This window comes from Aulonocara stuartgranti (assembly GCF_965226115.1).
Source record: "Aulonocara stuartgranti genome assembly, chromosome: 19".
In the NCBI taxonomy this organism is placed as follows: domain Eukaryota; kingdom Metazoa; phylum Chordata; class Actinopteri; order Cichliformes; family Cichlidae; genus Aulonocara; species Aulonocara stuartgranti.
This window is the reverse complement of record NC_138955.1, coordinates 1869394-2139382: the sequence shown is the minus strand read 5'-3', so window position 1 is coordinate 2139382 and position 269989 is coordinate 1869394. Positions and strand designations below refer to the sequence as shown.

Sequence of the window (269989 nt, the reverse complement as noted above, 5' to 3'; positions counted from 1 at the left end):
TGTTGAAAACACAACAGCCCTGATAAATGGATGCAAACTGCATTTCGTTGCCCTGTACCTGTGCATGTGCAATGACAATAAAGTTGAATTCTATTCTATTCTAAACGCAGAGTAGTTTGTTCATATGTCATCACATAAGACCGGATGTTTTATTGCAGTACAGTTGTTATTATTATCACTTGTTCCATCCTGTTTATGACAGTTAAAATAAATAACATTCATATAATAAATAAAATTGTCTCGTGTAAACTGTATGTGGTGCTAAATAGGCCTATACTACTGTACTTTAATGCCGGTCACAAGGGTGGTGCTTCAAGAGCCATATATTCTATGAGGTGGTACTCATTGTGAAAAGTTTGAGAATCACATGCTCTAGTACCTTCTTGGCCTCCTCTTCATTTTCGATCACATCACATCTGTGTGTGTGTCTTTAATGTAAAATATCTAATATCAAACTAAACTTTGGAACAAACACCAATGCTGATCAAAAATCACCACATTTGTATGTTTCCATGAATACCCTCAAAATACATTTCCAACATGTAAAATCCCCTTGTCCCCTAATATAGTTGCTCAGCGTTCATTTTTTTGGTGATCGGACTGTGAAATTCTACAGAAAAGGGAAACTGAAGTTGTATTTTTGTCACGTAGACTGTCATAGTAACAGTTAATCCCAAGAACTCCAACGACTACCAGCAGAATACCATTCATAAAGTGTTGATTTACACTTTTTACATGCCAATATATGATAATTCTCTTAAATCTTACTTTAAAACTATCATCATCAAGGCTTATAAGTAATAAAATGATTTAGAACACACCATTTTATAACCTCAAAATATTTTGCAGTTGTTGGAGATGACAGGAAAAACACTTTCAGTTTGAGTCCTTGTTCAGTCCTCTGTGGGATTTCCATTATAATATTGTTAGTTCTGCTAGAGCCACTCGCCGAGCTGGGGAACCACTGCATCTAGTGCTCCGATTACCACTGGGACCACTGTTACCTTCACCCTCCACATCCACTCAAGCTCTTCTCTGAGCCCTTGGTACTCCTCAAGCTTCTTGTGTTCCTTCTTCCTGATGTTGCTGTCTTTTGGTATCACTACGTGTATCACTATGGCCATGCTTGTTTACCACTACTATGTCTGGTTGTTAGCTATCGCCATTCGGTCCATCTGTATCTGGAAGTCCCACAGGATCTTAGCTTTGTCATTCTCGACCACCATAGGGGGCGTCTAAAATTTTGACCTTGGGACTTCCAGGACGTACTGGGCACAGATGTTTCAGATTACTACGCCGGCCACCTTGATATGGCTTTCCATGTATGCCCTTCCTGCTAGCACCCTGCTGTTTGTGTGCTGGATTGTCTCAGGGGCATCTTTACTGGGGCTACTGCGGTCAGTTGGGTCTTCACCTAGCACGCCATGGCTGACTGATCTGGATAGGGACAGTGTCATAGGGCAACTCCAAGGTGGTGTCCCAAAAAAACAACTTGCAGCAGTATTGGGAGTGAGCTCTTTTGTACCATCTCCAAATTAAAGACCGAGTTAAATGACATGTGAGAGACAGCTTGAGAAGTTTCAGTCCACACATTAGTTTTTTCATAGCTGAATGAAATTATTTCAAGTGGATGTTTGTGTCGAGCATGATCATCCCCATAAAGAATTTAAATTGTCTAGTAAGAAACTGTAAAGTAACATTGACTCATCACTGAAGACTACAGGAGCTATGAATAGAAAAATATTATTTTAATTTCAAAGGTTTACAGTTGTATACAAGATGTTTCCTGTTGGGTCTGTGTTTCCACAAGCCCCGCTGGTTTAGAAACTTATTCTCGTTAACAACAAAAACAAGACGAACATCTTTTACTTGCTAAGCAAGGGAGACCCAGCCGGTGTCTCAGAAAGCACTCTGAATCCTACCGTAGACTGACCCCAACGACGGCCTCCGCTTGCTGCCTTTTATTGGGAAAACAGTTCACACAATACACATCACAGCAAAAGCACCTCCCACCGTGAACCCCCAAATGGTTCTAAGACAAGGCACTATGTGTGTGTATGTATAAACATCGGTATGCATGTGCAAGAACGTGTGTGTGTGTGTCATGTGAGAATATGTGTTTCTGTGTGCGTGACTTCCAACTGTTTCTAACAACATCCTTAGTCATAAAATGGTAATCTCCCCCACACCCAATATATGGTTCAATTCCTGTATTGGTTCACCATGCACAACACAGTGAAGCCACAAAAGGGCAGGAAGCTTACCACACAAGAAACAGAATCTTCACAAGGGATGTGTCTACAATAATCCTCCCCCAGCACAGAGTAGCTGGAGAGGTGGTCAGAGACAAAGGAATGTCTTGATCCTATAGACTGAACTAACACCTTACAGATTTAAGAAACACAATGACAACATTCAATAATTAGACTTAACATTTCCAACCAGCTCATTTAAGATTCTGAAAATCTGAACTGCAGTACGATCACATTAGCCACATCAAACTCCTCTTTTGTTGTGCTTTTTATCCTGTGACTCATTTGTTCAGTCGTAACCATCTTCTGGCTTTTTTATCTCAACCAAAGAGATGTAAATGCCACAAAAGTGCACATAACTTTTGTAAGCTGAAGCAGAATTTCATAATGATTTGTGCACATTATTGATTGGTACATGTGGGTGGTCTCCTCATTACCACCATTCATTTGCCCATTCATGTCTCACTGTGTCTTGTGCTAAACTTGTCGTGGACCTACCTAGAGATGGAAAGCTTAGCACCATAACTAGAAAGAATGTTCAAACGAGCCACTACTGGTGCTGAAAATTTGGTAAAAAGCATCCCTGTGATGACAGTTAATGACTGAAATGCAGACTTCATTCATGGAACTGAAGAAGTTTAAATAAACATGAGTTTGAACTATTTTGGTAAAGAGAATATTTCATACATCCCTCACCTTTGTCACAATTATGCTGCCTTAGCACACTCAGAAATTAGTTTTTGAATGTGAAATATACGATTCATTAAATATTCTCAGACACTGTTTTCCCTCTGCAGATGTGCTCTCTCTTTATTTAGATTGTTTCTGACATTTACATTTGTCTTAGAAACTGTTTTTCAAAAGTTATGATTTTTAGAGGAACATATTCTAACTCTTTTAAAGAAGTAAACTGATAATATCATGCGCTGTACACGTGATGGACAGCAGCTACTCTGTCAGGCCTAAAATGAATAACAGGAAGCAGCCACAAAATTCACTTATTATCCCTTCAGATGCTCACCAACATGCTTGATCTCGTTTCTAAATTATCCAGTAACCCAGTTAAGTTGAAGTCTTATATAATTCAAATATTCCAGAAATATGTTATTAGCCTTCCAAAATATTTTCTACAGTTAAAAATACTGACTAAAGTATAAATAATGACTTTGACTCTCTATTTATCATCTTTCCTTTTGTACACAGGCTGCTAACAGAAACAGGTTATTAAAGCTGCAGTTTTAATTGTTACCAGGCACAAGTGTTTCTTAATGTGTTCATCAGCAGATGAGGTGTAAACAGACATACTGGTATAATATTGTGTTAATAATGTAAAACACTGTAAGTCTGTATATATTTTAGATGAACAATTTACTGTAGCATTGCTGTAGATAAATACAGGGTACACATATGGGCATAACAGTTTTAAACAGCAGTTTACTTTATATAAATGTGCTGAATAATGCTTTTTCATGTTAGCTGTAAGATTTGCTAATATGCTAAAAGGTTTATTAAATGCTTACAGAGATTTGTCTGATAGCAACTTGTGTTTATGTAAGATTGTGATGCATTATTGCAGATATTTTAGCTCAGTGGTTTTGGTGCTTTTTCACAAATCCATTTCATTTGGGCATCACATTTAACGTCGTTCCAGCTCTTGTAGAAGTTTGCTTTGGGATACAGCGCTGCACAGTCCTCATTGTTGATATCATTTGGCTCTCCATCATTCCAGTACCTGAAGCAAACGACAAGTTACACTGCTGAGACAGGATTTCCTTTCACGCGATTCACATTAATTGTTATTCACCTTTTATCTTATTCGTGTAATTTATCCTTCAGGAGGACAAACACAACTGACCGCTGATTTACACAAGTTTCACCGTGTGTATACGTTTAATCAGGCCTCCTCTTGACATTCTTTTGTTATTTCAAAAAATGATTACCTTGATATTAATTGTGTTTTAACTTTTGTACAGTTCTTTGTTGCTTTTATGTCTTCAAAAAGAACTATATAAACTTTACTTTACGTACTTTTCATTCTTAATGTGAAATTTCCAGCAAATCTTACATTACATGCTACATTAAATGAAAAGATGCACAGTATTCAAAGACCAAGAAGAAGTTTTTGTATATCTGTATGTGGAGAATGGACTAAGTGTATAATTAAAACAAAATGAAAACATAAAAAAGTAGAAGTACGAATGTATATGTTCATCTGTTGTATTCTATTTAATCAATTTAGCGTAGCAGGGGGACTGGAGCCTATCCCAGCCACCGTAGGCGGAAAAGGCCGGGTACACCCTTTGCTGTAGTAATGTAGATTATTGTTTTGCATTGTGCATTGCATATTGCATTACATATGTATGTGTATATAGAGATGTGTATTTGTATGTATGCATATATGTGCATATATGTCATTGCTGTACATATAGATGATATTGAGCTGATAATTTTAATTGCATCAAAGGGATTGGATTAAATAAGTTTATAATGCCTCCTAACTCATGCTAGCAGGTAAAATAAGCTGTGTAGTGTTGTTGGAGACAACTCAATGTACAGTACACTTTTGTTGTTTATGTTTATATTTCTTCATGTTTGAAATGAAAGCAGTCATTTTAAATGACACTGAACTCTTACCCTTCAGCAAGTAATGTTCCATCCCACCATTTCCAAGTCCCTTCCTCATGGACGTCTCTCAGTCCGATCCAGAAGCCCATTGGGGGATGAGGCGTATCTTGATGATTTATTCTTCTGCTTATCCAATCCAGAAACTCAGGGTCTCTGTGAGGCATCCAAGGTATCACACGGCGAGGAACGTCAGACTCCCAGACCAGGTCACGAGTTTGTGTCGGGGCAGCTTGATGATTTATCAAATAATTGACTGTTGAGTTCTAACAAAAAAAGAAACAAAACCAAAGATAAATTTTCAGAAATCTGCATGAACACCGCTCCACAGAAATACTAACAAACCTCTTCATCTTGGCTGTCTATGATTATAAGATCTCCTCCCTGCAGCTGACAGAAATCTCTGGATTCCTTCCATGTTTTGAATTCATTTGACTTCAAGGGGAAGTAGTAACATACAGAGTTCATTAAAATCCATCCTGCAGGACAGTGTTTGCAGCCATCGCCTGTTTCCAAAAGAAAATACCACCATTATAGAAAATTATGAAACAAATCATTATGCTTTTACAATTGTATCATATACAGAAACAATGAAACCGGTCTTACTAAGCATTGATAAGCGTGTTCTCATGGCTTCAATTTCCTTCGTAACTTTTTCCATCTGACTTTTATAGTCATTGCTTCGTTTTGTCTGGTGTTCAAGCTCCCAGTTGGTTTGTGTCTGACGGCTCATCTCACTGTCCAGCTGTTTCCTGGCATCCTTCATGGTTTCCACTGCAGTCTTGTAAGTATCCTGGAGGTTGATGAGCTCTTTGCTGATGCGTTCGGTATCATCGAGCGTGAGGTGAGTGTCTGTGAGTTTGTTATCTGCAATTGTTGAATACGGTTACTGTTAGATTTGTATTGTTGATTGTCATTTATGCTTAGAAATATTTACTTATATATGCTTAGAGTTTTGTAATTAGTTGTAGATTGGTAGAGGTTTTGATCCTTGATAGTCTGCAAACTTTGTGTGTATTAGACAGCACTTTGGGAGCATGAGAGGTCATACCGTGTCTTATTGTTTTATGGTAGGATTAACGTAGTTGCGTCTGTTCTAGTCTAAGTGCTCTTTGTTTAGATGAACTGCAGGACTTCCTCACCGTGTTATCTAGGATGAACCATCTAGGGTGAGGGGGAGGCTACCCTCTTCCTGACCAAGGATGTTTGACCCTTTGATCAGCAGGCCACACACACACACACACACACACACACACACACACACACACACAGGCAAGGTACTCTTTGTGTGTATGTAGACGTCATATGTTAATGAACTTATACATATTCATGTAACCTCAATAAAAGAACAGTGGTACGGGAGAACGGACGAGAGCAACTGGGGTCAAGCGAAGGAACGGCGTCTGTCCGGTTCTCTCCCGTGCACGAGAAACATGAAGAAGCTTGCCTACTTGTGTCTTGCTTTGCAGTGTAATTACACTCAACAAAAATATAAACGCAACACCTTTGTTACTGCTCCCATTCCCCATGGGATGGACGTAGAGACCTAAAATTCATTCCAGATACACAATATAACCATCCCTCCCAAACAGTGGTCACAAATCAGTCCAAATGTGTGGTAGTGGGCACATCTGCCATATTGAGATAATCCATCCCACCTCACAGGTGTGCCACATCAGGATGCTGATCTGACATCATGAGTAGTGCACAGGTGTACCTCAGACTGCCCACAACAAAAGGCCACCCTGGAATGTGCAGTTTTGTCTCACAGCAAAATGCCACAGATGCCACAAGCAATGAGGGAGCATGCAATTGGCATGCTGACAGCAGGAATGTCAACCAGATCTGTCGCCCGTGCATTGAATGTTCATTTCTCAACCATAAGCCATCTCCACAGGCGTTTCAGAGAATATGGCAGCACATCCAACCGGCCTCACAACCGCAGACCTCGTGTAACCACACCAGCCCAGGACCTCCACATCCAGCAGGTTCACCTCCAAGATCGTCTGAGACCAGCCACCCAGACAGCTGCTGGAACAATTGGTTTGCACAACCAAACAATTTCTGCACAAACTGTCAGAAACCGTCTCAGGGACGCTCAACTGCATGCCCGTCGTCCTCATCGGGGTCTTGACCTGACTCCAGCTCGTCGCCGTAACAGACTTGTGTGGGCAAATGCTCACATTCGATGGCGTCTGGCACGTTGGAGAGGTGTGCGCTTCACGGATGAATCATGGTTCACATTGTTCAGGGCAGATGGCAGCTGAGAATGTCCCAGTTCTTGCATGGCCAGCATACTCACCGGACATGTCACCCATTGAGCATGTTCGGGATGTGCTTGACCGGCGTATACGACAGCGTGTACCAGTTCCCACGAATATCCAACAACCTCGCACAGCCATTGAAGTGGAGTGGACCAACATTCCACAGGCCACAATTGACAATCTGATAGACTCCATGCGACGATGTGTTGCACTGCATGAGGCAAATGGTGGTCACACCAGATACTGACCGGTTCTGGGTCCCCAGACCCCCAATAGCGCAAAAAACTGCACATTCCAGGGTGGCCTTTTGTTGTGGGCAGTCTGAGGTACACCTGTGCACTACTCATGATGTCAGATCAGCATCCTGATGTGGCACACCTGTGAGGTGGGATGGATTATCTCAATATAGCAGATGTGCCCACTACCACACATTTGGACTGATTTGTGACCACTGTTTGGGAGGGATGGTTATATTGTGTATCTGGAATGAATTTTAGGTCTCTACGTCCATCCCATGGGGAATGGGAGCAGTAACAAAGGTGTTGCGTTTATATTTTTGTTGAGTGTATATTGTCTTCAACGTTCCAGCGGATGGGTTCAAGCTACAAACCTATCAGTTACTTTTCTTATTCTTAAGTAACAATATTATAAATCAGGTGGTTTGACAACATTGTACATCATCAGTTTTATTTAGAAATGTTATTGTAGATTTCCAAGATTTGTACAAATCATTGTAGCATCAGTACAATGAATCAATAAGCAGGCTGGCAGCAAATTACTCACCTCAGTACATTTAGTCACAGACAGACACATTTTCCCTGTAACTGTGCCTTCGCTCTAACTTTTGTTGAAAATGTGATTTATGTGATGATTTTGCCTAATAGTAAACAGAAATATTTGTCTTTTTCAACATCCTTAGAAATGTTGCTCAACGGCTATCACCAAATGGAGCACTCTAAACTCTGCACTGGAAAAATATCCCTTACTTCACCTGTGATCACACACTTTGGTTTTCCAGTGCAAAGGCAGCTGGCAGAGGAATGGCCAAGGAAAGGAAAGACCTCACTGAGCGAAAAAGATGAGGACAAAAGCTTCAGTGCAGCTGGTCTCAGGGGATGAAGCAAAAAGCCTGATCAACTTAGCAAGGTGAGTTTAATGTTATGATTTATTTTACTTTTTGATGGTATGTTCAATGTATGTTACTTGAATTATACAATGCTCAAGTCATTTTCCACCTCAAGTTTCTCAATATTAAACCTTGTAGCTTTATTCATTTTATTTTTGGCTTAAAAGTAAACAAGAGCAACAAAAAAAAAACCTAACTTTTTAAAATTCTTTCTGTTCCTCTTTTTTCCTCTGAACACATCCTGACCAGGTTCAATGAGACGGGGGAAGTAAACAGCGATACATTCACCCAGACTGCTGATGTTCCTGTATGAACTGAAAAACTTTGAACATCCAAGAAAAAGCTGAGGTTATTTTCTTTACAGCTCATATGGATCTTGATTGACTGAACATTCAGACTTTATTCAGGACTTTGCTACGGGGAGAGAGGTACCAACATGTGTGAGCACATGTGTACACACACACACACAGCATCTCACTTCATGCTTGCCCTTCCCCTAGGCTCTTGTGTCACTCAGCAGTTTGTCGTATTAATGTCTTATTTGTTGAAATTTACAGTCCATGAGCTTGACCTCATTCTCAGAGGCCTCGCTAATATTTAATGGTCATGAAATATGTCAAACTTTTCTCCATCCCTAAAGTTAAACAGCTGAGAGCATCTTTAGCGCAGCAGAGAAAAAGATGTGCACCTTGAACTGGAGTTTAAGTGATCCATTTAAGTGACCCTTATGCCTTTGCTGCTGATGAAAAGTTTTCATCAGAAGAAACACTTCTAATTGTACTTTGCTCCTCACTGTCTTTGAAAGGTAAGCGTAGACAAAACAAATCCAGTAGATGCAGTCTATCTGGAAGTTTAGTATAGTAATCTGTCTTTTTTGTTTTAATGTTTTATTTTGTGTTTTATTTATTTATTATATGGGGGGGAAAGTCCTGTCAGCCTTGTGCTGAGAGGGCTGCAGTCATCGATCTTTTTTTTCTAATAAACCTAAATCACAGGATCACTGATCTGTTCAGTTTTATTCATGTAGCACCGCTTAGCTGTCAACAACTCTCATCTCAAGTCACTTCATATTGTAAGGTAGAGATCCTACAGTGTTAATCTAGGATAAAGTAGTCTCGGCTTCATTGATGAAGTAAATGCAATGATTCAACAGACAAGAATAGAAACCACAACTTATAAATTTGGCTGATGCAAAGAACCACGAGGCAGTGATTCCAGCTTAAATGTATTCTGGATATTGTTAAATATTCTTACATTTTTTGTTAATGTTTGCCAGGTATCCTGTTTAAAGACAACACTTTGAAGTCACTTCCATGTCTTTACATGAGGACAAACTCATTTCAAGGAAAATAAAAATGCTCAAATTTTAAAGATTGTAAATTATTGTTTAGTCATTTTATGAGGAGATGGATGCCGGCATATTTTAGTACAGTTTTGGAATTGACGAGAATAAAAAGAAAAGAATAAAAACCAATTTTGTTGTGTACTAAAACAAACAAACAAACAAACAAAAAACAGAAGGTGTTCTGGCAGAAAAATTATCAGGACTTTTTTCAGTTTTTCTGAAGTTTTTTCTTTTTTTGGACTATTGGCAAAGTTTGATAACCATTAGCTAAATTGCAAAAAAGAAATTATTTAATAATGAAAACATTTCTGTGCACTATAACTCATAATGACTTACAGTGGATCCCCAGGCCAACATTCAGTATCAGAAGAACAGCAGCAAGAAGCGCCAGGCACGCTGCAGCCAGTCTGTGGCGTCTCCCAGGACTCATAGTGAACATGGACACTAAACAGGCAGAACATTATGAATTTTCAGCTTAAAGGCAGGTAACACACATATAACTTGGTTGAAGCTTTAAAAGAGTAAAATGTGATCATTTTAGGATTTAATATTACTGTTTACTAGTAGTTTATTTAACATCTGCTCTGTACTCTTTATTTATGATTAGAAAAATCCTGTTAGAGCATGTAAACCTTACACGTAGTTGTCTCAGATCATCAGGTCCTGTCATTAAATCTTAACTCTGTAAAACCTACTTCAATCAAAAGAATCAGAAACCTGACTATGGGAGTGCAATGAATAAAAATTTGAATTATTATACCTTGTATCCTGTTAGACTGATGGTAAGGAGGATACTCTTCCTTGTGCAAATCGTCTTCATAGACAAGTGTCTGAAAACCACCATTTGTCTCCTCCATTCTCACTGTTCAGTCTAAATCAGTCATATGTCAGTGCATTTAAGCAACAATCTGTCACAGATTGTGACGCCTACTGCTGAGGTAATCAACAATCAGTTCCAGTGAAATCTGCTGTCTGTAAAAACAAAGAGGGAAGTGATAGATGTTATTAATGTGTGGGTTCCACAATTACTTTCCAGATACACGGGATGTGCATCTGCTGATCTCTTTGAGAGAATTCAAAGAATTTGTCCAAATCACAGCTGAAGGAACCCTCATCAGTGTTCAGTTGAATTTTATTTATATAATCAAATGTCACAAGAACAGTAGCTTCAAGGCACTTTATATTGTAAGCTATAGACCGCACAATAATAAGAGAAACTCCAACTATCATACAAGCCCCTGTGAGCAAGGGCTTTGGCGACAGTGGGAAGGGAAAACTCCCTTTTAACAGGAATAAACCTCCATCAGAACCAGGCTCAAGAGGGGCAGTCATCTGTTGGTGAGGAGAGGGAGACAGGACTGTGGAGCGAGTTGTTAAAGACTTGTGACACTGACCAATAATTTGCAGTACTGCTTGCTATTTTTTTCATGATTGCTGGTTTCTGATGTGTTAGGTTACAAATTACTTAGAAGCCAATCGAAGCTCAAACTTTCAATTTAAGCTGTCAAGTTAGCTCACTTATAAAAAACAACTTATTTAATATTTTCTGCTGAAAATCTAATGTGAATGCTGAAAGATTTTTGATATATGAGATGATATGTTTTTGTGAGAAAATATCAGCCAAAATATCAACTATAGTTTTTGGTTAAGCTTTTACCATATATCATGATGTGGGACAGCAAACAAAATACATTAGAGCAAATAGCAGTACCAAACACTGAATATGATACTGATTTTTTTTTTTTTTAAGAAAAAGAAAGAAAGCAAAAATTTGAGTTGACAGGCATCAAAATCAAGAAGGTTTTGGTCTCAAATGATGTTGTCAGCACTGAGCTGAATGCATCACTTGAAAAAAAAAACAATGATCAAAATCATCTATAGGTAGATTTTTACGTTTGAAAGTGTTTAAAAGTTATTTTAAAACACACTGTGGGGGCTGTGTTTGAAGCAGATTTAGTCTGGCCCAGATATTTTTGGGGCACACAGATGTACCTAGTAAAATTGCATGTCAATATGAGAGTGAGGAGAGGGAGAGTGTTTTACTCTTTGATTTTTTTCAGTGTTACATTTAGATTGTTACTTTACTTTCTAGTATTTTTGAGCTCTCACAACTTCACAAGTACAGATGTTAGTCACATAGATTTTAAAGCCTTAAAAACACATTTAATCAATTAACAATTTAAAAGTGCAACCAAATCAAATTTTGATCAATTCACATTGTTCCAAATATATTATATTTTCAGTATCAAACCTTCACCAGTTTTAAGTCTCTGGCATAGATTAAGAGAAACAAGCACCAGTACTGGGTGTCATGTCTGTTTTGCACCAATTAACAGGAGAAAACTTCAATAAGTGCGTTTTGGTTAAATTAAAATTCACCAAATAAACGTACAATATTGGTTTTCAGATGATCTGAAACAAGAAGTTCCGTGTTTGAGCATTAAAAAAAAAAAGTCTTCTGCGAACAATAAAAACCTGAGCACAAGTGTTAAAATCAGGGGTGATTTTAGCCCATTTTTGGGGGTGCTTCAGCACAAATGAATCAAAGCACCCCCAAAGATTTCTTACTTTTTTGACAATATTTGCTGTTTGTGTGACACACTACTAAAAATATAAAAAGCATACAGTACTTGGTTGGACGTAACACTTTAGCAATAAAATTATAGATTAAAAAAAAGGAGCCACATTCAGGTAAACGTGTAAAATCAAGAATAATGTCGAATCAGTGTTTCAATATTTATATATTTTATTACATGTTCATGTGGTTTGGTTATTTGCCTTTTGGTTGAAAGTACACTGAGAGAGGACTTTTTGTTAGCGATCTTAATAGTATTTTTTTATATTAATTTAATTTTTCATCTAATTGAATACAATCTATTTGTGTATGAAGAGGGAGAGAGGAAAGAGGGAACGTGAGGAGAAAGTACAAGGTCAGGAAGAACCAGGTAAGAAAACAGACAGGGAGCAGTGACAGGCACAACAGAAACTGAAAAAAACCTGATTTTACTCATATAACATTATAATTGATCGGGGAGATTAAAATTAATGATATATTTTTATGTGGTTCAGCCACAACTCTGCTAAAACCTCAGCCAGTAATAGGTCGGCCAACCTTTGGACCGTCCAGTTGTCTGTATGACTGCCGCAGTACGTGCATCACATTTGCTCACTATCAGAAAGAGCCAAACAGCCCTGGTGGAGTGAGGAGCTGTAAAGAGAAGCAGATGCTCTGTTTCTAAAAATGTTTTAAGCTTGTTTCAAAGATTCTGTACAGCAGCTTTAAATGTTTTCCAAAAGCACACAGACACTTATCAGTGTTTCTCAAACTTTTTACAGTGTGGACCACCTGATAAAAATGTCAAGCTCTCCTAAGGACCACTATGAAAGCATGAAACTCATAAATCTTACAACACGAAATTAGTATCTGCAGTAAAGATTTTTTTCATGCATTGTATACATTCTACCACAGGCAAAGTTGCCTCCATTTTTATATTCTTTTTTTTTTATATTTTGTAATAATTTATTCTGTTTTTGGAGTGTTTTTTATGTATCTGTATTATATTATACAAACACATTAAAAGTGAATCTCTGTCCAAAAAATGCAGTCAGTTTACTTCTTACTCACTATGAGCATCATTCATTATTCTCCCAGTAATTAAGGTTAGGATGTTTTTTCCTTTTTTATTCCAATCCATTCTTCTTTTGCAGCATTTAAATAACCTTTATCAGATTTGATGGTTTTGTTACAGACTTTTCAAAAAAGTGTTTTGCTTTTCTTTCACAAATGTGGGATTAAATTGTTAAAATGTACAAAACAGTGATGTCATGTTTTATGATGAGGACCCAGGCAGAGAGACTTGATGAATTTAAGAATCTTATGATTTAATAAAGAAATTTGCAGACTTGCACAGAGATGGTAAAATTATGATGACTGATAACGGAGACGAAGACAACAGACGACGAGGACAGGGAGGATGCAGGGACCGAAAGAGACAGGGAAGAAGTCTCATTGTGACGAGTAAAGTGTATCTTGGCTGGCTGGGCAGCTCTCTGGGTGCTCAACACCCCCAAAGCTCTGATCCTAGAATCACCCCTGGTTAAAATACAGTTAAAAGATACAGGTCAAAATTCATTTTAAAAATCCAAACACAAGTCTTCAATGTATTTATTAATGTTCAAACCTGCACTGTAATATACTCTGCAAGACTAGAGGACATAGCAACAACTGCTATAGTACAATCAGGATCATCTGAAGTAATTGCTTGAGCAGTAGAGTTTATCTTAACCTCTTAAGACCTGAACTCTTTAATGGCATGCATTTTTGATTTCTCTTTGCTATTTTGGCTGATTGGGACCTGATGAATGTAAAAACAAAGAATTACGTGATTTTTTTTTTTTCTGAGAAAAATGAGATCCACATATCAGGACATCCCCTTTAAATTTCGATAAAACAGTGGCAGTATAATGTCCTCGTAAGTGGATATCAGGCCCTTGTAGAGCAAAATGTAGTATTTTGTTCTAGACAACCCAAAATGTGATGTCCACATATGTGGACACCAGGTCCTAGGAGGTTGATGGCATTTCACATATCCATAGCAAATGGTTATCAAACTTTGCCAATAGTCCAAAAAAAGAAAAAACTTCAGAAAAACTGAAAAAAGTCCTGATAATTTTTCTGCCAGAACACCTTCTGTTTTTTGTTTGTTTGTTTGTTTGTTTTAGTACACAACAAAATTGGTTTTTATTCTTTTCTTTTTATTCTCGTCAATTCCAAAACTGTACTAAAATATGCCGGCATCCATCTCCTCATAAAATGACTAAACAATAATTTACAATCTTTAAAATTTGAGCATTTTTATTTTCCTTGAAATTAGTTTGTCCTCATGTAAAGACATGGAAGTGACTTCAAAGTGTTGTCTTTAAACAGGATACCTGGCAAACATTAACAAAAAATGTAAGAATATTTAACAATATCCAGAATACATTTAAGCTGGAATCACTGCCTCGTGGTTCTTTGCATCAGCCAAATTGTTAAGCTGTGGTTTCTATTCTTGTCTGTTGAATCATTGCATTTACTTCATCAATGAAGCCGAGACTACTTTATCCTAGATTAACACTGTAGGATCTCTACCTTACAATATGAAGTGACTTGAGATGAGAGTTGTTGACAGCTAAGCGGTGCTACATGAATAAAACTGAACAGATCAGTGATCCTGTGATTTAGGTTTATTAGAATAAAAAAGATCGATGACTGCAGCCCTCTCAGCACAAGGCTGACAGGACTTTCCCCCCCATATAATAAATAAATAAAACACAAAATAAAACATTAAAACAAAAAAAGACAGATTACTATACTAAACTTCCAGATAGACTGCATCTACTGGATTTGTTTTGTCTACGCTTACCTTTCAAAGACAGTGAGGAGCAAAGTACAATTAGAAGTGTTTCTTCTGATGAAAACTTTTCATCAGCAGCAAAGGCATAAGGGTCACTTAAATGGATCACTTAAACTCCAGTTCAAGGTGCACATCTTTTTCTCTGCTGCGCTAAAGATGCTCTCAGCTGTTTAACTTTAGGGATGGAGAAAAGTTTGACATATTTCATGACCATTAAATATTAGCGAGGCCTCTGAGAATGAGGTCAAGCAAAAATCCCTGCTTGTGCTCATGGACTGTAAATTTCAACAAATAAGACAATAATACGACAAACTGCTGAGTGACACAAGAGCCTAGGGGAAGGGCAAGCATGAAGTGAGATGCTGTGTGTGTGTGTGTGTGTGTACACATGTGCTCACATATGTTGGTACCTCTCTCCCCGTAGCAAAGTCCTGAATAAAGTCTGAATGTTCAGTCAATCAAGATCCATATGAGCTGTAAAGAAAATAACCTCAGCTTTTTCTTGGATGTTCAAAGTTTTTCAGTTCATACAGGAACATCAGCAGTCTGGGTGAATGTATCGCTGTTTACTTCCCCCGTCTCATTGAGCCTGGTCAGGATGTGTTCAGAGGAAAAAAGAGGAACAGAAAGAATTTTAAAAAGTTAGGGTTTTTTTGTTGCTCTTGTTTACTTTTAAGCCAAAAATAAAATGAATAAAGCTACAAGGTTTAATATTGAGAAACTTGAGGTGGAAAATGACTTGAGCATTGTATAATTCAAGTAACATACATTGAACATACCATCAAAAAGTAAAATAAATCATAACATTAAACTCACCTTGCTAAGTTGATCAGGCTTTTTGCTTCATCCCCTGAGACCAGCTGCACTGAAGCTTTTGTCCTCATCTTTCTCGCTCAGTGAGGTCTTTCCTTTCCTTGGCCATTCCTCTGCCAGCTGCCTTTGCACTGGAAAACCAAAGTGTGTGATCACAGGTGAAGTAAGGGATATTTTTCCAGTGCAGAGTTTAGAGTGCTCCATTTGGTGATAGCTGTTGAACAACATTTCTAAGGATGTTGAAAAAGACAAATATTTCTGTTTACTATTAGGCAAAATCATCACATAAATCACATTTTCAACAAAAGTTAGAGCGAAGGCACAGTTACAGGGAAAATGTGTCTGTCTGTGACTAAATGTACTGAGGTGAGTAATTTGCTGCCAGCCTGCTTATTGATTCATTGTACTGATGCTACAATGATTTGTACAAATCTTGGAAATCTACAATAACATTTCTAAATAAAACTGATGATGTACAATGTTGTCAAACCACCTGATTTATAATATTGTTACTTAAGAATAAGAAAAGTAACTGATAGGTTTGTAGCTTGAACCCATCCGCTGGAACGTTGAAGACAATATAATTACACTGCAAAGCAAGACACAAGTAGGCAAGCTTCTTCATGTTTCTCGTGCACGGGAGAGAACCGGACAGACGCCGTTCCTTCGCTTGACCCCAGTTGCTCTCGTCCGTTCTCCCGTACCACTGTTCTTTTATTGAGGTTACATGAATATGCATAAGTTCATTAACATATGACGTCTACATACACACAAAGAGTACCTTGCCTGTGTGTGTGTGTGTGTGTGTGTGTGTGTGTGTGTGTGTGTGTGTGTGTGGCCTGCTGATCAAAGGGTCAAACATCCTTGGTCAGGAAGAGGGTAGCCTCCCCCTCACCCTAGATGGTTCATCCTAGATAACACGGTGAGGAAGTCCTGCAGTTCATCTAAACAAAGAGCACTTAGACTAGAACAGACGCAACTACGTTAATCCTACCATAAAACAATAAGACACGGTATGACCTCTCATGCTCCCAAAGTGCTGTCTAATACACACAAAGTTTGCAGACTATCAAGGATCAAAACCTCTACCAATCTACAACTAATTACAAAACTCTAAGCATATATAAGTAAATATTTCTAAGCATAAATGACAATCAACAATACAAATCTAACAGTAACCGTATTCAACAATTGCAGATAACAAACTCACAGACACTCACCTCACGCTCGATGATACCGAACGCATCAGCAAAGAGCTCATCAACCTCCAGGACACTTACAAGACTGCAGTGGAAACCATGAAGGATGCCAGGAAGCAGCTGGACAGTGAGATGAGCCGTCAGACACAAACCAACTGGGAGCTTGAACACCAGACAAAACGAAGCAATGACTATAAAAGTCAGATGGAAAAAGTTACGAAGGAAATTGAAGCCATGAGAACACGCTTATCAATGCTTAGTAAGACCGGTTTCATTGTTTCTGTATATGATCAAATTGTAAAAGCATAATGACTTGTTTCATAATTTTTTATAATGGTGGTATTTTCTTTTGGAAACAGGCGATGGCTGCAAACACTGTCCTGCAGGATGGATTTTAATGAACTCTGTATGTTACTACTTCCCCTTGAAGTCAAATGAATTCAAAACATGGAAGGAATCCAGAGATTTCTGTCAGCTGCAGGGAGGAGATCTTATAATCATAGACAGCCAAGATGAAGAGGTTTGTTAATATTTCTGTGGAGCGGTGTTCATGCAGATTTCTGAAAATTTATCTTTGGTTTTGTTTCTTTTTTCGTTAGAACTCAACAGTCAATTATTTGATAAATCATCAAGCTGCCCCGAGACAAACTCGTGACCTGGTCTGGGAGTCTGACGTTCCTCGCCGTGTGAGACCTTGGATGCCTCACAGAGACCCTGAGTTTCTGGATTGGATAAGCAGAAGAATAAATCATCAAGATACGCCTCATCCCCCAATGGGCTTCTGGATCGGACTGAGAGACGTCCATGAGGAAGGGACTTGGAAATGGTGGGATGGAACATTACTTGCTGAAGGGTAAGAGTTCAGTGTCATTTAAAATGACTGCTTTCATTTCAAACATGAAGAAATATAAACATAAACAACAAAAGTGTACTGTACATTGAGTTGTCTCCAACAACACTACACAGCTTATTTTACCTGCTAGCATGAGTTAGGAGGCATTATAAACTTATTTAATCCAATCCCTTTGATGCAATTAAAATTATCAGCTCAATATCATCTATATGTACAGCAATGACATATATGCACATATATGCATACATACAAATACACATCTCTATATGCACATACATATGTAATGCAATATGCAATGCACAATGCAAAACAACAATCTACATTACTACAGCCAAAAGGGTGTACCCGGCCTTTTCCGCCTACGGTGGCTGGGATAGGCTCCAGTCCCCCTGCTACGCTAAATTGGTTAAATAGAATACAACAGATGAACATATACATTCGTACTTCTACTTTTTTATGTTTTCATTTTGTTTTAATTATACACTTAGTCCATTCTCCACATACAGATATACAAAAACAACTTCTTGGTCTTTGAATACTGTGCATCTTTTCATTTAATGTAGCATGTAATGTAAGATTTGCTGGAAATTTCACATTAAGAATGAAAAGTACGTAAAGTAAAGTTTATATAGTTCTTTTTGAAGACATAAAAGCAACAAAGAACTGTACAAAAGTTAAAACACAATTAATATCAAGGTAATCATTTTTTGAAATAACAAAAGAATGTCAGGAGGAGGCCTGATTAAACGTATACACACGGTGAAACTTGTGTAAATCAGCGGTCAGTTGTGTTTGTCCTCCTGAAGGATAAATTACACGAATAAGATAAAAGGTGAATAACAATTAATGTGAATCGCGTGAAAGGAAATCCTGTCTCAGCAGTGTAACTTGTCGTTTGCTTCAGGTACTGGAATGATGGAGAGCCAAATGATATCAACAATGAGGACTGTGCAGCGCTGTATCCCAAAGCAAACTTCTACAAGAGCTGGAACGACGTTAAATGTGATGCCCAAATGAAATGGATTTGTGAAAAAGCACCAAAACCACTGAGCTAAAATATCTGCAATAATGCATCACAATCTTACATAAACACAAGTTGCTATCAGACAAATCTCTGTAAGCATTTAATAAACCTTTTAGCATATTAGCAAATCTTACAGCTAACATGAAAAAGCATTATTCAGCACATTTATATAAAGTAAACTGCTGTTTAAAACTGTTATGCCCATGTGTGCACGCTGTATTTATCTACAGCAATGCTACAGTAAATTGTTCATCTAAAATATATACAGACTTACAGTGTTTTACATTATTAACACAATATTATACCAGTATGTCTGTTTACACCTCATCTGCTGATGAACACATTAAGAAACACTTGTGCCTGGTAACAATTAAAACTGCAGCTTTAATAACCTGTTTCTTTTAGCAGCCTGTGTACAAAAGGAAAGATGATAAATAGAGAGTCAAAGTCATTATTTATACTTTAGTCAGTATTTTTAACTGTAGAAAATATTTTGGAAGGCTAATAACATATTTCTGGAATATTTGAATTATATAAGACTTCAACTTAACTGGGTTACTGGATAATTTAGAAACGAGATCAAGCATGTTGGTGAGCATCTGAAGGGATAATAAGTGAATTTTGTGGCTGCTTCCTGTTATTCATTTTAGGCCTGACAGAGTAGCTGCTGTCCATCACGTGTACAGCGCATGATATTATCAGTTTACTTCTTTAAAAGAGTTAGAATATGTTCCTCTAAAAATCATAACTTTTGAAAAACAGTTTCTAAGACAAATGTAAATGTCAGAAACAATCTAAATAAAGAGAGAGCACATCTGCAGAGGGAACTACCTTGGACACATTTAATTAAATATGTCCGTATTTTGTGGTTTAAAACCTATTCTGCCAACCGATTTGAGATCTACTCAATCTGAAGCAGTCTGATAACTCAGGTAAACATGATACTAAGATGCAAACTCAACAATTACAGACAAAAAGTTTTCTACGCAAAAATAAACACAGTAAAACAATTAAGAGTAATAAAAAAGTGATCATTTCACAAGAGGTAGTCTGATACAAGATGCTGACCTTAAATTCATAAGCCTGGAGGCTGCAGTGATCATGCAATCAGTAAGCTGACTGTGTGAATGAATGCTGCAAGAATTGTAATATTCCATCACTGATGGTCTTTAGCTGCTCAATATCCACCTTTCATTGTTCATGGTTTTTGTTCACATGCTCTAGTAACTTCTTGTCCTCCTCTTCAGCTTCGATCACATCACATCTGTGTGTTTGTGTCTTTAATGTAAAATATCCAACATCAAACTAAACTTTGGAACAAACAGCAGTTCTGATCAAAACTCACCACATTAGCATGTTTCCATGAAAGGCTCAAAATAAATTTCCAACATGTAAAATCCCCTTGTCCCCTTATATAGTTGCTCAGCGTTCATTTTCTTGGTGGTCGGACATTGTGAAATTCTACAGAAAAGGGAAACTGAAGTTGTATTTTTGTCACGTAGACTGTCATGGACACAGTTATCCCAAGAACTCCAACGACTACCAGCAGAATACCATTCATCAAATAAATGGAAAGCGTTGATTTACACTTTTTACACGCTAAAATATGATAATTATCATAAATCTTACTTTAAAACTATCATCAGGCTTATAAGTAACAAATTTAAAGAACTTAAATTTTCTAGTAAGAAACTATAAAATAACATTAACTCATTACTGAAGACTACAGGAGCTATGAGTTTGAACTATTAAATTATTAACATCTATTTTGGTGAAGAGAATATTTCATACATCCCTCACCTTTGTCACAATTATGCTGCCCTAACACACTCAGAAATTATTTTTTGAATGTGAAATATACGATTCACTAAATATTCTCAGACACTGTTTTAGTCATTGCATTCACTTTCAAACATTGTCTCTGGCCACCCATTGTTGCCTCGGGGTTAAAATTGGTGGATAGAGGCAGTGTTCAAAAAATGAATCCTAAAAATATTTCATATATGAAACTAAAGTTTCACAGGAGTCAATATATGACTTCAAATGCTCACTCCAAATAATGCTACAACTTGTTTTTTTGGGACACCACCTTGAAGTTGCCCTATGACATTGTCCCAACCCAGATCAGTCAGCCATGGCGTGCTATGTGAAGTCCTCAACTGACCACTGTAGCAGGGTCTATGCTCACAGGTACTGCTGATCAGGCACCAATCAATGTGCCTGATCAGCAGGTCTTCTGCGCTCTTCTGGACAGAGATCTCGGATGTCATTCCTGGGATCTGCTGGAGCCACTCGCCTAGCTTGGGAGTCACTACACCGTGTGCTCCAATTACCACTGAGACCACTGTTACCTTCACTCTCCACATTTTCTCAAGCTCTTCTCTTATATGAATACTTTTTACGTATTGTCTGTTACATTCTACCTCTGGTTATAGCTTTCGACAATTACATTAATCAACAGTTACAGCCAATTACTGCAGAACTGTAGTTTTATCAGTTAAACAGGTAAAAACGATGTATGGATGTTTTATTAAATGCATAATTAGCAAAAAAAAAAAAAATTTTTTAATTCCAGCGAGCCACAATTTTGCAACTCATAAAAACAAAGTACTAAACAACATGTCATAATGTAACTGGGATTATAGGGGTGATAATTGTGGATTAATAGTTAATTTATAAATTAGATGTTAATTAATTGCATGTATAAGTGGATTTTGTTGTTATCATATAAAGCTGCACTGTCTGTTTCCTGCTTTATAGCTAAGGTAGAGTAATTTATTGTAAGATGTGCTGTCAATTTACTTCTTCGAAAAAAAGAGGATATGTGTTTCTTCGAAAAAATTGCATCATAGTATCTGTTAGTAGTTTCTTAGACAAGTTTTCAGAAGTCAGATTTAGAAAAACAAAATAAAACAAAAAAAACATAAGAGCACATTTGCAGAAGGAATGAAAATTTGAATTTGTGTAATAGCTTGTATTTTTATTATTCTACTAAAACAGTGCGATTTGAAAAATATAGTGAAATCTACAGTCTACAGTATACAGTATGTCTACAGTAATCTACAATCTATACAGTATGTGGTCAAAGGAGCTTGCAAAGAAAAGCGTCTGGACTTCTTTAAGTTGCTTGAAGACGTTTCATCCGAGAAGCTTCTTCAGTTCTAAGGTCAAATGGTGGAGAGTCCCAGATAGAAACCTAGTGGGAGTGACCCCCCACAGAGGGACAAAAGGACCCCCTGATGATCCTCTAATCGCCTGAGCCAAGGTGGGAAACTCCACCATTTGACCTTAGAACTGAAGAAGCTTCTCGGATGAGAGGTGAAACGTCTTCAAGCAACTTAAAGAAGTCCAGACGCTTTTCTTTGCAAGCTCCTTTGACTACGATGACCTGGATGACTGAGAACCTTCACAGACATATACAGTATGTGGTTAACTACATCTGTACAATAGTCATGACAAAAAACTGGCACTGGTTTAAACTTTTAGAAGCATCAGGATAACTGATTTATGAGAAAATGTCATTTCAAGCAAGTCCCTAGACCAGGGTTCACCAACCTTCAACATCAACAGGGACATTTTAGCCCCTCCGACCGTATTCTGGGACAAAAACAGCCACATGCGCACTCGTGCTTATGTGTCTGTAGTGCAGCCGGGGGGGGGGGGTGAATAGTCCGTTTATACCTAATACAAGAATAATAAGATTTCTTAATAAGATGAAGAGCTTTTTACTTTCAAGAACTGTTTTATAGATGCTATGAAGAGGAGGGAAAAAAATTGGAAATTGGAAAATTCATCAAATAGAAAATAGTCCACTTTCAAATAAATAAAACGCAGCAGTGGCCGAATAGTTTTAAAGTAAAAAGAATAATCGTGATAACTATTTGTCTGTAATTATCACTTCAGTTCATTTTAATGTGCTGTCATCTTCTGTTTTTCATCAAGCCGCAGGCAGCAATCAACCGTCCAGCCCTGGGCGTAAAAAAAATACAAAAGCTGATGGTGGAAAATATACATAGATAGTTATTGAAAAACACCAGAATATTCTGTAACAATCCAGCTCACAAAACCTTAAATACATGTGGACGAATCACCGGATACACACAGCTTGCGTTGCATGCCCACGTGATGTTTCGATGCACATTTAAGGCTGCCAGCTTCGCACCGATCCACAAAAGTCCTAGTATGAAACAAGTATGTGCAAATCTTTGCTTGTGGGTCATGTCGTAATGGCAGATTTAGTGCAGAGAACTCTGGGAAATGTGCTCTGAGTTTGGCTCGTAGGTGGTAACTAGCTGTCTGGTCTGGGTCAACTTATCGCAAAGTGGATAGATGGAGAGAGGCATCGGAGGGTTGCACCAGCAGAACTTTATTCCTGGATGCGCTAAACACAGTTTGCAGATTATTGCTAACATTTCGCTCACAACTGGGCCGGTTAGACTCTTTTGGCTGCAGTAGCTCCAACTATAAACATACTTTTCTCACTCTTTAAACTTCGTGCTGCAGATGTAACTCGCACTCACTTGTGCACAGAGAGGCCGTCTCTGTTTTCCCCACAACATTCAACCTGTGGCACGGAATACATTACCATCAGACTGTTTTCTTAAAGCAGGCTATCCCTGTAACATGCAAATTTTTCTTACTTTTATTTTTTCCGCCCAAAACTTGAGGGAGCCACAGCTGAGGACGAAAGAGCCACATGTGGCTGCCGACCTCCATCCTAAATCAAATTACTGGTTTTCACAGAAACACGAACAGATGGCCCAGAATTCAAGGCAGAACTGATACACCCACAGCAAGCATTACGTATTCAAAGTCAGTTTTTTGAGGCTATAAAAGAGAAGTCAGACAGATCAGTAGGCATTACAACCAACACTGCAGTCATGGATAATCCACAGAGAAGGCCAAACGAGAACAATGACACACCGTCCAATGGTATATTTAGGCAAGGTACGAGTTTCTTCCACAGTGACTCGTTTAGCCATCACTTTTTCTCCTCTTTTCTTTCCATTTCATCTTTTTTTTCCAGGTAGTTTCCTGAAGTCAGTGTTGCCTATTTTAGTGGAAGAACATTAGTTGAAATCATTCTTAAATATTTGCTAAACCTGTGTGCTTTTGTAGGATGCTTGCATATGAAGTTGTATTTGTATGAGGTCAGATAAACCTAAATATAGCTACAGTAAATAAGATGTGTTTTCTAATGTAGCTGGTTTGTGGCTTGACCGCAAACTCATTGCAGCTGTGAGGAAATACAGTTCACTTGTTCAAGCATGCCTACAAAGCAGAAGAAGCTAAGAAGGAAAATGTAAGTCAATTGTGTTTTCTGCCAAACATTGAAACATTACAATATTTTTATGTTTATTTACTAAAGGTGGATCAACAAAGTACCCACCGATTATACCGTTCCTTGGATTGCTGAACGCTGTGCTGTTGATAACGGCTGTTGTTATTGGAGTTAACTGTGAGTGTGAAAATTCACATTAAGTTTCGTTTCCCACTTTTTTTAATTTGGAAACTTACTGATAAACTGCTGATAACACACTTTCACTATAAGATTTTAGAGTAATCATGTTAACACAAGCAGTAACACATCTTTTAAATAGAAAATGTTCTAGTTTGTTGATTAAAAAACTATTTTAGTTCCTTCTAAACAAAACTGTGTCAAGATTATTTTCCAGTACTTTGAAATGTGATTCAACTATTGATATTTTGACACAAACATTTTCAGGTGCCAAAGTCAAAGAGGGCTCCTTGCACATTTCCAACCCAGCTGTAACACAGCTCTTCAGTGAGCTCGACTATCTCCGAAGCAACCACAGCGATGTGATCGAAGCTGAAGAGGAGGCCAAGAAGGCGTTAGAGAGCGCGATCAACAACCACAAAGAAGTAAAGGTGAAAATTGAGCAGCTGAAGACCGTCAATGATGGTTATCAGAAACAGATGCAAGCACTGCAAGTGGAGAAGGCAAACCTGAAGTCCAATGTATCAGCTTTAGGTGAGAAACTTTTATCCTTATTTATGTTTTCCTGAAATGTGTTAACTGGAAAAGACGATAACTCTTTGTTTCTCTCAGAGGGATCTTGTGGCGGATGCCTCCCTGGTTGGGCTCTTTTCAACTCGTCCTGCTATTTCTTCTCCTACACCGAGTCCTCTACTGTCAAAAAGAACTGGCATGAGAGCAGAGAGGACTGTGTTAGTCGTGGCTCTGACCTGGTTGTGATCGATAACCAGGAAGAGCAGGTGGGTTGAAAATAAGCAAGAGAGGAAAATTGACAAAAAGTAACTAAACAACACAAGTTAACAGCTTGACAGAAAGTCATTAACATGGATTTGAACTTTGCTAAAATGAAGACTTAAGAACTTTATTATTCCAAACAGTCACACCTTATTTTAAGTATATGATGTTTTTATTATTTATTTGCATCATCGTTGTTACAAGATCATCACACTACAAACAGCCAGCAAGCATGATAGGAAAACCAATAGTTCATTCTGTTACTAACAGCAATCAAACAGGCTAATCATGTTAGCAGTACTGTATTAGCAATGAACACAAAGTAATGCTGACTGGGAAGGTTTAGAAATTTAGGCACAAACTGAGGTAGATTCACCCTACGATACATCAGGAGAAGAACACAGATGTAGAACAAAATGGGTTTTGCTGCTCTACAGAAGGCAGAGTGCCAACAAATGCATTATAATTCATTACTTATAAAATCCAGCATCATAAAAGGAAAGACTGAGCTTAGACAAAATTGAAGCTAAATAAATATTCAAATATACTGATTTTTTTTTTCTTTTTGGTTACACAGAAATTTATCAGTAGCAACATCCAAAATATGAAAACCAGTGATCAGTGGTGGCAAAGCGGATTCTGGATCGGTATCACTGACATAGAGACTGAGAACAGATGGGTTTGGATTAATAATGTCACAGAGGTCGAGCAACGGTGAGAGCTGAAACAATATTTTTCTTGTTTGATAATTCATTAAACATATTTTTAAATGAATTAGAATTTTTCTCAGGTACTGGATGGATGGCGAACCCAATGACCAGGGAACCCACGGAGAGGATTGCGGGGTTGCAGTTTCCTCCATCTTTAATCCCTGGAAGACGCGTTTTGATGGAAGATGCAACTGGCATAACTTACACTGGATATGTGAAACGCCATCAACCTCCTAGGACCTGGTGTCCACATATGTGGACATCACATTTTGGGTTGTCTAGAACAAAATACTACATTTTGCTCTACAAGGGCCTGATATCCACTTACGAGGATATTATACTGCCACTGTTTTATCGAAATTTAAAGGGGATGTCCTGATATGTGGATCTCATTTTTCTCAGAAAAAAAAAAATCACGTAATTCTTTGTTTTTACATTCATCAGGTCCCAATCAGCCAAAATAGCAAAGAGAAATCAAAAATGCATGCCATTAAAGAGTTCAGGTCTTAAGAGGTTAAGATAAACTCTACTGCTCAAGCAATTACTTCAGATGATCCTGATTGTACTATAGCAGTTGTTGCTATGTCCTCTAGTCTTGCAGAGTATATTACAGTGCAGGTTTGAACATTAATAAATACATTGAAGACTTGTGTTTGGATTTTTAAAATGAATTTTGACCTGTATCTTTTAACTGTATTTTAACCAGGGGCAATTCTAGGATCAGAGCTTTGGGGGTGTTGAGCACCCAGAGAGCTGCCCAGCCAGCCAAGATACACTTTACTCGTCACAATGAGACTTCTTCCCTGTCTCTTTCGGTCCCTGCATCCTCCCTGTCCTCGTCGTCTGTTGTCTTCATCTCCGTTATCAGTCATCATAATTTTACCATCTCTGTGCAAGTCTGCAAATTTCTTTATTAAATCATAAGATTCTTAAATTCATCAAGTCTCTCTGCCTGGGTCCTCATCATAAAACATGACATCACTGTTTTGTACATTTTAACAATTTAATCCCATATTTGTGAAAGAAAAGCAAAACACTTTTTTTGAAAAGTCTGTAACAAAACCATCAAATCTGATAAAGGTTATTAAAATGCTGCTAAAGAAGAATGGATTGGAATAAAAAAGGAAAAAACATCCTAACCTTAATTACTGGGAGAATAATGAATGATGCTCATAGTGAGTAAGAAGTAAACTGACTGCATTTTTTGGACAGAGATTCACTTTTAATGTGTTTGTATAATATAATACAGATACATAAAAAACACTCACAAAACAGAATAAATTATTACAAAATATAAAAAAAAAAAAGAATATAAAAATGGAGGCAACTCTGCCTGTGGTAGAATGTATACAATGCATGAAAAAAATCTTTACTGCAGATACTAATTTCGTGTTGTAAGATTTATGAGTTTCATGCTTTCATAGTGGTGCTTGGGAGAGCTTGACATTTTATCAGGTGGTCCACACTGTAAAAAGTTTGAGAAACACTGATAAGTGTATGTGTGCTTTTGGAAAACATTTAAAGCTGCAGTACAGAATCTTTGAAACAAGCTTAAAACATTTTTAGAAACAGAGCATCTGCTTCTCTTTACAGCTCCTCACTCCACCAGGGCTGTTTGGCTCTTTCTGATAGTGAGCAAATGTGATGCACGTACTGTGGCAGTCATACAGACAACTGGACGGTCCAAAGGTTGGCCTACCTATTACTGGCTGAGGTTTTAGCAGAGTTGTGGCTGAACCACATAAAAATATATCATTAATTTTAATCTCCCCGATCAATTATAATGTTATATGAGTAAAATCAGGTTTTTTTCAGTTTCTGTTGTGCCTGTCACTGCTCCCTGTGTCATGAACCGCTGTGTGGCAGGCAAGCAGGAGTGGTGGACCCAAAATGCAGAACTCAGACACGGAAGTGAAACTTAAGGCGCAGCTTTATTGCTGGGAAAAACCTCGTACAAACTAAACTCACCAAAAGAAAACCAAAAGTCAGAACAGAGGAACCAAGGACTGAAACACTGGAAAGAAACACTAAACTGGAGCAGGAGACCAAACACTAGGAACATAGAAGCAGAACACACAGCTAGTTGAGGGTACGACGTGACACTGACACAGAGAAACACAGGGCTTAAATACACAGACGGCAGTAATCAAGGGATGAGAGACAGGAGGGGAACACACCTGGGAGAAATCACAGCTGACGAGACAGGGGAAACGTAAACTGAGCACACTCACATATGACACAACCCTTCACAATAAAACAGGAAACTCAGACACATGGAACCAGACAAGACATTGAACTAAACAGACAGATTCACAAACAGATGGGGTGACACCATAGACAGAGACAGACTCAAAGGCAGACCAAATATAACACACAGAACTCAAACAATAATAATCATCATCATCATAAACTAGAAAATGATAACTAAAAGCGCTGGGTCACCGACCCAGGACCGTGACACCCTGTCTGTTTTCTTACCTGGTTCTTCCTGACCTTGTACTTTCTCCTCACGTTCCCTCTTTCCTCTCTCCCTCTTCGGACTGACAATCATACACAAATAGATTGTATTCAATTAGATGAAAAATTAAATTAATATAAAAAAATACTATTAAGATCGCTAACAAAAAGTCCTCTCTCAGTGTACTTTCAACCAAAAGGCAAATAACCAAACCACATGAACATGTAATAAAATATATAAATATTGAAACACTGATTCGACATTATTCTTGATTTTACACGTTTACCTGAATGTGGCTCCTTTTTTTTAATCTATAATTTTATTGCTAAAGTGTTACGTCCAACCAAGTACTGTATGCTTTTTATATTTTTAGTAGTGTGTCACACAAACAGCAAATATTGTCAAAAAAGTAAGAAATCTTTGGGGGTGCTTTGATTCATTTGTGCTGAAGCACCCCCAAAAATGGGCTAAAAATCGCCTCTGATTTTAACACTTGTGCTCAGGTTTTTATTGTTCGCAGAAGACTTTTTTTTTTAATGCTCAAACACGGAACTTCTTGTTTCAGATCATCTGAAAACCAATATTGTACGTTTATTTGGTGAATTTTAATTTAACCAAAACGCACTTATTGAAGTTTTCTCCTGTTAATTGGTGCAAAACAGACATGACACCCAGTACTGGTGCTTGTTTCTCTTAATCTATGCCAGAGACTTAAAACTGGTGAAGGTTTGATACTGAAAATATAATATATTTGGAACAATGTGAATTGATCAAAATTTGATTTGGTTGCACTTTTAAATTGTTAATTGATTAAATGTGTTTTTAAGGCTTTAAAATCTATGTGACTAACATCTGTACTTGTGAAGTTGTGAGAGCTCAAAAATACTAGAAAGTAAAGTAACAATCTAAATGTAACACTGAAAAAAATCAAAGAGTAAAACACTTTCCCTCTCCTCACTCTCATATTGACATGCAATTTTACTAGGTACATCTGTGTGCCCCAAAAATATCTGGGCCAGACTAAATCTGCTTCAAACACAGCCCCCACAGTGTGTTTTAAAATAACTTTTAAAGAAGTCCAGACGCTTTTCTTTGCAAGCTCCTTCGACCACATACTGTATAGATTGTAGATTACTGTAGACATACTGTATACTGTAGACTGTAGATTTCACTATATTTTTCAAATCGCACTGTTTTAGTAGAATAATAAAAATACAAGCTATTACACAAATTCAAATTCTGCAAATGTGCTCTTATGTTTTTTTTGTTTTATTTTGTTTTTCTAAATCTGACTTCTGAAAACTTGTCTAAGAAACTACTAACAGATACTATGATGCAATTTTTTCGAAGAAACACATATCCTCTTTTTTTTGAAGAAGTAAATTGACAGCACATCTTACAATAAATTACTCTACCTTAGCTATAAAGCAGGAAACAGACAGTGCAGCTTTATATGATAACAACAAAATCCACTTATACGTGCAATTAATTAACATCTAATTTATAAATTAACTATTAATCCACAATTATCACCCCTATAATCCCAGTTACATTATGACATGTTGTTTAGTACTTTGTTTTTATGAGTTGCAAAATTGTGGCTCGCTGGAATTAAAAAATTTTTTTTTTTTTGCTAATTATGCATTTAATAAAACATCCATACATCGTTTTTACCTGTTTAACTGATAAAACTACAGTTCTGCAGTAATTGGCTGTAACTGTTGATTAATGTAATTGTCGAAAGCTATAACCAGAGGTAGAATGTAACAGACAATACGTAAAAAGTATTCATATAAGAGAAGAGCTTGAGAAAATGTGGAGAGTGAAGGTAACAGTGGTCTCAGTGGTAATTGGAGCACACGGTGTAGTGACTCCCAAGCTAGGCGAGTGGCTCCAGCAGATCCCAGGAATGACATCCGAGATCTCTGTCCAGAAGAGCGCAGAAGACCTGCTGATCAGGCACATTGATTGGTGCCTGATCAGCAGTACCTGTGAGCATAGACCCTGCTACAGTGGTCAGTTGAGGACTTCACATAGCACGCCATGGCTGACTGATCTGGGTTGGGACAATGTCATAGGGCAACTTCAAGGTGGTGTCCCAAAAAAACAAGTTGTAGCATTATTTGGAGTGAGCATTTGAAGTCATATATTGACTCCTGTGAAACTTTAGTTTCATATATGAAATATTTTTAGGATTCATTTTTTGAACACTGCCTCTATCCACCAATTTTAACCCCGAGGCAACAATGGGTGGCCAGAGACAATGTTTGAAAGTGAATGCAATGACTAAAACAGTGTCTGAGAATATTTAGTGAATCGTATATTTCACATTCAAAAAATAATTTCTGAGTGTGTTAGGGCAGCATAATTGTGACAAAGGTGAGGGATGTATGAAATATTCTCTTCACCAAAATAGATGTTAATAATTTAATAGTTCCAACTCATAGCTCCTGTAGTCTTCAGTAATGAGTTAATGTTATTTTATAGTTTCTTACTAGAAAATTTAAGTTCTTTAAATTTGTTACTTATAAGCCTGATGATAGTTTTAAAGTAAGATTTATGATAATTATCATATTTTAGCGTGTAAAAAGTGTAAATCAACGCTTTCCATTTATTTGATGAATGGTATTCTGCTGGTAGTCGTTGGAGTTCTTGGGATAACTGTGTCCATGACAGTCTACGTGACAAAAATACAACTTCAGTTTCCCTTTTCTGTAGAATTTCACAATGTCCGACCACCAAGAAAATGAACGCTGAGCAACTATATAAGGGGACAAGGGGATTTTACATGTTGGAAATTTATTTTGAGCCTTTCATGGAAACATGCTAATGTGGTGAGTTTTGATCAGAACTGCTGTTTGTTCCAAAGTTTAGTTTGATGTTGGATATTTTACATTAAAGACACAAACACACAGATGTGATGTGATCGAAGCTGAAGAGGAGGACAAGAAGTTACTAGAGCATGTGAACAAAAACCATGAACAATGAAAGGTGGATATTGAGCAGCTAAAGACCATCAGTGATGGAATATTACAATTCTTGCAGCATTCATTCACACAGTCAGCTTACTGATTGCATGATCACTGCAGCCTCCAGGCTTATGAATTTAAGGTCAGCATCTTGTATCAGACTACCTCTTGTGAAATGATCACTTTTTTATTACTCTTAATTGTTTTACTGTGTTTATTTTTGCGTAGAAAACTTTTTGTCTGTAATTGTTGAGTTTGCATCTTAGTATCATGTTTACCTGAGTTATCAGACTGCTTCAGATTGAGTAGATCTCAAATCGGTTGGCAGAATAGGTTTTAAACCACAAAATACGGACATATTTAATTAAATATGTCCAAGGTAGTTCCCTCTGCAGATGTGCTCTCTCTTTATTTAGATTGTTTCTGACATTTACATTTGTCTTAGAAACTGTTTTTCAAAAGTTATGATTTTTAGAGGAACATATTCTAACTCTTTTAAAGAAGTAAACTGATAATATCATGCGCTGTACACGTGATGGACAGCAGCTACTCTGTCAGGCCTAAAATGAATAACAGGAAGCAGCCACAAAATTCACTTATTATCCCTTCAGATGCTCACCAACATGCTTGATCTCGTTTCTAAATTATCCAGTAACCCAGTTAAGTTGAAGTCTTATATAATTCAAATATTCCAGAAATATGTTATTAGCCTTCCAAAAATATTTTCTACAGTTAAAAATACTGACTAAAGTATAAATAATGACTTTGACTCTCTATTTATCATCTTTCCTTTTGTACACAGGCTGCTAAAAGAAACAGGTTATTAAAGCTGCAGTTTTAATTGTTACCAGGCACAAGTGTTTCTTAATGTGTTCATCAGCAGATGAGGTGTAAACAGACATACTGGTATAATATTGTGTTAATAATGTAAAACACTGTAAGTCTGTATATATTTTAGATGAACAATTTACTGTAGCATTGCTGTAGATAAATACAGGGTACACACATGGGCATAACAGTTTTAAACAGCAGTTTACTTTATATAAATGTGCTGAATAATGCTTTTTCATGTTAGCTGTAAGATTTGCTAATATGCTAAAAGGTTTATTAAATGCTTACAGAGATTTGTCTGATAGCAACTTGTGTTTATGTAAGATTGTGATGCATTATTGCAGATATTTTAGCTCAGTGGTTTTGGTGCTTTTTCACAAATCCATTTCATTTGGGCATCACATTTAACGTCGTTCCAGCTCTTGTAGAAGTTTGCTTTGGGATACAGCGCTGCACAGTCCTCATTGTTGATATCATTTGGCTCTCCATCATTCCAGTACCTGAAGCAAACGACAAGTTACACTGCTGAGACAGGATTTCCTTTCACGCGATTCACATTAATTGTTATTCACCTTTTATCTTATTCGTGTAATTTATCCTTCAGGAGGACAAACACAACTGACCGCTGATTTACACAAGTTTCACCGTGTGTATACGTTTAATCAGGCCTCCTCCTGACATTCTTTTGTTATTTCAAAAAATGATTACCTTGATATTAATTGTGTTTTAACTTTTGTACAGTTCTTTGTTGCTTTTATGTCTTCAAAAAGAACTATATAAACTTTACTTTACGTACTTTTCATTCTTAATGTGAAATTTCCAGCAAATCTTACATTACATGCTACATTAAATGAAAAGATGCACAGTATTCAAAGACCAAGAAGAAGTTTTTGTATATCTGTATGTGGAGAATGGACTAAGTGTATAATTAAAACAAAATGAAAACATAAAAAAGTAGAAGTACGAATGTATATGTTCATCTGTTGTATTCTATTTAATCAATTTAGTGTAGCAGGGGGACTGGAGCCTATCCCAGCCACCGTAGGCGGAAAAGGCCGGGTACACCCTTTGCTGTAGTAATGTAGATTGTTGTTTTGCATTGTGCATTGCATATGTAACATAGTTAAATAGAGTTGAAGTTAAATCCCGCTAAATGGGACATTGGCGCCACCTACTGTCGAAAAAGTGACCCTGCAATATTCACAAAGGGTAAGGGATTCTGGGTAATCCTCAGAATAATGGAGGATTCCTGCGAGGTAAGGAATGCGCAAATGTCGTGGGGAGGAAAAATCATATCGCAGGCTGTTAAAGTAATACAGTCTGACCCGATTATTTTTGTTGTTTATACATCATTTGTTGCGGGTCATTTCTCCAGTCTTTATGTTGAACTGAGTGCACGTTTATGTGAGATTTCTTTATTGGGAGGAGAGGAAACAAAATGGGAGCATAGTTAGCTAACTCTGTTGTTGCTTTCCCGTTTAGATTTTGTGCTGATTGCCCACGACATTAAAAAGAGAGCATTCTAACCATTGCCTTTTTGTTGTGAATGCAGGTATGTGACTGTGCCACACTGTTTAGAGAATTTACATTGTTTCATGTACAGCTTTAAAATATATTTCTATATTCCTTTCATTTGGGAAATTTAACATGCAATGTTAATGGTGTTGAAGTTTTTCTATTTTGGTTGTATAAATTTACCACTATACGATCACACTGCAAGTGGAAATGTAATCCTCAGAATAATGGAGGATTCCTGCGAGATTTTGTGCTGATTGCCCACGACATTAAAAAGAGAGCATTCTAACCATTGCCTTTTTGTTGTGAATGCAGACCAGAGAAGACACTACACAGAGGTCACATTGGTGCCGTGACTCGTTCGTGACGCTGCTGAATCGGGCTGGTGTCCTCTCGTTGCAGCATCATCGTGGAGCATCAGCTTCCTTATTGTTTAGTCTGTTGGGTAACGGAATCAAACTTTGGGGACTGTTGGACATACTTTTATATTGGCTTTGTATATTGCCATATTGTATTAAGTCCACCTTAGCTCTATTAATATTCTGCTAGATATGGATCTAAGTGACTCTGATGACACCCCAAATGTGACTCCCCTTGTTGTGGGTAGGGGCAGAGGGTTCACAACTGTTCCTTTTTCACTGGGTGACTGTCGGGTGGGGCATAGAGCAGCAGATAGTTCTTGTGAGCTGGTGGCTGAGTCGCAGTCAGTACAGTGCACTAAGTCATCTACCTCAGACCCCCCAATAACTGATGTGAGTCTAGTCGACCAAATGAGCGACATTGTGCAGCAAATTGGGCAACGCCTGGCTGATAGCATTCTGTCACACCTGACTACGCCACACACTTCGAGCCCTGCATCTGCTACATATACATGTCCTGAGGTGGCGCATGAAACAACAGATCTCCCCTCCAGCCGCTCACTAGATCTCTCTCATGTCCAGCTGGTGGCTCCACGACAGGTTAAAGACCCACCTGTGTTTCGGGGGGAGAGTTCGGACTCATTGTCTGTTGATGAGTGGCAGGAAGCCATGCAGAGTTACATAAAGAAGAGTGCCATTCTTCCAGAAAACCAAGCTGAGGAGATTTTGATGCATCTGAGAGGCAGGGCAAAAGATGTTGTGAAATTTGGTGTGAGGAATGGTGGAATTGATGTCCAGCATAATCCACAAGCTATCTACAGACTTCTGAACAAACATTTTAGTTCCACCCAGTGCTCGTCTGTGCCCCTGGCTGACTTTTATTCCACCCTGCCGAAGGACCGAGAGGATCCATATGAGTACTGGCTGAGGCTGAACAAGGCTGCTGATGTTGTTGGCAACTGTCTTAAGGAGCAGGGGAAATCTTTTGAGAACTCTGGTGTGGAGGTTGCACGCATGTTCATCAGACACTGCCCCTGCAGAGACTTGGCTCTTATTTTTAGAACCAAAACATGTGATAAATGGTCAGCTCGTGAAGTTCAGGAGGTACTGGATGAGTATCACCTGGGTAAGGGGTTCCAGTCTCCTCCACAGACGGGTAACTGTGTTTATGTGAATAAGGCAGAGATTAGCACAAATGGTACTCCTTGTTTGGCTGACCATGAGCAGAGGCCAGCTGTGAGTCAGGATGGCTCTGCTATTGAGAGGTTGATCAGCATGCTAGAGAAGGTGCTGCTTCAAGGCCCAGGCTATGCTCGAGCTAATGCCAGGCGACAGAGTGCCCGACTGCCGAGAATACCGGGCTTAGATGACACACCATGTTCCATCTGCAGAGATAGCTCCCACTCCACACTCACGCACTGTCGGGAAAACAGATTGTGCTTCATGTGTCACCTACCTGGTCATTCGAGACGTAACTGCCCAGAGGGCAAGTGTACTCCTTCCAGTGGTCATCAGGGAAACTGAACGATCTGCGTGGAGGGGAGGACAGCGCAGATCCAGCAAGTAAGCCTCCCATCTTGGATGTGACTGATATTAATGATTATGACACTTTGTATTCTACTTACAGTGGCATTGTCCCGCCAAATAAAACACTGATTGCACAGGGCTTGCATAGGCTCTCAAACACTGATAGTTTATTCTACTCTGCAGTGACTACTAGTGGTGGACAAGTTCTTAAAGCATTAGTGGACAGTGGCTCTATGGCGTGCACCATAAGTGAGACAGTTGATGAGAAACTTTCACAATCGATACCTGATATTGAGAGACGTTCAGCTGAAGACGTTGTCATTGTTGGTTGTGGGGGTCACCTCGTTACGCCTTCTGCTATGTATGATCTTACAGTGTCAATATATGGCTTTAAGGTGGTGATTCCTGTTCTGGTGGTTCCGGGCCAGGCTGATGACATGATTCTGGGCAGCAATGCGATAAAGTGGCTTATTTCACAGTTAAAAATGACTGTTGGTACCCAGGATGATGCTTTCCCTCATTTGGCAACTTTGCTGTCCTATTCTGATGACTGTGGTGGCAGAGCAATGCCTCCAAGTTTCGGCACTGCAAAGCTTAAGAGACGCATCACCTTACAGCCCTTGTCTGAACATTTAGTGTGGGCTAAGCTGCCTGCTCCTGATGCCTCAGCGGTGGGAAGTGCTGTCATTATTGAACCCACTCAGTCTCGATCCAAACCTGCACAGATCCTAGTGGGGCGAGTTGTCACTTCCTTGTTTGGGGATGGTTGGGTCCCTGTTAAAGTGGTGAATCCCTCCGACAAGCCCCTCACTCTCAGGAGAAATGCTAAGGTTGCTGATGTGTCCCCCTGTCTTTCTGTGCAGGACTTACCTGAACCTGTTCAAATTCGATCCAGTACACAATACACACAGAACTCGTCGCCCGCACCGAGATCAGAAGCGGAGATGTCACAGCGCTTGTGTGATTTGGGCCTGCAGGACCTGGACCTCTCGTCCTGTGAAGTTTCCCCAGAATGGAGAGATAGGCTGCTGCGACTCATTGAGCAGTATGAGTCCATCTTTTCAAGGCACAAAATGGACTGCGGTGAGGCTGCTGACTTTGTCCACAGAATCCGCCTGGTGGATGACAAGCCCTTCAGACTGCCATACAGACGGGTCCCACCATGCCATTACGAGAAGCTTCGCACTGCCCTAGATGAGATGGAGGAGTCAGGGATAATCCGTAAGTCCCAGAGTGAATTCTCATCCCCCCTTGTCTTAGTTGTTAAGCCAAATGGTGACCTGCGCATATGCAATGACTTTAGATGGTTAAATGCAAGAACAGTTAAAGATGCACATCCATTGCCTCATCAGTCAGACGCCCTCGCAGCACTTGGTGGGAATGTTTTTTTTTCTACAATGGATCTCACATCGGGGTTTTACAATGTCAGACTCCACGAGGACGACAAAAAATACACGGCATTCTCCTCCCCATTTGGCCTTCATGAATATAACAGGATGCCTCAAGGCCTGACAAATAGTCCTGCTACTTTTATGCGGATGATGATGTCCATTTTTGGTGATGAGAACTTCACAAGTTTGTTGTGTTATCTGGATGACCTTATGGTCTATGCCCCATCCGAACAGGTGGCTCTTGAACGTCTGCAGATGGTTTTCTCACGACTTTCTGCCAACAACCTGAAGCTCGCACCAAAGAAATGCCACTTTCTTCAGCGGTCTGTGAAGTTCCTGGGACACATCATATGTGGTGAGGGTGTGAAAACAGACCCAAGTAAAGTGCAGGCTATAGACAATGTGGAGGAAGCAGACCTGATGGAGTCTGACGGGGTGACACCATGTGCAAGGAAAATCAGATCCTTCCTGGGGATGGTTCTCTACTACCATCATTTTATCGAGCGGTGCTCTGCAAAAGCTAAGCCACTGTTTGATCTTGTGGCTGAACCAGCTGCGCTACGCAAGAGAGGTAGAGGCCGTAAGCCTAAATTTAAAAGGGGCCACGTGAAGCTGTCTCCGGCTGACTGGACTGATGAGTGCAGGGAAGCATTCAAGGCCCTAAAACATGAACTTGTGCATAGTGTCACATTAGCCCATCCAGATTTTACTGCGCCCTTTCTCCTTGCAGTTGATGCTTCCTTTGACGGCCTTGGAGCCGTCCTCTCACAGTTGCCCCCTGATGGTAGCATCGCCAGACCAGTGGCATTCGCCAGTAAGACCCTGTCACACTCTCAGCTAAACTATCCAGCGCATCGTTTGGAGTTTCTTGCTCTGAAATGGGCAGTCTGTGACAAGTTTAGCCATTGGCTGAAAGGGAGCCACTTCACAGTGTGGACGGACAATAACCCGCTGACATACATCTTAACCAAGCCTAGGTTAGATGCATGTGAGCAACGATGGGTTTCAAAGCTTGCAGCATACAGTTTTGAACTGAAGTATGTCCCTGGCACCAAAAATGTTGTCGCGGATGCATTGAGTAGAGAGCCATTTGTCCAGTCGTGCATAGGCCACAGGCTAGTCACTGAACCTTATGCTGCCCTATTGAACCAAATGCACAGTCTGGTGGATGGGACTGTGCAGGATATGTTTCGGTGTGCTGCAAACTGCCAGTTGGTTGTGGATCAGTCTGAGGAAGGAGCTACAACTATCCTAGCTAACCCTCAAGGTTCTCTCTCGTCACAGGATGTTTCCGCTGTGTTGGCTGCACATGACACTGGTGGTATCAGCCATGTGAGAGGTGTGGGATCTGATATCCCTCAGGTCCCAACTATTGCCCGTCCAGCCTGTACGGCGAGAAGTGAACTCGCTAACCTGCAGGAACAAGATGAGGTTTTGGGCAGAGTTTTCTTTTATGTCCGGCATCACAAGAGGCCCACCAGGCATGAACGTGCTAGCGAGTCCCGTGGTGTAATGAAATTACTCAGACATTGGTCCAGACTCTTAATTAAAGATGGTATGTTGTATAAGGTGAAGAAAGACAGGAACATGAACGTGACGATTTACCAGTTTGTTGTCCCAGACACTCTGAAGACTGAAGTTCTCCGAGGCATCCATGATACGGCGGGTCATCAGGGCCAAGTCCGCACCCTGTCTCTTGCAAGGCAGAGATTCTTTTGGACAGGGATGGAGCGTGACATCATCAATCATGTGAAAGGCTGTTTTCGTTGTGTGGTTGGGAAAACCCCAGAGCCGAATGACCGTGCCACACTGGAGAGCATTTGTACCACTGAACCGATGGAGCTAGTCTGCATCGACTTCTGGACTGCTGAACAGACTGACAAGAAGTGCGTTGATGTTTTGGTTGTCACAGACCATTTTTCCAAATTAGCGCATGCATTCCCTTGTAAGAATCAGTCTGCCAAGCAGGTTGCTCGCCGCCTGTGGAATGACTTTTTCTGTGTGTACGGCTTTCCCAGACGTATACACTCTGATCAAGGAGCCAACTTTGAGAGTCAACTCATTAAGGAGCTCCTGGACATGGCTGGCATCCAGAAATCACACACCACTCCTTACCACCCAATGGGGAATGGTATTGTCGAGCGATACAACAGGACCTTGGGAAATATGATACGGGCTTTGCCCCCTCAATCCAAAGCCAGGTGGCCGCAAATGCTTCAGATGTTGACGTTCTGCTACAATTGCACTGAACATGAAACAACGGGTTTCGCACCTTTTTTTCTCGTATTTGGGAGAATTCCTCGTCTGCCTGTTGATGTTGTTTTCCAGCATGTTCTCCCTGATGGTGCCGTTGTTGACCACGGTGAATTTGTCGCCCATTTGAAGCGTGACCTGTCTGAGGCTGCCCGCATTGCCAGGCAGAACAGCCGTATTGCCCAGGCTCGCCAGGCGAGGAATTATGACCGCAAGGCTAAGGGTGCGCCCCTCTCAGTCGGTGACAGAGTCTTGCTTGCTAATCGTGGTGAGAGAGGAAAGAGGAAGATCGCTGACAAATGGGAATCCACAGTTTTTGAGGTGGCGTCTGTGAAACCTGACATCAATGTGTACCACATCAGAGACCCTGTGACTCTCAGGGAAAAAGTTGTTCACCGAAACCTACTACTTCCTGTGAGTTTCATTCCTGCGGGAAACGAGTGCATACCAGTGTCAACCTGCCCCTCGATTGCGGATAGTGGACAAGGTGAACCAGAACTTCCAGGTGATGTGCAGGATGGTGAGACGAAGACGGTTTGCTGGCTCATGCAGATGGACCAAGCAAGTGACAGGGACTCTGCGGTTGGTCAACCTGGTTGTTCTCTTGGTGCGGCTTTCAGCGTCCCAACCTCTGAGGCAGAATCGACTGTGGCCCCGCCTGCTGGGTGTGACCCGTTGGTTTCCCGGTTGCCCTCCCCTGCCCCCTCTATTGAATCTGTTGTGTCCCGGAGTGCCTCCTCGCAGCTTCTGGCGGGAGATGCTCCACATGTCCTTTCCCCTGAGCTTGTGACTGACACACGACTGAGTACAGGGGACCGTGTAGTGCGTACACAGCCACCACCTCTTTGTACTAGATCAGGTAGACCTGTGAAACCTCCAACACGTCTCATTTGTGAGATCAATGAACAACAGGTTGATGATTCAGTGTCGACAGTTGACTCCTTGTTTTCATTTGTGCGAAATATGTTTTCAGGATAGATTACTAGCCGTTTTGCAAATGTGCTGTTACTCAGAACGTTTTGGGTAATACCTGCGTGGAGCAATGTTCACATCATGGGAGGTGTATACGGCATCTTTCATATCTGGGTTGGCAGGGGAATTGGCCGCTCTCTTGCTTGCCTTATTCCATATGGAAAGTTTTTTTAACTGACTTGAACTATCTTGTGCTCCCACGGTCACACTGTTATGTTTTATGCATTGGAAATTTCTGTTTTTCTGTTGTCATGCCCCAATTTAGCAGGATTTAAGGGGGGTGTGTGTAACATAGTTAAATAGAGTTGAAGTTAAATCCCGCTAAATGGGACATTGGCGCCACCTACTGTCGAAAAAGTGACCCTGCAATATTCACAAAGGGCAAGGGATTCTGGGTAATCCTCAGAATAATGGAGGATTCCTGCGAGGTAAGGAATGCGCAAATGTCGTGGGGAGGAAAAATCATATCGCAGGCTGTTAAAGTAATACAGTCTGACCCGATTATTTTTGTTGTTTATACATCATTTGTTGCGGGTCATTTCTCCAGTCTTTATGTTGAACTGAGTGCACGTTTATGTGAGATTTCTTTATTGGGAGGAGAGGAAACAAAATGGGAGCATAGTTAGCTAACTCTGTTGTTGCTTTCCCGTTTAGATTTTGTGCTGATTGCCCACGACATTAAAAAGAGAGCATTCTAACCATTGCCTTTTTGTTGTGAATGCAGGTATGTGACTGTGCCACACTGTTTAGAGAATTTACATTGTTTCATGTACAGCTTTAAAATATATTTCTATATTCCTTTCATTTGGGAAATTTAACATGCAATGTTAATGGTGTTGAAGTTTTTCTATTTTGGTTGTATAAATTTACCACTATACGATCACACTGCAAGTGGAAATGTAATCCTCAGAATAATGGAGGATTCCTGCGAGATTTTGTGCTGATTGCCCACGACATTAAAAAGAGAGCATTCTAACCATTGCCTTTTTGTTGTGAATGCAGACCAGAGAAGACACTACACAGAGGTCACACATATTGCATTACATATGTATGTGTATATAGAGATGTGTATTTCTATGTATGCATATATGTGCATATATGTCATTGCTGTACATATAGATGATATTGAGCTGATAATTTTAATTGCATCAAAAGGGATTGGATTAAATAAGTTTATAATGCCTCCTAACTCGTGCTAGCAGGTAAAATAAGCTGTGTAGTGTTGTTGGAGACAACTCAATGTACAGTACACTTTTGTTGTTTATGTTTATATTTCTTCATGTTTGAAATGAAAGCAGTCATTTTAAATGACACTGAACTCTTACCCTTCAGCAAGTAATGTTCCATCCCACCATTTCCAAGTCCCTTCCTCATGGACGTCTCTCAGTCCGATCCAGAAGCCCATTGGGGGATGAGGCGTATCTTGATGATTTATTCTTCTGCTTATCCAATCCAGAAACTCAGGGTCTCTGTGAGGCATCCAAGGTCTCACACGGCGAGGAACGTCAGACTCCCAGACCAGGTCACGAGTTTGTGTCGGGGCAGCTTGATGATTTATCAAATAATTGACTGTTGAGTTCTAACGAAAAAAGAAACAAAACCAAAGATAAATTTTCAGAAATCTGCATGAACACCGCTCCACAGAAATACTAACAAACCTCTTCATCTTGGCTGTCTATGATTATAAGATCTCCTCCCTGCAGCTGACAGAAATCTCTGGATTCCTTCCATGTTTTGAATTCATTTGACTTCAAGGGGAAGTAGTAACATACAGAGTTCATTAAAATCCATCCTGCAGGACAGTGTTTGCAGCCATCGCCTGTTTCCAAAAGAAAATACCACCATTATAGAAAATTATGAAACAAGTCATTATGCTTTTACAATTTGATCATATACAGAAACAATGAAACCGGTCTTACTAAGCATTGATAAGCGTGTTCTCATGGCTTCAATTTCCTTTGTAACTTTTTCCATCTGACTTTTATAGTCATTGCTTCGTTTTGTCTGGTGTTCAAGCTCCCAGTTGGTTTGTGTCTGATGGCTCATCTCACTGTCCAGCTGCTTCCTGGCATCCTTCATGGTTTCCACTGCAGTCTTGTAAGTATCCTGGAGGTTGATGAGCTCTTTGCTGATGCGTTCGGTATCATCGAGCGTGAGGTGAGAATCTGTGAGTTTGTTATCTGCAATTGTTGAAGACTGTTACTTTTCTTATTCTTAAGTAACAATATTATAAATCAGGTGGTTTGACAACATTGTACATCATCAGTTTTATTTAGAAATGTTATTGTAGATTTCCAAGATTTGTACAAATCATTGTAGCATCAGTACAATGAATCAATAAGCAGGCTGACAGCAAATTACTCACCTCAGTACATTTAATCATTATGTCCATGTTGTAGCACATAGAAATGTTTAGTCACAGACAGACACATTTTCCCTGTAACTGTGCCTTCGCTCTAACTTTTGTTGAAAATGTGATTTATGTGATGATTTTGCCTAATAGTAAACAGAAATATTTGTCTTTTTCACCATCCTTAGAAATGTTGCTCAACAGCTATCATCAAATGGAGCACTCTAAACTCTGCACTGGAAAAATATACTTTACTTAACCTGTGATCACACATTTTGGTTTTCCAGTGCAAAGGCAGCTGGCAGAGGAATGGCCAAGGAAAGGAAAGACCTCACTGAGCGAAAAAGATGAGGACAAAAGCTTCAGTGCAGCTGGTCTCAGGGGATGAAGAAAAAGCCTGATCAACTTAGCAAGGTGAGTTTAATGTTATGATTTATTTTACTTTTTGATGGTATGTTCAATGTATGTTACTTGAATTATACAATGCTCAAGTCATTTTCCACCTCAAGTTTCTCAATATTAAACCTTGTAGCTTTATTCATTTTATTTTTGGCTTAAAAGTAAACAAGAGCAACAAAAAAAACCCTAACTTTTTAAAATTCTTTCTGTTCCTCTTTTTTCCTCTGAACACATCCTGACCAGGTTCAATGAGACGGGGGAAGTAAACAGCGATACATTCACCCAGACTGCTGATGTTCCTGTATGAACTGAAAAACTTTGAACATCCAAGAAAAAGCTGAGGTTATTTTCTTTACAGCTCATATGGATCTTGATTGACTGAACATTCAGACTTTATTCAGGACTTTGCTACGGGGAGAGAGGTACCAACATGTGTGAGCACATGTGTACACACACACACACACACACAGCATCTCACTTCATGCTTGCCCTTCCCCTAGGCTCTTGTGTCACTCAGCAGTTTGTCGTATTATTGTCTTATTTGTTGAAATTTACAGTCCATGAGCACAAGCAGGGATTTTTGCTTGACCTCATTCTCAGAGGCCTCGCTAATATTTAATGGTCATGAAATATGTCAAACTTTTCTCCGTCCCTAAAGTTAAACAGCTGAGAGCATCTTTAGCGCAGCAGAGAAAAAGATGTGCACCTTGAACTGGAGTTTAAGTGATCCATTTAAGTGACCCTTATGCCTTTGCTGCTGATGAAAAGTTTTCATCAGAAGAAACACTTCTAATTGTACTTTGCTCCTCACTGTCTTTGAAAGGTAAGCGTAGACAAAACAAATCCAGTAGATGCAGTCTATCTGGAAGTTTAGTATAGTAATCTGTCTTTTTTTGTTTTAATGTTTTATTCTGTGTTTTATTTATTTATTATATGGGGGGGAAAGTCCTGTCAGCCTTGTGCTGAGAGGGCTGCAGTCATCGATCTTTTTTATTCTAATAAACCTAAATCACAGGATCACTGATCTGTTCAGTTTTATTCATGTAGCACCGCTTAGCTGTCAACAACTCTCATCTGAAGTCACTTCATATTGTAAGGTAGAGATCCTACAGTGTTAATCTAGGATAAAGTAGTCTCGGCTTCATTGATGAAGTAAATGCAATGATTCAACAGACAAGAATAGAAACCACAGCTTAACAATTTGGCTGATGCAAAGAACCACGAGGCAGTGATTCCAGCTTAAATGTATTCTGGATATTGTTAAATATTCTTACATTTTTTGTTAATGTTTGCCAGGTATCCTGTTTAAAGACAACACTTTGAAGTCACTTCCATGTCTTTACATGAGGACAAACTCATTTCAAGGAAAATAAAAATGCTCAAATTTTAAAGATTGTAAATGATTGTTTAGTCATTTTATGAGGAGATGGATGCCGGCATATTTTAGTATAGTTTTGGAATTGACGAGAATAAAAAGAAAAGAATAAAAACCAATTTTGTTGTGTACTAAAACAAGCAAACAAACAAAAAAAAAAACAGAAGGTGTTCTGGCAGAAAAATTATCAGGACTTTTTTCAGTTTTTCTGAAGGTTTTTTTTGTTTTGTTTTTTTTGGACTATTGGCAAAGTTTGATAACCATTTGCTAAATTGCAAAAAAGAAATTATTTAATAATTAAAACATTTATGTGCACTATAACTCATAATGACTTACAGTGGATCCCCAGGCCAACATTCAGTATCAGAAGAACAGCAGCAAGAAGCGCCAGGCACGCTGCAGCCAGTCTGTGGCGTCTCCCAGGACTCATAGTGAACATGGACACTAAACAGGCAGAACATTATGAATTTTCAGCTTAAACGCAGGTAACACACTTAACTTGGTTGAAGCTTTAAAAGAGTAAAATGTGATCATTTTAGGACTTAATATTACTGTTTACTAGTAGTTTATTTAACATCTTCTCTGTACTCTTTATTTATGATTAGAAAAATCCTGTTAGAGCATGTAAACCTTACACGTAGTTGTCTCAGATCATCAGGTCCTGTCATTAAATCTTAACTCTGTAAAACCTACTTCAATCAAAAGAATCAGAAACCTGACTATGGGAGTGCAATGAATAAAAATTTGAATTATTATACCTTGTATCCTGTTAGACTGATGGTAAGGAGGATACTCTTCCTTCTGCAAATCGTCTTCATAGACAAGTGTCTGAAAACCACCATTTGTCTCCTCCATTCTCACTGTTCAGTCTAAATCAGTCATATGTCAGTGCATTTAAGCAACAATCTGTCACAGATTGTGACGCCTACTGCTGAGGTAATCAGCAATCAGTTCCAGTGAAATCTGCTGTCTGTAAAAACAAAGAGGGAAGTCCATCCATCCATCTATTTTCTTCTGCTTATCAGGGGCCGGGTCACGGGGGCAGCAGCCCATGCAGAGAAGCCCAGACCTCCCTCTCCACGGCCACCTCCTCCAGCTTGTCCGGGGGAACGCCAAGGTGTTCCCAGGCCAGCCGAGAGATATAATCTCTCCAGCGTGTCCTGGGTCTGCCCCGGGGCCTCCTCCCGGTGGGACATGCCCAGAAAATCTCACTCAGGAGGCATCCTTGTCAGATGCCCAAACCACCTCAACTGGCTCCTTTCGATGTGGAGGAGCAGTGGCTCTACTCTGAGCCCCTCCCGAATGGCTGAACTATTCTCACCCCAAAGAGCTGATCCAGTGTTCCACGACCAGGATGAAAACTGCAGTGTTCCTCCTGCATCCGAGGTTCGACTAACGGACGGACTCTCCTCTCCAGCACACTAGCATAGACTTTCCCAGGGAGGCTGAGGAGGGTGATTCCCCTGTAGTTGGAACACACCCTCCGGTCCCCTTTCTTAAAGATGGGGACCACCACCCCGGTCTGCCAGTCCAGGGGTACTGCCCCTGATCTCCACGCAACATTGTAGAGGCGCGTCAACCAAGACAGCCCTACAACATCCAGAGCCTTCAGGAACTCGGGGCAGACCTTATTCACCCTAGGGGCCCTGCCACCAAGGAGTTGTTTAACTGCCTCAGTGACCTCGCCCCCAGAGATTGGTCGCCTGACGGTTTGCCAGAATCTCTTCCAGGCAGTCTGAAAGTCTTTTTACATGGCCTCTCCGAACTCCTCCCACACCGAGTTTTTGCTTCAGCCATTCCGCTTGGCATGTCGGTACCTATCAGCTGCTTCCAGAGTCCCACAGGCTAACCAAGCCCGGTAGGACTCCTTGTCCAGCTTTCCCTCTTCAAAGAGGGAAGTGATAGATGTTATTAATGTGTAGGTGCCACAATTACTTTCCAGATACATGAGATCTATATCTGCTGATCTCTTTGAGAGAATTCAAAGAATTTGTCCAAATCACAGCTGAAGGAACCCTCGTCAGTGTTAGGTTCAGTTTTTTTTATATAATAAAATGTCACAACAACAATTGCTTCAAGGTACTTTATATTGTAAGGTAAAGACCACCACGATAATAAGAGAAACTCCAACAATCATATGACCCCCCTAAGACAACAATGCTTTGCATAAACTACATGAATTAAATATACCGTTAGCATTAGAGAATGCTTAAAAGTTGCTAAACATTATACACTTAGCATATGAGAAACAAAAATGCAACCCAAGTTTTTTTTAGTTGAGACCGAATCCATTGTGCTGATTAAAGAAACAATCTTTTTTTTTTTTTTTGCTACATTAGTGTCAAGATTTTCTAATTTTCTGTTTCTATTCTGAATAAACCACCAGGATGTTCAAAACCTTCTGCATTTGATCATTTTTCACATATAAAAATTCCCCAGTGACTTTTTACATTTTTAATCCTTTCTTCATTTTGAAAACAATTGATCAGTGTGACCAGGTTGTAGCATTGCTTTCAGTATGAAGAGGCTGGATGGTATACAGATACCTGCAGTGTTTTGTTCTGTAAGAACAATGAAAAGTAAAGTAGTGAGAATGAACTGCATAGCTTTCAGAGAGGACTTTGAACTATGAGTTTATTAATAGCTATAACTGAGTAAACCATTAAGAGGAAGCTGGGGTATAAACAGACAAAACAGTAAAACATTGGGGCAGTAATGTAGAACAGTATGTCTCTATAGAAGATTATAAACAATATACCGAAGCACTGTCCGATAAATTAATACAGTGTATAAATGTTAACTGAAAGATTTGTTAGGTTATAATTTATTAAATATTTACCAAAATCTGTGTTTCATATGCAAGCTTGGTACCTCTACCCCAGAGGCCTGGGAGACTGAGGGACTGATTTAATTTTAAAAACATCTGTGAAAACATTACAGAGATGCTTCATGGAATATTACATTAAAATGTACTTTAATCATGAAAAACAAGGACTTTTTAAACTGAAATGAAGGTTAGCTTAATGTTAAGTAACACATCCCATTTTCTCTTTTCACACTGATTAAACCAAGTTGGCACGTTTCCATAAACACTGAACATTTGGGTGTAGCACTGCCTTCAACTTTTATCAGTCATCATAAACCAACATAAAATTTAGATTTTGTTCCAAAAAAGGCTTTTAGTATTTGTATAGTAGTTTAAAAATATGAACAGCTCCCTCATTTAATGTGATTACACAATGAAATACACAATGCGCTTGTTAAGATATTTACCAGTGAAAGAGAGAGAGAGGAATTGGTAAATTCTTAAAGTTACAGATTTAGGGGTCTTCACCCAGGACTTGGTCAACAATTGAATGACTCTATAAAATATCTACATATATATATCTATAAAAGAGTCTTTGGATGCGCTAGTGAAGCTCTGAGGTGTGCTGGATTTGTCAATAGAAATAAGTCATCTGACTGGCAGAGAGAATGTCGAGACTCAGGAGGACAGTTCATCCTTAATCTTATTCAGCTCGTTTTAGAACTGAAGAAGCTTCTTGGATGAGAGGTGAAATGTCTTCATGAAAAACGTCCACGCGCTTTCTTTCCAAGCTCTTTGGAACAGACAGCTTATTGTAAGTATCTTCTAAACAGCTTTGCACTGATAAATGTTTCTGTAGATTAATGTAGAAATACATTAAAGCATCATAGTCAAGAGAACAGAGGAAAGCACTGCCCTCTGCTGGGAGCAAGTGAAAACACTTTTACTGACGGTTGGATCAACATCCTGAGTTTGGTGCCAAACGCATCATTAAATAGGGAACAAGATCATCGAGTGAGGGCACACTGATAACAACCACCTAGCATTTACGTTGTGCACAGCACAGCTCTCTTCATTAGTCATTATTGTCTATTCTGTAAAATAGTCAGATGTCTATTCATATTAATGTAAAGAATTCACCTGCTTGCTGCTACTACTGCACATTCACCCAGTGTATATACTATATATATATATATTAGGGGTGCAACAATACACAAAATTCACGGTTCGGTTCGGTTCGATACTTTGGTGTCACGGTTCGATATTTTTTCGATACAAAAAAAATGTTCATGCCTTTTTAATTTGTCATTTATTAAATTTTCACGGCACATTCCGCACCACATCTCTGTGCGTTCATCATTTGTTTGAAGCCAGCTCGCCTCCTGCAACTACTTTTCCGAGAATACGTGCTTCTTTTGTGGTTCGGACTCCTTCTGACATTACTTTGGAGGTGGAGGAACATCACAGTAATTGCTTAAAGGAGCTTCTTCGACATCTTTAAGAGTTCTAAACAAATGTCTGTCCTCCTCCTGAAAATCTTATGTACGCAAACGCGCGTTGCAACTTCTTATCTTGTGCCCGTTTTTTATTTTGACAGCGAATGCGCACCTGCGGACCACTTATGTGCAGCCCTGGTTATTTCACTTGTCATATTGCAGCCACAGAAATTCTTTTGTCCATGAAACCGTAAAGCTGCACTTTCTTTTTGCCTTATAGTCTGATTTGTCATAACTTTTCCGTTTTGTGGTAAGCTTTTCTTTGGCTGTCACTTCTTCACCCTGACCTGTCTTACTTGGCTCAGCAGAACTAAAATATTGTGGCGAGCTCAGACAAGGAGGAGACGGAGGTATCGTTTGGTCTCGCTTCCCGTGAGCTAGCCAGGGAGCACAGCCGTTTATTGACATCTACAGAAGAACACTGCCGCTAGCTAACTGCTCAGCGCGGCAACAGCACAGCAACAACAACAACAACACACAGGGCGCCCTCTGACCCCGGAAGGACACACCGTCGCAGCGAGAGGGCGTCACCCGTCACTATGGCAACATAAACAAAACATAACTGTACAAACAGAACCCCGAACAGCCCTGACCCGCTACAATATATATCCTGCTGCTTTTACACATGCACTCACATAACGCTCAGCGATTCTCTGCGCGATCAACCTCTCATATGTTTAAGCTGCGGGAGATTTCACTTGTCATGTTTGCATAGTAAGCTAACGATTGATAAGACGATGTCAGAGGAATTGGTGCGCAAATTATCATCACTGACCAATACACAGTTCGCGCGATTGCAAAGTGAAAGCAAAAAACAAGCGCAAATTCAAACGCGATTTCAATATGTCACATATTAGCAGTGGCTCACCGATGCCAATGACATAATTACCCAGCTACATTTCCGAAAGAATGCAAAACCATTGACATATATTTTTCCTTCCTACGATAGCCCGACGGGCAGGGAAGAGATAGATTTTGGTAGCCCGACTGGAAAAATCGCTAGCCCCGGGACGGGCAGGCGATTTTGCGAGCCCTGTATCTGATTGAGGAATCACTCATCTTTGGAAAAGAGAGTTTATTACAGAGAAATGGCTCTTTCCAAAATAAAAGCTATACTATACGCTTCTTCTGGGCTATATTCTCAGCAGCATATTAAACATATCAGGTCCCCATAAGGAGAATCATGTGCTAACGGCTGTCTAAATGACTCGGGTAAAGTTTGTAGCATACGTGCTTGTTGTTTTTGTCTGCTTCCACTTGTCTTTGCACTAGGATGATGTCGGTGTAAATGTGCAGTCATATTTGTTGTGTTCCCACTAGTGCTGTCAGCGTAAATCTCGTTGAAATGACGTTGGCAAATCTCCGTTAACGAGCTACCACGGATCGCCCGTGCATGGGGCTGGACGGCCAACACGTTAACGAGCTAACTGCGCTAACACACTAGCTCCCACCCATGTAATTGAGCTTTGCGTGGCACATCCAACATACTGTTTTACTTTAGTCCATGACGCGCTTACCTTCAGGGTCATACCTCACATGAAAACCAAAATAATTCCAAACGCCAGATCTGAATGAGGGTGGGGGAGGTTCAATTTGCCATGTTGCAAGGAGAGCTTAACTTCTGTCTCGCTAGCTTGCCCTGCGCTCAGTGAATCTGCGTTCGACTACTCCGCCTAGGCTGCACTGTCGAGCGCAGATCCACTGAGCGCTCAACACAGACAGCATCGTCAGAAGGAAAGTTGATAAAATAATTTAAAAATTTATTTTGTATTGTTCGATACATATGGGTACCGAACCGAAAGCACTGTATCGAACGGTTCAATATCGATAGGAGTATCGTTGCACCCCTAATATATATATATATATATATATATATATATATATATATATATATATATATATAAAATGTTCTTCCTCTTACCCCCCCCCCATTTTGCACATGTCAAGGAGCGTGTCAGGCTACATTTCACTGTGTGTTATACTTGTATAACTATGCATGTGACAAATAAAGAACCTTGAACCTTCATGATGCTAATATGTATTCATATAGAGATAATAGCTTTATTTTATAGTATAAAAAATAAAATCATCACTGTTTAAGACAATATTAACATTTTAATGAGCAGAATAAAGTATAAGGTGAAGAAAAGTCAGAGTGTAATATCTCCATATGAGGCTCTCAGTAAGCTAATATGCCTAGTAGACATATTCATATACATGAATGCATTTTAAGGGCATGAATAAAGAATAAACCATACAGTGAAACAGTGATCCTCTTTAGAAATGTTTAATTTTACAGGACAGAATGATTATATTAAAAATTAAAAATAACAGCTGCTGTTGTGAAGCAGAGGCTCCGCTGGTGGGCTTTGGAGGTGACGAGGATCTTCGACTTGTTCCTGACCAGGAGTGGGCATTCCACCCTTTTCCTGCTGAGGACTGCTCCGGGTTACACCTCAGACCGTCAAATATATGAATGTTATTAGATGGATTTTAATTTTGTTCTTATGTAACTGCCATAAATTTTCAACAATGGCTTTAAAAAGAGGTAAGGAGGATGGCACACACATCTTCTTGATAAAAGAGTGAATCAAATCCACCATTAAAATTACAACCAGTAGTCAATATCAGTCACATGCATATCTGGCAAGACACTTTGCTGTGTCGACACAACTCACTGCTGATTAATTCTTAATCACTGAATTCCAGTTCAAACTTTTATCAGAGCTGTGACTAGAATGGAACCGGACATTCAACTTCTCACCGGGCAGATGCAGGCCCACAGTTCACACTGATGAACATACAGTACATAGGTAAGCTCACTTTTGCGACTTGAATAAGTTATTCTGAGTATAAACAAATATAATCATAATAAAATCTACTGGGATAAAATCCATCTCCACAACCATACTGGTATTGAAATGTTTTGTGCTGTGTAGGTGCTGTATCGCTTAGTTCGGTTTCTCAGCCTGCTTGCTTTGTGGTTTTCAGAGGGAAGTTGATGAGAGAGAGCAAACAGTGGTGTCTACTAGGCTACCCTACTGGAACCTACAAAACTGGATTATAAGGAAAGAACACAAGAACTTTGAGAGACTGCTCATATGAGTCATTTAAGAGATTCTGCTCTGACAACTGAAGCTTAAGATTGCGCACGGCACAACAGAAACTTTCTTTCTGTGAAGAACCCAGAGAGGGTTATTTGATTATTTATTGATGTCATAAATAGTGTTATTAAGTATTTCCTAAGTTAATTTTTTCTATTAAGAACCCAGAGAGGGTTATTTGATCTCGGAAAGGGTTATTAATATTTGGTTATGTGTGGCTTTCTGGAAAACAATAAATGTTTACATTTTGGCAAACCTGCGATTGTCACACTTTTTCTGTTACAAACTGACCCTGGCCCCCCATCAGAGAAGGGAAAAGTTCTGTCGCCCTCACTGGAAAAAGTTTGGGGACCCCTGGTATACACAGTTGAATAGTGGAATTGTAAAGCGCTTTGAGGGTCTCGAAAAGCGCTATATAAATGCAATCCATTATTATTATTATTATAAAGAAAAAACATATTATAAACAACTGTTTATTTTATATACCACCTACATTTTATATAGGTGTTGTACTGTATTACATACAGATATTTGTGTTATAGTAGCATGTACATATGTAAAATTGTATTACAGATGTTTTAGCTCATGGATTTTGGTGCTTTTTCACAAATCCATTTCATTTGGGTGTCACATCTAACATCGTTCCAGCTCTTGAAGAAGTTTGCTTTAGGATACAGCGCTGCACAGTCCTCATTGTTGACATCATTTGGCTCTCCATCGTTCCAGTACCTGAAGCAAATGGCAGGTTACTCTACAGGGAAAGTATTTGCTTTTATTTAACCCACATTGCTCATCTTTTATTGACATTCATGTTAATTCATAATGACAAGAATCATGTTAATAAGACACCATTTTCTAAATATACAACACACTGCTGATTTACCCAAGATTCACAGTGTGCAACATATTTCACTCTCACCCCTCAGTAAGGAATGTTCCATCCCACCATTTCCAAGTGCCATCCTCATGGACATCACTCAGTCCAATCCAGAAAGCCTTTGGGGATTTTGGATTTGGCTGAGGCATCATCCCAGAGGCATCTTCATAATAATCTGAGTAGTCGTGTATCATGGAGTGGTCTATATAACTCATGTAATGTTGAAAGGTGGGTTGGTCACTGAATAGGTCGCCAGTCTGTAGCGGGGCATCTTGATGATTCATCAGGTAATTTACTGTCAAGTTCTAACAATTAAATAAATCAATAAATAGACAAATATCTGCATGAACACTGCTGCACAGAAATATTAACAAACCTCTTCATCTTGGCTGTCTATGATTATAAGATCTCCTCCCTGCAGCTGACAGAAATCTCTGGATTCCTTCCATGTTTTGAATTCATTTGACTTCAAGGGGAAGTAGTAACATACAGAGTTCATTAAAATCCATCCTGCAGGACAGTGTTTGCAGCCATCGCCTGTTTCCAAAAGAAAATACCACCATTATAGAAAATTATGAAACAAGTCATTATGCTTTTACAATTTTATCATATACAGAAACAATGAAACCGGTCTTACTAAGCATTGATAAGCGTGTTCTCATGGCTTCAATTTCCTTTGTAACTTTTTCCATCTGACTTTTATAGTCATTGCTTCGTTTTGTCTGGTGTTCAAGCTCCCAGTTGGTTTGTGTCTGACGGCTCATCTCACTGTCCAGCTGCTTGCTGGCATCCTTCATGGTTTCCACTGCAGTCTTGTAAGTATCCTGGAGGTTGATGAGCTCTTTGCTGATGCGTTCGGTATCATCGAGCGTGAGGTGAGAATCTGTGAGTTTGTTATCTGCAATTGTTGAAGACTGTTACTTTTCTTATTCTTAAGTAACAATATTATAAATCAGGTGGTTTGACAACATTGTACATCATCAGTTTTATTTAGAAACGTTAATCATTATGTGAATCAGTAAGAGGCTGACAGCAAATTAATCAGAAACCATTTTGATAGTGAGTTGTTTTTAAGTCCTTTAGAACAAAATGGCTACCCTTATCACAAGGGAGCTCCTCGTGTTTGATTTGGCAGCAGTCCTACATTATGTTGTTATTCTTCGTGGATCATCCCACTTCCCCATAGGGAAAGCATCTCTCTGGCTGGTACTGATCCAGGAAATGTCTGCGTGCTAGCCAATTGTATTACAACCACTGCACTAAGGAGCCACTCTGACAAGTTAAACTTAAAATTTGTTGCTTTCTTTACAGTTTAATATTTTTTAGTTTTGGGCCTATTGGCAAGCGTTGATAACCATTTGCTAAATTGCAAAAGAAAAATGCAAGAAATGATTTGATAATGAAAACATTTCTGTGCACTATAACTCATAATGACTTACAGTGGATCCCCAGGCCAACATTCAGTATCAGAAGAACAGCAGCAAGAAGCGCCAGGCACACTGCAGCCAGTCTGTGGCGTCTCCCAGGACTCATAGTGAACATGGACACTAAACAGGCAGAACATTATGAATTTTCAGCTTAAACGCAGGTAACACACTTAACTTGGATGAAGAATTAAAAGATTAAAATGTGGCCCATTTTAGAACTTATATTAAAATTACTGATATTACTTATAATATTACTGTTCACTGGTAGTTCAATTTAACAATGAGAAAAATCCTGTTAGAGCATGTAAACCTTACACGTAGTTGTCTCAGATCATCATGTCCTGTCATTATATCTTAACTCTGTAAAACCTACTTCAATCAAAAGAATCAGAAACCTGACTATGGGAGTGCAATGAATAAAAATTTGAATTATTATACCTTGTATCCTGTTAGACTGATGGTAAGGAGGATACTCTTCCTCGTGCAAATCGTCTTCATAGACAAGTGTCTGAAAACCACCATTTGTCTCCTCCATTCTCACTGTTCAGTCTAAATCAGTCATATGTCAGTGCATTTAAGCAACAGTCTGTCACAGATTGCAACAAATACTGCTGAGGTCATCAACAATCAGTTCCAGTGGAATCTGCTGTCTGTAAAAACAAAGAGGGAAGTGATAGATGTTATTAATGTGTGGGTTCCACAATTACTTTCCAGATACACGGGATGTGCATCTGCTGATCTCTTTGAGAGAATTCAAAGAATTTGTCCAAATCACAGCTGAAGGAACCCTCATCAGTGTTCAGTTGAATTTTATTTATATAATCAAATGTCACAAGAACAGTAGTTTCAAGGCACTTTATATTGTAAGCTATAGACCGCACAATAATAAGAGAAACTCCAACTATCATACAAGCCCCTGTGAGCAAGGGCTTTAATTTGCAAGGACCAATAATTTGCAGTACTGCTTGCTATTTTTTTCATGATTGCTGGTTTCTGATGTGTTAGGTTACAAATTACTTAGGAGCCAATCGAAGCTCAAACTTTTAATTTAAGCTGTCAAGTTAGCTCACTTATAAAAAACAACTTATTTAATATTTTCTGCTGAAAATCTAATGTGAATGCTGAAAGATTTTTGATATATGAGATGATATGTTTTTGTGAGAAAATATCAGCCAAAATATCAACTATAGTTTTTGGTTAAGCTTTTACCATATATCATGATGTGGGACAGCAAACGAAATACATTAGAGCAAATAGCAGTACCAAACACTGAATATGATACTGATTTTTTTTTTTTAAGAAAAAGAAAGAAAGCAAAAATTTGAGTTGACAGGCATCAAAATCAAGAAGGTTTTGGTCTCAAATGATGTTGTCAGCACTGTATGGAAGCCCGTTTCCGCCACTAAAAAAAAAAAAAAAAGGATCCATAACTCAAAATTTCGAGTTATTTTCTCGAAATTTCGAGTTATTTTCTCGAAATTTCGACATATTAACTCAAAATTTTGAGAAAAGCAACTCGAAATTTCGAGTTAGCGCTGCCAATCAGTAATCTACATGAATGACGTCATTTCCATGTTACCCGGAAGCTGAACCCCTCAGCTACAAATGCTACAGCTAAGCTACCGGTATTACATCCAGTAGTGAATGCACAGATTGCTGAGTGTTTTCAGCCTGGCTTCACAAATGATGAAATCCCTGTGTTATTAGCTGAATCACATGGTGTTACTATCAGCAAACATACTTTAATTTGTTGGGATCCGTTTTTGAGTGCGCGGTCCTGCGCCATATGCTTCCGGGTAACAAGAAAGCGACCTCATTCACGTATATTTTTGATTGGCAGAGCTAACTCAAAATTTTGAGAAAAGTAACTCGAAATTTCGAGTTATATTTCTCGAAATTTCGAGTTATATTTTTCGAAATTTCGAGAAAATAACTCGAAATTTCGAGTTATGGATACTAGCTTTTTTTTTTTTTTTAGTGGCGGAAACGGGCTTCCATAGCACTGAGCTGAATGCATCACTCGAAAAAAAAAAAACAATGATCAAAATCATCTATAGGTAGATTTTTAAGTTTGAAAGTGTTTAAAAGTTATTTTAAAACACACTGTGGGGGCCGTGTTTGAAGCAGATTTAGTCTGGCCCAGATATTTTTGGGGCACACAGATGTAGTAAAATTGCATGTCAATATAATAATGGATTGGATTTATATAGCGCTTTTCAAGGCACCCAAAGCGCTTTACAACACCACTATTCATTCACGCTCACATTCATACACTGGTGGAGGCAAGCTACAGTTATGAGAGTGAGGAGAGGGAGAGTGTTTTTGTAACCCATATCAACTACTCCCTGTCACATGACCCACGTCAGCTGATTTGAGGTCCCTCTCCTGATTGGCTCCTTCCACGTCGCGGCAACTCTGAAAACCGGCTGTGGAGGGATACTTCCGGGTTCGACTCCTGCTGTGGCTGTGAGCTTATGGCATTTAGAACGGTGTTGGAAAACAAAGCGTTTTCTCCCCTCAATTCATCTATGAACTCATTTCACCTCAGCGGTAAGTGTCCTTAATATCTTTCAACCTTTGGTTGTCAGTAACCAGCCGATCGTTTTCGCGATTAAAAAATGACTTTGTGCGGCGGCGTTCCCACCGCGTGCAGAACTCCGGTTCAAAAACCGCTGTTTTTGAACACTTTTATTTACTTAAGCATTTTAATGAGCTTACTTTGAAACAAAGTGCGATTGAATGATTATTGTTATGTGTTGCCTTGAATTCGGCTATGCTGTCTGTTAGACAGTTGTTTTTCTTTATTGTTGTTTTTGTATTGTTTGTAGCGAACGCTACTGGAATGTATAGATTAAGCTACGTAGCCAAGATGATTAATAATTTAACTGTTGATGATGATGATGATGATGATGATGATGATGATTCATGATTTGCATTGTTACACAGACTTGCAGAAAAATATATTTGTTTACCGGTAAACTGAATCGAACTTGATGTGCTAATGGACATTTTTCTGACCTACAGGTCAGGTTTTTTTTCCCCCCTTTGAATTGATCTTCTTCATATTGAAGTGGTGAGCCGGTAGGACCATTCTTTGTTTTCCCCTCTTTTCCCCCACTTAGCCGTCTTTGGATTACGGACATATTTCCCCATTGTATGAAGCTGGACCCTAAGGAGGAATACCTTGAAAGTGAACTTTAAAAAGAAAAGGACCAAAAAGGACTCTTAGCAAAAGGACTCTTGCACAGAAAAATCACAGCATTGATTTATTATTTAATTGTGGGCATTTATGTGGTGTGTGGTATTAATTATTTTGTTCCATTTCCCCTGTCCCCCATTTATTCAATATATTTTTGGTACAAGATATTGCAGTCTTTGGTCTCATCATTCACACCATCTAGGCTCCATAAAGAACTATTTCTTCTGCGCGTCAGTCAGTAAACTCATCCATTGAAATAAACTAGTCCTTAAATAACTTTGCGTTACATTTTACTCTTTGATTTTTTTCAGTGTTACATTTAGATTGTTACTTTACTTTCTAGTATTTTTGAGCTCTCACAACTTCACAAGTACAGATGTTAGTCACATAGATTTTAAAGCCTTAAAAACACATTTAATCAATTAACAATTTAAAAGTGCAACCAAATCAAATTTTGATCAATTCGCATTGTTCCAAATATATTATATTTTCAGTATCAAACCTTCACCAGTTTTAAGTCTCTGGCATAGATTAAGAGAAACAAGCACCAGTACTGGGTGTCATGTCTGTTTTGCACCAATTAACAGGAGAAAACTTCAATAAGTGCGTTTTGGTTAAATTAAAATTCACCAAATAAACGTACAATATTGGTTTTCAGATGATCTGAAACAAGAAGTTCCGTGTTTGAGCATTTTAAAAAAAAAAAGTCTTCTGCGAACAATAAAAACCTGAGCACAAGTGTTAAAATCAGAGGCGATTTTAGCCCATTTTTGGGGGTGCTTCAGCACAAATGAATCAAAGCACCCCCAAAGATTTCTTACTTTTTTGACAATATTTGCTGTTTGTGTGACACACTACTAAAAATATAAAAAGCATACAGTACTTGGTTGGACGTAACACTTTAGCAATAAAATTATAGATTAAAAAAAAGGAGCCACATTCAGGTAAACGTGTAAAATCAAGAATAATGTCGAATCAGTGTTTCAATATTTATATATTTTATTACATGTTCATGTGGTTTGGTTATTTGCCTTTTGGTTGAAAGTACACTGAGAGAGGACTTTTTGTTAGCGATCTTAATAGTATTTTTTTTATATTAATTTAATTTTTCATCTAATTGAATACAATCTATTTGTGTATGATTGTCAGTCCGAAGAGGGAGAGAGGAAAGAGGGAACGTGAGGAGAAAGTACAAGGTCAGGAAGAACCAGGTAAGAAAACAGACAGGGAGCAGTGACAGGCACAACAGAAACTGAAAAAAACCTGATTTTACTCATATAACATTATAATTGATCAGGGAGATTAAAATTAATGATATATTTTTATGTGGTTCAGCCACAACTCTGCTAAAACCTCAGCCAGTAATAGGTCGGCCAACTTTTGGACCGTCCAGTTGTCTGTATGACTGCCGCAGTACGTGCATCACATTTGTGCAATCAGAAGGTGCCAAACAGCCCTGGTGGAGTGAGGAGCTGTAAAGAGAAGCAGATGCTCTGTTTCTAAAAATGTTTTAAGCTTGTTTCAAAGATTCTGTACAGCAGCTTTAAATGTTTTCCAAAAGCACACAGACACTTATCAGTGTTTCTCAAACTTTTTACAGTGTTGACCACCTGATAAAATGTCAAGCTCTCCTAAGGACCACTATGAAAGCATGAAACTCATAAATCTTACAACACGAAATTAGTATCTGCAGTAAAGATTTTTTTCATGCATTGTATACATGCTACCACAGGCAGAGTTGCCTCCATTTTTATATTCTTTTTTTTTTAATATTTTGTAATAATTTATTCTGTTTTTGGAGTGTTTTTTATGTATCTGTATTATATTATACAAACACATTAAAAGTGAATCTCTGTCCAAAAAATGCACTCAGTTTACTTCTTACTCACTATGAGCATCATTCATTATTCTCCCAGTAATTAAGGTTAGGATGTTTTTTCCTTTTTTATTCCAATCCATTCTTCTTTTGCAGCATTTAAATAACCTTTATCAGATTTGATGGTTTTGTTACAGACTTTTCAAAAAAGTGTTTTGCTTTTCTTTCACAAATGTGGGATTAAATTGTTAAAATGTACAAAACAGTGATGTCATGTTTTATGATGAGGACCCAGGCAGAGAGACTTGATGAATTTAAGAATCTTATGATTTAATAAAGAAATTTGCAGACTTGCACAGAGATGGTAAAATTATGATGACTGATAACGGAGACGAAGACAACAGACGACGAGGACAGGGAGGATGCAGGGACCGAAAGAGACAGGGAAGAAGTCTCATTGTGACGAGTAAAGTGTATCTTGGCTGGCTGGGCAGCTCTCTGGGTGCTCAACACCCCCAAAGCTCTGATCCTAGAATTGCCCCTGGTTAAAATACAGTTAAAAGATACAGGTCAAAATTCATTTTAAAAATCCAAACACAAGTCTTCAATGTATTTATTAATGTTCAAACCTGCACTGTAATATACTCTGCAAGACTAGAGGACATAGCAACAACTGCTATAGTACAATCAGGATCATCTGAAGTAATTGCTTGAGCAGTAGAGTTTATCTTAACCTCTTAAGACCTGAACTCTTTAATGGCATGCATTTTTGATTTCTCTTTGCTATTTTGGCTGATTGGGACCTGATGAATGTAAAAACAAAGAATTACGTGATTTTTTTTATTTATTTTTTCCTGAGAAAAATGAGATCCACATATGAGGACATCCCCTTTAAATTTCGATAAAACAGTGGCAGTATAATGTCCTCGTAAGTGGATATCAGGCCCTTGTAGAGCAAAATGTAGTATTTTGTTCTAGACAACCCAAAATGTGATGTCCACATATGTGGACACCAGGTCCTAGGAGGTTGATGGCGTTTCACATATCCAGTGTAAGTTATGCCAGTTGCATCTTCCATCAAAACGAGTCTTCCAGGGATTAAAGATGGAGGAAACTGCAACCCCGCAATCCTCTCCGTGGGTTCCCTGGTCATTGGGTTCGCCATCCATCCAGTACCTGAGAAAAATTCTAATTCATTTAAAAATATGTTTAATGAATTATCAAACAAGAAAAATATTGTTTCAGCTCTCACCGTTGCTCGACCTCTGTGACATTATTAATCCAAACCCATCTGTTCTCAGTCTCTATGTCAGTGATACCGATCCAGAATCCGCTTTGCCACCACTGATCACTGGTTTTCATATTTTGGATGTTGCTACTGATAAATTTCTGTGTAACCAAAAAGAAAAAAAAATCAGTATATTTGAATATTTATTTAGCTTCAATTTTGTCTAAGCTCAGTCTTTCCTTTTATGATGCTGGATTTTATAAGTAATGAATTATAATGCATTTGTTGGCACTCTGCCTTCTGTAGAGCAGCAAAACCCATTTTGTTCTACATCTGTGTTCTTCTCCTGATGTATCGTAGGGTGAATCTACCTCAGTTTGTGCCTAAATTTCTAAACCTTCCCAGTCAGCATTACTTTGTGTTCATTGCTAATACAGTACTGCTAACATGATTAGCCTGTTTGATTGCTGTTAGTAACAGAATGAACTATTGGTTTTCCTATCATGCTTGCTGGCTGTTTGTAGTGTGATGATCTTGTAACAACGATGATGCAAATAAATAATAAAAACATCATATACTTAAAATAAGGTGTGACTGTTTGGAATAATAAAGTTCTTAAGTCTTCATTTTAGCAAAGTTCAAATCCATGTTAATGACTTTCTGTCAAGCTGTTAACTTGTGTTGTTTAGTTACTTTTTGTCAATTTTCCTCTCTTGCTTATTTTCAACCCACCTGCTCTTCCTGGTTATCGATCACAACCAGGTCAGAGCCACGACTAACACAGTCCTCTCTGCTCTCATGCCAGTTCTTTTTGACAGTAGAGGACTCGGTGTAGGAGAAGAAATAGCAGGACGAGTTGAAAAGAGCCCAACCAGGGAGGCATCCGCCACAAGATCCCTCTGAGAGAAACAAAGGATATCTCATCTTCTCAAGTTAACACAAGAAAACATAAATAAGGATAAAAGTTTCTCACCTAAAGCTGATACATTGGACTTCAGGTTTGCCTTCTCCACTTGCAGTGCTTGCATCTGTTTCTGATAACCATCATTGACGGTCTTCAGCTGCTCAATTTTCACCTTTACTTCTTTGTGGTTGTTGATCGCGCTCTCTAACGCCTTCTTGGCCTCCTCTTCAGCTTCGATCACATCGCTGTGGTTGCTTCGGAGATAGTCGAGCTCATTGAAGAGCTGTGTTACAGCTGGGTTGGAAATGTGCAAGGAGCCCTCTTTGACTTTGGCACCTGAAAATGTTTGTGTCAAAATATCAATAGTTGAATCACATTTCAAAGTACTGGAAAATAATCTTGACACAGTTTTATTTAGAAGGAACTAAAATAGTTTTTTAATCAACAAACTAGAACATTTTCTATTTAAAAGATGTGTTACTGCTTGTGTTAACATGATTACTCTAAAATCTTATAGTGAAAGTGTGTTATCAGCAGTTTATCAGTAAGTTTCCAAATTAAAAAAAGTGGGAAACGAAACTTAATGTGAATTTTCACACTCACAGTTAACTCCAATAACAACAGCCGTTATCAACAGCACAGCGTTCAGCAATCCAAGGAACGGTATAATCGGTGGGTACTTTGTTGATCCACCTTTAGTAAATAAACATAAAAATATTGTAATGTTTCAATGTTTGGCAGAAAACACAATTGACTTACATTTTCCTTCTTAGCTTCTTCTGCTTTGTAGGCATGCTTGAACAAGTGAACTGTATTTCCTCACAGCTGCAATGAGTTTGCGGTCAAGCCACAAACCAGCTACATTAGAAAACACATCTTATTTACTGTAGCTATATTTAGGTTTATCTGACCTCATACAAATACAACTTCATATGCAAGCATCCTACAAAAGCACACAGGTTTAGCAAATATTTAAGAATGATTTCAACTAATGTTCTTCCACTAAAATAGGCAACACTGACTTCAGGAAACTACCTGGAAAAAAAAGATGAAATGGAAAGAAAAGAGGAGAAAAAGTGATGGCTAAACGAGTCACTGTGGAAGAAACTCGTACCTTGCCTAAATATACCATTGGACGGTGTGTCATTGTTCTCGTTTGGCCTTCTCTGTGGATTATCCATGACTGCAGTGTTGGTTGTAATGCCTACTGATCTGTCTGACTTCTCTTTTATAGCCTCAAAAAACTGACTTTGAATACGTAATGCTTGCTGTGGGTGTATCAGTTCTGCCTTGAATTCTGGGCCATTGACATCTGTTCGTGTTTCTGTGAAAACCAGTAATTTGATTTAGGATGGAGGTCGGCAGCCACATGTGGCTCTTTCGTCCTCAGCTGTGGCTCCCTCAAGTTTTGGGCGGAAAAAATAAAAGTAAGAAAAATTTGCATGTTACAGGGATAGCCTGCTTTAAGAAAACAGTCTGATGGTAATGTATTCCGTGCCACAGGTTGAATGTTGTGGGGAAAACAGAGACGGCCTCTCTGTGCACAAGTGAGTGCGAGTTACATCTGCAGCACGAAGTTTAAAGAGTGAGAAAAGTATGTTTATAGTTGGAGCTACTGCAGCCAAAAGAGTCTAACCGGCCCAGTTGTGAGTGGTTGTTGATCGCGCTCTCTAACGCCTTCTTGGCCTCCTCTTCAGCTTCGATCACATCGCTGTGGTTGCTTCGGAGATAGTCGAGCTCATTGAAGAGCTGTGTTACAGCTGGGTTGGAAATGTGCAAGGAGCCCTCTTTGACTTTGGCACCTAAACAGGGAAACATTGCATTTTATATTAGATTAGATTATGTAAGGCATGTAAAGATCAACTAAATGTTGGATATTATAGCAAAACTGTTTAAAAATGATTGTCATGTTGAAATGGATGGGGTCAAATTACATTTCTAAGTATTTTGCAATCAAGAAAAAAAAAGGTATCAGTTCTCCTTATGGGATTACTCAGGGTCGACGTGCATTGTGAAATTCTACACAATAGAGAAAATAAAATTGTAAGGTCACACAAACTCTAATACTCACAGTTAATCCCAAGAACAACAGCGACTATCAGCAGAACTGCATTCAAGAGTCCCAGACACAGAATAACCCACTGGTTAAATCCATCTCCACCTATAATACAGGGTCACACATACATTTTAAAAAGACAAAATGTGTCTGAATTCAGACAATATTGCTTTTTGGGAGGAAAGGTTTTAGATAAATAAAACAATCTGAATTCATTTTTAATCAGGTTGTTGTTGACAGCAGCCGACAGCTCAAGGGTGCAGCAAATAAATGAAAAACCAGAAATTCGGATGACGTAACTCAGAAGGTATTTTAGCTCATTTTGAGTTGCACACTTTTAAATATATAAAATGTCATATTTGATGATCATGATGATGAACCTGAACTACTTTCCTTGTTTCTTATTAGTAAGGATTCTTCAATCATGAAAATCTAAACACTGATAAATTCAACAGAAAGTATAATAGAAGGCAACATATAATTTTAAGACCATACCGTTTCTAAATATTTTATAGTTGTTGAAGGAAACTGATCCTGTCTTCCTCTGTGTCTCCATTGCACTGCTGCAGGTTTTGTGCACTGCTCTGCTTTCTTCTGCCTTAAATACACGTGTGGGCATGTCCCATAGTCTCATTTCCTCGGTGTCCTATGAAGCTTTTATTAGTTTATTTTTTCATAGCCTAGAAAGAAAATCCAAATGTGATACAAGATCAACCAAACCAGTTCTGTTTGTACGATGACATAGTTTGCACTGTAAAAAAAAAATTGAAACTCTAACCCTTGAAGCTCAGTTTTTGTTTTTTGTTTTTTTTTTTGCACAGAGCAACTATTAATAAAAAATTAAATGTGTATGTGTGTGTGATCTATTTATTATTATTTGATGTTTTTAGTTAAAAACTGTTGTCAGCTTACCTGGAAACCCTTTAATTAGAAAGAATGTGCAAATACTTACCAGTTGGTCCAATAGTGGTGCTTGCAGATTTGCCATGCTGTCAGATACAGTTTCAATAGCAACCTGTGTTCAAGAAAAAAGGTTTGCTGCTGCAAAAGCACAGAAACCATAGCAGAAGCAGAAAAAAACACTGTAGAAGCTCTTCAGTTAGAACACACATTACCTTGTACCTTTTTTCTCCCTCACAACACGGATGAATCCTCCTCTTCTTTTAAGCATGTCTTAGTGTAATCCTTGGTGTTTCCATTTCTGTCACTTCTGCAGCTCTTTCATAATGTCTCCCAAAATCACTTATGGTGTGGTGTTTAAGTTGCAATGCATTTCACCTCTCAGGCCCATCATATAAATCATTCTTTTGGCATTTAACAATTACTTAAAGAGGTCATGTTTCACTTGTAAAGTATGGATATGGGTACGTTTGCACATGACGAGTTTATCTCTTACAAGTTGGGAGGAGACTAAAGAAGTCACACAAACTTTTGAGGTGGAGGCACAGCGACCGTTTACAAATAGGATTACAAATGTAAGCAGTGTTTTCTACAGCCTTCATTCTCCAGCTTCGGACTTACTTACCTCGTTTGAGGTGAGTCGTACAAACCCGGTTTTCTGCGCTGTCATCTATCGTCCCCCGAAATACAATAAGAACTTCATAAGTGATTTCTCTGATATTTTTTTTAGCTGGGATTATACCCAACTATGATAGTGTTCTTATTGTTGGAGATTTCAATATACATGTATGTTGTCCTGATAAGCCACTGGTAAAGGACTTTTTAAGCCTTATTGACTCTTTTAGCCTGGTACAGTCTGTACGTGGCCCTACACATGAGCACGGACACACACTGGACCTTGTTCTGTCATATGGTCTGCCTGTCACTGACTTGGAGATTTGTGACTGTGCACTCTCAGATCATATGCCTGTGTTATTCAATGTTGGTTTTACACATACTGTAGTTAAATCTGGTGCTGCTACTCGGAGCTGTGGGGTTATTAACCCCGCCACTGCCACGCAGTTTTCTGCTGCTTTTAATCAGCTCGGTGGCCCTTCTGACTTGGTCTCCTCTGACACAGAAGAGCTTAATTCCTGGTTTTATTCTTGCTGTCAAACCGTCTTGGACTCTGTGGCTCCTTTAAAAACCAGGCAGCCCAAGGCCAAACCTGAGCCTTGGTTTAATGAGAGCAGTCGTGCTGTTAAGAGGGAATGTCGTCGAGCAGAACGGAGGTGGAAAAAGGATAAACTGCATGTATCATTTCAAATTCTCAAAGACTGCTGGCATCGCTACCAGAACACTGTTAAAGAGGCAAAAAGGGAATATTTTGCAAATATTATTTCTTCCAACTGTCATAACCCACGTGTGTTATTTAGGACCATTGACACTGTTCTTAATACTCCATTGAATGTCTGTTTGGAAGTTTCTCCTGAGATTTGAACTGATTTTCTGAACTTTTTTATTTAAGGTCATCACCAGCAGGGCTCTTATCACAGCTCCTGACTCTGACCCCTCAGTCTCTGTCCCTTACGCTGTTGTTTTCACTCAGTTTGAGCTTGTGACGCTCTCCACTTTAGAGGATGTGGTTCGCCATATTAAGCCCACAGGTTCCACTCGGGATCCTGTCCCTCCACAATTCTTTAAAGAAATTTTTCCTAGTATACAACAGTATGTCCTTGACATTATTAAAAGCAGTCTGTCTTCTGGTATGGTTCCTGCAAATTTCAAACATGCAGTAGTGCAGCCACTGCTTAAGAAACCTGGCCTTGATCACACAGTTTTAGCGAACTATAGGCCTATTTCCAAGCTGCCTTTAGTCTCCAAGGTTTTAGAGAAAATTGTTTTTAGTCAACTGAAAGATTTTCTAGATGAAAATGGAATCTTTGAGGTTTTTCAGTCAGGTTTTAAAACCCTTCATAGCACAGAATCTGCATTATTAAGGGTTTTTAATAACATCCTTCTGGCATGTGATTCTGGTAACCATGTTGTTCTGGTCTTGCTTGACCTAACTGCTGCCACTGACACAGTAGACCACAATATTTTAATTTCTCAATTAAATGATGTAGTGGGTATTGGTGGCACTGGACTTAATTGGTTTAGGTCTTATCTGTCAGATTGGTGCAGGGATAGCTCAGTAGGTAGAGTGGTTGCCCCATGATCGGAAGGTCGGGGGTTCGACTCCACTGAACAGCTACCCTGAGGCACCCGAGCAAGGTACCGTCCCTACACACTGCTCCCCGGGCTCCCCCTGCATTGGTGGCTGCCCACTGCTTCACTGGGTGAATGGGTTAAATGCAGAGGAGTAATTTCCCTACGGGGACTAACACATACACATTATTATTATTATTATTGTGGCTCAAGAGTTGGAAGTTCGTCATGTAATTGGACGGTTGCCAGTTTGAGCCCCAGCTCGGGGCACTTCACCCAATGCCTACTGGTGGTGGTCAGAGGGCCCGGTGGCGCCAGTGTTCGGCAGCCTCGCCTCCGTCTGTGGCTACAATGTAGCTGCCATCACCAGTGTGTGAATGGGTGGATGACTGATTGTGTTCTCAGGGACTAGAAAAGCGCTACACAAATACAGGCGATTGTCAGATAGAACTTTCTCTGTCAGCCTTCTCGGTTCCGAATCATCTTCTGCTCCTCGTCCCACAGGGCTCAATTTAGGGCCACTGCTCTTTTTACTGTATCTATTGCCTCTGGGTTCTATCCTTAGAAGGCATGGGATCTCATTTCATTGTTATGCCGATGACTGACAAATTTATTTGCCACTAAAGCACAAGGATGGTATCTCCATAAAACCTCTCTTGACATGTCTAGATGACATTAAAGCTTGGTTGGCTCTAAACTTTGTAAATTTTAACAAAAAGAAAACAGAAGTGTTGGTGTTTGGACCCAGTGGTCCCTGTGAGTCCTCCTCTGTTGTTTTAGGATCCCTGGAAGTCTATTTTAAACCTGTTGTTACTGACCTTGGTTTTAAGTTGGACAGTGATTTTAAATTGGACAACCAAATCAGAGCAGTGAAATCCAGTTTTTATCATTTCAGGCGACTGGCAAGAGTAAAATCTTGTCTTTCGAGGCAGCACCTTGACACAGTGATCCATGCTTTTATTTCTTCCCGCCTGGACTGTAACTCACTTTATGTGGGGGTCAGTCAGTCGTTGCTCTCACGTCTGCAGTTGGTTCAAAATGCGGCTGCACGACTCCTAACAGGAACTCGAAAAAGAGAGCATATAACCCCCGTGCTAGCCTCTCTGCACTGGCTGCCTGTGTCTTTTAGAGTTCGTTTTAAAATTCTCATGTTTGTTTTTAAATGCCTTCACAGTCTTGCCCCGCCTTACCTCTCTGAGCTTCTTCATCCCCACATACCCTGTCGGTCTCTCAGGTCAGCTGACCAGCTGCTCCTGGAGGTACCGAGATCCAGGAGGAAGCTCAGAGGGGGCGGGGCCTTCTCTATCGTGGCTCCTAAATTATGGAATAATTTGCCCATGCACGTTAGAGAGGCCCTTTCACTGTCCACTTTTAAATCGCGTCTTAAAACCCACTTTTATTCCTTGGCTTTTAACCTCAGTGAGACTCAGTTTCTCTTTTAATTGAAGTAGTTATTTAATTAATGATTTCACTCTTCATTTATTTGGTTTTTATTTATATTTCATGTAATTTTATTTTACAGTTCCAATGTACAGCACTTTGTGTCAGCTGTGGTTGTTTTAAAGTGCTTTATAAATAAAGTTGATGATGATGATGAAACATGGTTTACTAGGGTTTGTAACTAATTGACTTTGCAGAGAGTTGAAGGCCAGCATCCCAATGCAAAACACATAGAAGGATGCATCTTCTATAGTTATTACATGTTATTACAGGCAGCCAAGTTTCCTTTCGCAGTAAGTGATGGGACACAGTTACACTGTCAGCCAGTATACTCCTGTCATGATTATTTCTGTGGCTAATGATAATAGGAGTATTAGGAGCAGTAAAGAGTCGTCATATTACCAGTTATAGCTGCAACCACAGCCAGACAACAACTGTGCTCATGACATAAAGGGTGGACACGCTGAGAGAGAGCGATAGAGACAGTGAGAGGTACAGAAAACAAAGTGAAGACAAAGTGAAACCACCTTATGCATGTTATGATTTAAAGAATATGTGATAGTTTACATATCTAAGACTGTATGCCTTATTAGACATTTTAGCTCATGGATTCTGGTGCTTTTTCACAAATCCATTTCCTTCTGACTCCACATCTAACATCATTCCAAGCTTTGAAGAAGTTTACTCTGGGATACACGGCTGCACAGTCTTCATCATTGAGATTGTTCGGCTCTCCATCGTTCCAGTACCTGAAGTAAAAGACACTTTACTTTACAGAGCTAACATTTTCTTTCAATCCATCCACTTTTTCATCTTCCCTCTCAGCCACATATATTATTGAGGAGAAGTTCATTTTTTGTAAGTGGCAGTTTCACTGTGTGTAGCATACTGAACTCTTACCCTTGAACAAGAAATCTTCCATCCAACCATTTCCAAGTCCCTTCCTCCTTGGAATCACTCAGTCCGATCCAGAAGTCTGTCGAGAGCTGGGAGGCATCTTGATGATTTATTAGGAAATTTACTGTCGAGTTCTAACAAAAAAAAAAGATTAAAATTAATTTTAAAAAATCAATATGAATGGTCTCCACAGAAATACTAACAAACCTCTTTGTCTTGGCTGTCTATGATTATAAGATCTCCTCCCTGCAGCTGACAGAAATCTCTGGATTCCTTCCATGTTTTCATTTCATTTGATTTCAAGGAGAAGTAGTAACATACAGAGTTCATTAAAATCCATCCCACAGGACAGCGTTTGCAGCCATCGCCTGTTTCCAAAAGATAATGCCACTATTATAGAAAATTATGAAACAAATCATTTTTATTATATACAGAAATAATAAAACAGGTTTTACTATGCATTGACAAGCGTGATCTTGAAGTTTCAATTTCCTTTGTGATTTTTTCCATCTGACTTTTATAGTCATTGCTTCTTTTTGTCTGGTGTTCAAGCTCCCAGTTGGTTTGTGTCTGACGGCTCATCTCACTGTCCAGCTGCTTCCTGGCATCCTTCATGATTTCCACTGCAGTCTTGTAAGTGTCCTGGAGGTTGATGAGCTCTTTGCTGATGCGTTCGGTATCATCGAGGGTGAGGTGAGAATCTGTGAGTTTGTTATCTGCAAGATAACAAGACAGTGTTACTACACAATAGGGTTAGTTCTTTTTACCGTTTTTCTTATTCGTAAATAACATTATTTACTGACACTGACAAACAACAATCATATTTTAGTACATAGTACAAATAATTTTAGCCATTTTTTATTTATTAACATTTTTTTGTTTTTGTTCTGGATTGTTAACAAAATTCAGTATCTGTTTGATAATAAGAATGATTCTGTACATTGCACGTCCTCAGACTGACTTACAATGGACTCCCAGGCCAATATCAACTATCAGCAAAACAGCAGCGAGTAGGGCCAGGCTCACTGCAGCCAGTCTGTGACATCTCCCAGGACTCATAGTGAACATGGACACTATACAGAGAAGAAGAATTTTCAGCTTAATGACAATGACAAATCTTTCGTGACCAACACTTGCTTGAAGTACATGTTATAAAGGCAACTTAATGTATCTTTTTACTACTTGCTGAACTTAAATCATGTGTAGTGACAGGCCCAAAAGAAGCAGTCCAAAACAGTGAGTCTTTAATATTAATACAAAGCCCAATTTAAAAAAAGTGTTAAAAGTGCAGAAATGATAAATAAGAACACGAGAGCCAAGCAGCGCTGCACACAGGAAACAGACATGTTTCCAAATATGAAATATACTGCAACAACAAAGAAACGGAGAATCAGAACAAAACAGAACTCAATGAGGATGGGAAACAGGTGAGGCATGAGATGCAGGTGAAACTAATTAACAGTCTAGGAATGAAGGGAGGGAAGCAAAACGAACCTAAAATACAAAACAAGAAAGAATGACCAGGACAAGGAAACAAGGGCACATAAACACAGGACGAGACAAGGGGGAAGTAAGAGAGAAAGTAATAAAGAAACAAAACACAAATACTCCAAAATAGGAAAGTGAATTTAAATAAAGATCAAACATCAGACTAGAATAAACCACTCAAACTCTACAAATACTATACTATCAAGAACTGCTTGGTGCCTGAAAGTTTTGAATACTTAATTGTGAGAATTAAGTATTCAACTTATTTCAACTTATTTTAGCAGTGGTATGTTCAAACTTGGTCAAAATAACCAACAGACACCCGAATCAGACTACGGAAGCCCATTAAACACAAATTTAATTTATTATACCTTGGTGCCTGTTAGACTGATGATGATGAGGATGCTCTTCATCGTAGAAGTCTTCTTCACAAATGAATTCCTTAAATCCACCATTAAAATTACCACCCGTGGGTTCTCTCCTCTCCTCCATTCTCACTGTTCAGTCAACATCGGTCATATGTGCATTTGAATAACAACTGGCCTGAGATAACGCAACCTGAACTTGCTGATTTCATCAAAAATTATTGAACACAATCAATTCCAGTAAAATGTGGAATGTGTGGGGGGAAAAAAGGAGAAGTGAAATAGTTGTTATTCATTTTGCTGCAGCATTCACTTTTCAAACACAGAGGATTTGAATGTGCTGACTCTTATAGCCGAATTAACCGTCTTAGATGCTGGACAGTAATAATGTTTTCTGCACTGTCCATGAGTAACCCCCCACCCGCAACATACACACACACATTAATTTTTTAACAAGAATGCCAGGTTCTGAAATTATTTAAACACAACCTGAGACAAAGGACAACACAACATACACAGAGGCTCCCAAAGTGTGGGGCCCACCCCGTGTGTGTGTGTGTGTGTGTGTGTGTGTGTGTGTGTGTGTGTGTGTGTGTGTGTGTGTGTGTGTGTGTGTGTGTGTGTAGGGGAGGCTGAGGCAACTCTTGGTTATCCCTGTGTTTGGAGCAGGCGCTGGGCTCTCCAAATCACAGAACAAACACTTCCTTTAATGACTAACTACTCCGGAGATGTTAGTTCTAAAGTTACAGTGGGATCCAAATAATATCAGGCTGATCCTGCCACAATTTTTTCCCTCTGTTCAAATCACGGACAAATAGTATCCCACAGTTGTTTGTGTTTTTGAACCCATTTTGCACAAAAAAAAAAAAACAAAAAAAAAACTGAGTTTTTAAAAATCTCAATCGAAACAAAAAGGAGCACAAGAGTCCAAACACACAAGAAAACAGTCCAAGAACACAGGAAAACAGATCAAAAACAAAACCAAATCAGAACCCAACAAGAGTCCATGAAAAGTTCAGGGGGCCGACCGTGCACATGGCAATGGCGGCGACGGGCAAACAGTTCTGGAGGTCGACCGTGCACACGGCAACAGCGGCGGAGGCAAAACCAATCAGGCGGCCGACCACTTGGAAGGTAGTGGCAGCCACTGAGCAGGTCCGGAGGTCGGCCGCGATGCCAGCGGCGGCGCCGAAATCTTTCCGGAGGCCGTCCCCGAAGGCCATGATGCCAACTTAGAGGCCCGGAAAACAGCCAGCAGAGGCGAGGCGGAACGGGTCGAGCTGGCTCTGGCGGTGGTGTAGCAACCGCAGGACCAGACAAGGCCGGACCAGGCGAGGCCGGACCAGGCGTGGATGAAGGGACGGCTGCGGAACCTGACGGCAGCGGGACGGCTGCGGAACCTGACGGCATCATCACCTGCAGCATCATCACCTGCAGCCAAGTGGTCGGCTGCAGGTGATGATGCTGCAGGCGGTGATGTGAAAGTCGCGGGGGATGATTCAGCAGGTGACGGCTGAACCGATTTCCCCGGACCATCAGCAGATGTGAGGATGTGCTGGCTGGGTCCTCCGGGACCCTCAGTTAACGAGGAGTGATGCTGGACGGGCCCCTCGGACCCTCCAGCAGACGAGGCATGAGGCTGGACGGGCGACTCAGGCCCTCCAGCTGGTGAGAAAGGAGGCTGGACAGGCGACTCGGACCCTCCAGCAGACGTGGCATGAGGCTGGGCGGGCCCCTCGATCAGCTGACCGAGCTGAAGGTGGCTGCTGGGCAGCTGACCGAGCTGAAGGTGGTTGCTGATCAGCTGACCGAGCTGAAGGTGGTTGCTGATCAGCTGACCGAGCTGAAGGTGGTTGTTGGGTAGCTGACCGAGCTGAAGGTGGTTGCTGATCAGCTGACCGAGCTGAAGGTGGTTGCTGATCAGCTGACCGAGCTGAAGGTGGTTGCTGATCAGCTGACCGAGCTGAAGGTGGTTGCTGATCAGCTGACCGAGCTGAAGGTGGTTGCTGGGCAGCTAACTGAACTGAAGGCCGGGAAACACACTGTTCATTTTTAAACATGGGCACAGGAGTAGGCACAACAACTTCTGAATTAACTACTCCTGAGTTACCTGGCTGGGGCTTATGAATATCTGGGATGACACACATGTTGTTTGTGCTCACAGATGTGTTGAGTTGAGGACGAACAGCGGTCTCTACATGCTTGACAGGTTTTGAAGCATGACAATCATCCAGAACATTCCTAGCCGGCTGTTCAGACAAAATCCCAGACTCCTGCTGGGACTGAATGCTGGCGGCGCATCCGCCACTTGCCAGTTGAAATGGGATCAGGGCTGGCAAAAGGTGACATGGAGAAACACTGCTGCGGAGTGGAAATGAAAACTGCACCAGTCCGTACTACAGGAGAAAAGGGAAGTGTGGTTGGGTGGTGATGGCTAGGGTTGCATTTCTTCTTTAAGGATGGATCAAACGATTTGGCGACAAATCTTGGCAAAAACTGCCGCTGACGTCGAGAACACCACGTGGTGAGGGCCTCCAGGAGGGTAGCTGAATCGTCCATTCCTGGACCGCTCATGCCAAACAGTTCGAAGGCTAGCCTCGCTCTTAGAGCTGTTATTATTTGCTTAAGTCCATTTATGTTCAGAAAACTGACGGTGGAGGCAGTGGACGACAAAAAATTATCAAAAAACACTACCTCCAGCTGCCTCTTGTAGGGGCTCACAGCGTGGATTATCCTCCAACAGTAATCCCATAGGTGCGCGAGATTCTCTCCCTCAGAGGTGAAAAGTGAGTCCGCTGGATCCATACTGGTCGCGTCGTTCTGTCAGGGCTCTGTGTGCGGACAGGCAGAAATGTGGATCCAAATGCAGGACTCCGAGACGAAATGTAACTAAAACCACAGCTTTTATTGCTGGCATGAAACAAAAACAGAAACCAAGCAGGAACACACAGGCAGGGTCTGAGGGTACAACACGACACCGAGCATGGGAAAACACAGGGCTTAAATACACAGGGTAGTAATGAGGGAATGGGCAACAGAAGGGAGACACAGCTGGGGGAGATCAGGGCTAACGAGACGGGGGAGCTAAGCTGCACACACTAACATAAGACAAAGACTTTCACAATAAAACAGGAAACAAGAATTACTAAACCAGATGCAGACATGACACTGAGAGACAGACTAGACACTGAACAGAAACTGCAACACACATGAGAACCCAAAACCTAAGAACTGATCCCTCACCAAGAATAACAGAAACAGATCTATAATGATAATAAACAAAGCACCAGAACATCAGAAAACAATCCATAATGCAAAAATAAACCAAAACATAATAAACTCAAAATACCGGGTCCAACGGACCCAGAACCGTGACAGAAACAGCTGCGTTCTCAAAAATACCCGTGTAGGTGTAGCGTAAAGGGGGGGGTTCAAGGTTCTTTATTTGTCACATGCATAGTTATACAAGTATAACACACAGTGAAATGTAACCTGACACGCTCCTCGACATGTGCAAAAATTGGGGGGGGGGGCGTAAGAGGAAGAACATATATATATATATATATATAATGCTCAGTGAATACCTCAGGCAGCAGAAACCCAAGAAAGAGGAGGGAGACGAGGAACCATCATGGAAGGACAGGCCCCTGCACGGTATGTACCACCGGCAGATAGAGGAGGTGGCTGATATCCAGAAATCCTACCAGTGGCTGGACAAAGCTGGACTGAAAGACAGCACAGAGGCACTAATCATGGCAGCACAAGAACAAGCTCTGAGCACAAGATCCATAGAGGCTGGGGTCTATCACACCAGGCAAGACCCCAGGTGCAGGCTGTGTAAAGATGCCCCAGAGACAATCCAGCACATAACAGCAGGGTGCAAGATGCTAGCAGGCAAGGCATACATGGAACGCCATAACCAAGTGGCCGGCATAGTGTACAGGAACATCTGTGCCGAGTATAACCTGGAAGTCCCGAGGTCAAAATGGGAGATGCCCCCAAGGGTGGTGGAGAATGACCGAGCTAAGATCCTGTGGGACTTCCAGATACAGACGGACAAAATGGTGGTGGCTAACCAACCGGACATAGTGGTGGTAGACAAACAGAAGAAGACGGCCGTAGTGATCGATGTAGCGGTTCCCAATGACAGCAATATCAGGAAGAAGGAACACAAGAAGCTGGAGAAATACCAAGGGCTCAGAGAAGAGCTCGAGAGGATGTGGAGGGTGAAGGTAACGGTGGTCCCCGTGGTAATCGGAGCACTAGGTGCGGTGACTCCCAAGCTAGGCGAGTGGCTCCAGCAGATCCCGGGAACAACATCGGAGATCTCTGTCCAGAAGAGCGCAGTCCTGGGAACAGCTAAGATACTGCGCAGGACCCTCAAGCTCCCAGGCCTGTCAAGGTCAACAGCATTTCAAGTAGGTAACACCTTGATTATTTTCTTTATTTAGTCATTATGTTGTAGATCTGCTCCTGTGTTTGAGATCATTGTTATATCACAGGGGTGGCCAACTCCAGGCCTCGAGAGCCGGTCTCATGCAGGTTTTAGATAACATCCTGAGTCAACACACCTGAATCAAATGATTAGTTCCAGGCCTCTGGAGAACTTGAAATGTTGAGGAGGTAATTTAGCCATTTAAATCAGCTGTGATGGATCAAGCACACATCTAAAACCTGCAGGACACCGGCTCTTGAGGCCTGGATTTGGCCACTCCTGTTCTATCACGACTCAGTCTGGCACAAGCTTTAGCTGTCAGACCTCTCTTTTGACCCCAGAACGATTTGGTACACAGAGGAGTTTACAGTCAACTCGACAGTGATTGCAAGGTGTCCAGGTTCTGTCACTGTAAAAGAAGCCCAAATCATCACCTCTCCACCACTGTGCTTTACAGTTGGTATGAGGTGTTTGTGTTGGGTTGGTTTGCTGTATTTGGTTGTTACTAAACGTGGCGAGTACATTTTGGACAAACATCTACATTATCCTTTAGATAGATATGTGAAACCTATGCTGTGCTGCCTTTTTTACAATTGCACTGTCACTTTTGATGTGTAGTCTTTTTTCTGTTTTTTGTTTTGTTTTGTTTTTCACTGAATGTTGGAGACTTTGTCACTTCTTAGCATGTGATCTAAGAAATGAATTCCCCCCCCCCCCCCCCTCAATGCAATCAATGTTTGTAGTATTTTGGAACTTAAAGATGGAGATTCATTAATGTTTCTTGATTTTTCTATGAGTGCTTCCCATATGGAAAAGATATATATAAATCTTACAAAGTTTGTATCCGTCTTGTGTGAAACTTGTATGAAAAGCATACAAGAGTGAAAACAGATATAAAATCCCTTGAAAAATTATATAAATGAAACTTATGTTTTGGATACTTCCTAAAACAATATATGAAAGTAATGAGAAAGTGGCCACTTTCATGAGTAAATCATATAAGCCTTATATGATTCACTATATGAAGTAGGCCACATCTTATGCAAGTCTTTTATAAGTTTTTTCTTTTCCATATGGGTTTCTTTGTGTGTAAACCTAGTTAACTTTGTTCTGACATCACTCTGATCTCTCCACACAATATTTTGATCTCTCTACACTGCCAAACACAATGAAACTGGGGCTCCTGTGACTCCAGTACACTGATGCTAATGTGGTACTAATGATCATAATGATTTAACTTGGTAGATGTACGAACTCCAGCACAGCAAATCTTTCTATTGGATGTAAGCGGATTATAAAACTCATGTGTCCATGTAAGATATAGAAATTTCCAAAACATTTTAATATTGTTTACTGAACTGTAATACACTTTTCATTGACTTTAATACAGTTTGAATGATACAAGTTTAAAAATGCCCCAAACATAAAACATATGAATCATTCCAGGTTTCTGGAGTGAATCAAGACTATCTTGATGGTACTTCACATATCCAGTCTAAGTTATGCCCATTGCAGTTTCCATCATAGCGGGTCTTCCAGGGATTAGAGGAGGAGTAAATGATAATCACACAATTTTCCTCCTCAACATTTGGTTCTCCATCCATCCAGTACCTGAGAAAAGGCGAGACAGATAATTAAGTGGAAATGATCTATAAAAATCTATAATTAATAATCTGTCTTTTCTTACCTTTGTTCCACCTCTGTGACATTATTAAGCCACACCCATGTCCCCACTGTCGCTATGTCAGTAAGACCAACCCAGAATCCGTTCACCCACTGATGAGGATTGTTTTTTAGAAGTTTGATGGTGTTACTCACGAATGCCTATGTGAGCAAAAAAAGAGAAAAACACATTTAAAATTTAGTCAATAAAAATTGTAAATTGCCTACTTACAAAACTGGCCACGATTGCCTGTGGGATGCAAATTATGCCAACACAGAAACTCCTAAACAGCCTTAAGGCTACATTTAAAAATCTTTGCTAATCACTTTCAGTGACTATTGTCAAAGGAGCTTGCAAAGAAAAGTGTCTGGACTTCTTTAAGTTGCTTGAAGACGTTTCACCTCTCATCCGAGAAGCTTCTTCAGTTAGCCACTTCACAAGCGCATGGCACAACACAGAAGAGCCACCTCCACAGGACAAGACTCAGCACTCCATCTGCATCTAAAGGTCAAAGGTCACTCTTTCGAGGATGCCAATGTTCACATTTTGGACAGAGAGGACAGATGGTTTGAAAGAGGAGTGAAAGAAGCATCTATGTCCACTGTGAGCGACCATCTTTGAACAGAGGCGGGGGTTTACGACACCAACTCTCTGCCATCTTTAATCCAGTTTTGAGATCCTTCCCAGACGCCTTAACGCCCACTCACATGCTGGGCCATCTGACCTCAGGAATTCGCATGATAAGGTGGGGCCAGGTTTCACAATGAACACACCCGAAACTCTGGCTGATTGGGACCCACGCCCAGTTTCCCACCTTGGCTCAGGCGATTAGAGGATCATCAGGGGGTCCTTTTGTCCCTCTGTGGGGGGAAACTCCCACTAGGTTTATATCTGGGACTCTCCACCATTTGACCTTAGAACTGAAGAAGCTTCTCGGATGAGAGGTGAAACGTCTTCAAGCAACTTAAAGAAGTCCAGACGCTTTTCTTTGCAAGTTCCTTTGACTACGATGACCTGGATGACTGAGAACCTTCACAGACATATTCAGTGACTATTGTATGTCTGTGGACGATGTATGTAGATAACTTATCTGTTTTCAAGCTTCTTCTCTCTTATTTTCAACCCACCTGCTCCTGTTGGTTATCAATCACAACAAGGTCAGAGCCACGACTAACACAGTCCACTCTGCTCTCATGCCAGTTCCTTTTGACAGCAGAGGACTCGGTGGAAGAGAAGAAATAGCAGGACGAGTTGAAAAGAATCCATCCAGGAGCGCATTTATCACAAGAGTTCTCTGAGAGAAACAAAGGATTTCTTGTCATTTCAGGTACTTTAATGTATTCAGAGTTCACAGATTAAAACAAAACTTCTCACCTAAAACTGATATGTTGGACTTTAGGTTTGTCTTCTCTATTTGCAGGGCTCCCATCTGTTTCTCATAACCATCATTGACGGTCTTCAGCTGCTCAATTTTCACCTTTACTTCTTTGTGGTTGTTGATCGCGCTCTTTAACGCCTTCTTGGCCTCCTCTTCGGCTTCGATCACATCGCTGTGGTTGCTTCGGAGATAGTCGAGCTCATTGAAGAGCTGTGTTACAGCTGGGTTGGAAATGTGCAAGGAGCCCTCTTTGACTTTGGCACCTACACAGGTAAGAGAGACAGATATATTAATATAATTAGTTCATCATTATGAAATGATTAGTGTTTTGAAATATGGAAAATGTGCATTTCCCCTTGTGTGGTTGCTGAGAGTTCAACAATTATTGTATTGGCTAACCAATATTGTTACACAACCAAGCACAAGTAAACCGTATCATCACATGAGCTGTTACACTCACACTTAATCGCAAAAACAACAGCGACTATCAGCAGCACAGCATTCAAGAGTCCCAAGCACAGTAAAACCCATCGATTAAATCCATCTCCACCTGCATGGTCAAACATACAAATTTTGAAAACAAAAAAAAGATTTTCAGATAAACACTTTTCATTTAAATCTGGTTGTTGACACTTGAAGATGATTCAGAAATGCAGCAAATAAGTAAAAAGCTAGAAATTAGACTGAAGTAACTCGGAAAAATATATTATAAAACTATCAAATTTAAACTATTAGACGTTTTATTCCCATCCTTTGGGCCATCTATTATTCTCCCTACGGCTTTACTAATGTGTAGGTAGCATAATGAATAATAATTATAATAAATATCACTTTAAAACTACAGTTATTTGGGCATAATACCACAAATTCTTCATTTGTTAAAAATTATACAACTACCAAAAAAATGTGAATACATAAAATCACAGGCTGATCTGCATTTATGAAGGAAAAGAGTGGGAAAACTGTAGAAATGCACAAAATAAAAATCAAATAGGAATTCAGTGCCATACCTTGTCCGGATATGTTGTAGCTTTTGAAGAAAACTGGAGGAAACGTTGGCCTAACTGATCTTGTCCTCTGTGAAGTCTCCATTGCAATGCTGCAGGTTCTGCCCACTGAGCTGCTTTCCCCTCCTTATATACAGACACAAGGCATGTCTCATGGACTCACATGCCTCATGAAGCCTTTATCATTTTGTCATAGACTAATTAATATGAAAACTCTCCCTAAACATTTTGGATTGATAGATAAAAAATAAATATATAAAGTCCCCATCAAATACACTGTGTGCACAATTATTAACCAAGTTGTATTTTTGAGGATTAATTTTCATTATGGATCAAGGACAGTGCTCTTGGTCAATCCAAAATGTTAATTAATCTAAACCCAAATGTTTAAGAATGTAAAAGTGAGGTTTTGTCTTTAAGAGAATATTTATATATATATGTGCAGAATTATTAGGCAACTAAATGAAAAAAATGAACATTTTCCCATCTCACTAGTTTATTTGCAAATGTTACAGTGAGAATAATAAAACAACTCAAAATGTACACTGTGTAATTTTGAAAATGTAAAATGTGTCAAAATAAAAAAAAATTTTTTAAAAATCAGTGACTAATATAGCCATCCTTCTTTTCAATCACTGTCACAAGCCTTCTATTCATGGAGTCTGTCAGTTAACTTTTTGTGCAGCAGCAACCACAGCCTCCCAGACACTTTTCAGAGAGGTGTACTGTTTCTTTTCATCCTTAAGGCCTTTACTGGCTAGCCATGCAGTGGAGTACTTTGATGCACGTGATGGAGCATTGTCCTGCATAAAAATCATGGTCTTCTTAAAAGATGCAGACTTTTTCCTGTGCGACTGCTTCTAAAAACTAACAGTAGGTTTTGGAGTTGATTTTCAGGCCATCTTCAACCTGAAGAGGTCCAACCAGCTCATCTTTAATAATACCAGCCCATACCATTGCCCCACCTCCACCTTGCCGGCGTTTAAGTCGAAGTGGAGCTCTGTGTCTGTTACTGATCCAGCCACTGGCCCATCCATCTGGTCCATCAAGAGTCACTCTCATCTCATGAGTCCATAAAACCTTTGAAAAATGTCTGTTCAGATATTTCTTGGCCCAGTCTTGACGTTTCAACTTGTGTGTTTTGTTCAGTGGTGGTCGGGTTTCAGCCTTCCTTACCTTGGCCATGTCTCTAAGAACTGAACACCTTCTGGACACTCTGGGTAGGTTGCAGTTCAGGAGCATGGCAGCACTGGAGGATAATGGGTTCCTGGTAGCTTCACGTTTGATTGTTCTCAAATCTTTGGCAGTTAACTTGCATCTTTTATGCTCAATGCGTTTCTTGCAACCCTGTTGGCTATTTGCAACAAAACGTTTGATGGTTCTGTGGTCACGCCCCAATATCTTTGCAATTTCAAGAGTGCAGCATCCTTCTGAAAGACTTTTTACAATTTTTGACTTTTCAGAGTCCATTTAAATCACTTTTTTTTGCCCATTTTGCCTGAGGGAGAGAAGCTGCCTAATAATTATGCACACCTTTATATAGAGTGTTGATCTACTTAGGCCACACCCTCACTCATTATGCAAATACAGATCACCTGATACACTTAAATCCAATAAGCACTCAAGTTTATTCATCTTGAAGTTGGAAAATATGCGTAAAAAATATGATATGGCCAAAATACCCACTTGCCTAATAATTGTGCACACAGTGTATGACTGTTTACATAAAGAACTTAAATTACCTGTTAAGAACATAATTTCCAAATTGTCTCCAACTAACAACTTCAATCAAGAATGATAACCTGTTTTTAAAAGATGGTGTGCATAAGAACAAAAAATCAAACAATTACACTTACTAGACACTTTATTAGGTACACCTTGCTGGACTTTTGCCTTCAAAACTGATTGACGTCTTCATGACAGAGATTGAACAAGGTGCTGGAAACATTTCTCAGAGATTTTGGCCTGTGCTGACATGATAGCAGCTACTACAAATATGTTGGCTACACATCAGTGATGCAAATCTGTCATTTCACCACATCCCACGGGTGCTCTACTGGTTACTGTGGAGGCCATTTGAGTACAATGAACTCATTATGTTCAAGAAAACCAGTTTGAGATGATTTGAGCTTTGGGACATGGCGCGTTATCCTACCTCGTTCATGTCTGACTTCTGATATGAACAAGGCATTTCTAGAGTCAGAACTGGTTCATATCAGTTGTTCGTGGTTGTTCAAGTCAATATGTATGTTTACAACTATATACTCTATGTATAGTCCACTAATAGAAAAAAGCATCCACAGCTATAAAAGTGCAAAACCTTCTGCACCAGGCGACAAATAGGAGGCTTGTAAGTTGACCAGTGAACTCCCCACACACTACGACAGCTGAGTCTGATTGCACAACATCCATAACACATTTCCATTTCTGTTGCAATTTTCATGTAGGCTCATGCTTTCAAGCTAGCTTCAGAAGCTGAGGAATGAGCTCTTTTTTGGTCCCGAAGCCTGACGTGCCTGGGCCTGTCTTCTCAGCATCCCCCTCAGTCCCACTGGTTACCATAATTGCTGCAAAACCACTAAACTACTGTGAACTGCATAATTAATTTGAGCTTGTACTGCAATAACTTATTAGTGATGTGGTTTTGAACTTTTTCATTACCAAAATACACAAATCAGTGTAACTTATATGTCAAGCGCATGTGTAAAATTCAGAGTGGCTTTATTGGGTGTGCCTGGACCCCCACTCACTGGATATTTTCTCATTTTACACCACTCTCTGTAAATACAAGAGATGGTTGCGTGGAAAAATCACAGTAAATCAGCAGTTTCTAAGATACTCAGACCAGCCTGTCATGCACCAGCAACCATAACACATCCAAAGTCACTGAAATCTTCTCTTTTTTCCTATTTCATCATTTGATGCTTCAGCAGGTCATATTGAGCATGTCTGCTTGGCTAAATCTCTTGAGCTGCGGCCGTATGATTGGCTAATTAGGTATTTGCTTTAACAAGCAGTTGAACAGGTGTACCAGTGACCAGTGATAGAAAGTAACCAGTGAATGTGGATGCCTACTGCCAATTTGTGCAGTCATCGTAAATATTAGAATATGTTCAGGACAAACTTGGAAAGACATTTTTGAGCCATTGAATAACCAAACAAATATTGCAAATTATACTGTGCTCTTACATAATTTATTAAGACTAATTTCAATATGGATGTTTTTTTTATGTTACACAAGTGAAAAGATTTTTTTATTACTAGCTGTGAAAAAGCTTAATACTGTGCATGTACGAAATGTACTCCTTTCTTTTTTATGCAGTGGTTCTGACAGATGTTGAAATAATCTTAATTCTCTAAGTGCATGTTCAGCAACTTATATAGTTAACATTTGACCCAAAAAGAGGGAAATGAAACTTCTGGTGTCAAACAATAACAAGTGCAGTAACAACAGGGGTTATTAGCATTCAGCACTCCTGATGATCAATCTGCAAAAAATGGACATAAAAATGTTCCAATTTCTCAGTTCTCATTTCTTCTCTGGCATTCCTGTTCATCACTAACGCTCTGTGTCTGTGCCAGTCCATTAAACGTAAACTGGAATCCCTGATAACAGAAAATCAATTCAGTTCAGTTTTATTTATATAGTGCCAAATCACAACAGCAGTCACTGTTGTCACAACCTCAAGTCACTTTGAATTTGCGGTCAAAATATTGAAAACTACACCGAACGTGTCTTGGTTGCTATGCACTTACAGGTTTGTATATCTGAAAGTATTGTGGCCCATCTGATCTGTGGATCATAAAAGTACAACTTCACACACAGACAGGAGTGACTCAGTCACTAAATTATTTAAACATTATTGAAGTCCTGTCATGCTTTCAAGATATTCCAATTCCCATATATTATTTCCACTTGGGTGTTTTATTGAAAATATGCTTTCGTTTAAATGTCATATGAATCTTCCCTTGCCTCCTGCAAAGAAGGAATGTGAAACTGACGCCCTTCAGCCACTTATTTGGCACACAGTGTTTTACACATTACTGACAGAGCTAGGTATATTAAACCCAATATAACATGAGTATCTTCCTCTTTAACCCCCCTCCCCAAAGGAGTTGTTTTACGTCTTCACAAGCCACCCAGTGGCCTCATATAGGCATACGGATGAGTGATGAATGCTCTGAACTTATATTATAGATACCCGGGATGTACGAATTTAAAAATGGTGAGCTGAGAGACTTTAAAACTGATAAGTATTTGTTTTGTTTTGTTATATAATTATTATTATTAGTAGTAGTAGTAGTATTATGGTTTATGCTATTTGTATATGCACAGCATATTGTGAACCCAGGTTTTATGTTGAAGTGCATTATGGTAAATGGCCTGTATTTGTATAGCGCTTTTACTAGCCACTAAGGACCCCAAAGCGCTTTATACAACCAGTCATCCAGTCATTCACACACACATTCACACACTGGTGATGGCAGCTACATTATAGCCACAGCCACCCTGGGGCGCACTGACATTATAAATAAAGGTGCTATGGTATTAATGAAGTTCCTTTTCCTTGTACAAAAGAGGGCTTATATAACGACACAAACAAAATTAATTAATTTTCAAATCATTAATGTAAATAATGATATTGGTCCAAAATTCTTCACACCCTTGTGCTTTTAGCTTAAATATTTGTAAACCCGATCCGTCCTACAGGGTGTCGTGGTCTTTTTTGGTTTATGTAAGTATTCGCCCCCAAAAAACCTAGTTAAACAGAATTAAAATTAAAACCAACTTAAAATTATCTACTTAGCCTTGTCAGAGCTGTTAAAAGAAGGCTATTACTTAAAGTCACATATTTCCATATCCTCCCAATGACAGGCTAATTTAATGTACTTTTCTCTTGCCATACTGACTCATGCTGACTCCCATACTTTGCTATTACGACTCCCATACTTTGCTATTACAGTCTCTAACGGTGTGTTCACACCGAACGCGATGGACGCGAATAGAGCGTCAGGTTTACATGTAAAGTCAATGGAAAGGCGCGATGACGCGCGATTGCGGGTCCCGCGAAAATTCGGAAGCAGATTTGCGTCGCGAAAACGCCAAAACGCGTGAAACGCGCGTCAGTGTAGCGCGTCTGGCGCGTTTGACTCGCGAATAAAACCATGCGCGTGAGTTTTTGTGTTGCATTTTGTGCATACGCGCGTTTCGCGTCTACCGCTCGAGTTGGAAAAATCTGAACTCCAGCGTCAAATCGCGCCGCGACAACCAATCAGGAGCCTGGTGACGTGGCTGTTACCTAGGTCAAAGGGGCAGATCCAGCCAAAGCCTTTCATACTTCAATGGAGGGGAAGGCTAATCAATGCGGTAGCAAACAACTCAGAGCTGTACAACACCAGCTGCTTTCAGTACCGAGACAGGAATAAAAAGGACCGAGCTTGGAGGAAGATATGTGAAGAGATCGGGCAACCTGGTAAGTTCATTCATTTCTCTTTTGAAAGTTTTCACTGACCCGGGGAAGCCGCACAAAAGCTAGCAAGCCACCGCTATTTTCCCACTGACGTACAAATACCGTTCTGCTTTTATGCATGTTGTCATTTAGGAATATATTTTATTGTTTATTAATAAACAGCACACAGTGGTCCCGCTGTTCATCCGTCACTGCTTTGCTTTTTCGCTGATTTTTTATTGCACAGTACAGCATTGCATTCTGCAGCCTGATTGACAAATCTGCTCCGTGTCGTGTCTCCTGCGCTTGCCAAATTTATCACGTTTGGTTTTGATAACTGAAGGAAACGGTTTCCAGGGCCTAATCCGTGGATCGGCTTCCTCCGAGGCGTGGACGTCTATCAGCAGAGAATGTACCTTCACCTATCAGCAGAGAATGTCCCTTAGTCTGTAACACAGTCAAATATATTCTCAAGTAATATTCAAGCATGCCATTCAGCGTGTTAGTACGAGCTCGGGAGCAGCTTGGGAGAACAAGAAAACAGAGACTGCTTCAGGTTGTCTTCCCAAATTGACTCAACTTTATTCACAAGTACAACAGTTTATATAGAGGGTAAAATTCATGAGACAGCAGATTTATCAGTTTAAACCAGTACAGACCAAGATAAGGCAGCGTCTTCCTGCCCTTGGGTGAAGAAGCATCCTTTGTGTAGTTTATTAGTTCAGCTACAATTGTGATTATCTCAGCGACATATTTTCAAGGCACAAAACGAAGAGTTCTTTCATTAGTGAAATCTGAAACAAACCATTTGGCCTTCAACAGGCGTCTAAAAGATTAAGAAACTAATGTAGCTGAGGGAGTGATCTCTGTGGTATTTCAACCTTGTACCAGCCTGTGATTCTCACACATCAATTCTTGGGTCAAAGAGAAAAATAACTAAAACAAAGGGGCCTTATTGAATGACAGAGTTTTCCTGCATAATGTCACTATAAAACAATATCCAGTAAATGCTACCATGGTACTAAAATACCTAACAGTTCCCCTCTTTTATTATTTTTAAAAATAATAACTCAAATAGAAAGGAAAAATCACAAATGTAATAACATAATATAAAAAGCAAATCATAAAATGTAATAGTTCACAACCTAATGTTCAATATACACATCAGGAACATCATTGGTAACATCTGGCACATCCTCAGGATCAATTTGTGCTAATTGCAAATACATTGAAGTAGCTGTACTAGTAGCTATATGGGTTATCATTGAAAATGTGGCTTGCAGAAATGTGAACAGGGTTGCACTTTACAATACGAAATAGTAAATAAAAATCCTAAGGTTAATGCAGTAGATATGATTAATAACCTAAATATATAAAAAAGACAGTTCTTTAGTCGTCTCCTGGCCTGGTCCCAGGTTCGTGTGATGACAATGGGCATTTCATTTTCTCCATTATCAGGATGAAATGAGTCTGGCTTTATCAGGTTAGACATCATGTGGTACTTTTGGCTTTCTGTTCCTGCTGGATGTTTGAGTACCTTGTCGTTGTTCTTTCAGACGTTGTGTGTTAATCAGTGATTGTGTGTGTATGTACATTGGATCCTGGCGCTGGCTCGCCTGAGATGTCATCTACCCGTGTGTTTATTTGCTCTGGATCCGGGCGCTGGCTCGCCGGAGATGTCGTCTGCTTGATCCGACGCCTGAGATGGTCCGATTGGGCTGGTCTTAACCCTGCTGGCATGAATCCACTGAGGTTGTCCGTCCGTAAGGATGCTGGTTCTTCGTCACTGCCAGTACAGTCTGGGGCTGGAACACGCGCGGCCTCCCAGAGAGTCCTTGGTTTTAGTGGCTTCTCCAACATGCATCTCCTTGTCTCCACTGGTGGAACTGTGGAGGGGAAAAGCTGAGAGAGACAAACTTTCTGATAGTTATTATTCAGTTTTTCTACCAGGTTGTGAACATCAGTGGACAATGCAATATACATCACCTTCTACTAGCGGTGCCCCTCTGGAAGCTGACCATGGTGTTGGAAATAGTCTTATTTCAAATGGAGATAATTTGGTTACTGCAGATTGAGTCCTTCTAATCTCACACAGGACTTGAGTAAGTAATTTGACCCAGGTCATTAAAGTTTTAGCACATTTTTTAATTACTTCTTATGTGAATGAAGGTCCTCTATCACTGTTAATTTGGTGAGGTATTCTGAATCTGGGTATTATTTCATTGCTCAACTTTTGATAGACTACTTCTGCAGTTTCTTTTGAGGTTGGATAAGCTTCTACCCATTTACTAAATTGATCCACTATTACCAGTAAGTACTTGATGCTTCCTTGCGATGGCATATGTGTAAAATCAATTTGTAATGTATGAAATGGAAAATCTGGTTGTGGTAAATGCTGATGTTTTGCTTTTGATTTTCCTACATTAGTTCGTGCACATGTTAGACAGGTTGCTAATATGCTTTTTACTGCATGTGATGTTTTCTCAATTACAAATCTTGATTTTATTGCCCCTATTACCCCTCTTTGTCCGACATGACTCACACCGTGAAAATGTCGGGCAAGGACTGGCATCAGGGAATATGGGAGGGCAATCAAACCCTTAAGATTTTGTATAAGCCATCTCTGTCATCTAAGGTACAGTCATTATTCTCCCAACAGGTGTAATCACATGCAGAGGCTTGCTCTTGTATAAATTTTAAATCAACATTTGTTTCTAAATAGTCTGGGAGTGTAACAAGTGGCAGCTGTAGGGGCACAGATAATACTTCCTGCGGAGGTGGGAGCTGCAGCCTTGGCTGTCACGTCTGCTAAGGCATTACCTGTTGCTTCGTCTGTGTCAGCTGTACTGTGTCCTTTCGTTTTTACAACTGCAACGGCCGATGGTAGCTGTATAGCCTGAAAAAGTCTTTGCACAAGATCAGAATTAGCAATTTATTTTCCATCAGCAGATCTAAATCCTCTCTGTCTCCACAATGTGCCAAAGTCATGCACAACGCCAAATGCATAGCGGCTGTCTGTGTAAATTGTCATACGCTTATCCAAATGGAGCTCACAGGCGCGTATTAAAGCCATGAGCTCTGCTTTTTGTGCTGAGTGAAATGGTAATGAGTGAGCCTCTAGTATGATGTCAGGCACTGTTACCACTGAATAGCCACAAAGAAATGAGTTGTCTCTCGGCCTTGAACAGGACCCGTCCACATAAACCGTGGCTGAGTCTGGGATAGGTGTTTGCTCTAAATCTGGACGTGGTGCTGTGGATTCCTGTATACGTGTCATGCAGTCATGATCATCAAGCCTGTCTGAGCCATCCTGTCGGTCAGAAGAACACAGCATAGGATCAATAAATGTGCTGGCGAATCAGGTGTGCTGCTCGCTTTTATAGTGAGATTTGCATATGTTGTGTAGTTATGTTTGCTAGAATGGTCGTGACCTGGTGATTGGTGTGTAGAATAGTGTCATGTGAGAGTGTGAGCTTCTCGCAGTCCCTTATCATGATAGAGCAAGCTGCTACTGCTCTCAGGCAGGCCGGCATTCCCTGAACAATTCAGGCAGCACCTTTGAGTGGCGGAGGTCAGCACTCCCTTTAATGCATTGAAAGAGGCAGTCATTTCTGTGGACCACAGTATTCGAGGAGGCTTGTCTTTTTTTACAACAGTCACGCAGAATGTGGTCATGAAAAGAACAGTCTGGTATCCACTGTCTGCAATAGTTCACCATGCCCAGGAAGGACAACATTTCCTTCTGTGTAGTGGGCCGAGGGACGGAGGTCACAGCTTTGACCCTGTCTGCAGTCATGGAACGTTTTCCGTGAGACAGTGTGAATCCCAAATATTGAACAGAAGTCTGACAGTACTGCATTTTCTTTGCAGATGCTTTGTGGCCAGTCTTTTGGAGGTGCTGGAGAAGCATGTGTGTAGCAGTTTGACATAGTTTTTCACTTTCAGCACAGAGGAGGAGGTCATCCACATGTGGATCAGGGTGCAGCCCTGAAGGAGTGAAGCACCATTGAGAAAGCAGCAGAGCTGTCTATCATGCCTTGGGGCAAACGAGTCCAAGTGTACTGCTTATTTCTATGTGTGATGCAATGCATGTCAATATGCTGTGAACATCTGAAACGAGAGGTGGCAGAGGAATGTTGACTGCATTAATTTGCCTTAAGTCTTGTATGAAACGCCATACGCCAGGTTTGTTAGGCTTTGGCACAGGATTGACAGGAGTGTTATATGGAGATACTGTAGGCTTTATTACTCCTGTAGTCAATAAATCTCCTATGATGACATCTAGAGCTGCGGCTTTTTCCGTGGAAATGGGATGTTGCTTGACATATACTGGCTTGTTGTGTTTTAATAGGTGTACGTGATAAAGTGTACAGTCAATAAATCCTATATCATTCTCACTTTTTGACCATAATGTCATATTCTGGTATTCAGCTGGCAATGTAACTGCAGAAATAGTACAGTGGATAGGGTAGGTTAGATCTATGTGTCGACATATTTCGTAACCTATGTCTGAGTTATGTGACAAAATCACTGTTTGACCTTAGAGAAACAAAAGTGTGGCTCCCAGTCATGGGATTACCTGTTAGTGGCGTCTGTACACGTTTTTTTGGCACAGTGTGTGACATAGAGTACCGGACAAAAGGATGTTGAGTTCATTCTCTGCTGAGGGTCCAGCTGACACAGAGGATGTTCCTTCTCCATCATGTCGGTACATAGGGCAGAGAAAACATAAGCTGTTATCAGTGTCAGCAAACATTTCACCCTTTGTGTTAAATTAAATACACAAATTCATTTTTGCTTTGGGTGTCTGCGGCTGCTGGAAAACTGAGCTAAATTTGCACCTCTAGCTTGTCCAACAGTGCATAAAGCGTTTTATGAATACTAGGATGGATTCATCAGGCTTCTGTTTACACATAGTTACTGCATTTAAGTCAATTTTGTCTCTGGACATTGTTAGCAGGAATTTCTTTAGATTCTTAAAGAAATTGGTGATTTTGTCATTATTTACCCACAAAAACTCTGCAGTTGTGGATGCTTTATCATGCTTTGGGTCTAATTCACCTATCTCTCTTATGAGTTGTGACTCGGTTACTCCAGGAATGCATTGACACAATATGTACCTGTAATCCGGACCACCCAAATGGTGATATCTGGTACTTCTCTGTAGTGCAGAGACAAAGGCTGTAGGATTTTTTAAGAGGATAGGGAAGCTCTTTAATAGTTGTCACTAATTCTGAGATTTTAGGGGGCTGAATACAACACTGATCTCCTATTATCATAAAGGGGTAAGTGTCATTGACGTCACTAGATTTTGGGTCTGTTTGTTTACTACCGCGAGTGTTGGCGTGAGGACCTTTGTCATCCTGGCTTTGTTTTTCCTTTTTTTCTTTTAGATAAGTCTTTATTAAAGTTCGGGTAACAGGTATTTCTTTAGCTACCTCTAAACCTCTAGCTACGATATCGTGGCGTTTCATGTGGGTGTCTATCGTGGACACTGCCTGATGCAAAAGTTTTTCTTCATAGTCGTCTAAATTGTTTTTCATAAGTTCCTCACATTCTTCTTTCAAAAGTTTTTCTCTTTTTTTTATGTTCTGCTAATTCTTCCTCGCGGCGTATATATTGTTTTTCCTGATCTTGTTCAATTAGGTGTCTAAGATCCGTTGCATGTGATTCAGATTTTTCGTCGCTTTCTTTTGAGCTGGTTGGATCAGAATGCTGACATTGTTTACGTGCAGCTGCTGCAGCAACTATTAATTCGGTCTCATCTTCGTAAGGCGGCGGGGCTGTGGGCTGAATGGCTGAGCATGCAAGACTAGCTTTTCCCGCAGTAGATTTATTTTCTATGCTAGAGCCTGCACTAGTTTTATTTGATGTTAAAGCATCTACACCTGGTTCCGGTCCCTTTTTCCATAGTGGTAACATTTGATGTATCACGTCGCGGCATTCTATCATGTATTTTCTACAGGACTTTTTAAGCAGACTACTTTTCTTATCACAAATGATATTCAACATTTCTACTGACCTGTTTCCTGGCGATAATCGTTCGGGATAAGGCTCCGGAAATAAATTAGAATGCATTGAACTTCTTAAGTTGTAAACAAAGTCAGTCACATAAGCACTCCCGCATGTTCTGGATACGTGATCATGGACGTCTTCATTGATTCGCGAGCGTGGGTTAAACGTAACCGGAAATGGGAGTTGTACTGAGCCGTTATTTGAGACTTTATTTTGTATTTTATTAATTTTTGGTTTTACAGGTACTTTAGATTTTTTATCGGACCTGTCTGTGGTCTTTGAATAATTCTGACCCATGTTCAGTGATTTCCAGAGGGGTTTACACGCTAGGAGGATTTAGGTTAGTATTTATTTTTGCTGTGGCACACCTGAGGTTACTTGATTTTTTGCTAGCAATTTTATCTTTTTAGTGAGCAACTTCTCACTTTTTAACGAGCAACTTCTCGTTTTATGACCCCAGGCAACTTCCTGTGTCCTTTCTGCTGGTGAGCAACTTCTTAGTTTATGACAGCAGGCAACTTCCTGTGTCCTTTCTGCTGTTATTTACAAAACAACAGGCAACTTCCTGTGTTTCTATGTGGGCCACTAAAGAAGGCTCCTCAGTGTATCCCACTTGTTACTATGTGGGCCACTGAAGAAGGCCTCGTCAGCGTATCCCGTTTCTATGTGGATCACTGAGAAAGGCATAACACAGTCTCATAAAATAAAAGACACGTGCCTACCTTCGTCAGGATCCCACTTCTGACACCAAAATTGAAGGAAACGGTTTCCAGGGCCTAATCCGTGGATCGGCTTCCTCCGAGGCGTGGACGTCTATCAGCAGAGAATGTACCTTCACCTATCAGCAGAGAATGTCCCTTAGTCTGTAACACAGTCAAATATATTCTCAAGTAATATTCAAGCATGCCATTCAGCGTGTTAGTACGAGCTCGGGAGCAGCTTGGGAGAACAAGAAAACAGAGACTGCTTCAGGTTGTCTTCCCAAATTGACTCAACTTTATTCACAAGTACAACAGTTTATATAGAGGGTAAAATTCATGAGACAGCAGATTTATCAGTTTAAACCAGTACAGACCAAGATAAGGCAGCGTCTTCCTGCCCTTGGGTGAAGAAGCATCCTTTGTGTAGTTTATTAGTTCAGCTACAATTGTGATTATCTCAGCGACATATTTTCAAGGCACAAAACGAAGAGTTCTTTCATTAGTGAAATCTGAAACAAACCATTTGGCCTTCAACAGGCGTCTAAAAGATTAAGAAACTAATGTAGCTGAGGGAGTGATCTCTGTGGTATTTCAACCTTGTACCAGCCTGTGATTCTCACACATCAATTCTTGGGTCAAAGAGAAAAATAACTAAAACAAAGGGGCCTTATTGAATGACAGAGTTTTCCTGCATAATGTCACTATAAAACAATATCCAGTAAATGCTACCATGGTACTAAAATACCTAACAATAACCATCGCGTCCAATAGAAAAAACAGCACAAAAACACCCATAACTATGAGCCTCATTCGGAAATAGACACCTGCACCGTGAGGGAAAAAGGCGCACGAAAGTGGCGGGCAGATGAAGACAAACCGCGGCATAATAATACTTTTACGTTTTGCAATCTACAAAGGTTTGCACTTTGAGAATCAATTGTGAGAACTGTGACCAGGGGCTAGTTATTCTGAGAACCCCTGCAATAAATGAGGGACCACTGTCTACTCTACGATTATTATATCCAACCTGTTAACATTTAATACTGTATTGATAGAACCAACTGATTCTGCAGCAGAGCATCCACAGTCCCTGAGCTCCTGCTGCTGCACCCACAGATATGTACAGCAAGCACTGATACCTTTTTAGTCGGTGGGATTCCCTTGTGATCACCTTTACTAAATATCTACAACCAATCTGATTATATCCTGTTATTGTTTTTGGTTTTTTTTCAATGTTGAAATTAAAATCTAGTAGCAGCCTTCTCATTTCTTTGTGTTTTGTGCTGTTTTACAGGCCCACAGAGGAGGACGGCTCCGAGGCAGATGAGGGACGGGTCCCAGGACGGTCCATCGGCGGTGGAGCTGGCCATCCTGGAGTCCCTGAAGAGGCCACACCAGTCTCCAATGGAGCATTTCCTCCTCAGCCTTGTTCCTGCTCTGGAGAGCAGCTGGTCCTTTTTATTCCTGTCTCTCTGTAAATTCTTATATTTTATATATTTATGTTTAATGTTTTTCTGTTTGAGACTTTTAATATTATTTCAAATAAATGTTTATAATGACTAATGTCTCAGTTCTACTACACAGCAAATGTTGGCACACGACTTGACACATGTAGAATTTATTTCATATTATACTAATGACAAAATATACTGATACAGTGGGATGCAGAAGTTTGGGCAACCTTGTTAATAGACATTATTTTCCTGTATAAATCGTTGGTTGTTACAATAAAAAATGTCAGTTAAATATCATACAGGAGACACACACAGTGATATTTGAGAAGTGAAAAGAAGTTTACTGGATTTACAGAAAGTGTGCAATAATTGTTTAAACAAAATCAAGCAGGTGCATCAATTTGGGCACCACAAAAAAGAAATGAAATGAATATTTAGTGTATATCAATGTGTGTGTCTCCTATATGATATATGGGGTGCCTTTGTCTGGATGTGCTTCCCATCCAGAGCTGCACAGCACAGAGGAAAGTTCCAGCGCTCCTGGAATCCCTCTGTGATGGACCGCCAGTCTCCAGGTGAAGGCACAGCCATGAAGTCGTCCACTAGACAGTCCCAGATGGACGTCGCTGCCTGGGGGGTGATCTGGCTCACCGTGGACACACCGACTCTGAAACTGAACGCGATGGTCCTGAAGGAGTCCCCGGTGACAAGGAACCTGGACAAAATTGTTCAAAATCAGTATTATGTGTACTGCAGTTACAAAATACATTATTCAAATTCCAAAATACTTTTGTGATGTCAGATTTAAATCACAAAACATGAATCTTACATAAAACATTTTGTAATTATAAGGATAATTACAAAATGTATATTAGGTCATATCTAAAACAGTTGTGTTTTGTTTTAACTTTAACATATCATAATTTGATTGGTAGCAACTTTCACAACTACAGTGAGCCAATCACTCATAATTCCTAAACATGTCAATCAGGTAGGAATGAAGTGAGACATTAATAGAAATAAAGAGTTGTATGTTGACATGTAGCCCTTTCCTTGCTTAAATCATTAATATTTTTGAAAAATTAATCTGTGATAAGACATAGCTTATCAAGATAGAACCATGTAACTAGAGATGAACCAAACTGTTCAGTTTTATCTAACTCTGTTTTAATAAAGACTGGTGACCCCTGCTATAGAGTCTGACAGCTGCAGGGATTATATACAAATATTCAACTATCCCAGAATTAAACCAGGTCTAAATAAAAAGGAGTGAGTATCACTACAAAGGTTAACTCAGTGGTCCTAATGCTACAGTTTGATATCAGCAAATACCGAGCGCATACATTGATGTGACACCACAGCCATGCTATCATGCAAACACTGATAACAGCATAAATCGAATTAAATCGGGACTTGATGAGAGCTTCTGAGTATCACTAGAAATATTATAAAGAGTCGTCTCTGTACCACAGTTTGCTTTCAGTAAACACCGACAGCATTCACTGTTAGCATAGCACATCCATGTTAGCAGTGTATAACTGGATGGATTAGCATATTAGCACAGATATCAATAAAGGACTACCGTATTAAATAGTTTTACTAACCTCAGGCAGACGGACAGGCGCTCTGCAGGTGGGATTGAGCGTCTGTAGTTGGTGTCTAGGCGGGCAATGCTGGGACCGACGAGGGAAAGCAGGTCCTCAAACTGGCCGACGGTGATAGCGCTGGAATCGGCCGTCATCCAGGCGCAGCTCCTGGAGCAAGTGGTGAAACTCACCAAACTGCTCATGCCTCTGGAGGACCTGATGGACCCAGGTATGGCGAGGATGTCTTTTACGCTGCTGCTCTGCTCTCCACAGTACATAGAGAAGGGAGACTCTCTCTTCAAGCGCTAGCTCGATAGCTGCCATCTTGCAAAGATACCGGTCTGGCACAACTCCCTCCCACATTCCTCCCACATTTCCGGTTCACGCGCGTCAAAATAGCGATGGATTTTTCTTGGACACGCGTTGAGACGCGAATGTACACGCGTCAAATTAGGGGCGTTTGGGGCGTTTTATTCGCGTCCATCGCGTTCGGTGTGAACACACCGTAAGTGACCCCTTATGGGGCAAGGAAGAATCACTTTTTTCTCTGTTGTATTGCACAGTGCATCTGGGACTGTGCAGTGACTTGTATGCTGCTCACGTATACACTGATTAGCCACATAACATTAAAACCACAGAATGGACAGCTACAGTGAAAGAAGACGCTGATCATATCATAACACTGCAATGTTCTGCTGAGAAATACTGAGACCTGCAATTCACATGGATGTTATTTTGGCTCCCCCTGCAGGCCTTAAAAACAGCCAACGTGGAAGAGCTAAAAAGTGCAGTTCCACTAATGCCCACTTGAAGCTGACTCAAAAAGAAAAGCCTCATAGACTCCCAGAACCAGAGGATGATTTAACAGATTGTTGTAATGCATGTGCTGCCTTAAAATACAGTGATAGTTGACAAAGCTATAAAATTATTAGTCTGTCAGAGTAATTTATTAATCTGATAGTCCAGCAACACATGCAATAATTAAAATCAGTCAATCACCTTTTATGGTATCACCTTTAATCAATATTAGAGACTCCTGGTGACCTTTTACTGCACTACAGTTGAGAGTGTGTTGACATATGTCATAACTGTGTGGTAGGCTGCCTATACAGTGGCTGACAAGAAAAGAGTGCAAAGGGTGCAGAAGCATCAAAAGCAGAGCAAATACCTCAGGAAACCACTTCTTTTCTTGGTTGGAAGGACATTAATGCAGGTTTCTAACACCGGCAATACTCAGTTTAATTGCCCAGTGCAATAACTTGATATATATGTGACTTTAGTATCTTGTCAATTTATTGCTGTTTATGGCCTCCCCATCTGAGCTGTTTTATTACGTTGTTGCTTCTATATTGTCTGTTTCATTGTGTTTTACATGTCTTAACATGTCTTCAGATGTAGCACTCTGAAATTTCGCCGTACAGTATCTGTGCTATGACAACAAAAATTAATCTTTTTAATTTTTCATAAAAAACAAAAACAAAACTAGTATACATGTCTTGCTTGTCCTGATGCATATTTTATGGTACGTGTGTTAGTGTATAGTAGCTACAACTGTAGGCATAGGGGTCAAAATGAATAAATAAAAATAGTAATACATATGCAAGACTCGAGAAGGCCGAGAAGTGTTGATGTTTCAACCAAGAGACAGACCGCGCTTGACAGTTTCCGGGTCTGAGCGCGAGGAAAGGATGGGCGAGTTGTCGGCGTTGTTGTTGTTTGTGTGTGCGAGGTCAGCTCATTTTAAACGCTCGTAACTTCTGTATTTCTTAAGAAGACCTCCCGAAACTATTTTATCAGAGTATCATGTACTCAGCAATTTAGTATTTGACTCTGTCGGCCGGGCTGTAATCTCGTTTTGCTAACTTATTAGCCAAGTCAAGCTAACTGACAAAACACACCAGTAATGTTCCCGGAAATAAGCGTCGTGACCTTCAATATAAAACGCACAGCGACACGACAGAAGTTAGATCGTTTATTTTGAAAATTCACAGAAAATTTGACTGAACGTTCTCATTTTTGTTGTGTCGTGCTTGACACTAGTGCAACTACTGTAGTTGCACGCGTTTAGCTACGTTGTCTATAACAGTCGTTATATTCTATAAGTAGCTTTGAGAAATCTGACTTCACCCGAAATTTGACGGGTTTTTTTTTCATTAGCCGACAGCTGTAGCATGTTAGACGCGTGTGCGGCTTTCTAGGAGTCTTCCAGAAAGAGTTGTCGTCGGGCCTGTTCAGGTTATTTCCATCACTGCCATTGGCTAACAAGTTTCTAAAGAGAAATGTCACTGGAGGGCTATGAGAGACATCTGGACTCGATAAGCTCGGATTTGAGCAGCGGGTCTGTGGTCAGTGAGCGATCAGCTTTAGCCCATTTTAATGGCGAAGAGGAGAAGTTGCATTACATTCCTATCCGGATCCTGGGGAGGGGGGCGTTTGGTGAAGCGACTCTGTACAGAAGGACAGAGGTAAGCAGGGTATCAGCATAGCCTGATTTTGTTCTCGTGATTTATTGGCATGGTTTTCTTCATACCTAATGCTATGTGAGGAAATGCCTTGCTAATATATTATGACCTGCAAGTGTCTTCTATTAAAATTGAATGCCTCACTGTTCTCCTCTGTGCACATCCTTGGTATTTCTCACTGTGGCTCTGAGAAATTCTTGGGTGAAAACAAGATGAATGACTCTCTCATGCATTGCCTGTTAGTCCCTTTGTAATATGTATCTGCAAGATTAGCTGCTATTCTAATAACATCTTGAGACCTCTCTAATTGAGGCTCTTATTTATTTGGTTTGTTTCCCTATAGGATAACTCTCTGGTGGTATGGAAGGAGGTCGACCTGAACTCACTTTCAGATAAGGAGCGCAGAGATGTCATGAATGAAATAAGCATCCTCTCCATCCTGGAGCACAAAAACATCATAGCCTACTTCAACCATTTCATGGATAAAAACACTCTGCTCATTGAGTTGGAGTATTGCAATGGTAAGCCAGTGCACTGCTAACCTCTGATGATCTGATTGAGGTTAGTTTGGGTGTTGCTCATCTGTGACCGGGTGATAAATTGTCCTGTCATTGCAGGCGGAAATCTGTATGATAAAATCGTCCAGCAAAAGGGGACACTGTTCAGCGAGAAGGTATGAATGGACTATGACAGGCTGTTTATTTTAAACAAAATTGTTATGTTCTTTGCTGTTCTATGTGAATCTTGAACATGTTTTCTTCAGGTGGTCATATGGTACCTGTACCAGATTACTTCAGCAGTGGCCCACATTCACAAGGCTGGGATCTTACACAGGTAGGATGTTCGTGCTCTGACTGAATGTATCCGGCAGATGATTTTCGCAGATGAAACAATATTTTTTTTCTCTCTTTTTGTAAATGGCAGAGATATCAAAACTCTCAACATTTTCCTGACAAAGACTGACCTTATTAAGCTGGGCGACTACGGCCTCGCAAAGAAGCTAGGCTCCGAATTTTCCATGGCGGAGAGTGTAAGTTGTGGCTCCCTCCCCGACATCTCTAAACTGGAGGCTACGATTAAGGAAATCTCAACAGTTGTTAATCATCCGTTCACTCTATTTACACTTGGTGTAGCGGGAGTGTGGTTCTTAGATTTGTGCCTGTTTTACATAGATTACTTAAACATAGATTCCAAAGATAAACTTGTTCTGTTGCTTTGTAGCTGAGGCATAGCTGAGTTTAGATTATCTTAGCAAAAATAGCACACATACTGTAAATGGAAGCGAGTAGGTGTATATGTTTAGCATTCATTAGCCACCTTGCTGCTGTTTACTAATGAGACTCTGCACTAAATGCAAGTGTTTACTGAGAGTTTGCTTTGCAGATACATGCCAGGGTGGTATAGTTTATGAATCAAGTTGAGATAACATGTTTCACTAATGATCTTAATGCACCATTTCCTTCCTTTGTATGTCCAGTGTGTGGGAACTCCATATTACATGTCACCTGAATTGTGCCAGGGAGCAAAGTACAACTTCAAATCCGACATTTGGGCCATGGGTTGTGTACTTTTTGAACTCCTAACACTTACAAGGACATTTGATGCTACGGTAGGTTTTCAGGCTTTCTGGTAGCGAGCGTAAATTCTGGATTTTTGACTCGAGAATGAGTTTATCATAATGTTTTTCTTTCTTTTCAGAACCCTCTGAATCTCTGTGTGAAAATTGTCCAGGGCAACTGGACTATGGAGTTGAACTCGGATATTTATTCATCTGCAATAGTGAAACTTGTGCATGAGTGTCTCGATCAAGTAAGTGAGAAGAACAATCAGAGTGTTGTTTCGAGTTTAAAAACAAACGTCTGACCCCAGGGATAACACTGTGGTTAAGTAAAGAGCTGATTGATATCACTAACCCTTGTGATCTTTCAGGATCCTGCAAAGAGGCCCACCGCTGAGCAGATTCTCGGCCAGCCATTAATTTCCTCCTGCCGACAGTAAGAACGCTTCGAATCCTCATATTGCCTCATTATAATAAAAATCTGCCACTCATTGACAGCTTCACTGTTTAACAGGGAGCTTGAAGAGCGAGTTTGCCTGCTAAATTCAGCCATGAAGAAACCAAAGTGAGTTCATGATTCCTCAGCTGTGTGTTCACCATCATAGAAGCAGGCTCGACATCTTTCCAACATGATTTAAATGATTTGTTGTGCTTGTGCAATAGGCTGAGCACAGTGAGCGAGAGTCCTGTCGCGGTGGTTACTCAACGCTCGAGGGATGTGTATTACTGGGGTGGAGGGAAGTTCACTCCTCAGAAACTAGACACGTTCAAAGCAGGCAGCAGTGCCCAGTATGTGTGTGCAGGAGAGAACCACTTTGCGGTTGTGTCAGTGGAAAAGGAGCTGTATACCTGGGCTGTAAGTATTAATCCATCGTTCTGTGGAAGACATATTTGATCTGGTTTTTGCTGCACTACAGGGAACTTTTTCCACCCTCAGAATGTACAAGGCGGGGCTAAGATGGTGGGCCAGCTAGGGCACGGAGACCAGGCCTCGTATCGGCAACCAAAGAAGGTGGAGAAGCTGATAGGGAAGGCTATCCGACAGGTGGCATGTGGGGCTGACTTCACTGCCTGTGTCACTGGTAAGTGAAGAGGATTCCTGCTAAGGCCTGATTTATAGTGCTGTGGTAAATGTTTGCAGTAGCTGTAGCATAGCCATATAACACTGCACCCTAACTGAAGCTGTATCCTGATATGCAGTTTACCAAAACTACATGTCACAGTGATGTAGGTACCTTAATGTCACTCACTGGTTTGTGAAGTCTGCAAACAAGCTGTCCTGCAGCTGGCAGTGTTGGGGTCATTACACAAGATAAATAATGTGTTACACGTTACTTGTTACTTTTATTTAAAAGTAATGCAGTACATTATTTAATTATGATTAATTTTGAGGACACAGAAACTCCTTCAGCATGCTGTCTGTGAAGATGCTTGCAAAGAGTCAAAGATGTTTCTGTCCTGCATGCAGTTTCCACTTTACCATCACACTCTTATCCCTTTGTGCAATAAAACGAAGAGTAATGTCCATATCTGGCTGTTTGAGAAACTGCACCTCCATGTTGGCCTGGTTTTTCAGCCTGCCACCCGGGTTGCCACTTGAGTAATGCAGACTGCAGTGTCTGTATATCAATTAGCACAAGGACAGTGCCTGGAGTATGTTGTGAAGTCTTTTGTTTTAATGCATTTCAGTAAAAGTTAGTGTTGTTAAACAGTTAAATGCAGACACATCAGCACATAGAGTATAAATGTAGCGTGTGGTGTTACCCACCACAATGTAGGCTCTGCAAAGGTTCAGCACAGCACTACAAATGAAGCTGAAAAAAGAAAACAGGGTCTGTAAAGCCATCGAAAATTCCTCTGCCTCTTTTGCAGATGAAGACCAGATGTACATGTTCGGGTCGGACTATTATGGCTGCATTGGAATCGAGGGCGAGCTGGGCGTGGAGATTCTGGAGCCAGTTCTTCTGGAGTTTTTTGAGGAGCGACCGGTGCGCCAGGTTTCCTGTGGAGACAACCACGTGGTGGTGCTGACTCAGAATGGCGACATCTACTCGTGGGGCGTAGGAGAGTATGGTACATAGGGTTGCTGTTTTTAGCTGATGTTTGTAAGCATCTACCAGATTTCCTTCTTTGACTTTCATAATTGTAGCCAGTAGGTGGAAAAAGTGTCACTTAAATGTACTGCATTTTAAGATTGCATCTCATCTTTAATCTCTTTTTATTTTTTTTTTCACATGGCAGGACGTCTTGGCCTGGAGTGTGAGGATGATTTTAATTCTCCTATGCAAGTAAGACTTACTTCAGTGTCTTGGCAGAGGCCTCTCAGGAGCTGGTTAAATACAAATGAATTTAATGTTACATCTGCTGTTTGTTTGTTTGTTTGTTTTCAGGTGGAGATTCCTAAAGGTGCAACTATCTCATCAGTGTCGTGTAGCAGTGATGGGACTTTCTTTTTGACCGAGATGGGCAAAGTCTTGGCATGTGGAAACAATGACTTCAACAAGCTGGGGCTGACTCAAGGATTCTCTGGAATCAAAAACCACCCCGGAGAGGTAGTTAGCTGTATTTAAAGTACTATAATAATAACAGTCTTGCGCACCGCTTTGTGCAGCTGTGCTTATAAATGCCTTTTTCTTTCTTTTTCTTTCTCTCATGTTTGGCAATCCAGAGTTACCAGGGGATCCCGTACATCACCACACTGACCTTGGTAAAGCAGCTGTCTCACTTCAAGATCCGGACCATAGCTCCAGGGAAGACACACACAGCTGCCATTGATGGTACAACAAAAAATAGTTATTATCATTTCTCTTCTAAAAAATAACTGTGTCAAAGAGGTTTCGTTCATATGATTTTTGTCTTTGCAGAACGTGGTCGTCTGATCACCTTTGGCTGCAACAAGTATGGGCAGTTAGGCGTGAAGGACTTTAAGAAACACCAATGTGTCCAGGTCCTTGTTGGCCCGTTTGGAGGGAAGATAGTGACCAAAGTGTCTTGTGGAGATGGATTCACCATTGCAGCCACAGAGGGTAAGAGCATGTGCACTACTGTGGTTCATGTATTGCTAACTATTATGATATTTATATCAAGTATTTGTTTGTTTGTTTTTTTTCCTCCTCAGAACAGTATGACATAATTTTTTTTCTTGCAGACAATCAGATCTTTGCCTGGGGAAACGCAGGAAATGGGAGACTCGGGATGCCTGCTGATAAAGGATTCGGCTCTGAGGTTTGCCCCGCCATGCCGAGGCCAATATTTGGTTCCCTCCACCACGTCCCAGACCTTTCTTGCCGTGGTTGGCACACCATCATCATAATGGGTCTGTCTAGAAAATCGCTGCACAGACACCAACAGAAGTTATTTCATAAAACAGCTAATTAATGCCCGTTTTTTCTAATTTGTAGAAAAAGTACTCAACTCAAAAACCATCCGCTCAAACAGCAGTGGACTGTCGACCGATAGGGGTAAATACGTTTGTTGACATTTGTGTTCTGATTAATTTTGTTTTCTTGAAAGTTAATTCGTGTGTGTGTGTGTGTGCGTGTGTGTGTCAGGGCTGGCCCATGAGGAATCTCCATCCACGTCCATGGATCTGGACATCGAACTTGGTGCCGAGACGGAGTGTCGCGACAGGGGTCTTGGGGGTACAATGGAGGTTAATACAGAGGATTGCTTCCTGGAAACTCCAATGATGTTGATGGCGAATCAGACCGGGGACAGCTCCTGCCCTCTGTGGCTGAGAAAGGTTTGTTACTGTGGAAGCACAAATAAATAAGGAAATCTTGATTTTTATTTATTTATTTTTTTATCTTAATTTTGTGATGTTCTCTTCCAACAGGAGCTCGAAGATGCAGAGGTCATCCCGATACCAGACAACTCGGAGCCTCTCACTCCAGGCCAGCTCTCTTCCTTCTCTAAGAGTGTTACTTTACCGTATGAAGAACTGAAAGAGCTTAAAGCAGCTGCAGCAGCAGTCGGCAGCATGAAGGACCTACCGGTAAAGCAATCAGCTGCTGTTTATATACGATTTCCACTAAGCACTCTTAATAAAGTGGCTATATTCACTTTAAATTCTCTGTGTTGGCTTTACAGACAAAACGAATGAGCTGTGATAAGGTGAACGGACTGGAGGAGACTGATGGCTTGGCAAAAGGAGAGTCTTATGGGTGTTGCAATTCAAGTAGTGAGCTGACACAGGTAACATACTCAAGAATCCGAAGCGTGAGTAAATGCGGCATTCACCGCAGTGCTTCGATGACAGTAAACCCTTTTGTTGTGGTTTTTTGCAGCTGCGAGAGACAGTCGCCCGTCAAGAGATGAGAATCCAAATGCTTGAGAAACAGGTGATTGTTTTTGGTTTATGTTTCAAATCCAGTGACCTCTGAGCTCACTTTGATTGTTGTGTTTAAATAACACCAAGCACACATCTCTGCTGCCTGTAGATCAGTGAGCAGCGGCTGGAGAATGAGAGGCTCTGGGCGGCCATCAATCGTTCTGCGCTGCAGGGAGCAGTATGCGACAGTAATGGAAACCATCCCTCCGCTCGTACGCCCATGGATGGAGGAAGAAGAAGAGGCGGGCTCACAAATCACGGAGGCCGATCTGCTGGGGCCAGCGTGTGAGGCTTAACACGCAGATGTCCTGGCCATGGGTGAAATGTCAAACCCTCCTAGCACATACTGAGTTGAGCAACGTGAGGTGGACGGGCAGCAGAGACGTCATCCTCATTTCCACTCAGAGGTTACATGACAGATGTTAGCACAGTGCTAAGTTTCACGATTACATTTTATTGCATAGGTGTAATAATGTAAAGATGCATCGCACACGCTCAGTGCAAGCCAGCCTGATCCTCCAGACAGGAAATGTTGGCTGGATTCAACAAGAAGCATCAGACCTTAACGCCTGGGAGAGACAATCTGGTCATAGTGTTACACTGCCACGTGCAGCAGACGGCAAGTCTGCACATTTGGTGGTGGTTTTGTTCCGTTTTGGTGACGCTTCAGTCCTTTAGTGCCTCAGAAGTTAGTATTTATCAAATACCAGGTAAGGCTAGCTTATGCAAATGTATCCAAAGTGTATGTATATGCAAAGGGTTGTCAGTCTGTATGCTGGCAGCTTCTTCCAAAGTAAAAACATAACATGTACATCATGTTTTGTTCCACTTTTTACATTTTCATTTCTTCTGATATTCCTAAAAGGTGAAAGCGCTAAACAGAACTCAGCCTCTAAACCTCTTTTGGTATTTATCGCACATTTTAGCGATTGCAAACTTATTCGAATTAATTCATGCAAACATATACATACAGCTTAAATTGCATGTTTTATTGTTGTATTAAGAGCACTTGTGTGAAGCAAAAAAACTACTGATTCTTTTTTTCTTTTTCTTTTTTTTAAATACGAGTTAGTTTTCCTGTTTTCTTTGTGACACTGAACACTTGAACAGTTTGCGTAAAAACAATTGTGGTCTTTCAAACATTTATTCTGTAGTTGAACATGAAGCTATAACATTTTTCTTTCTTTGTAACTGTTTTGTCTCTGATGCTTTTTGAAATTTCCTCATTTTTTGTTTGCAATTTTGTCATTTGTGAAAACAAAAAAGTTTATATTTCATTTTTCTTTTTTTGTAGCTCTGTTGAATCCATTTATTCTCATGTTATGAGCTGTGTGCGCGTGTGTGTGTGTGTGTGTGCGCTCACATGCTTCAAATATCAACTGTGTAACTCCAGAGTATTTTTTTTTAATGTTGGGGGAAAAACATCATACATTACAGAGTGCCTTAAGCTATTAAATCTTGAATTTGTGCATATATGACTGCTGTGCCTTAAATTGTTTTGTTTTTTGTTGTTGTTGTGTGTTCAGTTTTTAAAAATACGGTTTACTTTTGTTTTTCTTTAAATAGTTTACTAAATACTGCTGGGATGCAACGGTTGTAAAAAAAACAAACAAAAAAAAACTGCATCTCGCCCAGTCACTCTGTCTATGCTTTGTGTACAAGCCATAAATAAAACTGTTATCTTTCATTCTGAGTGTACAGTCAGCAGTTACCACACTTTATTGTGTTACTATTTATTGATGTCAACATTTCTGCTTTAAGAACATGAATTATATTAGACAATAATGAGGGAAATATTGAAATGGCAGCAGATGAATAAATTCTCCAAAGTGGCCGATCTAATAAGTGACACCATCATCATAACAAGGTGACTTTTGATGTGCTGACGCTCACAGATCTCAGGCTTGCTGTCAGGGGAGGATTTCTTGATCCGTTTTGGCTGCGATGTGCCAGCTTGGAGACGAGCCTGAGGCAGACTGCTTAGGTTTCCCTGGCAGTTTTGTGATCTGTTCTTTTTATTTAAAACCTGGACAAAAACAAATACAGTTCAAAATAAAATCCAGTACTCATAACAAGTCATGAGTATATCGAGGGGGAGAGCTTAGGTTTAGTAGTTTGGAGACAAAGTTAGAGAAGAAAGACAGATGGTTTGGACATGTGCAGAAAGAAAATTGGATATACTGAAAAAAGGATGTTGAATAGAAGGGAAAAGAAGAACACCACAGAGGATGTTCATGTATAGAGTGAAGGAGGACATGCAGAGGGTTGGTGTGATAGAGGATGCTAGAGATGCTAGAGATAGGGTGAAATGGAGACAGATAATCTGCTGTGGTGACCCCTAAAGGGAGCAGCTGAAAAAAGAAAACGACTTAAACTTCGTTATACCTTAGTTATACCTGACTACTACCATGTTGAACCCCCCTTTTTTGCCAACAGAACTGCCTTAAGTCTTCATTGCATGGATTTAACAAGGTGCTAGGAGCATATTTGGTCCATGTTAACATGATAGCATCACACAGAACATGGTGCATTATCCTGCTGCAAATAGCCATCAGAAAATGCGGGTACACTGTAGTCATAAAGGGATGGACACAGTTAGCAACAATATTCAGACAGGCTGTGGCATTTTAATGATAGTTGGTACAAAGAGGCCCAAAGTGTGCCAAGATTTTTTTTCCTTTTGTTGATGCAAAATCCTGACCCTACCAAGTGAATGTAACAATATAAATTGACTGATTTTGCATGTTTTCTTTTTTTTAGATAAATTATTGTCAAATTTCGGTGACTGTGCAATTTGTAGCCTCAGTTTCCTGTTCTTAGCAGACACGAGTGGCACAGGATGTGGTTTTCTTTAGCCCATCTGCCTCAAGGCTTATCGTTTTCAGAGGCTCTTCTGCATACCTTGGTGGTAACAAGCAGATTTTCGAGTCACTGTTACCTTCCTGTCAGCTTGAGGCAGTCTGGCTTGTTCCTTGAGCTTTAGCATCAACAACTGCCGCTCAGGTTTTATCACTATTCTCTGTAAACCTTAAAGATTGCATATCCCAGCAGACCAGCAGTTTCTAAAATACTCAGACCACCCACGTTCCCAAATCTGATGCTCAGTTTGAACATCTACAGGTTTTCCTGCCCATGAGCTGCTGCCATCATGACTGGCTGATCATATATTTGCATTAATGAGCAGCTGAGCAGTGTAGCTGACAAAGTGTTCGGTGAGTGATCATGTTAGTGTCTTACCTCTGGACTGTTGTTTCTAGTGTGTTTTCAGGAACTGCTCTATCTGGGATCCTTTGGTCCTGTTAGCGTACGAGTTGAAGACTTGCCGGCATGAAAAATTCACCTTCTCACATATTCGGACGTGCTTCTCTAATCTTTCACTCGCAAACTTTCTGTTGCAGACTTTGCAAGGAAAAAGCTGGAGGCTGACTTCTGTGCTCTCCATGAGCACGAGCTCTCCCTGTTGTGGTCCACTCCATTGTGAAGGTCTAGATGGAAGAGTCGAATCCCAGAGCTGATTTCCTCCTGCCCCTCTGTGGTTTCCTGTATAAGGAGTTTTCTGCAGATTCACCTGAGGCACATCACTGTACTTTATTTTTTCTATTTCTCCACCAGTACCACAATCTGTCCCATCTCCTCGTTTTCCTCTGGTATGCTCTTTCACATTGTGCCATCTTGATTTGTTCAGTTCTCCACTCACTTCTTGTTTGCTGGATATGACCTTATAAGTGCCTTTATTTCCTTTCCTGTTAGGCTGAATAGTTTCTGAATCGTCCTGCTGTTCTTCCTTTGTAGTCCTCATTCTGTCCTCAGTCCTCTGATCTTGTTTGAGCCTAACTTGCTTAAAATCATCATACCTTCTGTCCTCCATCACTTTATCTGTGCCTCGTGCTAGCTCTCTAAACTGGAGCTCAGACATTCTGGTATTAGTTTGAGCTTCTCGCACCTGAGCTCGTCCTCTGTTGTGTCCCTCCTCCCTACTCGTTTTCTCATTACCTCCAGCATAGTCAGCGCTGGCCCTCTGGAGCTTTTGTCTTATTTTTAATTCAACTTTCAAGAGCTTCTCCTGCAGCATGAGCTGTTTTGCATGGATTGCTTTGGTCATCTGCAGCTCTTCACTGGACAGTCTGTCTGACAGTGAGGCTACGGTGGTCTCTGTGATGTCATGTGAATGATGCTCCTGGGGTAACAAAGGGGCTACTGGTTGAGTAGAAACTGTGATGTTTTCAAAATCATCCAAATCGAGTGAAACCTGAGGCCTGCTAGGTCTTCTATGGCTCACAGGCTTGTTTGGAAATGGATGATTTACTGCATCTGCTTTCCTATTAGGCACGCCACATCTTTCCCCTGCAAAGTTGTGGTGCCCCTGAGGAGTGTCTCTTCTTCTATGTGTGTTCATGACTTCATCTGTTGTTACAGATCATAAGCTGTTGTTCCACAGATTCAAAGATACCTGAATCCACTATATGGGGTCCTTTTATTGTATAATTTCTGTGCAAAAAGCAAGCAGAAAAGGGAAAGGGTAAGGCTTGTACAATATCACTGCCCCAATTCCAAAAAAGTTGATGTATAAAAGCTTATTTAAAAACAGGATGTAGTAATTATCTGAAAATCTCATAAACCCACATTTTAGTCACAACAGATCATAGAAAGCATATGACATGTTTGAACTGAGATAATGTTATCAAATAGCAGTTTTACTGTTTCATAAAAAAATATTTTCGCATTTCTGAAAAAGTTGGGATGAGGCAACAAAAAGTCGGAAAAGTAAGTAAAAAAGAAATTCTTGAAAAACATTTTTTAGTTCATTAGATTTATCTGCAAAAGCTCAGTAACACCACTGGGTATAAAAAGATTTTAGAGAGGCAGGCTTTCTCAGAAGTAGCGGTGGGCAGAGGTTCACCAATCTGGAAAGAAACTGTGTCTGCATTTGAAACCTTTCAATATCATATCATATACAGTACATATTATCATCAAAAGATGCAGAGAATTTGGGGGAAATCTGGGGAAAAAATAGAGGGACCATTACGCTTGTTATCAATTCCAAATTTTAAAAGCTTTCAGCTCTGAGGGCGTGGGGGTACATTTATGCCTATGCAATTGGCAGCTTGCACATTTGAAAAGGCTCCATGCTCAACCCTGAAAGGTACATACAGGCTTTATAGCAATGTATGCTTCTCCATGTGGTTCTTTTGGAAGGAAGGCCTTGCATATTTCCAAAAGATGATGCTAAACCACATACTGCATCTAGTACAGCAGTACTGCATCCACGAGCTGCCAAACTGGTCTGCCTGCAGCTTGGACCTTTCACCAAATGAAATCTTAAACGAGTGAAGAATGGGATGACGGCCAGCCTCTCCCAAAATTTCAGCAGCTCTAAAGAAATGTTTCTGCCATCACCTTTATTAAATGTTTCTTTTAGTCTAGGACTAGGTTTAATCCATGCTTGTAAAACAGGCTATAAATGCAGGGGGGGAAAAACTCAAGTACAAAGGTAATTAACGCACTGCTTTAAAAATATCTGTGTTACAGTTCAGTTTATCAACAGATATTTAGGCTTAATTTGGCGCATGGTGAGATGGTCAAATGCTTCAGAAAGAGACAAGCATGTTTATTTATTTATTTTTATTAAAGTGTTTTTAACGGCACAAGATAGGTTTTGTTAACTTTTTAACAACAAAGACCATAAATGTGCGCTCGACTAATAATTCAAAAAATACCGATATGTTCATGTCTTTGTCTGCAATAACATTTATTAGATAAAAAATAGAATCCAGTTTCAGAAAACTCTCATAAATATAATCTGCTATCTACTTACCAGCATACCGATGTATATTTTCCTTAAAAATCCTGTCCTTCCAGCGTTTACATTTGTTGCCTAGATACAAAGCTTCTCGGTTGTTTTCTGATTGGTCCGGTAAACAAACACCACTTCCTGTAATCCTCTGTTCCAGCCCAGTAGGTGGCGATAATGCAATTAGGAACTCAAAGAAGAAGAGGAAGAAGAAGTGGCGTCTCGTATGTTTTGAATTTGCTGTAATTCGGAACTGGGTCGGTGTTTCACGGCTTCTGGATAAAATTCAGGTAAATTAAATGATAGCGAGTTTTTGCGCAGTAAAGTAGCAGTAATACTAAGCTAGGTGCGCTATGTATTATTTATGTTGGCATAGCTTCAGTCACCTGTGATTACAAATCACCTTTAAGCATTAAAGGACTGCCTTTTTTTTCTTTTTTTTTTAAGATCCGTTATGGCCGATGAAGACCTAATTTCAGTGGATTATGAGATTTTTGGCAGAGTGCAAGGTGTATTTTTTCGGAAATACACGCAGGTGAGTTTGACATTGTCCCTGTATTCCTATGATTACCATTTTCTTACTATTATGACATCTCTTTTGCCCTCCACGATCTCAATAATAATAATAATAATCCCTTTTGCTTTTTTTTTTTCTTTCAGGCAGAAGGGAAGAAACTTGGCCTTGTTGGCTGGGTCCAAAACACACCAGCAGGAACAGTGCAAGGGCAGCTACAAGGCCCACGCAAAAAGGTGAAGGAAATGCAAGAATGGCTGAGATCCACTGGGAGCCCCAAGTCACAAATAACCAAGGCAGAGTTCAAGAATGAGAAAGAAGTTGACAGCCTAGAACATTCATCTTTCAACGTAGTAAAATAACTGTGCCTTTAATATTAACTTATGCAGATGTTTTATTTATTTAGTCTTTTTTGTTTTTACTGGTTGGAATTTAACATTTAAACTGAATGGGAGGAAGAGGTGTACTGCATTCGTTTGATCTCCTAAATGTTCACGGAATATGTAACAACATTAATAAATGGGAACTTCCTTCATTGGGACTCACATTGTCTGATTTTATTGCAATAACAGCAGTGAAGGAATATTCAACTCAGTCAGCTTTAACATGCCTGGTTGTGAAGGACCTATACTCTGCATTTAAAGTGGTTAGCGGAGGTGGCTACATTGTTCAAATTTTTTTTTATTGTTTAGAAGCCTTTAACAAAATTATATTTGTTCTCATGGTCATGCAAACAGGCACATGTGTGTGCTTGCCTGTTTTCAAAAGAAAGCTGTAATAATAACACCTTTTCAGGGTTCATCAAAAGCTCTTAAAGACTTTACGCATAAGGTAACATAAACTATTTTGCTAAATTATCAAGATACTGATACAAGCTCAGTTATTCCAAGGACAAACACCCTGATATTGTTGGGTCTTCTGGTTTAAGATAACAGGTAAACGCCACACATGCCAATAAAGTGGGTAGGTCAGCAAATAATTTGACTTCATGTTGGTATGAAAAACACAGGTGTATCTGATGTGTCTGTGCAGACTTACTGGCACACTTGTACACAAACGGGGCATTTAAAGTTATTAATAAAATGTGTTTTTCCACTGTAACTTGATGTATCGAGACATGTTAGGATGATGTTGCAGGCCTGGCCACTCTTGAGTTTGCTTGAGTTTTATCCATATCGAGGTATACAGTGGGCAAGCTAACTGAGGGAGATGTGACTGAAATTGTTTTGTTGACTTCTTAACTGCAGAAAGGAAAACTGACTGGGTGTATAAGCACATTGAACAGCACACTCCGTACAGGAGGTGGCGGTATGCAGTAAAAGCAGGCTAACTTACGAAAGAAGATGTCTGGTAAACATGGCACATTCAAGTCAACGCGGTGATCGAAATTTTCCAGTAAAGCTCCGAATTCCCAGCTACAAAGACGCAAGTGTAAGCAATCGAAAGGGGTGACTATGACAAACTGTAGACATTAATATTAGCATTGTATATAGCTGAAGTCATTAAGTCATACGCATAGAAGTTTCCGAGTCGACGCGAACGCAGCAGTAAATTCAACCACACCAGAAGGTGGCAGTATTATAATATTAGCCAGTTTTAAGCGGTTTTGGCCTGTGTTTTTGTTTCACGTTGACTGTACACAACAGCTGAGGTATTTGAGGGCATGGTTTTATTATGCTAAATATTTTATCATATTTAATGAAATATGAAAGAGGTTTTACTTCAAAATGTCAAAAAGTCCCCTTTGGAATTAGCTAGCATTAACTACTTAGCAACGGTTAACTAACTTCTTACTTTGCGGTCGCCGGTACAGGTGATAGACCACAGATACAAAGAGAACTGAATTTAATTCCCATTATGATTAAGTGTTTACCCAAAGAGGTTCAGGGGAAGCTTCGCTCCGGTGTCGCTATCCCCTCGCTTCAGCAGTGTGTGGAGGAGCTGATTTTAAACAGCATCGATGCCGGGGCGACCTGTGTGGGAGTCCGAATGGACATGGAGGCATTTAAAATTCAGGTGATCGATAACGGTGCTGGGATGAGCGCCGAGGACATGGCCTGTGTTGGGAATAGATACCACACAAGTAAATGCACTTCTGTGGCGGACCTGGACAACCTCAGGTGGTATGGTTTCAGAGGGGAAGCCTTGGCGAGTTTAGTTTCTTTAGCCACACTTGTTGAAATCTCCTCCCGGACCAGATCATCTGTAAAAACACACGTTAAAATATTCAAGGAGGGGAAGGGCTTGGAGGTCTTTGAAGCAGAGGCTGCTCGACCCTCAGCGGGCACAACTGTCATCATTTGTAACTTCTTCCACAACATGCCTGTCCGAAGGAAGAGGGTTGATGCCGTCCTGGAGGGTGAGAGGATCAGGCACAGAGTGGAAGCTATTTCCCTGATGCACCCCTCTGTTTCCTTCACCCTGAAGAATGACTGCACAGGAGCCATGATGGTGCAGCTCCCGAAAGCAAGAAACACTTATCACAGGTTTGTTCAGATACATAATCTCGGGCGAGCAGAGAAGCTGGGAGAAATCAGCCACACATACAAACAGTTTGAAGTGATGGGTTACATTGGCAGAGAGGGCCACTACAACAACAGCTTACAGTTCCTGTATGTGAATGAAAGACTGCTGTTGAAAACACGTATTCACAAGCTGCTGAATGTTCTCCTGCGCCGACTGACCAGTTCGAACCAGAAGAATGACAGTCCGGATGGGCAGTCTGTCATCAGAAGTCCAAAGCACAAGCGAAGCCAAGATCTGTATGGAGTGTATATCATCAATATTAAATGCTCTTACTCGGAGTATGACATTTCCCTCGAGCCTGCCAAAACTCTAATAGAGTTCAAAGACTGGGATGGCATTTTGCTCTGTGTTGAAGAAGCAGTGAAAGCTTTCCTGAGGAGGGATAACTTGGTGGCTGTCATTACTCAAGACGACTTGGACTATGCATCTCCAAGAGTGTTTGGAACTGGCAAAACAGAACCAGAAGAGAACGGTGACAAAGGTGGCCAAACAGCTACCACTATTTCTACAATGGACTGTAGCGTTGGCACGAGACTGGCATCTGAATCTGTTCATCGTAATCACACAGGTGACAGTGTTTCTAAAGATGGTGTTTGCCTGGAGGCTAGATCGGATAAAAGTGAACAACCAGGCCAGCAAAAGATAAGTACAAATGAGTTGCAAAATGTACACAGTGAAAAATGTTTAAACAATGCATGTAGCGATGAGCTGATGTCTGATCTGGCTACAGTGGAACCTTTATCTTATAAAATTAATAAAGAAGTGGAGCCCGCATATAGTGAAGCTGGGGAAGGTTCTAATATTTTGCATATTTCAAGAGAGCTACTTTTAAAAGAAGGAGATGACAGCTTCATTCAACAAGCCCAGCCTGCTTTAAACTACACTGAGAGAATAGTACCTGACTGTCAGGATACAAGCTGCCATGCACAGACTTTAGTAAGTAAGAGAAAGATCAGATTGTCTGATCAATATATTCAAGAGCGTCTGCAGAGTTGGGACCTTTTGCAAAACAATAGGCCAGTATTTCAGGAGGAAAGTTTAACAGTAAAATCTGAAGAAAAAGCTTCTGTTGCGAAACGCAAAATCTCACTAGACACAAGCAGATCTTCTCAGAAACAATACAGAGACTCTTCCTCTGTTGTCCCCTCAAAGATTTCCAAGATAATTTCATGCCATAAATTGTCTGGATCTCTTGACAAGTTTCGACGAACGTGTGTTAAATCTGGTGAACTCGAATCACAGTTACCCAAGGCTCATTTGAAGAACGACACTCCTCAGACAGACCGCGTTGTTTTGAATACATCAATTTTCCAGGAAGTTCAACAAGAAGATGAGATGCAGGACAAAGATGAGGCAAAGAACAGCCTCCAAAGCCCGCCAACTCTCTCTATTTTCACTAAGATAAAACCAGAATCAGCACAGAACCAAGGTAAAAAATCTTTGGCAGCTAAACTCCGTCATTTGAAACAACATGGGACAGATGATTCAGAGGTATCATTGGATTTTTCCAGAAGCATCTCAAAGGATACTATCTGTGTCAGTACTGGAATTGACGGTAACCAAGATAGCAATGAGATTCCCTGTGACCCTGAGTTCAATATGAGGCCAGCCTCAGGTTGCATTTTAAACCCTGAACTTGCTATGAATGAAGAGGCTATCACATCGAGCGACTGGCTCCAGCAGTACGACGCATCTGTCGGAAAGACGGTTTATGTGAACAGAGTGACCGGGCTCAGCAAATATGAGGACCCAGCTATGGAGGAAACTCAAGTGCGCTGCACGTCTGATGTCACCAATATAGCAGTTAGTGTCATTTCTGAAATGGGTAAGTTAGCACACAAAATTGCACATATGCACATTAATACAGATAATTTGTTTACTGTTTTAATGCATGCCGTCATGTCCATGTAGGGATGGAATACAGGTGTTACCCATTTCAGGTGGATCTAGTGTTGCCATTCCTGCCTAAATCCAGACCAGAAAGGGTGATTAGATCAGGGCCTGATTGTAGAGGTACCTCACAGATTTATAAGCGTGTAGACTGTAAGGTCATGACCTCAGATAATGTACAAAATGCAGTTGATAATTTGCAGCCTTTTATTATCTCGTCTTTACAGGTGATGTTGGTGAAAGCTCAAACTCGCTTTTTTCATTGTACTCAAAATGGAATAATCCCGTGTTTGTCCGCCCTCCAATGGTAATGAAAACACATTTTTACTTTGTATTAACTCGATTTAGTAATGACTCGAACTGATTGGTTCATAGCAAAACACAAAGTCAGATTTCACTTCGGTGGTTTTGTTTTTGATACTACATCATCCCTCCACAGGTCGGTGTGGATATTTCCAGTGGACAAGCTGACGGACTGGCCGTAAAGATCCACAACGTCCTTTTTCCATACCGCTTCTCTAAGTCCATGATTCACTCCATGAAGGCAAATTAATCTCTCAGCTGTTACCACTTTTTATTAGCAGTTTTACAAATTTCAGTAAAACGCTGTCATAAAGCTGTGATGCAATTCTCCTATAGGTTATTCATCAGGTGGATAAAAAGTTTCTTGCGTGCCTTATTAGTACTAAGGATGACGAGCTGGTGGAACACACTGAAACTAAAGGTGAAGTTAGAAACATTAAATCTTTGTCATTTATTGTTTTCTTGAGACATGTTTATTTATTTATTTATTTGTACATTTTCAATTACAAAACAGGAAACCTGTTGGTGCTGGTAGATCAACATGCTGCACATGAAAGAGTGCGACTTGAAAATTTAATTGCAGGTAAAAAAAAGAAGAAGAAGTGAACAGTAGTTTAGTTTTGTTATTGAAACACTGATAATGCTGTTAATAGGTGCTTATTGTAATTCTGCAGTCATAGCTGTTTGTGCTGTCACAGATTCATATGCAGATGACCCAGATGTCCCAGGAGAGAGATGCCTGTGTACTTCAACCATTTTGCCACCTCTTGGGATCAGTCTAACAGAAGAGGAGATAAGGCTGCTTAGGTATGGAAATCTATTGGGTGTATTGGGCAACAAGCAAAGAGGGAAAGCCTGCAAAGACAGAATACATATAGTAAATATCTTCCAACACCCCTCATTTCTTCATATTTTGTTAGGAAAATGGGAAATGGGTGCAGTTGTTTATTGAAAATGTTCATGGAAATGGAGTATATGAGGCAAAAACAGAGTTTGTAAAGTTGTGATAATATTTGGTGACCACTTTTATCCTTAAGAATGGCCTGAAGTCTTTTAAGCAAGCTTTTCTTTCTTTAAGTAGTCTTCAGGAAGGATTTTCCAGACTTATTGAAGGACGTTCTTTGGATGTTGGCTGCCTTTTGTTCTGTTCTCTGTCAAGATGGTCCCACACTGCTTCAGTAATGTTGTAGTCCTCTAGGGAGGCCGGTCCATGAATGATAGTGTTCCAGCATATATTTTTTTTCTATCCAGGCATGTTTTTACTGTATTGGCAGTGTGTTTGGAGTCATTGTCATTCTGAAAAACAAAGTGCCTAGAGATACAATTTAATAAATGGTCAAGTATACTACTTTATTGTATTTTTTGCACCACATGCTTAAGCTTTGTAGACTAGCAGTAGTACATAGAGTTTGTGTTCAGATGTTATTTAGTTAGTACTCATAGACTGTTCTTGTATTTTCCTACAGGTCCTGTCAGCCACATCTAAGGAGTTTGGGCCTGGAAGTTCATTTTTCACGGGCAGCAGATCTAAAAGTGTTTGTCGGGAAAGTGCCATTGTGTTTTATGGAAAAAGAGAGTAATGAGCTGAGGCGAGGAAGACCATCTGTTATAAAGCCAATTGCTGAGGTAAAACTGTTTACTGTTTCACTGTTTTTGCTAAGTGAGGCTTTTACAAAGCTGTTCTCTGATATGTACCGCTTAATTTTATCTGACAGGAGTATCTTCAAGAGCAGATTGAGGTAAGCTAGTTTTTTTTCTGTTTTCCTATGTACTAAAGTTCTGTGATGCACAATGGTATGTACTATTTGCTTTGGAGTAATATATTTGGTTTGGTTTGGTCTTTTTTCATTCCCCAGCTACTCCGCTCAACAGGTAGAGTGAGAGGAACTTTGCCTCTCACTGTTCTGAAAGTGCTCGCCTCACTGGCATGCCACGGTAAAGACAATCAGCTTCTCTCAGGCCTTGAATATATTTTTTCTGTGATTCTGAGCCTGAAATCTTTATGCTTGTTATTTTTATACATGCTTGCATTGAACAGGTGCCATCAAATTCAACGACACCCTAAGTAGAGATGAATGCCACAGCTTGGTGGCATCCTTGTCTGCCTGCCAGCTGCCCTTCCAGTGTGCTCATGGCCGTCCATCTATTGTTCCCCTCGTAGACGTCCTTCATTTGGACAAAGACCACACGGTACCAGAACACATTGCACATTTGAACTCTGGACTAAAAGTCAGATTCAAGGAAATGTCCAGTGCAATATTGTGATGATGACTAAGTATTGTTGTCCTTGCAGGAAGTCCAGAAACCCAATCTCCGAAAGTTGAGAAGAATGTATAAAGCATGGAAGCTATATGGGAATGCTTAAGGGTGTGTATTTTGTTTTTAAATGTGTTGTTTTGTTTCTAAGAAGAAAAAAAAAAGATTCATAACTTATTAAATGGTTCAGATATTCCTGTTTCTTTGCCCAAATTCTATGGCTCAAGCTTTTTTCTTGTAATCTAAAGCAACAGAAAGTCATAGTAAGATATATACAGCACTGTGAAAGCCTGTTTGCCCTCTTACACACTACTTAGTTTTTTGCATATTTATCACACTTAATGTTTCAGATCATCAAACTAATTTTAATATTAGACAAAGATAATCCAACTAAATATAAAATGCTGTTTTCAATTAATTACTTTATATGTTGAGGGGGGGGGGGAAGCTATCCAAACCTCTCTGGCCACATATAAAAAGGACTGTAAGTATAACGTATGTAACATGATTTGAGTAACAGTAAGTTTTGTTAGCTGTAGTAGTTTGGATTTTATCGTGTGGCGCTCATAATGTTATAAATGTCAGTGCTATGAAAATCCTTCACATCTTTGCTTCCACATGCGCATCATGTTCAGTTTAACAACTTTATTCTGGGAGTTTTCAGTTCCCACAAACATTTTTTGCCTATTATGTTACTTCACAAAAAAATTGCTGATAGCTCATTGAGATATGATTTATTTAAAATAATAGATATTACTATAAGAAATTCTTATAATTAATTCTTTTTGGCAGACTCAACAAGGTGCTGGAAACATTCAAGATTGTTGACCATAGTGATATGATAGCATTACACAGGTCATTTGAGTATGGGGACACGAGTGTCATGTTCAAGAAACCAGTTTGATATGATTTAAGCTTTGTGACATGGTGCATTAACGTGCTTGAATCAGCCACCAGGAGATGGTGCACTGTGGTCATAAAGGGATGATCATAATCAGTAACCGTACTCTGGTAGGCTGTGCCATTTAAATAATTCCCAGTTGGAGCAAAGGGGTACAAAGTGAATTAATAATAATTGGAGAGCTATGTTTAATTGTCTTAAAATGTATAGCAGCTTTTGGGTGTCTTTGCAGGCCTCCGCGCCTTGCAGCAGCACATTCTTGCAGACATGTTCTAGAGTTGGGCGGCAGAGAGACTTGAAGCGAGAGCGCTGTCGGGTACAGTAGGCGCACAGCATCGACGCAGCGCTGCTCCTTTGTTGTGATTGGAGTATTGAGCAGCTGTGTTGCAGACCCCTTCTTCCCCCACAGTTCCGGGTCATGCCACGTGACTTGCCCGCCCCCACATGTCCCTCCCAAGTAAACAATTCAGCATCATTTCATTATGTCTGTGAACAATCCCTGATTCTTATCATCGGTGGGGAAAAAAGCCTGAGCTCGACAACAGATGCCTGTCACACAGCTAAAACCTCCCAGCATAGTCCGCATTTTATCAATGTGAAATGGCGAATGGAGATGAGATGGGTTTTTGGATTCGGATAAATTATGGAGCTAAATATAAATGCGAGCTGCAGTGTGTATTTTAAAATGGTCGAGCAAAACATGTCCACTTGACCTTGGAATCAAATGAGGTTTTATTGAAGAGGAGCCGTTTCCACCACGGCTCTATTTAACCTTTGACTAAATTGATACAGCACGGCGTTAAGTTTTTATCGCCCAGGAAATGGTTACATAGGCATATTTATAAATAGACTCGCGTTTTTCATCCCATATTGCATTAATAAGAGGCCGATAGCCATTTTTGTGAATGGGAGAGAGAGAGGGAGGGGAGGGGGGGGTCTGGTCATCTTGCGGTGCCTAACTGGCGTAAATAAAAACAAACCAAAAGGGATAAAGTGTCAGATATCGCTCATGGAGTGCATATAATGGTGGATAAATGTCAACAGGATGGCCTTTTACTCCAAAATATGCCTATGTGGCTGTCAGTCTGACCCCCCTCCGCGGATGGTACAGTCTTGGTTCATTCATAAAATTCTAGCAGAGCATAAAAGGAGGGGCTTGCATTCTAGTCGTCCAGTTACCAGGTAGACTATACCTGGAGAAAAGACCCGAGCTGCTCTTCCCCAGCGGAAGGCCACAGTCATATTTGTCATTAATCAGGACTCGTGCGTGTGCGTGTGTGTGATTTTGTTTTTCTTTCTTTCTTTTTTTTCTTTTTTTTTCTCCTCGTGATGTATCAAAACAACCTGACGCCTGACATGGATTCAGTCTCCCCCACCTGCCGGGCAGAGTCTCCTGTCGGGACACTCTGCCAGAAGACGCCAGAGGAGGCGAGCTCTCCAGCGTCCTCCACAGAGAGCAATGCAAAGGTATGAATGGCTTTGTTGATCATTTATTTAACACGCTACCCAGGAGGCACCCCGTTTAAAACAGATTAAAGATCACCATTTCTCTCTCTCTCTCTCTCTCTCTCTCTCTCTCTCTCTCTCTCTCTCTCTCTCTCTCTCTTCTTTTTTTAAAGTGAGCCACAGACTGGATGCTCAAATGCTTTCATCTCTGTGGTGGGGGGGAGGGGGAACTGATTGATAAGATTTAAATTAACTGGATGCGGTTAATTTTAAAGCATCATATTTATATATACATATATGCCTATAAGACGTGAGACATCGGAAATCTGTGCATGTGGAAATGTGACAAAATAGCCCTGTAGGTCGGTTGTTATGATTCCGACGTCCTGGGACCAAAATGCAAGCGTGTCGATGCAGCGGTTCATTGAGAAAAATAAATCCATTCAGGAGACTCCACAGCATCTCTGCGTCAGTGTTGACGTCAGAAACAATGATAAAGTCAAATATTGATCTGGGAGAAGGCTATTTCTGGTCGGGTATATTTCAAGAAGAGACACCACATGCAGGGTGTCCTCTGTTTTAGACTATAAACAAATGATTAAGAGGCTTTTATTGATTTTCAGCATCACAATCAGAGCCACGTGAAACCTCTGGTATAAATGAATAAATGTAACTGTAGTCCTCATTGTCAGTACTATCTCTGCTTTTTCAGGAGGTCTGCCAAGACATGAGCACTGAAGACACTCCATTTGTTCCAACGGTTACAGCAATTTCCTCTACCCCAGATTTCCAGTGGATGGTCCAGCCTACGATTATTACATCTGTCTCCCCGTCTCTGGGTAGCAAGCAAGCCAATGAACCGCGAAGCCCTCACCAGGCAACACCCAAAGCGGGCGGGAGTAAGGGAAAAAATGCTGCCAGAAAGGGGAAAACAGAGCAGGTAGGTTAGCTCCGATGAAGTCTACCTGCTATTGGACAGAACAGTCAATAGTGTCAATTTGCATATGCCAATCTGAATTCCTTGTGTGCAGCCGAGCTATTGTGCATGCTCCTCTGGTGCCGTGTGCGGGCTGTGTGCCTTCCTTAGGCAGTCAATTTATATTCAGGTCACAGCAAGTCTGCAACAATAGTCTATTTTTAGACGCATTGCAGTGAAACATGCTTTTGCCACTCTTCAGAGGGCGAACTGGGAGCGGGTGTTGTGGATTAGGGGAAGAAATGGCTGGATTCTTCGTGGTAATGACTGAATTATTTCCCTTACATCCCAGCTGTCTCCTGAGGAGGAGGAGAAGAAGAGGATAAGAAGGGAGAGGAATAAAATGGCTGCAGCAAAGTGTCGCAACAGAAGGAGGGAGCTCACAGATACACTGCAAGCTGTAAGTAAACAGTGATTAATTTGCTCAGCTGTCATTTACACCTACTGCGGTGTGTTTTGCTTTTTGTTTGTTTGTTTGATTTTCCACATGGATGATTTTTTGGTGTCGATCTGTTTAAAGGAGACAGACAAGCTGGAGGAGGAAAAGGCTGCCCTGGAGACCGAAATAGCCAACCTAATCAAAGAGAAAGAACGGCTCGAATTTATTCTTGCTACACATAAGCCGGTGTGCCAGGTGTCAGAAGAGCTTGAATCCATTTTCCAAGAGTCCACAGGGTCTCCAGGCCTACCGCCCAGTCCAGACGAGGACAGGCTTCCAGAGGATGGCACGCAAGAAGCTCCATCACTCCAAGACATGGACGACCCCAGCGATCCGTCCACAGCCATCTCTGGGAACTCGAATATTTTGCTGTGTGCAAGTGCTGAAATCAACATCTGTGATCTCGAGCCCTCCCTGGACCTTAAGGAGGGGCTACTGGACAATATTTTACCCACGCTGGAGGAGAAGACTCCCATGGAGACAGCTCGATCCGTGCCAGACATAGATCTGAGTAGCTCTCTCGGGGTCTCGGACTGGGAGACTCTGTATAAGTCGGTTTCCAGCGACCTGGAGCCTCTCAGCACTCCCGTGGTCACCTCCACCCCTACCTGCAGCAGCTACCTGTCTGTGTTCACATTTGCGTGCCCTGAGCTGGACTCTCTCACAGAGGGACTAGACAGCCACAAAGGTGGAGGAAGCAAGGGCGATTCTGTCGACATCCTCAACTCTCCGACTCTCCTAGCCTTATAAAATGCAAAGAGGCGCTGATCTGTTTGATCTCTTTCTGGTCTCTCTGTTTGCAGGTTCCCGACGTTGAAATGATATGAACAACGTATGCTGTAATGCTTCAAGGAACACATTCATGAAAAGTCTTGTACATGACTAAGCAAACATATAAACTCTCTTCAGATACATAGTCAACAGAGTGATGTAGCTAAAAGCATGGCTTTTAATTTAACCGGAAGGACTGAAGTAAGTTTTGATTTTAAACGCATGCTGAAAAATTCCAAATAATTTTCAAAGCTCATATCTGATCTGTTACTAGATCTAAGCTGTAACGTGGAATTTAATGTAACAGTATGGTTTTGTGTTTTTTGGTGTCAGTAGTGTACTGATTGATGTAAATGTCTTTACATATCCATCTAAGTACCTGCGTACCTCATCAAGTGTGGTTTGACCTCATTGTTAAAATGTTGAAAGTTTTCCATGAAAACATTCAGTGCTATATACTATTATATATATAGATATATATATCTTATCAAGATGTAACTTATGATTTATTTTTTTACCTTTCAGACTTTGACTTATTTGTTTAAATTTAAAAACAAACAAACAAGTAAAATGGGCATATATTGCTTAACTATGCTGCTGAATAACTACAATAAATCTGCGTTCACAGTGGTGCTCGGTGCTGATCACTTTGTGGACTTTGAATTATGAGGGGGTTTTTCCTCCAAAGAAACTTAAAGTAAAATTCCTTTAAAATATTTCAAATACAAATATTTTTATTTTATTTGTAGTACCCTTTAGATATTTGCTGTTGAAGAAGCGGAGGTGGGAGTTCACTGTAGATCAGTGGCCGTACTGTTTTTCCAGCGCAGGCCTGCATCTGAGTCGTATTATTGTGGTTGCAGCGGCAGCAGCAGTATGCAGCCTCCCTGTTTCTTTATGGGAGGAGCGGTGCGACTTCCCCACTTCTGCCCCCACTATGTAGGCTACTTTTTTTTTCTAACATCCCTGCTTACGTTTGACTGGCATAGCCTAATTTCCGCATTCCCAAATCCTCCCAGATTGGGATCACGTTTAAAATCGGGCTGATGCAACGATTTCCACTTTTTAAAATATACTCTCGACCCTCGGCTGACCAGAAGAAAGGACATTTGTTGCACCTGGGATCAAAGTCAGGTCGGTATACAAAACTTCAGAAGTCGAGAGTTGCATATTTAATTTATTTATTTATTTTTGGTACATGCTGAATAGCTTATTGGCGCGCCACACATAGGTCATAACGAGCATAGTTTGCGAAGAGGCAGCGGGCAGGTCTGATGTTTTCGATTATACGGTGCGATCGATGCATTCTCTGAATTTCTCTGTCAAAGCAAACCTGACATCTTTAGTGATCGTGCTGCAGAAAGGTCATTTTCTTTTGTTTGCATGCTCCCTTTTCATGAATCACGGCGTGCACAATTCAGAACAAAATGTTCTTGTTTTGTCTAGTCCGCCGTTTACATTAGTGCCTCGCACTGATTCTCAAAATACGGGTTATCCGAGCGGCTGTGGACGGAAAGCTGTAACATTTTATCACTGCAGGTCTCTGATGGAAACACAAAGTTACGTAAGATGGGCTTAATGCCGCACTGTAGAAAAAAAAACTTCCGCTTTCAAGTTGACCAATTCAGCTACACCACTATATAACTGGTCAAGCGATTACATTATTAAACGGCTCTAAATGTGCTTTCATGCATAGCCTGGGGGTTTCAGCATTGTAAACAAATAGTCTGGTGATAATAAACCATGACCAAGCGAGTTGTTTCTATGGGACATTCAGGATTAGCCATTAATAAAGTGACTATTAGTAGAGAAAGTTTAAAACCACCTTCGGGGCCCCTGCATCAACATTCAGATGGCAGTCACTGGCTCATAATGTGTGTTTGGGGTTTTATTTTGAGGATAGAAAAAATGATAAGCAAAAGTTACATTTGGCTTTAAGTGTTTTTGCTTTCATTTCAAGCTAAACTGCTCACACATTATTTCTCCGTTTTATCATGGCTGTTATGCTTTAATTGCAAGCAGAGTTTTTTTTTTTTTTTATGGCCTCTCTACTTCCTCTTGGTCTTTATAACCTGAACTTTGAGGAAGTTGCAAAACTAAAAGTTATTCCCATGTGAGATTATTATGTAGCCTGTGAGTTCATGTTCTGAGGAGAGCCACTGCGATTTGACCCCCCTCTTTAATAAACATTAGTCTACACAAAGAACACAAAGCCAGATTGCTGTTTCTTGTGGTTATATATTTTAATTAGAATTTGCCTTGGTTGTTTTTGTGATGTGGGATAAAGGTACATCAGAAGTTTTTTGGGGGGATTTCATGTGACTTGGACATCCGCTGAGCTGCTGTAGTAACTTCCTGTATGTTGGGTGGCTCTCACCGTCTTTGTATATGCTGAAGTGTCCTTGTCTACATATTTGCCTGTGCAAAACTGTGGTAATGTGTTCACACAGTTAACTTTGTTTTTCAGCTAAAGAAAGCAAACTATTTTCTTAAACGTTACTGCATTATGCTATATTTTGGCTGCATAATTTCACGTCTTTATCCTCAATTTTGGCTCTCCCCCTCGATATGTCTCATATTCAGGAAATCACAGTCACCCTGTAACTATTTCTTGGCAACTGCTACCTTTAGCGCCCCTTGGAATAAAGTAGAATTTGTTTGAGTCTAGTCTTTGCAGTGTTGTTCACCTCTCTTTTTGGCCTTGTAGCATTAGATGATGTACTTTCTTGCCATGATCCCTGAAGTTTTAGAAATTGGTTTTTAGAAAATATTGCAAAATTGAATAAAAACAACATCAGTCCACCTTTTGCAAATGATTCATTGAAGCCCTCTAACAGATGGTACATAATGCACTTATATTTGTTATCAACTCATAAATGTAAAGCATTCCTGTAATGTATTCAGTTTTTTATGTGTTTTCCTTAATCTGACTTGGTTTGTTGTCTGAGTATATCTCCCGTTTTCTCCCTCTCCCGCCTAGCTGTGGTCACGACCGAGTCTGACACGATGCCAGGACAAATCCCAGATCCCTCTGTCACAGCAGGCTCCCTGCCCAGCCTGGGCCCACTGGCTGGGATCACAGCCACCACGCTGACTGACAAGCTCAAATTTGGCGACCTCCAGGAGTTTGGGACAATGCTATCACCTCTGCATTTCCTGGATAGTCTGGGGAAGAGGCCTCTAATAATCAAAACTGAGGTATAGGACACACTAAGCAGTTGATAACCGTTATCCTTTAAACTAAGGCCACGTTTTAAGTTTTTACTCAGCTTACATGTTCTTTTTAAACGTTCATTTCTAAAAAGTGGCTCCAAGGTGTGCTTTTAATGTATCTGCTGTTAAAAAAAGGCATGGAAATTGTCTGCTAACTGTGTTTAAAATCTCGCTTCTGTATCCTAAAGAAATATGTTTGCTGTTTATATTTTATTCAACAGGACCATCTAGTGGACACAAAGGGACATGTAGTTTATAGAGCAGGTAGATTAGTAATAGTGGCAGAAGTACAGGTAGTTTTTTTAATGCTGTCCCAAAGTAGTGTTTACAAATAGAGTTAAAAACAACAACACCCTACATATATAAAACAATGAGAAGAAATGGCTTTTTATATGAACTTTCCCGCTGTGTCAGATGTCCGTGAGAAATCACGTCCTCCATACACTTGCACAGGTTTTCTTGGGGAGATTTGACTTCTCCTGCCTTAAAAAAAAACACGTCGGGTTCATCAATTACCTGGCGTTCAAGGATGCTTAGGCATGCCAGACTGTGCCAGGTTAAAAAATGCTTTTTTTCTATTTTTATGCATACCATGACTGAAACAGAAGGACTTGCACGCTAATGTAGAGGGAAAAACAAACCAAAAGGTCTTTAGTTTGGGGAAATGTCACTTTGACTTGTTTACAGTGATAGCAAAGAAGAACCCAGTAGGTTAAATACTAATATTAACACATACACATTCCCATCCTTACTCTGTTCATGGACTGCCTGCTATTGTATGGCAGATTAATTGTGCCTGAAGGTGTGTTTAAAACTCTTGTGCCTGTCTCTAGAGAGACGAGGAGGAAGAGAGGAGAAAACGAAGGCGGGAGAAAAACAAAGTGGCTGCAGCTCGCTGTCGAAACAAAAAGAAGGAGAGGACAGATTATCTACAAAAGGTGAGGCACATCTAAGGAGCCTCCTTTGCATGATTGCACACTCTCACATACTCAACTTGTGTCTCACTCTTTCCACAATTATTACTTTGTCTTCCTTCCAATCCCATGGCAGGAGTCGGAAAGGCTAGAGATGTTAAATTCCGACCTTAAAGCCCAGATCGAGGAGCTGAAGCTTGAACGACAGCAGCTGATCCTCATGCTCAACCGCCACCGCCCCACGTGTATTGTCAGGACAGACAGTGTCAAAACTCCGGAGGGTGAGGTGAGCCCCCTGCTGCAGCAGCTGGAGGCCAAGTGAAGGTTGTAGTGCGAGTTCCTACAGTTTACGATTGGGAAGAAGCAACAAACTAGCAGCACTTACGTTTGGGGCCTCGGTCGTGGAGGAGAACCAGCCACTGAGCGCTACACCACAAAATGTGGATCCACTGTGCTTAGACACTGTTTTGGCAGTTAAATCAATCTTCTTTCATAGTCTTTTTTTGTTTTGTTTTTGTTTTTTATTGTTCCTTCTTGCTTTTTCATTTATTCTTCATTTTCGTCTTCACAGGTCCAGCCACAATTAGTGTGAAAGTAAAGAAAAAAACACAGCACAACTTTTGGTAGAATTACAAGCCACACACGAGGCATTACTTTGATATATTTCCAGTAATTACACCTGTGTTTTAATGCTTTTTGTTTTGTTTTTTTGTAGTTAACCCTAAAACAGAACTGCATTCGATCAGTCAGCTGCACAGATGATTATTTGTTGCTGTGTGGGATGAAACTAAGTCACTGTTTCCATGCAGGGCAGAGGCGATACCCCAAAGAGACAGTGTTTGTAAGTTATCAGGCTACAAATAGACATCTTTGCAGCATGATGTGACCTTGACTGTCCTTCAATTGTTAAAATACATGCAGGGAATTGTAGAAATATCATTGAAATCTGTGGGGAAATAGTTATATATGTATAAAAAAATAACTACTGGAATACATTAACCATCACATACAGATGATTTTTTTATTTCTGTATAAACCCACAGTCAAAGAAGCCTTTGTATTGCATAAATAACCTCAAGCATTTTTCATTTGTTGGCACAGCAGCTGAACATTTTTTCTTTATTCCATTGTTTTTTGGCGCAGGCGTCATGTATGCACATACATATATATATATACAAGTGTTTACATTGTACTTTATTTTCTGTTACCATATTGTTACTAGCAATTATGTTTATGTTTTTATTCTTTTGTATATGGTGTTATATAAGCATATAAGCTATCACAAAATCCCATTTTGTATTTCCTTAAGAAATAAATGTCTAGTTTCTTTTTTTAAAATTATTGAATAATATTTTTTTAAGTCTTGCAAAATGGAAGACGTTTTATAATAATATTTTGTGCACAAAAAAAAAAAAGTTTCAGGAGCAAAGTTTCTGGTAAACCCTGACATCTTGTGGTGAGCTGCAGCACAGCTCATTAACCTTCCTGCTTTATTAAGTGTGCCTATGCCAAGAGGCACACTTAAATATCTTTAAACTACTTAAAATGTATTAACTATAATATATTGCTCCATACCTCTCCACCTTTTTTAGTCATGATGGATTCTTTGTAGGTCCAGTAGTAACTAATGTGCAATAATAATAAAATACTACTTTAGATTAAATGTGGACCATCGTTTGGTTTAGACATGTAAATCATTTTTTAAATTATTGAAATAAGAAAAACACCAAATTCTCAGCATGCACGAACAAATAAGCACAAAGACGCCCGTTGTTGTTATCAGAGGGGATTTAACACGCAGATTAAAACCGCAGTGGCTGAGGCAAAAGGAACTAAAGCTTCAGGAGAGAAGTAGGCTGACAGCAACGTTACTGTAAGTTAGCTGAGCTCCGAGTGGGTATTTTTTGCGGCATAGTGATAATTTGCTGTGTTGCAACAGGGGATGAAGTCGAAACATGCAACAGTACTGACATGAGCAGCTCAGACAGACTGCACTGTGTCGTCTTCAGAGGTTATCTCTGCTCTGTCATGTTGAGGGTTTCTCTCAGAGCTCCCGAGGAACAGCCACTGTCATTTCTTATCTTAACAGCTGGGTGGAGTAAAAGTCGGTGTCAACACGTTCTTCAAAGGGAATTTCTCAGAAAGCTCAAGTGTATATACTCAGGAGCCGGTTAGACATCTCAATTAAAGGCTGATCAGTCTAAAGGGGTTCGAGGCACAGAGGAAGTCCGACAGCTGAATGGTTTTTGGCAGTGTCACGTGGAACGAAAGTGATACTTGGGTTTTTTCCCTCCTATTTTCGTTTTTTTTTTCTTTTCTTTTTTCTTTATTAAAGGACATCTTAAGTAGGTTAGTGTCGCGGTGGCTGTGCTTCAGTTCAGTTCAGTTCATTTCTGGAGCAGATAATGGGGGACAGGTGCGCTCCGGATACGACGGAGAATGGTCCACACATGGGAGTAATAGGTCCAGCTGCCGCGGACCCCATTGAACACAGCGGGATCATAAACAGGGAGAGCGACTTGGGGGTCACTACGCGTCTATACAGGAGGCGATGGATGATAGTGTTCCTCTTCAGCTCTTACTCTCTGATCAACGCTTACCAATGGATCCAATACGCGATCATCAGCAACATAATTATGAAGTTCTACAAGGTGGAAGCCTTCGCGGTGGACTGGCTGTCTATGGTCTACATGCTCACATACATCCCCTTCATTTTCCCAGTCACCTGGCTCCTGGATATTAAGGGACTGCGGGTCACAGCGCTGATTGCGAATGCGCTCAACTGCGCCGGGACGTGGATAAAGGTGGCCAGTGCCAAACCGAGCCTATTCTGGGTCACCATGCTTGGACAGTTTATGAGTTCCTTTGCCCAGGTTTTCATCCTCGGGATGCCCTCCCGCCTGGCGTCGGTGTGGTTCGGAGCGAATGAGGTTTCCACCGCCTGCTCCATTGGAGTTTTTGGCAACCAGGTGAGTTAACACAGGGAGTCGGTTAAACAGACCTCAATTTCTGTTTGTTGCGTAAAACCCATGAAAAATAATGCCTAATATCTGGTACATTTATAGACATTAGTAACTTGGAGTAGACTGGCTCAATGAACATCTTAGAGTGGAATCAATTTAAATATTTCCATTTGGGCCCAGCTGACTTAATCTTATCCTTCCAACTTTATAGAACAATAAGTTATGGATTTAATCAAATGCAAATGTTAGGCTGTATAAAACTAGACGTTTTGATAAAGCTTGTAAATAATGATAGAAATGTGCCAATAATGATATTCTGCTTCTTTGGCTATGTTTTTCCTGGTGCCTGGTTCCTGTTGTTTTTTTGTTTTTGTTTTGTTGTTGTTGTTGTTGTTGTTGTTGTTTTTTGGGGGGGGGGGGGGGGGCATTAATTTGCGCTGTGATAAATATCAGGTGTGTTTTCTTCACTTTCTGCAGGCAGTGAACTGTGGGTTTTGGGGGGTCCCTCTGTGCCACCTGGTATACTTCTTTGTCCACCAGGCAAAGAGGCCCTGACTAAATCTGATCTGTAAAAACTGAAGGAATTTGTTTTTGATTGTTCGAAAACGGTGTGAGTGATGGATGCACCCACTACACCAGTTATATTTAAACTGCACCGTCAATATCAATGAATTGCCATTGCAGTGGTTATTTCTATTTGGGCGTGTTGTCCTTAATTGGCAAACCAAATGGGGGAGACTGGGTATATTTGTAAAATTAAGAGAGTTGTAGCACCGCCAATCCCACCAATCAGAGATGAGATAGGACTCATATGGTCACTTCGGTGTCTACCCACTTCCATTCCTGATTTCATATGATGATTGACATGGCAGGAAACAACTGCGTGTAGATTTTTATTGGGGGGGGGAGAGTACAAAAGTAATTGTTTTGACCAGCACTAAACTTTGTTTATTATCCAAATCCCAAAACCAAATTCAGTGTATTTATGTAGCACATTTAAAAACAGAAAGTTTGCCCAAAGTGCTGTACAGAAACAAAAGGATAAAACACAAGATAAAACCACTGCACTCACATAAAAACATAATAATACACATGATAAACATATCAACTCACACCAGTCTGAACGCTATTGAAAAAAGGTGTGTTTTCAAAATGAAGATCCCTGTCTAATATTTAAAGGCAGCGTATTCCAAAGTTTGGGGGCCATAATTGAAAAGGCTCGTTCTCCTCTACATTTTAGCCTAGATTGATTTTGGGACAACCAACAGCAGCTGGTCAGCTGATCTGAGGGTCCGCGAAGGAATCTAAGGCTGAAGTAACTCAGAAAGGTATGGGGGAGCAAGACCATTAAGGCATTTATAAATCAGCGCTTTGAAATCAATTCTGTCATGAACAGGAAGCCAATGAAGAGAAGACAGGATTGGTGTCTGTGGGTACCAGTCAAGAGGCGGGCAGCAGCATTTTGAACGAGCTGAAGACGTGCAACAGATCCTTGGCTGACTCCAACATAAAGTGCATTACAGTAGTCAAGCCGAGTTGAAATATAGGCATGTATTACCTTCTCCATGTCACGTCTTGACAAAACTGGCTTCAGCTTTGCTATTTGCCTCAACTGGAAAAAGCTTTTTTGCAACACAGAACTAATATGTTTGTCCAATTTAAAATCTGCGTCCATAATGACTCCCAAATTTGTCACATGCTATTTGATATAATACCCTAGCCAACCACAATTCCCAAGCGGGTTGCATGAAATATTATTAGGTCTAAATACAATCACCTCCGTTTTACTCTCATTGAAACTCAAAAAGTTCAGAGCCATCCAAGCTTTGACATCTTCAAGGTAGTTCAAAAAAATTGGATGGAGCCTGGGCCATTTGGTGCTAAAGGCAAATACATTTGGCAGTCGTCTGCGTAGCAGTGAAAGGATATTTTGTGTTTTCTGAAAATAGACCCCAAAGGGAGCAGAAAACAAATGTCGGCATTTTATGTAAAAGTCTGAAAACTAGTGCAAAAATTAATTGAGTTACAGATGCTAAAGCAAACAGCCAGTCTCCGCTACATGTGTTTGCAAACATGTGAAATGACACTGTGCACACAGGATGTTTAACCGGTTCTTTTAAGATGATCTGCCCGCTCTGTGGCTACATCTCCACTGAATTTTATTCTTGTTTACTTTGCACAAGCTGATGATCACTTCACATCCTTACAAGTCACTTAATACAAGTCCTGTACCCAGAATCCTTGCAAGCTACAGAGAACTAGTTTACTTACTGATATACAGGATAGTGTTTTCATATGTGACAGTAACACAGACCCACCAATGTTTAAGTACCTTTTTACAGTGTAGTTTGAGGGATTTGTGAAGAAAAATTATCAATTCTATTCAATTCAGTTTTATTTATATAGCGCCAAATCACAACAGAAGTCGCCTCAAGTCGCCTTCTGAAGAGTATAATATAAAAAAAGAATTCTAAACTTAAATAGTAAACTTTTCACTGCACTCGATGCAGCCTTGTCAAAATCGGAATACACTCGATGATTAAATAGTTTATAGAACCACCTTTAGCAGTGATAGGTTGATGTAATCAGTTGCTATGGAATTTTATCAGTCTCGTATCACTCTGAAGGAATTTCCACTCTTTTTTACAGCATTGCTTCAGTTCATTGGGGTTTGAGGACATTCATTTCTGCAAGGTCCCACGATCAGACTGAGGTCTGGACTTTAACCGGGTCATTGCAACACCTCGATTCTTAAATTTTTCTGCTATTTTGTTGTGAATTTGCTGCTGTGCTTATTTTGGGATGATTGTCTTGTTTCATAAATCAATTTTGGCCAAGCTTTCAGTCAGACAAATGGTCTCATGTTTGCATACTTTAGCATAGAGAGTGGTTCATAGTTGACTCATTGACTGCAAGTGCAAAGTCCTGTGCCAGCAAAACAAGCCCGAATCAACAACCTGCCACCACTGAACTTGACAGTTGCTATAAGGTGTTTGTGCTGTTGTGCTATGTTTGGTTTACACTGCGCATCACAGTCAAATAGCTCCAATTTTGGCTTGTCTGTCCAAAAGATATTATTCCAGTAATTTTGTGGTTTGTTCAAATGCAACATTTGGAAAAGTACATGTTGTCTGTTAGGAGTCCTCCCTTAAATGTTGCGTCATTAGAAAGCCTTGCTTGTGCTCTTGACAGTAGGATTCATATAGATTGCATAAATTGTACTTAACGTAGAGATTATGCTCGCCTCAGAGGACAAGGATGAATTGCTGGGAGGATAGAAATATATTTTTAAAAAATCCCCCCGAGCGTGAGATTTGACAGGTGGGGCAACTGTAAAGTCAGGTTTCCAATTAGAGGTAACGAGATAAGAAATAACTCTTTATTGTCATTCCTCAGTCTAGTACAATAGTACAACAAAATTGGAAACTGTCCCACTCGGCATTACGCACAACACAACACAACAAAAACAAGACAACACAGTAACTTAACTTAATAAATAAAAAGAAATAAAAAGAATGACTGTATGAATAAAAAGAATGAGTCTATGTTTTTATTTCACATTGTTATTATTATTATTATGTTATGGGCCCCCCAAAAAGTCCAGGGAGGTAGCCAATCAGGTCAACTGTTAGCACTGATTAGGGCTATTGCCCTGTTGTAAAAGCTGTCCTTGAGTCTGTTTGTCCGCGACCTCAGCAGCCTGAATCTCCTGCCCGACGGCAGCAGCTTAAACACCCTGCGGATGCTGCGTGCCCTCTTGAGACAGCAAATGCTGTGCAGGTCCTTCAGATAAGGGTGAGGATGTCCAGTGATTTTTGGGCCATATTAATGACCCTCTGAAGTGCCTTTTTGTGTGCCATGGTGCAGCTGAAGAACCATACACAGATGCAGTATGTCAACAGACTTTCAGTGGAGCAACGGTAGAAGACGATTAGCAGCTCCTTCTTCAGGTCCATTTTTCTGACGGTTCTCAGAAAGTGGAGACACTGTTGGGCCTTCTTTAAAACCGCCGAGGTGTTTGAGCTCCATTGGAGGTCTGTCTATGTGCACACCCAGGAACTTAAAACTGGAGACCCTTTCCACACGCTCCCTGTTGATGCTGACAGGCTGCAGCTCAGACTTCCTCCTTCTGAAGTCGACTACCAGCTCTTTTGTCTTGGTGGTATTGAGGTCCAGGTTGTTGTCTGCACACCAATCCGACAGCCTCTGAACCTCAGACAATGGTGTCTTCAGTTGATCTAATAGCTCTGTATGTGAACTGGAGCGGGACATTAGTTAGCGATCGTGGCTCAAGAGTTGGGCGTTCGCCTTGTAATCGGAAGGTTGCCGGTTCGAGCCCCGGCTTGGACAGTCTTGGTCGTTGTGTCCTTGGGCAAGACACTTCACCCGTTGCCTACTGGTGGTGGTCAGAGGGCCCGGTGGCGCCAGTGTCCGGCAGCCTCGCCTCTGTCAGTGCGCCCCAGGGTGGCTGTGGCTACAATGTAGCTGCCATCACCAGTGTGTGAATGTGTGTGTGAATGGGTGGATGACTGGATATGTAAAGCGCTTTGGGGTCCTTAGGGACTAGTAAAGCGCTATATAAATACAGGCCATTTTACCATTTATTTTTATTTCACTTAGACTTTTGTTTCAGTTTAGTTTCTGTTAGTTTCCAGAGTGGACTTCCTCATTTCAGTTTAGGTTTGTTTTTTTAATGATTAATATTCGTTTGCATTCATTTCAGTGTTGGTTTTTCTGTTTTGTTTTTTGTAGTAATTTCTGTATGGAAAGCATATGCAAGTAAAAGTCAGTAAAGGGATTACAATAAAAAAACAGATATTGTTGAAATGAGATGACTCCCAGTGTTGTAGACATCAAAGCTACATCAGGAAAGTTGTAATAAAACATTTACCTAACGTAAAAACGATTTTGTTAGATTTAGCCAATTAAAAAAATGTGTCAGGTTTAGAAAAATATCACCGCTTGCGCTGAAATCCAACCCTTTGCTGTTTTCTTGGTTGCCCCGCTTGCCTGGACAAATGTATACTTCCTGTTGAAATACGTAAGTCACAAAGTTGTGCTGCTTGTCACGAAAAACACTTGAAGCTCCCTACCCACGAACACAAACGCCAACTATTTCATGTTTGTTTGCTGGGAGACCGGGCTGGTTTTGAACGAGGCATCCAAATGGGAAATGACGTGACCACTGTCGCCATCTTTTGCTGGGTCAGTGTATTTACTTCCACGCAGTCTTTCCCAGGTATCATAATCTCCCAGTTTTGTTTTTTGAGTGATTTGTTTACACTCTAATGTGCAAAACTTACATTAAATTAACTAAATGTTTTCGTATATCTATTTTTACACAGCTCATAACGCATCATATTGTTCCAGGAAGTACAATAAAGTCTTATTGTGATTAGGGTTGCCAACCGTCCCTTAAAATACGGAATCGTCCCGTATTGAGCTAATAAGGGACGCACTTTGTCCCGTAATACAGTGAGAATCAAAAGTAGTCTATAAATGTTAATGGAATTAACGCTTTGTTTGAAAACATAATTCCCAGCCCCTCTCCTGCTTTGTGACCAATGAGCTGACAGCACACTTATGACAATTCGAGTATGACAATTCAGATTACCGCTCATCTCATTGGTCGAGGAAAGGTCGCTTACGGAGAAAATACCGGAAGACAACAGATGACCACAACAAGAAGCATGGCCAACAGGGAAACAAACGCCGACACTGCGGTGCAAGTCTCGGACGACAGTAAACCTAAAGCTGGGCAGACACTGTGCTAGGGCTGCACGATTTTGCATAAAATGAGAATCACGATTTTTTGGCTTAGAATTGAGATCACGATTCTCTCACGATTTTCTTTTCCAGTATAAATATTTATTGCACTTATTAACTGCACATCAACTTTGTAACAGTTAAGACTGAACATAAAAACAATAAATAAACATAAAAACAACAAATGTCTCACGTTTTGTTGTTGCCGCAAAATGTTGTACTGCTTGAAATTCCGTCTCCACCGTTGCTCGACGCTGCGTGTATAGAGCAGGTAGTGCAACAATAGAAAAATAGTTGCGGGACGGCACTGTGTAGCGTTTGTCTAGGGTGTTGATCATTTTCCTAAATCCCTCGTTTTGCACAGTGTTGATGGGAGCCATATCTTTGGTCAGGTGATAAGTGATAGCCTCCGTAATGTCTTTGTGCCTGCGGGAGTTCAACGTGTATAGGGAATGGTAAATGACCTGTATTTGTATAGCGCTTTACTAGTCCCTAAGGACCCCAAAGCGCTTTACTCAACCAGTCATCCACCCATTCACACACTGTAGCGCTGTATAAGGTTCCCGTTATTGATGTTTGGGTGGTTGACCGGGACGGATTTTCTCCTGTCACTTTCTCGTCATCCCTGAAGTGCTCTCCGTTGTTTTTTCCCTGCTAATTTTAGCATCACACGGCACAGCAGAGTACGTCCCGGATCAAAATGCGGTAAAATCGTCGTCTTTTTTTTTTTTTTTTAAATCGTTGTCATTTGGAAATGAGATCGCACATAAGCATGAATTGAGATCGCGATTTTCTAACGATTAATCGTGCAGCCCTACACTGTGCGATTTTCAAACTGCACGATTGACTCGCAGGGGTTAGAAGTTGGTAGGTCACGATGCAGGGTCTCACCCGATGCTCTGATGCGACCTGAGTGCTCACACTGTGCCTCCTTAAAATGAAGGTTATAACAGAAAATCTGTCGCTCCCCCTCTCTGTCTTTCACTCACACAGACACACCACCACCATCAACTTTGCTAAATTGCTAATGAAAAACATGATCAGGCAGCTGTGATTGAGCAGCAGTGTAAATCCAACTATTTTCACGGTTGTTGTGGTCGTGATAATTTTGTGATGCCACATCGAAAAGGCTCGGATGAGCTTTCCAAAGTTCTACAAGTTGTGCCTCCATCGCTTGTGTCCAGATCACATGCTGCACTGCCGTGCTGCGCAGTCTTTTTCACCGACGTTTACGTGTTTGCGCGTGAGCAGTGTGCTTCTCGTTACCCCACGTATACTAAACGATGCACGATGAAGGCCAAAATCGGGCCGATCACCAAATCGGTCGCACGACTCAAAAATCGTCTCAAAATGGGCCAAAAATCACACAGTATAAGCCCAGCATTAGAGCAGCAATGTTTGTTCCCTTCAGAGAAAGAAAAATAGGCTGCAAAAGCACAGGGAGGAATGGGAAAAGGAAAACACCTGGCTGGGAAAATGCACGATAACACCTTTAAAGCGCACTGCACTGTGTGCTGGCGCACTTTTTCCATAGGCATGCTTCTAGTGGTGGCACATGAAGAACATGAGGGGCGTGAAAGCTCGGGAAACCCTTAACCAATTTCTTGTCCACCAGGCCACGGCTGAAGCAGATATGTGTAACCAACTTTAAGGTATAAAGGTGAATTACAGCGCAATAATTACTTGGGCTCGTAATAAGACCCTGGCCAGAATCAGAAGACACCAAATTCGTATGGAGCCAAAGTATTGAGCAGCAATAATGACCTGGACACAATGTTAACTTTTGAGTAGCCACTCTTGTATTGTTACAAAGTATAACAGGTATTTGTCCAATTTGTACAGATAAAGTATAAAATAAAATAAATAGTGTGCACACTCAACAAAATAAAAGTACTCGTTGGGGCCCTTTAAGAATTTAGAGTTAAGCTGGCGATAGCCAACTTCAAAGGTCCTTGTGAATGTAACTGGAATGTATGAGTGTGTGGTGTGTATCTTCTTTGGGGTAGATCGTCCTCAAAGTGGTTGGCTCGCCATCTATCACAACCAGAATATCGTCCTGGTCCTTGGACTTTTCCGTCCTCTCCAAAAAACCTGACCTATAATCCAGGTCATAAAATGTACATTCTAATCAGTCTGTTTCAGATGCATTGTTTAAGGTTAAAATACAAAATCAAAATATTGCATCACCTCATATTCATTGCATCAACATCTTAAATCTTATCAAATCTCACAGTTCTGTTGTACAACATTCAATTTTCAAGCATATCAATTATGAGAACTAAACATCTAAGTTGCTCAAATATTTCTCTATTCATGTAAACATTAATTAAACAATACTTATGGTAAGTAACCATTGACACTCAAAATACAATACACCATAACAAATTCAGAACTATGTGCAAATAAGCAACAAAATATACATGTGAGTTCAGTTCAGAGGCATTAAAGCAGTGTGCTTAATTTCTCCACACTATAGGCCTATTCGTGAGAGAGAAATGCACTAAAAATTACCCTCTAGATTACTTTAAACTCACAGTGAACTGACAAAATTTAGCTTTAGAGCAGCTAAGAACATGTTGCTCACCGTTGCTCTGTTTCACAAAAGCCCAACACACACTGGCGTTGGAATTGCAGCAGCTCTCCGGATGAAAGGTGAGTGGTTAGCCTGTGAGACACCGAGCTAGCATTAGCATGATCGCGACGGTAAGTCTCTACAAGTTTTTTCCATCAGAATAACACTCGTCTTACCGACGTTGCCTCTCTCCTTCATCCAGCCACTCGACTCCGGACTTCCAGCAGGTAAGTGCGCTGGCTTTCCTTCCTCTCAATCCTGAGTTTTCCTCTCTTTTGTCCGTGGATTTCTCGGTTTGAGTAGTAGATGCCTCCACTCCTCTTGCTGAGATGAGAAAAAACCCGGGACACCATGCACCTCCACCTCACTTCCTGGCTGACAGGGTCAATGCGGCCTGGGTAGGCTCTGATTGGTTGCTGAGCTAGGTGCCCTCACGTGGGGTGAACTGAGAGGTGCATTCAATAGTCATAGGAAATACGACGCTTGTTGATGTGGACAGTTAATATAAAGAGAATAAGTATGATATTTTTCATCTGGGCTACACCCTCCCCTCCTGAACTCATGCACGTCCCTGTGCATGGTAGACAGTTAAATGATGATTATTTGACGGGTCAAGGAAGAGGGCGAAGCAGGCTCTTCACCATCACTGATGACATCGGCCCAAGCTGAAGACAGTCCTTGCAAGAATGATTTTGCTGCAGTGATCAGAGGATTGCCTAGCTCCGTATAGTCAAGCCGTCGTGGCGGACGACGGTTTCTCTCAGATCTCCTTACAGAATCATTTGTATCCATGTTTTCCCTTGTATCCACTGGGACTATCTCCTCCACTCTCTCCTCAGAATTCGCACCTCTGGTGCCAGCCTCCTGAAATGGAAGTTGCCTTTCTTGGACGTCTGGGTCATCAACAGGTGAGTCAGTTTCAGTTAAGGTTATTTCATCCACTTGTTCGGTCGGTGTGACTCCATTGGTAGATAAGTACTCAGTATCATCTGTAGTACTGTTAGGCATATCAGGTATGTTGCCAAAATCAGATTGGCTGTCCAAAACAGGTGGGTTGTCAATATCAGGAACATTTACAGGACTCTCACTCACTGTGTGGACAGGGGAACTCAACCAAACAGGAATGAGCAAATCATCTTCTTCGTCTGAGGAGTTCTCTTCCTCTAGCGCTGGATTTGCACGGGTTCTTGGCCTGCGTGACACTGGCTTCTGTACATGCTCACTGCTTTCCTCCACAGGTAGGTAGCCACATGGTAGCAACAGATCCCGGTGTAGTGTTCTTAGGGGACCATCTTTGTTTTCAGGCTTAACTGTATATACTGGGAGGTTGCCTGCCCTTCTCACTACTACATGCACAGTGTGTTCCCACTTGTCTGAAATCTTATGTTTGCCCCGGATACGGACATTCCTGACCAATACCCGATCTCCAGCTTCCAAGTCTGATGCAGTTACATGTCTGTCAAACCTCATTTTGTTCTTGTGAGCCATCTTTGCAGCCTTGTCCATAGCTAACTTGTAGCTTTCTTTGAGACGTGACTTGAGTTTTTGCACATATTCAGAGTGAGATGAGTGTTGTTCCTCTTGCACTGGCAGGTTGAATGCAAGGTCAACTGGCAACCGAGGTTGGCGTCCGAACATCAGTTCGTACGGGGTGAAACCAGTCACTTCATTCCTGGTGCAGTTATAAGCGTGGACCAGGGGTCTTACATGGTCACGCCAACAGGACTTATCTTGATCACGGAGAGTTCCCAACATATCAAGCAAGGTACGATTAAATCGTTCCACAGGATTGCCCCTAGGATGGTATGGGGTTGTCCTCACCTTGTGGATACCAGCCACCTGACAGAGCTCCTTGATTGTGCGGGACTCGAAATCTGGACCCTGGTCACTATGCAATTTTTCTGGGATGCCATAGTGTACCATAAAGTTCTCCCACAGACACCTTGCCACTGTGCGGGCCTTTTGATTAGGTGTTGGGATAGCAACTGCAAATTTAGTGAAGTGGTCCGTGATCACCAATATATCTTTGGTTCCACTCCTGTCAGCTTCCAGGGACAAGAAGTCCATGCACAAGAGTTCAAGAGGTCGTGTCGTATTAATGTTGACCAAGGGGGCCGCTCTTTCAGGCCGTGCCTTCCTCCGCACGCACCTGCCACACGTCTTCACTTTCCTTTCCACGTCCAAAGCCATCCTTGGCCAATAAAATCTTGACCTTACAAGGTCCAGTGTGCGGTCGACTCCCATGTGACCCATATGGTCATGCAGGCTGGTGAGAACTGTGTTGCGAAGCTCAGCTGGAAGTACAAGCTGGTAGGTTTTCTGGGACCTCTCTTGGCGTCGCCGGTACAAGACATTGTTGCGGAGCTCAAGACGGTTAAGCTCTCGGAGGAGCAGTGGAAGCTCAGGGAACTGTGTGCGCACGGTTGGAGGTGGTGTGTCCCCATATTCGATCTGAGAAATAACATGCTTTATACACTGATCGGCTCTTTGCTCGTCTGCCAGCTCTGCCTCAGTTAGATGGGGAATGGTTGGCAGACCTCCAAACTGTTCCTCTTGCCCATAGCTATCAGGTACAGCACTAGGAGACACAGCAAGCACCTCCACCAAGGCAACACAATCTGCATCTGCCTCTCTTTCATTGTCAGGACTGACGCTGTAGGTGAACTGCCTCTCACAGATTGCTTTCACCACAGACTGATTTACAGCATTGATGTTGTCTGGATCACAAAGGTGATCTTGAGTGAACTGTTGTATGCGTTCAATCTCTTTTTGTGATTTCAGGTCGTCCGCTAGCCCTCCGTGTGGTCTGCGTGATAATCCATCCGCATCTCCATTCTGCTTCCCTGGACGATAGAGGAGTTTGAAAGAGAATGTGGACAGTGCTGCTAGCCACCTATAGCTAGTTGCGTCAAGTTTTGCTGAAGTCAGAATGTAAGTCAGCGGATTACTATCCGTTACAACAGTGAAGTGGTTGCCGTAGAGATAGTCGCTGAACTTTTCTGTAACTGACCACTTGAGCGCCAGAAACTCCAACTTGTGCGCTGGATAGCGATTTTCGCTCCGTGACAGCCCTCTACTTGCATAGCCTATGACTCTAAGTTGTCCCTCTTGCTCCTGATACAATACAGCACCAAGCCCGGTGGTACTGGCGTCGGTGTGCAGTATATAGGGTTTCTGGGGGTCAGCGAAGGCAAGTACAGGGGCAGTGGTGAGACTTTGGATGACTGACTCGAAGGCTTCCTGGCAAGCTGGCGTCCAGCGACCTCCGAAAGGGTCTTTTGGGTCATGGTACTGATGTGCACTTTGTCTTGCGTTTACTTTTGATTTCTTGTGGCTAGGTGGGTACCCTGAAGTTAAGTTGTGGAGAGGTTTCACAATGCTGGAATACCCCTTAACGAACCTTCTATAATACCCAGCAAAACCAAGGAACGACTTTAACTCTCGCAGGGTCTGTGGGACAGGCCATGTTTTAAGGGCCGAAATCTTCTCAGGGTCAGTCCGAACTCCATTTCTGGAGACCACATGTCCCAGATAACGGACTGAAGTCTGGAAGAAGACACATTTCTCTGGTGACAGCTTTAACCCAAACTCTTTTAGACGAGTGAGCACTTTCATGAGTCTTTCTTCGTGTTCCTCAAGGGTTCGGGAGAATACTATCACGTCATCAAGAAAGACCAATGCATCCTTCAAATGCATATCCCCCATGCACCGCTCCATTAACCGCTGGAACGTGCTGGGGGCGTTCGTTACACCCTGAGGCATTCTGTTGAACTCCCAGAAGCCGAGAGGGCACACAAAGGCCGTCTTCGGTTTGTCTGCTTCTTCGACCTCGATCTGGTAGTACCCTGATTTTAGATCAAGAACAGAGAACCACTGTGAACCATTGAGGGCTGAGAATGTGTCCTCTAGCTTCGGAAGGCTGTACGCATCTTTTATAGTCTGAAGGTTTAGACGCCTATAATCGATGCACAACCGGACTTGGCCGTTCTTTTTCCGGACTACCACTATGGGTGACGCAAATGGGGACTCTGACTCTCTAATAACTCCTGCATCAAGGAGTTCCTGAATGTGCTTCCGGACAGCCTCAATGTCCCGTGGGTGGATTGGCCGGGCACGTAGTTTGAAAGGCGTGCCATCCGAAAGTTTTATATGATGTCGCACCTGGTCCGTCTGGCCAAAATCCAGGTCGTGCTGTGCAAACACCTCAGGCATGCCGCTGAGCTGCTGAGTGATGCGCTGTTTCCATTCCAATGGAACTGGGGAGTCACCAAAATTGAAGGTTATGGTGGGCTCTTGGAAAGACGGAGTCTCTGGAGTTCTCTGGGATAGTTCTGACTGTTTGGTCTTGTTGTGTTCCTTTAATAGGATGGTCTGATAAGCACTAACCTCTGCAATAGTACACTTGGCAGGGATGACAATGTCGTGGTCAGACTCGTTGCTTATAACAACTGGCAACTTGTGGGGCCGCCGCTGGGGAAAGTCCACCAGACCGGCTTTAAGTAGCAGGCCACCGGGCAAGGGGGACGATGATGGGTACTCAATTACAACTGATTTTTCATCCTGAAGGCCCTCGCCAAGGGCGACTCCCTCCACCACTACAGTTGAACCAGCTGGAATGACTTGAGGCATCTTGCCAAGTAGCTTCACTACCCCCTGATGGGTGTCACTTGTCTGCTTCCGTCTCAACTCAATGATTTTGAAGACTACTTTGTAGCCATGTGGGAGGGGTTGACGATTGGCTAAGTCAGTCTCTGAGTAGATGTCGAACAGTACATCTAGGGTGTTTGTGCCTATGAGCATGAGGGATTGTGAAGTGTCAGGGACGATTAAAGCAAGTGTGTTTACATCTACTGGAACACCTATAAAGTCCTTTGGAAAAGTTATGGTCATTTCTATATAGCCAAAGTAAGGCACTAGCTGGCCATTAGCACCTTCCACTTCTAAGAGGTCATGTAGTGGCTTGATCTTTTGCTCTGAAAGGTGCTGCTGGTAAAATGACTCAGGAACAGTGGTAACTTGGGAGCCTGAGTCAAGAAGACAGTTGACTTCTTCACCTCTCACAGTCACTTGAGCTGTACTTCTGGTACCAATCAACTGTTTAGGGAGTTGGAAAGATTGGTTCTGCTCTGAATGGTTTAAGCCAGAACATGTTTGTGCTTTGACAGTCTTTGCTGGGGTACTTACTTTGTTAACCTCAGCTGTGATTTTGTCACCATTGTTTACGTCTGAGGGACGTTGTTGACTCTCCTCAGCTCCTGTTTGTCCCACAACAGGAACTGTTAGATGTTTAAAGGTGAATCTGTACAATCTCGCGCTTCCCACTGGCGTTGTTTCTCCTCCAACTGCTTCTTTTTTTCTGCTACTAGGTTGGGGTTAGCGGGGTCAACACAGCATGGAGCGATATGTCCATCTTCACCGCAGTTGAAACAATACCAGGGCTTGGGTCTGCCCCTTTGCCTCTTTGAAGTCTGTCTTTGCATACGTCCATCTACACCATGTGGCTTTGACATCTTACTCTGCGGCTTCCCTGCAGGGTCCTTGCTGTTTGCAAACTTTGTTTTTTTCTGTGACATGAATGTAGTTAGTTGACTTTGCAGACTCGCCACCTGCTTTCGCAGATCCTCAATAGCAGCAATGCTACTCCCATGTTTCTCCTCTGGTTCACAAACATGTGCACCCTGGAACTGTAACTGAGTTCTCTGCTTTGTGGTGCCAATGTGTTTTCTCATACGGTTAGTTTTTGCTTGCTGTCGATCTTCCTCAGAGCGAATCATTAACAACAGGTCTGAGAATTGGGGTGGGCTGCTCTTCTTTTGCTCAAGTTGCATGGCGCTGAGTAGGTCGTTGTCCCAACATCCCCTGCAGAACTGTTTAAGTAGATGTTTGTCCACTTCTTCACATGCGACTCCCCCCCTCTTCGTGGCTCTGTTTAATGCTAGCTGTAGCCGGTGAAGGTAAGTGGATGACTTCTCACCTGGATCTTGAAGGGTGTTCAGGAATTGAGCGAAAAGTTCCTCACCATCTTCTACAGTGCCAAAGGCTGAATCTAGAAGCTGCAAATAAGTCACAGGTGGTGACTCAGGCCGCAAACTCTTAACTATATCAGCTGCTGGTGGAAGCAGGCTCTCATGGATCTTTCTGGATATTTGCAGGGGGGACATGCTGGGATCATTTTGGAGCAGTTCAATTTGTGTGCGCCATGTGTCATAATCAGTTTCATTGTTAGGTCTGGGAACCTTACCGGAGAAGGGACGGAGTCTCACCTGGGACTGGATGTGTGGGACAACATCTTGCCTTCGTACGATATGCTCTACCACAACCTTCTGAATGTCAGGTGGGTTCAAGTCACTTACTGAGAGGGACGCTGCTCTCCTTCCATTAGTGAGGGGAACATCATCAGTGGCACCAGTATCACTTGGTGTAACATCTGAATGTGAGGTGTGACACTGTCGCTCTTTAGAAGCGGGTGGAGATACAACAGTGGTCTCGACATACGTGGGAGAAGGTTCTTCAGTGGTAGGTCGCATGGCTTCAACATCCTCCCCAATCTGACACATCATCTCCTTCAGCACCTCACCGTAGTCTTTGCCACTCAGCTTGGCTAGTTCCTTGAGTTCCGCCAAGTAGGTTTTTGTAACATTACTCCCAACCGTGGTAGTGTACATGCTACTGAGTGTTTTAATTTCATAGACAACGCTGGGATCAGCTTGTGCTGTGTATGTGTATGGTAAACGAGGTTCTAAACCTTCTAAGGCTGAACTGCTAGAGTATTCTACGATCAGGTTTTGGTAGAAGTTGGACAGTGAATCATCAACAAAAAGGACTCTTGTGATTTTACCATACTGTTTCAGAAAGTCAATGACCTGTTCATCTTTCTCAGATACCTGTGTTATCCCAGCGACAACAACCGCATTAGGTATTTTGACACCAGACTTTTGTATGAAATCCATGCTGGTCATTGCCTCAATATTGATGCTCAAATCAATTGGCTCCTGGCTGGCTCGCCACTTCTGTAACCAACTTTAAGGTATAAAGGTGAATTACAGCGCAATAATTACTTGGGCTCGTAATAAGACCCTGGCCAGAATCAGAAGACACCAAATTCGTATGGAGCCAAAGTATTGAGCAGCAATAATGACCTGGACACAATGTTAACTTTTGAGTAGCCACTCTTGTATTGTTACAAAGTATAACAGGTATTTGTCCAATTTGTACAGATAAAGTATAAAATAAAATAAATAGTGTGCACACTCAACAAAATAAAAGTACTCGTTGGGGCCCTTTAAGAATTTAGAGTTAAGCTGGCGATAGCCAACTTCAAAGGTCCTTGTGAATGTAACTGGAATGTATGAGTGTGTGGTGTGTATCTTCTTTGGGGTAGATCGTCCTCAAAGTGGTTGGCTCGCCATCTATCACAACCAGAATATCGTCCTGGTCCTTGGACTTTTCCGTCCTCTCCAAAAAACCTGACCTATAATCCAGGTCATAAAATGTACATTCTAATCAGTCTGTTTCAGATGCATTGTTTAAGGTTAAAATACAAAATCAAAATATTGCATCACCTCATATTCATTGCATCAACATCTTAAATCTTATCAAATCTCACAGTTCTGTTGTACAACATTCAATTTTCAAGCATATCAATTATGAGAACTAAACATCTAAGTTGCTCAAATATTTCTCTATTCATGTAAACATTAATTAAACAATACTTATGGTAAGTAACCATTGACACTCAAAATACAATACACCATAACAAATTCAGAACTATGTGCAAATAAGCAACAAAATATACATGTGAGTTCAGTTCAGAGGCATTAAAGCAGTGTGCTTAATTTCTCCACACTATAGGCCTATTCGTGAGAGAGAAATGCACTAAAAATTACCCTCTAGATTACTTTAAACTCACAGTGAACTGACAAAATTTAGCTTTAGAGCAGCTAAGAACATGTTGCTCACCGTTGCTCTGTTTCACAAAAGCCCAACACACACTGGCGTTGGAATTGCAGCAGCTCTCCGGATGAAAGGTGAGTGGTTAGCCTGTGAGACACCGAGCTAGCATTAGCATGATCGCGACGGTAAGTCTCTACAAGTTTTTTCCATCAGAATAACACTCGTCTTACCGACGTTGCCTCTCTCCTTCATCCAGCCACTCGACTCCGGACTTCCAGCAGGTAAGTGCGCTGGCTTTCCTTCCTCTCAATCCTGAGTTTTCCTCTCTTTTGTCCGTGGATTTCTCGGTTTGAGTAGTAGATGCCTCCACTCCTCTTGCTGAGATGAGAAAAAACCCGGGACACCATGCACCTCCACCTCACTTCCTGGCTGACAGGGTCAATGCGGCCTGGGTAGGCTCTGATTGGTTGCTGAGCTAGGTGCCCTCACGTGGGGTGAACTGAGAGGTGCATTCAATAGTCATAGGAAATACGACGCTTGTTGATGTGGACAGTTAATATAAAGAGAATAAGTATGATATTTTTCATCTGGGCTACATATGGTATGTAAACACTGGTTTGTTTTTTTAAACCCTCTGGTTAAGGTTAATATGTGTCACGGTTCTGGGTCCGTTGGACCCAGTATTTTGAGTTTATTATGTTTTGGTTTATTTCTGCTTCATGGATTGTTTTCTTCTCGTAGTGATGATGATGATTATTATTTCTTGTTTCTGTTTATCCGTGCTTAAGGATTTGTTCTCAGTTATATCTCACGTTTAGTTTAGTTCAGATTCCATGTGTCATTCTGTCTGTCTCTCAGTGTAAAGTCTGCATGCTTGTTTTATAATTCATGTTTCCTGTTTTATTGTGAAAGTCTTTGTCTTATGTTAGTGTGTGCAGCTTAGCTCCCCCGTCTCGTTAGCCCTGATCTCTCCCAGCTGTGTCTCCCTCCTGTTGCCGATTCCCCCGTTACTACCCTGTGTATATAAGCCCTGTGTTTTCCCATGCTCAGTGTCGCGTCGTACCCTCAGAATTATGTCTGTGTGTCCTTGGTCTCAGTGTTCCATCCTCACTCCATGTTTGTTTTTCTGCCAGCAATAAAGCTGAGGTTTTTTGAGTTTCAATTCTGTGTTTGAGTCCTGCATTTGGATCCTCATCTCTGCCTGCCCGCACACAGAGCCCTGACAGAACGACGCGACCAGTAATGGATCCAGCGGACTCACCGTGGAAGCGCAGCTCCCGTTTTGACGGGACTCGGCTAGCGCTTGGAGGGCCTCCGTGCTGCCGTTCCTCGCTGGCAGCCTACCCTTCGGCCCACTCGTCTGCTTCCTCCCCGCGGACGCCCAGGTCTCGCAGAAAACGCTCCAGCCGGTCCCGGGAGGATTACTACGAGCCTGCAAGCAATCAGCTCACGCCTGCACAAGCCTTTTACAAGATGTTAGGGATTATTATCGTGCCGCCTGACTCACCCAGCATTTCCACATCACAGCAGGAGCAGCCACAGCAGAGTCCTCCCTCGTCACATTCCGCCAGCGCCGCTCCCTCTTCAACAGGGAGGCAGCGAACACGCAGCCAGCACTCACAGCTCCAGCAGGAGCCTGGGATTCAGCCTAGGGTGAGTGACAGAGTCTCCCTTCATTCGCCTTTTTTGTCAAGGGATAGACAGACTGTTTCCCCCAAAGCTGCGAACGCCAGCTACATGAACACTACAGCTCGTGTTTCTCCGGTTCGGGAAAATAAGAGTTTTCGTTTTAAGAATGACTATTTTCCCATTGGTTCAGAAGACTGTGCGCCTGATGTTTTTTCAGATCCAGGAGTTAAGACTGTTCCGTCTGGATCTGTTTATTCTGGAGCTATGTTTATTCAGTCAGCTGCCCGTCCGCTTTCAGCTCAGTCACCTGCTCAGCAGCCGTCTGTAGCTCAGTCTCCAGTGTCACCTGCTCAGCAGCCACCTGTAGCTCAGTGTCCTGTGTTTCCTGCTCAGAAGCCGCCTGTAGCCCAGACACCAACTCCACCACCACCATTTTCGCCTCAAGCTCAGTTAGCCGCCCGGCCTCAAGCTCAGTTAGCCGCCCGGCCTCAAGCTCAGTTAGCCGCCCGGCCTCAAGCTCAGTTAGCCGCCCGGCCTCAAGCTCAGTTAGCCGCCCGGCCTCAAGCTCAGTTAGCCGCCCGGCCTCAAGCTCAGTTAGCCGCCCGGCCTCAAGCTCAGTTAGCCGCCCGGCCTCAAGCTCAGTTAGCCGCCCGGCCTCAAGCTCAGTCTCCAATTCCACCACCGTCGTCATCCCAACCATTGTTTCAGTCACCCTCAGTTCAGCCTCCTGTTCAGCAGCCACTAGCCCTGCACCCTGTGTCACTTGCTACCCCGGTACAACAAGCTCAGTCAAATCAATCTAAAATGAACTGTGTTTCATCAGTTTGTTCTAAGCAGAGCAGCAAACCTCATGATAATGTAATCATTCCTAAAAAGCTGGCCAGTTCAGAGACTGTGACGCGCTCCAGGGCCTCCCCAGAGGCTGAGTTTCAGCCCTCAGCCTACTCTGGACCCCTGGAGGCTAGGAACCCAGCTGAGGACTGCACCCGGCTGTCACTGCCTGAGCAGAGTCAATGCTCTGGGCGGCTGAAGTCTGCTATGTGTTTGCCAGAGGCCCGTGCGCCTGCTGGTCCTGTTCTGTCCCTGCCAGAGGCCCGTGCGCCTGCTGGTTTTGTCCTGTGTGTTCCAGGGGCCCCTGTGCCCACTGGTCCTGAGACTGTTCTCGCTGGGGGGCCCGAGGAGCCCGTCCAGCCTTCTGCCTCGTCAGCTGGGGGGCCCGAGGAGCCCGTCCAGCCTTCTGCCTCGTCAGCTGGGGGGCCCGAGGAGCCCGTCCAGCCTTCAGCTGCGGTCTCATCATCCTCGCCCGCTGCGGTCTCATCATCCTCGCCCGCTGCGGTCTCATCATCAGCATCATCATCAGCATCATCTTCGTCTGGTCCAGCCTCCGTGTCAGCATCCTCATCAGCTGCTTCGCCTGGCCCAGCTTCCGTGTCAGCATCCTCATCAGCTGCTTCGCCTGGCCCAGCTTCCGTGTCAGCATCCTCATCACCTGCTTCGCCTGGCCCAGCTTCCGTGTCAGCATCCTCATCACCTGCTTCGCCTGGCCCAGCCTCAGCATCCTCATCACCTGCTTCGCCTGGTCCAGCCTCAGCATCCTCATCACCTGCTTCGCCTGGTCCAGCCTCAGCATCCTCATCAGCTGCTTCGCCTGGTCCAGCCTCCGCGTCTCCACCCACGCCAGCTGCAGCCTCCGCGTCTCCACCCACGCCAGCTGCAGCCTCCGCGTCTCCACCCACGCCAGCTGCAGCCTCCGCGTCTCCACCCACGCCGTCGCCTGGTCCGGCTCCCGCATCACCAGCTTCGTTTGGTCCGGCTCCCGCATCACCAGCTTCGTTTGTCCCGGCTCCCGCATCACCAGCTTCGTTTGTCCCAGCTCCCGCATCACCAGCTTCGTTTGGCCCCGCCTCTGCATCAGCCTCACCTGGTTCAGCCTCCGCATTCGCTTCAGCGTCGCCTGGCCCAGCTTCGGCTTCAGCCTCTGCCTCATCTGATCCAACCTCCGCTTCGCCTGGGGCTGCAGGGGCCACGCAGCCTTCGGGTCCCCTCCTACCACCTCCACATTGTCGGTCATCTGCCAGGCCGCTTGTTGGGCATCATCACCACCGTGGCCGCCCTCCGGACTTCTGTTGCCGCCACTGCCTTTCGCGTGGCCGGCCTCCAGGCTTGCATTCCCGCCGCCGTTGCCATCCGCACGGTCGGCCCCCAGAACTGCTTCCTCGCCGCCGTTGCCGTCCGCACGGTCGGCCCCCAGAACTGCTTCCTCGCCGCCGTTGCCGTCCGCACGGTCGGCCTCCAGAACTGTTCGCACGTCGCCACCGTTGCCGTGTGCACGGTCGGCCCCCTGGACTTTTTTGTAGACTCTTGGTGAGCTCTGGTTTCGTTTTGTTTTTGATATGCTTTCCTGCGTTTTTTGGGACTCTGGTGCTCCTTGTTTTTTTTTGTTTTTTTTGCTTGGGCCTGGGAGTTGGCAACCCTAATCGTGATCCATAAATGCCAAAAAAAAAAAAGATCTTTCCGTTATGGAGCAGGATATTCCTGAAATTATTTTACAATCGGCTTATCAGTAGTGTTTTACCGTTTTATTGCTCTGATTGTATGAAAATAAGACGATAGCACTGCCAACAAAGCAAACCTGGTATTTCCGCAACTACTGTTTCGTCTTTCATTCAGACATTGTCAGTTTACAATTTCACATGACAGTGTTTTCCCAAAAGACGCTTGTCGGCAGCCACGGTGGCGCGCGTTTGTGGTTGTAGTTTCAATATCCTGAATGAGTTTTTGACTGTTCTTTACTTCCCTTCGATCCTTCTGTGGATTTCACAGAGAGGTGGTGTAGATAGAGCCTGGAAATTTCCAGCGTGTTTAAAGACGCACTGTAAGAAAAGCCAGGCTTAGAGCTGGATGTTGGACTATATTACTCATTAACACAGAGCATCCATCAGTATGAGGACTGGATTTCACTACTGTATTGTTATTACTTTGTTGTTACGAATTACATTCCGTTCAGCAACACTTTTTAATAATATAGTACATTTTAATATTTGATTACTTTGATTAATGCAAGTATTAGTGTTTGATTTGCTTAGCAAACAGTATATTATGCCTTATGTTGAAAATAAGACTAATATGATCAGAATTAATCACGGCTGACTGAACTACTGTCCTTGTGTCTGAATGCAGGGTAAAAAAATTTGTCAGTAACACCACCTTATGACAAGGATCGAAGAACTTAGAAACAATATGATCGCTGGCTTTGATCAGTTGTTTTTGTGCTCTATTGTTGACAAAGACAAAGAGCAGTAGTTTTTATATAGCGCTTATATAGATTCAAGGACTCATTGCACACACTGGAAGGTCATTAGTGTCACCTTGTCGTGCATCCACGTGAGTACAGTCAGAAAAAAACTCATGAAAAACTCATCTATGAAGTATGAGACACTTGGCTTTACATTAAAGTGGCATTCAGTAGGTGGGGTTCTCTAAGAGTCTCAAGTCTAAGTGTCTCAAGTGTGGGCAAAAATGATCATGGTTCACAGTAATTTCTATTGTGTGTAACTGTTTCCTCCATTTATCCATTTAGCCAAAAATGGCTCGTTACCAAAAGTAACGAGCCATTTTTGTAAATGTAAGGTGCAGAAAGTACAGATACTTGTCTAAAAATGTAGGGAATAAAAGTAAAAAGTTGTCACAAAAATACATATTCGACTAAAGTACAGATACCTGAAAATTTGACTTACCATCTCGGCTAACTACACATTTAAGATACACTTCACCAAAATAAAACCAGAATATCAAATCTAAATGTAAGCGTTTAATTTTATCTCTATACAGGTTACAGTTTGGAAGCTTGCTTGTTCTGCTATCTTTCTGTAATGGTTAATCCACCAGTATGTACAAGCTCTTTAATTGAAACGACTTTTTTATTTTTTCAAATTTTCTGTGTAATAAAGAAACAGGAAAAATAATAGTAGCCCATGCTCAAAGAAATGTGGATATAAACATCTTCAAATTAAAGCTGAATCTCATACCAGCAGTGCACTGGCATGTGACTTAACACAACATAAATGTGCCACTGTGCTAATCCCTCCTGACTGCACTGTGTAAACTGACCATCCTCAGGTCTGCCAGTATTGTAATGCCAGAGACAGATGACATAATACAAAGTGATTGCACATTGGTAAATCCAATTTAGGAACCAGAAACACTCAACCTTAATAACTGGTCAACAAGCAGTGTGTTACCGTCACTTCATGTTTCAGTGCTCAGGGACACTTCCCCTCTGTGTCACAGCATGGCAGCTGTGCACATTCAGTATTCCTCTCAATGAACTTTAACTTGTCTGACGCATTTATGTATCTGTGAGTGTCATGTGCCTATACTTAGCAATAAAACCAAGTTGCTCTTGTAGTTCGTCCTTACATTTACATGCTATGCTTTTATGCGATCTCACATGGAAGTAGGAGTTTTAAATGAAAAGTAAAACGCATCCTTGGTGTTAAAACCACTAGAGAAGAAGGCCGAACCCCGACATTTGCAGCTGGGTATGTAATTGTTGACTGAAATCAGAGCCTACTCATATACTGCTCATTATATTTAAACTGCACCCCAGATTCACCTCTGGTAAATCAGCCAGCAGTAATAGGAAGTAATCTCCAGTTTAGGATCAGCGGGCGAGCTTGGTTATGATCACCATTTAGGAAGTTCCTGCTGGGTGGGAGGGCCTAGTCAGGTAAGCTGCCATGGTGTTAAGAGAGTGCACACACAAGAAGAATTGTTTGCTCTTCCCTTCAGCTGTTGAGAGCCACACAAGCCTGAAGGAAGAGGGAAGAGTTTCACTGGGAGCAACATGAATTCTCAGGATGAACTTTCTCATGAGTGGGCGGACAGCCTCGACAAGGCCAGGGTCAATGATTGCACCCCAACGGGGAAAGAAAGAAACAGCTTGCGAGAATACGCGCACTGCCTGCCTCTGGGAGATGGTGATGACACCTTGGAGCCATCAGCCATCGACACCGCGCAGCTCTTTCCGCTCATGGAGACCAGGCTGTACAAACGGCGGTGGGTGATGCTCTTCATCTTCAGCGCCTACTCCATGAGCAACGCCTTCATGTGGCTGCAGTACGGCATCATCAGCAACATCTTCATGCGCTTCTACAGCATCGGCACCCTGGCCATTGACTGGCTCTCCATGATCTACTTTCTCACCTACATCCCTCTCATCCTACCCGTCATGTGGCTCCTCGACAATCGAGGCATCAGAGATGTTGTGGTGGTGGGGTCCGCCTACAACTGCATCGGGGCCTGGATCAAGACGGGCTCGGCGGACCCCAGCATGTTTGCTTTGACCTTCTTTGGACAGTTCGTGTGCTCGGTGGCCACGGTTTATATCCTGGGCATCCCTTCCAGACTTGCATCTCTGTGGTTCGGGCAGCAGGAAGTGTCCACCGCCTGTTCCATTGGGGTTCTGGGAAACCAGGTGTGTCTTTGTTTACCTGCTGGGTTAAAAAAAATGTGTGTATGGTGTTATTCACTTTTCTTCTTTAAAGTGGGCGAGAGTGAATGAGAGCTCTGTCATCTTTAACTCTTTGTGCAGTATATTAAAAAAATAGCATGTTTCTGTTAGGTCAAGCTATCTTGATTTGTGATTGAGTGTCTCTCCTCCTGTGGATTCTTCTTTCCAACCTTCTTCCAGAGTCCGCAGGTTTAACAAAGCCAGTCACCTTCTTTGCCACTGGTGAAAACTAATGGCTAGTAATCCCTTCAGAGTAAAGGTTCTTAAAGAAACGATGAACCCAGCATGCAGTACATGTTAGCATGCTGGATGCTGAACCATTTTAGTTCTATTAAAGTACTTCACATACCAGGCAAGCAGTATATGGGAAGTAGAAGGGCATGGTTTACGTTACACTGAGCATTTTTACTGTTTAAACATTACTTGGATTACCAGTATCAAAATATGAAGTCATAAATTCTTCATTTACAGTGAGATTGCACTAAGAATGCTGTGTGCATGGCAAGGTAGTCAGGTCTGCTGGGGCGGGTGTGTTTCACTGCTTTTGCTTTCCTTTTAAAAATCCCGAGAACGGCATTAGACAGACAAAATCATCTGAAAATTCCAAAAAAGGTCACAGGAAATGTCAACACGCATCAACTGAAATCTAATTTACCTTAAATTTACCCACAAAACATGGAGAGTGATAGTTTTATGCAATTTTAAGTCATATCTAAAGTAAAGAGAAAATAAACAGAGCAAATGTGGTGTACTTGGCTACATATCAGTGCTTTGTGATCTCTCCAGTCTCTAACACTTTTCTCATCTTATTGACCGCTCTGAGCACGCTGTGGTGCCCTTTAACCTCCAAAGCTGAACCATGTCCTCTCCCTCCATCATTAGACCAAACACCGGCGCTTGTCATGAATGTTCTTGTTTTGTGCTTTAAACCCGCTCCCTGCCGATGAAGATGAAAAGGACGCGCTGCTGTCGATGTTTACTTGCTCACCATGGCTTAATTGCTTTGGCTGCGGTCCCTAACACTGGATGCTTCCAAGTTTTCAGGCTGAAGTCGTTTTATGTAATACCTTGGACATTTAGAAACAGTTCACATTAGCAAAAAATTAGGTAAGGGTTCCAGAAAAGCCTGTGACGCTTTGAAGATCAAACAGACATCAAACTTCAAGCGAGGTCACTGTAATTTGGAGCCAATGAACAATGAGCCTGTTTTGCATAGTTTTGACGAGGTTATAAAAAGTCTTTAGTTTGGTTCAAATGTGTGACTGTCTGCTGTGAATGTTTTCTAGAGCTTTTTCTAGTACACTGGCAACAAGGTAAACATTATAGCGAAGGTTCTAATCTGTCTGAAGGCTGTAGAAGGCAACAAGTGTAACAGTGGGTGTAACATTCTCAGACGACTGAAGGGATCGTACATATTTCTGTGTTTCCACTCGTCAAACACTTCACAGGTTTGTTACTCACAATCGGGAATGTGTCGCGTCACCTTTCCTTCTCTCACCTTTCCCCTAGAGTGGAGGGACCACCACCGGTGTCCCTTCTGGAATGTTCTTGTGACAGTAGGAAGCCGAGGATGTTGGCACTGCTGCTGTGGTATTCAAATTTGGAACGTTTACCCCCACTCCCTTCCCATTTACCCAAGATCCACTAGAAGTGTTGCTTTTCACTGAGGTTGGCTGGGGTTTTAAAAGTTACATTTAGTGACATGTAATCTTCATGTCAGGCAGTTTACAAAAGAATGGTGACTTACGGTGTTACCTGTCTCTGTTAAACAAAAAACTACAGACGGGTTTATTTTGCTACAAATGGCAAATATGCATATATTTTATGTTTTATAATAAGAGGTGTACCATCACTCACACTGATTGCAGCAGTCAGTCAGATGCCAAACAGGCATTGACATTTTCTGCATCAATTACTTATTTCATTTTTTGTTTATGTTTTTGGGGTGTTTCTTGCTTTTTACAGGGCATCATATCAAAGTGCAAACTTTACCCTTCTTTATGTCTTCAGTGACGTGTTTTGCGTTATAGCTTTTTAAAAATTTGGACATATGTGTCTGTGCGCAGGCATCACATCAGTCCATAGTTAATTATGTGTCTCTCGCTTACAGTTGGGTATTGCCATTGGGTTCCTGGTTCCACCCATCCTCGTGCCTAACGTGGATGACATGGATGAGCTGGCACATCATATCAGTATCATGTTCTACATTAGCGCAGGCATGGCCACCGCCATCTTGGTCCTTGTGGTCATCGGTAAGTGTTTAAAGGGAAGATGAGTGTTTATACATGTCAGTTATGGCTGGAGCCTTTGTAGAACCATTTTGACCATTTCTGTTTGAAACCTAAAATCGTGTTGAAGAACCTGGAGAATTTTAAGGGGAAGAAAATCAGGAAAAGAACAGAAAATCTGTGAGCACAGAATCATCAGTGAATTTTATGCATTGGTCTCCTGTAGACACTGACGCCACTGTTTGCAGCTTCCAGCCAGCATTGATGTGATCTTGTACTGCCCTTTCTGGCCTTGGAGACGCATGGATCCAAGTCTTGATTGAGCCTCACATTTGTGTAAAAGAGCTAATGGGTTAGAGTCCTTGTCAGAGCTCTTTACTCACTCATGCAGCAATCGCCCACTGCAAGTCACCTTAAGTGTCACTCAGCGCCCACAGCTATTGGTGTGAAAATATATGAAGCAAAGCATCATCTTGACAATTTGTAGTTTCCAGTGTTACCTCACCTTGACTCCTTTGTCCACTAGAAGAATTACACTGCTGTTTTAAATGAGAACACAAAAGAGTCTTTGAAATCATCTTTGCTGCAAAGTTCTCGATATGAACATCCAGACTTGTGTATGGCAGAGCTTTACACAGAGATGTCTGCTCCTCAGCCAGCTCCGCTGGGAAACTGAGCCTGCCCGAGGTGTGCTTTCTAGCGAAAAACTCAACATCCCTTCAACTCCACCAGATGAGCAGCTGCGGTAATTGGTGTAATTGTCCACATTTTGATGAGATGAGTTTTGACACGACGTGAAATACAGGCAGGGGCTCAGGGAGTCATAGCAGAGTTTTATAAAATCACCCCCCCACCTCAGCCCCCAGCTCTGTTAAATTCTCTCTTCACCTCCACCAAGGACTAAAAGTCAGAGAAAGTCAGAGAAACAGTGGTGGAGAACCAGTCCCTTGATTACTTGGATATGCTGACTAAATAACTCAAAGCAAATCCTTGGGACACAATCACCTGTGACTGTGACCTTTGAGGTCAAAGGTTTGTGATTCCAGCTTTTGCTGATTGTCGTGTCACGTGCGGAGAACATCTGTGTTTCACTTTACATACTGCGCAGATATATCTGCTTGTCCCAATCAAGCAGGTTTTACTTATTTAAAAAAAAAAAAATCACATGTGAAGCACACACTGCCAATTCTAACTACACATAATGTATATTTATGCTGTCAGGAACATGCATCATATTTGGTGACTCACTAAACTCAATAGTGAAAGATTAAATGCAATAACAATACAGAAAGTGTTACGGAATCAATAAATAGAAGAAATACTGAAAATGTCAACCTGTTATTCAATAAAACCTGTTAATCTACGACTTATGATAGGAGGAGAAAAGTAATAACAATAGCCACCTATATTTGGTTAAATTTGGTGGCTGACTTGATGTCCAGGGGGCAGGTCAGATGTCACCCGCTGTGTTAGACACTTACCTGCATTTTCTTAGAAAGGCTCAGTCGAGCATCACATGGACCTTGTACTGGAGAGCTGGCAGGTTAAAGATTATTCCAAATTCTCACATGTAACTCTGTTGGACAATGTCTAAAGATGTTCAGGGCTGCTGTACGTGTGTTAAAACCTGCTTCGGAGACTGATATCTTATCTTTATAAGCATGTTTACTCATGTTTGGAGTCCACTTTTGCTCTTACCTCAGCATCACACTGAACTTTGCTCTTTGCCCCAGTCCGGTGTTTTTCCGGTGCTGTCCTACTAAATCTTATATCTTAAAAACTAAAGTAACCTCCAGAAATGCTGCGTTTGTTTGTGTTGCTTTTCAGTGTTTCAGGAGAAACCTGAGATCCCACCCAGCCAGGCCCAGGCACAGGCCAGGAACATGCAGCCTGATGAGTACTCCTACACAGCCTCCATCTTGAGTCTGCTGCGCAACAAGCCCTTCATGCTCCTGGTGGTCAGCTATGGTGGGTTCCTCCCTCTTACCCGTACTAAACATGCAAACTGTAGCAGTCAGCCCCACCATTTCTAGGACTAAACTTTTACCCTGGCAAGAGTTAAGGATACTGTGCATTATGGTCTATGTAACTCTCGTTCACAGTCCTTATCGGCCTCTGAGCACATATATGAGCGAGTCATTAAAACGAATAGAGTTTGTGTAGCACTGATCTGATTGTTTTTGGTGATAGCATTTTTTGGCTCAAAGGTCACTAATTAGTGACAACATAGGAAAGACAGACCAAAGTTGTTCATGTTAAAGGGCTGTTTGAGTGTGTTAGCAGCTGTTTCTCAGACTATAGACTTCTTGCTTTCTTTCTAATCCTTTTAAAATCCATTTCCTCTCCTCCATCTTTAGTTTTTGCCAATTGTCTACCTTCAGTTATTATAAGAAGAATCCTGTGCTGAGTTTCACAAGGCAGTTGTTTTACTAATACCCACACACACACACATTTATTGATTCACGTGTAGTCAGTTGGAATGCTAACATGATAAGCTGCTGGGAAACAGAAATGTTCATCTTTCAGTTTAAAGCTTTCAAAAAAGGAGAAAGTTTTTGAGTAGGGGGAGTATACACCCTAAAAATGCCCAAATAATCTGATTATAATGTCTCTTATATTGTGTGAAGCTCTCAAGAGTTTTTAGGTAGAAGCACCAGGACCCATCTGGTCCCCACATGAGACCACCTTTCTGTGCAGATTGTCTCAGAATAAACTGTTTTCTGTTTGTGGTCTACAGGCTTGAATGTTGGCTGCTTCTATGCTATTTCCACACTGTTGAACCGGATGATCATTGAGCACTATCCTGTAAGTCCCTATTATAGCCTTTTTTTTTTTCATGTTTGTCAACTTTATATTTTCTGTCTTACCTTCTCTAGTCTTCCTTGTGGCTTATGCTCAGATTGAATAGGCCCAGCAGGTAGACACTGTCTGACTGCATTTAACACTGAGCTATAAAGCATCCAAAGATATGGTCCTGACACAGATAACAGGAGTATGATTGTTACGGCTCAGTGCTTCTAGGAAATGACTGCATATTGTGACTTCACAGGTGCAAATGCCAACATTTTCTCTTTCAGGGTGAAGAGGTGAATGCTGGGAGAATCGGTCTGACCATTGTCATTGCTGGCATGGCGGGCTCTCTCATATGTGGCATATGGCTGGACAAGACCAAAACCTACAAGTAGTGTATTTCTTTTAAACCCCGTTTTTCAGTGATGTGGACTAAGATCAAACACAGAGCTGTGTTTTCTAACAAGAACCTACATTTGAGTCAAATCCTAAATATACACCATGTCCATCAGAACATGGCTACACTGTGATCATAAAAGGCTGAGTATAAAATGAACTTCACACCATTGCACCATCAACAGCTTAAACCATTGATACAAGGCAAGATGAATACATGATTTCATGTTATTTATTTTAACTTTTGACCCTACCATCCGAATGTCACAGCAGAGATTGAGAGTCATCTGACCAGGTGACACTTTTACAGTCTTCTATTGTCCAATGGTGGTGAGCCCATGTAGTTTAAGATTCCTGCCGTTAGCTGAAGGGAGTGGTAAACCATGGCATTCAAATAAACTAATGTCATTGTTTTCTACAGTCAGATTCTGATGGAGCTTCATGTGCACATGTAAAAAGATGCTCTTCTGAAAGGCAATGTAATTTTCAGTCCTCAGGATCAGCATTCTCACTTCTTCTCTGCAATGTTAGCTGTACTTTAAAACATCGACTCCTTGCATGAATGTCCTTTAAGTCACTCATCCATTCACAGAGAGATGTCCAAGTGAATTAGACCATTTGATTAAAAGAGGCACGTATTAGGATACAACATAGCCGAGTTTTCTGTGTGGTGTTGCTCTCTGCTTATCTGAACTGGCAGGCTGTACTTTACTGGTACTTCAAAGTAGCTTCTCAAGCCTTTTGCCACTGCATATGATGGAAAAACAGTAATCATACATTACTTCTTTCTACAAAATGACCACTTGCTTTATTCTGCAAGTTAGTGATTTAGTGTTGATAAACTGCCTTCATTAATGTGGCATAAAAATGTTTATGATTAGAGGAAGATCCTCAGTCCACAGATTCCTCACATGCCATTAGGATGGTTATCTGTCAGAGCAGTTAAGCCCAGATTTAGAATGTGGATCCAGAGTGAGCCGGAGGACTGTGCAATATTAACAAAAATGTTTTGCTGCTTGTTTTACGCGTGGTTGTACAAGAAGCAGCTTCAACAGAGTGAATTTGTTTTTGCAGATTGGCGTTGTTGTGACAAGTCGTTGGTGACACAAAATAATGGCATTCATTTTTTTTGGGGGGGGGTTGAACATTATCGCTTGCGTTAGTCCTTATTGTGCCCGTCATAACATGTGCTATGATACATGGCTTAATGTCTTAAACTTTATTGTTATGCTCCTGTCTCCACAGACAGACCACCTTGGCCGTGTATATCCTTTCTCTAACTGGGATGCTGGCCTACACCTTCACCCTCAACTTGGGTCACCTGTGGGTGGTGTTCGTTACAGCTGGAGTTTTAGGGTAGGTAACCATTAAAGAATATGGTAAATGGCCTGTATTTATATAGCGCTTTACTAGTCCCTAAGGACCCCAAAGCGCTTTACACATCCAGTCATCCACCCATTCACACACACATTCACACACTGGTGATGGCAGCTACATTGTAGCCACAGCCACCCTGGGGCGCACTGACAGAGGCGAGGCTGCCGGACACTGGCGCCACCGGGCCCTCTGACCACCACCAGTAGGCAACGGGTGAAGTGTCTTGCCCAAGGACACAACGACCGAGACTGTCCAAGCCGGGGCTCGAACCGGCAACCTTCCGATTACAAGGCGAACTCCCAACTCTTGAGCCACGATCGCCCCGATGGTGTTTATGGCCACCATGGCCATAAACATCACAGTAGGCTCTAGCAGCCAACAGGTAACAGAGCTGTGAATGATCTCTTATATTCTGTCATGCAAATGTGATGGAGGAAAAAAAAGATGTTTCTCATACTTTTATTTATTTAAAGAAAACATTTCGGCAAGCGTCAGCAAAGTGAGAAATGCTGAGGGGCTGCCAGCTGTTTCTGAAGCTAAAGGGTTTCCGTGGAGCTGGAAATCCATTTATTGGAAGTGTTTAGAAAACTGCTTAGCTAAACAGAAGCTTTATTGGCCCATGCGGGTTGGCATAGCATTGACACTAGTTTTAACCTCGGGGTAATGTTGAATCATATTGGTCACGTTTAGAGTCCCGCTCGAAACTGATGAAGCTCTGTGTTGTTCAGTTTCTTTGTAGCAGGAATGCTGCTTTTTGAGCAAAACTTAGTGTTCCACAGTCCACAGGCTTTGTCAATAATTGCTATTTATGGTAAGCTGATTATGCCCATATCTGGTTTCCATAGCAATTCCTTTGTCTGCTTTTCACCCAGAGAGGATGTATTAAACCTCAATATACTTGTCCTACTTTTACATTTGTGGAGCATTTTTTCTGCTGGTTTTTGGACAGTTAAAAATAGTTGAGTCACAAAATTCTACGCTGAACAGATCAGACACTTGGTTTTATATTTTAGTTCACCTATATTTTCTGTCTTTCTCCAGTTTCTTTATGACAGGATACCTGCCTCTGGGTTTCGAGTATGCAGTAGAGCTCACCTACCCAGAATCGGAGGGGACCTCGTCCGGACTGCTTAACTGTTCAGCTCAGGTCGGTAACGTTCAGCACGTATGACTGCAGAGAACAAACAAATAACATATCATAACATGTCATGTTGTTTGGGCCTTTAAAGAGCTTCTCACTCTCATTTCAGATCTTTGGAATCATTTTCACCATAGCTCAGGGAAAGATCATGGATTACTGGGGAACTTTAGCTGGCAACATATTCTTGTGCATCTTTCTGCTAATAGGAACAGTGGTGACAGGTGAGATGTTAACCTCATCTCTGTAGATATGGGCTGTTTTCTTTCCCATGTCTGTGTGTGATACTCAGACCAACTTATGTGAAACCATTTTGTGTAATACTTGGACTTGCAAAGACTCGTCTCTTTCATAGGCGTATGCTGCCTCCTAGTGGCTAAATGACTTTTCACACTATATTAAAGTTGTAGTTAAAGAGGACCAAAAATACCTATTTTTTAGCGCTACATTTTTATCGTTGCTCTCTACTAGAGTAGCTTTGCATGATTCACAGCTAAAAATAACTCATATGCCTCATTGTAAGCCTTGGTGCGGCCTACTCCGAGTCTGAAACAATCTGACCCTTCCTTTTAAGTCAGCTTTTTTCTGTTTATGTGCTCTGCATGCCTAAAGTGACAAAGGTAAGGATATACACTGTCACTGACATCATACAGAGCTAAGAGCAGAAACCACATGTTTAGAGGCGTCTGCAGCGGGAGGTTTTGTCTTGTTGGAAATTCCTCTAAATGCACTGAACTTATTTGAATAGTAGGTCTTTTTCCCTTAAGACCTTTTTGTTATGTTCTGACATGTAAAACCTTAATGGCAGGAGTACCTTCTTTTTACCACAACCATGCTTGTTAAGGTCTTACTGTCTAACTGTGCATATCCTTCGATATCCTTCCTCCATCCTCTCTGAGTTGTCACAGGAAGGGGGATATCTTTGATTCAATAATCTCTGAGCACCAAAGGATATTCTGCATGCTGACCCAGAAAATTAGTTTTGAAGAAAACATGTTATATAAAATACAAGAAGATAACATGGGAGTAGCAATTTTAAAACTTCCACACCAGTATGCTGTTCTATTTAAATGTAACTTTATTTTGCACAAAATTAATCATCAGTAATTTAATGTGTTTCATAATATTATTATTATTATTGCAGGATTTATCAAATCCGACCTCCGACGGCAGAAGGCCAACCAACAGGTTGAGGTGCAGACAGTGAGTGTAAGTACGACTGTGTGTGTTACATGAAGTTAGAGGTGGGATGTGTGTTAGAGCCCACCCTGGCTCTGGATTGAATGCGCTCTGAGTGGTTTTCTGCTGGTGGCTTCTCTGCAGTCACTTACATTGCAGTCTGCTGCGGCAGGCTTGGATGCAAAGCGAATGCAGGCGGTCGTCCCGCTGCCCTGGTTGCAGCTTTCTCCGCAAGCTGCTAAAAATGTCGTTTTCTCTCAGCTATGCTTCGTCTAACAGCTCTCTGGCTCGCTCTCATTAAAAACACGTTTGCTTATTCTTTGCTTTGAAAAGCGTTGCTTTGGTTTAATGCTTACAACGGGTGCAGTTGAGAGCTGTCAAATAAATATTTTCAGCTAAAAAAACTTATATTAAAACCAAGTATTAAAACTAAATATGTGGTGACTTTTGTAACTTCGGAGATGTTCATGCTCACCTGTCGCCTTGCTTTACGTCAGGCTCGGGACCTCTTGCTTTCTTTCTTTGGTCTTTTTGTCCTTCTGATATTCCAGTTTTAACACTACAAACGCAGCTTAAACACCAGTAATCCTGCACACCAGTGGAAGTCAAAGTGATAGTAGTGCAGTAGATTTAAAAAAGAAAAGAAAAGAAAAAAGAACAAGAGATGTATCTAAATAATAAACAAAGCAGAACTAACGATACATGCAGTTTCCTGATCAAAGGCTGTGGTATAGCTGGGTGTGCAGGTGTCTCTGGATGCACTGGTGGTGTGTTATGAATGAGAAGGTGGAAGATGAGGGGGACCCCTTAGGGCCCCTCAGAGGTGTGACCCCAAAGCTATCATTCCAGCCTGCAGGCTCCCTGTCATCGGTGCAGGACTACGGGGCCACGTCGTGCGGCAGCCCCTGGCAACGGCAGTCTTGACATTAACCCACAAGCTCACAAACACCAAAACACACACCTGCCAAGGTAGGGTGAAAAAAGGGTTTTAACGATTGTGCACACAATCATGTTTGCATTTACTTGAAGGTGTTACCAGTTAAACTGCAGCGTATTGTACTCGACTGCACAATCAGCCCTTTAAATCGCACAAACAGACTCGGTGTCATTGTGGAATTAAACGTTTATCCAGTGATTGCAACTCATCTGAAGTTCATTGTGAAAAGACACGTGATGAGGTGTACTGAATGTGAAGAGATGTTTGTTGCTGATATAATATTGATGTTGAACTCTGCTGCCACTTCACTCATTTTACTGCATCACGTCTGTCCTTTGCAGACAATTACTGCTGATCTGGAAAGAGGAATCTCTCCACCTGAAATCTTGAAAGAGGTGAGGTTGTGAGGAAGACAGATATTTCTCTGTCCAAGATCTCAGAATATCACCGTGTACAGATTAAAAACAAATAAGACACATTAAAAAACAACAACAAAAACTGACATATCGAGACGCACAATCATGCACAAACGACTGAGGAGCTGAAAGCTGTGAACTGTAAGAACATGGAGGCTGAATCACAGAGAACAGTGTTGCTTTACGGAGTTCTGTTTGGACTCTGTGATGCAGAAATCCACATTGGTATTACACCCCAAACCACCATGGGGGAATGCACTTTCAAGGTTTTTACATCATGGGATGATGGCATTTTACATGTCTTGTTAGGTGTAATGTATCTGCCACTTTAGTGACTCCAACCTTCAATCTAACTGAATGCCTTTCCTAGTTTTCTTCTGACCGGTGTTAATGTAGTGTTTTATGCATTTGACTGGCAATATTGAAAGTTTTCTAATATATGACCAACATTGTGTGTAATTGAACTCTCTCTTTACATTGATGAAGGTGTCTCATATTAGTGTTCTGTGTTTAGAATATGTGTATTCAATGCAGATTAAGGACTACGACGTGTTTACCTGTCAGGCAGCCAAGTCACCTTTCGCCTAATTGAGGCTTTCGTATCTGTCGTCTGCCGTTCAGGATGACAGTATTACTTGTGAATACTGCTGATGCAATGTATCTGAGTTCGCTTTGGGGGGGGCGGTCAATATTGGCCCCATTTTACTGTGATTGACTTCTTTAAAAAGACACAAGAGGCGAGAATGTCCGGAACGCAAAGGATGTCAGCACAGCGGAAAATAAGAACAACACAATGGGAGATTGCGACTAATCAGATCTACTGCCCTTGTCATTTTGCACACTTTTTATGTGTACTTTTTACTTTTGGTACTGTAGAATTATACAAACAGGCGACAAATCGAAGGGAAATCCATCAGAAATATGTCTTGGGTGTTGGGCCAATACATGCCAGAGTCGGAGTAATGCAGCTCAGTTCTTGTGGAAAATATTACCTAATTTTGTGTGAATAATTGTAGTGGCAAGCAAACATAAGATGGCCAAAATCTCCTCTTTATGGTCAATGTGGTTAAATTCTGATGACTTTAAAGGCTTAACACATCTTATTTTTTATAGTCATTAAGTGTCCCAAGTGTCCAACAGATGTGGCCTGATCTGAGCACCACTTTGCACAGTTGTGCACCGATCCTGAGTGGACCTAAACAGTGCCAATCAAATGCCCTCCACCTGTTAGAGCCCAGGGTCAAAGGCTCAAGTGGTTTAGTGTTTTCCTTCGTTTTGTTGCCTGTGTGTATTTTATGCTGTGTAACCAGTAGTTGTACAAATTTTTACTTCAGGTATTTTTAGGAAGTTGTCTCGAAATGTTGATATTTAATTAGGACTTTTATGTGTCTGTGAGAGGTTCTAGTTAATCTTAGTCTTAGGCACTTTAAAGTGCTGTGAATTTTCCACACCCTTAGAGTTTTTGCTATTTTGGCATGATGTGTAGTTGATCCAGTCAATAAGGAAAAAATGAAACTGCAATACAAACTATGGGATTTTGAACACTGTACCAAAAACAGAAACTAAATTAAGAACAAATCTATATATTTATAGATAAATAAGCCCTAGCTAATGTGGCCATGTTTAAATCAGGAGATTTATGCTTTCTTTAACCCAAATATGAGAACAGAACAAAACTGGGATTTCAGTCTTTAGCACAAACCGTGCAAAAACACAATTACACCTTGAAGGACACTTCAAACAAAGGACTACAAGACTACAAAATACTATTGCCACAATTATTACAGCAATAAAAAGCATAAAAAATCAAGATATTTTTAAAAATTAAGTTTTATACAAAGTTATTTGTGCATAAATTTCCAGGATGTACAAATCTTTCACAGCACACAACAAACATCAAACCAACCTCTGCTGTATGATTTTTCTAATGAGGTGCGTGGTTTTCTTCTGCGTAGCCTTCCGACATCTTTGGTACATCTGGGCTTGCTTTGATTGAAAGACTAGAAAACTGTACTTTCTATGCTCTGGTGCAATAAAACAATCATGGTGACGAGAAAATGTGTACTGTGGTTCTGTTTCTACGGTCAGTCAGCGGCACCATAGCAAAACCGAGACTGAGAAAGAATACGCTATCTGTGCTGTTAAGACAACATAAAACTCCAGATATTGCTCTTTTAAATATGAAATTATTACAAATTCTAAAGCAGCACACATTGACCACTGTATTGTAAGATATACACCAATCGATCACAACATTAAAACCACCTGCCTAATCTGCTGTGTTCCTCTTGTGCTGCTAAAACAGCTCTGATTCCTCATGAAGGCAGGGTCTTTGAGGATGTGCTGATTGGGAGCATGACAGCAGCAGTTGTCCCCAAAGATCAGCCTTGCTGGGGCACATCCTACAAAGGCTCATTTGGATTAGGGACTACTAGCGTCTTCCTGTGTTTGAGCACATCATCAACTGCAGTCGTGGACCAGGAATCCCAGGTCCCGATGTTTCCCAGCAGAATATTGCAGTTTCACAAGATAATGTTATTTATTTGACCTGTGAGGGGTTTTAATGTCATGGCTGATCTGTGTAAATGTAAATAATGTCACAGTAGAAAGTGAATTTACATCAGTATATCCTGTTCTTCAAGGCAAGAAGCAGCACACGAGGACCAGTTCACAGAAGGCTGGTGGAGGTGGATTCAGTTCAACAACAGGAAACTCCAGATTGCTGGGACTCAGTTATGCTTTTTCTGTCGCGCTCCAACTTCCTCCTGTGTTTCTGGAAAACACTGGAATCCAATGAGCATTCCTATGATGGAAAAACCTGCAAAAACACAGTGATGTACTTTTAACTGTGTATTCCAGTGTGTTGTGATTTAACTTAAGACGTCCTGATGGGGAGTCCAACAGAGGTTATTATCACTATTATTCATTACTCACTAGCCACAATGAGAGGGGCCATGACTCCGATAGTCAGCGGTGCAGTTTTATAGATAAAAGCCTCAGATAGGAAGTGGCCCAATGCCAGGACAAACGTCCATAAGGTGATGTGATACAGCCTGCAAGAGCCAGGGTTACACAGTGAATAACCCATAGACTTCCACCAGAAATGAGTTTTTATGGTGCAGGAAACAACACGATGGCTTACGTTCTATTCTGGATATCAATGGCACAGGCACAGCGAATGATCGATGACAGCAGCGTCCAAATACCAAAGGTTCGAGCTTGGAGACCATTTACTGAGAAATTAAATAAATACAGATACAATATATTATGATAGAGAGCATCCATTATTAGTTGAGAACAATGCAGGAGGGTTTCTTGGAGCATTTCTTTCTTTCTTTTTTTTTAACCTTTTGAGCAGGTTTAGCTGAGGACATTGATTTATTATCTAATTCTAAGATCCTATACACTAACCAGACACTTTATTAGTTACACCATGCTTGTACCAGGTTGGACCTTGTTACGTTTTCAGAACTGCCGTAATTCTTTCACAGCATCCCAAACGTGTTTTATTGGATTGACTTCTGGTGACTACAGAGGCCATTTGAGCTCAGTGAACTCACTGACATGTTTGAGACCAGTTTGAGATGATCTGAACATATCCAGTAGATGGGTACACTTATGTAATCATGGCCACAACAATACTCAGTCAGGTCGTGGAATTTAGCACTCAGTTAGTGCTAAGGGGCTCAGAGTGTCCCCCCCAAAATACCCCACATCATTACACCATCGCCACAAGCCTGAAAATTTGGATTTTGGATGGATTTATACTTTGATGTTGTTTTACAACAAATTCTGACCCTATCATTTGAATGTCAAAGTAGAAAATGAGACCACCAAACATTTTTCTGGTCTTCAGTTGTCCATTTTAGCTGATCCCTTGTTACCTCAGTTTCCTGTTCTTAGCTGGCAGTGGTAGCATCTGCTGCAGTCTTTTGCTGCTTCAAGGGTCCACATATTGTACTGAGTTGTTGCCACATGTTTAGGTGGTGAGATAGCAGTTGAACAGGTATACCTAATAAAGCGTCCAGTGAACGTAGAGCGGTGTCTGGTTTGTTATGCCACCTGTAAGTGCATTTTTCTGGAAATGTGCCGCAGTACAGAAGTTTTCTGCAATACTACTTACTATGGTGAAGATTATAAAAAAACAAGATTTTAATGCCCTAAATTACTATGGTTTATTCAAGTTTTTAATACAAAGTAAGAAAAGAAATTCAATATTGTGATTTCACAGGATTAGAATTATTGTTGCAGTCCAGATCAATGGGAATAACAGCAGCTAACAGCAGCTTATAAAAGGCAACATAATACTACAAAGGCTACAAGGGCTAATAATTATTATAAATGAATGCTTTCAAACTAAGTATATATTTTCCAATCTAAAGTGAAGTCTTGCTAATAACTACTACTATTGGTTTGGCTCCTATTAGGGAGAAATGGCCTTGTATATTCTGATTATGATTAATAAAACATTTATACGTGCTCTATATAGACTCTGCACGCCAGTGATATGCAGGCTAATAGGTAATTAGTTGATGATCATCACGTGCATTTTAACATAAAGTGTTGCTTGGTATTCGAAGCGTGTGGTGTTTGCCTAATTTATACTAATACTAGAGTCACAAACTAATAATCACGTTACTTTTAAGGTTGTCAGGTTGCACATTCCACTTCTATTTTTATCTGTATTTACTGTACAGCACTTTGGTCAGCCTTGGTTGTTTTTAAATGTGCTCTATAAATAAACTTGACTTGACTTGACTTCTGTCAGAAAACAAAATCCAGTTTTCTCACCAAACTCTGGCATGCCTGTGTAGAGCTTTTCGGACAGAAAACTGTGATCTCTGAAACTCTGCACGGTGTTTCCCATCGCGATGACGGACACCATCACCAGCCAGCTCCGCAGGACGTTCAGAAAGCGACTCATCTCTTCTGTGTGGAAGAAGCACCTATCAGAGAGGAAAACTGCCGGTTCACTGCAGGACACACCACTCCGAACTACAGGTCAGTACAAACCCCGGTTATATAACATTAGCATTGGACGGAAGAATAGATGTATTTCTATTTCATGTCTAACATAAGACATTAGCTGGCAATACATCAGTAACTCATATGACATAACAAGCTAACCCTGGATTAAGCAGGTTTATACAATTAGCTAGCCTATTATACTTTAAAACATCACGAGTACGTCATGTATTTACCTGACTGCGCCTGTCAAACTATCATATTCCCGACAAAACAGGAGTATACTGGCGCTAGAAAAAGTGGGACTGAAGCCAACCGAGTGGCGAGTCTTTCAATCTTGGCTCGTGGGGTTAACCAATAAGAGCGCTTAAAATGGCTCCTGTTAATCGTACCATGATTGTGATTGGTGATTTCAGGCGTTAGGGTTCCGCCTATTTTCCCCTCTAACCAATCTACATATAGCAATCCTGTCGCGTGTGGACAGTGCTAGACTGCGTCCAAACAAAGAGTAGCTGTAGAGCAAGAGAATTATGCAGGTGACGTGCCTCTACGAGCAAGGCTTGCCACTTGGCAGCCACCTTTGTAACGTTTCCGAGCACTTATTCCGAATCTAAATCCCAATTAATTATATTATTAGGTAATTGTGAACATGAAAAACTGCATCTATAGAAAAACCTATGAAATAATGCAAAAGACGTTCGAATTTTGACTCAACTAATCTACGACTAAACACGGTCTAAAATACGATTTTAACAAGCATTTATCCACTGGAAGTATATATACATTCTCTCACAATCTTAATTCAATACTCTTTGAAAGCCATGCATTTCTTTTATATAAAAATAGATGTAGATTTGAGGGGTCCCAGTATTTTGGAAAATGCTTTAAAAAAGTTATAAAATATTATAAATGTTATTAAACATTAAGGCACACCAGCTCACTGTGCAGCAACTGAAGCAACACAACAATATCAAAATATAAAGAACATATGAAGGAAATCGCTCTTTGTAATATTTCTATTGAAATGTTTTTGCCTATTTATTTTAAATGTACGGGCAGTTCAAAGTTTCGTCACGTGGATCAATATTGTCGCGCGCATGCGCCTTTCTCTGTTGCTATCCACTTGTTGTAGTTACAGGAAGATTAACGGCGATTGCTGGACTTGGCGATACCAACTAGCTTACTGTTAGCAGCCTCCACAGAAATTCAAGGCAAGTTTTTGTGGTCCGGGTATAGTGGTTAACTCATTTGCCTTGCATGTGAAAGGTTCCCGGTTCGTTTCCGGGAGGAAACAAACCCACCCTCAGAGTGTTATAAGCTAATGTACTCTCAAGTGCTGGTCCCAGCCCAAAGGAAGGGCATCCGCGCGTAATAGTCAAAATACGCGGATCTATTTGCTGTGGCGATCCCTTGGGAAATAAGCGAGCAGGCGAAAGTACCTTCTTTCTGTTGCTGTATGTATTTGTACTTCATTATAAAAACCTCAGTGGTGTCAAATTAAGCAGACTTTGCGTAGTTGACAACGCGTGCAGGCATAAAAGTAACGCTTTATTTAGCAGTTTGGTTTTGTCTTAACCATAGACTGTCTATAACGTGTTAAGATGATTTCACTGCCACAGCAGGCAGACTTAGAAAGCAGCAGCGGTTCTCAGGTGAGAGCATGCTAACTGTAAATCACTGTAGGACGCTGTTAGTGTTGCAGTCTTCGTGTTAAGCTGTCGTGGAGCAGAGTGTTATTAATACATCGGCGTTTTTATGAGATCATCTTAGAAGTGACTGTTGTGTTTGCCCTTGGATGTTGCAGATGCCAGGGTAAACACTAGATACCGGTACTTGGTCCCACGAAGATTTCTCCGGGCAGATCGTACCCCCCTTTGCAGTGAAAATGCCAGCCGTGATCCGTGATAAAGAGGACTCTGAATCCTCCTCAGAAGACGAGCAAGAGTAAGTACAAGTTAGCAGTTCATATTAATATGTCTGCTGCAGAATAAAGGACAGCCTGTGATCTAAACAGAGTCAAGGTCAGAGGTTATAGAAGCACCTGGGATTATCTGCTTTATATCACAAATAAAACAAGCTGCCTCAAATCTGTCTTTTCTCATTTAAAGAAAAAAGCAACAACTCTCTCAATCAATGCTATTGGTGCCTTTGTTTTGAGTATTTTGTCCTTCAAGAGGAGCTACTGTTGCTTGTTTGCAGACACACTGGAGAAGAGTAGGATATTGCTCACAGTCCCTGCAATCCCTGTGGGACTTGGCAAGTCAGTTAACTTCTTAGCCTACTGATCCTCTTGGCATACTGCATAAGATTTCCAAATAATACATCTTGTAATATGACATTATGGTGAACTAAAAGCATTGTTCATTTTCTCTCTCATTGCAAGTTACCAAATCAATTTAAGGTGAAATGTAATCGGTGAGGGATTACAGAAGATGTCCTGAGCTCTGTTTAATCATTTATGTCAAGATACATGCAAACAAAATGACACCTTCAGGTGTCTTTCATTCTGTATAATTGATGACTGTCATTTAGACAAATGAGTATATATCCCTCTGCTGTGGATGCACCAGCTGGTCTTTGCTTTCTTGTCTCGGTCTAATAATTCCCTCTTAAGCCGTGCTTAGTCATACCTTTCTGGGTTCCTCTGTATCTGCTTTTAGGCTCCATCTCCTAAATTAGTTTGGATTGCTTAGAGTTAGCATTTAACCTTCAGGCTACCAACGCTGCATTTATTGACATGGCAGTAATTATACATTGAGATGCTACAACATGGTTGTTCAAAAATATCTACCCCATAAACACATCTCAGTTCCATTGCAAGAGTAATATTGCAGTAGTTTTTTTTTAAACAACTGCTGTCTGCAATTTTTTACTTGCACACAAAAAGTCTTGACACCATGAAAGAAGTGTTGACCTTCCTCAAAAACACAAAAGGAAAGTCACCATGACTGTGATAAAAGGACAGTACTGTTTTGGTGCGAAAATGAGAAATAGGTGCCGCGGTTTACTGAAACAGCAAACACACAAGGTAATATAGTATATAAAGCAAAAACAAAGTTTTTACAATTCTAAAGAGCTTGAAAGTCATATTTTGTTTGACCGCCTTTATTCTTCAGCACAGCCTGAACTCTCTTGGGCAAGTTCCGGGCATCTTGAAGGACTTTCAAAGCTCTTCTTTGGATGCCTTCTGTTCTGTTCTCTGTCAAGATGATCCCACACTGCTTCAATAATGTTGAGGTCCAGGCTCTGGTGAGACTGATAATGTTCCACTGTGGGTTTTTTAATCCAAGTATACTTGTACTGCCTTGGCATTGTATGCGGAATCATTGTCATGCTTAAAAATGAAACTGTTTGCAATGAGATGCTTTTCAGATAGTGTTGCATTGTAGAAGAAAATGTGAAACCACTTTTCTTTGTTTATAATTATATAAATAATCCACAACATCACTGGCTGAAATGTAGCCCCAAACCCTGACAGAGCCTTCAGTGTGTTTTACAGATGGCTAAAGACAAATTCTGGATTCACCACTCCGTAAGGCCTGTTGCTGTGCAGTTCTTTTGAATTTTGGCATTTTTCTGTCCTTTCTCCCTGTTTCTCTTCCTTAAGACTGGCTTTTTGACAGCCACCCTTCCACTTAAACCATTGCTAATGAGGGCTTGGTTTAGAGTAGCAGATCAACTGAAGAGCCAGATGCATCTCTCAGGTCGTGTGTCAGATTTGTACTTGTCCTATTCCTTAATGAACATTTCATCTGCTGTAGATAGTTTTTTTAGACCTGCCACATCTTTTTCTTCTTTAACTTGTCCAGTTTCCCTTTTAAGGACACACTGCGCATCTCGCTACACAAACAGTTCAGCTAATAGCTCTTTGGAAACAACACTGGTTCACGCCTTGAGTTTGGTGCCTTTTAATGCTTGCTTGTATTATAGTGAGCAAAATGCAAAGAAATTGTGTACCAGTTTTTCTTAAGTTCAATTTAAAATGGACAAAATAACAGGAGTATGCACAGTTTCACTTCTGGTAAGTAAGGTTGCACTCTTTGCCTTAATTACAGTGTATGCGGACCTTCATGCCACATGGGATGGCTACATGGTATAACATTACAGGCTGTCACAAAAGATGCACAGCACACATAAAGGCGAAACCATCCATTGGAAACCTACCATGGCAGAAACACAAGTCTACAGCACAGGCCTTTATTTCAACGTTTTGTTGAATTTAATAAAAACAGAAAAATCATAATCATGAGAATAAATGTTTTACAAAATGCACCCTGCACATGCTGATAGATGTCTGTCCAATAAGCCGTTCTATTTAAAATAAGATAAGATATACTTCATTTAGCCCATGTGCCAAAACATTAAAGACAACCTATAACAAGTTTAGATAAAGTACAATAATGCAGTAGACGTGGGACTGGAACCAAAATGTAATAGAAAGAAATGTCAGTTCCTCTTTGAATTTTACTGTTACAAATATTAACAATGCTTTAAAAGTACTAATATTGCACGATCATATTCAGAGATGATGGTGGTGATGTTAACACATTCTTCTGTATAAGATCTTAACATCTTGTGTGTATGCAGGTGTCTGGGTAGTCTCGGTGATGGCTTATGCTCATGATAAACAACAAGCTTAAATACTATCAAAAGACTCCTCTTAACAGTGAGCAACCCAGCCGTGTCAGTGCGATAATCTGCGATATTGTCTCACATACCTGGATACTTGAGCTAAGGGCAGCAGTTGCTTGCATGCCCCACCTCTCCCACTTGTCAAGGCTGGTCATACCTGATTGACTTCTACTCCATCATCATGTCACCTTATCTTATTTTGACCCCCTGATAAGCAGGCTGTGTCTGGTACTGTTAGACATTCTCGACTTTTACAAGGGTATTTGGAGTACTGTACATGGGTTTGTTATTGCCCAGCACCTCACAAAGCTCTGTGTGGTCCTGCCTCTATCTGCTTGACTGAAATAAACACCACGTCACGAGGCATTCCCGCAGCCTTAGGTAAGATGCCCATATAGGTCAGTTCATGTCATCCTGGAAGATTTTGGGCACTGAAATTCACCCCAAAGTGCATCTCTGAAACTTTGCTCCTGTTATTTTTATTAAGTGTCTGTATAATTTGTCACCCACTAGAGACCATCCCTGCATCTCATGGGGCAGCCTTAGCAAGACCATCCCGATTCTCCTGTTTTTCCCTGAAGCTGTTGTTTCAAAAGATGGAAGCATATCTTCTGTTGGAGGTACAGTGCAGAGTAATAAAAATGTCATTTTGGAGCCTATAAAAGTTCAATGCTAAGAATATCTTGTTGTGCTTTTTGCACAGAACGATATAATATGGCCTTCAAGATTGTGCGCACAGAGAGCCGCCTGGTACGAGAAATACTCACCAATCACGGATTCCATGAGGTAATGTTCTCACTTAAATCGTACAACTTTAAAAGATAATCTTGTAAAAATACATTGTTTTTCTTTTTTTCTTTCTTTTTTTTTTTGCGGCACATGCAATTGTAGGATACGCTTTACTGTAGGTCTGTTAATCTTCATTTGACTGCTGGTGACAAAGCCCGGGAATGCACCCATGGAAAAAAACAAAATGACCTCAAAAAGCATTAATCTGGTTTCACGAGGGCACACAATCCCCGTTATTGCTCTCTCCAAGCAGCTACAATTAATTCCCTTTTTATTTCATTTCAATGCTTCTCGACTGCTGCTAACCCATCATCAAAAGGCAGACGAGTGTCTACCGCAGCCCGGACAGAGCCAAACTTTAATAAGCCTTTATTGCGAACATCTGGCTCTCCACGGGACGCGGACAGAATGGCCATGTGAATCCCGCCTCCTAACAAATTGTTGGAAAAATACACAAATAAAGAGATAAAATAACATGACAGTGATGGAAATCTGTGAACTGGCCTTCCCTTTTGAGATCGTGTCAAAAGCGTAAGTCGTACAGTAGTTCGTGGGGTTAGTGATGGGGTAATGGTGGTGATGCTGGAGTCTGTTTCTTAGATTCAGCCGAGCAATCAAACGTGATGGACGTCAGAATACGATGCTTCTGTTGGTGGCTGGAAACTCTTGAGAGCTTACCCTTTTAATGATCCCTTTGCTGGTGTATTTTACTTTTTGTGCGCTAAATCAAAATCATTTCATCTGGCTTGTCTGCTCAGTTCAGTCTTGCTATTTTTCAGGTTCACCCAAACAGCAATGACTTCAACCTCATGTGGACAGGGTCTCACCTCAAGCCTTACGTACTACGCAGCCTTCAAGACTTCCAGAAGGTCAACCACTTTCCCAGGTATAATAGAGGTTTCAAATATAGAGTGTGTTTCCACTGTTTCCTCTGTTATAAATATCGCCGTATGAGGCAATGTGTTTGTTGGCTTTCGCTTGCAACGTGCGATTTATTTGGGACCGATGTCTTTATGAAGCATGAAGTGAATCATACCGTCAGGCCCAGGGTGTTCTGTAGCCGTTATGTGTTCCTATATTTGTTCTTCCACACGTCCAGATCGCACGAACTGACACGCAAAGACCGTCTCTATAAAAACATCCAGCGAATGCAACAGACTCATGGCTTCAAAAACTTCCACATTGTTCCTCAGACCTTTGTGCTTCCCGCCGAGTACCAGGAATTCTGCAGTAAGATACCACCCACACATAATCCTGTTCGTCTTAGCAGGGCTATATTTATGACATGTTTACAGTCATTTTGAATGACTGCAGTTCTCTGCGTTTCCTGCTTTCCTCTTCTTCTTTTCTTTCTTTTCCTCAGATTGCTTTGCCAAGGACAAGGGCCCGTGGATAATTAAACCAGTAGCATCTTCAAGAGGACGAGGTATCTACTTGGTTAGCAATGTGAGTTTATTTTATTCTTAGACTTCTGTGCCTTTTGATCCTTAAAATGTGAACACTTCACACTTTTCTCTCCTTTCATTTTTCCCTCTCCCCAACCGGTCACACCAGATGGCCACCCTCCCCTGAGTCTGCTGTCATGGCTGCCAAGTGCTTGTTCATAGCAGATAATTGGCTCCCTGGCCTTCTGTCTGTAGTGTTTTAGTCTTTTCCTTAACATATAATGTGTACTGTGGCTATTACACTGTTTTAAATGGCTCTGAGTAATTCTAAACTTCAGTTGTCAAAACCTTCAGAGGACTTCAGTGATATAATAAATATAATTTGACAGAAAAATACTTCTACAAATTCCACCTCATTGTTTGTTCCTGGAGCTTTGTGGCTACAAACCTGAGTGGTCATCGAGGAAAAAAGAAAGCAAATTAGTGGACTTTGTGTTGCAAGTATGCTGCCAACCTAGTGTTTTTGAAAGGTTAAGAGTAAACCTTAACCTTTAAGTAAAGTAATTTTGAGTCACGGTTATAGGTATTTTTCTTTCTTCCTTAATTCCCTGTGTAGTTTAGTCTTGGTATACTTGGTACTGCTGATCCCCAAGTTTGGAGGATGTCAACTATTACTTCTTTCCCACCTGTGTTTGAGCTTGGTGTGACTGCACTGGCGTGTGTTTGCAAAGATGGGGAAAGTTATTCCACATCGCTTTTATGTCGGACTAGTGTCGGATGTTGGAACTCGGAAGTGATGTCACTCCAGAGTTAGTGCATTCCAGTGCTAAAGTTGGAAAAGCGAGAACAAAAACAGGATTTGTTTTGATTCTTAGCGAGATAAAGCCATCCAGGTATCACAAGCAATACAACATAATACTTGTTTTTTATGTGGGGTGGCTGTAGCTCAGGAGGTAGAGTAGGTCATCTGCTGATTGTCTGCTGATCAGAAGGTTGGTTGTTCGATCCCTGGCTTCCCCGGTTTGTATCTATTAGAGTATGAATGTTAGTTAGAAAGCACTGAAAAGCATAGAAAAGAGTCTGTGTGTGAATGGGTGAAAAAAGTGCTTTGAGTGCTCCAGGAGAACAGAAAAGCACTATATAAGAATCAGTCCATTTACATACTTCAAACCAGCATTGGGGCACATTCTTGGGTAGAGCCTGGTCAGTGCTTTGTGTATAGCTTTTTTTATCAAGTCACAAACATACAACATTGGCTATGGAGATTTTACAGTTCAAGTTGTACTACTGTTTACAGTAGTACACTTTACATTCATTGCCACCATTGCAGACTGTTAACTGGAGGTTGGTGGGGCTTCTCTGACTTTCCGAATAGGAAATATGAGTTGAAGGGGGCATTCGAGATTAAATTTCGGACCAGGGACTCAGAAATCCTGATTTCTGACCTAATCTGAAATGCACAGTTCTTCTCCCCAAAATAGCCTTTTCAAAAAAATAAAAATAGTGTTGGCATATTTGTAAAGTATGAAAGACAAAACAACACTGAACACAATTAACTGAATCTTTCTTTGTTAATGGGGACTCCAGCACTGGGACTAGTGTTTAATAGTAACTACAAAGCTAAAGCCAGCAGAGTTTAAGAATAGGTTAACACGGACTGAGAAACGGGGAGAAGAAAACAGCTAATCTTAATGCCAAGCAAAGCTCAAAACAATAATACTGACTGTCAGTCAGCTCTTCTGTTGTGTGTGTGTGTGTGAGAATAAACCATGTGCAAGCATGAATTCGCATTAAGGGTAAAACCTTAGTGGGAGTTAACTATAAGCACACTGACATAAAAAAGTACCATGTGAACTCAAACAGTCACTTGGCCAGATGTTATCTAAGTGTGGGGGTTGCACTGATACAGCTGTCTTCGAAGTAAGTATCAACCAGCGTTTCAGACATTAATAAGCTTCGCGGAGTAAATCACACACTTTCAAGGCCCCGGGCTCTTGGAGGAGCTCAACAAGGTTCTCACCCTTGGAAAACATGTGCACGATTCTTCTTCTTCTCAGGCATTTTTATGAAACAGTGGAAAGAATGTCAGAGCGATATTTGGAGAAAAGAAAGAAATACGTTCATCTTTTTTGCTTTGCTTTTTCTCTGAACTGTAGCCAGCGCTGAGGTTACTCCAACTCCTACCCCCCCCGCCCTTTACCCCATCTCTTCTCAACTTCACCACCTGCAACACATTTCAACCTCATAAATGACCCATCTCCCACCACCAGATTGTGTTTTTATAGGCTGTTATTGAAGCTTGACCCGCTATGACCAGCGTCACTGAAACTTTTCTTCATCTTATTATCCTTTGATGTTTATGGTTCACTGCAGCGTCTCGTCAGCCCAATGAACTTGAGTATTTAATGCAGTTCTATATGAATCATTCGTGGTGTTGTAGCTTTAAACTTGTGATAAAATACTGCCCGCATTTTCTTCTGTGTTCATCATATCTTCTTTTGTGCGTCCTGCTTCTCATCTACAGCCAAATCAGATTTCCATGACTGAAAACATTTTGGTGTCTCGCTATATTAATAACCCGCTACTCATTGATGGTGAGTTGTTACAGTTATATTTTTGCTATTTTCTTTTGACAGATTTGCACTGAACAATTTTATGACTTAATCTAATTGTTGTTTTTACAGGGTTCAAGTTTGACGTTCGTTTGTACGTGTTGGTAACGTCTTACGATCCTCTCCTCATCTATGTGTATGAGGAAGGCTTGGCTAGGTGAGTGTTTTTACCTTTGAAATGGTGACTAATACAATAGAAGCTATCTCCTGGTGCTTTTACATAAGATTTTATGTTGTCTTTTTGGTATCCATCCATCCATACAGCCATACATCTTGCTGTTTATCTGCTTTTAGCTGATAGAGACGGTAATTTTATTTTTTATTTTTTATTTTTTATTCCTATTTATTCTATTTATCCCCTTTGTATATTTTATTTATATTTGTCTCTGTATTTATATATGTGTGTGCGTGTGTGTGTGTGTGTGTGTGTGTATATATATATATAACAATTCTGTAACTGTAACTTCGGTCGTTGCTGTGCTTTTTTTTGGAAGTCGAATTTCCCAGAGGAACCCACCCGAGGGATTAATAAAGTTCTATCTTATCTTATCTTATCTTATCTTATCTTATCTTAATTTAAACAAATATATTAAACAAATATATATAGACTTCCCTTTCTCCAGCCACTTCCTCAGCTCTTCTGGGCTGTGTTACCAAAGTGTTCCTGATTTAGCTGAGAGACAAATTCTTTTAAGTGTGTCCTGGGTCTGCCCCAGGTTCTCCTACCGGTATACCCCAAGACACCTCACTTAGGAGGCACTCACAATGCTTCTTATGTAGAAGTCACCTTAACTTGATGAGATGATGATCAAAGTCTTCACTTTTATTTTTTTGCAACTGAAAAATAACAGTATGTTACGTCTTTATGATTCAACGCCTACATTTCCACTCTGTGTTGTTTGCTGTTGCTGGCGTCGCCACATCACGATGCATTTGATTGACACACTTCAACTGCAGTTCACACACTTCTCAGAGTCATCCATAGGGTTGTATTTGACTTTCTAGTTGGTCAGTTCTGGCTGGATGGCATAGATAGAACAATAAGTCACCATCATCTTCATGTCCACTCAACACATTCTTTTACTAAATATAAGTTCTTTCTCTCTTCTAAAACCACCAGTTATCAATTTAAAATTCAGTGATGTGAGATTGTCCTTGCCTCTCACTCTGTCAGCCCTGTGAAGGACTAGCGAGCTGTCCTCTTGGCTTCTGACAGTTTGAATAGGCTCCCCTAATTTAGATAAGTGGTTAACCAACATGAAACTTCCTGTTTATATGTGTCACGTTATATTAGGTTTTTGTGCCACGTTGCGTGTTGTTAAGGAAAGTCTTGTTTATTATTATGGATCCAGCGGGACTTTGTGAAACACTACATTCATCTTCCTTTAGCACCCACAAGAGGGCATCCTAAACTTTGCAGACTGCCTGTGTGGAGCGTGTGGCTTTGGCCACTTTAAAACAAAGCGCTCTATTGTTTCACTTGTAGGATGTGCTAATCAAATGTTTGCTGATTGTGACATTGTTCAAAGCTCATATCTATCACGACTTTATGTAATTGCGCTCGAGTTATTAGGCCTGGGTGTTCAGAGCAATAATAATTTCTTTAACAAAGAAAGGCTATTGTCAGACACGGTTGGGTCAGGAGAGGGTTGATGATTTATAGAATGACTGGCTCCTCACCTCGCTCTGATAGAGGTGCGTGCTCATGCTGGAAACACAGTGCCACTTCCCTCTTATTTGCTGGCTTCATTATCAACTGTTTTCAGTAAATCATGGCCGAATCTTGAATCCCACTTTTATCTCCTGACATTCCTTCACATGTGTTGGTATTCAGGTACATGGTGTGTGCCAAAGGAATTCTCATTATTGCACATGTGGCATCCACTCCTCTCAAACACTGTCAGAAACTAATCTCTTTCCCAAGTGCCCTTATTATTTATAGTCAAGTGTCTTACAAATGTGGATGTTACGGCACATGGATATGTAGGGGAATAGTTGGATTACGTAGAAGGATTTTTCCCCCCCCTTTTTCCTCTTGTGTAAATAAACCCTGCTCCTTCACAGATTTGCCACAGTTAAGTATGACAGGACTTCAAAGAACATCAAGAACACATTCATGCACCTCACCAACTACAGCGTGAACAAAAAGAGCAGCGATTATGTCAGGTAAGTCCCTTCAGTGATCAAAATACAACGCGGTGCTGTTACGGGAAGGCTCCCCCTCTGACTCATCCATTTATTACGGCTGGAGTGTTTGAAGCTCATTTCTTTCTTTTCAGTTGCGATGACCCCGAAGTTGAGGATTATGGGAACAAATGGAGTATGAGTGCAGTGCTGAGGTATTTGAAGCAGGAGGGGAAGGACACCACATGTGAGTTAGACCTTCACCTTGTTCTTTTCATTTTTAATATCCATGCAATGACGACAGAAGTAACTTTTCAATCTGTTTTCTTTTTTAAAATATCTTATTTTCCTTTGATGTTTCTGTCGCAGTGCTGATGAAGCAAGTTGAGGACCTCATCGTCAAAGCTGTACTGAGCGCTGAGCTACAGATAGCCACCGCCTGCAAGACATTTGTTCCTCACAAGACAAACTGCTTTGGTAATCATTTCCTATTCTTCTTAAAACTATCTTTTTTCCCCAGCCACAGTTAAAACAATCTAGTCCCCCAAAATATGCTTACACCTGCTACAGCCACTGTGAATTATGGGATCCAGCTGCGTTTCCAAAAGAATTTGCTAAAATTCTGAAAGACTAGTCTGAATGTGAAGGCCATCAGCACAAATGTGGCTCCTCAAGAATTTCTTTTGAATGAAATTTGAACTCCGGGGGGAAAGAAAATCTCTCTTTTTGCTCACGGTGCAGAAGCACTCACACATACTTAGTCATACATATTACCACACCCCTCACATTTCTCTTCAGCTTCAGATTCATTGTCCAGCAGCTCCTCCATACTATTTGTCCACTGAACCGTGCTGAAGTTGTAGACATTCATTCCTCAGTGTGGAACCTTCCTGCATGCTTGCTGCCCTCTGACTGGCTGCCGGGTCGTGGACGGCCTGTTGACTGAAGCAGGAATTTGCTTCCTCTCCTCTGTTGCCATTCAGCCTGATTTAGACTGACTGTTTTCTTGGCTAGTCTTGCCTTGCAGTGGGCTCGTGTGAACTCCATTTTGGAGCCATTACCCATGTTAGTGTTGGCACTAATTGTCTGCGCTCTTTCTTCGTGTCTGGCAGCCTTTCTGAGATTTTGGGTTTGAAAGCGAGTACGCTGGCCTAGCTTCTCTCAGCACCACTGCCTCTTTTTCACTCTCTCCCCCCCTTTTCTCTTGCTGTTTCTTCTGCCGCGTTATGTTTATAATTCGCCCTTTCATGCTCACATTCTCCTCACCTCTCAGACGTTAGAAAAATAAAGGACTCCACAGTTGTGACAGGCCTCTTAGACGTAATAGTCCTACGATGGGCGGTTGTTTGGGCTGTACTGGATGCATATCAGCAAAATATAACCATCAGACATTCGCCTGCATAAAGATGCTATCTGCACCCTGAGCATCACTGCAAGGTTGAGAAAACACACATTAACCCAGGGTGTAAAAGGTGACCATGCAGGTATTTACTTACCAAGCCTCAACCTGGCTTTCATACATACCTGAGAGACACTATACAATGCGATGACATATTTTTGGAGAGAGGGGGTGAAAAACAAGAATGGATAAACAGGTTTGCTCCTGTTCTCATTCATTATTTTTGTCAGTGCTTGTATTCTGTTTTTGTGTTTTGTTTTGTTTTACCGGGCGATCGTGGCTCAAGAGTTGGGAGTTTGCCTTGTAATCGGAAGGTTGCCGGTTCGAGCCCCGGCTTGGACAGTCTTGGTCGTTGTGTCCTTGGGCAAGACACTTCACCCGTTGCCTACTGGTGGTGGTCAGAGGGCCCGGTGGCGCCAGTGTCCGGCAGCCTCGCCTCTGTCAGTGCGCCCCAGGGTGGCTGTGGCTACAATGTAGCTGCCATCACCAGTGTGTGAATGTGTGTGTGAATGGGTGGATGACTGGATATGTAAAGCGCTTTGGGGTCCTTAGGGACTAGTAAAGCGCTATATAAATACAGGCCATTTACCATTGTTTTGTTTTTTTAAATGCATTCACAAAAATGCTCCACAGATGCATGCAAACAGCACACTAGCAACTGAATCTGATCTTGCACCAACCTGTAGACGAGTAAGAATGTGTTCCTGTTTTATATTGTTTTGTTCATAGCCTGCTTTGAAACTGAACTAAAGGTGAACAAGTGGTAAGAGGTGTTTACATTAATATTGCAGAAACCCAAGTCTGCTTCATGTATACAGTAGCTGGACTGAACAATAACAATTAGGTACTGCACCTTTTGATTAGGACCCATAATACTCTGGAGTCTGTTGTGAGCATGGCCATTATCGTACTTCATCCGTATCAGTTTACTGTTGAATTTAGTGCAGTTTTGTTGTCTTAGATGGCCTCAAGCAAGTTAATTACAGCATTCATAGTCTATTTACAGGATTATATTTCCAAAGATAGACAGTAGACCACCCTCATCCTTTCTCTGTTGATCTGTCTCTCCCAGTGTGGTCATGTTGCTCTCTGTGTGTATGTGCATACATTATGAACACAGGAACATGTAGAAACCAGTATAAACCATGTGTTTTCCAAACATACAAGCTTAAAGCTGTCTAAGCTTCAGGCAGTCCAGTCCGATATCTTTGTGGGCTTCTTTTTCTTGTCCCTGAAATAAAAACCCACCCTAACCACCTGGGAGTCATGTTCACTCAGCCACTGTCAGCTCCTTTGCTTCTCCTCTTTCACTTATCCTTACTATATTTTCCCACTTCACAGCCACCACTATCCTCAGCCTTCTTCCTGGCATGCCTGTAATAGTAAACAGGTAAAGCGTCAGAATGCGTGGCAACAAATACATGTGTGTTAGCTCAATGAACGTGCTGATAAAAGCAGCCATTGTTTAGAGTTTTAATACAGTCTGTTGCTTGTCTGGAAGGGAGCCATGCGAGACCATAAAGCACATTATAATCTTAATTTACTGCAAATTGTTCCCTGCCATTTTAATGTCTATTAATGGCTTTAATACAATGTTTATTGTTTTCCAATTGGATTTCTTCCCTTTGCTTGAATTGCACGGTGTGTCTAAATGCACATACTGTAACAAAATCTTTTTATAGCTCCGTAATGTCTCATGTGGGAAGAAATAAAAACAGCAGTTTTTTCGTTTTACATTGTAAGGAGTGGGTGTAAGTGTGTGTGTGTGTGAGTGTGTGTCCGTGGAGAGAAAATGCCACCCATGCAGCTCTTTACCGCTGCTGTGTGATTAATGGACAGGGTTTTTTGCTGAGAGATGCTGATTATGAGATGTTTTGATCTGATTAGCCAAGCCAAAGGCCTATTTTATTACACACAAAACATTCCACTTACTGGTCCTATGTTTCACTGAACGTCCCTCATTAAGTGCTGAGTGTGGTTGGATCTCCCGTCTGCGAACCACTCTGCCTGTCTTACATTTGTCAGATACTCCCACACTTCACTGCGGCACAGTGTTTGTTTTCCTATGATGACAGTGCAGCTGCTGTGTAACTGAGTGTTTTCGAGAATGATTAATGGTTTTGGGTCCCACTATAACGCTATAGAGTGTTAACAGCGACTTAATTTGTTGTCCTGGGAGTGTTTTCTCGATTGTGGCTCTGAGGCGTGCCTGTTAAGCTCCTTGCGACAGCAGTGAAACAGTTCAGCGCCATTAATTTATTTCTGAATTTAATTGTCCTTGCTGTGAAAAGAACACACATGAAGGAAATACTTTATGTTGATGTTGTTATTGTGGACCAACAAGCTGCATGGGCAGGGTGGGGGAGATCATTGTTTTTGGGCATTTGTCTGTTGTGGTGAATTTTCCAGCAGCGCCCATCCAATAACAAAAAAGAAAGCACACCAAAAAAACCCCTCAAAAAACTCTTCATCATCCCTTTTCTCTGTCATATTTATTCTCTCCCTCCCTCTTTAATGGGTGTGATGTGGATGTTCGCTGCCTCTCGTCTGCTTGTCTGTGATGCTTGTTGTGGGCTCTCTGTGGGCACATTTAAAAGTGTTCCCCTGGCAGCGGTCGAGCCGCAGAACAAACGTGCCTAACAGTGAGCGCTTCGACAGGCTCACAGGGAAGGAATGGCGTCTGCTACTAATTGGGGGAAAATTTGTGACACATGGAGCCTGCATGTCGGGGGGGACGGTGAGGTGGTGTAACACCTCCTGTTTTTTTTCTTTTGTTGTTGTTGTTTTTTCTCCCTGTTGTTGTGGTGCCACTGAAGTGAGAGCGTAAGCTAAGCCATTTTATTCCAGCGCTCTTGTCTATAAGCTTTATGATACACACACTCTCTCCCCATCTTCCTATAAAATGGATTGAATGGTATAAAGCTAGCAAGTGGAAAATAAAATGCTTTGCTAAGTGAGCACTGCTTAGCAGTGGGGGTCCCGTCCATCCGCAGAAGTTAAAGAAGGTAAAGATGGCAGTGGCAGCTTATGTTGCAGCTTTTGGCTTGTGGGCGTAAGGCAGACTTTGCTCATTTCCATCACGAAAATAGTGTTTGCACTTTCACCAATTTGGACCCTATGACACTACCATAAGTTCAGCTCTCAGTGCATGTGATATACAGTGACCCAGTGATATTGTGCTTCCCTGATGTAAAGAAATGTTCTCAAGGTGTGTCCTGAAAAAATTACATTTAACAAACTCATTCAAAGGTACAGTAAGTCATTCTTTGTTATTTAATAGAAAAAAGAATGTTGGACTCATTAATATACATAGATTAATGTGCAACTAAATCTTCTAGCAAACTGATACATTCTCATGAATGTAAAGAATTAATCCACTAAAAATATATAGGAGCAGGTGCCAGTGTGTGGATTTCAACATGTTGCCCATCATCTCGAATAAAGTGGCTGAGATGGACATCGATGTTCCGTCTAATCAAATTTTATTTATGTGGCGAGAGATCAGTCACTAGCTATTCAGGATATTCTCAACAACTTATAGTATCGCTGTCAGTAGACAGAAGTGAGCTTTACTGACTCATCGAGTTCTATCAGACCTTTTCAGCCTTCTCCAGTGTTGATCGATGTGGACACAAAGCATGTAGACAGCTGAGGTAAACAGAGGACTGACCGCCTATACTCACTACACATGAACAACAGCCAGAGTTGTTTGTCCTACAACAGCCACTATATCTGGGATTATGAATTGAAATAAGACAGGTAATGCCGCGTTCCAGATACCTCGGAACACTCCCAAGTTAGGATCTTCCAGAAAAAGCTAGGAGAAACAGGATTTGTTTTGGTTCTTGGCAAGGAAGAGTCATTTAGGTATCACTAGAAATACAGCATACTTATTTTTTGCACTTAAAAAACACATTCATGTATCGAGCCTGATCAGTTCTGTGTATGGCTTATTTAGCAGTGGAAGTACAGATTAAAAATTCACAATTTTACAAACATTTAAATTCAGCACCACCTTCTTGGATTACTAAGTTGGGGTATGTCGATTTGTTCTGATTTTTCAAGTTTCAGTCCGAGTTGAGGGGGCGTTTCACAAAAAATCTCTGAATGGGAACTTCCGACTTATTCAGCAACGCACCATAATAAAAGAGAATTCAGTATTCAGTTGACTGCAATCTGAAATCTATTAACACCTAGTGGAGAGATTTTAAACACTGTTCCTTTAATGTTGAAAATAATTTTATTTACAGCAAACAAGAACCCTATGCCACAATTTCAGTTCAACATATTTTCTCTGTTGGTCCAGAGCAGATTTGTTTCTTACAAAAACTGCATGGCTGTTGCATTTCTTTTCAACAGAAACAGTTTATTCATTCAAACACGAATGAGCAGACAGCTTTACATTGCATGCGGATAGCCTATAAATTACATACACCAAACAGACATGTTTGTATGAGTCATGTTTTCGCCATATAACGAAATCCATATAACCTTTTATAAGCATATGCTCCTATAACCCATTTGTCACTCACAGAAAGGAAATGTAACATCTGTCCTCAGATACAAAATGCATTTCATTCTAAAATGAATTGAAAGTAATAAATGGAGACCCGCATTTTTTACCAAAATGAACAAAACTTCTTGACCATTTCTGATGAATATCAAGCAGTTTTACTTGACATCTGCCTCCAGGATTTTATTTTTTGTTCCAACATCTGCAAGTTATTTAGACATGCTCCAGTGTACATACTATACACATCTCATACAACTCATGGTTTGTTTAATGGTTAACTTCATGAGTTTTTAACTATATACAACATCACATAATTACATTTACTCATCCTTTTAAACTTGATCTGCTCTGTTTTATCAATGTGATACTGAGTGTAAAGCTGGGGCCACTGGTGGCTGTCATGCTGGCTTTTGTGTGCTTAACACTGGCATTGACCTGAGATGTTAGAACAAACAGTGCTGCTCACAGCAGCTTTGAAACCTCCAGCCACCCAGGCCTATTCTCAACATAGCCTGTTCTTTTGAAGTGCCATTAGAGGGATTTTTTCTCTGCCTCTTTGGCTGGGCTTCACGCTATCCCTGTAAAATACTGCGGTTTCCCTGCACGCTGCTGCTGGGGCCGATGGCTCGTTGGCTTATTGGGTGACACTCCCCAGAACAGTGTGAGAGCTTTCATATGGCACATAGGGCAACTCTGCCACTGTGAGCCATATATCAGTCAGTGAAACAGGAGAGAAAATTGGAGTAGAGTGGATTAATTTTTACATGGGGAACTGCCTGACCACTTTTTTATTGTGTCACTCAGTGCTCAGCTATAACTGGGGTGAAATATATACTATAATAATATATTGTCTAAGGCTTTCTAATTCCCTAGATTTTGCCACTGTAAGTCATGGTCCCAGTTTAGTATCTGAATTTATTTTCCAAGTTAAAAAGATACTAACTTATGATGGTGCTGGAACTCTTTCTGGTGACCATTAGGGCAGTGTCCTTCTAGGTAATATCTAATGAAACTATGTACATTTGACTTTAACCTTCTCAACCAAAATTATTTGCTGGACAGTTTGTTTTTGAGCCACCATCTTATGTAAGAATCTTCATGAGAGATGTGTATATATATGCTTGGTTAAAGCATTTGAGCCAGTCCCTCAGTAGCAGGCACTGGTAAATGTTTCTTTCTTGAATGATTGGGTATATAACATGCGTGTAATCAATAGCAGAAAGTCATGGGCCATGTTGCCAGATGCCACATAATGAGGTTATGACAGAACTCTGGAAGTGCTTCTGACTTTGATATCCTTCATCCTTTAACTGAGCAGATCTGGGAGATTTTTTCTTTTTTTTTTTTTAGTAATCCTGTTTCTGCTGACTTCTTTGTCTGCAGTAAAACCTTTTGATTCATTTTGTGTTTCCCTCTATAGAACTGTATGGTTTTGATGTGCTCATTGACTCCAACCTCAAACCCTGGTTGTTAGAGGTGAACCTTTCTCCCTCCCTAGCCTGGTGAGTGACTCAATTACTGTATTAAATTGTTGTCATTTGTTATTTCAGGAGGATCTCTTTTCCAAAACACGCAGTACTTTGCAAAAGTATTGAGACACCCCTCATTTCTTTATTATAGTTTGCTTCAAAGGAGCCAGCCTTTCTTTTATTATTTTAAAGTGCTCTTGAGCAGTAGTTCTCCATGTAAAATGTAAAGCTGTAGGTGTTTTTTTTTTAATCATCTCAAGGTTGTAAAATGTTCCTAATTTCAGTGCCATGTTGAAGGCACTCAACTGATGAGCATTTTAGTCTGACATTATATGCCAATAATGTTTTTGTTTGTGAAATCTGCTTATTTACAGTGATGCTCCCTTGGATTTAAAGATAAAGGCCAGCATGATTGCAGACATGTTTTCACTTGTGGGTGAGTGCATCCGGCAGGAATGAATGCAGCTTATATTTAATTCCACAGTTTTGCACAAGTGGGTGGACTTTATAGACAATCACTTCATTTAAAATGTGCACTTTGAGCTTGATGTAGACTTGCATAGGAAATGCTGGTGAATTAAAGTAGCCTCAGGCCCTGATACCTCACACATTGGTGTTTGACTATTAGGAAGCAAGTGCTTAGGCTTAGGCATAGATAAAAGCCCTTGTAAGAATGTGTACAGGTATTGGTGAATGGGGCTTGTAGTGAGAAAACACTTTGAGTGCTTAAATAGAAAAGCGCTATATAAGTACCAGTCCATTTACATGTCTGTATCTCCATATTATCAGCCACTAAATAAAAATCAAAGGACAAATCTTGGGAGAATATCGACATTAAAAGTTATGGGGAAAAAGTAAACATTAACAGATGTCAGGTTTAAAGCAAACAGTTGCATTGGTACATGTTAACAATGTTAAAAGGGCAATTACGGGAGTCTTTTTGGAACTTTGTAGGCATCGATCTGACTAAAGTCAAAAAGAATAGTTGTTATAATTCACAACTTGTGACAACAAAACAAGATTATTTTTTTATTGCCTTTTCATATTATCCTAATAAGGACTTATAAATAACTACACATAAAATATTAGCGAAGTCTGTTGATGTTTTATGTCTCTAAAAGAAAAAAACATATCTTTCAATGTATTGAATTTTTAAATCACCAAATATCGTATCAGTATGAATCTTAAAAATACTATAACGCTGACGTTCCACACCTACAGTAAGCCATCAATATACAAATCGCAACGCAGAATGAAGCTAGATTAACTGTTGAGTAACAAGGAGTCAGAGCCTATAAACAAATTGAACTGAAGATTTAGATGTTCTTTAAGGTTAAATTTTGCATTACTCATGCTTAAGCTCTGGATGGAAAAATACTTAGGCACAATTAAGAGATCATTCAGTGAGCATTTATTGCACAAGTATATATTTGGGGAAAAGACATTATTTTGGCGAGGCTAACATGAAACGAAAAGTGCTGCAAGTATGCTTTTTTTCTGTGCTAGTGTCACTAAAAGCCATAACTGCTAGTTGCTTCTTTTAACCAGCAGGTTTTAAGTGGAGACAGTCGACTATTGTTTAATGCTTAATGTTTTCCTGCATTCCACGAGTTGAGTTTTGCAAAGTGCCAAAAATAGCTGTATGGCTTCCTAATGGGCGCTCCACTGTTGAAAGAACAAATCGTAGCTTTCATTAATTGACATTAAATGACTTGCAGACAAAAAACGTTAACGTAAGCCTACTTTTTGTGGTCATTAAGCCTGGCCCAAGGCAGAGATCAACATTGTTTTTTAATGTTTGCTGCAGGGAAAGAGAGATACTGTGTCTTTGTTATGTTTCCTCCCTTCTTAATTATAAATTCTCATGTAGATGAAGACTTCAGATATGAAACTATAGGAGCCCACATAGTTTTAGACTTTATCCTTTTCTTTGTAGATACAAAATAAATCCGTATACGTGGGGAAAAAGATCTTGATTATTTAACTTTACTTAATACTCTTCTTTATCCTTGTTACCAGTTATATTTTACACAGAGCATACTGATTAGCAGGCGTCCATCTAAAATGGCACCGAACCATTAAGTCTATCTGTGGTCACAGCCTAATGATATTAAAGGAGTGGTGATTACGCCCATGTGAGTGAATGTGTGCACACATGTGCATGTGCGTCTTAACCCTAGGCCATACTGTGGCTTGAAACCCTCTCCACTGGCTCATTAAATGAAAGGGTAGAATCATAAATTGCCAGTTATCTTTGGACGGAGACGTTACTGCGCGTCTGGGGAAAATAAGCGGTGGCATGTAAAACATAGCACATCTATTATGTACCAAACAAACTAAGTCGCTGTTGGCTGATAACACTTGGGCTGCCTCCCAGACCTGTAAATAATGACAGCATTCCATTTGCATTAATTTTCTGCTTGCGTGTAGCTGTCAGTTCTCTGTCACCAGTGTTTGTAATAATTGCCGTGTTTAGGCAAGAGCATGGTGGGGGCCTGAAACTTACCTGACGGCTTGGATGAGGTAGAATAAATAGCCCAGAGCTCTAAGCTGTCAATAGATTTAATTCACCCAAAGTGTGAGAGCAAGATAGAACATAAACCTATTTATTTAAAAGGTCACTGTGACAACTAGTTAGCTATGAAGGAATGTGGGAATCAATAAACAAAAGATTCTAGATTTAAATCTTTTAGACAGGGTGGGAACGTCTTGCTAAGACTGGGGCTCCTCTAGTTAGTACATGCCCAGAAGACCTTGCACAGGAGGCGCCCAAGGGGTGCCTGTCCGAACAGATGTCCGAACCTCCTTTCGATGTGGAGGAGTAATGGCTCTACTCTGAATCCCTCCTACAGTAAATGACTGAATTCACTAAGGTAGAGCCCATTCATCTTTAGCCAGAAGCTCATTTACACTGTTGTATCCACGGTCTTTTTCTTTTGGTCCCTTTACTGTCACGTCTCTTTCCCATCACTCGTGAACAAGATCCAAAGGTATTAAACTCCTCCATTTGGGGCAGCATCTTGTTCTTGACCTGGAGTTGGCACACCACCCTTTTCCTGCTGAGAACCGTGGATTCAGACTTGGGGTGCCAATTCACATTTCTGCCGCTTCACACTCAGCTCCAACCTACTCCAGTGCAATCTAGAGGCCACCACCTGATGAAGCCAATACAGCCACATTCTCCCAGGAGGAAAATGGAGTCCCCACCCTTGAGCACCACACCCATTATCTGCAAGAAGTGTAAATGACATTCAGTTTCCTATCCTTAACCTAAACACATGGTGGAAAGTAACTGTTTTGTCCACCAGGGAAAACCCCAGCATATAGGCAGGGACCTGGGGGGATACTAGTGCCCCTACCTGCTGCCTCTCCTCGAGGGAAACTCCAGATTGAAGCAGAGTCCCATAGATGGGTTCTAGACCCAATGTGTGTGTTCAGGTGAGCCCAATTATATCTAGTGGGTATCTTTCAACTTCACACATTAGCTCAGGCTCTTTCCCCATCAGAGAGGTGGCGTTCCATGTCCAAAGAGCTTATTTCACCAGCTAGAGATCAGACTGCCGAGGCCTCCACCCTTGAAAGTCACCCACCCACCATACATTGCACCTGAACCCTGTAGTGCCTTCTGCAGGTGGTGAACCCAAAAGAAGGTGGGCACATGTTGCCTCTTTGGGCTTTGTCCGAATGGGCCGAATGGACTAAAGTTTAGCCACCAAGCACTTCCATGCTTCCTCAAGGGTGTGGCCCCAGTAACCTTGTACCAGGCAGGGTTAGAATCAGTCTCGCACAGAGTCGCAAAGGTTTGAAAATAATAATGTTTAATTTATAAACAAAAACAGACTGAATGCCAGTTCTTGCGATCACTATGAATCAGTCTGCACTGATGAGCAGAATTCATCTGCAGGAGACTTGGCTCAACTTGTTGCCAACTTTTTTTAAAGTAGTTATATTCCTATGTAAAAGCAAGGCAGCTGAGCATCTTTGCCAATTTGCTGTTAAATAGCTGATTTTTCCTAATTCCTCACATTTAATTACCAATTTATCCCAAACACATTGCATGCAATTGTCAACCTAACCCTGTTCAGTTGTAAAGTCATAAGGGACTAACTCTTCTAACTCATCTTGATGCACCAAAGTTTTCAACTGTCTGCGAGTAGTCACAGACCAACTCCCCATCTTCAAAGCAGGCATTTCAAAGGCAACAATATTGCAAGTTCCTTGCATATAGTCGCAGTAATTTTAGTTGTACAGTGATCTCCAACTACTGTTTTCTATAGTGTGACTGTAGCTTAAGAAACAAACCCATTCAGCATCAGGGGCCTGGGTTGCATTATGCTGCAGTGGGTCCCTATTTTGAAACACTTCTTTCTGACCTAAATGTATTTTTAAAAAATTCATGTATTTGATATAGCATGATATTGTTTAATTTATTGCCTTTCTGTCGCTCTATGCTCCACATTGGTTTCTTGCACAAACATTAAGAAGTTGATGCAATACATGAAGGTCATGGGAATGTAACATATTTAAGACCTGATGTCATAAACATGCCCCTTTATGGCTCTTCTGTATCCCTGCAGGCTTTGTGTGTCAGGACCCCCTGTCGAGACAGCCTCGCTCTGACCAAAGAACACAGGTAGTGGTGGACACCAGCACACACGCGAACACAACCGTCAAGCCAAGCATTGCACTCATTCACCCTTCCTTGTGAAACATTCCCATTCTTGTCTTCATGTCTCTGTAGTTACACTACATTCCTGCCACTGCCACTGAGCTCTTCTCTTACCCTAATGGAAAACTCACTGTAATGCAAAACAACTGCTAATGCAATTACAGTGTTTGAGTGACCTCAGTTTGTAAGTGCTACACTCTCAGTGGCTTATTGTTTTATCATTTCTAATCAAGTGACTAATGCTCTCTCTAGGCCTTGTTGCCTAATGATGCCACAACAGCTAATACACTTGGCTACCTCCACTCGACTACTGCACTAAGATCTGGCAAAGGACCTGCTGGAGGGATATTACTAAATCAGACAGATTTCTGCTCCACCTTATATTGAGTAAAAGGCCTGTTTAAACATAAAGTAACAATGTTTCATTGTTGTATGTTGATGTGGTTTGGATGTTGTCTGTATGTGCCTTGATACAGGCTCAATGCTGATGCAGTGTGTTCACCCATTTCCTCTTAGAAACTTTTTTCTGCACATCCAGCCACTACACACAGCAGAGTGGTAAGCTTTTTTTGTTGTTGACTCAGACGTATTAATCTTCCTTTGCTTTGTCCCTTTGCAATTCCCTGATGCCTGTTTCATTACCGGTAAGAAATCGCTTGCTGCTTTTTGCTTATTTGATTATGTGGCTAAAGCAATTTTTCACAGGGACAGACAGATGGCTTATATAAATCCTTAATGCTGCGTTTATAGTCAAAGCTTCGTTAGCAAAAGCACTTAACAAGCCGCAATGCGCTACTTTGCGTAATGAGTCGAAAAACTTTCTTCCCGATGCTTCAGGCACACCTAAATCAAGCCAAACACTAGCTGTTGAAGAACTTCAGGGGCCCATAGAGAACCTGTCCTATCCCTTCACTCTGATCAGGGGCAACAGTTGAGACCTTTTCTGAGGGATTAAGCCTTGTCACTTTTTGGCTGCCTTTGTATCCCCACTATCCATGTCAGGGTAATTAAATATAATCCCCCTGCTATTCAGATGACAAATTTTATATGTGATCATGCAGGGTTGTGCCCCTCTATCTGGCCCGAGTTCCAAAACTGCATGCCAAAGTTGTCAGTCACAGCCTAGTAGTGCATGCAGCAGGGAGACAACCAGAAATGCCACTGCTTAACAAAAGCACTCTATTTCTGTGGCGAAGACAAAAGAGGAGAACGGGGTTTTGGTTATCTGTGATGTAGCTTCTACATTTTCAACTTAACATACAAATAGATTTTTGTGGATTACCCTTACGGCCTTTTGTTCATCCTGATTATGAAGCACCTGATTTGCTTTAACAAAACTGGATTGAAAAGAGGAAACATATTACACCGTTTTTATCAAAAACTGTTTGCATCGTCTCCGCTTCTTGTAGCGACAGAGGCCGACGTCAACCAACATCTCAGAAACCGAGGATCTTAAGGACAAGCGAGGAGCTAAGCATGGCCAAGGAGACAGCACTCTGAACCTAACTGTTGAGGAGGTAAGGTCTTAATAAAGATGTTGTGTAAAGTACTTTTAGTATAGGCTGTGTAACTGTATTTTTTCTGTATAAACATTGCTTCTTTTTTTTAATAGATGGTATTTTACTTTCCTTCACTAATATAGATCAGAGTGCTGCGGAGCATAAAGGAAGAGTATGAAAGACGAGGAGGTTTCATTAGGATCTTCCCCACCGCGGATACATGGGAGCTCTATGGGTAATCTGAGCCAGGAAAGAACAGACAGATCCCTTGTAGGCCGCAAGGGAAGTTTGTCTGTAATGTTACTCATTACTGATACTGTGCTCAGATAAGCAGGACATTTAGCTTAAAGCCAGACTAAGCGACTCCTGTTTGCATTTGCTAATTTAACCACCAAACTACGATATAGCTCCAGAGTCACTGGAAACTTGTTGGAGTCTATGTTCCAAAAAAAATGATCCCACAGTGACTTTATATTAAAATGCTATTAAACTCCTATTAAGAGAGGAAATCCATCATTGTGCTTAAAATTTATATTCCTATATGAGGATTAGTTGCATGATTAAACCTCCGTTAGCAGCAGGGTATTTTGTGGCATTTTTAAAAGCGTTTTATTGAGCGGTCTGGGGAGCTATTGGTGCAGTTAATACCCGTTCCTTCCACAGGATCACAGAAGTCTCATTTTTAACACATTTGCCACAAATAAAGACGCTGGAGCTCACTGGGGCCCCTGCCTTTATGATTATTGTAATTTGCTTATTATCTTCTTCTCTCAGAGGATATCTTGAGTCCAAGACATCAATGAACTTCGTGTTGGCGAACAGACTTTTCCATGGAAGGTAAGCATTTCCACTGTGGTCGGGATGGGAAATAAATCTCTCCATCAGTTTGTGGAAATGGTGGGATTGTAACGTGGCATTTGTTTGGTCTTTTGACTGGATAGGTGAGACGAACAGCTTTTCCAGCACGCGCCTGTGTCTATGTGGCATTGTGGCATTGTGGCATCGATTCGGGGGCAGGAAGGGAAAGATAGTCACAGATGAATTGTGCCGTTTTATTGAACCGCATTTTTGTTATTGTAGTACAACGTTCATTTAGGTTATTTGAATCTGCGCAGGCTTTCAAAATTTAACCACAGGTTTGACTGTATTGACTGGAGATTTGTCCCCCGACTAAGCTAAGATTTTCCATATTCATTAGGTAGTGAGTTCAGGGAGATGGTTGCTGCTGCAGTACCTAACTTAAAGTTGAAATTTACAGCTGTTTCTCTGCTTTATACTTGTTGATAATATCCATATAAATCATTATTCTTGTTGTTATTATCATTGCGTTGACACGTCTTGCTCTGCCTCGCAGGAATGTGAATGTGAATGTGCAGCTGCAGGTGGACGTGGTCCATGGCTGTCACGTTGTCCAGTATGAGAGGAAGCTGCTGTCTCTGGAGGCACGAAAGAGGAGACAGCGCCACCTGACTCATGGCTCTGCTGCAAGGAAGAAAAAATCGGGTAAACTCAATGTGTTCTTTCTTTTTTTTTTCCTTCAGTTTGAAATAACTTTTTTTTTTCCAAAACTAGGAAGAGTGTAGCTAAGTAGAACAACATCTCACGCTAATGCACTTTTGGTTCCAATAAATAACTCCCCTGTGTCACGGTAAGGTTGGCCAAATATGACTCTGTATGAGTTCATTTCATTGCAGCAACAATAAAAAGCCTATTTTGAGTGCATGTGTGTATTTTATCCCAAATGCCAGTGATGCAACTGACATTTGTCTTTTCTTGCTGTGTTGCATACCTCAGGGAAGGAATCCAAGGCCTCCCTGACTGAGAACAGCAGTCAGGAGGGAGAGGAGTGTGCTCAGGAGGAGGTGAAACAAGCTCTTGAGCCAGTTTCACACAAGGCTTTGGTAGCAGAGCAAAGAAAACAAGTGGCCACACCACTGGAGCGATGCCACAGTAAGGCTCAGTCCAGCTCAGAGGCAGCCGTGCACAATGCCAGCCCTACAGTCAACCTGCTCAACATCCTTCAACAGGGCTGGGAACTCAGGTCAGTTTGCATTCTGGGCTGCTGCTCCCATTCGTCCTCATTGAGTAAGGAGTACTGTGAAGTTGCAGGTAGAAACGAGGACGAACATTTACACGTGTTGATGTTTTAATTCCTCTCACTACCTCTGACTGGCTGGGCCTCAACGAAAGTCAGTGTTATTCTTGTACGCCATTGAGTCCAGACATAATAGTTTACTTTTTAACTTTTTCTGCTTTGATGAAAACACAGTTTTAACTTAGATTGAAGCACATGGCACTTCAGTAAAAGGGGGCATGAAAAAGTGTTAAGGTTCATGATGGGTCTGCAGAAGGTCCCGCAATTTAAGTAGTTTGTGACCGTCTAGTAAATAAACGTTGGTTTATTAGCACAGGCAGTAGCTTTCCTTTTCCTGAGCTACAAGTAAACAGTCATTGTTTGAAAATGGTATAAAAGCAGATGTAAAGGGTTCAAAATTTGCTGAGGATCAAGACACTCACTTTTCTTTAAATAAAGACACGCAGATACAATATGCTTTCACCACTGTACTTAGACTCAACAAAGGCTGCAGTCTCCTGTCATTTCAAACGTGTGCCTGAAATTATAATTTCAGGAAGAATTACGATAACAAGTCTGAGTTTGTAGAAATTCCTTAGTGCTTGCCAGGACTGTGCACGAAGCTGGGAAATTATAGTATAGCATGTCTTTGTTTGTGTTTGACAGCTACAATGTTCTGGCAGTACTCTCTCCAGGTTCACCTGGGCCACGAAGACAGTTTGTCATTTTGATACTGATACAGGACAAGATACAGACAAGATGCACTGTGTTCCAACAGCATTCTGTTATCAGCTATTGTTGCATATTTCTATTTTTCATTGCTTTATATTTGCTTTGCCTTTGATGCTTTTTCCTCTCTCTTTTCTGCTTTTACCTCTCCTCTTCAGCAAAGTGCAGGCTCGTATTGCTTTCTCCTCTTACCTGCAGCGAGTCCAGCAAAGACTGTTAGCAGAAAGCAGAGACAACACCATCTCAGCTTGGCCCGACAATGGCAACGATCAAATGGTACAGCTATAGCATTTTTTTTTTAACTCCTTGTAAAAAATGAAAGCAATCGAACACTCTGTAACTTTGTTTTCTCTGTATGTATGTGTGCATGTCAGTTTCCCTTATTATTCCTCTGTTACTCATCTGCACCGTGGAAATCTGCACGTGGCATTTGTAGCCACATAGAAGGAAAACGTGGACTCTGTAAAAGAGAGTCTGTTTGGAAAGTTTGCATTGTAATGGCATACATCATCATCATCATCAGCAACCTTAAAAAACCTGAGGAAAATCAGTGTAAAATCGTGCCTATCTCTGATCTTTAAATTCAAAAGTGTTTTAAAGTGAGTCAGACCCAGAGTTAAGACGACAGAGACGGCTCAATGAATCAGTGATTCGGGAAACTGATGATAAAAGTTTTTTTTCTTTGTCTTTACAGGAGCTCGTGATTTGCTTTCTGAGAAAAGCAGCCAGTAACCTTCAACAAAACATAAAGGTAGTCTTGCCCAGTCGGCAGTTACCACTCCAAGACCGCAGACGCATCCTGTCCCATCAGTTAGGGGAGTTTATCCACTGTTATAACAAGGTACCCCTTCCCAGACTGTAGAGTCATTGCAGAATTACAATTCAGAGAGGTGCTTGAAACACAAAGGACATTGAGCTGTTTATTTCCAACAGTCAAAGTACATCTGCAGTTCTGTTCTTTTCTCTATGTTCCCAGGAAACTGAACATATGGTGAAAAAACAGGAGATTAGTAAAGAGGAGCGTTGTGTTAATCCTAAAGTGTTTCAAGAGTACATCAGTGCAGCCAGGTTAGTGATTTGGCTCAACTTTTTTGAGCCAAGTTTTCTGTTACACACATTTATTTCATGTCTTTTTTTTCTTCTTGAACTAACAGTGAAAACGACCTGGAGGAAGTACTGACATTCTACACGCAGAAAAATAAATCGGCCACCGTCTTCCTAGGAACAAAAGTCAGAGGCATTAAGAAAGATGTTCGTGAAGCAAATGCCTCAAGAGATTCAGGAAACTGTGATAATTCTAAATGTGAGTTTCTTGTTTCTTTTCCCATGTATGCTTTTTGTTTTTTCTACTGTACATCTGGTTCATGTTTTAATTTTTTATCATTCAAGCATAGTAAACAGGAACTGTTTAGATTTGTGAATCTAGAACAGTGAAAGGAAAAAAGATTGAGTCATCTGGGGTGAAGAAAAGGTCAGCTTCAAATGATTAGAACTTACTGCGGGAAAACAAATGTGTGTCAGAGCTGAGGAATGAGTAACTGATGATAAAGGAGCTCTGGCTTATTTCCTCCTTTGAACAGCTTTGGCCGTGGAAGCGGATTCAGAGTTGTCGCTCCTAACAGGGAAAGTCAGCTCCGACTCAGACAATAAGGCCACTGATGGTCAGCCTTCTTTTTGTTTGCTGCCTGAAGACATACGGGCTGAAGTAAGAATGGTTAAAACCCAGCCAGAAGTCCAGTCGTCTCAACACCGCTCCAGTTTTCCTGTGACCTTGGACTGCGTGCACAATCATGTGCAGCACTGCTCTCCTGCATCCCTGCCTCTTCACTGTCCACCGCCGCCTCCACCTCCTCAGCCACCATCTTATGCACAGTCCTTGGCAAAGTCTCACCTCTGCCATTCTGAGAGTATTTCTGACCCTCCCGCATACACCTCTGCCCATGTGGTCACACAACCTCCAAGGGTCCTGTGGACGGCTGCGCCCACGGGCTCAAATGCGGCGACTACAGGGCCATCGACACAGGTGCTCAGAAGAATTCAGTCCTTTACCTCATCCATGGCTGGCTCTGCAGCGGCCTCGTCCGTTCCAAGTGCCACACACATCTATAGCCAGAAGCTCTCTAGACCCACATCTGCAGGCCAAGGTAATCTTTCCTGCACGGCGTGCTGGTGTTTCAAATCAAATTCACAAAGATGTTCTCACCTTTTCCTTTTTGTTTTTCTTTCTCAGTGATCAGGAGGAGCACTTCCAGTAAGCTCAAGTCAAACTCAGTGGGAGCTTTCAGGGAGTTGAGCACTCTGACCGCCCAGGCCCAGTCCAACCAGCAGGCCTTCATCTCAGCCCTGCAGAAACTGGCAGACAAGCAGGTTGCTCACCACTATGCCAGCTCCAGTCACATCAACCTGCTGACACAACATGTAAGTTTATTATGCTCTCAGCTTCTGCAGCCCTGTGACTCAACAGCTACAACTACTTTGAGTAAGAAACTATGTTGAGTTATTAAGCAACTGTAAACTGATCTGTGTAATGGTTCATGTAAGGAAGAAGAATCTGGCCTCTCTGCAGTAGTCCTCTCACTGTGAGGTCTTTGATATTTCTCTTTGTTGATGTGTAAACCTGGCTCAGGCCCCACGCTGATCGGCGGCATCTAACTGCTTATTCATTCAGCAGACCTGTTGGAGCCCGAGGGTCTGCACCTTCCTTCTTCAGCCTTCAGCTCGCCTGCAGTCTGCGGGCTGGGGTTGGTATGGGGGTGGGTCTAGGAACTGGAGTTTGAAGCTGGCCGGCCCAAACAGTGGTGAGCAGCGTCAGCCCCTCAGCTCTGTGTGAGGTCTCATTATCAGAAGCACCATGGGGGAGTGATTTCTGTTGATACTTAACAAGCAGCCACCTTTTTTTTTCTTCTTTTTTTGTGGTAATTGATGCTTATAAATCAAGGAATGTGGCAAATTGGCACCAAGCAGGGGAGTGGCAACTTGGTTGTCTCTATCACCACCTTGTCGCATATTTCCCAAAGGTTTGCCCTTCAGCTTTGGGAGCCCATCAACCTTTCATTCTTCCTCCTGTTCCTTCACCTCCTCTTCTGCATCGCTGGATTATTTATTTATTTATTTTCAGTCAGAGATTTTTGCGATGGCACCAGACCACACAGGCGGCGGTTTTATGGCTTCCTTATGACTGTATATTATTCTGTCTATCTGAAAGGTGTTTGCTGTATTTCCTGTCGGTAGTTAATCCTCAACATGGCAGCAGCTTATTTTTCAGAGTAAAGTAGTTCAGTGTTTTGCACTTAAAGGCTTAGAGTACATTTGCTTTTTGCTTTTTTTCCAGGACTGAGATTTGAAGTCATTAAATCACTTGCTGGACTAAATGGAGAACTTTGTAAACATGAACAACACCCTGTTGCACAGTTGACTCCGTAATTACTCACTCTCATGCTAGGGCACATATACAAAACAGAAACTGAAATTGAGTAAAGCCAGACATGCTGAACATCAATGAAGTGAATATACTCCTGGGCTGTGATATATTGATGGGCATATATGTGCATACACAGCTTGTGCCTTGAGTGAAAAGATTTCTTTTGACAGATCTATACTCCCATTTTGGTCTCTTGACATGTTATAATACATGTTCTCCAAAGGTTGTTTTAATTTCTGCAGATTATATTAAACACTTTATAAAAACATATGACCAGTCTACCTTAATAAACCCCAATAAACCAGAGCTGTAGCTATGTAACAAAACGCCAACACTCTCTTTATTAATGCCATGCAAGGCCCAGCAGCTTCAGTTTTTTTCCCATTGGTCCTTTAGTGCACAGAAGGAAATAAAGTAAATAAAGCACCGCAGCGTTATGTTTAATTCTCCCACCAGATTTCATCGAGCATCATTCCCAGGCTAGCACAGAGCAGTACTGGGGCGCTTTTGCCACACAAGTGCTGATGTGGTTGCAAACACTGTTGGCCTGGAAAGTCATGATAGCTGATTCTGTTGAGGATGCAGGAGGGGGAGGGGACCGCTTAGATTTAGTGCTGAGCGGAGACTGGCTGCGCCATGTGCTGTGTGTACATTTCACACAGCCCCCAGATACGAAAGATGGAGGTGATTGGCGTATGAAGAAACACAATGTTCCACCTAATCTTATTCATCACTTCTCTGGATTTAGACATGGGATCACTATTAGCGAGATGTTCGGTTGTACTTATACAGAAAGTGCGGTTACAAGTACATTATGCTTGTAAACTGCAATCAAGATGAATCCTCCCTTCAAGTTTTTAAGCCTTCCTCTCTGCCCACAGTTGACCAACCTGAACCTGGCGAACAAGATGCTGAGCAGAGAGAGCTTCACACTGAACCCTAAAGCTGCTACAATCCAAGGACCAGTGAGAGCTGTTCACCCTGAAACAGATCTACCGAACAGCACTGGGTGAGTCCAAGGAAGTATAACTTACAATAATCTCCCCTTGGAATAATGGTTTGGATCCAACATGAGTTCTCAACAAAGAACTCTTAAAATCCAGATATCCGAGATGCTTTCTACTGCATTGTAAAGTCTGTATATGCACAGAATGTGAGCATATATAAAGTCCCAGTACAGCAAAGGCCTCAAGCTAATTTAAGACGACCAGTAGATTGACAGCTGTATGGTTTCAACTTTGGGCATAAAACACTTGAGACAGCGTCAAACATGTAAGTAAAGTAACATTAACCAAAACCCTGACAGTGAAGCAGAAGAGGAGGTGAAGGAACAGGAGGAAGAACGAAAGGCTGATGGGCTCCCAAAGCTGAAGGCCAAACCTTTGGTGCACAGCGACTGGAATTTCATTTTAATACGACTCTGTTCTTTAAAAGAAAAATTGGTTTAGCCACATCTGAAAATTGCATTTGTTGGATATAGATGCACTGGAAAGCACACTTTATTTACATTTACTCTTCAGAATTGGTTCACAGATGCCTCTGTTAGCTCGCTTTTGCATTTAGCACATATGGTGTCTCTGCTACTTTGCAAAAGCTTCAGTGCTGCTTCTGGTCAAGTTTCACCATTGTGCTCATGTCTACTATTTATTTGCTCTCCCCTGAGGCAGCAGACACAGATTAGTGCATTACAGTCTCAGTGGGGTTCACTGCCAAGGTAAACAGCGTGTCCTTCCTTTGACAGACTTAAGTTTGAGATGTGCACAGATGTTGGAGTCAGGACACACAGAATCTAAGAATGCCTGAAGCATTCAAATTAATGTTTAACTTTCATGAATATTCTTTGCTATTCTCAAGATTAATGTTTGTAAAAGCTTCAGAAAAGCTGTTCAGTGTGACTCCTTTGGCTAAACTACTGTCTTGGGGATTGTCTGCATAATCACTTTTATGCTATAATTACTATAAGTACTGTGCTTTAGTGTAGTATATACAGTAAGTATAAAGCCTGTTTGGTGAGGCTTATTACATTCTAAAGACTTTTTAAAGGCTTCTGACAATTTATTAGATTAAAGAAGTTTGTCTCTGGAAAGGGAATGAGAATTTCCAACACCTCTTTGGGCAGGCTAGTTTATCTGCAGGCAGGGAATTGGGTCTTTTGTTCCCCTTTTTAATTGTGCTCCGTGGACATAAGTAGTTGTAGAATTGGCTGCTGAGTGTCGGCGTTATGTGGAGCACGCTGGCAGCTGAAAGCGTTCTGTTGGAGCGGTGCTGGAGGCAGTGGTACAATGTCAACACCCACAAAGTCTGTCTACTCAAGGCTCTCGCCTCAGTACCCACTGAAATTCCTCCTTCTTCACCCCGGCTCACTGCGCTGAGAATAGGAGGAAGGAAAGAGAAGGAAAATGATCGCATCATCATGGCTTATGGCACCAGACCAGGATTATAAACCTATAGGCAAAGAGGGGAAACCTTAAGTGTGTCATCTTCTTCTTTTATTTGCTTATGTGTGAGTGGCAGTGTCTCAGACTGCTTGGCCCTGATTTTGGACTCTGTTTTTCCAGTCCTGCCCTTCCTTATGTATGGAGCTGTCAGGGAATTCCTGGAATGTCTGGCCTTTTCCCTTTTAAAAATGTTTTTATTCCCACAAACTAAAAAGAGACTATTAATAGCTTATATCATTTTTACAGATAGATTCACAACAGAAATCACGCTTTGAGCGATGCAGTCCTCTGACGGATCAGAGTTACAGTGTGATTTCAGACATTGCATTTGCTTTTCCATATCATGTTTAAACACTTCATTCATCAGAAAATAAACTGGCCCACGATGCTCTTGCAAAAGAGATTCTAAGATTTAAAAATGTTTGTTCAGGTTTGCCTTTCAGCTATTCACATTTCAGAATTACACTTTCACAAATCTAAAGAGAGAATATAAATTAGCGTTTTCTTGCAATACAAAAAGCTCTTGAGGGCCCCGGAACACCGAGCCCTTGGTTAGGAATTATCTACATGAAATGTCTTTAATAAGATATTAGGATAAAATGTCTTGATTTCATCCCGACTCTGTTTCTTAAAACACAGAATTTCCTGAGCCCCCTCCCCCCTACGTTCGGGCTCATGGCTTGTGCCAAACATACTGAAACTGTTAAGCGCACTGGCTCTTAAAGCAACCACAGGGGTGAAGTATGATGGGTTTCAAAGTGTAGCATGGCTCTTTGAAGTGCTGCTGCCAGGATCTGCCAGGTATGCTGCATCAGCACTCTTAGAGCTCCTGCCTAAATTCAGTGTGCTGACAGTCAGGGGGCTTTGAACCCATACGGCCCATCTTCATATACTTATGGGGTAAGTTGGTGATCTCTTCCGGTGTCGGACCTCCTGGTACATTTATGATAATTTACATTCAGTGTACCTATAAATTGAGGTGTTGGATTACTTTGAAATACTTGACACCTTTTACTTTGTTTAAAAGTATTTTCTGTTACTTAAGTTTGCTAATACCGCTTGTGGTCTGAGTTTGCACTGGACCTCCATGTGGTCATGTATTATTATTAAGTCAGCAGCTGGTCATGGTTGGTTCTCACCATTTGTGTTTGTTATGTGAATAGTTATTGCTGTCTTATTACCAGAGCCGCAAACGTTCCTCTCTGTTTTCTTCCCCTCTACGTTCATACCAGCTTTGTGTTTTGAGAAATGCCACAACCCTGCTTACACAAGGTATTTTTAGTCCTGTTCAATACTTTGTTAGATTGGTGTTTTACTTGGTTGAATTTTCTAGAGGCGAATGATTCCAAAGGGTTTTAAGGCGGTCCATTTTCTAAACCAACAGCTCGAGTAATCAGAAAAACGCTGGTGAAAATGTAAAAATTCTTTGATGGGGGACAGATTCCCACAAAATTGGTCTGATGTCTCTCTTCCTTTGAATTTAAAAGGAGAGATGTTTTTATTCACGTTGATTGAAACCAGATGTGGCAATGGGAAGGCAAACCCTTAAGGTAAGAACAAGTGAAATTCCAGGGAACAGATTTAGTCATTCAGCAGAAACATGCACCTTTAAAGCAGTTTTCATTCCCACAGTGTGCAATATGGTTATATGTACTGTATATAATCTGCTTTATGGAACTGACAAATGTGTGACCGTGAATTAGGGTTGGGTTGCACCAGCTATTTTTAAATCCATTGCAGGTTTGTGTGGAAAGCCCTTACTATTCGTCTTAGGATCACTAACAAGTATGAAGTTACTGCTCAAAATTTAACCTTTAAAGCTGGTAAATACTTCATATTCTTAGAACTACTGTCAACAATGTAAACAGGACATGCAATACAGAGCACTGAGTTTTAATATAATTTCTAAATAACATATATGTGTTTGAATGTTTGTGTGTGTCCCTTCCCTTGTCACAAGGACTTGCTGTAGCAGGTGGTTCCACATGTTTGATTTGGCCCTTCCTGACATAACTCCAGAGGGGATTTGTGTCTCAGGCTGGAATTCAACCAGTGACATTTTGCTTGCCAAGGGAATCTGTAAACTACGCTACTGAGTCACTAAAAACAAATAAACTAGTAGTAATTTCTAGATGTATGTGTTAGTTTGTTTTACATTAGACATGCAGGGAAAAATCTTTGTTGCGTGTGCAGGAAATGTTAATATCCATCGATGCATTGTAAAAAGCATGTAATTTTATTATTGATTACAGCAGAAATTCCTTTGTCGTTAGAAAACAACTCTCTGAACTCGACTTTACAAAGAGAATCAATTGGCTGCTTCTCTTTGTTATCAATCATAGTAATCTGAAGGTCTTAAGTTTTTGGATTACTGTTAAGACAAAATCATATGTTTTTTTATTTATAAAATAAAAATAATAAATGTATTCATTACAAAATATGCAGGGAAATTCATCATGATAGTATTTTTGGTTATTATGAAACAGGAGCATACTATTTCCATCAGGTAATATGTTGTGGTATCTTGGCCATCATATGTATGCTGCCATCAACCACTTTAGTTACAGTTTGCCTTTTGTCTTCAGATTTCTTCATGGCACAGATTTTACAAGCTGCTGGAAACATTCCTCAGAGATTTGGGTGTATGATAGCAGTTGGCTGCACATCCATGATGTGAATCTTCCATTTCACCATATCCCAAAGATGCTCTATTGGACTGAGATCTGGTGACTGTGGAGCACTTTTAAGACCAGTGAACACTGTCATGTTCAGGAACTCATTTTGAGATTATTTAAGTTTTGTGACATGCCGTGTTATCCTGGTGGAAAGGACCATTAGAGGATGGGTCCAATGTGGTCATAAAGGGATGGAAACGGTCAGCAACAACACCCAGGTGGGCTGTGGAGTTTTAGAAAATTCTCAATTGCTCCAAAGGGGTTCAGAACCTATCCTCCACCGTATTACACCATCACCACCAGCAGCTTAAACCACTGATACAAGACGAGATGGATTTCATTTTTTTTTTACATCAATTTCTGTTATATTGTTTTCAGTAATTCAGGTGACCCTTAACCTCCCTTAGTTACACTACAATAGGCATAAGCTGCTGGGGCTGGAGTATCATGGGGCTTGACCTTATAATATAAAGCACTTTGAGGTAACCGTTGTTATGATTTGGCGCTATATACTAGAGCAGGGCAATATGGCCAAAAATATTTATCACGATATATATTTGAAAATTTGCGATAACGATATAACCGACGATATAATTGATGCGAGACAAAATACAACTCCACAACATTACTAGCGCAAAAAGACAACCTTCCATTTATTTTCACTTAAACAAGAAGCTGGTTTTTATATACATTAAAGCTTTATAAAAATGTAACAGTGCAAATGTAAATTCCTTGCTGAAAGTTTAACCAAAAGGCATTTCCAGTAGAAATGGGCTGACATATCCTGAGCATAACCATGTATAATATCCACTGAAGTTAAAAAGAGGTGCTTTGCAACATTAAACTGCAGTGTGCAGTACGTATTTTTCGGACCATAAGGTGCACGGGATTATAAGGCACATTAAGCGAAACAAAGCAGTCAGATAAATCAAACTTTATTAAACTCATTCTTCTTGCTTCCTCCACTTCTGTACCATTGATTCATTAATGTTGAATTCTCTGGCAGCTGCTCTATTCCCATGTTGTTGCAGTATATTAATCACTAACCTCGTATTGTGGATGGATTATCTCAGTTGTTCTCCTGACTGAAGTTTGGTCCGTTTACAGCATCCTGCCATGCGATTGCATTTGTCTCTAACCATGAAGAACCTTCACGTTAACTTTTATAAGTGGAAAAGTGTTAGTGTTCGTCCTCCAGCTTCACTGTTTATGTTATGCTAACATAGCTGTGTCGCTAGCGATCACGTAGCACATCATTATATACCAGCTAGCCCAACTTCAGTAACCCTACAAACGTCACTGCTGTTTAGTTTCCTGTCTTCATTTATGTTGGAAGTTATAGCAGAGCTGTACGTTTGATTTTTTTCAGAAATCTCTCCGTCAGAACATGCTATATCATGCTTAGGTAACTAGCGAAACTAGCGAGCTAACTTCCGCTAGCTTCCTGCTAACTTCTAACTCCGTTAAATGTAATAACTTTTGTTTTCATGGATGCCTGGAAGTTAAACTTTATAGTTACACCTGGTAAAGCAGCAATGCTGATCGTTTTATTAAAGATGAAAGAATTTAGACAGTTTTTAACTCTAAGTGATGCTGCAGTGTTGTTTGACCTGAAGCATACGGAGTTTAGGACCCAGATTACTCCCAGATTTAAGAGCATCTTAGTCCGACAAATACGACAATAACAACGGCCGCTTGCATGTTCTGCAAAAAAATGTGCTTTGTTGTGTATCTGACGGACAAACACCAAACCAGTTCCACATCACTGAAGTTGCACCATTTTTACAAACCAATTCTGGTTCATCTGTTTCACTCAACAATCGGCCATGTGCGTATGAAAACAAAGGCACTGTGCATGCGCGTTTTACTCCCATTCTATCGCGATATTTCATTTTCCTATCGTTGCCTAACATTATACCGGTATTACCGTGAACGGTATAATATGGCCCAGCCCTACTATATACATAAAATTGATTGAATTTGACTCAGCCTTTAGTGTAAATGGTTATAATCCCTGTTTTGTTTTGTTTTTTCATTTGTTTGTTTTTTTAATCCATTGATTTTACTTATCCAGAACTGTTTTATAGCTTTCCTTTTTTGGATTTTCAAGTGAAGTTGTGTGAGTTTAAAACAGAAGTGTTTAAAAAGTAACCTATCATCCTACTTGGAAGAAAGCACTTGTAGTTTTCAGTACCCCACATTGCTCACCACTGCCCTAATGTAAGCCTCATCATCCCCGGCACTGCTGAACTCAACAAATTGTATTTTAAGAACAGACCTACTTGGTGTCATGTTTTTGCAATAAAACACGATAAACAAACACTGATTAATGGTTGGAAATACCCCTACACTCTTGAGGCTGCTAATGTTTACACTGACCAGGCAGGGCTTTGAGATAATCTGGCATGATGTCATCTCAGACGGTACATTTTCCCACATTCACACTGAGTTAGATTGATGCCGCACATGTGCTCAACTCGCACGGCTGTGTTGTTCTACAGTAAGTTATATCAGCATATTAAAGGATGGCGAGCACAGCGGGGAGTAAGCTGACACCCACGAGCAGAGGTCCGGCAGTGAGGGAAGTCCCAGATAGCTGAAGCTCCGCACATGTGCTGTGATGAGAAACTCAGATGTAAAACTATTCCGCTCACTCATTTAAGAAAAAATAAAAATCAGATTTTATTGGTTGCTGTTTTGGACAAAAGTGCTTCCTCCTGTTTTTAAAATTCATGGTCATCTGTAGTAGTTTTTTTGTGTGGTGTTGTGTTGACAAGTTTCCCCCCGTCACCCCCCTACCTTGTGAGGTTTTATAGCGACATTGTACTCAAGGAAAGCCTGTGCTTTTGACCTGAGACAGTCCATTTTAGACCATATGGTAATAAAATGGTAGCACTGAAGGTCCCCGCGGTCCAGTCTGCAAACTGCAGCCAAGTCAAAGGAAATCGCTGCTGTAAACAAAGAACAAGTTCTTGTTTTGTCTCCTGGTGATGTAGAATCTCTGGCCTTGCAAAGTTCACAGACGAGCCTTTGTTTCCAGGAGCAAAAAAAAAAAAAATGTATTGGCCTTTGGTCACAGCAGTTGTTTTTGCAATATATGTGCTATTATGTGAACTGAGAAATGCATGGGCGGATAACATGTTCACATGAGTTTAAGATCCCTTGTGTCTTGGCCACACAGGGAAGGAATTTATTTTTTTCTTTTACATTTTAGCAACACAAGATTATTATCCCACACTATGCATTGTTGTTCAAGATTAATTGAATTCTAATTTTAGCACTTATCATAGTTTGGTCCTAAAAATATTGTAGCTATTGTGAATCTAAGTGTGCAGTGTTTTCTTTAACTGTAGACCAATAGACAAATGTTATTGCATGTGGGAGGAATTTCCAAGAGCTTTTTTGTCATTAAGACCTCCAGGGATCCCATTTCTTTAGCTGTACGCGTATCTCTTTCTCTTTTTTCCCCTTTTATATTTTTCCTCGCAGCTCCCAATAGTGCTCTTTTATGGCATTATTTTTGGCTGAGGTGGTGTATATATACAACAGCACACCAGACTCCACAGACTCGATTTAAGCATGTCTGAAGGCTGAGGCTGGTCACTTCATTGCTTTAACAGTGGTCAAAAATGGTTGAAAAAAAAAACTGAAACAGGCTTAGGCCTAATGACAGATAATCCAGTTACAAACTTGTGGAGCTCGTCAAAAGGTTTGCTTTCCAGGTTGTGGTTTTGTGATGTGGATGGAACGTGAAGCGAGGAGGAAAAGTTTTTAGTTCAGCCTGTGTTTGCCACAGGCTTGCCCTCTGCTTTCACTCTGATTTGCACACTTTGATTTGAGGCTCTGTGGGCACAGCGGCCACTGGTTAGGATGTTGTGAGATGTCTTGTTGTTTCACTTTTTACTGGTGGTCTTGCATCTCAACATGGAGTTTATAGCTATTGTCACATCTGCCTGGAATGCATGGTAAAATAACTGACGAGGTAGCAGTGAGTAAATATATTAAGCTATTTGTGGACTCATCCTTTGTTGTTGTGTAACAAAGCATGAGTTATAGTAGAGTAGTAACATCTGTGTTTCAAGCAAGCATTTCCTTATTTTTTGTCATATATATTAAACAACAGTGGATGGCTTGAATCACACCAAGGCTTGAATGTGTGTTCTTCAAATGGCATGCAATTGCTAGGGTGAAATTGGTTGCAAAGTTATATACAGTGCTGCACTAATAAAATACCTTGTAATTGGTTTGGTTGCTAGCTGGTAGCCATGGTGGCCCCTCAAACTGCTTGCCAAGCAGCTGTAAAAATATAAACATTGTGACATAAAACAGAAACACCGATCGACTGCCTTCAAATGAATAATTGGTTGGGAAGGCATTACTTTTATTTTGAAGGTGAGTGTTCTCTGTTTGTTGTTGGCATTGCACCTTTTCACATTTCAGTTTTGACGGTTAATGGTTAGTAAAGAGAGTAAATGGTGAGAATCAGAATCAGAATCAGAAACTTTATTGTCATTGTCATGAGAACAACGAAATTAAGAATGGTCCCCGATCATTGCATCATCCCTAGCAATATCAAAATATAAATAAAACAATAAAATTCAATAAATAAAATAGATAGAATACTTAAAATACTAATAAGATGTAACAGTAAAACATTCACATACATTCCCACACACATGCTTCAGACCGTGCATAGATTAACACAAGAGTGGCGTGATGGACATTTTTTTGTAGTATTCAGATGTGTTATTGCAGTTGGATAACAGCTGTGTTTGAGTCTATTAGTCCTTGCTCTGATTGCCCTGTACCGTCTGCCTGAGGGCAACAGTTCGAACAGGGAGTGGCCAGGATGTGAGGTGTCTTTTATGATGTTTTGGGCCTTTTTAAAACAGTGGGCGTTGTGTAGAACTTCCAGTGTGGGGAGAGGGCAGCCAGTGATCTTTTGGGCGGTGTTAATGATCCCTTGGAGTGCTTTCCTCTGAGCCCCTGTGCAGCTAGTGTACCAGATGCATATGCAGTGTTTGCAGACAAGTTGTCATCTTCCTTGCAAACTACAGGCAACCGTAGAAACCTTCTAGATCTTCTAGACTGCATCTGATCTCACCTGGTGACCAGTTAGGGAATAATATTTTACTCTAGCAATCAGCGGTTACTAGGGGGTCACCAACAGGTCTCTAGGCCTGTGAAACTGAGGCCTGGACATGGTCAAAGTTTCAAATAATGATGTCAGTGTATGCATAGGTAACCCCTGTGAGTCAAAATGTCAGGATTCAGGCTACTCTAAATCCTTGGTATCAAAGAGTGTTTCCTGTCTTGGATCTGCACGCTGTCAAAGAGACTGGATGTCATAGACAGAAAGCTCTAGCCGTGAGCACGACAGCCCCACCCATCTGCTGTTTACAAGGGGTAGCCAGCCAGTCGAAAGTTGATCTAAAGAGAGCGAAGCTAAAACTGTTTGTTTGTATTCTTGCCAGAAAATGTCTTTAAAGAACACTTTTTGGGGTGCAAATGTCACTGATATGCAATTCAGAAGAAAGAGTGACTTTGTTTTTTTGTTGGTTTGAAGTATATTACTTTTTCACCCTGTGTATCTGTGTCACTTCTCTCTAAGCCACAGGCCGCTAAAGGAAGAGGACTGGCAGATGCACAATGACTACAGCCTGGTGAGAGGGGTGACACCCAAGCAGCACTACCAGCCCACCCAAGGGAGCTACCAGCTTCAGTTTGCTATTCAGCAGTTGCAGCAACAGAGACTTAAGGCTCATCATCAATTTCTGGACCAGACCCGCTGCGGACATCAGGTAAGATGTATCATTTTCTTAGTAAAGAATGTTTGTTTTCATTTAGCATCTTGGATGCTAAACAAGTGCACTGCTCATTTTTCCATTGGTAGTATTTGCATTTCTATTTTTTCTTCTTTCTTTTTTTTAAATAAAAATAGCACAGACACTTGTCTGTTAACACAATAAGATTATTTTTCAGATTCTTTTCTTTGTTGGTTTTCAGTAATGGCACCATGTAGAACTTAACCTTAAGAACTTTTAACCCATAAAAACCTCAATATTTGTGTCTGTATAATTTATGTCCTTACCTAAGCTCTGCACTTTGCAAAATAGTGCAAAATGCACCCACGTTAAGAGAAGAGATTCCATGTTAGCCTCTGGAGAGCTATTTAGAGGTTCGCCTTCCAAACTGTCTAATAAAACAGTGTTTGGTGGAGACAGTAGCTTAATTCTAAAGACCAAAATGGAACAACTCTCTCCAATATCACATCATTTGAGTGAATGACTCTACTAGGCATATGGGAAGGTGAGTAGACAAGAAATTCTACTCTTGAGGGTACCAGCAAATCTTGACTTTTCAAATAGCTCCATTAGTTTTCCTATTTTAAGACAAATAAATTCGGAATATGATTTTCTTAGCAGTAGAAATGTAGCGGCAAAAAACCTTTTAGTTATGGCTAACAAGCCGTGACAGATGTGATTTGGCTGTTTTTACAGGGAGATTAGAAAGTTAGAAAGGCCTTAGCGTAGGAGTTTTTTGTTTTTCTTTGTTTGTTTTTTTTTAAATGTTTAGACTAAAAAAGAGTGGCTCTCGCTTTTAGCGCAGTGACTTTGAAAGGAGATCTCACCAAGAAGGAGGATGTATGTTTCCATTTTCCAGAGGATTTGGTGGACTGAATCTATGGATTGAGAGAAATGGAGACAGGACAGTGCCATGGGACAGCTTAAAGGCTGGAATGACTGGATGCGCCCAATTTTTTCCGAGTACTGGAGTTGGCCTCACGTCATTGTTTCTCATCTTGGTTGGAACTTAATTAATGCAATTGAGTTGATATTTCTTTTGGCTTGGTCGGCAGCCTTACGTAAGGCACTTTATGATTCCTTCTCTGTTCCGTTCATCTCTTCTCGTACTTTAAACACATTTAACCACGTTTGTCTTATCTGTGACATGCTCCACCATAATTCAGCCATATAGCGGCATGAATATGTCTTACAATTTCAAATCCCTTGTGCCTTTAAGGACTTTATGTGTACAGAGCAGTACAAAGAGTCAGAAGACAGAGCTTTTTTGTTGTTCACCCTCTTAAACTGAGGTAATAGGAGGGCTGACTCTAGATATGGTTGTCTCACCATCAAGTCAGGCAACCCTCCCTAAAATCTTGGCTATCCCACCCCATTCATTCCCTTCTCCCCAGCTGTCATGGCAATGTGTGCCACTGCTTAGCTCTTAGGCAAAATCGTTTTGCATGGTATAGACCTTAATCTGCCAAGGAATTTGTCAGTGACTTGATTTCATTCTTTAGTGCCATTAGATAGGGGTTTTGATCTTTTTGATACAAATGTATTTTATCTCAAATTCTTGGATTTCCTGGCCTTGGGAGAAAGTTACCAATACTTTTTGATAATATAAATACACAAAAGGATGTTCTTAGTCGAATGTGGGTGCTCGTGTGCATACACGTTCTTCAGTGTGAGAGAAAGAGACAGGGGTCTGTTCCGGCACTCCAGTCCACGTTCCAGTTACTGGGTGCAGACTGCACGGCTCCTCCACAGGATTGGCCCGGGGCCACCTGGCAGCCAAAGAAAGGTGCCCTTCCTGGCCCCGCTCAAGCTGAATTGTGGCCATAGGCCTTGCAACCAGGAAACTTAGCTTCTCATTTATCAACACAGAAATTACATCAGATATTCCCTGTCGGCCCTTTGAACGGCCACACTGTGAAACTGGAAAACCATTAGCTCGTTAGATAGCCGTATAAAGCTGCAGAGAAAATAGCGTGGACGTGAGATGTGGAAGGAATGTATGCGAGCATTCCCCGGCATTGCAAGGACAGAATGAAATGTGGCTCTAAAATATTATGTCAGAAAGACAACAGCATTTTCCCTCTTCACAAGCCTTTGAAGAGATCTTGTATAAACAAATGAATAATGTGAAGAATTTGCTTTTCACTGGAGCCAGCTGCGAAAAAATGTCGAGCTTGTTTTGATACCGGATGGCATTTCATTAATATCTGCACTAATTTATGTCAGGCACTTTGATATTTCACCTTAATGACCAAAGGCCACATTTTTTTCCATGACTCACCCATTCCAAATTTGCTCCAACTTCCTTAGGCCTTTTTTGGGAGGGAGTTTGATTTTTATTTTGTCCTAAACAGTTCACTACACACATGTGAGGAACAATCCGCATGTCAGTCTGTGGCACATTTAACCAACCGAGGGAGAGTTGTTTTTCTTTTACTTGGCCTTTTGAATTTTGTGATGAAGCAAATGGCCCAACAGTGATCTATCGCTACATGATGCCAAACAATTAAAATGAAACGTTTATTAAGGTTAAAATAAACAGGGAGAAAAGGCTGAGATATTTTAAATTACACAAGAGGTGGACTGAACATCAGCGGCAACACGTCTGATGAATGATGGAATGAGGATTTGAGGTCAGGAGAGATGTACTACAGTGATTGTCTATAGCCGTCTGTAAAACACAGCAGAGGCTCTGTCTTGGTTTTGTGGCTCCATTACACCCATTGGTGTTGGAGATTTTGTCAAAACTGACTACAAGGACTACATTTAAACATGTTAAAGAATGAAGGCAGTCTTACCAAATATTGATGTTCAAGCTTGTTAGAATTGAACCAAGTCTGTTTTTACATTATACATTATATTATATATGTGTATAACATGTAAGTTTACACATGTTTCAATAAATCACTGCACCCATTTCTCAGTTTCAAATGAGAGGTGGCTCAGTACATGAGGGAACATACTGTATATGTTTCTTTTGCAGCTTTGTATACAGCCTGCGGTTGTACACAGTTAATGTCTTGACCAAGTATGTTTCAAATTACACATCAAATTTGAAACTTTGAAACTGGATTTATATTTCAGTTAAGATCTTTGTAACATGTTTATGTTCTCTCAAAAGCTGAGTTTTACAAAAGCTTGCTCGTTTTTAGGGTTAGTAATCACTCCACAGCCACCATCACTGGTCCAGTATCATTTTAAACCATTGAAGCCACAACTGTATGCTCCATGTTAACCTCTCTCAGCTAGTTATTGAAAATCCTTTGAATTCCTTAAAGCAAACTATAATATCACTAGATTTACCAGTGAGTAGTCATCCTTTGTAGTTGCTCTTATTGTACTGTACTCTGCCCAAAGTTTAAATTAAAGGTCTCAAACCTCTTTGCTTTGTTGGTTAAGTTTCAAAGTAGCTTGATTATTGTAGTAGTTTGATATTGCCCATAAGTAACCGACTTTTGTTTTCTTTTTGGTTTCACAGGCTCAATTTCCAGACCAGACACCACATAGCCAGGCTCTCACAAAATCATCCAGCTGCCCTCCTTCCAGCTTTCACACTCTGCCCAATCAAAGCCATGGCCTAAGCCATGTCCAGACCTGTGTTAGCCCAGCTCTTGCTCCAAAGCCACCCAGCGGTGCCCGAGAGGGACAAGTCAGGAGAACGACTGCAAAGCGTCTCGTCAAGTAAGACAAATGTTGGCTCTGGATCACTCTGTTTATTAACCATATGACAGTTATAGAGCATTGTTAAGTTAAATGAAGCCAAGGTCATCTGAACCTCTACTGACATCACCCGACAGAGGTAAATGTCTGAATGTGAAGGTACGTCACAGCTGGACTGGTCATTAAATGATCGAGCGAGTGGGTGTCAGTGGTCCTGCCTACTGTCCGCTCTGCTCAGAAAGCTTCTTCACAGAAACTAAGTGCAGTATTTAACAGCAATGAAGAAGAGTGAAGCGGACTATCTCCATTTTTTTGCTACACGTGAGAAAGGGCAAGATCGGACAACGTCCCAGCCTCCTTCGCCCTATTACACTTCCCATAGTTCATATGTGAAAACTGCTCATTTAATTTATCGCAGACATAGTGCAGTGTGGTGGCAGGCCCTCCACCACCCCCCCGCTTGTGGAATGAGACAGAGTTCATGGGATTGGTGAGCTCAACAGGACATGGCTAATGCTAATGAGAGTTCGAATATGCGTGTAGTGGAGTGCTCCCAGTCTTTTGGCCGCAGGGTGTATCTACCCGTTCAGTAAACAACCTCATCACAGGCCTGATTTCTGCCTGAACCGTAAACAAAACGTGGTTCAGTGAAAGGGCCTGGACTCGGAGCGCCGTTTAAATCCTGTTTGGTTTGGAGATAAGCTGAAGACTGCATAAGGAAAAATAAAAGGAAAGCAGTGAAGCCGGGCTGAACTGCCAGCTATTTTCCTCACTTATTTTATGACTTTATTACTGCAACATCTGGCAAAATTACCCAACAACAGCAAACCTTTGTGATCGGCGCTGACTGTTTGTTTAAAGTAGGTTGTTGCAGCGGTGAACTGCTCTTCACACTTATTTAATGTTTAAGAGGAAAGGATACCGCTGGACTGGAACACGGGCTGTTTTTGTAGTATTCCGGGTAAGCCCTTACAGTGTGTGAATTACCCCAGAGTCCCAACAGTGCATTTCTCTGTTTGACTTAATTCATTCATTGCAAGTTTGCAGGCCTGCTGATGCCGCAACCGAGCAGAGCCCTGGCTCTGCTGACGTGTTACATCCAGTCATCTGACTGGACTGGACAAACTGTACCTGGCAAGAAAATAGTTAAGAGGGCAGTGCCGTGGTGTAGGGGTTGTATAGAATAGGTTAGCGAGGCCATGTAGGTGCCGTGTTTGCTCGTGTGTGTGCATGTGTGTCTTCCTGGCAGTGGTTGTGTTTACCCTCTGCATGTGGAATTCCTGAGCCCCCTCACACTCTTCTCTGTCCTGCATTTTTGCGGTCGACTAGTGTGACAGTGGAGAGTGTGGGAAAAACGGAAGCTTCAGGACCAAAAATGCGCTGATGGAAACAATGAAGAGAAAGAATAAAGAGAGGAGAAAAGAAAGAATGACAGAAGAGAAAAAAAAAAGGTTAACTCTGTCCAGGAGAACGGAGATGATTGTTTGCAGAAAACGGTGGGATAATAAGTTGCTTCCCTTTATTTCCAGCCCACATTTTAGGGGCAACTTAATACCCCTGTTATTGAGGCACATCTGAAACACATCCCAGTATAGGCTTAAGCCCCTCCAGCTTATAATAGTATCACTGTGCTGGATGTGTTCAAGCAGTTCAAGGTTATCCACCTTGAACACCTTCCTCCAGCCAACTGTAAAACTGTTGTTCGATATAAATACACCAGCACTGGCTTTGGCTGGTTTCCCCACCGCTGATGATCATCGACAGCTTTTAGTTAAATCTATTGATCAGAATGAGATTTGCATTTTTGAACATTTGTGATCCAATTTGATCCAACCAAATAGTTTCCTTCAAGTAAAAGTTTATTGGGGTTGTTTTTTTGGTCCCAAAGTTGGAAATGTTATCCACCGAGCGGGCAAGGTGACTGTGTAAAGTCACTTTTAAGTAAAGCTGAACGGAGACTGGTGCACTCTCATGAATGACAGTGCCTTTGATTTTAAGCTCAACTAACACACTTGAAGCAAATGTGCAGCTTGTTGGTATCACACTCAACAGGGCAGGGCTCTGTCTGCTCTATCAACATACCACAGCTGCCAACTCGAGGGGCTGCAAGAGCTCAAAGTGGTATGACTTCAGTGAAGGCTTTGAAAGGAGCAATTTGTAACACAAATAAATGAGCCTGTTTGGTATTTTGTTTGCAAGGTTTGGTTAGTCGCAGCTGTAACTACGGAAACCCAGGCTGTCGTGTGGCATTACTAATAGGGTGACAATTACAGCAGCACCATTAATGTCAGCCTAGCTGCTGCTTTCACTCCCTATTAATCAGCCACAACAGTAGTTATTTTCACGGGATACTGTATACACACAGAAGCTGCCAAACGTGTGTTTATGGTTAAACTTTATCCCCTTTGGTCAGTTTGAGTAACATTAAGTCACGCTAACTACCTGAGCGCACCGAAAAGTAAAGCCGCACATCTGCTGTGTTTACATAAGAACTTCAGCTCTGTGAGAATAGCGCGAAATTTTCGGCACTGGGTCATGTGTCATGTGCGCACACTGCAAGTTCAGAGTCGGTTCTCACCAGCAGTGTTTCTGGCTGCTGTCTGACTCTTGAAGTGACAGAGTGAGACTGTTGACAAAGAAAGTGATGTGAAGAACCCAGAGGTCAAGTTTTTTTTTTTTTTCGCCCCCCTGAATATGAAAGGGGTTTCTTCCTGTTGAGTTATGCCTCGCTTAAAGTGGGCCAGTTCTATTTGTGGTTGTGTAATGGTATGAAAGAACAACTGTGCAGCCCCTTACAAGGAGGCAGTGTGTACCCTCGTTACCTTATTAATGCTCTTTTGGCAAGCTGCTGTCCTGGGGCGAGAGGTTAATGCCAGCTAAGCTTTATTTATTGTTCCCTCTAAAAAATGGTTAGCAGATTTAATGTATAAGGTTGCAGACACGTCTGCTCCTGCTTTATGCTTCAGTAGCTCTTATAATGATTTTCTGTTTGAAAATGTTATGTTTGCAGCCGGATTATGTGAAAAGGGCAGTGCAATTCCTTGTTTACGGTCGTCAGACTGTATGTATGACGCATTGTAAGAATTCTGGGCTCTGCCTCCGTGTTCCTTTTCTCTCTGTAATCTTTGCTCATAGTCGACATAGTCCCTAATCACTACAGTGTTCTTGCCAGTGTGACAATCACATCACCAAGGACAAGGAGAAGGAATTTCTCCCCTTCGTGTCACAATAGCTCCTGTGAGGCACTCAGTAAACACTTAGCCTCACCAACCTCCAGTGACTGCACACAAAGAGCAACTGTTAGATGCTGACTTCACTTTTCTTATGACAGAAGGTGGCTTGTCAGTAAAGAGGAGACAGGAGAAACACCCTTCAACTATATTATAAATGTTGGCATTGCATAGCTTGCAATCTGCAGCTTCCTTGTTGGAAACGCACTGCTTGGAATGCCACAACACAACCAGCTGATCTGAGCAGAGCCTGGCAGATCATAAATGAGTACACAAATAATTACACTTAAAACATTTAAGGGCATCTGTTTTTTGTTTCATGTGTTTAAAAGAAAGAAAAATATCAGCTCATATGTCGAATCTCCAAATATCGGTATCAGTTATTAAACTACTATAGAAAAATACCACACTCCACCAGGTTCTGCTCCGAAATATTTCAGTGTTGGCATTTATCTTCTTGGCACAATTTGAATTACCACAAAGGCTGTTTGGAGTACTTTGGCATGTGTGTACATGTATATGTGCGTCTCTTTAAGAGGACAGATTTTGTCCCTGTGGATAGCACTGCAGTCCACATTATACCTGGATTTGTGGTGGCAAACATACAGCCCGTGGGCTATAACCGGCCCATTAAAGGGTCCCATTCGCCCCACTGGAAGGCTTTAATATCAATGAAATCCACGGTTTACTACACAGCAGTGAAAATCTGTGCAACATTAAGGGCATTTCTAGATCTTTAAAAATTGTTTAAATAATAAATAACGCTGCTATGTTAATGAGATTGGGCTGTGCGTGATCCATGAAGTAGATTGATTTGGATGAACTCTAGATGAACTACGATGGGAAAAGGTCTTTTAGCTTTAGGGAAGGAATTGTCAGCGATCCTTTGGTACTCCTGCTTCCAGCACTCTTTCATTCAGTACTCACAGCTTTTGCAGCACACATTTTTGAGCTCTGGCTTAACACACCTTTATAGCTTTGTGACTCTGTCTTGAACAGTTGCAAAATGATAATATTTTGAATAAAAGTTGGGGGGGGGGAAGAAAACTCTTTTGCAATGGCAAAATGTATAAAAAACCTTTCTCTGTAATAGTCGTAGATACAGAGGGTGTCTCCAGGACACACACAGGGTGAAAACCAAACATGCTACAGTATTGCAGCTGGAAACAATCACACACGCTGAAAACCAGTTTTCTTTATATATTTAGTTTGATATTTTGCTAAAAGCAGAACATTGGCATGAGACATGTGATGTGTACCACAGCTTGGATGAGCGCTGCAGAGACGAATTTGGCCTTTGCAGTGCAGTTCATCTTTGCATAACTCCTCTGGGAATGATAATTTTTGGTCTTCACGGATTTTTGTCCTGTGTCTGATTAACAGGCAGATGTCCTCAGAGAGTTCAGCCAGTGGAACCGTTGCCAGCAGCAAGCAGGTGGTCTACGAGGCCATCTGCGGTAAAACAGGTGGGTTTAATGTTGCAGTTCCACATATTATGCTTAGTGCTCTGCTGTAGTCCTCAGGCAGGAGTGAAGTTATGCCCACTCTATGCCAGTGTTAGTGATTACAGCTAGGCATAGTGGACATTCCCCATGGAGGTCTGACTAACACCACATGATATTTTTACCCACCTCCTGCTCATTCAGTCGTGTGCAGGATCCGTAAATGTTTTCGACACACTGTAAGAAAGTAAATAAATAGATACATACATACATAAAGGCATTGTTAAGTGATTAATTAATTACAACCCTGTTAGAGGAGTGAGGCTCTATTAATTAGGTCTTACAGTGATTTGTGCCCCATTAAGGGTTTGTGCCAAAAAGAGTTAAAGCAGCCAGAGCTGGAAGAGCAAAAGCAAAATTTCCATTGCAGTCATTTTCTGTTTGAAGAAGACCTAGCATGCCGTTTGCCAGCTCCATGTTTTTTGCTTCTTGTGCTTTACTAGAGAAGTTTTGCACCAGTAACTGTTCAAAATAGTTCTTATTTATCTTATACTGGGTCTTGGTGCAGGCCCTGAGTTCATGCTCCATCTGAAACAAGCTGATTTAGCTCCTCCGCCTTAAAGGCCGCTGTCCCTTTAAATTGAATCAAAATCAAATCAAATTTATTCACAGGACAAGTCAAGACATAAAACACAACCAGAATACTTTTCTCTTACGTGTTTAGTAAATACTATAATGTCATTATTTGAAACTTTTTCTGTGTGACAGTGTATAACAGAAGATAAGGTAAAGCATAAAAGGTCCTCTGTAGTTGTACAGTCCTGTGCAAAAGTCTTGCATCACCCTTCATTTCTTTCTATTTTTCCAGGAAAATGTCGTTTTTTGAAACCTGTGCAAACATACATACTCTATTTGTATGTTGGCTGGTTCTGTTCTCTGTTAAGATGACCCCACAGTGTTTATAATGTCGAGGTCCAGGCTTTGGGGAGGTCAATCCATGATAGTGTTTCATTATGTGTTTTTCTATCCAGGTATGCTTTTACTGCTTTGGCAGTGTGTTTAGGATCATTGCCATGCTGAAAAATGAAGCTGTTGCCAAACAGATATTTTCCCTGTGGTATTACTAGTGAATCAAAATCTCATGGTACTTTCATGTGTTTGCATTTTTGTATTAGTGCTGACACCATGACCATGACAGAGCCTCCACCATGTTTTACAGATGGCTGTGAATACTCACTGTTGTACCTCTGTCCTTTGTACAAAAGAAATTGAAATTTGGATTCGTCACTTCATCCGATTTGTTGCCAGATGCAGCTCTCAGGTCTTGTGTCAGGTCTTTGCTCTGACTTTTTTCTTATTTCTTAAGGACTTGACTTTCACAAACTGTTCATCTACTGTGGATAGTTTTTTTAAGCCTGCCACTTCTTCTTTTGGCCTCCTCTTGTTCAGTCTCCTCAACTTTTTTAAAGATGCTGTACATGCAGCGCTCACATATGCCACGTTTTGGTTAATAGCAAAAAAAAATACTATTTTATGTCTGAAAATGAGGGGTGGCTCAAAGCTTTTACACAGTACTGTGTGTTCTGCATGTGTTCAGATCCAGAGGAACGACACCACTCTGGGATTAAAAGGCACAGCAGTGAAGACATCTTTTTTTGAGATCAACGGATGGGAACATTTGGGGCATTTCCATCTGTTGGCCATTGCCATGCAGTTGTAATTACTGTCCATTTGCCAAATGCTGTACCGAATAAATAACACCTCTCAAGAGAATGACAAATGCAACTCAGACTTTGTGGGTTCGTGCACTCACGTGTGTGCTTCTGTCATCTTGCCTTATTTCCACAGCTCTTTCCATCCTGAGAGAAGTGTTGAGCTTATTGCAGTGATATTAAGCAGTTTGCGCTTATGCACACATCTGTTTGCCTGATCACGGGCTTTTTCCACAGCACTACTATACATTAGCATTAGAAAATCACACCATTCTTCACATCATGTCAGTGTCGCAGTCAAGCGAGATCAGCTTGTTGGAAAAACGCAGTAGCTGTGCATCGACCTGTCATCCCTACAACTCCTATCCACACTAAAACACACACACACACACAAAATATTTTTTTAGTTCTCCATTTTCCTCCTCTTCCCAAACTATGAAACCTGGCTAAGGTTAACAAACATCTTACAAACTCATCAATTACTGTAACTGGATCCTTTGGGAGCAACTTCTGCATTTAATGAATGCATTTTTTTCCACTGTTCAGGGTGCAAAGGGTGCTTCACTCATGAATTAAAACATATCACTAATATATATATATATATATATATACATACATACATACATACATACATACGTGTGTGTGTGTGTGGAGAGTTAAACCACTTAGTGGTGCAGGTTTAACCATGCGTTTTTAAATGAGGCTGAGGGTAAAACGGAGACTCTGTGTGGTGTTTTGGCAGAGGGAGGGGTTATTGAAAGGGACACAGCCTTTGTGGAGCTTCAGAGTGCATCAGGTCTTTCTGCCTGCCCGGTGTACCTCTGTTATGAGATGACTGAGCTCCCCTGATCGACTCTGACAGGCAGTTAGAGCGAGTCCAAATGGAGAGCATTCTCTCTGATCAGCTGTCAGCCGTCATTAATCACACTCTCCCTTTATCTCTCTCTTGTGCTCTCTCATAATATCTTCCTCTCTTTGCTCCTGAAACCCTCCCTTTATCCTCTGCAAACCTTTTCTGCTCACTAACCCCCGCCTCGCCCTTTTCCCCACTTCTTCTGTGTTGATTTTTGACATGACACGAGGGCGGGATTTTGATGAAGACCAACCGGAGCTAACAAGACGAGATCGTATCGGCCACATGTGTTTCAGAGTGCTTCCCTTGAAGTTTCCTTGAAGCTCTCAGTGCTCCACAGTCGGTGACTGTGAGGAGATTTATTGCTTGAGTTTGAGAAGGAAATGAATGCTGAACTTGGGTCAATTTAATGGAAGTCTGATCATGTCAGGACAGATGGCTTAGGCCTCTCTCTATCAAAATAAGACTGTGTGGTGTATTGTTAGGATAGGAAGGTAGTTTTTGGCTGCCATCCCTGTTTTCAGATATATTATGTAAGTTACTGGATTTAATTTACCAGATGGATTTGTAATTGACTCACTCTACTGAACTATGTATGTGAGTAGGCATTTTATTGGTAGATTAAGATTTAGTGTAGGGTATGTAATACAGTGGTGTGAAAAAAATGTTTGCCCCTGTCCTGATTTCCTATTTTTTGTATGTTTGTCACACTTAAATGGTTCAGATTGTCAAATAAATTTAAATATTACACAAAGATAACACAAATAAACACAAAATCCAGTTTTTTGATGAAGGTGTTTATTATTAAGTGGGGAAAAAATCCAAACCTGCATGGGCCTGCGTGAAAAAGTGATTGCCCCCTAAACCCAATAAGTGGTTGGGCCACCCTTAGTATCAACAACTGCACTCAAGTATTTGGGATAAGTGGCATTGAGTCTTTTACATCGCTGTGGAGGAATTTGGCCCACTCATCGTTGCAGAATTGTTGTAATTCAGACACACTGGAGGGTTTTCAAGCATGAACCACCTTTTTAAGGTCATGCCACAGCATCTCAATCAGATTCAGGTCAGGATTTTGACTAGACAACTTGAAAAGTCTTTTTTTGCGTTTTTCTTAAGGCATTCAGAAGTGGACTTGCTGGTGTGTTTTGGGTCTTTGTCCTGCTGCAAAACTCAAGTGCACTTCAACTTGAGGTCATGAACAGATGGCCGGATATTCTCCTTCAGGATGTTTTTGTAGATTGCAGAATTCACAGTTCCATGTAGCAGAGTAAGTCTTCCAGGTCCTGAGGCAGCAAAAAAAGCCCCAGGATATTACACTACCACTGCCATAGTTTACTGTTGGTATGATGTTCCTTTTCTGAAATGCTCTGTTAGTTTTGTTCCAGATGTAACTTGACTGAAACCTTCAAAAAAGTTCACCTTTTGTCTCATCAGTCCGCAGAATATTCTTCCCCAAATCTTGGGGATCATCAGGATGTTTTTGGCAAATGTGAGACAAGCTTTCGTGTTGTCAATCTTTCTTACTGTTGAATCATGAACTCTGACCTTAACTGAGAGATGTGAAGCCTGTGGTTCTTTAATGTTGTTTTGGGTTCTTCCGTAACCTCCTGGATGAGTCGTTGAAATGCTCTTGGAGTAATTTTGGCTTCACCATTGTTCCAAGTTTTCTCCTACTTCTACAACGGCTCTCACAGTGGTTCACTTGAGTCTCAAACAGAGCTGGGCAGTAACGCGTTACTGTAATCCGATTACTTTTTTCAAGTAATGTAATTAGATTACTGTTACTTTCCCGTAAGCATGCTGCTGTACTGCGTTACTAAACTGTGATTTAGTTTGTGAGAGTGTCTCATGACAATGACGTACAAGTGTGTGACGTCCATGGCAGCAACAGATGTGTGTAGATCAACAATGGATAATATGGAGTCCGGGAGAGAGCACGACCGTGCAGTGTTTAAAGCTTGGAAGTACTGACATTACTTTAAGTTTGATTGCGTAAAAAGTGATAAAAACATTAGCGTCCACAGTACAATCTACATGGGAAGAAAACTTCTTTCCGCAGCGAAAAATTAAACTTCAAATCTGAGCAAGTACCTAGCACGCTGCCACGAGAGTGTGAAATTCACAGGGAAAGGGGTTAGGGGTTGCAATGTGCATAAAGTTAACAGATTAAAACTAATAAAAAAAATTTAAAGGAGACTTTTTCATTTGATTCAATTTTATATCATGAAATATGCAGAAAAATAGAATTGGGCTTTAAGGTCTATTGCTTTTGAATTACTTTTGAAAATAAGTAATCAGTAACTTTAATGTAAAGTAACTGGATTGCCTTCTTGGAGAAGTAATCAGTAATTAGTAATTAATAACTATTTTCAAGTAACTTGTCCAACACTGGTCCCAAGGCCATTCTTTGAGACCCTTTCCAGACTGACTTTGTTTCTCAGGTCTTTCTTCAGATTGTGACATGATGTACTGCCAGGTTCACTTTGTCAGACAGCTTCTATTTGAGTGATTTCTTGATTCATCAGGTCTTCCAGTAATTGTTTTTGTTTTTAGTGAAGCTGAGCACGGCTTTCCAAAAAATGTGATTAATCACAGGTAATTCATGATTTAACAAGAGGGGCAATTACCTGGTCCTGTGTGAAAAAGTAGGCTTGTATAACCTTTCTCCTATAATCAATGATCATAATCAATCATCATTTAAAAACTGCATTTCCTATTTACTCAGGTTATCTTTGTCTAATATTAAAATTAGTTTGATGATTTGAAACATGCAAGTGGGACAAATATGCAAAACACTAGAAAATCAGGAAGGGGGAAAACACTTTCTCACACCACTGTGCAGCGTTTGACTGAAGTTGTTGTTAGTTACCGTTTCAACCTTTTAAGTTTAGCTTGCTTGACGATCCCTTGATTTCTCCTTCTCGTTTCAGTTTCATTCAGAGTGGGCTATAAAGCAGAGAATATTGTCCCTTTATCTTTCTTTTGCTGAGCTAGAGGAAGCCACTTCCAGCAGCCCTGTCATCGGGTTGGAAGCGAGGGAGATGTTTTTCGTTTTCCAGCTCAGTCAGTCAGTCCTCGCAGTGTAAAAAAGCACCAAAACAAACTGTGCAGAGAGGGAATGAAAGGGAATACTGTTTGGGAGCACAAACACAGCAGCTCCAACTGTACTTGGAATGTCTTTTTCTACCGGATACCTGGCTGCACGCCAGCCGATAGGATCAGGGGGTGAAGGGGTTGAACACAAACAACTGAGCTGACTGACGAGATCAGCTGGTATCCACCTTGACCATGAATAATTGAAGAGGTGGACTCCACAACGGTTTAGCAAACTCTTCTGAAGAAAAACTCTTTTGGGCTTCTGTTTCTGTACACATGAGGGGTAGACCTTTGACTGCCTTTCTCACTCTTGTTATTTCTTCTTCTTTTTTTTGTTCTTTTAAAAAAAAAATAAAGGTCTTTCTGCATACCGCAAGCTGTTCCAGGATCAGGAGCCCACTCACAGATGACACGAAGGCGACCAGAGGCACGTCCTGCCACTCTGCAGGCCTGACAGGTGTCTCTGCATGTAACTGCATCTCACAGAGGTTTATTCTGGGACGGGACAACAGATAAAAGTATGCCACACATCGAACAGGGTCCTATTAATTTCTCAATGATACAGCCACAGACATGCAAGAGGATAGTGTGCCAGGCCAAAAATGCCCGGCTTTGACGCAGGTCGGGATTTTGTTGCGCAGCTCCACCCCCTCCCCTCATCGCCCTTGGCTACAATCAGTCCGTATCCCACAGTGCCCGCCCTCATTCTCTCCATGCTGTTGATGCCACAGGAAGATTTCACTGACAGATAGCCTTCAGCAGATGGTTCTTCAAGCCCTGTTGGTATTTTAACTACAGGATTCGTTGTTTTATTCTGTGCTCAGGCAGTAGCATGTCCACCACAACCATGCGTGCACATTTTTCTTCTTTTCTCTTTTTCTTTTCTTTTTTTAAACACAGGTGATATGCGGGTTTTGGTAATGAGAGACCTCTGTTAAGTTTTTGACAAGCATTGTTCAGCCCGCATGAGCAACTTCTCATTTTACAGTCATGAATGATAAGTGTGCAGAGAAGTTCTTTTCATGTGTGGCTTTCCAGCGTTAGACACTCCTGACTCCCACTCCTCGCTGGAAGCCACACAGTTGCCAAATCTGACTCCTCTGCCTTTTCGCCCTGAGGACATGTTAAGCATAGCACCCTTTTTCTTGTGGGCCTGATAATAAAATGTGATTGTATTAATGTTGTTCCCTTGTTTGTATCTACAAAGATGACCCAACAGGGATGTTCAGGTTTCATGTAAAGAATGCAGTCGGCTTGTGATTATTCCTGTAAACTGTTGAGATGCTGATATTGTTTTTCTGGATGGACCAAATTCATTATTTTTGATTAAAAAATAAATAAATTATTGTCATTACATCAGTATTTATTTACTGTACATTGTCCAGCGTAACCTTTTTGGCCCATTTCTGTAGCTCAAAGCCTAAAATAAAAAGGAAAAGATCTATAATGAAGGTCGATGCTGCACCAGGAGACCAGTATCCTCACAGATATTCTGTGGCTTGGGACCATATAGTGAGTTCACTCAGGGGTGTGTTTATTTAAAAAAAAGAAGATGTGAGGTAGTGGTCAGCAGTTTTACCATGTGTTTATAATAACTTTGGCTGAAATACTTGAATTTTGTGCATGATTTTCTCACATCAGCTGATGACTATCACCTGGGTGAGTGTGCACAGATTGTAGTTTTCAATGCAGTACAACAGGTCAACTGTTTTAACATGTAACTTGACGGTGAATGTTTTTGTAACATGTGCTCTTTGACGTCATGTTGTGAAGTCCGACCTATTAAAGCCAGAACTCCCAAAAGCAAGATCCAAATCAGTGTGTGTAATGTAATGTGGTGACAGCGTTGTTTACAATGTAAAGAAAAGAAAACTGAGACGAAAAACAACTCCTTTCCTCTAATAGTAAATATTTATGTTTTATTAATACATTTAACAGTAATTTGCTCATACAGGTGTCCCCTCTTGGATTTTCCCTTTATAGCTAATGTCTCTCCTATTCAATTCCCATATTAAGAAAAATACAAAGAGGCCACTAGGATGAGTAAATCACTGTATGGGATGTGAGTTTTTGAGACATGCTTAGAAAACATAAACATTTACTACAGGTGTTTTTTCTTTGTTTATTTTCCATATGGGCTGTACCATGTTATAATCTCTTTGACTGTTTACAATATGCATGGAAATGTAGTATTTTTGGGACCAGTGAGGCTGTTTGTAGCAAACAAAATTGAAATGAATACTTGGAAAGCATTAAAAAACACGATGACTGTGACTCTAACCACTTTTGTTCATTTTGTTCGAACACTTGAAATTCAGCCCCTGACCTTTTGAAATAAAAACACCCTAAAACATGTGTAAACTAAAACATAAATACCACAACAGTAAAGGAGAAAAAAACGAACTGTCCAACATTTTTAATTAAAAAAAAAAAGTGTTTCCAAGAGTAATAAGAAAAACATTTACAGTTTGTGATCTATTAAAGTTCACTTAGTGACATTACATCATCTCATACAACAGAAAAGGCTTCATTTAAAAACAAAACAATCCCTGGAATCACCAGTCCTGTTGCATTATAGAGGTAAACATAACCATGGAAATACTACTTTGAAATAACGATCGGTTTCCAGCATGTTGTCTTTTCATTTAGATCATTTTTAATCGACAGCATTTAATCCTAAACAAACAGTGTAGGGAGCCGCGGCGCGCACAGCGTCAGTTTCCAGCTCGGACTTTTTGAATGTGTCCCGTGTGATGTGTTTGCTCTCTTTTGGCGTATGCTGAGTTTAGTCTGCATTCTGAGTCCTTCTCTGTCTCTCCCTCTCTCTCTTTTTAATGCATCCTTGAGAATGGATCAGTCATTTATTGTTCTGTTTCTCTTTCACTGAAAATGGCCTTTGATTACCAATAGTCGTGGACATGAGGTACAAAATGCTGGAAAAACAAAAAAATATGAGAAACACTGATGTCAAAAAGTAATTAACTACCAAGAGGTCTGATGGGTTTGAGAGCGCTGTTGGTGAAGTGGTGTATGACAGGTCTTCTAAGTATAGCTGTAGTGGACTCCATCTCTTTTTTCGTTTGTTTTTTAAGAGCTTGGGCAAAGCTAAAGCATGGGAAAGAGGTACTCATGGAGGCCAAACTGTACATTGCCCGCTTTAATTCCTCATACCCGCTTCGGGCAGTGCTGGGAGTGATCAAATCCCATGCCTTGCTTCTCACAGGGCACCCCCCCCCCCCCTTCCCTCCCTCGAAGACCTTGAAGTTTAGCTGCACTTGCAGGACTTGACGACCATGTTTGAAAGCTGCTCGACTTTCGGGGAGCGACCCACGTAGTAGAGGATGGTTAGGGGCTCCAAGTCCTGAGGAACACAGCAGGGAGAGGCGGACGCTTCGGGGTTCAAGGTGTTGTACAGGCTCAGCAGCTGTGAAAGGAAGATGACAAAAGAGATGAGGGTTGGCAAGCACATTTCCAAACACCAAAACGGATTCGAGAAGTGGCACTTTTTCTCACCGAGCTGTGGGTGGTGTCTGCACTGCGTAGGTAAGGACAGGGACCAGAGCAGAAGTTGGCATAGTACCCTTCGGGCTGGTGTATCCACCTCCATCCCAGATCCTCACGGAAATTAATATATAGTTGTCGCACGCAGCAGTTCTCCTCGTAATTGCTGCAGAAATGAAAGAGGGAGACAATGATTACCCTCTTGATTTGGAGGATAACACGCAAATTTAAGTATACATTTTCCGCCCCGTGGCCTCAGTCAGAGATGAGACTCAAGTTCAGAAATTCCAGTCTTAGGTGTGCCCTTTTTTTTCCCTCTTGGAGTCAGCCCAGGTGTCTTTGGTACTGCCTGTCATAGGAAATCCAGAGTTGAGGAGACGGTGTGTAAGAGGCGGTAGTGTTTGCTAGTACCGAGACAGATCCTGACTTGTATAATCTAGTACCTCCGCCATGCTCATCTGGGTGATTAACAAGTTTATTGCATGTATTCTTTGTGTGTTCTGCGCTTATTTACACGTCTTCCCTGTCATGTTTTTTGAAACGTGACAGCTGATATTTTAATTGGATGCGGGTGCTTTATTCAAGTGTCCCTGGAATATTAGCCCAGTAGGCAAATGTCTTAAATTGTCAGCGCAGGTGCAGCCAGAGAGAAACGGTTTTGGGAGAATTTATTTTAAGATGATGAGCAATAGTCTAAGTAGTGCATTACATTTTCCAGGGGGAGCGAATGAGGCTTACTTGAAGCAGTAATTGGTGTCAAGTGCCCGCTTGCGCCTTCGGGAGGAAGCCTGGGCATCCAGCCTGTGGGGAGGGAGCATCATGAGGATGAGGTGGGGGTACAGCTGCTCCTTTTGGCTTTTCACACGGCTCTGCTCGTCATACTCTGCTTCCATCCCTGCAGGAGGAGGGTTTTTTTAAAGATATCAAGGGGAAAAAAACTACACATTTTTTTTAAAGACTCTTCAACAGCTGATGTTAGTGAAAGTAAGATTTAGTTTCAGTCAGCATAATCAGTTGTAACTCTTACATATGAATACTCTCCAGGCCCAACTTCATTCACTTCTGTCTCACTTTTCTTCCCTTCCTGGATTTCACACTGGTCCCTCTAACTTCCTTTCTTCCCCTCCATTCTCCCCCTGGGCCAGTGTCTGCTCATCCACTCTATCCCTGATAGCTAAAGCAGTGGATATCTCAGGAGAGATGCTGCTGGTGGATATGTACGGCCCTCTTTAATTTGGGGCCAAACGTCTGAGCGCCGTGGCAGCACATTCCTTGTGGCCAAGCCAGTCAAGAGCGTTCCCAGGACCGAGGGCCTGGGGGCCCCAGCGCTAAGTGAGATACCAGATCGATTGTATTCCCATGCTCTGTGCCTCTCTCTCTTCCTCTTAGAAAGGAAACCCATTATCTTAACAAAAAGACCTCAGTGAGTTTTGCTGCTAGAGGAACATGTTGATGACTGGACTGGAAAGTACTTTTATAGACCGGTTGCATAATAATAAAAGTATTGTGAGTGATATTTTATGACAAATGCATCCTAATTCACCATGAGAAACATTTTTGTAGAGCACACGAGGACTCCTCATCAGTGCTTCAGGCAACTTTAATTGAGGCAGTAAATGCACTAAAACAAAAGATTTCTTTTTGAAATGTAGGCCAAAAATCCAGAAATTTCCAGTCTACCTCCTTTTGTACAAGTATCTCTCTGCCAACTCGACACAGCATCAGCAAACAGAGCAAAAGATTTATAGCTGTTATTCAACATTAATACAGGGAGTGCAGAATTATTAGGCAAATGAGTATTTTGTCCACATCATCCTCTTCATGCATGTTGTCTTACTCCAAGCTGTATAGGCTCGAAAGCCTACTACCAATTAAGCACATTAGGTGATGTGCATCTCTGTAATGAGAAGGGGTGTGGTCTAATGACATCAACACCCTATATCAGGTGTGCATAATTATTAGGCAACGTCCTTTCCTTTGGCAAAATGGGTCAAAAGAAGGACTTGACAGGCTCAGAAAAGTCAAAAATAGTGAGATATCTTGCAGAGGGATGCAGCAGTCTCAAAATTGCAAAGCTTCTGAAGCGTGATCATCGAACAATCAAGCGTTTCATTCAAAATAGTCAACAGGGTCGCAAGAAGCGTGTGGAAAAACCAAGGCGCAAAATAACTGCCCATGAACTGAGAAAAGTCAAGCGTGCAGCTGCCAAGATGCCACTTGCCACCAGTTTGGCCATATTTCAGAGCTGCAACATCACTGGAGTGCCCAAAAGCACAAGGTGTGCAATACTCAGAGACATGGCCAAGGTAAGAAAGGCTGAAAGACGACCACCACTGAACAAGACACACAAGCTGAAACGTCAAGACTGGGCCAAGAAATATCTCAAGACTGGTTTTTCTAAGGTTTTATGGACTGATGAAATGAGAGTGAGTCTTGATGGGCCAGATGGATGGGCCCGTGGCTGGATTGGTAAAGGGCAGAGAGCTCCAGTCCGACTCAGACGCCAGCAAGGTGGAGGTGGAGTACTGGTTTGGGCTGGTATCATCAAAGATGAGCTTGTGGGGCCTTTTCGGGTTGAGGATGGAGTCAAGCTCAACTCCCAGTCCTACTGCCAGTTTCTGGAAGACACCTTCTTCAAGCAGTGGTACAGGAAGAAGTCTGCATCCTTCAAGAAAAACATGATTTTCATGCAGGACAATGCTCCATCACACGCGTCCAAGTACTCCACAGCGTGGCTGCAAGAAAGGGTATAAAAGAAGAAAAACTAATGACATGGCCTCCTTGTTCACCTGATCTGAACCCCATTGAGAACCTGTGGTCCATCATCAAATGTGAGATTTACAAGGAGGGAAAACAGTACACCTCTCTGAACAGTGTCTGGGAGGCTGTGGTTGCTGCTGCACGCAATGTTGATGGTGAACAGATCAAAACACTGACAGAACCCATGGATGGCAGGCTTTTGAGTGTCCTTGCAAAGAAAGGTGGCTATATTGGTCGCTGATTTGTTTTTGAATGTCAGAAATGTATATTTGTGAATGTGGAGATGTTATATTGGTGTCACTGGTAAAAATAAATCATTGAAATGGGTATATATTTGTTTTTTGTTAAGTTGCCTAATAATTATGCACAGTAATAGTCACCTGCACACACAGATATCCCCCTAAAATAGCTCAAACTACAAACAAACTAAAAACTACTTCCAAAACATTCAGCTTTGATATTAATGAGTTTTTTGGGTTCATTGAGAACATGGTTGTTGTTCAATAATAACATTATTCCTCAAAAATACTACTTGCCTAATAATTCTGCACTCCCTGTAGAGACAAGCGTGTGTCAAGATCCGCTGATAACTAATGAGCAAAAAGACATAAAAGAGCACCACCACTGAATCAGCTAGTCCTGAGACCCCCTAATGTAAATCATCCGAAAAACCACCTGTGCCTCTGCAGCACTAATGAGAATAAATGGAATTTTTCAACAGAAAAATAGATGCCTATCTTCAACGCTCGACAAATCAAACAAAAGCCAAACAAACTGAAGCGCTATCTGGCTCGTAATCATTAATACAACATCTCAAGAGACTGAAAGATCAAAAGCAGAGAAAAATCCTGACCAAACACAGACTCAGAGACCACAGTCTGGGCCAGGGAGTTGGGACAACACACGAGTCTCGGAAACCTATAGAAAGAGGCCGAGTCTGAGACTGAATTCCTGGAGCTATTTGTTAGATTTCTGATTTCACAGTGAATGAAAGCAACAACAGTGAAAGTGTTGCAGTGGAAGGTTTTCAGTTAGACAGCCGAGGAGAACGATTGTGTATTTTTCTTGCTTCCAGTCATAGTGCTTGCGACGTTAAGTTACACTGCTTCATATTCATTGTGGAGAGAAGAGAGAAGCCTCGTTCTCCTCATTTAGTTCTTCACTTGTTTTCCTAATTTTACCTGAAAACACTCTTCTTGATTTATTTACCTGATCACAGTTTAAAGCCTTGTTAAAAGCACAACGTTCATAACTCTGTGAAATCCATCACAAGTTGGGTATCAAATGCAATCTCACCTTTGAACTTGACCTCTAGTACCTCATGGGCATTCTCAATTATATCGCCATTAGGCCTGAAGGTGTGGCAGGGGCAATGCACACTGATCTCCAGGCCGAGATTGGTCCCTGAGGGTGGGGGGAGAGGAACAAGAGCAGAGAGAAGTAAGGAGCAGACATTTTCAGCCCTGAGGCCGTTCTCCTTTGTTTCACACGAGCCGGTTATTATTTGGCAGGACATGTAATAAGGTGTGATGCGAGGAAAATGTGGTGTCCCACTCACGTCGATTCATCAGCCACTCTCTCACCGTCTCCGTAACATCAAAGGAGACCCACTCAGGCGTTCCCTTGGTCAGGACGTTCTTGCCCCCAATGTAGCGCTGTTTGGCTTTGGGGTCATCTTTCTGGAGGATCTGCGAGGAAAGATGAAAATGTGACCCAGCTGCATAAACTCTTTTTATTTTTACACACACATGCGCGCACAGAATCGAGACTGTCTGTCTGAGCCAGACTCTCCAGGATGCCTTTGGGCCAAATGTCTACTCTTCATGGAAAAAGTGACTCCGTGTGTTGATATCCCCATTTTGCAAGTTAATGCCTGTGTCTTACCCTCTTGCCAGTGGGAACCTGGCCGTCCTTCGAGTCAGCCGTTTAAACTTTGACTTATCCTTCACACACAGTGTCAGAAAGTATCTCTGAGGGCATTTAAAGCTGCCGCTCTGTTAGAATGTCGACGCTCCCACTGGGCAAAGACTGACAGCGGAAAATATAGTTTGTATCTGCACCAGCATGTATTTGAACAAAGGTGTTTATCTGTAGGGAGAAATGTGTTTGGGTGGTGGGTATGAGCGGTGCTATGGATAACCAGGTTTCTGAACAATGTCAGCATCTAATCTGTCTTCCTATGGGAACGAGGGGCGGCAGGGCTGCCAGCGTCAGCCCTCTGCCAGTCAGTTCCAGTCTAAAAAATGTGGGGGCGAGTGAGTGGCTCCATTTACTCCCCCCAGTGGGCGACCCTGCCTCTATCTCCTCCTAGGCTCCTGGAAACAATCTGAAGCCCTGACAGTCTGTATTCAGCACTGGCCAGAGCCTTGCCTCAGAGGCGGTATGCAGTCCGGAGACGCTTGTCTCCCTGGCAGGAAATGTTGGAACCTGATCATTACTTCTAGTCTCTCATGGGAGATTAATGAGGAAACAGAAAAAGAAAAAAATCTATTCCTGCCACCCCACACGAGCCTATACCAGATGTATGCATTAACACGCTTCTAAAATGCTTAAGATCACAGAGATTTATATATATATACTCCGTGCTTAATCCTACATGGATGGACAGCTGCTTTGATTGACAGCTGTGAAAGAAGAAACTGCTGAATGGTAATCTAGGGTTTCTTAAAGACGGCTGCACAAGCTCTTAAATCTGTCCTGATGTAGAATCCATTTGATTTTAACCACACGGAATAATGATCAGCACTTGAAAAGAGAGGTTGAGGGAGCCGGACACCCTAATATAAATGTTTTCATCTTTCTCACTGACCCACACAGGCCTTCTGAGAGAAATTCAGCTCTCCCCCTCTTCACCCCACCCCACCTCTGGACTCTGCTAATAGTGGAAATGAACGGCCAGTTCACACACCTGGTAGAGCTCAATCCTCTGCTCGTTTCTCCTGGCGCTGGGGTTGGGGATCCGCAGGGCTCGAAACTCAGCCCGGAATAAGTTGGTGGCGTTCTTCTCCATGATCGACACATTGAAGCGGAATATCTTGGGGGTGATGCCCCTGGGGCAGTTGGGGAGGTCATCTGCAGGTAAAATGGAAAGAATGACATAAAAGATCTGATTTGTTTTTGGTTTTTTTCTGTATTCCCTTAAGCTCCTACTTCACTGTGAAAAGCACATTTTCACAGTGACATCCTCACAGGGGTGGACATGTTTATTGAGCCGATAATTGATAAACCTTTTGCCGAGGATTCCCTTTCTACAAATTTGAATAGTTTAAAGATAAAAGCAAAAGTTCTATTTTTTTAAAAGAAAAAAAAACAATTTCTAGTCTATCAAGGGAGCCATTACCGCAAACCATCTGCTTATGCTTTGTGCGGTCCGAGTTAGCAACAAGTTGAAGTCATGAAATGAAAACCAAATGTCCCATGTGTTAGTGGAGCAGGCTACAGTGGGACAGCAGCGTGCTCCTCCTCCCACCAGCACTTGAACCCAACAGGTGCTCCGAGGGCTCAGCCAGAAGCCAAGTATTCCCTGGAACTCAGAGGTTTAGCTGGGAACATGCGGGCTCACGTGCTGGAGGAGAACAGCACCTGAGCAGGCACCGAGGAGAGAGAGAGACTCCACCACACCAGGGAGAAGCAATAACTCACTGGACACTGTAACATGGTGCTTGTGTGTGTTTATGACTGAACACTGACCTTTAGCACAATCGGCCCAATGAATGGCCACACCGCGATCCCATCTGAAAAAACTTCCTGCTGCATTGAAGCCTTTCTCCTTTTTATACCATAATACCATAGAGCAGTTTATTATTTTAACAGGCCCAGCATATGCACTGTTGAGCAAAACAAGCGCATAGCAAACTTTTTATGAGCCAAGTGGAAACAGTCACTTACAGCCAAGCCATGGCTAATTTATTACTTCAAGCTTAAGCTTTATTACCAAAGCCTCGGATTTGCTGATGGTTGAAAGGGGCACTGCACCTTTAGCTGATTTGCACCTCGAGCAGATTTGGGACAAATGGAAACTCAGAAGTGAGGCCGTTTTCTGTGTCATGCAAAAGGAACTTGCACATCTCCGAGTATCTGTACTTCATTTGACCCATAATCCTATTTCAGTGTCCTCCCAGTCATTATCTGATATTTCCACAAAGTTTTTTTTTCTTTTTGATTTTATTTCAGCTTTCCCTATTTATAGTTTGACCTTTCAGCATTTGTCCCCAGCCAGATATCTGTCCAGCGTTTCCACACAATCTATAAGGAGGAAACCTCAGTAGCCCTTTTCCTCCCCTCACTCACTCACTGCTCCGTCTCCCCCACAGAAGGTGGAAAGCCCCACTTCGAGGGGAGATTTGAAATTCTAATCAAGTCTTTGGTTTCCTTTTTGGATGACCTCATTTTTCCCATTGCAATGGTTTTAGGTGGATTTCACATTATGGCTTATTTTTGCCAAGGGTCTGAAAGGTAATTTGTTCCATGTTGGTGAGTGGAAGGGGATTGCTTGTATAATTAAAGTGAGATACAGTCACAAATTGATTTGACCACCACTCCCGACTCCCCCGTCCATTTTTAGATGATAGAGTTTAAGGCTGAGTATCAGGATGCTGACACAAGCTTAATGTATTAACTGTTTGACACGGCACAGGTTATGTCAATAAGCTTCTCCAGAGTTTAATTTCTACTAGTAAAAAAAATCAAGGTGTATAGTTTTCCATGCCAAACAAAGCAACACTCTATATTTTAAACACTGTATAAGTAATTAAAACAACTTCTCATGTTATTTCTAAAAACGCTGTAAAATAGCACACTGCTCTAAGGTCAGAGCATGCTTATTTTGAGTTTTATTGGGAGAGGCTGTCATTAACACATCTGCAAAAGTATATTTATAGTCACACTTTTAAAAAAACCTGGATAACAAAATGATGCCCGCCTGACTCCATTCTCGCATTATCACCCAATTAATTTGAACATATGGGTTTCAAAGGATGGATTAGGGAGTAAAGTTGTCCAAAATGCCCGAAGACAGACATTTGAATAGTTGCTGCTGCCTCGCCCAGACGCTATCGACCACACCTCAGCTCCTGACACGCGTTCAGCCTCCGGTGTCTGGGATTCTCTCCATGACACGGAATCTCCCGGAACGAAGCTCAAAGGAATCACCTCTCTTTGCTCTTTTGCCCAAAGGATACTTGTGATGTCAGTCTCTCCACAGCTTTGTGGATGTAAACAAAGGAAACAGAAAGCACAAGTCAGCAGGTGCTAGCCAGCTGCTGTGGTGTCTAGATCTCATAAAGCAGAACAGAAATTGCATTAGCTGGAGTTCTCTTATTATTTTCCTGAAATTGCTGCATCTGGGATGTGAATTTGCATCATGCTCTAATGGAAAAGTTTGATTTCCCCTCCCCAGTTAGCCGAGGGTTTAATGTACCAAATTCAAACGTTGCTTTTCATCAGAAATAAGTCCATTCCTACATCGGACTGCAGATATCAGCTATGGCAGTGTGGAGGAAACAATGCAATGAGTGACGACCCCCCCCCCCACTCTCCTCCTACTGGATTGAAGATGAGGAAGCAAAAATGGTAAAGGCGTGGGAGTTTGATGGAGCCATGCTGTTTCTTTGGAAGCAGACCAAAGACCTCTGTCTCTGTTTGTACAGGTGACATCATCTTTCTACTATCCCATATATCAGACACTCTGCTGTCCTCAGAGTTGGTCCTCATTTTTTCTCTACTGACCCAACACTGAGGCAGTGATTGGCTTGAAATTTCACTGAGGCTGCAGGCTCCAATGAGCTAGTCAAGGCCAGTCAGCAGACTCTTAAACTGTTATTGTGTTGCAGGTCGCCCCTCAGTTCAAATATGTCTTTATCTAATTTCCTCAGCAGCACTATCCCCACCGGCTTTGTGATGCACCAGGAAAAAGAAAAGGAAAGGAAGCTCCAAATTCCTGTTCTCACTCAGTTTTGTTTCATCTGCTCATAAATGGCCAAAGCTTTGAATTGCATCGCATTGCATTCGCAGTCGTGTCTAGCAAAGCAGTCTGGGTGCAAACGTCGCATTAAAGAGTGTGTGAAAGGTTTCTGTTTAACTTCCTAACTAAGCACGAAAAAAGCCAAACTTGACTTTTTTCCCTAAACACTCCCACCTTCCAAAAAGCAGCGAATGCAAAACTCATTAGATTCAGCAGGAATGAAAATGAACTACACAGCAGAAATACCAAGGTGACAGACATTATGTTTCTGCATACTGCAACATGCCCAGCTCTCCTTAAAATTACATAATGGAAAGGAAGAGAAGACTGCTAATTAATGCATGTGGCACCTTCTGTTAATTTAAACAATCTGTGACTCTAGTAAGCTGTTTGGGAAGAAAGTGCTGCCAGTGTGTTCATGTCTTGTATTATCACCTACATTATGGCCCACGGTGTGAGACCAGTGATGTGTCCTGGGCACCTGGCCATCACTGATCCCACTCCTTAGACCTCTGTTTGTTTTGGGAGCTCTGACTACCTCTGACCAGTGGATAAACCCGGAGCTGTGTATTTTGAATGTCAGAAGCACTTTGTGGGACCTGTGAAATGGATTTGATTCAGGGCTTCTGCTGGAACCGGCAGAGGTTCTGCTCAGCGTCACAGCATTGCACAAACACCTGTTGATTTCAGAATCACTACACCGTGCGCTAACCGGCCTCTGACCGTGAGTGGGCACCAATCCAATTGCTCCACTTAGGCTTTCTCTGGAGAATCTGCAGCTCAGCGGGCTTCTGCTTCTGATTTCTGGAACAATCAATGGGCCATAGTTTATACAGGAAATACCAATATGGATGAACGAGGGAATTAGATCATAACGCGGAGCTACTTGAAGGAAATAGTGGGGGGGAAATAGAAGTGAGTGACAGTGGAAGAAAAAATATTGGGGATCTCACGGCCAGAAAAATGGAAATGAGGTATTGGAGTTGGCAATAAATAGCAGATTTAACAGCCTGAGAATTTTCCTCGCTTAGGAATGTGTCAGACTAAGGCTGGGGTTCCCATGGATTTGGTGTGAGGTATGCATGAGGAATTGTGCTCATTCCAATTAGACTGTTTACTTTGCCCTTTCCTCTGCGCGACGCCACGGAGCGTCTGCGCGTAAAAAGCCGCACAGAGAAGAATGGACTTTCACACCAACCGGAAAAAAATATTTGTCTTTCACCCCCCCCCCCCCCCCCCTGTAACCTCGCGTAATAATTAGGTTGGACATCGTGACAAAGATAAAAAGCGTTTGCGCAAGTAACTGGAATGATTTGGGATTGCGTGTGGTCATCAACTCTTCTTTAAAGTTCAAAATAAACCACAATTATGCATCTACACCTAGAACAGGAGGAGTTTCTACTTTATTGGCTTATAAAGGAAAAATTGGAACATTCATAACCCCAAAACAGTACACTCACTGTTTTCTTGTGGCCCATTGATCATGTTGAACTTGTAAATCTCTTTGGCGTAGTACTCTGTCTCCGTGTTATCCTGTCCGCAACTCTGCTGCCGGTCTCTCCCCAGCTCCTCAATGAGCTCCTTGGTGCTGTTATAAAGTGCCAGAACCTGAAACGGTACTTGACTTGGACCTGTTGTTTGAGGCGGACTGGTCATTCGGAGTTTACTGAGAATCTGTCCCCGGACGGCCTCCACTCTCTTTTTCTTTATGTGTTTGATGTCCACTGTGGTGCAAGTGGATAGCAAGAAAGTCACTGTCACACAGTTTGAGAGGAGGAAAAACACAAGTGCTTTGCCCAGATTCATATTTTAATCTGCGTTCGCTCACAGCCGAAGCCTTGTCAAGTAATATTAGAAGAAGGAGAAGAAAAAAATATCCCTTTTTATCTTTTCATTGAAGTCGCGAGTGAGTACTGTTCCTGGAGGAATCCCATTTTCTCGAGTGCTATGTCATCTTTGCCAAATGCGCATTTCCATGGGAGCGAATCCGCGCAATTGTGCAAAAAGGTCTCGACTCTTCAACAAAACTCTTAATTACACTCTTCATTCCCCCTTGTCTCATTCAGGCACCTCTTCCCCTCTCCTTTCTTTGTAGTTTACAGGGACCCGATCTCTCCACCGCCGTTTAGTTGCTCCATTGCATTTGGGGTCTTTCCATCCACTTGTGCAAATATATATATGGAGTCAGTGCGTCTTTGTTGTCTTCTTGCAGTCCAACCTCAAACACACTAAAGACGCTTTCCACGCTCACTCATACTTTATACCCACCATCGGTGACGTTTCTGAGGGAGGGGCCGCGAGCTATAGACCGAGTGCGGACAATGTGCTCAGTCCCACTCCGTAGTAAGATAAATAAGACTTTGAATTTCATGCTGCCAAACAGTGTTTGAATCATACGCAGCGTAATATTGGGCAATGAGATTTCGCAAGAGAGAAGGGTTGCATTCATTTGTCAAGTGAATAGCAGCATTTTATGGATGTGGCTGAAATTAAGTCACGTTCTGTTGTGTGCCCCACGCGCGCTCACAGCAGTTCAAAAATCTAAACCTGAGGAGGTTTACGTGCTTAATATTTTTAATCGTGGGCAAAATAAAGTGCCAATGAAGTAAAGTTCAGAGTTAACATGCAGAACTTCTGAGGGTGCGCAAGGGAGCTGCGGTCCTCTGCAGGCTGCTACCGTTCAGCGCCTCCCCAGTATCATAATGAAAGGAGACAGCGACATCTCGCGGACCACGCGGGGAATTGAAGGTACAATTTGATTTCATCTTTATTTTTTGCCTGCGTCCTCAAATGAGATATTTTGCACTGAGGACAAGAGTATCACTTTATCCATTTAGAAAAAGACAACAACAAAACAAAGAAACAAACAAAATAAATATAAAAATAAAAAGCGACAACAATACCTCCTGTTTTTCTTTAGTGATGTAATTTTTACTCTTAAAAATGAATTCATATTATGAGTTTTAAATATATATATATTTGCTTGTTTGTTTGTATTTCCGGACGTAATTATCCAAGGATTTTTTTTAAAATTATTTTTTATTTTTTGGACACACCATAATTATCTGTTGACTCACCATTAAATCAGAGAGAAAAATGGGGCATATATTCGGAGTAGGCGTCTTATTTATTCAACAGTAATGTCTGGGGAGCTCCAGTAGTACAAGGAAACATTGTTATCATTACTTTATATACGTTCTCACATACAAACGACCAGTAGGGGCATTATAGCAGATTCCCTATCAATATCAATACACGCATCTATTTGTTTGTTTGTTTGTTTGTTTACTTACTAACGATATTTGGGGCGGTCCAAAGGCACTTTCCTCCTGATTTGCGTTACCATGGAGAGCGTTGCTGTGTGACGCCTGGTGGTATCCAGGAAGAAGGTGAACTAGCTGGTAGGAGGAAAAAAATGGACGATAATTTCCAACAAGAAGATGGTGGAACGGCAAGAAATGTAAGTAGGGTCTTATATCATTAAAATGCACATAGCAAGGTAATGGGAGGAAAGTAGCATTCATTCTGAGCTGAGTTGTGGGCACTGTATGACGGTGCAGCGATGCTAGTTAGCTAATTAGCTTTCTGTTTCGCTAATGCGAGCATCAGTAATAGCCAGTCAGTAAATGATATGCCAGTTTAACCTGTCAGTTACCTGCTCAGAATCATCATCATTCACTGTTTTTGAGCACTGGCAGCGGGAAGGTTTGTCTGCGTATTCAGCTAACTTTAACTTCGGGGTTAGCCACAGATGATGCTAGCTGAAATTTCCCCCACAAGCATAGCTCAGTGTTTTGGTAGCTCCGTGTAAACTCTGACCTGGTTCTGTGTCTGGCATTACTCCCTCAGAAAACGTACAGGGAGCATGCATACTGTGTTCCCACTGCTACCGGTTTTCTCCATAAAAGGCAAGAATGCCTGCTGTCCTGATAATGTTTCGGGGATACACTCATCTCTTTTTGTTGGTGCTTGTGGTTCACACACGTTCACATTTCTATAAACTACACAGAAAACATGACTTCAAATCTGAAATAAGACCAACCACTTTTAGTTGACAAAAAGACAATGTTTCATTTGAATTATACTATGTGTCTTTGGACTAATGTAAATATTGATACGTTTTTATTGATAGTAAATCCAATTTTTTTTAATTAATCATATAGGTGATATTCTTTGTGAATCTACTTTTTTTATTCCTCCAACATGTAAGCTTCACGGGTCACTCCATGGAAAATGGGTGCCTCCCACCTGAACCCCTCAGAATCAGATGTTTTGTTTTAATAACTTTAGTTTATATTATATTTAGCTTATATATTGAAGCCATACAAAATTCTGCCTATATGCTATAAATGTTTTCCAAGTTACAGGTCCTTGAAGTAAAAAAGGGGTGGGTTGAGATTTGACGCTTTTTTATTTCCTAATTTTTTTTCTGGCAGTTTGTGCCATCATACTCTGTTACATATACTGAAGCTAGGCACTTACGATTTTCATGGCTGAAAAACAGTTTTAAAAACTGCAGCCACATCACTTGTACCCACTCCAAGTTTCACAATCTAAAACCAAAATCTTGTTTTTGTTTTGCGGCTATGCAAACCACACCCATTCATAGTTGTCTTTCACTCAGTATTGTCATGGTTTTAATTCCTTGAACAGATTAAATGGGAGTGGTAAGAAGTGATTATGTTGAAACCGAAAGAATCATGGCTAGAAGATGAGCCTGGTATCAGAATGTAGGTAAAAATGTATCTTTGTTTCTGTTACTTTACATCATAGACATTACTTTGATACAGTTTTGCTATTTGAACAATGATCTGTGGAAAGATATTGATCCTCAAAGTTGTAGAAAATGTCATGCTGAACCAAAATAACATTTTGGTTTCAGATTGTAATATTTGGAGTGGGCGCTGTTTTTAAAACTGCTTAAAGGTACAGTGTTTTAAAATCTCACCATGAGATATTAGTAGATTGCAAATTGGTACATAATCTGCTGTCAAGAAGGAAGGTGTGATTTGTTTAAGGACACTTGAGCCTAACATTAGCTGGCATAATGTTAGCTTATATCCAGCTGTTGTTGTTGTTTAGCCGGCTTGTTGTCAGCTGTCTGGAGCAATGACAATAGAAAACAGTTTTCTACTGTCACTTGTCTGGAGATGGGAGGGTCCCATGTCTAATCTTCTGATAGTAAGTAATTGCGACAATATTAGGAATAAATTAGCATGTTTTCATGTGTTAGAGGATCAGGATTGAGGTGAGGAGGAAGAAGGGGAAATAAGGGAGAAGAGACTGCACTGATGGCAGGGAAGGACATAATGAGAAAGATATGAAAAATCTACATGTGAAAGTGTTAAATGGCCACATATAATTTGAAACATCTATTTTTGATCTTTAAATTAAAAGTGTCTTATATGGTGTTTTCATTTTGGCCAGTCTTCTGCAACATACATAAAAAGCAATTAGGCAGAAGTACGATGTCCATCTCGGCCACTTTATTCAAGATGGCGGGGCAATGTGGGAACTTCCAAAAACCTAATTATTTTAGTTTATGAAAACACATCAATTTGTTGGAAGACACAGATAAACACTATTCAGTGTATATTTATAGTACTACATTGTCTTTTTTCTGTAACCTCAAAAAATTACTCACTGTACCTTTATTTTCTTTTATTCCAGACAATTTCTTGTGCATCTCTTGTACTTAAGAAGTGATGAGGGCTGAATAAACCAAATCAAAAAGCACCAAATTTTGACCTTCTGCTGCTTTCTTGCTCCTAGGACCTGTAAAATGTTCACAGTGGTGTAGTACTTCTAGCTGCTCGGTTATTCCCAGTAGGTACTACAGCAAATGGATCCACATATGGGATATGGCACAGAGTTTACAAAAACGGTCCTTTCTGACACAACCCTCCAATTTATCCTTATCTTATGACTGTCTGAGGCTGGGTTGTGTTTTCCCATATGGAAAAGATATATATAGATCTTATAAAGTTTGTATCCGTCTTGTGTGAAACTTGTATGAAAAGCATACAAGAGTGAAAACAGATATAAGATCCCTTGAAGAATTATATAATGAAACTTGTATGTTTTGGATACTTACTAAAACAATATATGAAAGTAATGAGAAAGTGGCCACTTTCATGAGTAAATCATGTAAGTTTTTACTATTTCTTTTCCATATGGGTTTTCCCAGGATGTTAGGGGAATGTTGAAAACACTACACCACTGACCCACCGGACGTTTTCATAGTATGGAGGTAAAAGTTTTCATGGCTTCGTAAAATATTCTGAAGTTATTGTGGAGAAAAAAAAAGCAAACAGCTATTTCAGATTTTTGACATCATTTCAAATCTTTAAAATCTGTACATGTGTGCATGAGTGGAAAACAAATGACTCAGGTGTGCAAAAGCTCCACTTCCATGAATTTGACGTCATTGTTTAGCAATGTGCAGCTGTTGGAAAAAAGAAAACATGCCAGGAATTGATAAGGTTGGATGCAGAAGTTTCCAGAGAATTAGACCGTTTGGAACCTCCTTTTAACTGGAACCCGTTCTTGATTCCCATCCCATTTTCAGAAAACATTTAATGTGACAGTTAAAGCAAATTAAAACCACAAATTATTTTATAAACCCCAAATAACTGTGCTAATGTCTGTCACATACAGTGGTTTTACATGTTGAAATTACACACATTTCCCAGGTTGCCAAGTCTGGACGAAGAGCTCGCCCTGCGGCACACCAGTCATCGTTTGAAGAGACTCGTCACATAAGGAAGTCCTCCACCTCTGCTTCAGCAGGAGAGGTATGCAATCATGTGATAATAAACCTCTGCGTGTTATAACATTCATTTACAAGGTCATAAATATGCATTTTGGTCTTGTCTCATACATGAATTACAGGATGATGATGAGGTAGGTAGCATAAATTAAGCGATGACTTTGCATGGCTTCTAGTCCTAATGCTCAGCTTATCAACTTTATACCATTTACGGTTATCTTACATTTCTTTTATCATGAAGTGTTTTACTTCAGTTCATCTGATTAGATTTGATAGGACTCAAATTACAGCTCACCTCGAAGAGCCAGCTTGACACACATGGTATAAAGTTTGATTGGAGTGCATAATGCAGGTGATGAGATGTTTGAGTTGCTGTTTTTCTACTTTAGCAGGTTTTAAAGTGCTCCGAAACACTCAGAATAGCTGCTCTTTATTTGTTGGCCTGTATATGTTGGCTCTTATGTGTTGCATTAAGGGTTTGAAGTGTTACTTCATATAATCTCTAAATCCTTTTAACCTTGTGAGTCACAAAACATTGTAGTTGTCTTCAGTTGGCTTATTTAGTATCACCAGCAACTGATAAATCCTCTCTTTCTACAAGTGCCTTTTTTACACAAATCACTTCAAGTCATGGCACAGTTTTCATTGTAAAGTTTGCTTCTTGTTGCCCTTGAATCATGTTGCATGTAATCATAAGAAATCAGATCATAAGTGACAGTTGAAATACAACAAATCACTTCACTGTCGTTGGCATTTATAGGATCAGTCACATCTCCTGGATTGGCAAACTGTAAACCAGCCAGCATTCCCAGAGCAAATATTCCAGCAATGCCCTTGCTTTAGGCTAATCTTCCCAAATTAGGCCAACTTTCCTAATGTATGAACCGGTATTCTCGCGCCCTCTCTGACCTGCTGTGCACATGCAGTACATTTTTCCAGAGTGTCGTGCGACTGGGTGGCGTTTTTGCAGTCTTCGTTTATCAAACCCGTTCTCTTCTGCCCGAAATACCCAACTGATTGGTCGCATTCCCGACATCCTTTTAAACAAAGACTCATTGCTTTTATGGGCTCATAGAGTTCGGTCACTACAAGTTCCTCGCCCTAGAGACCGTCATAGAATCCCAAATTAGAAACCTTAAGGCCTAAGCTAATTGGCGTAATAGCCATAACTATTTTACTACAGCTGTGAGCTTCATATTTGGTCATGAGGAATTGGATGCTCGCAGTTTTTGTTTTGTTTCTCAGGACTATTTTGGTCCTCCCCATTTTTGTTGAGTGAAATAACTGCCACAGGATACATTTATTGCACACAGGATGCACTTGACCTTATTATCTCATCCCTTATGAAAATTCTCCATTGTTGAAATGCCACATATGAAACATCAAAGAGATTTCACATCATGTGAAAAAAATGTTTAAATGCTGCTCTAAAAAAGCCTCCATAATTGTAATCCCTTTTTTGTTCCTATTAAAGAGACAGTTACTAATTGCACAAAGTTGAGGGAGCTCGTTCAGCCTCAGCTCTCTCGATTAATGGTAATATACAGTGGAGCAGAGTGGGCTCCCCCTCCCTCTGCCCTGCTTAATGGTGACATTCAGATTTATAAATGGCTTCAGTAAAGGAACCAGCCATGAAAGATTATTTCCTCTTTCATCATAAATGAAAGAAATTCTTCACGAACACTTTGTCCTCTGCAGACCCAATTTAGTAATGAGAAATGTTGTCCCTCTTTTTCCCTAATTCATTTGTCTAGTGCCCACCCTTGTGCGCGCTGAGGAATTTATTCATTCAAACGCTGGCCTCAGGGTCCCGGTCTCAGGATCAAGATTCTTACTCCGTTTACTATTTTCAGAATCAAAGAAGTAGACAGAGTGGGAGGTCATTTTTTTCCCCCTCTGGCTCAGTTTTAGGGTCAGACTTAATTCCCACACTCTGCTCTATACGTTCTAATGCTTCAAATGGTTACGGCTGAAAACTATAATAAACTAAACTATTTAGCGCACATGCAGTAGACAAGCGGTCCCCAACCCTGGGCCATGAACCGGTATCGGTCCGTGAGTCGTTTGGTACCGGGCCTTGGGTGTGAAATTCATGGTTTCGCCTTTTAGCGTTTTTTTTATTTTTTTTTTATTGTTTTTATTGTTAACTCAGTTTCCCTGGGTCTTTTTCCGTGTGTTATGTATAAATCTTCTTTTTTGGTACCGGTTCTGGATTTATTTTGTTGTATTTATCCGCGACACCTTAATGGCCGGTCCATGAAAATATTGTTGGACATAAACCGGTCCGTGGCGCAAAAAAGGTTGGGGACCGCTGCAGTAGACGATCCTTTGCTCAGCAGATCAGGAATGTTGTTTACTCCACAGGTGGTTCGATCAGCATACCTTAACAAGACAGTTTCTTTTTTCTTTTTTTTCTTAACAATTTGTGGATGAATGCTTCAATTTTGGAATACCTATTTATGAAATGTGTGTTTAACATGAGGCCACTGATTCTGATCAAGTTTACCCCAACATCTAATGAAAACATGCCGCTTCTGTGCTATATTTTCCGAGACTAAAGCCTCATAGGAGTTTGAATGCTTTCATATGTATTTACTTATCGTGAGTGTGGGTGAGTAGATATTCAGTGAAGCTGTTATTGAAGTTCTTCCTCCTTCCAGGGCCCTCCTCCTAAACCAGCCCGGCGACAGGGCGGCTGGGCAGAGGACAGCTCTGGATCTGGTTCTGCCAAGTACGTATTTTCACGTTCGCCCCCTCCATCTCTTGCGACTATAATGAAACTAAGCTGGGACTCCAAGCCGTGGTCTTGTTTTATGTGTTATTAATGAACTCTCATGCTGTTGAATGAGCTTATTTATCAGTGCATATTTGGCACTCGGGCTGTGAATCAACAAGGTTAGAGGGAGCCTGTCTGAGCAGGCAACTCTCCATTCGTCTTCATCTGTGAGCAAGGCGGTAATTGACATGGTTAATGCATCAGCCACAGGAGGGCACTGTTAGTCAGCTAGCCACTTCATCATGGGGGTTCAAGCCACTTAATCACCCCTTACCACTGCAGTCTGCTCTTTACACAAGGATCACAACATGGAGAATTCATGAAATATGTTGAACAGATGGAAGGTGTTTGCCAAAAGGCTTCGTCTCAGACTAACACATCTAAATCGCAATATTCTCCTTCACTGACTCAATATGAGATGTTTTAATACACTGTAGAACAGTTTGTTCTTCCAACTGCCATTGTGCTTCTTTTGCTCGGTCAGTGGAAGTGGGAGCACAGGAGATGCATTGAAGTGAACAGGCTGAGTCAATTGTATTTATTTGCGTAGTTTGCTGCACCGTTAGTGCAAGCAGGGAGAACGGCAAACTCAATAGATCTTTCCTTTCTCGCAGAAGGTCAGCGTGTCGCTTCTCCGCTTTTGCGTAACCCCCGCTTGATTCCCGGTCTCAAAGTGATTGAAATACAGGAGGTGTAAAAGGGGTTTGCACGTGCATTGATCCTCTCTGAAACAAAGTAAGTAATGGTCCCCCCTGGAACCAGCAAGGACTTTTCCCTTCAATGTCACCCCTCATGCTCAATCACCACCGCCCTCCTCCCACTAATCCCAGCGCAGAAATCCCAGGATTTGTCGATCTATCACTTCTAATTGACACTAAATGATCTGTCAGTTTATTGATGAACCTTTGAAACCAGGTTGTCACAATATATTTTATCCCTAACAACTTTTTCCAGACAGTTTTACCATGTCTATCGCTTTGCCTTACATGAGTCTTAATCAAGGGGCCTGTAATGTGTCTTAAGTGTCGCCACCCCCGCCCCGCAGACAGGACACCATCCAAGGGCAGGCAGGTAGGCTCCCTCAGCTCCTCTCTCGCTCTCCTGATTGGACTCTGCTGGCTTCAGATCGGCTGGTTTGGCCGCAGATAGCGTGCAAAAGATGGACAAAGCAGTAAATGAGCAGAGAACTGGCAAGATGAAGTGTTTAAGATAATTTTTCTTACTGGAAAAAAATATTATTAACGCTACTCATAACAATATAATATAAGATATAGGACTTATAGTCCAGTCAATTTCATTACGTTGTTAAAGCTTCACTTTGGATTCGCAGGTTTTGTGATCTGTGATTAAAAAAAATCATACCACATCATCCTATGAACTTAGACCCATAACTTCAACCAGGAAAAACATCCTTTAATACCAACACCCCCTCCTGCCAAAAAAATAAATTAACCTCAGGCAGATCAACAGGAAATGAAATCCTCATGGTGAAAAAAGATGATAAGATATCACCTTTGAAAAACAAGCTATGAATAAATGTTCTTATTTGTTGCCATTGTTGTTATTGTCCCAATGTTGGGACAGATTTATTTTTATAAGAACCTCTTAATACTTGTTCTTGATAAAAATACAAAAGGATTTATTTATGGATTTAAGTATGAGCTTTGTATCGATCTGCACATAATAGCTGCTTGTGCTCTTGAGTTTTGGACATGCTAAAGAATTAAAAGAAAAAAGAAGTAAAAGGCTGATTGAATCACCTTTAAAACCACTAGGGGTCACTACTCAACCAGGAGAACCAACAAATGTATTTAGCTCTATGAAGGAAGATTAAAAATGATATTGGAAAAAAAATTTTGGGTATGCTTTAAAAAATACACATAACTTACAATGTTTTGTTTTATTCCTGCATTTGTGTGATTATATGCTTTGCATATTAATAATGCTGCATTTTTGGTATGCCAGCGTGCATCTTTTCATACTGAGGGAAAATAAATGGAGAGAAGTCTGTAAATAGTTGCTGAGGCTGTTAAACTGGTATTATAGGCTGAGAAAACAGAAGACAACTACTGTCTACTCCACTAACACGGATGAAAAAGATATGCCTACTGTTAGTTTGAAAGAAATACAATTTAATATGTGTGTGTTATTAAATTTGTGTGAAAATTATTTTTCTCTGGTGACGTACAGATCTTCGAGAAGACCTGCAGCTGAGGACCTCGAAGAGTAAGTAGGAACAATATTTTATTCTTTCAGCTGTCAGATGACTTTCATAACTGTCAGCACTTGTGGTATAAAAATAGGCCAGTTTAAATTTTTGTTCTTTTCGCAGTAAAGTGGAAATGGCACTCTACTTCCCCAGTTGTCCTTGGTCGTAACTAATCCTCGCCTTTCCAAGAACAATCACTTAATATGATTAAAATCCAGCATGACTGAGTTGCCGTCACTTTTACTGCTGTTTCCCTGTTATTCTAGTCCCTTCCACCCACCCTCACACAATTGTGTGACCAGAATAGGCATCCACATGAGAAGAGGCAGGTAGAGGACATAGTCCTGTATGTTTGACTCATCATTGCAGCTGGAGCTTGGTGCCTGGATGGCTATAGTGAGACAGAGGCTTTGTGTGAAAGTGATGATGTTACTCTGCCGAAAAATCCCTTAGGTTCTGCTTCTGTCACAATTGTCTTGTCTTAACAATACTTATTCAGACTGTGCCTCCAGCTGGGTTTTTTTTTTTTTAATTCTTAGAGGTGATCTTGTCTAGGACAGTCAGGCTGTGTTAACCCAGACAGCACAACTGTGTGTCTCATAGCAGCTTTGTCAGAGGCTGTTATTCTAAAGTCTGACTCAGACTGTAGGAAACTGAACAAGCACCCTACCTATCATAAGAAAGAACAAAAACAGGCCCATCATCAAAGAAAAGTCTAGGAGCCAACTCACTCACTCACTCCCTATGATGACTGTTAAGATAGGGTTTGAAAGCATTAAATAATTCATGCTCTCATACTTCCTGTTTCTACAGCCGCCGTCTGCGACCACAAACTCCCCAGGGATCAGATGATGAAGGAGGTAAGAGCACCCTTGCAATCCTCACTCTCTGTGCCTCCTTACGGGCAAAGTGGAGCCCTCCAGTGCCTCACCGGCACATTCATCCTCAGAAAGTAGAGCAGATAAGCAGGCGGTCAGATCATTGCTTTTCACTGGTGCTCAAACCATATTTCTCCCTGAATATAGCATGGATTTGTGTGTTAGAACGCTGACTTTGACCACTGAAAGTATGAGCGCGGTCCTTTTGATTAACGTGATGAGGGAATATGCTCATTTGATGGAGAGTTGAGGTTGTCCAGCCATCAGCCAGAACAACACAGTTAATCACAAAATGCACACACATGGACACAAAGTGTCAGACTGGTGCTGTTGAATACAGATCCAGTGGTAACACTGCTGCATTGACTAAGTGACCTGAGGGCTCGTGTGCACCACAAACAATGTTTGGACTGAGGGAGGAATTTTCAGCAAGGTGCTGCTGAAGATAAATACAACATTTTGCAGTGCAAAGCAGTAATGGAACAGGGTTAAATAGGCTAAGTTAATATTAGTTGGCATGCATGCTGAGAGACGTGCACATGAACAAATTGAAAACCTTTTCTGTTAAAACAGCCATATTGTCATTTTATTAGGAAATAAAATAAGAATACTACTACGATTAATAAGAAGAAGATGAAAAAAATACCTAGTACGCTGTAGAGTGACTTTTGAGAAGATGACGAGAATTCATGTTTAATTCTTTGTTCATGAATCTGCTGAGTTTAAAGAGTACCAATGTTGTCACAATGACATGCAGAGATTTTAAACTGTATTATTTATTAATAACTCTTGGTAATTCCACTCAGTAGTATTTTTCTGATGTGTTTTATTTGCTTAATTTAAAAAGTAGAAATCTATTCCAAAATACAAATGATGTTACAGGGCAATAATAACTATTGAATTTCAATTTCAGAAACTGTTTTTTATATACATGTAATTAATGTACTTCTATATTGTTTGTACACACACGATTGTACTCGATATTGTCGGCACACTGGCTAAAATGGACAGTTGATTGAAGGGTCCAGAGGTTTGGTTCTCTTGCAGTTAATGCCGCTGGAAAGATTATTACTCTGTGAAGGGAGACCTCTTAATACAGAGCTGGAGGCAGGGGTATTGGAAATTACAGTGCTGAGGGTTAGTGAGATAGCCCCTCCGATCTTGATTATGTCCCCTACCCTTATCCCTTATGTCCACTGGCTACAAGCACAGAGAGAGACAGAGGGAGAGAAGGCCAGGCTAGCCCCAGTCCCCTGCTCCCTTCTCCCTATCAGCTGCCCCCACAGCCTCCTGCTGGTCACATAAAATAGCACCAGTGTCGCAAAGACACTCATCTATTTCATGTCTCACCGTCTCCCACTTAAACTGTGACGTGTTGACTGTTGCTGTCCCGTAAGCCTTTCAAATGGATTCTCTGGCTGGGTAATCATTCGACTGGACCCCTGCGTAGATTATAGGGGTCCGAAGTAAGGCGAGGACACGGCCCGTTTGCCAGAGTCGCTGACTGGCATGTGCTGCTGGGAGTATGTCTACATTCACAGCAAATTATCCCCTTTTGATATTTACATGCTTCAGCGAGGAAGCCGGACGCGGCCGTGTAATAAGAATACGCGTGGCCTCTCGCTGCCAGACAAAAGCCACCTTGATACATGTCCAGCTGAGTGAAGGAAGCCAGCATGGATAATGCGTGCCATGCTGAGGGAAATATGCTCGTCCTGATGGAGTTGCCCTTTGCGTTGGAAGAAAACATTGGCTTGTTTGCAGCTGCTTTTATGGGCCACTTGACCTCTAGTAATAGGTTGGATTTGAAGCTCGTTTTAAAAAATGTTGTTGCTTTTTTTTCTCTTAATAATAGAGTTTGCACATAGACAGCATATGCTTCCGTGCTTCACGTCGAACTCTCACGGAGTGTGTTATTAGTGCGTTACTCGCTGAAATGGAAAGAAAGAGAGTGTGTGTGTGGACAGATAGACAACACAGGAAGCTGTTTGCAGAGCTGGATGGCAAAGCTTTTTGATGTCATTGCACTAAGACCATTAAATTTGATTGGGGGTCCAGGGGGGACGGATTCTGCTGAACGCTGTGCTTTGTAAATGAGAGGACAAAGTGTCACCGGGGCCTCATGAATATGAAATACCTGCGCCCGCATTTATTTGGATATCAGAAACACAGATGAATCTTGTCAGCGGCTAAACGAGCATGGCATTTTTAATTTGGTTTAATTAAAAAAAGAGAAAGAAATAAGTTATCGGCAGAGTGTGAGGCTTTTGGGCTTCAGCAAAACTTGGGGGGTAAGGTTTTGACCGGTCTACTATTTTTTTTTTTTAAGGATTTATCCATCTCAGAATGTTCAGAATCAAAATATTTTTCTCCTTCTTACATCTAAATTTATGTTTGCTTGAATTCTTTTTTTTTAGGGGCTATTTTGAAGGAATGGTGACATAGATGCCAAGATATTTCCTCACATCAGATGCAGACTTCCATCTCCTCACCTCTATTTAGCTCCTCTATTGACTTTCCCCTCAGGGTGCAGTACTGTGGTTAGAGATTACTGACAACCCTCTTCATGCAGTCCAGCTCTCTCTTTTTCTCTCGCTATCTGTCAGGTCTCTTTTCCCTCGCTTCCACTCCCCCACTTTCTTTCTCTGTCACTGTCCACACTCTGCTCTAGAGCTAATAAGGATGTGCACTTTGCTGCCACACCAGAAAAATACTTTTCAGGAAAGACACATCACACCCAAAGCTGGGACACCTGTAAAGCCTCTACTGTACTTTTTATTTTTTTTGAAATATATATTGTTTGTTATCTGTACAGGCACCTTTTCTGTCAACAAGCGGCAACTTACTCACTATAAAATCGTTGGAGAGACTTTTCTGTCTCTTTACTGCTTATGTCCAGCTATCCAGACTACTCTCCATCCCTCTCTTATTTCCCTGCCTTGATATGTCCATCTGAAAAATGCTGTGAAAGTTTGCCCTCTCCTTCTTGGGAGTGAAGCCATCCTCTGTCCTGTTGCGTTTTGCCAATTAAAGCGGGTTCCCACTGTTTGAGCAGCGGGCTGGCGGCTCCTGGCACCGCAGCCCCTGCCAGGCCGCACTGTGACTTCCGACCCCACACAGATGGGCCCGCAAGCAAATACTCGTGCACATGGCTGGATACCGCTCCAGTCGGAGTGGCAGAGTGGACATGGAGGTCGGCCTACCGGCCACCGCAGGTCCTGGGGGTGGGCAGCACTGACAGGGCCCAAATGCTAAGGTAGCAGGGGGTGCTTTCTGGGGAGCCCCTGACCAGCACCCCTCTCACAGCAGGATGAGCTGCTGCCTTGCCTTCTGAATATTCATGGCCGCATGGCTATTGTGACAGGGCAGCTCTTATGTGGATGTAGCACACAAGAGGGAGGGGAGGAAGTACCGCTTACAGGCACGTAACCTTCTAGCAGCCGTCCACAGGGAATTTACAGTAATTTAAACAATGTGTTTGTATTGGTAAGAATACTAAATGGTCGTTTGATGATTATTTGATGTTCTTAAATGTGCCACTTCTACAAATGTATCAGATGGACTCTGCTTTTTTTATTGTGTGTATTTAGACATCCCAACGATTCCTGATCTGGATGAAGTGCAAGAAGAAGATCTCACCATGCAAATTGCAGCTCCACCATGGTAGTTAATTCCTTAAACTGTAAACACTTTCAAACCACTTAATCACTTTGGACACACACACACACACACACACACACACACACACACACACACACACACACACACACACACACACAGAGTGTGACTTACAGAGCCCCAACTCTATGATCTTAAACCTCTGTCCATGCACAGAGCAGTGGCTCAGTAGACTATTCTAGTGTCTTTCATGTTAACTGTCCTCCATTGATGCTGTTGCAGAGTGCCTTTGCTATATCAGGCTGAAATGGAGAAATAACAGTTGGGTGTGATTTATGCAACTCTCTTGCCAGGATCCTTACTAACCGGGCCCTTTGATTTACAGGGCAGTGAGAGACACGTCGACATGTGTCGAATATGTTGCAAGGCTATGACAGCGGTGGAGGTTATTAGGCTGGGGCTTGCTCTCTGTGCGAGATAATATCCACATTGAACTCATTGCGAGGGCAATGTAGCGTGTAATGTGCAGTAAGTAGGACTGGCATGCACTGCTAGGCCCCGGCCACTTTGAGAGCCCCCCCACTTAATTCCAACCCACAGATAAGCAGCTGGGTTTCAATTTAAAGTGTTTAACACTTGGCAACCATCTCCTGCTCTCTCTGGCCTTTGCTTGAAATCTTAGAGCTTAAGTGTGTGAAAACTTCAAGCTCATCTAAGCCACTTTGCAGTCTTGCTTTGCATGTATTCTGAAAGCAGGATTTTCTCTGTGACATGCTGTTTTCACCGAAATACAAGTTTGTTTACAGTATAAGTGCATCAGAAGCCTGACTTCCTGTCACTCTGTTAGTGTTCAGGTGAACCGAGTAATGACCTACAGAGATCTGGACAATGATCTGAAGAATTATTCTGCATTCCAAACCTTAGTGAGTCAAAGACACCTTATTTTTTTAAAAATACCTTCAATGTTCTCCTGCGCCTTCTCTTCAAGGTGGCAACTCTCATCACCTCTGTTTGTGCAAGCTAAGTGAATTTTACTGCACTGTTTCCTCAGGATGGAGAGATCGACTTGAAGCTACTCACCAAGGTTTTAGCACCCGAGCAGGAGGTGAGGGAGGTGAGTGAATTTTTAGTAAATATAGCTTGCGAGCTCCCAACGAAAGGCCTGTCCAGCTGTTTCTTGAGCACCAGGGGAGGTTGCTGTCTGTCTCTCAGGTAATCAAGATTTATGATGTGTACATTAACACCCTCTGCTCCCCCCCACCACTCTCTATTCCCCGTACTCACTTTCTTGGTATGTCTCGCTCTGCCTCTCTAATTCTTCTTTTCTTCTGTCTCTCTTTTGCTCTGCAGGATGATGTGAGCTGGGAATGGGATCATCTGTTTACAGAGGTGTCCTCGGAGCTGCTGATGGAATGGGATCAAGGAGAGAGTGAGGAGCTGGCTGTGTAGCCTGCAACTCGAGGAGGACGCTTGAACTGAGACATGAAGTTGCTCTAGTAGGAGTGAACATCCCACTACAGAGAAGGGCTATCAACTTACAAACTTCAATTACTGTTATTTTGTATAAAGTGTGTGTACAGCATTTGGTAAATTTTATAAATAAATAAAGTTGTCTGTGCATGGAGCAGTACAGTGTTACCTTACCCTGTCTTTTGCTTTTTTAAGTTCACTCGCTCACTTTTTTAGTTTGTTAGTTTTAACTCAAACAGCCAAAAGGCAAAGTGAAAATAGCAGGTACAGATAAAAATTCCCCCACTCTACTAACAGCATTATCAACACCTTCATACAAGTCCAAGGTTGATAATCAGCTAAGCTGAAATCCACTTGATTGTGTTCAAATTAACATTCCTCATTAAAGCCTACAACCTTATTGTTATTGACTGTGCCATTGACTTTATCTTCCAGCTCTTCGATAGGAGCAACCCCTTCTTCACTATTATCTCAAATGTATTGAACAGAGTTCCTATTGACACCTGGGGGATTAGCATACATTATACTTTTTTACTGGATAAAGAGGAATAGATGTGAGATAGGAACAAGGCAGCTGCTAGTGTGAGGTGTGTTTTCTTTAAAGCCAGAAGGCCAGGACAATGGAAAGGAGATGTCTCCATGTCTGAATTTAAAATGGCATTGTGTTCTAATGGGATCACAGTTGGCGTAACGTGTGGCTTCAACATGTGGCGATCATGTGTATCAGCATTCAGTTTTGCCTTTGGTTCATGTGTGCGAATATAAATGCAGACCTCCAAAGTCAGGCCGGGTCTATTAGGGAAACGGCTGTAACATTTACAGATTGTGATTAGGTTTATTTCTGAGGCAGAGAGCGGTCTTGTGACATTTGGAGATGCACAGAAAAGTCCTCAAGGGCACACAATCTACGCATCCAACAGCTCAATCACTGCCCATCACAAATAGATCCAGATTCTTTTTCGTTTGGTGGGCCTTGAATCAACTTCATCAGGAGTAATACCTCAGGACGAGGCTATCACGCGGGATATTTGTGCTCAGAATATTTGTGTGTGGCAGAATTTTTAAGTGGGGCCCTCAAATTCTGTGAGTGCTTTCTCTCTCTCTCTTTTTTGTCTATCAGATATACAAATGCACACTTTTTTACCGCCTCCACAATTGGCTTATTTAGCCAGACTTAATGAATTCTGCCCATATGCCCTGAGCAGCTGCTACGTTGCCCCTTCCTCCCGCCCCTGCCGAGCTGCGAAGTGCCCATCCATGTAGAGACAACCTCTAGCTGTCTCTCTGGAGAAGGCTAAGCCTGCCACTCCTCTGCTGGCAGCCAGCCGGTGCTGTCTGAGGTGGACCGCGGACGGGCTGAGGACTCAGATTAGGGCCCAGTGATCACGGGTTGCGGTCGTCCTCAAATGATTGGCCCAGGCGTCGGTAGATCAGAGAGGGGATTAGAGGGAGAGAGAGAGTTGCTGTTTGGCATGTGCTTGCATCCAGCTTCTCAAAGTGACCTCTCTCTACTGCCTCATCCTGCTGCTCTCTTACTTTATTCTCCCCATGTCTCTCTCTGTGTATACTGTATATATCCTGATGCTGCAGCGAGGCTAAGGATGACCTCTCACTGTCTGGGTGCAGTGGATTCAATCACATCAAAACAAGCGCAATGCACGCATCATTTCCAGCGAGGAAGACAATTGTGTTCTTTAAGAGCTTTGTGGTGGCTTTTGGATGAAAACGGTGTCGCCGGGAGGTGAGCTGAGTCTGAGGCCATGTTGATTATGTGTATATCAGATCAGATGATACAGGCCTCACATGGGTTTAGGGTGCAATTTATTTTTCCCTTGACATTTTTCTATTAAAATAATGGAGCCATTACCGCTGCAAAAAAACATCCACACTGCTCCGACGTGTGCTTCCGTAATCCGATATTTCACTGGAAATGCCTCAGTAATGATTTTTGATTTGATGGGAAACACTTTGGAGGAAAGGGTTTCCAGAATTTATGGGGTAAAAAAAGAAGTTTTCTCACTTTAAACTTTATTTATAAAGCAGCAATGTTTGTGAAACCTTAAGGCAAGCATGGCCCAGCTGAGCACAGTGAATTATTTTGGGTTTAAGTAGGCTATTTATCTTTGTCTTTATTGGGTCCCTCATTGGAACCGACTTTTCATTTTGTGGCAAAGAAAACACATGAGAGGAAGTAATAAAAGCTTAACAGTATTTTAAAAGAAGAAGAAAAAGTAGAAAGGTCCGTTTATGTAATGTTTTTTCCCTCCGCCCCTGTTGACTGGCTTGTCTTGATGTATTTTGATATTGGGCACTAATTGGAAGGATAGACTAGAGATAATATCCTTCCAGCTCTACCTAATATGCTAAGGTGCTGACAGGAGTTTATACATCTTATCTGTTCTCAATATCTCCCTTCCATATGGTTCAAATCCAATATGCTGAGGTGTAATTAAAGAAAATGGGGAGATGTAGAGATAGCTTCAGCCCGATGCCGGGGCCCCTCAGACACAGAGTGAGGGGTGAGGACAGACACGCTAAAGCTCAGAGCAATATTAGGTCCGGTTCATTCCACCAGGGGCCGCGTGCCTGTAACAGGTTCCCTATCAGTGACCTGCCCAGCTCTGCATCAGTCAGGTGCCGCGAACCAGCCACAAGAGGACGATTATCAGTTTAAAAGGAAAAAAAAGCAAGAACAGAAAGATATGCCCCGCTTTTAAGCCATGTTTTACTCATTAATTTATAACAAAGAAAAAAAAATATATGCAAGGTCAATTTGAATTCTGAAGCCAGAAATAATACATGCAAATGCAAGCATATTCAAATGGAGCTCGTGCCCTTTGAATCAAACCTCAAAAAGCAACCTCGGTATTGATTCGCAACAAAGACTCCATGATATTTCAAGTTTAAAGGAGAGATCCTCAACACACCACTAAGGCAGTCAGATCAATATCATTTTTTGATCAAAAGGGGGATTTGCCTTTGAAATGGCCAGATTAAACAGATGTTTTATTTTTCATTAGTTATACTGCACCTTTAAAAGCCCGCGGGGGGGGGGGGGGGGTTCGTGTGTGTGTTTGGGGGGAAAGGAGGGGAGGGGGAATTACTTCACAGAAGAGACAATGGGAGTGGTATTTTTTAAGACCTAAAGTTTGACGGCTGAACTTTTTTTTTTTTACTCTTTACTTAATGTTCTATCGTTCGAAGTACCAATTTCTTTTCTTTTCTTTTCTTTTGTTTACCCCAGGTGGGCTCGGACATGAAATGGCTGGGATGGTGGCAGCTTGGAATGCCCCTGGGTATCTTGCTGCCATGGTGTTGTCAAAAGACCTGGGAGGGGGAGTGAGAAGGCTAGGATGGTCTCTTTTCTTTTTTCTTTTTCTTTTTTTTTTAAACCAAGAAAAAACAACGAAACTGAGCTTCTGTTCTCTTCGTTACAAAGAGATCGGCTGAATTCATTTATTATTATTATTATTATTATTATTTCCTTCTTATTACCCCTCATATGTTTTGGAACCGCTGCGGGTTGGAAAAGGCAGGACAGGACAAGGGTTTGAACATGAAATACAGTCAGGCTCCACATTTGTCATGTATTTTATTATTTCCCTTCCTCACCTCTCAGACCTGTAGGCAAGGTCCTTCATTTTTCACATGACTGGTTTTCTTATCATTGTGGGCCCTCTCTGCTGGCCTACGAGTGACTTAAAGGCAATAAAACACAAAACATTCTGTAAAACACAGATGCCTTACAGTGCCTTTACGGGGAATTATGATAATAACTCAGGGATGGTTGGAGTGGCCAGGTCATTGTGGATGTGGGGAAGGGGGGCTAGGGGCGATGGGAGTAAGTTCACCGAGGTTCTTTGAGCAGGGACAGGTCAAGGTGGGCTGTTGGGCCTCCCCATCCGCCCTCCCTTTCCCAGCCTCCCCAGTCATAAACTCTTCCTATCATGCAGGATGCCGGCTACAGAAGGTACAAAGCAGAACCTCTTTGTCTTGTAGCTGCTGGGGATAAAGCAGTGGCTGATGGGAAAGCGGTTGCGTTGGCCCCCTGGCAACGGCGAGGTCAGCTGAAGAGTTGATCATAGCCAGGAGAGGAAAAACTCCTGAGTCAACACGACTCTGCAGTCTGCCCCCTGAGGGTCAGCTATCCTGTGAACTTGGTACTTTGTAATTTAGTTCCTCTGAAAGAGAAGACAGAAGGTGACAAGATTTTAAGTCGTCTTATTGCTGAACTGTCTGGTTATGATTTTTTTTTTCGGTGTCTGGATTTGTTGCAGGGTGGAGGGAGGGGCTGGATGTAGTCCTACAACACCTTTCGAGTGTGTGAATGAGAAGGAGTGAGGACAGGAAACGAGTGTGGGCTCCACCACTGAGGTGCTGACAGAGGGGGGATAGAGGGGGCTGAGGCTGCACCTGTTCCGGCCCAGCACCCTCCCAGCAGGGCTTCGTCAGAGTCTCGGCCTTCTCCTGGCATCTGGGATGGGGGCCAGGCCCAGTCCCACCTCCAGCGTTTGCTCCACCTCTTCGCTGCTTGTGGATGAGAGACGAGAAATGCTGGAGGCTCCATCTGCCGAGGGCTCGCTGCGGTCTCCGCGGCCCGCCTGGGGAAGGGGGTTGCCGAGCCTCCACGACTCTGCCACGGGGGTCTCACAGTGGTAGACCACAATGCGGCACATCACGCGTCACATGCCAGCTGGCCAGGATTTCTCTCCTGTAAACAGAGACTAATGACCACTCAACACACACACACATAGAATAAATATCCCTTGGTGGAATGGAGGCGGGTGAGACTATGTAGGTGAAAAGACTTGGTTTGATTTCGTTAAAGGAGAGCAGCAGAACAAGGGGGTTCGTGTCACAGTGGGACATTGCTAAAGCTTCTCTCAGATGCTGACTATAAGTCCACTACATCACAGTCATGCAGTTTCCTGCTTACACGCAGCATCACAGGCCTCCCAGTGCTCTGCAAGCCTCTGGGCTCCAACAGGTCCACCCGCTGAGTCTGTAAAGCTCCCCTGTTGGATTTCTATCGCGTGGAACTGCATGGAGCAAAGAATTCAGCCAAGGAATCCTGTGATGGTTGGTTCTCCAGGCTGAAGGACATTAGTATCTCTATACTTCCTATCCGGTCTCCCTAGAATCTCCTTGTCCATGTCTCCAAAGCTCCGTTTTCCCCACAACCCAGTAGTTTCATATATATGCCCCTCTGTCTAAATTGCCCCAATGTCCCAAGCATACACTTTCATAGGCATATTTATTTATATTCCTATATATAATTATATCAGTTGCAGGCTAGGAATAATGTGACATTGAGCGTTATTCCCCAGTTAAGCAGGGAGAGTGTAGAGAGGTCGCACGAGCTACACTGAGCCACTGGCAACCCAGGCCCTGCTGGTCCAACAGAGGATCTTGGCTTCATCTGCAAACTCGCAGTAAATATCTGGCCATCATTTATTTTAATTCACTCCTTTCTTGCTCAGATGGAATGGATTCTTAACCTTGTAGGACAAGGACACCCGCATGCTGCCTGCCTTGCCTTAGCTGCTAAATTATTCTTCATTCTTCAGGGGGAATAAAAAAAAAAAGGGAAAAAAAGGAGTCCGGCGTTGTTCAAACTGTTAGCTCCAATGAAAAGCGTGCCTGAAAACATTGTCACTGAACCCTTGGACAAGGAAAAGAAGGGGAGTGGGCAGTGAAAGACAGAGTGGGAGAAGTGGGGGAGAGAGAAAAAGGGGAGGAGTGGTGGTGGGGTAGTCAGCAGCCTCCAGAGTGATTTATTTGCCAAATCAGGACACAATGAGTCGATTATGAGTCCTCTAATAAGAGAGAGTGTTTGGGGACCCACTAATTGGGCATGATTGAGTTGCAGTCTGGGAGCCGGGCGAAAAGGGAACCTGGTCGGCGGCTGTCATGCAATCATCAGCTAATCAGAGCTTTGAAATTAAAACTGCGTGTTTAGGGTAGAGGACGGGATAATGGCAGGGACCTGCCGGTGCTCTGAGGCAGCCTGAGGAGCCTGTCACTGTGTGTGTGTGTGTGTTTCTGCATGTTTGTTTGTGTTTGTCTTTAGGAGTACAGTATATGAGTGTGCGACGTGAATAAGGCAGATTGTATTGACAGTATGTGTGTGTGGCTGTGTGTGTTTGAGGCCTCTCGTCTCTGACTGTCATCTGCACTGGTCCTGATGAGGACAGTGAAGGAGATGTAATCAGCCCAGCCCTTGTACTAATGCTCATACAGTGTTTGTGTGTCTCTGAGTGCACATGTGTGTCCGGCTTTGTATTTCTAGATATACTAAATGCATGTAAAAGGCCAGTGTATTTAAGTGTGTAGGTCAGTCATTTGATTTTATTGAATTAATTACATACAGTGTTTTTCGCCGATAATTTCATTGAAAGGAAGGCTTTGCCGAGCAGATCGTTGTCCTGTTTCTACCCCCAAAACTCTGACATTAAACTCAGTTTTGAGCGGCTGTGCTCACATGTTGTCACTAGGGGGCAGTGTTTATCTGCAGTGCGTCGCGAGAGCACACGGACAGGACTAATTGATGTCAGGCGCTTCTTCTGGTTGTGTTGTTAAGAAAGAGATGGAAAGCAGAATATACCAGAAAAGAATGCGGTTTGTGCTTGTGTCTGAGGTAAGAAGGAAACAAAGCTTTTATTTAAGTAAGTAATTAAAAAGCGGCCTGTCGCACAGCTGACAGTGAAACATTTTCTTGATTGGCGCGCAGAAACCTTCAACGTAAACCGAGGCCATTATTATTATTTTTAAGTCATTAAACCTCCAGAACACGCCACACATTCCCCTCACTATGCCTGTGTCTTCTTCTTCCCCACCTTTAGTTTAATGTTAACGAGGATTGGGTTTGTAAGTTCAGATTTAGGTTTCTCTGAATTATTCCCCCTCCCCGTTTATATTATTAAACGGACTACTAGCTACCAGTAAACTTATCCAGTTAGAGTATTAAATTATAAAATATCTCAAAGTTTTCTTTTTTGTAAACACAGAAAACAACTTGGGTTGGTGGTAAATGGGGATTATAATGTGTGTTTTTATTTTGTGAAATCTTACATTTTTTATAATAGGTTATATACATGCATGCCAAATCTTCGTTTGCTGTGTAGAAGTATTTACATTTATAATTCATCTTTAAATTTCCATTTATACCTCTGGTTGCTGTTTATTATGATCCAAAATATAATTATATTAATGCAGCACTTACACACTTACTGAGTGACTCATAGATGCCTGATGCTGAGTCTATAATATGTAAAATGTGTAACTCTTTTTTTCTTACACACCCAGTTTTAATGTGTAATTTATGATTCTCTGAGCCACCTTGTATTCAGTCTGTATCTACAAATGACCTGCCTAAACAAACAAACGCACACAGTATTTTTCAATCCTCCTAAGGCCTTGTCTAATTGTAAATGCACCTTACATCTAAAGAAGGCCTCACTATAAAAATCTGAAGTGGGTTTAGGCATAAATGGATTAATTCCCAAAGAATGTCCTTTGCTCTTCCTCCCGTAATTTCATTTGCAGGGTCCACAGGATGAATAGCCAAGCAGGCAGTGATGTGGAACTGGAGGACAGGCCTTGCGGGGCCTGGTGCTGCTGCACCACAGCCTTCAGGTTATGTTACCTTGATAATGTCACAGCTGCAGGAACCACACCGCCCACCGTACAGGACACAGGAAATCCAATTATCTGTCTTCTAATGTGTGGGAATTTTACGCTCTCATTTCTTAAGCTTTGGCTTGAGTTGTGCCTTAGGGCAAAACCTACCTGAGAAAGATTCCTGGGATTGTTATTTATTTATTTTCTAAGAAAAGAAACACATCCATTTTCACTGGAATCAGTATAGGAAAGTTAGACTGCAGCGGAATCCAGAATGGAATTGTTTTCCTGATAAAATGCAGAATTATAGCTCATTAAGTTGGATTATAATGTAAGAAATACTTTTGCTGGTCACGTGAAAACAGGTAAAGAGGAGCAACCCTAATTTGTCCTGGAGTTCGGTCGCTGTGATGGCTTGCATATGGGAGCAGGTCCTCCCACCTGCATGGGCCCCCCAACTGTTTTTGATTTAATTAAAAGGAAGAGAGTGCATCAATTTCAACTGCGTGGCAGGGAGATGACAGTACACAAATTGAAAGTAAGCATCGCAGCGGAACAGGAGACGGGACGCTGGCCTATCATTAACATGGAAGACAATTCTGTGTGCAATGTAACAAGATTAGAAACATTATCATCAGTCCACCGCTAGACATGAAGCTCAAGCACAGGAAAAAAAAGTCTCAAGAAGGCTTTTTATTCGGGACAGGACTAAGTGAGACCGGCTTTAGAAAACAATAGAAATGTGGCATGGCTGTCATAACATTCAGCTGATTGCACACCTGTAGAGAAAAGTGGGGGTTTTTTTTTTTTTTGGGGGGGGGGGGTTATAATGCCTGGGGGAAAAAAAGTGACACTCATCCCTTCGGGAGGTTTAATGTTTCCTGCTACTTTACCCCACACAGCAGCGATTATGGATCTCATAAGTGATTATGGATCTGTCCCCCCATCCCCTCCCTGCTGAATCTCCAGCACATATCTTTTGTTTTAGCGAGAGGGTTTGGTTTCGAGCAGATCCGAAGGAATGTGAATGGGCTCTGAGCTCGAGGAGGAGCCCCCATTAATGAACAGTAAAGACAGATGAGTCTCGCTCATGCCAGGCAGGTTGCCTCAATTGGATTAGTGAAGCCGGGGTTGGGATGGATAGCTGTCTATGTGCCAAGTGGCCATTAGCTCGGCCAGGATGCCAATATGAGTGTATACAAAAAACAGGCTCAGGATTCCCCTCGGCAATCTCAAGCTAGAGTCAGCAGCTGACAGTATCTGAGGCAATAAACTTTAGTTACGTGCTAATATAGTGATAAACATTTATCAGCTATGATAATGGGGGGGTTAAATGGTTGATTTAATCCTGCTTTTATTGTCCTGAAAATACAAATATCAGAATCTGTTACAGGTCATTTGTCAGTGGCTGTCACGCTGCACTTTATGAATGGAAAGCCGCTCATTCCTGGCATGTATCAGAGCGAGCTGATGTGTTTCCAAGGCTGATGTCATGTTCTCCGTGGGGCGATGATGGGCACTGTACATGTCAGTGGACACCAAGGGCCCTACTCCAACCAACTATACAAATGGGCAGAAGTGCGAAGAGCTGGGGAAATGTTATCAATCACTGTACGTCTCAGAGGAGCTGCTGGCGTTTGTGTAGAGAGTCCCGCTCATACTGATACATATAAAAGGCTGTGTGATGTATTAGAGCAGATGAGCAGGGGCTGGGTCTGACACATGACTGACAGCTCATTTGACAGCCCCAGGAAAGTGTGCAGGGAAGTTTCAATCTAATATAATGCTGCTGAAGGAATGAAATGGTGGTGTGAGATTATGTCTTCATGTTATATCCCCTCTAGGACAACGCAGACTGAATGGGATGAATATGATGCGGCTGACCCTCCGCCTCGGTCGAGAAGGAACAGGTGCCTTATGGGTGCCAGACGCCACAATCGACTCTAGGTTGAGACCTCCTGACCCATGACTTTCTCCACAATCCATTTCAGTCTAGTGAACCAGGTTTCTGAAGGAGGGAAAAACAAGAAACTGAAACCTTGATCAAACCTGTACCTGTGGGTAAACAAAAACATGTTTGTTTGTTTTTTTTGTTTGTTTTTTGTGGTGTCCTGCATTATGAATCAGCTGTCTCATGGGGATTTCCACATAGGTAATCTCTGTCATTCAATCGCTCCACTGCAGAAGCTGGGTCCTCCAGAAACAGGATAGCCACAAAACAGACATTAATATTAAGTGCCAAGGAGATCAGCTTCTCTTTGACCTGCTCTTCTTTCTCCTTTTTTCATAAGAGCAGAATATTGTTAGGTCACATGCATCTTGAAATCAATACTCCGTACTCACCGGTGTACGTTTACACTCATAATTTTCATGCTAAGCTACTTTTTTGTCTTTTTTTTTTTAAATACAGAGACCATTTTTATTGATATAATATTAATGGAACCAAAGCTGTCTTCTAAAAATACTCCTGCTTACCAAACTCAGAGGTCACTGAGGTCACAGAACTTTCCTTAATTACACCAGAAATGTAAAATTATTTTACCAGAAAGCTATTAAAGCCCAGGAGACTCAAACCTCCCAATGCGTGTGCCCACAAAGATCAATCATAGAGGGCTAATTAGCCATTTTACAGCTATTTTAAAAAAAAAGAAACTCAGCCCTTTTCATTATGGGCCATCTATTTTTCCAACATTATGGCCTTTTTTATTTTTCCCCCCTCAGCTTCTGGAAGTTATTAGAAACTTCTGCTGCATGGAGAAATAAAGCATCAACTTTCCGTATTAGATGTGTCAGGCTTTCTTCCTCTCCGTCCACGTTTTATTCTTAGAATGAGGTCAGCAGTTGGCCCGCGAGCGTTGAGTGTCAGCTGCTGTTTTTCCATTGAAACAGACTATACTCGGGTGTTTAGCCCTCTGACAGGCCTGACGTCGGCCTCCTAGCAGCCCCAGTGACCACAGAACCTGATCTCACACAATCAAGCAACTGTGTCAGCCCAGTCTAAACTCGCTGTTCCCAAAGGTGTCTCTCTCTCTCTCTCTCTCTCTCACACACACACTTTTTACTTTTTACTTTGTGTACGTCTCCTCTTTTTTTCCCCCTCCTACATTTCCTACACTTCAACTTTTGCACCTTCTGATGGCGTCCATATTTCCCTGCTAATCTGCGGAAGCCCTGCAAACATTCGTATTGTCTAAGTGATCATTAAAATTTATGGCAAGCTGACTTCATCCAGCTTGCTAGGCCTCGTCGGCATAAGTCATAATTATGTGATGACATTGTAAGACGGAACGTCCACGCTGGCCCACTCGCCCGGGCTTGTTAAATGATGTAATTAGCCTACCTAAGAGGTGAACACTCCAGATTGGATAAGTTATTAAATGTTTGGATGAACCTGAGCTCCATTTCCCTATCACTGTCTTCCCCTCATTCTCGCCCCCTCCCTTCTTCCCCCATTAGCCCATTAGCAGTTATGTGATACTATATGCTGATGGGGCAGTGGACAGAGAAAGTGGGTAAATTAAGCCTGACCACTGGTTGTGTTATGGGCTGCTCTTATTATAAGGTGCCACTGAAGGACACTGCAAGGCTTAAGTGTACAGCGCATCAGTGACGGACACGCGACCAACAATGACCCGACGGTACGGCATATTTGTGCCGTCAGTTGCATGCTATGTGCTGATTACGTTCATTAGGATCTTCTATAAGTCATGTGACTCGCTGTTCTCACCCCTGGAAACTATTGAAAGTGACTGTACTGTACAACAAACACAGGTCAGACGTGTCAAATTTAACCCATCAGATTGCTCAATTTGTCCCCAGTTAAGCTGTAATGGAAGGCAGCGCACTGAGGTTGACAGCGCGCCTGCCACCGGGCCCTTGAGCCTCGGTGTGTGCGTCACTGTGCGGCTGTGTGTGTGTGTGTTGTGCTCCACCAGAGGGTGTCACCAACCGTGACTGTGTGTTATTCACACTGACGAGTTCCACTGTTCACTGTCACCTCTCATTGTGAGGGGAAATAAGCCTGTGGAGAGAGAGCCTGCCACCAGGGGGGAGGGTGGAGGACAGAGTGGGGCCCCCTTACAACCACAGCCCCAAAGACTGGCTTCTCCTTCAAGCTCAAGATTGCTAAATATCAGCATGCATATTGGGGATAAGAGGAGGATGTTCAGATAGACGCTGAACAGTCTGACTGTGGTTTCTAACACATTTTTACAGACAGAGGCGGAAGCTGATTTGTGTGTGTGTGTGTGTGTGTGTGTGTGTGGGGAGGGGGTGGGTGTTATGGTGTTTGATTTGTTGTGAAGACTCGAGCAGCAGGACTCAGCAGAGTCCAGGTTGGCCCAGCAGGCCCGCCGAGAGTGACACTTCCTCTCTCTGTCTCGTCCTGCGGAGAGCCTTGACAGCAGGGACCTGGTGCTGAGCCGCGTCCCCGTTCATCATCACCAGAGCCAACCACCCACAGCGGGCTGGGTTGGGGGGGGGGACTCAGTTAACTCTGTCACCCCACTGTCCCTCCCCCCTATGTGCCTCTGTCCCCCCTCCTCTTCCTCCTCTTGCTCTGTCTTTGGCCCATCTCCAGAGAGACTAAAAAGCCGGTCTCTCTCTCTCTCTGCTCCCCTGATTGTTTTTGTTCCTGTGAGCAGACAAATAGAGTTTGGCCTCTTACAAAAGAAAATGCTCAAGCTCATCTGATCTTACTGCCCTAAGGAGTGGCCTGGCCTGAAGGGCTAGTGATTGGAAAATTACAGTGCTGCTCCAGCCATATTGTCAGGGAGTCTAGTCCAGTCTCTTGTGTTTGTGTGAAAGGCCATCAGATGTGTGGCCAGTTGTCCGCTTTTAAGACCGCTGTTGGCTGTAATTGTGTAGGAACCGTAACCGTGGTAACTTCACCAAGGATAATATGCAGTATTTATATAGAGAGTAAATATTGCTGATTGGTTATGTTTTTACAGAGCAGGTAAGCCTCTCTTAATTTTCTTGTTTTTAAATTAAGGAGCTTTGCGTTTACATGCTTTATAAAAAGAAAACATAAATTAGCCAAAGTCTAGTCTGCAAATTCAGTGACAGACATCAGAAATTTGGTCTTTGAGTGACAATACCTGTTGCAGCTCCAGAGTGACGCTGAAGCCCCCTGTCCCTGCCTCACAAGTGGCTCTCTGATAAGTGATTACAATTGGGGAGAAAGGAGGAGTAAAACAAGGGCCTTGTCAGCACAGACCCTCCAGATTTGAGGTCAATTTCGCTCCCTGATTGCGTTTATTTTTGTGGCGGTTATGCTGGGGGAGGGAGAGACCAAGTGGGAGAGTTTACCGTCGCCCGTCGAAGCCAGCATCATCATCATCAGCTGACGAGCAGGCGCCGACGCCCGACTTGCCTGACGGTTTCCTGCCCCCCCGCCACACACTCCGCTCCTTTTACTCTTCACGCCCGCCCCTCCAGCTTTTCCATCGTCCCCTATCTGCGCTCCCCTACCACCCCTTGGCCCTGGCCCTCTGCCTGCTCTTTCGCTCACCCCCACCCCCTCCCCATGTTCGCAAATCACTTCTTCCCGTGTCAGCAGGTAAATTGTTTTGTCCTCCCATTCCCAGCTTTCATTACCTTGTGTAAATTAAGCGATATGTCGTCCACCGGTGCGCGCCAGAGCACTCACCGCACCAACGCCAAAATCATGAGATTTGGCATAATAAATGAAGACAAACTGGCAGTAGCAGTGCTCCTCTCCGCGCGGGCTCGCCTTCATTATTCGCTTAACTTGCCGGAGAAAATGACTTAACCCTGACCTGTGTATTACGTCCCATATTCACTCCAGATAAAAGCCTTTTTACAGCACACAACAATTTATATTCCAGCAAAGAGGCTGCTTTTCTCTGTCAGTTTTCCAATCTCAGCTCCTGAACACACGTCATTAAACTTGTCTTGCCTTCCTGTATTTGTCCATCAGTCCTTCTTTTTACATAAAATCTGGCAGCATTATTCTGGGATTTGATGGCACCCACTCATTTTTCCCCTTGGAATGTTTGATTGGAAGAAATATAGCCGGGCCGGGGCTATCTCCTCTCTTCTGTGGAATCATGCACTTGATGAAATAGTGTTCCCTCAGCAAGAATAATAAAAACAGACTTGTGCATTACAGGGGGCTCTCAATCTGCCAGCCGGGCTGAGCTGAGCCGAGCGAAAAAACCCACCCTGCCTCCTGACAGATTTTTATAGTTATCCCAGCAGATAAATGGAAACGGGTGACCAGGCTGGGGAAGGCCACTCTGGGCTGCAAGCCTGGACAGAAGCATGATGTGTGGCGCGAGCGTTAAAGGTTCGGCTTCTGAGACGAGCATGCTGCCACCGCCACATTTGTCCTTTTGCAGCGTTTATGAAGAGAAACCTCTGGGAAAATGTTCCTTGTGGTGCAGCACAGATATGTTTGACTGAAACACCCACGTTAATGCAGTTTGCATTAGAAAACCTTACAATAGCGAGGGAGTAGGAAGTTCTGCGTCACATGCTGTGGTCTAGCTCCATTGAGAATGAACTGTAGAAGATGAAAAGGGTGATTGCAACTGTCCTCTGGGTGATAGGTGTTCACTTTCCAATTTGGAAGTGTCAGCATTACTATAATATCAAGCTCACTTGAATGTAAAAGGTCATAGACACTTTACATAAAGTCGTTCATTCACTGTTACTGAAGCACAGCCTGCAGTAGTTAAAGTGTTTCAGTTTGTGCTGGAGCACACGATGAAACTTTGATGTTTTCACACAATGTAGAAGGCCGCTGCAAAATCAGTAATACAGTTACCTTTTAATGCAACAGAAAAGAGGAAATACAATAAAAATATTGTGCAAACATATTACTTATTTGCTACATTCACCTAAATAAATTGGACTTTAAATATGTAAACATTTTAGTTGTTTTTAAGCTGCAGTCTTGTTCAGTCTTTTGCGTCTCAGTGACATTACATTAAATACAGAACAGCTTCAGTTTTCTTGGACTAAAGTGACGAAGGGAAGAAAAAAAGTTGCTTCTCTTGTGTATCCTGTGGAGCTGGGGGGAAAAAGTTTGACTAGCTGTATTATATTCACACACAAAAAATGTGAAATTAAATGAAACCAGGCATGTAACAAGGATTATGATTACTGAAATAAAGAGAAATTCTTAAAGGCTTAAATGGAGGTTAAAAAGTTCCACTGTGGTTTGCACCTTAAGGTTTTGCCTTCTGGGAAGATAATCAGCCATAAATGGTGCTCGTTTCCACTTAACAGGCCCTGATTAATCAGCCGAACTGCATGGGCTAATCAATCGACTGCTAGTGCTTTCCGCACTGGACCTGGAGAGCTTCATGTAGTCTGAGTAATCCTCCTTCTCTTACTCCTCTGTTCAGCGGCAGGCGTCGTGGAGAGCAATACATTTGTGAGGGATGAGCACAAAAAGGCCCACAGTTGTGATTTTGTAAATTGGTGTGAAATTCAAGGCTTCTTTCTATAACCCTTAAATAGTGCACGTGCATCCCAGTTACATTTTATTGTCTTGTTTGTAATTTTTATTAAAAATGAAGAGGTTTATTAGAAGCAAATGAGTAAAGAAATTGCACTTTTTATTTTCACAATATAAGTCAGTTACCTCCTTATTTAGCTTATAGTAGTGTTAGCTTTTTTGTTTTACTGATATGAAATTGACCAGACACACTTATATAATATATATAAGCATACTTAAGCATGTAAAAAGGCTATCAGCGGAATTGTCTTTTTGTTTTGTTTTTACAGAAATGGCATCAGTGAAATGTTAAAGTCTTCAGGAAAGTTTAGATTTATCTTCAGAACTGCCAGTTTTAATTATTTCTACTAATGCGTCTGTAATAGACAAATCAGAAGAGCTCAATATTTCCCTCATCCCTTCCCGGGAGGTGAAAAAAGATCAACTTATTGGCTCAGCTTCACCTGCTCACCTGCTAAATTGAAATGTCAAACATGTAAAGCAGACTGACATGGCTACCTGTGGCACTGATGCAGTTCAGACAATGTACAAACGGGTCTCCAGATACGCAGCACAACAAACACTGTGAGTGTTTGATTTGCTTGTCAACAAAACTGTGCTCCTGAGGTTTGTGGGCCAGCTTTTTAGATAGTGTTGTTAACGGCATATGTCATTTGAGGATTGAAAACTGGAGCCATTGAATCTTAATGAGAGACCGTTTACATTCAGCCCTCTGCACTGTGCTTTCAATGTGGTTAAACTAGGCTTATGTTAGGGAGTTTATAACCAGTCTAGAAGGTAGGCAAAATTTAAATGTGCAATGTTTTACAGTGTATACAATGTTTATGCTCTAATAATTAAATTACATTCACTTACAGATGGTCTACAACGGTGCTGTCACCCATTTATTGTTTATGGAGCCAGAATGTAGCATATTTGGAGTGGCTGTTAATTTACAAGCGAATGCTAGAAAGAGTTGTTAGCAAGCTGCATTTAGAGTGTATTACATGGACATGGATACCTGCCAATTAGTGCTAAATAAATCAGTGAAACAAACAAGTTACTAGATGTTCACTTACCAAAACTGTACCACAAACTGTTGGCGCATCTAACTGCAACATTATTGGCTTGATAATTGCATTAAAAATACTCAAAAGGCAGCGGTGTCGTAAAAATGGGTGATGGGTCCAGTTCAGTGACTCCACTTAATGGATGTGAAGCCAAGGAGACAGCTATTGGCTACAGCCACCTGCCTTAACTTCCACCTGAAAGTTAAAGTGGCCACACCCACAAGAATCTTTTATAAAGTGAAAATGGAGCCTGAACACCTAATTGCCCCCAGTGCATCCACTATGGTGTGTATGACAGAAAGCACTTAAAGACAGAATGAAGAGTTAGCAGGTTGGTAAGTCACATTCACTTAGGACTTCTGGAAGTAGTTCTTCAGCTGGAGCGACGTATGTTTTTAGGTTGTCATCATGTTGGAAGATCAGACTAAATCTTCACATTTATTCATGATTCCTTCCACCCTGATGAGATTCCCCTCCAGAAACACTCCGAAGCATCCCCACAGTATAATACTCCCTCCCCTGTGTTTCACAGTGGGGATGCTTAACCTTCGTGCTGTAGGCCTCTCCCTTATTTCTCCAAATCGAGCTTCCAGTATCCATAATGTTTCTGCAGGTTGTCATCAGCATATTTTAGTGTGGCTTAAAAGTGTCGCTTCTGCAGAAGAATTCTGCAATTCCCGACTTTCAAAAGTCGTTCACTCGTGTCTTGACAGTTTTTCTGGGGTCTGTAGACACATCTCATAGTATTTTTTCCAGACTTCTTACCTTTGCCAGGTTTTTTCTTTACTATGTGGCTCTCTTTGAATTTCTTAGTAATGCTTCTGGCTTCAGCTCTTGACCCTTGGAAATGCTGTCATAACTTTGTATAAACATCTCCTGCTTTGTGAACGTCAGTAATTTTTTTTCTCAAGTCTAAACTCATTTTTGTTTTTGGCACTATGCTTTCTTGAGTGATAGCTCAAACCATCGCTGAAGTCTTTATAATGTGCGTAAATTCGAATGTAACCTGAGTTTCAACTTAATTTTCCAAGATTAGAGGATTACAAAGTTAAAGCAGTTAAAAGATCAGTTTTTCAGGGGGCTAATAATTTTGACCATGGTATTTTTTTTTTCTGGAATAATTCTGTTATTTTGTTTAGATTAAATTAATTTATTCTTTTTAAAAAATAAAAATTAGTATATATAGAAATGTTGAAAATCCTTTGCTTCATTGCTTTTGACAAAAAAAAATCATAGTGGAAGCAATACGGCTACCCTGAGGTACCCCTGAGCAAGGTACCGTCCCTACACACTGCTCCCCGGGCGCCTGCTTAGTGGGCTGCCCACTGCTTCACAGAGTGAATGGGTCAAATGCAGAGAAAAACAAGTAATTTCCCCATGGGGATCAATAAAGTATCCATTATTATTATTATAATACATCTGTCCTCATCTGTAACTTAAGTCTTCTTTTACTTGCAGTTAAATATTTTTGAGCGATGAAAAAGATGCCACATAACAA

The 269989-nt window shown here is 41.4% G+C and overlaps 20 protein-coding genes and 4 long non-coding RNA genes across 44 annotated transcripts; 12 read left to right on the top strand and 12 right to left on the bottom strand.

Annotated features, from left to right (window-relative positions):
* Window positions 1-1268: 1268 nt before the first annotated feature.
* LOC309695617 (uncharacterized protein) lies at window positions 1269-10548 on the bottom strand. The gene is made up of 6 exons (XM_082516356.1): window positions 10370-10548; window positions 9946-10053; window positions 5481-5741; window positions 5220-5380; window positions 4887-5140; window positions 1269-3984 (listed from the first exon to the last, which is right to left on the bottom strand). The coding sequence occupies exons 1-6, from the start codon at window positions 10464-10466 to the stop codon at window positions 3834-3836; spliced, it is 1032 nt and encodes a 343-aa protein (XP_082372482.1). The 5' UTR covers window positions 10467-10548; the 3' UTR covers window positions 1269-3833.
* Window positions 5748-9939, top strand: LOC309695623. The gene is made up of 3 exons (XR_014273196.1): window positions 5748-6043; window positions 8058-8284; window positions 8514-9939. It is a non-coding gene; the product is annotated as an uncharacterized lncRNA (long non-coding RNA).
* A 6467-nt stretch (window positions 10549-17015) lies between the features above and the next one.
* On the top strand, window positions 17016-19092 carry LOC309695622 (perlucin-like protein). Its single transcript, XM_082516363.1, has 4 exons — window positions 17016-17276; window positions 17377-17537; window positions 17617-17870; window positions 18775-19092. The coding sequence occupies exons 1-4, from the start codon at window positions 17117-17119 to the stop codon at window positions 18923-18925; spliced, it is 726 nt and encodes a 241-aa protein (XP_082372489.1). The 5' UTR covers window positions 17016-17116; the 3' UTR covers window positions 18926-19092.
* A 4226-nt stretch (window positions 19093-23318) lies between these two features.
* LOC309695620 (hepatic lectin-like) lies at window positions 23319-26487 on the top strand. Of its 2 annotated transcripts, none has more exons than XM_082516361.1 (6): window positions 23319-23826; window positions 24263-24352; window positions 24620-24886; window positions 24965-25131; window positions 25704-25840; window positions 25917-26487. In XM_082516361.1, exons 1-6 carry the CDS (start codon window positions 23775-23777, stop codon window positions 26071-26073), a joined length of 870 nt encoding a protein of 289 aa, XP_082372487.1. In that variant the 5' UTR covers window positions 23319-23774; the 3' UTR covers window positions 26074-26487. The 2 variants fall into 2 exon arrangements, with proteins under 2 accessions (XP_082372487.1, XP_082372486.1); XM_082516360.1 differs by having other exon boundaries at window positions 23322-23841.
* Window positions 26488-31652: 5165 nt separating this feature from the next.
* LOC309695618 (uncharacterized protein) lies at window positions 31653-45236 on the bottom strand. The gene is made up of 6 exons (XM_082516357.1): window positions 44994-45236; window positions 44572-44679; window positions 42031-42291; window positions 41770-41930; window positions 41437-41690; window positions 31653-32594 (listed from the first exon to the last, which is right to left on the bottom strand). The coding sequence occupies exons 1-6, from the start codon at window positions 45088-45090 to the stop codon at window positions 32444-32446; spliced, it is 1032 nt and encodes a 343-aa protein (XP_082372483.1). The 5' UTR covers window positions 45091-45236; the 3' UTR covers window positions 31653-32443.
* A 6981-nt stretch (window positions 45237-52217) lies between these two features.
* LOC309695616 (uncharacterized protein) lies at window positions 52218-54528 on the bottom strand. The gene is made up of 6 exons (XM_082516355.1): window positions 54384-54528; window positions 53958-54065; window positions 53156-53416; window positions 52895-53055; window positions 52561-52823; window positions 52218-52370 (listed from the first exon to the last, which is right to left on the bottom strand). The coding sequence occupies exons 1-6, from the start codon at window positions 54478-54480 to the stop codon at window positions 52220-52222; spliced, it is 1041 nt and encodes a 346-aa protein (XP_082372481.1). The 5' UTR covers window positions 54481-54528; the 3' UTR covers window positions 52218-52219.
* Window positions 54529-59269: 4741 nt separating this feature from the next.
* On the bottom strand, window positions 59270-62722 carry LOC309695619 (hepatic lectin-like). 2 transcript variants are annotated; one of them, XM_082516358.1, is made up of 6 exons: window positions 62207-62722; window positions 61696-61785; window positions 61162-61428; window positions 60921-61087; window positions 60213-60349; window positions 59270-60136 (listed from the first exon to the last, which is right to left on the bottom strand). In XM_082516358.1, exons 1-6 carry the CDS (start codon window positions 62271-62273, stop codon window positions 59980-59982), a joined length of 885 nt encoding a protein of 294 aa, XP_082372484.1. In that variant the 5' UTR covers window positions 62274-62722; the 3' UTR covers window positions 59270-59979. The 2 variants fall into 2 exon arrangements, with proteins under 2 accessions (XP_082372484.1, XP_082372485.1); XM_082516359.1 differs by having other exon boundaries at window positions 62222-62722.
* A 4987-nt stretch (window positions 62723-67709) lies between these two features.
* LOC309694799 (uncharacterized protein) lies at window positions 67710-70611 on the bottom strand. The gene is made up of 6 exons (XM_082515010.1): window positions 70432-70611; window positions 69538-69645; window positions 69028-69288; window positions 68780-68940; window positions 68576-68706; window positions 67710-68424 (listed from the first exon to the last, which is right to left on the bottom strand). The coding sequence occupies exons 1-6, from the start codon at window positions 70550-70552 to the stop codon at window positions 68274-68276; spliced, it is 933 nt and encodes a 310-aa protein (XP_082371136.1). The 5' UTR covers window positions 70553-70611; the 3' UTR covers window positions 67710-68273.
* Window positions 70612-76174: 5563 nt separating this feature from the next.
* LOC309694847 (C-type lectin domain family 4 member E-like) lies at window positions 76175-78997 on the bottom strand. 2 transcript variants are annotated; one of them, XM_082515090.1, is made up of 6 exons: window positions 78912-78997; window positions 78362-78451; window positions 77898-78164; window positions 77651-77817; window positions 76548-76684; window positions 76175-76471 (listed from the first exon to the last, which is right to left on the bottom strand). In XM_082515090.1, the coding sequence occupies exons 1-6, from the start codon at window positions 78991-78993 to the stop codon at window positions 76327-76329; spliced, it is 888 nt and encodes a 295-aa protein (XP_082371216.1). In that variant the 5' UTR covers window positions 78994-78997; the 3' UTR covers window positions 76175-76326. The 2 variants fall into 2 exon arrangements, with proteins under 2 accessions (XP_082371216.1, XP_082371217.1); XM_082515091.1 differs by lacking the exon at window positions 78362-78451.
* A 5918-nt stretch (window positions 78998-84915) lies between these two features.
* LOC309695510 lies at window positions 84916-91824 on the bottom strand. The gene is made up of 2 exons (XR_014273169.1): window positions 91096-91824; window positions 84916-86260 (listed from the first exon to the last, which is right to left on the bottom strand). It is a non-coding gene; the product is annotated as an uncharacterized lncRNA (long non-coding RNA).
* Window positions 91825-91831: 7 nt separating this feature from the next.
* On the top strand, window positions 91832-92633 carry LOC309695511. The gene is made up of 2 exons (XR_014273170.1): window positions 91832-92224; window positions 92369-92633. It is a non-coding gene; the product is annotated as an uncharacterized lncRNA (long non-coding RNA).
* Window positions 92634-92676: 43 nt separating this feature from the next.
* On the bottom strand, window positions 92677-94621 carry LOC309695509 (uncharacterized protein). Its single transcript, XM_082516201.1, has 2 exons — window positions 94133-94621; window positions 92677-93243 (listed from the first exon to the last, which is right to left on the bottom strand). Exons 1-2 carry the CDS (start codon window positions 94390-94392, stop codon window positions 92973-92975), a joined length of 531 nt encoding a protein of 176 aa, XP_082372327.1. The 5' UTR covers window positions 94393-94621; the 3' UTR covers window positions 92677-92972.
* Window positions 94622-95756: 1135 nt separating this feature from the next.
* Window positions 95757-104151, top strand: nek9 (NIMA related kinase 9). Its single transcript, XM_082515818.1, has 23 exons — window positions 95757-96579; window positions 96920-97097; window positions 97194-97249; window positions 97340-97410; window positions 97501-97606; window positions 98054-98185; window positions 98275-98385; window positions 98506-98570; window positions 98649-98699; window positions 98798-98990; window positions 99072-99216; window positions 100007-100207; window positions 100376-100422; window positions 100525-100686; window positions 100803-100911; window positions 100999-101160; window positions 101283-101450; window positions 101536-101595; window positions 101686-101876; window positions 101970-102128; window positions 102224-102328; window positions 102421-102474; window positions 102574-104151. Exons 1-23 carry the CDS (start codon window positions 96394-96396, stop codon window positions 102751-102753), a joined length of 2892 nt encoding a protein of 963 aa, XP_082371944.1. The 5' UTR covers window positions 95757-96393; the 3' UTR covers window positions 102754-104151.
* Window positions 104152-104217: 66 nt separating this feature from the next.
* LOC309695292 (uncharacterized protein) lies at window positions 104218-108367 on the bottom strand. The gene is made up of 3 exons (XM_082515819.1): window positions 108280-108367; window positions 105702-106952; window positions 104218-104490 (listed from the first exon to the last, which is right to left on the bottom strand). Exon 2 carries the CDS (start codon window positions 106858-106860, stop codon window positions 105718-105720), a length of 1143 nt encoding a protein of 380 aa, XP_082371945.1. The 5' UTR covers window positions 106861-106952; window positions 108280-108367; the 3' UTR covers window positions 104218-104490; window positions 105702-105717.
* A 70-nt stretch (window positions 108368-108437) lies between these two features.
* acyp1 (acylphosphatase 1, erythrocyte (common) type) lies at window positions 108438-109304 on the top strand. Its single transcript, XM_082515821.1, has 3 exons — window positions 108438-108545; window positions 108703-108790; window positions 108916-109304. The coding sequence occupies exons 2-3, from the start codon at window positions 108710-108712 to the stop codon at window positions 109129-109131; spliced, it is 297 nt and encodes a 98-aa protein (XP_082371947.1). The 5' UTR covers window positions 108438-108545; window positions 108703-108709; the 3' UTR covers window positions 109132-109304.
* A 792-nt stretch (window positions 109305-110096) lies between these two features.
* mlh3 (mutL homolog 3 (E. coli)) lies at window positions 110097-115957 on the top strand. Of its 3 annotated transcripts, none has more exons than XM_082515399.1 (12): window positions 110098-113120; window positions 113207-113308; window positions 113413-113492; window positions 113625-113729; window positions 113825-113909; window positions 114003-114071; window positions 114187-114295; window positions 114955-115114; window positions 115204-115227; window positions 115345-115423; window positions 115527-115678; window positions 115782-115957. In XM_082515399.1, the coding sequence occupies exons 1-12, from the start codon at window positions 110627-110629 to the stop codon at window positions 115851-115853; spliced, it is 3531 nt and encodes a 1176-aa protein (XP_082371525.1). In that variant the 5' UTR covers window positions 110098-110626; the 3' UTR covers window positions 115854-115957. The 3 variants fall into 3 exon arrangements, with proteins under 3 accessions (XP_082371526.1, XP_082371525.1, XP_082371524.1); XM_082515398.1 differs by having other exon boundaries at window positions 113389-113492; XM_082515400.1 differs by lacking the exon at window positions 113207-113308 and having other exon boundaries at window positions 110097-113120.
* A 100-nt stretch (window positions 115958-116057) lies between these two features.
* fosaa (v-fos FBJ murine osteosarcoma viral oncogene homolog Aa) lies at window positions 116058-121146 on the top strand. Its single transcript, XM_082515401.1, has 4 exons — window positions 116058-118112; window positions 118804-119031; window positions 119360-119467; window positions 119588-121146. Exons 1-4 carry the CDS (start codon window positions 117975-117977, stop codon window positions 120254-120256), a joined length of 1143 nt encoding a protein of 380 aa, XP_082371527.1. The 5' UTR covers window positions 116058-117974; the 3' UTR covers window positions 120257-121146.
* Window positions 121147-121212: 66 nt separating this feature from the next.
* Window positions 121213-125994, top strand: LOC309695039 (jun dimerization protein 2-like). Of its 2 annotated transcripts, none has more exons than XM_082515404.1 (4): window positions 121213-121411; window positions 123258-123475; window positions 124324-124428; window positions 124541-125992. In XM_082515404.1, the coding sequence occupies exons 1-4, from the start codon at window positions 121324-121326 to the stop codon at window positions 124724-124726; spliced, it is 597 nt and encodes a 198-aa protein (XP_082371530.1). In that variant the 5' UTR covers window positions 121213-121323; the 3' UTR covers window positions 124727-125992. The 2 variants fall into 2 exon arrangements, with proteins under 2 accessions (XP_082371530.1, XP_082371531.1); XM_082515405.1 differs by lacking the exon at window positions 121213-121411 and adding an exon at window positions 121546-121641 and having other exon boundaries at window positions 124541-125994.
* Window positions 125995-126120: 126 nt separating this feature from the next.
* flvcr2a (FLVCR choline and putative heme transporter 2a) lies at window positions 126121-162912 on the top strand. 4 transcript variants are annotated; one of them, XM_082515253.1, is made up of 11 exons: window positions 126121-127373; window positions 152850-152991; window positions 154795-154935; window positions 155705-155772; window positions 156045-156148; window positions 157399-157509; window positions 158572-158677; window positions 158781-158892; window positions 159813-159877; window positions 160697-160816; window positions 161126-162912. In XM_082515253.1, the coding sequence occupies exons 1-10, from the start codon at window positions 126810-126812 to the stop codon at window positions 160769-160771; spliced, it is 1488 nt and encodes a 495-aa protein (XP_082371379.1). In that variant the 5' UTR covers window positions 126121-126809; the 3' UTR covers window positions 160772-160816; window positions 161126-162912. The 4 variants fall into 4 exon arrangements, with proteins under 4 accessions (XP_082371379.1, XP_082371380.1, XP_082371377.1 ...); XM_082515254.1 differs by lacking the exon at window positions 126121-127373 and adding an exon at window positions 144201-145251; XM_082515251.1 differs by lacking the exon at window positions 126121-127373 and adding an exon at window positions 149881-150703.
* Window positions 142857-144118, bottom strand: LOC309694957. Its single transcript, XR_014272997.1, has 3 exons — window positions 143829-144118; window positions 143665-143745; window positions 142857-143176 (listed from the first exon to the last, which is right to left on the bottom strand). It is a non-coding gene; the product is annotated as an uncharacterized lncRNA (long non-coding RNA).
* Window positions 162913-163012: 100 nt separating the features above from the next.
* erg28 (ergosterol biosynthesis 28 homolog) lies at window positions 163013-166511 on the bottom strand. Of its 2 annotated transcripts, none has more exons than XM_082515266.1 (5): window positions 166402-166511; window positions 165992-166129; window positions 164343-164433; window positions 164135-164253; window positions 163013-164018 (listed from the first exon to the last, which is right to left on the bottom strand). In XM_082515266.1, the coding sequence occupies exons 2-5, from the start codon at window positions 166122-166124 to the stop codon at window positions 163930-163932; spliced, it is 432 nt and encodes a 143-aa protein (XP_082371392.1). In that variant the 5' UTR covers window positions 166125-166129; window positions 166402-166511; the 3' UTR covers window positions 163013-163929. The 2 variants fall into 2 exon arrangements, with proteins under 2 accessions (XP_082371392.1, XP_082371391.1); XM_082515265.1 differs by having other exon boundaries at window positions 165992-166146; window positions 166402-166509.
* Window positions 166110-223747, top strand: ttll5 (tubulin tyrosine ligase-like family, member 5). Of its 8 annotated transcripts, none has more exons than XM_082515246.1 (32): window positions 166110-166201; window positions 167970-168109; window positions 171311-171417; window positions 171501-171583; window positions 172366-172472; window positions 172686-172816; window positions 172950-173032; window positions 175496-175565; window positions 175656-175740; window positions 177648-177749; window positions 177863-177954; window positions 178077-178184; window positions 185040-185121; window positions 185463-185524; window positions 189666-189721; window positions 190274-190315; window positions 191167-191274; window positions 191400-191491; window positions 192031-192093; window positions 192611-192759; window positions 193051-193297; window positions 194218-194335; window positions 194754-194900; window positions 195036-195127; window positions 195214-195362; window positions 195640-196203; window positions 196290-196477; window positions 198362-198489; window positions 208205-208394; window positions 211876-212078; window positions 216671-216753; window positions 218327-218751. In XM_082515246.1, the coding sequence occupies exons 2-32, from the start codon at window positions 168051-168053 to the stop codon at window positions 218386-218388; spliced, it is 3852 nt and encodes a 1283-aa protein (XP_082371372.1). In that variant the 5' UTR covers window positions 166110-166201; window positions 167970-168050; the 3' UTR covers window positions 218389-218751. The 8 variants fall into 8 exon arrangements, with proteins under 8 accessions (XP_082371372.1, XP_082371374.1, XP_082371373.1 ...); XM_082515248.1 differs by lacking the exons at window positions 166110-166201; window positions 218327-218751 and adding exons at window positions 167289-167376; window positions 222751-223747; XM_082515247.1 differs by lacking the exon at window positions 166110-166201 and adding an exon at window positions 167289-167376 and having other exon boundaries at window positions 208211-208394; window positions 218327-218753.
* Window positions 223748-224501: 754 nt separating this feature from the next.
* On the bottom strand, window positions 224502-236847 carry tgfb3 (transforming growth factor, beta 3). Its single transcript, XM_082515260.1, has 7 exons — window positions 236077-236847; window positions 231563-231726; window positions 230213-230342; window positions 229951-230058; window positions 226633-226789; window positions 225907-226060; window positions 224502-225817 (listed from the first exon to the last, which is right to left on the bottom strand). Exons 1-7 carry the CDS (start codon window positions 236420-236422, stop codon window positions 225659-225661), a joined length of 1218 nt encoding a protein of 405 aa, XP_082371386.1. The 5' UTR covers window positions 236423-236847; the 3' UTR covers window positions 224502-225658.
* Window positions 236848-237982: 1135 nt separating this feature from the next.
* ift43 (intraflagellar transport 43 homolog (Chlamydomonas)) lies at window positions 237983-252509 on the top strand. Of its 4 annotated transcripts, none has more exons than XM_082515264.1 (9): window positions 237983-238076; window positions 241309-241410; window positions 244046-244116; window positions 246352-246387; window positions 247184-247230; window positions 250839-250911; window positions 251714-251789; window positions 251918-251980; window positions 252217-252509. In XM_082515264.1, exons 1-9 carry the CDS (start codon window positions 238032-238034, stop codon window positions 252313-252315), a joined length of 612 nt encoding a protein of 203 aa, XP_082371390.1. In that variant the 5' UTR covers window positions 237983-238031; the 3' UTR covers window positions 252316-252509. The 4 variants fall into 4 exon arrangements, with proteins under 4 accessions (XP_082371390.1, XP_082371388.1, XP_082371389.1 ...); XM_082515262.1 differs by having other exon boundaries at window positions 241309-241422; XM_082515263.1 differs by lacking the exon at window positions 252217-252509 and having other exon boundaries at window positions 251918-252195.
* The last annotated feature ends 17480 nt before the right edge of the window (window positions 252510-269989 follow it).

Excerpts from the sequence above, each read along its gene's own strand:
- fosaa (XM_082515401.1), top strand. The coding sequence starts at position 117,975 with ATGTATCAAAACAACCTGACGCCTGACATGGATTCAGTCTCCCCCACC. Across the intron at positions 119,032-119,359 it reads GAAAGGGGAAAACAGAGCAG|CTGTCTCCTGAGGAGGAGGA; the intron begins GTAGGTTAGCTC and ends CTTACATCCCAG. Across the intron at positions 119,468-119,587 it reads TCACAGATACACTGCAAGCT|GAGACAGACAAGCTGGAGGA; the intron begins GTAAGTAAACAG and ends ATCTGTTTAAAG.
- LOC309695622 (XM_082516363.1), top strand. The coding sequence starts at position 17,117 with ATGAAGGATGCCAGGAAGCAGCTGGACAGTGAGATGAGCCGTCAGACA. Across the intron at positions 17,538-17,616 it reads TAGACAGCCAAGATGAAGAG|AACTCAACAGTCAATTATTT; the intron begins GTTTGTTAATAT and ends TTTTTTCGTTAG. Across the intron at positions 17,871-18,774 it reads GGAACATTACTTGCTGAAGG|GTACTGGAATGATGGAGAGC; the intron begins GTAAGAGTTCAG and ends CGTTTGCTTCAG.
- LOC309695620 (XM_082516360.1), top strand. The coding sequence starts at position 23,775 with ATGGATAATCCACAGAGAAGGCCAAACGAGAACAATGACACACCGTCC. Across the intron at positions 24,353-24,619 it reads TGTTGTTATTGGAGTTAACT|GTGCCAAAGTCAAAGAGGGC; the intron begins GTGAGTGTGAAA and ends AAACATTTTCAG. Across the intron at positions 24,887-24,964 it reads GTCCAATGTATCAGCTTTAG|AGGGATCTTGTGGCGGATGC; the intron begins GTGAGAAACTTT and ends TGTTTCTCTCAG.
- erg28 (XM_082515266.1), bottom strand. The coding sequence starts at position 166,124 with ATGAGTCGCTTTCTGAACGTCCTGCGGAGCTGGCTGGTGATGGTGTCC. Across the intron at positions 164,434-165,991 it reads CACAGGCATGCCAGAGTTTG|TAAATGGTCTCCAAGCTCGA; the intron begins GTGAGAAAACTG and ends TTAATTTCTCAG. Across the intron at positions 164,019-164,134 it reads GGCCCCTCTCATTGTGGCTA|GTTTTTCCATCATAGGAATG; the intron begins GTGAGTAATGAA and ends GTGTTTTTGCAG.
- LOC309694847 (XM_082515090.1), bottom strand. The coding sequence starts at position 78,993 with ATGGAGACTTCACAGAGGACAAGATCAGTTAGGCCAACGTTTCCTCCA. Across the intron at positions 78,452-78,911 it reads CTACAACATATCCGGACAAG|GTGGAGATGGATTTAATCGA; the intron begins GTATGGCACTGA and ends TTGACCATGCAG. Across the intron at positions 77,818-77,897 it reads GTCCAACATATCAGTTTTAG|AGAACTCTTGTGATAAATGC; the intron begins GTGAGAAGTTTT and ends TGTTTCTCTCAG.
- LOC309695619 (XM_082516358.1), bottom strand. The coding sequence starts at position 62,273 with ATGGATAATCCACAGAGAAGGCCAAACGAGAACAATGACACACCGTCC. Across the intron at positions 61,786-62,206 it reads CAATGGTATATTTAGGCAAG|GTGGATCAACAAAGTACCCA; the intron begins GTACGAGTTTCT and ends TATTTACTAAAG. Across the intron at positions 61,088-61,161 it reads GTCCAATGTATCAGCTTTAG|AGGGATCTTGTGGCGGATGC; the intron begins GTGAGAAACTTT and ends TGTTTCTCTCAG.
- mlh3 (XM_082515398.1), top strand. The coding sequence starts at position 110,627 with ATGATTAAGTGTTTACCCAAAGAGGTTCAGGGGAAGCTTCGCTCCGGT. Across the intron at positions 113,309-113,388 it reads ATCAGGGCCTGATTGTAGAG|CCTTTTATTATCTCGTCTTT; the intron begins GTACCTCACAGA and ends GATAATTTGCAG. Across the intron at positions 115,679-115,781 it reads ATTTGGACAAAGACCACACG|GAAGTCCAGAAACCCAATCT; the intron begins GTACCAGAACAC and ends TTGTCCTTGCAG.
- nek9 (XM_082515818.1), top strand. The coding sequence starts at position 96,394 with ATGTCACTGGAGGGCTATGAGAGACATCTGGACTCGATAAGCTCGGAT. Across the intron at positions 98,700-98,797 it reads TCAGCCATGAAGAAACCAAA|GCTGAGCACAGTGAGCGAGA; the intron begins GTGAGTTCATGA and ends CTTGTGCAATAG. Across the intron at positions 102,129-102,223 it reads GCAGCATGAAGGACCTACCG|ACAAAACGAATGAGCTGTGA; the intron begins GTAAAGCAATCA and ends TTGGCTTTACAG.
- LOC309695618 (XM_082516357.1), bottom strand. The coding sequence starts at position 45,090 with ATGGAGGAGACAAATGGTGGTTTTCAGACACTTGTCTATGAAGACGAT. Across the intron at positions 42,292-44,571 it reads TGTTGGCCTGGGGATCCACT|ATAACAAACTCACAGATTCT; the intron begins GTAAGTCATTAT and ends CAACAATTGCAG. Across the intron at positions 32,595-41,436 it reads GGAACATTACTTGCTGAAGG|GTACTGGAATGATGGAGAGC; the intron begins GTAAGAGTTCAG and ends CGTTTGCTTCAG.
- LOC309694799 (XM_082515010.1), bottom strand. The coding sequence starts at position 70,552 with ATGGAGGAGAGGAGAGAACCCACGGGTGGTAATTTTAATGGTGGATTT. Across the intron at positions 69,289-69,537 it reads TATTGGCCTGGGAGTCCATT|ATAACAAACTCACAGATTCT; the intron begins GTAAGTCAGTCT and ends GTTATCTTGCAG. Across the intron at positions 68,707-68,779 it reads TAGACAGCCAAGACAAAGAG|AACTCGACAGTAAATTTCCT; the intron begins GTTTGTTAGTAT and ends TTTTTTTGTTAG.
- LOC309695617 (XM_082516356.1), bottom strand. The coding sequence starts at position 10,466 with ATGGAGGAGACAAATGGTGGTTTTCAGACACTTGTCTATGAAGACGAT. Across the intron at positions 5,742-9,945 it reads TGTTGGCCTGGGGATCCACT|ATAACAAACTCACAGACACT; the intron begins GTAAGTCATTAT and ends CAACAATTGCAG. Across the intron at positions 3,985-4,886 it reads GGAACATTACTTGCTGAAGG|GTACTGGAATGATGGAGAGC; the intron begins GTAAGAGTTCAG and ends CGTTTGCTTCAG.
- ttll5 (XM_082515246.1), top strand. The coding sequence starts at position 168,051 with ATGCCAGCCGTGATCCGTGATAAAGAGGACTCTGAATCCTCCTCAGAA. Across the intron at positions 196,204-196,289 it reads ACCCACATCTGCAGGCCAAG|TGATCAGGAGGAGCACTTCC; the intron begins GTAATCTTTCCT and ends TTTCTTTCTCAG. Across the intron at positions 216,754-218,326 it reads GGCCATCTGCGGTAAAACAG|ATCCAGAGGAACGACACCAC; the intron begins GTGGGTTTAATG and ends GCATGTGTTCAG.
- LOC309695039 (XM_082515404.1), top strand. The coding sequence starts at position 121,324 with ATGCAACGATTTCCACTTTTTAAAATATACTCTCGACCCTCGGCTGAC. Across the intron at positions 121,412-123,257 it reads GCACCTGGGATCAAAGTCAG|CTGTGGTCACGACCGAGTCT; the intron begins GTCGGTATACAA and ends TCTCCCGCCTAG. Across the intron at positions 123,476-124,323 it reads CTCTAATAATCAAAACTGAG|AGAGACGAGGAGGAAGAGAG; the intron begins GTATAGGACACA and ends GCCTGTCTCTAG.
- LOC309695292 (XM_082515819.1), bottom strand. The coding sequence starts at position 106,860 with ATGAACACACATAGAAGAAGAGACACTCCTCAGGGGCACCACAACTTT.
- LOC309695616 (XM_082516355.1), bottom strand. The coding sequence starts at position 54,480 with ATGGAGGAGACAAATGGTGGTTTTCAGACACTTGTCTATGAAGACGAT. Across the intron at positions 54,066-54,383 it reads TCAGTCTAACAGGATACAAG|TGTCCATGTTCACTATGAGT; the intron begins GTATAATAATTC and ends CTGCCTGTTTAG. Across the intron at positions 52,824-52,894 it reads TAGACAGCCAAGATGAAGAG|AACTTGACAGTAAATTACCT; the intron begins GTTTGTTAATAT and ends TTTAATTGTTAG.
- ift43 (XM_082515261.1), top strand. The coding sequence starts at position 238,032 with ATGGACGATAATTTCCAACAAGAAGATGGTGGAACGGCAAGAAAT. Across the intron at positions 238,077-241,308 it reads ATGGTGGAACGGCAAGAAAT|GTTGCCAAGTCTGGACGAAG; the intron begins GTAAGTAGGGTC and ends CACATTTCCCAG. Across the intron at positions 244,117-246,351 it reads TCTGGATCTGGTTCTGCCAA|ATCTTCGAGAAGACCTGCAG; the intron begins GTACGTATTTTC and ends GGTGACGTACAG.
- LOC309695509 (XM_082516201.1), bottom strand. The coding sequence starts at position 94,392 with ATGTACTGTGGAGAGCAGAGCAGCAGCGTAAAAGACATCCTCGCCATA. Across the intron at positions 93,244-94,132 it reads CGCCTGTCCGTCTGCCTGAG|GTTCCTTGTCACCGGGGACT; the intron begins GTTAGTAAAACT and ends AATTTTGTCCAG.
- tgfb3 (XM_082515260.1), bottom strand. The coding sequence starts at position 236,422 with ATGAATCTGGGCAAAGCACTTGTGTTTTTCCTCCTCTCAAACTGTGTG. Across the intron at positions 230,343-231,562 it reads AGAGGATTGAGCTCTACCAG|ATCCTCCAGAAAGATGACCC; the intron begins GTGTGTGAACTG and ends CTTTCCTCGCAG. Across the intron at positions 226,790-229,950 it reads ACTAGAGGTCAAGTTCAAAG|GGATGGAAGCAGAGTATGAC; the intron begins GTGAGATTGCAT and ends CTCCTCCTGCAG.
- acyp1 (XM_082515821.1), top strand. The coding sequence starts at position 108,710 with ATGGCCGATGAAGACCTAATTTCAGTGGATTATGAGATTTTTGGCAGA. Across the intron at positions 108,791-108,915 it reads TTTTTCGGAAATACACGCAG|GCAGAAGGGAAGAAACTTGG; the intron begins GTGAGTTTGACA and ends TTTTTCTTTCAG.
- flvcr2a (XM_082515251.1), top strand. The coding sequence starts at position 150,074 with ATGAATTCTCAGGATGAACTTTCTCATGAGTGGGCGGACAGCCTCGAC. Across the intron at positions 154,936-155,704 it reads GCTCCTGGTGGTCAGCTATG|GCTTGAATGTTGGCTGCTTC; the intron begins GTGGGTTCCTCC and ends TGTGGTCTACAG. Across the intron at positions 158,678-158,780 it reads TGCTTAACTGTTCAGCTCAG|ATCTTTGGAATCATTTTCAC; the intron begins GTCGGTAACGTT and ends CTCTCATTTCAG.